This window comes from Talpa europaea (genome assembly GCF_964194135.1).
Source record: "Talpa europaea genome assembly, chromosome: 9".
NCBI lineage: Eukaryota > Metazoa > Chordata > Mammalia > Eulipotyphla > Talpidae > Talpa > Talpa europaea.
In genome coordinates this window covers 94418224-94623249 of record NC_140076.1, presented here as the reverse complement: position 1 = coordinate 94623249, position 205026 = coordinate 94418224, and the positions used below count along the sequence as shown (strand labels likewise).

The 205026-nt window shown below is 38.3% G+C and overlaps 4 protein-coding genes and 1 pseudogene across 6 annotated transcripts; 1 reads left to right on the top strand and 4 right to left on the bottom strand.

The window, feature by feature from the left end:
• Positions 1-23866: 23866 nt before the first annotated feature.
• On the bottom strand, positions 23867-101188 carry BTBD8 (BTB domain containing 8; the record flags this gene model as incomplete). 2 transcript variants are annotated; one of them, XM_084242664.1, is made up of 18 exons in its annotated part: positions 23867-24336; positions 25578-27902; positions 29496-29635; positions 30052-30139; positions 31328-32066; positions 37128-37189; positions 39591-39720; positions 41192-41329; positions 42041-42223; positions 48921-49023; positions 49469-49557; positions 55386-55478; positions 57333-57417; positions 66421-66510; positions 76326-76443; positions 82075-82310; positions 94781-94978; positions 101040-101188. In XM_084242664.1, the coding sequence occupies 18 exons, from the start codon at positions 101186-101188 to the stop codon at positions 23867-23869; spliced, it is 5436 nt and encodes a 1811-aa protein (XP_084098790.1). The 2 variants fall into 2 exon arrangements, with proteins under 2 accessions (XP_084098790.1, XP_084098789.1); XM_084242663.1 differs by having other exon boundaries at positions 55386-55482; positions 57337-57417.
• An 8261-nt stretch (positions 101189-109449) lies between these two features.
• Positions 109450-110973, bottom strand: LOC311176786 (lysophosphatidylcholine acyltransferase 2B-like; the record flags this gene model as incomplete). Its single annotated transcript, XM_084242428.1, has 1 exon — positions 109450-110973. The coding sequence occupies one exon, from the start codon at positions 110971-110973 to the stop codon at positions 109450-109452; it is 1524 nt and encodes a 507-aa protein (XP_084098554.1).
• Positions 110974-114002: 3029 nt separating this feature from the next.
• Positions 114003-152630, bottom strand: EPHX4 (epoxide hydrolase 4; the record flags this gene model as incomplete). The annotated part of the gene is made up of 7 exons (XM_084243960.1): positions 114003-114295; positions 120239-120387; positions 131566-131669; positions 136941-137069; positions 140186-140343; positions 150130-150215; positions 152400-152630. The coding sequence occupies 7 exons, from the start codon at positions 152628-152630 to the stop codon at positions 114064-114066; spliced, it is 1089 nt and encodes a 362-aa protein (XP_084100086.1). The 3' UTR covers positions 114003-114063.
• Positions 152631-167558: 14928 nt separating this feature from the next.
• Positions 167559-200138, bottom strand: BRDT (bromodomain testis associated; the record flags this gene model as incomplete). Its single annotated transcript, XM_084242427.1, has 17 exons — positions 167559-167627; positions 168962-169168; positions 170331-170540; positions 171168-171268; positions 178045-178213; positions 180990-181051; positions 188348-188491; positions 188543-188686; positions 188760-189064; positions 189432-189604; positions 190206-190394; positions 191697-191825; positions 196199-196552; positions 197262-197434; positions 197941-198055; positions 198812-198949; positions 199950-200138. 17 exons carry the CDS (start codon positions 200136-200138, stop codon positions 167559-167561), a joined length of 2871 nt encoding a protein of 956 aa, XP_084098553.1.
• On the top strand, positions 193788-194999 carry LOC311177770 (heterogeneous nuclear ribonucleoprotein A1-like; annotated as a pseudogene). Its single transcript has 2 exons — positions 193788-193808; positions 194097-194999. The product of its transcript is annotated as a heterogeneous nuclear ribonucleoprotein A1-like (transcript).
• Positions 200139-205026: the final 4888 nt, after the last annotated feature.

The window sequence follows — 205026 nt, the reverse complement described above, 5'->3', positions numbered from 1 at the left end:
CTCCAGTACCTAGCACACAGCAATCAAAAAATATTTGTTTTGGAATGACTAGAATGGTTAGCTGGCTGGGAAAAGAGCTGCAATTTTTATTCACCATCTCCCTTCCCCTCCCACAATTTAACTTACTGTCTAGCTAAAGAAAACCCACCCGATAACACCCACACAATATACAGTTATTTAAGTCTTCACACCCTTATCGGGAAAAACCAAATGAAAAAATTAGCAGGCAACTATAAATCAGTGACATTCTGAAGGGAAGGGGAGGTAGAGGAATCAAAAAACTGGGATGAGAAGAGCACAAGGGACTATGGTGATGGCTCATGGCTGAACTAGTGGTGGGAATTTACCGGGACTACACCTGAAAGGAGAACGCATACAAGCATGCCCTGTTCAAAAATGAACAGTGATGTAAAATATATATAAATTTTAAAAATTAATAAAAATCTAAACCTTCACACCTTTATAAGCAATTTAAAGCTAATTTTGTGCGTTAATAAGTGAGAAAGGAACTGGGGTCAAGTAGATCCCAACAGTATACGGCTAATAACTACACATGAATCAGAAAATTGGGGTTACCACAGCAAGGGAACCTGAGGAACTCTCCAGAACTAGCAGCCAAGTGCAAGGCTCATCCACTTCAGGCCTATGTAACTGGGCAAACCACTCCACCCCCAGCTAGCCTGCTTTCTCATCCGAAAATAAAAGGCTTCAGGGTCTCCCTTGTGGGTGCAAGGGGTTAAGTCTCAGCACTATGAAGCTATCCACAGCCACTGCAGCAAGAGTTCAATCCCCGGCCATGGAGCTACCCACATGGCCCAGCAGACCTCTCCTGATTCGCCCGCTGCTCCCCTCAGCTGTGTATTTCAGTAGATCCACCTGCTCTGCTCCCCACTCCGTCTCTGGTGAATCCTCACACCTCCTGGCCTGTACCCCAGCTCTTGTATGCATAAATAAATCTTAAAAAAAAAAAAAAGGCTTCACCCCAATGCCTCTTAAGCCTTTACCAGCCACAAAACCCTAGTATTCTGGATTTTGCTGTAATTTTATTTTTCCTAAGTTTTCAATTTTTTTTCCCCCAGCACGTAAAAGAACAGGGGAGTACGCCAGAGGTCCAGGGGATGGGGGAGGGAAGAGAGGCTCCACCAGAGAGAGAGTGGGGAACAGAACAGCCAGGCTGACTGAAATACACTGCTGAGGGGAGCAGCAGGCGAAGTCAGCTCCCTGGCCGGGGATCGAACTCCAGCCAAAGGTGTGACAGTGCTGAGACGCAACCAACAGGCCAGCAGGGAGGTTAAATCAATCTAATACTGCACAATACCTCCTGTGAAAGTTCTTGCTCAGTCGCCTCACCCGTCACGTAAAAGGTTAGGTCTCAATTTTCAAAGGCCCTCCCGTTCTTTGCCTTGTTGGACCCCGCCCCAGGAGGGGGAGGGGAAGCCAGGACCCAAATCTGAAGTAAATAATATATAAATTCCCAGGAGGGAAGACTGGTCTTCTGAAAGGGAAGCAATTCCACAATGTTTCGTGAAAGGAAACCCCTTCCCACACAGAATTGAGGCCCGAGGTCTCAACGAAAGAAAAAGGTGAGGCGGGTCCCCGCTCACGCCGCCGCCCTGAGGTAAGTACTTGGTCTGGGCAAGCCTGGAGAAAAAACAACACTGGCAGAAGAGAGAAAATCGAAAAAAGAAAACCAAACCAGTTGATGAGTCGGGTTCTCAGCAGCCTCATCCCCACGCCTGCAAACACACCTGTTCAGCAAGCAGTTTTCAAGCTTCCAGAACGTTCCACCAGCGGCGCAACAGCGGGAGCGACCTGGCGCAGCTCCCAGCCAGCAGACGACGCTCTGAGCGCGCCCCCCGCGAGGCTTCTGCGCAGGTGCAGGCCCTCTGGCCCCGCCCAGGCCTTCTGGCCCCGCCCAGGCCCTCTGGCCCCGCCCAGGCCCTCTGGCCCCGCCCCTGCATTTCTGCCTCTTTAGAATGCAGTTTGCAGAAACCCCTAAGTGGTTAAGTAAAAGCGTGCTTTTTATTTGTTGTAGACTTAATTGACTGGAATTGGGACTGGAATTTTCAGAGTCTTCAAAAATGTAGGCTCAGTTCTTGTACTGCTACTACTAAAAGCATAAAAATCAAATGATGGCGTTTCCAAATCATGAAAGATAGACTCCCATTTTCAGTAATGGCTATAAAAATATTTGTGTTTGCCCATGTGTTTGCTCTTCAGGGCTCCATTGTTTTCAGACTTAATTGGAGCTCCGCAAGTTATTAGGTACCGGTGCTGAGGACTATAAAATTTTTAAAAGGCAGAAAAAGTAAAATCATTTGCCTGGAGCCTGATGTTTAGGATACAAAACTTACTTAATATCGCTTTATAAAATATGTATAACTGAACAAAAAAGTGCTCCAGGAAAAATCCTTTGGAGCACGTTTGTCATGCGCCGTAATTGTTAATCTCTGAGGTAACCATTTTTTAAATTTGGAGTTTCGTTTAACTTACATTATTAAAATTAGATGCACTCTTTTGCTGCCTCTGTTGACTTTGTTACGGGAAACCAGGACAGATCAGAAAAGTAAAGGATTCGAGGAATTGACTGAAGGCGGTCGGTGTTAGGGGTGTGGGCGGGGTAGATGCACAGATTTGTAAATCCGTCTCTCCACCGTATCACAAGGAAAGTTAGTTTGGTTGAGGGCCAGGACTTCAGTTCTGCTAGTGAAACTGCCAAGTGCAAAGAAAAGTGCTTTCTGAGGAGGATACTCAGAATAGGGAGGGAGAAGAAAACTCATTAACAAATTACCTTGTACCAGACATTATGATGGATACTTTACATTCATGATTTTATAAATGTTTTCCATAAATGCTGTAAAGTATATGTTCTTATTTTAAAGATAAGGAAACTGGGACTGAAAAACATGTCACTCTGTCTAAACAACGGCCAGTGAAAAAAGAGCTGGGGTTCAAACCAAAGGCTATCAGATATCTAGGCCATATCCTTAACTTCTACAGCAACTCCTCCACACCTGGGCCCAGTTACAAGATCTAGGAGACACTCTTTCAGTCACATGAGAAGCAAAAAGGACTTAACTCAAAGCTATAAATGCTGGAGATGGCATTCATTGTTCTTCTCTCTTCCTCCCTTTAATTTGTCCTTCCTTTCTTCATTCAATTAACATCTGTGTAGAAGAAATTGCCAGGTTTCAAATCATGTGTCCCCATTTACTTAGCTGTGTGACCACTGATAAGTGACAATTCAGTTTCCCTATCTTAATATAAGGACAATAATTGTGCCAGTTCATAGGTTGATATATAAGCCTTTTAGAACAGTGCCTAAAACAGAAGCACTCGGTATAAACCTATTTTTATTATTATGCAAGTGTTCCCTTAATGTTATCTCTGCAATTGTACTATATCTACCTAGTCCATTCATTTCCCACTCTCCTAGATAAAGTTTTCATACCTTCTTTTCAAATCGCTAGCCTTTCTTCTTCGTCCTCACTTTCAACTGAAGATCTTAAGTCATTTGATATCAATAAAAACATCAGAAAGTGATGCCCACAAGCACATCTGCCATCAACTGTACCCACAGATTTTGTTCTCCTTTCAATTATACTAGTTGAACTGTGTATACTCATATATTAGGCTAATCTTCCACCTCAACATTAGATCCCATTGCTTCTTGTTTACGCAAAAGCATAGTTCCAACCATTCTCTCTTGTCTCTCTTAAAACATCACATTTCTCCTCTTTATTGACCATTCTCAATAGCAAATAAGTATGCTATTATTTCTCTCATCTTAAAATCTTTTTTTTTTTTTTTAGAGGCATGCTTTATTTATTTATTTGTTTGTTTTATACATGCACTGGGTACAGTCAGAAGCGCGGGAGGGTGAGAGAGTTCACCAGAGCCAGAGCAGGGAGCAGAGCAGGCAGAAGGACCGAAGTACACTGCTGAGGGGAGCAGCGGGCGGCAGGAGAGGTCTGCGCGCCTTGTGGGGCCCTCCTCCGGTGGCCGGGAGCATCCGGGGATCGAACTGGCGCTGCAGAGGCTGCGCGCAGCTTCCTAACCCAGCGCTCAACCGCTGCGCCACCGGGGAGGCCTTAAAATCTCTTGATTCCCACTTCTTACTCCAGTTAACCATCCCATTCTCTGTTCTCACAGTAAAATTTGAAAACATTGTCTATAATTTGTTTTTAATACTCCTTCCCCCATTTTTTAAATGTACTCCAATCAAGCTTTTCCATTTCCATCATGACATAGAAATTACTCTTGTCAAGGTCATTGATAAATCCAGCAGACAGTTTTCAATAGGAATTTTACTTGGCTAATCAGCAGTTGTTTTGTTGTGCTTTTTTTGGGTTTTGTTTTGTTTTTTGTTTTTTGTTTTTTTGCAGGTGATCACGTCTTCCTCTTGGAAACATTTTCTTCCTATGCCTCAAAATTTTCTTTTAACCTCTCTGATCACTCCCAACATTCTTTATTGTTTTTTCCTCAATACCCAACCTCTTAGGAGTGCCCCAAGTGAACCCCTTTTCCTCTCTGATTCTACTCACTCCCTTGGTGAAATCATGAGTTAGACGCTTTAGAAATCTTCCATATTCTGAGATATCCCAAATTTTTATTTCTCACCCTAGACGCCCCCCAAACTGCAAATTGATAAATAACTGCCTATTTAACATTTTCACTAACAAATATCTCAAATTCCACACACCCAGAACTGAGCTTCTAATTTCCCTCTGCAAACCTGTACCCACCATGCTCTTCCCCATCTCAGTTAATGATGTTTTTTTCCTTGTTTCTAAAGTTACGTACTTTGTCTCCTCCATGCCCCACTTGGTAGCCTCCAATAGATCCAGAGCTTAACCTCTCCCTGGTCTGAACCACAGTCAACTCACTTGGATCATTACAATAGCCTCCCAACAGGTTTCCTGTTTATGCCTTGCCCCTTGAAGTCCTTTCACAAATACAGCAACTAAGGTAATCCTGTTGAAATAGAAGTCAGATTATATCTTTCTGATTAAAACTCTCTAATGGCTCTCCTCTGAGAAAGCTAAAGTCCTCATGATGACCTACAAAGTTTGGCGTGACCCAATTTCCCTATTAGCTATTATAAGGAATATTAGTTAAAAACAGGCTATTTTTCACCTTGCACATGGCAGATGGCCCATACCTTGAAAAAATTGTTTTCCAGCGCTGGGAAAACAACAAACAACAGATGGGCCTTGTGTTTGCAACAGTGTGTCAGTTGTGCAGCTATGGGCATTTAACAGTGTGAAGCGGTTAGGCAGGGAGTTGTTCTGCTTCTCTGTTGGAGTTTCCCTTGCTCTGTTTGCCTGCCTGTGTGTGTGGTCCCTTGGCTCAGCATTAAAGGACTACAAAAATCTACCAAAGACTCCCAATTTTTCTTTTCATCTGTGACAAGTGACAATGAACCTACCTGGCTTAGGATGGTGCACGACAGCTATCTGAACACTTCCAGGGCTCTTCTCTTGATTCTGCTATCCCAGCCTTAGCCCCCTCCCTGTTCCTTCTACCTGCTTGACAAGCTGTTGCTGCAGAGCTTGTGTACCAGCCTTTCTGTCTAAAGTCCTCTCCCCTAGATATGTTCGTATCTCATGTAATACTCCTCCAAATCTTAGCTTAACTATTTCATTTTCCCAGTAAAGCCCACCCTGACTTCTTCACTTAAATTGGAACTTGTGGGCACTGTGAAGCTATCAGCAGCCACTGCAGCATGAGATCGATCCTCGGCCAGGGAGCCAACAGACATGTCTACACACAGCAGACCTCTCCTGTCCTGCCAGCTGCTCCCTTCAGCAGAGTATTTCAGTAGATCCCCTGTTCTACTCCCCACTCTGTCTCTGGTGAATCCTCTCATTCCCCCTCCCCTATCTTCTGGCCTACACCCCAGTTCTTGTATGAATAAATAAAAATAAATCTTTAAAAAATAAATAAATAAAATAAAATTGGAACTGCTCCTGATCCCTCTTAGGCTGCACTGTAAGTATTTTTCATAGTATTTGTCACCTTCTAACATACTATATATGTATTACATTTAATGTTACAACCTCCTTTCACAAGAATATAAACTCCACAAAGAAGGGATTTTTGTGTTTTGTTTTGCTAATGAATCTGGCCCCTAGAACAATGTCTGGTACTTAGTAAGTTATATTAATGACCATTAATAAACTTAGTCAAAGGTTGAAATATCACTCACCCTCACATATAAATTCCTTCTTTTTTTTAAAATTCCTTCTGTCTTAATGGTGACATATCAAACTTCACTGAATGTTAGAAGCTATAAGATAAATAGTGCCAATGAGGGCATCTATTTTTATTGAAATTCTTAGGCTTATTATTTTCAAACTTGAATTAGTTTATTTCAAGCTTAGATCTTCTGGGTCTGTTAGGGGGAAAGGATGTCCTGAGCAAACTCCATACAGGGTTTGTAGATGCCACCCCTACTCCATCAAGACACTGGGAATTACAAATCCCATGATCCCCAAAGGGAAGGTGCGAGGACCTAAGGGTGGAGTTAAGCAACCATTTTCTCTGTAAATAAAAACCAGCCATGTTAGTGGGGTTTCGGGCACTTGTCTGGTGCTCTTGGCCAGGCAGCTTTGGTCTCGGCTGGTCATTTGGGATTCCAGGTTGTCGGAACAGGTAGGACACATTTAAGAATTTCTCTCCCTCTTTTCTCCCTGAGTTGTACATTTCCTCATTTCCCTTTCCCTTGTAAACAGACCTTTGTTAATCTTTGGTGTGTGCCTGCAGTTTAAGTACCCTTTAAGCGCACATGAGGACCCACAGTCAGGCAACCTGTTTTATATCGGGGTTGCCCCATAACATGTCCAGGCTAACTAATTTGTCTGAGAAATATTTGCAGGAAATAAACCTTTAACAGCTATCTTTGCTAGCAAGTTTTCATTTGGAAGGCTTATGTATTATGATTCATTCATTACTGGAACAAATAAGGCTGCTTGAGCTGTGCTTTTAAAGGTGTTACACAATGCAGGCCCAAATATATTGAAATTGAATACACAAATATATTTGGCATCTCATAACAGCTCAACTCCCTGATTCATTACTCCCTGGAATTCCTACACAGAAATATGTTCAGTTTATACTCCTACTTAGTGTCAGAACATTCCTAATTCAGCAGCTGTGAGAAAGTTATAATGAAAAATTAATTCCATAAATTATTGACTCTTGGACTGAAAAAGTAAACTTCAACTTGAAAACAGAATCAATTAAAAATACATATTTCAGAAACTTTACAGTGCCACATTGCCGCTTTAGTTGCAGAAGAACAAGCTCTAGTCTACAACGAATAGCTTCACGTGTTTTGAAAGATGCCTTCATTTCATAAGCATAGCGAACTTCTAATCTATTTAGTGATTTGCTGCTTTTGTAGCAGAAATCTGGCTTTTACCCAGGCAGAGGAAAAGACAAGCAATACTTTAGGAATGGTGAGGTCAGGAAAGCTTTTAATTCACATGCATGTGGACCCAGACCCAGTAAGTTCCTGTTAGGTCTGAGAGTTGGCTAAAGACAGAGGGTCCTTTTCATACATAATTGTTACATTGATAGATTGTTTCAGATATATTTATTTATTATTACAAGAACTGGAGTACAGGCCAGAGGTGTGGGAGGTGAGAGGATTCATCAGAGACAGAGCAGGGAACAGAAGAGGCGATAAACTGAAGTATACTGCTGAGGGGAGCATCCGGCAAGCTAGGAGAGGTCTGCTGTGCCATGTGGTTAACTCCCTGGCGGGGGATCGAACTCATGCCACAGAGGCTGCAGACTGCTTCACAGTGCTGAGCTCAACCCCTTGAGTTTCCAGGGAGGCCCTGGCGATGAATTCTTCTAAGGAAGGATTTGTAAGTAAACAAACTTGTTAATTGTATTTGCATTGAAGTGTTAATTGCTCCTGTGTTAGGGTGCTTTTCTCAGGGGACTTTTTACAACTATTTGCTTAGAGGTTTCTTTGCTTCTTTACTTTGATAGATCTATGATAATAAATGTACTTCAATATTTTCCCCTTGTAATCAATTACAAATATTAACAAGCATTTTCTGTTTGATTTTTACTAAAACATGCAGTACCACCTCACTCTTTAAACTGTATGTACATACAAATTTGATAAAAATAAAAACTAATGGGTCTTTTTCCTCCTAGCTCTTACTTTTAAACATGTTTGATTTGTTTGGTGTGCACCTAATTTTTCCCCCCTTTTTTTCTATATTAAAAAAAATTTTAATGTAGTACTTTTTTCTTACATCATTCATTTTTGGGCAATAAAATTGTCCAATGGTTTGATCACTGTAGTTCTCCTACCACCAAAGCACCCATACTCCATCACCATACTCCCCTGTGCTCTTCCCACATATGTTTTCACACCTTTCCATATAATATCCTTCTCCCTCTCCTCATGGATATCTCATGTCTTCAAAGTTTTCTTAGACCCTTTGGTTTTTCTATATTCCACATATAAGTGAAACCATCTGGGGCTTCTCTAGTGGTGCAAGGGGTTAAGTCTGGGCACTATCAAGCTGTTGCCAGCCACTGAGGCATGAGTTTGATCCCCAGCCAGAGAGCTACCCACATGGTGCAGCAGACCTCTCCTGTCTTGCCCGCTGCTCCCTTCAGCAGTGTTTCAAGCCACCTGTTCTGCTCCCCACTCTGTCTCTGGTGAATCCTCTCACCCCTGCACCTCTGGCGTACACCCCAGTTACTCTCTGCATAAATAAATCTTTTTGAAAATAAATAAGAGTAGTATAACAATAATAAATCCCCAAACCCAAGGTTAACCACTACCATTATGTTTGTATATTTATTATAGTTGTATATTCATATGTTGTATATGAAGTAGAATTAGGTTTGGCTAGATAAGAGAAAATTCAAATCAACTGTAGTTTATAATACTAAGTTTAGCATACATATTTCCCCTCATTGGATAGCAGCCAGGAGATGGAAAGTCCAGAGCTGGTATGGGGGTCTTCTGGGGTATTCAGGGACCAGGTTCCTGCCAGCTTCCTCTCTACCAGCTCGAGGGTGTCACCTTTATCCTTGTGGCATAAATGATGGCTGGTAGAGCTCCAGTCATCACATTTGTGCTTCAGGAAGCTGGATGCAGAAAGAAGGAAGGCCCATCCACCTTAGAGAAACTTTTAGGAAGTGCCACTCAATACTTCTATTTATATGTCATTTGTCAGATCTTAGTCATATTGATATCTTAATTTCAGGTTTCCAGGTCTAGTCTCCCAGCCAGATCCCAGGCTGCAGTGGCAACATGATTACAACTAGCTGCAAAATGCAAAGATATGTATGTAGTTTTCATTCTGAGCAGCCACATGTAAAAAGTTCAAGGCTTTACCAGTAAGGGAAAGGAGAGGAATAGCTATTAGGACAGGATATTAGGAATTGTACCAGTCAGGGTTCTCCAGAGCAGCAGAACTTAATATATAAATTAGAAGATTTATTTTAAAGAGTTGACCCCTGGTATTGTGGAGGCTGGCAATTCTGAAATTCCTAGGGCAGGCTAAAAACTCAGGTAGACATTGATGTTTCAATCTTAAAGCAAAATTTCTGCTTCTCCCTGAAACCTCAGTTTGTGCTTTAAAGGTCTTCAACTGTTAGATGAGGCCCACTCACATTATGAAGGATGGTCTCCTTTACTTAATGCCAAATGATTGTAAAGATTAAATACATCAACAGATATCTTCACAGCAACATGCAAATTACTATGTGGTTAAATCACTGAGGACTATTATCTAGCAAAAGTGACAGATAAGACGATCACGGCAGTCTTTATCATAAATAGATTATAGTACATATACATTAACATCTAACTCTTTTTTTTTTTTAACATCTCTTTTTTTAAAGATTTATTTATGCATGCATGCAAGAGTTGGGGTGTAGGCCAGAGGGGTGTGTGTGTGTGAGAGAGAGAGAGAGAGAGAGAGACAGAGACAGAGACAGAGAGCAGGGAGCAGAACAGGCAGATCTACTGAAACACACTGATGGGAGGGGAGCAGTGGGCAAGACAGGAGAGGTCTGCTGCACCATATGTGGGCCAGCTCCCTGGCTGGGAATTGAACCATGCAGCAGTGACTGGCGGTAGATTGACAATGTTGAGACTAAACCCCTGCACCACCACAGAGGCCCTAACTCCTTTATTTTGTTGTGCGCTTCTTTTCATCAAATATTCTTATCAAACATAATATTTAAGTGGTTTAATATCATAACATGGAAAGAATAAAATAACTTATTTATCCACTCCTATATTTCATGACTTTAAACATCATATACATATATAGGTGTATGTTTTAGGTGTGTGTTTTATTCATAGGTGTATGAATAATCAGAAATAGTTATTCTTTTTTAAAAAAGATTTCTTTTTATTTATTTATGCATAGAAGAATTAGGGTGTAGTCCAGAGGTGCGGGGTGTGTGTGTGTGTGAGAGAGAGAGAGAGGATTCACCAGATACAGAGTGGGGAATAGAACAGGCAGATCTACTGAAATATACTGCAAAGAAGAGCAGTAGGCGAGACAGGAAAGTCTACTGCACCATATGTGGGTGAGCTCCCTAATTGGGAACACAGTGGTGATAGTGTGATAGCGCTGATATTTAATCCCTACACCAACAGGGAGGCCCCTATTCATTTTATTTCTCAAAGTGAAATTCTTGTGTTAACTATGATAAAGATTTCTAAGGCCTTTATTTCTACTACCAAAGTGCTTTCCAGAAAGTTTGAACCCAATTTATACTTACACTAACATTATGTGAATTCAATACTAATCTCACTGTGCTCCAAACTGCATTAGGTTTCATAATTTTATCTTTATCAATTAAATAGATGGGCATTTTGCTTTTTACCTCTTTAACTAATATATAAAACATTCTGTCATTCCCTGCATTGCTACTGACTATTTCTATCTCTTCTTTGGTTAATTTTGCCTTTTTTTTTTTTTGCCTAGTTACACTACTTCCAAATACTATATAATGTATTTATATGCTGAGGCTATGTCTTTGTCATATAACTTGCAATATGATTACTAATTTGCTTTCCTACAATTTTCATATTATAAGATTTTTAGGATACAAATTACTTGATGAAAGAAACTATACATACTTCAAATTTTCACTTAGGGTAAACAATCAAAGTTAATAAAGATATAATCATTTCATTGGTGACTAAAATAAAGGGAAGTAAAAGATGGAAATGAGATTATTTTCATACACAAATAAAGTATCACTCCCACGGATGACTCAGGTAACTAGTCACGTCTTACCAAAAAAAGTACTTTGGGAAACTCAATACTTACTTTTCCCTAAGAATTCTTACATATGTAATGTTTTTCTTCAAAATAGTACTACTAAATTTAGAATCTATGGACTGAATTATTGTTTCTAAGAAGTGACAAGCCAGTGTTATTTTTAAATAAATTTTTAAGGTGATCTGTATTTTTTTTTTAAAGATTTGTGTATTTATTTATTTATACAAGCACTGGGTACAGTCAGAAGCGCGGGAGGGTGAGAGAATTCACCAGAGCCAGAGCAGGGAGCAGAGCAGGCAGAAGGACCGAAGTACACTGCTGAGGGGAGCAGCGGGCGGCAGGAGAGGTCTGCGCGCCATGTGGGACCCTCCTCTGGTGGCCGGGGAGCAGCCGGGGATCGAACCGGCGCTACCGAGGCTGCGGACAGCTTCGCATCCCAGCGCTCAATCGCTGCGCCACCGGGGAGGCCCCAAGGTGATCTGTATTTTTAAGAAAAAATTTATAGGAGAATGAACTATGATTTCTTACATTTTTCTAAAGAAATTAAAAGGCAGTAAATATGTGTGTTATATCTATGATGGGAGAAACTGCATGACATTGACATGCTGCAAATATATCTATGTGGTGATAAAAATGGAATGAGGCATTTGTGCCACATATGACAGCTCAAAACTGTCAATTTCCTCTTTAGTAATTTTTAGAATTTGTTATCTCATTGACTATGAAAAGTACAATTATCCCACACACTGTTCTTGGATTGAGTTTTAATGTAACCTGCCCAGAATTTTTGCTTGATTTTCAAAATTATAAATGAAATTGAATTCCAATAATTTAAGCTTATATAATACAGTAATACTTGGTATTTACTATCTTTCTACATTATTATATTTTAATTGTTTAGTTAAGCTCATTAACTCCAATTATTGCTGTAATGCTTTCATTTGTAATTCTTAAGTGATTAAAATGGGTTAGTGAATATTTTCTTATTTACTTATATGCCCACTATCTAAATTACTTCTACAAGTAAATATAAGTAATAGTAATAGAAGTGTTCAATTCATATTTTCAAAACCCCTTTTTTTCAAAGTTCTTTTTCTAATGTTTCTTTAATCCAGTTTGGTTAAAAAAAACTTTCCATTGTTTATCAGCTATTTGCATTTTAACTTTTGTTAAAAACCACAAGCTTCTCCCCAGTTTACCTTTTGCTTTTTCATTTTTTTTGACATATTTGAATTCTGAATTTTATTTTTTTAAAAGATTTATTTATTTATGCGTATGAGAACTGGGGGTACAGGCCAGATGTGCAGGGGGTGAGAGGATTCACCAGAGACAGAGTGGGGAATAGAACAGGCAGACTGACTGAAATACACTGCTGGGGGAACAGTGGGTGAGATAGGAGAGGTCTACTGCGCCATGTGGGTAGCTCCCTGGCAGGCTAGGGATCAAACTCATGCTTCAGAGGCTGTGGATAGCTTCACTGTGTTGTGCTTAACCCCTCGTGCCACCAGGTAAGCCCAAATTCTGCATTTTACATAACCAAATTATCAGTTTTATGTTTCATGATTTCAGAGTTTCATGCATTTTTTTCTGAGTTTATGTACTTCCTTACAGCAAGATTATATCAATATATCACTCATGTTTTCTTGTAATACTCCATTGGCTTCATTGTTTCAAGTTAAGTTTTGCTGTCTATGGAGATACTGTTTTTCTGATTTGCTCTATTAATATATATGTATATATGAATAGGTTTACCAACACTAAATTGTCTTGTACTCCTTAAATAAATTGCCACATACCATTTTCACATACTTCTGGATCTCAGGATTTTTGCATTGGTTACTCTAAGTGAGTGATATTTGTGGAACCAAGCATAAGTATTCTTAGCCATTGCTTTGTCATTTTGTGTGTAACTGCCATTTTAGAATTTTAGGTTTTGCTGTCCCGGGAAAGACTGCATTCCAGAGATAATTTCAACAGTTTCGACCCTCACTCCACCCTCTCCCTCCCGTCACCAATGAGGGCGAACTTGCTGTAATTGGAGCTGCATCTTGACTGGGCCAGTCAGCTTAGAATTATAGCGGGCAAAGTTGGAGAATGCATCCTTGTAGCCAATGAGTAACTGCCAGCATAATTTAACCTTATTAAAAAACCCCTGCTTCCTTTGTTCGGGGCTCTCAATACCTGCCACTGTGTTAGTAGGTGCTGTGAACCCGGACTCGAGTCTGTAATAAACTCCCTTTTGCATCGGCTGTCTTTGGGTTCTTAGAGGCTATGCTTGCCAAGTCTGCTGATCTTGGGCACGACAATATTATTCCATCATTTCTCTTTTATTATATCTTCAGACTTTGGTGATCACATTATGATGCCTTCTTAAAATACACCTGCAAGGTTTTTTAACCTTTATCCATTCTTCAAAATTATGTAAAAAGGGCCTTCCTAGTGGCCTAGGGGATAAGGCTTAGCGCTATCACCACTGCTGCCTGAGTTGGATCCCTGGCCAGGAAGCTAACCCACATATGGTACATACCTCTCCTGTCTCACCTGCTGCTCCCCTTAGCAGTGTATTTCAGTAGATCCACCTGTTCTGCTCCCCACGCTATCTCTGGTGAATCCTCTCACTCCCAGCACCTGTCTTACACCCCAGTTCTTGTATGTATCAATCAATCAATCTTTTTTTTTTAAAAAGATTTATTTATACAAGAACTGGGGTACAGGTCAGAGGTGCAGGAGGGTGAGAGAATTCACCAGAGACAGAGTGGGGAGCAGAACAGGTAGACCGGACTGAAAACACTACTGAGGGGAGCAGTGGACGTGACAGGAGAGGTCTGTCTCGCCATGTGGGAATCTCCCAGGCCGAACAGGAATTGAACCCGCGCTGCAGACGCTGCGGACAGCCTCACAGCACAGCACTCAACCCACCGCACCACCGGTGAGGCCCCAATCTTTTTTTTTTTTTTTTAAAGAAGTAAACAGTGATAACATATAGCACTCCCTTAAGGGTAAATTATGAATGCTTTCTCAGTGTTATCCAAGGTTAATACTTTGTTAATAGATTTTCTATTTTTTAGTCTGTTTTGGTAACTTCTATTTTCTAGTACTTATTCATTTCATCCATGTTTTCAACTGGATGAAATTTGTATGCACTTTTGCAAAATACTACCTTATGATGTTAATTTCTGTTATTTCCTTTCTAATGTGTATTTAGGCTTTTCGCTCCATTTAAGCTAGTGTGTGGGTTGTTTTGTTTTTAAGGATCAGCTCTTATCAGTTGTGCTGTTTTTCTCAGTTCTAATTAAGTTCCACTATTGTCTCTATTAACTTCTTTCTTTTAATTCAATTTGATGCTAATTTTCTAACTTCTTGAATTAAGTGTTCTCTATAATTATTCTAAATCAGAAAGTTGTAGGAAAATATTTTACTTTCTTGACTTTAAATGTAGATTATGGGGCCTCCCTGGTGGCACAAGGAGTTAAGCACACAGCACTGTGAAGCTATCTGTAGCCTCTGCAGCACGAGTTTTGATCCCCGGCCTGTCAGGGAGGTGACCCATATGGCGCAGCAGACATCTCCTGCCTGCTGCTCCCCTCAGCAGTGTATTCCAGCCAGCCTGCCTGTTCTGCTCCCCACTGTCTCTGGTGAATCCTCTCACCCCCCCACACATCTGGCCTGTACCCTAGTTCTTTTTTTTTTTTTTTTAAAGATTTATTTATTTATTTATACAAGCACTGGGTACAGTCAGAAGCGCGGGAGGGTGAGAGAATTCACCAGAGCCAGAGCTGGGAACAGAACAGGCAGACTGATGATACACTGCTGAGGGGAGCAGCGGGCGGCAGGAGAGGTCTGCGCGCCATGTGGGACCCTCGTCCGGTGGCTGGGGATCGGGGATCGAACCGGTGTTGCAGAGGCTGCAGGCAGCTTCGCAACCCAGCACTCAACCACTGCGCCACCCGGGAGGCCCTACCCTAGTTCTTTTATGCATAAATAAATCTTAAAAAGAAGTAAAATAAAGGTAGATTATGCATGTTTTCAGAGCTGCATGGATCTAAGTAAAAGGTCAGTTTTGCAAGGGTGTTGGACATCTTTTAAGCATATAATTATTAATTAATTATTTTTAATTTTATATATATTTTACATCATTCTTCATTTTTGTACAACATATGCTTTCTCCTCTCAGGTGTAGTCCTGGTGAAATTCCCACCACCAGTTCACCTGTGTGCCATCATCATAGTCCCTTGTTAAGCATGTAATTATTTAATTGCAAATGTATTTCTATCTCAATGACTTACTAAGCTTTTTTGTTATACTAAAATTGAGCAAAAATTGAATGAAAAGTAGTCACCTCAGTACATTTTATATAAAAATCCTACTAACAAAAAGTACCAACTTTGTGTCCACGTACTTTTTCTTAATATCTTCCTGATCTGGAAATTCATTATTTAATTGATTGGGAAAAAGTTTTTATAAAAACATAGAATCAGGGCCTCCCCTGGTGGTGCAGGTGGTTGAGCGCCACACTGTGAAGCTGTCCGCAGCCTCTGCAGTGCAGGTTCGATCCCGGCCAGCCAGCAAGGGTCCCACATGGCGAAGCAGACCTCTCCTGTCATGCCCGCTGCTCCCCTCAGCAGTGTACTTTGTCAATCTGCCTGTTCTGTTCCCCACTCTGTCTTTGGTGAATCCTCTCACCCTCCCACGTGTCTGACCTATATCCCATTTCTTGTATGTATGAATAAATAAATCTTTAAAAACAAAAAAAAAACCCAGAATCAGTAGAATTGAAATTCTCAAATAATTAAAAATGTATGGTAATATTGACTAAATTTAGAATTAAGAAACCATTGTATGAGACTAACTCTGGGCACTAAAAGCAACTCTTGCAATATTAACATGATTGAACTGTCTCATCTCTAAGCTGGATTCAAAGTAGTCTTGGTATCAGAATTCACAATACAAACATAATATAAATATCACTGGAAAAGAGTGTGTAGATAATTTCAACTCTAAAACAGCTCTTGCATTGTTAAAATGTAGGCAAACCAAGCCTCCACCTCCATTCTAACCAACCACCCCCAAAACTAGTATTTGGAATGGAGGTTGAAAAGATTATAATTTGTTGGGTTTCTGAATTTGAAAGACATTTCATTGTGTGCCTTGGTTCTCCTAATTGCATCTCAAATGCAAGTTGAAAATTATCTTTTTCCTAACCCAAAACCATCAGTTTTCTATTTACAATATTTAACCTGTTGGATATGTAGTGGTGATCACCTTTATCTTTTCTTCTAAGTCTTTGCAATTGATTAGCAACCACATTTATTCATTCCACCTTCCAATTCTCTCTCAAATTCATTCTCTTATTTCTATCCTTACTATTTTTAAAAAGATTTTATTTTTTATTTATTTATTTTTGTGTAGAAAAACTGGGATGTAGGCTAGAGGTGCTAGGGGGAGGGGATTGTGGAGGGGTGGTGGTGAGAGAGTTCATCAGATAGGGTGGGGAGCAGAAAGGCAAATCTACTGAAATATACTGCCAAGGAGAGTAGCTGACAAGATGGGAGAGGTCGGTAGCACCATAAGTGTGTTAGCTCCCTGGCCTGGGATCGCATGGAACTCAGGCTGTTGCAGTGATAGAGTTGACACTTAACCCCTAGGCTACCAGGGAGGCACTCTAGCCTTACTATTACTTCCTATCCTTGCTATTCCAATGATTCCCATAGAGGCCTTTATGCTAGCTCTTTTTTAAGATATTTTTCATACCAATCAGCAAGGGTAATCTTAGTAACAGTCCTATTTACCTTTGATTTTTAAAAATTTCTAAGATGCTTTGCCTAAATGTTATGCTGAGATTTTTGGCACAGCTGACAGGCTTCTTCACAGCCTGGCCTGCCTGCACTGTTCCAGCTTTATCTCCCAAGGCATTTGGTGCTTGAGTTACATTAAAGACCTGAACAATCCTGATTCAGTTAGTATTCTTTGTGATTGATTTACCTCCTTCTGCCTATTCCTTCATGATCCCTGATCCATTGTTTATTTCTAACTTATTTTCAAAGTGTCTTAGTTACTTTTATTTTTAAAGCAGTATCTTCAAGTGACTACCCCCTCTTTTCAGTCACACTTTTTGAAGGACTAAGTTCTTTACTTCCTGCTCACTTTTCAACCCACTGTAGTCTAGTAGCACTTAGCCACTGCTAGAAAAAAGAAAATTGACAATAACTACCAATAAAGTCCTTATGTCTAAATCCAGTGTTCTATTCCAAATATGTATCTTACTGATATCTCAAGCAGCAATTGATACTATTAATCACTGCTTACCTAAAAACAAACCAATCCACCTATTTTTCTGTGATTTGCAGAAAGCATGGAAATATTAGTTAAAAGATAAAAATGAGGGGCCTCCCAGGTGGCGCAGCGGTTGAGCGCTGGGTTGCGAAGCTGCCCGCGGCCTCTGTGGCGCCGGTTCGATCCCCGGCTGCTCCCCGGCCACCGGAGGAGGGTCCCACATGGCGCGCAGACCTCTCCTGCCGCCCGCTGCTCCCCTCAGCAGTGTACTTCGGTCCTTCTGCCTGCTCTGCTCCCTGTTCTGGCTCTGGTGAATTCTCTCACCCTCCCGGCTTCTGACTGTACCCAGTGCATGTATAAACAAACAAACAAACAAAACAAATAGATAAATAAATAAGACATGCCTCTAGAAAATTAAAAAAAAAAAAAGATAAAAATGAGCACTACTTACGTGTGACACCATTGAAATGTTTTCCTTTCTTTTTCTAGGTACCTGTAAGCATAGAAAACTCAGTAATATAGATTAATAAATGTATATTCTGAATTTCTTATCTTACAAGCACCTCCCTTAGCATTAAGCAGATTTTTTTGAAGTAATTTTAATCACTGCATATCACTGTTATATAGAAGTACTCCACAGTTTATTTAGCTTTTCTGCTGTTGACATTTAACTAATTTTCAAATTTTCACTAAATATATCTGGATCTCTAAAAATCATTTTTACAGAAAAATATTTGTCAGAGGTTATTTCTTAATGTTAGATCCAAGGGGTGAAAGGGCCAGGTTGTGGAAGGAAAGCATAAATACTCTTGTTATATCATATCAACAGATTGTCTAGTTACTTACTGGAAAGGTAATTTGCACTCCCATAGCAATATTTGAGAATCCCTCTTATCATTCTCTGGCTAACATTGAACAAAACAAAACAAAAGCATTAAAAAAATCCTTGCAATTTGATAGGTGGAAAATCTTATAGTGTTTATTTGCTCTTCTCTAATTAGTGAGATTATAGTCATTCTACTCACCTTGGCCTCCTAATTCTCTTACCTCTGATAATCCTTCACAGATCCCTTCTTGAGGGTTTTTTTTTTTTTTTTCTATTATTCCACAGCACTTTGTCCTCATTCCCTTGAATGTCCCATAGGCATCTCAAACTTATGACCTAATTAAAGTTCTCCTGACTCTAAGATTTCTTCAATTTTTGATTGATGAATCACTGACCATCCACTCCGGTACCTAACTCAGAAACCTGAGTCTTTTAAGGTGATTCCCTCTTCGCATTCCCCACATCAGTCATTAAGTTCTTCAATTCCACCTTTCAAATCTCTCAAATGTGCTCATTCTTTGCTATTTCCACCACCACTGCTCTAGCTCAAGTTTTTATTGTAACACTTGTCACTAGTCTTAATTTCATTAGCATCCTCCATTCCATCCTCCGTACTACTTCCAGAGTCATCTTTCTAAAATGCAGTTTAGGTCTTACGAATCTGATCATGTTATTGTCTAGATTCTGTGTCCCTGCCCAACTTTATCTTGTCTTTCCATTTCTACCCATCTCCTATCTAGTCATATGGAACAACCAGAATATCCCATTGCCTGTAAACTTTTTCTGCCAAGAGTATGCCTCTTCCTTTGTTTTATGATTCCTATCCAAGGATCATTCCATTGCTTCCTTTTTCTTTATACACCGATTATACCTTATTATGACATTTAACATCAAAATTTTGCAATTTTTGTGTAACAATTTCCCCTCACTAGACTATAACACCCAAAGACAGATACTATGCCACTTACCTTTTTAACTGCAGTACTAACATAGTTCTGGGACTATACTTGACTCTCAAATATGTGTGGAATTGGTATTTTTGATAAGTTGAAAAATTTCTTCCTGTCTTCTTCCACAAACTAATCATTCATCAACTTCTATAATCTCAGTTTATCTAATATCTGATACCAAATCCTCTTCTATTCCCATTTCTAAGGTTGATAAAATTATTCTAATTACATTCTGATATTTAGGCAATTCTCCAAAGCAGGTCCTCCTTATTACTGCTGACAGTTACTTTTCTAAAAGACACCTTTTATGTTACTTTTATGTACTTAAAAAGTACTTAAGTACTTTTTATGTACTTAAAAAGCAACTTTGATAACGATCCATTGTGAAGTTTTAAGTCATTATTTCCCAAGTAAATAAAAACAGATCATCCACTTCAGAAAAGATAAAAATAAATGAACAAATAGTGGAGGGAGACATAATGCTTACCAAGTACAGGGGTGTTGACTATTTAAACACATAAACATAATATTTAAAGCCTTTCAGAATTCAGCTCTTTAGCCTTATCTTTTACCATTCTTTCTCCCCATCCTCAATGCACATCCTGGTCACCAACTTTAATATGCTAATGTGTTAGAAGAATGCCCCATCATCAAGCAAAGGTCTACTCATCCTTGAAAGTCAATGTCAGATGAATCCTTTCCAAGCAACAGGAATCAAAACAAAAATTCCAAGAGCTCTTTTGGCACAAATGGTTGTTTTTTTGCAATTTCATGTAAACTATGTATAAAAACACCTTTTAAACACATTTATTTTTGTTAATCTATAACAAATGATCTAAGTAAAAACAAAGTATTTTCTAGGTAAGTGCATCTTCAAGACAAGTCTCCTAGCCTACATGTCCAATGAGGTTGCAGCCACTACTCCTTCATTTATTTTCTTAAAGATTTATTTTCATTTATGCATACAAGATCTGGGGTGTAGACCAGAGGTGTGGGGGGTGAGAGGATTCACCAGAGACAGAGCAGGGAACAGAACAGGCAGACTGACTGAAATAAACCGCTGAGGAGAACAGCGGGCGAGACAGGAGAGGTCTGCTGCGCCATGGGTCACCTCCCTGGCCAGGGATTGAACTTAGGCCATAGCAGTGATAGCACTGACACTTAACCGGTAGGCCACCAGGGAGGCCCCCCACTAGTCCCTTCTTTAAAGAAATTCTGAAGCAGTCACAGAATGTTGCTTGCCCTAAGAAGCTTTCTCTAATCTTTTTTTTTTTAAGATATATTTAGTCATGCATACAAGAACTGGGGTACAGGCCAGATATGCAGGAGGGTGAGAGGATTCACCAGAGACAGAGCAGGGAACAGAACAGGCAGACTGACTGAAATACACTGCTGAGGGGAGCAGTGGGCGAGACAGGGGAGGTCTGCCGAGCCATGTGGGATTCTCGCCCACAGGACAGGATCTAACCCGCGCTGCGGAGGCTGCGGGCAGCTTCACTGTGCAGCGCTCAACTGCCTGCGCCACCAGGGGAGGCCCTAATCTTTTCTTCTTGACAAGCTGTAGCTTCTCCCTTTCAGCTCCCATATCTCTGATCTTAAACAATGGTTATCTTACCAAACAGTAGCATAGTGTTATTTTCTTTTTTAGTTTCTTCCACTGCGGTAGCTCATTTAGGGTAAGAAGTTTACATCAGTTTCTTCATGCACAAAATAAAGAAGACATATGTCATAGAACAGTTGTGAGAATTAAATATTGTTAACGCATATTTAAAGCACTTAGCACAGGGTCTTAACATATAAAAAGTGCTGAATAAATGTAAGCAATTATTAATCAATATATGTTTGGTGAATGGTGAAGTGCTAGCCCAAGTAGTCCCATAGTAAAGACTGGTAGATGTGTCATTCACAAAAGAGCGTGATAAGAAAACATACAAGAACTGAAATTACCTAAGAGGTCACTACTTAAGCAAAATATCTCCCTTATTATCTATTGCAGATGTGACATGAAATTAAATAGATTTTAAATGTCTAATGATTTAAGAAGAAAGTTTTCAGGACCTTGAAGCTGGGAAAGAAATGAAGTTTCAGTTATAAATTTGTGAGCTTCTGAGGTAGTTTATTAAAAGTAACAAAACAATTTCACATTTGGAGAAAAAAATAACACAATATCCACAATCTCTTGGGACTTGGTGCTGTTTCTGACTCTATCATACTTCTTTTTTTAAAAAAGATTTATTTATTTATGCATACAAGAACTGGGGTACAGGCCAGAGGTGTGGGGGGTGAGAGGATTCACCAGAGACAGAGTGGGGAACAGAACAGGCAGACTGACCAAAGTACACTGCTGAGGGGAGCAGTGGGTGAGTCAGGAGAGGTCTGCTGCACCAAGTGGGTAGCTCCCTGGCGGCAGGGGGATGAAACTCGTGCTGCAGAGGGTGCTGATAGCTTCATAGGTTGCATATTAACCCCTTGCGCCACCAGGGAGGCCCTCTATCATACTTCTTTACACCACAAATTTATCTCTAAATTTAGTATTTGTTCGCAGGTTTTATGATAAAAAATCAAATGACCTGTGTTGTGTGGCAGAAGTAACATCAAACTGAAATTAAGGAATATTGGATTCTAGTCCACAAATTAGTTAATGGGCTCTTGTGCAATCTTTTGACTCATGTGAACTTCAATCCTTGACATTTTAAGGGATTAGACTAATCATTACATTTAAAAGTATTAAAATAAATAAAAATTAAAAAATACAAAGTTCTTCTAATACTGTATTTTAACTCTTTTCTTACATGTTTTCCCCTCTCAGCAGAAACAACTTTTTTTGAGGAAGGAGGAAGAACTCAAACCTTATTTTTGTACCACAGCACCCAGAACCAGTATGACTGACTGAATGAGTGCTTCTTGTAGAGCTTCTATTTTAAAAAAGGCATAGCAACTGGGCCTCCCCGGTGGCGCAGCGGTTGAGCGCTGGGTTGCGAAACTGCGCGCGGCCTCTGTGGCGCCGGTTCAATCCCCGGCTGCTCCCCGGCCAACGGAGGAGGGTCCCACATGGCGCGCAGACCTCTCCTGCCGCCCGCTGCTCCCCTCAGCAGTGTACTTCGGTCCTTCTGCCTGCTCTGCTCCCCGCTCTGGCTCTGGTGAATTCTCTCACCCTCCCTCCCGCACTTCTGACTGTACCCAGTGCATGTATAAACAAAACAAGCAAACAAACCAGCAAACAAATAAATAAAGCATGCCTCTATTAAAAAAAAAAAAAATAAATAAAATTAAAAAAAAAAAAAAGGCATAGCAACTAAATGATATTATAGTAACAGGCTAGTAGCTAATTTTACATAGTTATATTAATATATAAGAACAAGTGATTATGCATTAATATGATTATTGATATTTAATATACAGGATCCTTATTGTTGATCATTTATTGACAATTTTAATTTAGAAAAGTACTTTTAAACCAAAATGTTTCCTCACTTCTGACATATTTTAGAGAAATTATGCATTACAAAGCTTAAAAGAGATTGATTCAACTAAATCTCATTACCCTAGAGGAAACATCCACATCAATATTGGACCTAAAAGTTTGCTCTTCAGTAGCCTTTTTAAAAAAAGATTTTATCTTTGCCTTGCTACCAACATTACAAATAAAAAGGCAATCTGATCAAGGAAATAAAGAAGTAGGTAACTAGACAATGCATAAGACATACACATGTGTGTGTGCCCATGCTCACACACATGCAGTTTCACTCGGTAACTCAATTACCTCATATACCCATTTTCAAGTTAATATTTAGTGCAGGCTTACTGCAGGTGCAGTTCTAAAATATCTCTGATATAGAATGGAAACTGGAGAGTTCTAAGTAACCATAAAAAAGGGAGTCCATATAGATAAAAGATAGACAGCTTCCCCATTCTTTTGAACAAAGGCAGACTTCCCTCTCTGGCTATATCCCAGAAGGAGAGTTACAGAGGATTCCATTTCTGTTTTAGTAACAATGAGATTGAAATTGGAGAATGTATTTACTTCACTATTTCCCAGACCTCAATTGTTGGGGAAATTAAGATTTTTATTGATACTCAGCTATCAACCATATCAACCTGAATCTGAATGTTACTCACAGATAAACTCTACATAAAGCACACAAGCACGATACTTTTTTATTGTTGAATTACCAATTTACCATATGCAGAGCAAAAAAGTAAAGGGACCGATCTGTTTGTGCATTCACATTGTAAATTCTTGAATGATGAACAAGTGAACAAAAGATCAGTTAGGAAAGGAAAATTGAAGCAAGGTTTTCCTTACACCTCTTCTAATTTCTCTAATAATTATAGAAACATGCTCAAAATTTTTAAACATTTGTTTTCTACAGGTGAGATCATGTTAACTAATGAAGTAAGTTTACCTCCATAGATTGGAAAGACTCCTTCAATATTAAGGACAATCTCTGGCTAATGTAATTGTTATTTGCATATAATATAAACATAAACAAAAAGTGGGGGGAAGGCATAGTTTAAAATTTTCTAAAATGTTAATACTCTTAATGCTGAGTTTCGAGTTCCAGAATTGTCCATTCCCCTTGGGGTGAACAATCTTCAGAGGAAAAACTAGCCATTGTGATGCTTGCGGAGGAATTATCAAGTGGAGATGTTAGTTCACTCCATCTGGTCAAAGTGTCAACATGTGCTTTACCCTGAGGTTTTGAGCTGTCGCGTGCTAAAAGTAGCGTCTGATTGATTAGATACTGTGCTAAATTTAAGTCTTCAGGAACAGAATTTGTAATATTTAAGTTTGAATCCTGTTCAGAGAGCAGTTGCTTTAATAGCGTCCAATCTTGTTTTGCAAAGTGCTGATCGTCTTCACAATCCATGTCCATAACATGTGTTTCTGATTCCATTTTCTGCTCAAATGCTTCTATTACATCCATCTCATATATTGGAGAAAGGGTTTTTGAAGGTCGATGGTCATACATGTAGGTTTGTGCCAGTGAGTCACAATCATCTATGTCTCCTGAAATAATTCATAATACTACACAATGTAAAAATTGCACGTGTTGGCACCCCTCAGAGTTTTGTAGAACAATAGTAATACAATATTTCAGTTATAGTTTAAAAAAAACACATAGAATGGGAAAAATAATATTTATACAAAATCGATGAGATCTCTGAGGCATTTTTTTGTATCTTAAAAAAACTTAAGCGTAATGTTTAGCAGCAAAATCAACACAGGCAACTAACAATTCTATATAATTGAATTTGAAAATTTGTGATACAGAAAACAACAGAAATTATTTGAACATGAACATAGAATGTGCACATATATCTAATTCACTACAAGAGAAACTTAAAGAGAAAAAAAAGAACATGGTTATTTGATGGTGACTTTTAAATTAAGTCAGTTCCAAAACGGGAATAAATACATTTATTCTAAAGGCTTATTTTTATATTGCACATGCAAAGGAGGATGCAAGCAAGGACAAAAAAAAAGTACAACTTTAAAGAGCTCCCTATTCTTGCCCAACCAGTCCTTTCCTTAGTTCTGATATATGATGGCTACTCAGTCAGCTACTATTGCATATTTTAATGTGGTCATTAGTTCAAATTACTATAATAAAGAAGACAAACACACAAAACAATTGGACAGAAGGTCATCTAAACATATGAAATAAGCCTGGACTTTTTTTTTTCATATATTGTCAATGCTTCTAGATATAATCTCTTTTAGGAAATTTATCTTTTTTAATTGAAAATTTTAGAATAGAATTACAGTGATTCGGAAAGTCTCAATCTCTGTAAAATGTGTATACATTGTAATAATTAATCTAGCTAAAATAGTTCAGTGCTTTTAGTTAATATTACTATAGTTATTGCACAGCCCTCTTAAATATATGCTAGCATAGTCCATAAGTCATATGCAATGTGTAACAAAATTTCTAATAGCCAATAATTCCTATGTTAAATCAGACATAAATAACTAAATAATAGTAAACTAAATTTTTCTTTCATGTAAAATCTCTTAGTGGATTAGCCAAAAATTTTACTAGATATTAATTCTTCACTAGGATTTTCAGTGAACAACAAAGAATAACTAGCTAATTTTCATCATTATTAAGACATTGATATTTTCATTTAAAATTTGAATCCTTTGTTTATCCTTTCTAACTAAAATATAACATTCAGGGCTACATACAACTTTAAAATTCTATAAATTCATTTTCTTATGGATTTAGCATTTCTATTTCTGTACATTACCTGCAGATAAAGCAATATTAGCTTTTTCGGTAGCTGTGGAATGGCTCTCTTTCACTTGACCTTCCTGAGGCAGAACTTGACTCCGACAGGAGTCCAGAGACTTTGAAGAGTTGTTCTTTGGTATGTCAGAATTGGGGTCTCTGTGATGAAGCGCCAAATGACATGGTCTTTCTTGAGACTTTATATCATTATCGGAGAGTTTGCTGCGTTGCTGAAAGTCATTATCCATTTCACTTCCGCTGTTTACTTTTTTGTCTTCTGGTAGAAACTGTCTGTCTCCTTTGGACAGGATATCTAGCGTGTTCTTTGTTTCTGTAGCTGAAGTACTCTGCTTATCTTTTCTTGAAGTGTCAATGTTACCCAGACTCAAGAGTGATCTTTCATTTTTATATACACTATTGCCTTTATCTTGTTTATGTTCTAAGGTACTACCTTCACTTCCTTGTGAGTATCTGGAATAGCAGGTCCTTCCACGTTGCTCGTGGAAAATGCCATCAAAAACATCAGAAGGTGAAAGACAATCTATAGAAGGCCGAATTGGAGTGTGGACTTCTCCTTCATCAGATCCTAGCTCCTCACACTCATCTACTGAAAGTAAAACTGACCTTTTAAATTTTTTAGTTGCAGAAAATTCACGACTTTCATTTTCAGCTGCATCTTCAAAAGCTAAATTAATTATTCCTTGAAACTGCTGAGGAGCTGGGTGAGATGCAGAGAAATGCTCTGTGACATTTTCAGCTTCAGACCTTTCATCTTCTGTTTCATCTGCTGAGGAAGAAACTTGATCTATTTCCTGAGCAAAATGGACACTCCCTCGTGGAATATTTTCTTTATCCCTAGGGTGGACTATTGTAGATCGAGACCAAATTTCTGGTTTTTTTCTAGGAACATCATCATCGCTTGTCGAATTAACTTGGAAAACATCACCACTGCTTTGCTTTTTCATTTTGACTTCAATTCTCAAATTACTATCATATATTTTTAATTCTTCAGGAGTACTGGTGTCACTGCTACTTCTTCCAAGAAAGTCATGGCATAGCATTGTGCCACACTTAGAAATACCTCTGTCATTGGACCCATCATCATCCTGAGATCCTCCAGCATCATAGTCTTCAGATCGGGGCTTTATGTCATCAGAGGATGTGGTAGCACTGCCAGTGTCAGACTCTGGACTCTCTCTCTGGTGCAGAACACTGGTGCTCAAATTCCAGTGACTCATGAATGGCGCTTCTGGAGTGTTGTGGTTCTCTGGAGTTTCTGTTGTTTCCATCTCCTTAGGAGAATTTTTTCCTGCTATCTGTTCCAAAAAACACTTGGAGGATGTATCTGAGTCTGCTGTCATATGTTTGTCTTCCTTCATAACAGAGTCATCAGACAACTCACTAGGAATTTTGTGTTTTTCTAAATGAATTACAGTTTTTCTGTCATTGTGCACAGAATTTAACACAGTGTTTGTCCTTTCAGGAGCATACGGTAAAACATCTTTCACACATTTAATACTTGATGTTTTAATTGTATCTTCCCTCCCTACTTGCTTTTCCCTAGCTGAAATTGAATGGATTTGCCCTGCATCTGTTGAATCTAAATCATAATGTTGATTAGAGTTCAAGGAGTTTTCATTTGGATTTAAAACTATAGATTTTAGGGCAGTGGAGCTATAAAATTTTGAATCTACATTATCACGCCCATCAGCATGTGCTTTAGCTGTGTTGCAATTATCTGTTTCTTTGTGACTGGAAATTTTTGGTTTACTTTTATTTGAACCAATATGTTTTGCTTCCAGTTCATCTTTCATTGCTTTATCCAGATTTGACATATTTTGACATTCAAATACCAATTTCTCTTTTTCGTGATTGTTTAATGGCTTTTGTGGTTTAGGTTTACATGATGACTGCAAGGCTTCTGTACCACTGATTTTGGATGTGAAATTAATTAGAGGTTCAAGAGGCTTCTGTTCCAAAATATTACCCTTATTATTATTATCACATAGATCTTGAAGCATACTTTTTTGGACAACAGATGTTTCATTTTTTAAAGGTCTTTGAGAAGAAGCCTGAGTCTTCATTATAACCTGTCCAGGAGACATCCTCTGTTTTGAATCTTTATTATTCAAAGTGTCACCTTTCTTAGACTGATTTAGATTTTTAGGCATTGTAACTATTTTTGCATTAACCTTAGGCAAAGTTGTGTTTCCTTGCTTAACAATTTTTCTCTTGGGTATTTGTTTATCTGTAGTTGTACTGTGGTCCAACTTTGTCACATTTTCATCAGACAGTCTTGAAGAGACTGAAGATTTTACTGAATTGGGTGACTCTCCTTGGGATCCTAAGATAAGAAAATTCAAAAATAAAATAGATATACCTTCCAATTCATGACTGAAACTCAATAGTTGTTTTTAAGTTACTTCAGAAGAAGTAAGATTAAATAATGAGATGGTAATATAACTAGGATCATATGGACAATCACAAATTAGGAGTTAACGACATAATAAAAGAAAAAAAATTTCTGTTATAAATATAAAGGGGCTTTCCTAGAATCTTAGTAAAATTTATAGATATATCTTCTTCAAGTCAAAAGTGTTGATCTTGGGGCCTCCCTGGTGGCACAAGGGGTTAAGCACTGCACTATGAGGCAATCCACGGCCTCTGCAGCACGAGTTCAATCCCAGGCCGGCCAGGGAGCAACCCACATGGCGCAGCAGACCTCTCCTGACTCGCCCGGTGCTCTCCTCAGCAGTGTACTTCGGTCAATCTGCTTGCTCTGTTTCCCACTCTGTCTCTGGTGAATCCTCTCACCCCCTGCATCTCTGGCCTGTACTCCAGCTCTTGTATGCATAAATAAATAAATCTTTAGAAAAAAAAGTGTTGATCTTTATGTTAGAATTGGATCGCATAAATATATGGGCATGGAAAAGTCTGACTAGATTCTTGTACCAAAAGAGCAGGAAGGCAGTAAGAGTTTTCCATTGAAGTCTTTTTTTGGGGCTGGGGTGGGGGACTGTTCCATATAGCTGAGGAAGAAAATCAAGTTAAATACAATAGAAATGTTGACATTGTTATAGGTTTTTTACTCAAACATGAACAAAATAAATTTATTTCTTACAACCAGATCATTATTATTACAGTTCATTAGAATTAACTTAGATATAGAGAGTAAACTAGAATTGGTGGCTGGAGGAAAAGAGGATTAATTTTGAAAAGTCATTTGTTTACACCAGTTAAAGTCCTACAGATAATACTTTAAGCATTCAAATCTGTCAGAATTATCAATATTTTAAAACGTTTAATTCTTAGCTATTGCTAGAACATGAATTTTTCTCTGCCTTATTTTTTTACTCAGTAATAATTCATCTTTCAACTCAAAATTTATAATTTTGAGAATCTTATAAGCTATTCCTATGTGAATGCTTACTGAATAAAGCAATAAATCACTACATCCTTTGTTTTAATTTATAAAATCAGTTATTATATTAGTAAATAAAGCAATATAATCAGTAATATTTTCTTTCTTAGAACATGGAAAAACAACAGGCAGCGCACAGGTTACCAAGGGAAAATTCTTCCTCCCTACATATTTCAGCTCTCCAGTCTATCATTACTTTCCAAATGGCTCTTTGTTCTAATTTTACAGATAGAAACTTTGAAGTAACAGAGGCATATTATATAAGAAGACCAGAAATGTAGATACATTAATGACATCTTAATAATTTCTCTCACAGAAGAAAATAAAAATCAAAACCATTCCCCAGAATACCAAACTACTTGCCTGAAAAGTAAAAGTATAAAACTTTATTCATCTCTATAGTATGAAACAAAATATGTAATTATTGAAACCAGTTATACTTTGCTTATGTGCAGTTAACATTTCAAGTGAGACTTCTGTTTATTCAACTTAAACAAGGTACTCTCTCAGCCTTACCTTGAGTTTTAGCAAGACTAGAAGGGCCATTTTTCATTCTCTGCTGGGTGGTAGCAAATCCAGTGCTAGTTCCTCTTTTCTTTAAAATTGCTTGTGGTGCTGAATCACTACATCCTTTATTAGTGACCTTCTTTAGCACACTAAGAAAAATGATGTGCAATCACTGTTACTTCAAGGATCCAAAATGTGGACTTTTAAAAGACTCATACATGAAATATATTTTTCCCTCAAAGAAATAAAAATGTATCTCTTTTGTGAAAATAGAAAAACTATCCTTTCATAGGTCTTCGAGTTTACCAAACTGTATGCTCAAGTATGACAAAGCAAGTGATAATCAAGTTCCACAAGTGCAATTAAGTATTCCACTATTATTTTCTATTAATCATCATTACACTTAAACAAAGTAACTTCTTTTAATAAATAAAGTTTCAAAATATCACTGGTAAATACATTAAATTTTATAACCAAAGAAGAAAAAATATTTATCTAGACATTAGTATAAAGTTACCTATCAGAAAAAACTAATACATAGGTAACACAATGACTGAAGACTTACCTGTTATTTATATTATTTTCTTGTTCATGAATGCTTTTTTTATTGGAAGTTCCATTGGTAAGTTTTGAAACAGGTCTAGATTTTACTGCTGTAAATAAAAGATAAGTGGGTCAGGTGAGAGAACACTAAATATGCAACAAAGATGTATAAATTCAGATACTATGAACAAAATGTTAACATGGGAAGAATTGTGTTTTCTCTTAGCTGGCATGAATATATGTAAATAAATATTTCTTGGCATTTGAAAATAAATAAAAGTCCAAAACAGGGAGGAAGAGCACAGGGGACTGTGGTGATGGTGCTTGGGTGAACTGGTGGGGGAAGTTTTATGGGGACAACACCCGAGGGAAAAAAAGAAGAAGAAAAGCAAACATTGTTTAAAAATGAACAATGTAAAATATATATAATAAATTTTAAAAAATAAAATAAAATGGAAACCAATTAATAAAGGCCACAGTGTGTAAAAAAAAAAATAGTTACCATTAAACATCCATAGAGCTTTGGAAAAAAATAAAATTAGATCACTCCACATGTTCATTGCATCACTATTCACAGTAGTCAAGATGTAGAACAATCCAAGTGCCTGAGGAGAGCTGAATGGATAAAGATGATGTGATATTCACACATAATAGAATACTACTCAGCCATTAAAAAGATGAAATCTTGCCATTTGCAACAACATAGACTGAACTTGAGAGGATTATGTTACGTGAAATAACTTAGAAGGAGAAAGAAAAATACTACATGATTTAACTCATTTGTGGAATATAAAGAAAAAAAGGGGGGCCTCCTTGGTGCTCTAGGGGTTAAGCCTCAGTTAACCCACTGCTAAGGCCCGGGTTTGATTCCTGCCCAGGAAGTTAACTCCTGTCTTGCTCACTGCTCCCCTTAGCAATGTATTTCAGTAGATCTGCAGTTCTATACCTCACTCTGTCTCTGGTGAGTCCTTTTACTCTCTCACCTTTAGCCTACACCCCAATTCTTCTGTGCAAAAAAAAAAAAAAAAAATTAAAGAAAGGAAAAAAGGCAAGTGAACAAATGAAACAAAAACAAACTCTTAGACTATGACAACGGAATGGTGGTTACCAGAGGGGAAGGAGGGGTAGGGAATAGGTAAGAGGGGGATGATAGGTTGGTGGTGCATGATGACTGACATTTGGTGGTAGGTGTTGGTGTGATATATACAGTTGCTGAGGTGAGAAATTTTACATCTGAAGCCTATATAGTGTGGTAAAAAAAAATTACCTCAATAAAAAAAAAGTGTATTAAAACCTACCTACAGTGGAAGTTTTGATAGTTTCACCATTGTTTTTTACTATCTGTCTTGGAGATTCATAAAGGGACTGTTTATGACCAGAAGGCTTCTCTTCTCCTATTGATCCATTTTTGGGGGGCTCATCCAGACATTCAGTGGAAATCAATAATTCCATACTTGAGTTGGTAGATCTGCTGGAGGGACCTGTGATGCTGTTGCATGGAGAATCTTTTCCTGTCACTTTCCTCAAAGGCTTTGCTTTGGCTTGAACATTTAAGTTTCCAGCAAGTATCTTGGGTCTGGCACCTGTAATGTGCCCTTCCTGATTTCTCACTCCTTTTCCATTTAATGAATTTTTCTGTCCATTTGCTGCTGTTGCTGTTGCTGCTGTTGCTGCTGCTGCTGATGATGATCTTTCCACAGCTTGTCTAGGTGACACATTTGCTGACTTTGTATTATCACTGTTTTCTGTTTTAGATTTTATTATAGCTTTGGGCTTTCCAGAAACAGTTTTCACCCCAGTTTTTGATTCTTTTGTAAACTTAGATGCTATTTTTGTACCATCTTTTTCTTTTAAATCATCATGCTTCAAAGTTTTATTTATAGTATTTCTATTGGTACTTGATGTATGTCCTGATGCTCCTAGTCCATCGGATTTCATCTTTTGATTAGTAGAGGGATATCTCCAACACTCTTTCTTGTTATTTCCTCTTGAAGATGTGCTTTTTATAAGACCAGAGTCAGAATGTTGTCTCCTTTGCTGCAAAGGATAAAAAAGTGCTTCGTAATTTGACTTAAGTTTTTGACATATAATACTTTCACATTTCAATAAGCAAGTTTTCCAAAGAGGAAAAACTGTAGTCCATGTTATGATTCAGAATCACTCAATATTTGAATTATTTTTGATCATTTTTGATCAAGATTTTGAATATGCTATTGACCACCTTACCTTAATCAAATCTGAAATGTAGCGTAAGAAAGTGAAAGGCAGTATTATTTACAAAGGCAAGGTTTTTAAGTTTAGTTATGGTAGAGGTTAATACCCACAGAAGTAAGGATGCCTTTGGTGAATGACAATAACAACCAATGTTTTTTGAGAGTCCACTCCCAGGTTTTGTGTAAAACCCTTTCTATAAATCATCTCACTGAAACCTCATAACAATCCTATGTGTTAGCCCATTGTTACCTCTATTTCTTAAATAAGAAACTGGGAAAGCAGATATGTGATTTACCCAACCAAGGGTCACATGTTGATACGGATAGAACTAGGACCTGAGATCATGCTTTACTACTTTAAGAAGACAGTCAACTATATGATACAATTTGAGAGTCATTATAAGGATTTTCACCAAAAATTCTTTCTTCACTTAAATCCCAGAAATTTTACCACTAGAGATTTAATCCTGTGTGGTAAGAAGTGCTTACTTCTGCGATTTCTCATTTAAGAAAAAACAAAAGTTCGTTGAGAATCACAACACAAAGTTTGGTTTTAGGAAGAAACAAGACAGCAATGCAGTATTGGTTGTCTAGAGCAAGCGGAGAAAAGGGGAACTAAATAGGTGGAATAGGTAAAAAGGGAGAAATAGAAGGGCACTGAAGACAAATGCACAACCTTCATCATTTTGTCTAGAACCAACCTTGACATGAAAAGGAACAACAAAATTTTAAAAAATGATAGAAATTTTAGAACAAAAATTTAAGATGATTATATTGCAAGTCTTTAGGTAAATAAGACCACCCCGCCTGTTCCCCTTTGGAAAGCTGTGAAATTATAGCGGTGAGAAGCAGAGACTGCTGTCTTCATCTTTGTGCTGCCTACCACTGCAGCCATCACATACTGGGTACTCAAAAAAATGTGTCAAACGTTGCTAAACTTGGGCTTATATACTATTCAAGATCTAGTTACATCTAAAAATACAAAGTTTCTAGTTACATTAAAATTATGTCTAAGATTAAAAAAATGCATATTCACATATACATACATGTATATATACATAATAAATAATCTGGCAATGGTTAGGGGGAAACAAAGTAATGTAATAAAGGAATCATCAGATTATTGCCTTAGCTTTGCCTAACTGATTTAGGATATTTAAGAAGTCATTAACATCTCTTGTGTCTCTGATTATACATGTTTAGAGGGTGCAGACCTGCCTTATCAGTGCAATGTTCTAGGATTCTATGTCACATTTACAAAGTTCTAATAGGCGTGGTCCTCATTTTTTTGTAGTCTGGATTAAACCTTAGGTCAAAAAATAACTTTTCTCTACTTTAATACCGATAACTAGTTATATTTCTTTCCTCTTTTTTTTTGTGTGTGTGTGTATGGGACCCTCGCCGGCGGCCGGGGAACGAACCGGTGCTGCAGAGGCTGCGGGCAGCCTCGCAGCCCAGCGCTCAACCACTGCACCACCAGGGGAGGCTCATAACTAGTTATATTTCTGATTTTAGACTTCTCACCTTGAAACTGGTCTGACTTAATTTACTTTATCCCTCTATCTTTGAATCTATTTTAAAGTATTATGTGATGGGTAAGAGCTATATAGTATATGGAATAAATATATTCCTTTAGAAATTCACATGAACATAGTAGAGCATGACGAATATTCAATGTATATGCATTCCTAGGCAGTCTCTGAGTACCTCTGCAGAGTTTATATCCTTCTTATATACAAATGGCCAACAGGAATGGTTACCATGTGACAGGGGCCAGGGCTGATGTTGGAAAACAGATGGTGAAAAGTGCCATCTGTGATAGTAACAGATAGTTAATAGCAAATAGTAAAAAAAAAATAATAATAGTTAATAATAAATAATTGTGACCTCGGGCAGATGGCGAAAGGCACCAGCTTGTCAACTGTGGTCATAACAAGTGTCAAAATCAGCCATTAACGATACTGAACTTCCTGCAAAGACTACATCCAGGAAGAATGTGAGTGGCCTCCATAGGAGTACATGCCCAGTAAACATGTAATGGCTTCACCGGAGGCGCCAGGATGCTCATGGCATGCATTGAGTATATTTTAGGAGAACACACAAAAATTTGGGACTAATGGGCCTCCCTGGTGGCACAAGGGATTAAGTCGCAGCACTCTGAAGCTATCTGTAGCCACTGCCACACGAGTTTGATACCCAGCCAGGGAGCTAACCCACATGGCACAGCAGACCTCTCCTGTCTCACCTGCTGCTCCCCTCAGCAGTGTATTTCAGTCAATCCTCCTGTTTTGCTCCCTACTCTGTCTCTGGTGAATCCTCTCCCCCCCCCCCACACCTCTGGCCTACACCCCAGCTCTTGTATTCATAAATAAATAAATCTTTTAAAAAAATTGGGGACTAAGTTGGCACAGAAGGAAGAATCTGATTGAGTTGCCTTGACCCTTCCTCACAGCAAGTGAATTCCAGGAAGGTGGAACAAGAGGTGGTGTACCTGCAGGGAGACTGCAAGGAGAGAAAACACAAAGGCAACAATAGCACTCTATGAGGAGATTCCTGTCTAGATTGCTCTCCCTGGAGCTCTGTCCTCCAGTTTTTTTGTTTCTAATAAAAATAAAGCCACAGTGCTTCTGCTCCATTCGGTGTCTCAAGGTATTGCATTCTTGAGTGAGATACTCAAGAGCCCACTAGGCTGGGCTGGTATCAACCACATGTTATTGACAAAAATGAAGAAAAAGAGATAATCACCTAAAACATTAGATACCCTTTCAGTTCTAGTACTATTCCTTATAAAATATACACATGTAATAGAAAAATTTAAACATAATCAAAAGAAGACTGAAGAGTACAGTGTCCCATATACCTATCACCCAGCTTTAATAATGATTAGCCCTTGGCATTTTGTTTCATATATAACTACCTCTATTTTTATTTTGTAGCAAATCCCAGACATCATCTAAATTTTATCCATATTTCAGTACCAACCCAATGAAACCTTTCTCTAAGTCTAATCTCATTAACTTTCTCCCACCTCCAAAAGATCTAATCTCTTTGGACACACCTTTATTTGTTCACATTTATTTAGCACTTACTACATAACAGATAATTGCACATAAATTATTTCTTTCAATTTTCACAGTAATCCTACTAGTTTTTTTTTTTTTATTCCATTTTACAGAGAAGCAAACAAGCCTCATAGATGCTACAGATAATAATGTAGAGTCAAGATTTGAACTCTTCTGATTCTGTGTTTAGCTCCCATTTCAGTACACTACTGTCCTTCTTAGGAAAGCGTATCGCCCTGTTTCCGTCCCACTGTGGTTAACAGTAACAGTTAACAGTCTGAAACTCAGGAGGACAAGAAAGAGCAATGAGACTGTTCCATTTTGCTGCAAGGAAGGAGGAAAAGCCTGGTTAAAAAAAGATAGCAGAATTGAAGAAAGCAAGGCAGATAGGCTAATTTCTGGGGGCCTTAAAAAACACATGGGAGACAATAGGGAACTAGGACATAGCAAAATATGCCCTAAGATATAATCTCCTAGTGCATGTTGTGTGGAACTAAGTAATATACTTAAAAGGGTGAAGGGGGAGTCTAGTGGTGTTGCACGGTTATAAAATTAAAGGAAATGTTGAGTAAAACAATTCAAAAGTGTTCTTTACTGCAGTGTTTCTCAGAACTTTTATAAGGTGCTCACGTGCACCATTAGTCTCTAAGGGAAGCTACTGTGTACAAAGATTCGCAAATGTAGCGACAATAGATATTCTTAGTTGGAAAATATGATAGCACTGGTATTTTGTGGAACACACTTTGGGAAGTAGTACGAGAAAGTTTCCTAGCAAGATGCTCCAGTGTCCTATAGTTTCTCACCCAAGACATTTGGAGCTTGATCTCTGGCTCAAGCCATGAGAGCTCTCTGTTGTGGCTCGGAGTTGTATGATTTCCTATTTACTGGCAGAGAAGAAAAGACTCCCGATTCCGATCTGTAAGGGCAATATGTTCTTTGCATTCCAAACCAAAACTCTCAATGTGTGTCTCTGTATGACTGCATTGCATGTACTAGTTAGAATAATTTTATACTTCAAATACATATTTGATTAGGTAGCGATATGTAAGTTAGCTTGGCACACTAACCATCATTAGCCAGGACTATAATTTATAGTTCATGTTATAACTAATTATCAAAGTAACCTTTGTGCATATGTGTACTGTATATGCATGGTAAAAAACAAATAACATTTACTACTTTAACCATTCTCAAGTGGGTAGTATAGTTAACAACATGTACCTTGTTGCGCACCAGATCTTTAAAACTTTTTCATCTTACAAAACTGAAACTCCATAACCACTGAGCAACCATTTCTCTCTGGCAAACTTATTCTACTTACTAAGAGTTCAACTACTTTAGATATATCTTAAGTACATCAGGTAACTTCTAAAGCAAAACACAACTGTACTCTTGAAGATAGTTGCCTTTTTGTACCAAAAATATATTACATGAATTAAAATCATAGTATAGAGAAAACTGGGACAACCAAAATCTTCCTCTATAAGAAGTAGGTTAATTTAAAAATTAGACACTGAATGAGGTCTAGAATTCTAGACAATTTCTCACCTACTGGAATAGCTCCAATATATTAACTGCCAAAAAAGGTTTTCAAGGAAATAAAAATGATGGACAATAGTTCACTTCTATGCCTGTTAGATATAAAACTCTTATCATTAAAAAATTATAAAATGTTCACTTGATTACAAAAATACTCAAAATTATCTCCATTAAGAAATAGTTTTAATCAATGAAAGAATAGATTTTTAAAAATTATTCTGAAATAAAAAAAATTTATTTGGTATCTTTTTTGCACTGAGACCTATAAAATTTTAAAAGTTTACCTGAGAGCTACTGAATATGGGCTTTTTGCCAAGTCTTCGATCATCACCTTTGTCAAATGCAGCTGCAGAAAGAAACAGCAATTTAATTTTATAGGAGACACCTATTATTACCATCAAAGTAGACAGAAAATAGTATGGAAGCAACAACAATTACGATTTGATAGAAAATATTTTTAAAAAGCTGAACCAATTTGGTTTAGATCAATGTAGTTAAACAATTCCCCATTATATTTTAAACTTTTTAAAATAAGAACCTAATTTTCAAACTTTTTTTGGCCCCTATAGACTTTATGTTCTTAAAATTTGTAAATAAGAAGTGTGTATCTCAATTTTTAAAAAAACTCAGAATTTTCTCAAGCTGTGAAATTTTATAGATAATTGGTTTCAATCAGTATTCCAAATTTCAAAAATTTACAGGTCGTACCAAATATAATACTTATGAACTATTAAATACGAAAAAATGTTTATCTTAAGAAATATAAGGGTACTCTGTTGAAATTAACTATAGGTATTTTCTGGCTTAGCAGGTAAATCATGAGGAAGGAAGGAAGAGAAATAAGAGTCTCTGAAAATAAAACAAGAAACAATCATTTAAGCCACATTATTCTTTTTAGAATTAAATAAAAATTTATTTTACAAATTAGACTTACATGGGAATTATTAGAGAATTCATGTCTATGTTTTTCAAATAAGAATTGAATGACATCAGGTAAATATATAGTAATAATGGTAGGAGAGCTATAAATATAGTTTATAGCTGACATATTTCTTCCCTTTAAAAGGTAAGAGCCTCTAAAATAAAAGAAATAACGTATAATCTCCCAAAAATTGATTTTTATTAAAATGGCTGATGAAAATACAATAAATTATCTGTAACTGTACCATGCATCTTCTACTATGTCTGTTTTATCGAATTTGTACTATAAGGTAAGTAGGATACTAGAAATGGCATTATATAGACTGACTTGTAGAACAACAACAGAAAGACATTAATACAAAAATTTCCCCAAAGGTTAGTAACTCAACTAGAACATAAGAAATGTTATTACAAAAGACAACCTAGAATCACTCCTTTATCTGGGGTTTCCCAATGCAGTAATTATGTACAAATTGGGATTCATTATAATTCAACATATTTATGATAAAAAAAATATTATACTGACGTAGTATAGAAGGTTAGAAAGTTCTTTTTGACAATAGTTGGATTACTAGTAACATTCTGTTCTGGTTATGTGTGTACGTAGATGTATTCACATGTATTTTTAATTAGCACTTTGAAGAATTAAGATAAACAACGTTGCTTGAGGCCCAACTTTACTATGAAATTCTCTAAGATAGAGAAAAACAAAGTTTACTACCAAGCAAAAGAGAGGTGAAGATACCCACTCATGAAATGCAGGTCTAATCTTACTTCTTTAGTGCATAGATTTTTGTAGTAAAAGCTGTCATCTAAAAATCAGGACAGAGATAGTCACAAGGAAAAAAAATTTCAATTTCTAAGGCTTTTTTCATGTTTTTTATTATCTTGCTGGAATTTCTTTGAAAAGTGCTTTTTAGAGCACATCTAGCCACACTGTCATGTTATGCTCATAATGCAAGGCAGAGTAGATCATATTCTGACTGAATCATTAAAGAATTTAATATACCAATTCACCACCAGTAATCTAATATATCACATATGTCTTCCACGTTGCATAGTACAAAAACGAAATATAGTCTCAACTTAAAATGTTTTTGAAAAGTATACTTTGCTGAATCTGTCAGCATTATTTCCTAAGGCACCTGCTTTAACCCAAAAATAGTCATGAAGCCATTTTTAGTTCCACACCCTCAAAATTTTATTTTAATGATTTTAAACCAAACATACATTTTGAGCAATCTACATCTTTTATTGAATGCTAATGCTTCAAACGGTGCCTATTAAATGTCAGAGACCACTGTGTGGCTCCTGAGGGATACTCCGCAATAGCACACACCATCTCACTGAATCAATCAATTGTGAAATAAAGCCATCTAATCTGGGCAAAACCACAAGAAAGGATATCTTACGCAAAAGATGGAAAAGCTTTATGGCAAACTATATTTTAAAAGGGAGAGAAAGTATGTTTGTTCATTTGTTCTATGTGGATTGTATTTTTCTATACTTCTACATTTCTTTAGAAGAAAGCTTTTAAGCAAATTTGTCTGAAACATTGTTGCTAATATGGAGTAGGATTAAAAATTCATGTGAATATATATGCATGTATATGTACATATATATAAAGGAAATGAACTTCATTTTCTCTGTAGAGCAAAAAAGCATGATTTATTAAAACTGCCTAAACATACTATCACTAGTTTCAATTAGCAAGCTGTTATTGAATAGAAACAAACATTAATCCTATCACATATTAGAATCCCCTTAAATTATCTCTGGTCACAAAGATCATAATGTAAGAATAAAAAATCTTCAGGTTAACATACCTGCTTGGATTTTTTGTTGATCATCTGTGCTCATCAGCTTCCAGCTTTCTGTGTGACGAACAGCATAGAAAGACTGAACCAGGAAGACCCACAGCTTATCACGCAGAGCCTGGATCTTGCACGTAAAACCCTGTGTTCAAGCAACAAATCAGCAGCTGGTGAGAGCCACATTGTCATAGCAACCAGTCATTATTCCTTTCCGAATCTACTTACTCCTAAGCTAGATCAATGATGTCATCACTTAGATTTTTAAGATCGTCAGGCACATGTTATTTATGAAGGCTTATCCTTCAACAACAGGATTTTATAGTGAACATGAAACTAAACCTTATCGTTTCAACCAAACATTATTTTAAACCATCAACGGCTTTTACATGAATACCTTACACAGCCTTTTCAAATCAACTATGACATTACAAGGTCAAATACTTTATACAATAGTAAAATTTTTTACTATTGTATAAAGTATTTTATCGTTCTTGTTAAGCAAATATGTAAATAAATTGCAATTAACTTATTAAATGTCATTGATTAACTGCATTTAAAAATAAGTAATTTTTAAATTTTGCTTTTCCCCAGGCAATCCGATTTTAATATTTTTTTCTGAAGACAAAAAAAAATTAAGAATATATAATAAAAATGAAAGACATTGATGATTTAAAATTTTTAAATAGTCTTTAAAATTCTATGTAAATTTTATATTTAAGAAATTTAATGTAGTGACTGCAGGAAAATACTAGAGTTATACTTTACCAATTAATATTGCTAATACCAAATTGTGTTTAGAATTAGCTTGGTAAAGGCCTCCCTGGTGGCACAAGGGGTTGAGCACAGCACTGTGAAGCTATCCACAGCCTCTGCAGCACTAGTTCAATCCCTGGCCAGCCAAGGAACTACCCATATGGTGCAGCAGACCTCTCCTGTCTTACCCGCTGCTCCCCTCAGCTGTATATTTCAATCCGTCTGCCTGTTATGCTCCCCACTCTGCCTATGGTGAATTCTCTCACCTGCCTGCACCTCTGGCCTACACCCCAGTTCTTGAATGCATAAACAAATAAATCTTTAAAAAAAAAAAGAATTAGGGTCTCCCCTGGTGGCGCAGTGGTTGAGCGCTGGGCTGCGAGCCTCTGCAGTGCTGGTTCAATCCCCGGATGCCAGCGAGGGTCCCCCCACATGGTGCGACAGACCTTTCCTGCCGCGCCCGCTGCTCTCCTCTGCAGTGTATTTCGTCAGTCTGCCTGTTCTATTCCCTGCTCTGGTTCTGGTGAATTCTCTCACCCTCCCATGCTTCTGACTGTACCCAGTGCTTGCATAAATAAATAAATAAATCTTAAAAAAAAAAAAGAATTCATTAAAAAAAAATTAGCTTGGTAAACTGCCAAATTCTAAACTTCTTAAGTTCATTTGCCAGTAAATGAAATTCTAAAAATTTTGTATTATGAAATATTCCAAACATACACAAAAGTAAATACTATAATCAACCCCCTAGTTCTATTACTTAGTTTCAATGAACCATGCAACAATTAAAATATGCACACATTTAAAAATGTTAAAATAGTTGAATATTATGTCATTTCAATGAACTTTATTACATTCAATACCATTTCTTTTGTGTGGTCAGAATTCAGTAATGTGTCCAGAGCCATAAGAAGAGAGCAACTATTCTCAGTGGTAATGTTTTCTTCAATTGCTTTCAATATTTTTTCCAAGAGATCGGCTGTGCTGCTCATTGCTTGTGACTACAAAACACAGAAACTGATATTTAGTAAAAATACATATAAAATGTGTACAAAATGTGAAAGTCTGGCATAACAGCAGACCACTTATTATAACCAGCTATATGAAGTCAACTAGAAATCTTATTTCTTTAGTTAGTAACAATATGATTATTATATTATTATTATTATAATAACCCTATTTATAATTACAGTAAAACAAAAGTTAAAAATTTCTGTGCACCCACGCGCGCGCGCACACACACACACACACACACACACAGTGCTTAAGTGTCCAAACAGTCCTGAAAACAGAACCTATAAATAAGTGATAGAAGTTCAATAACTAATTTTAGAGAAAGGTAGTCCCAAGTAAGACAGACACGTTTGCATGCACATAATTGTATTACTGACCGAAACAATATACTTATGACTTTGGTTTCTAAAATATGGCTTAAGCTATTTGAGGGTTAAAGTTGGCCAGAATTATACTGTGCCTTGCCAGGGCACTAGAACCTGCCTTCCACACTCCACCCCTCCCACTTCAATATCTTGTGAGCCAAAATGCCAGTCCGTCACTGCTCTAAATCCTATGCAAACATGCCATCTGCTATGGAATTTATTTAAGCCATACTAATTTAATCAAAGGCAACCTGAATTCAAAAAACTCTTACATAATTAAAATCACAACACAAAGATGGGACTAAATGTAGGATATAATTTTAGACACAATACCTGTAAGAGAAGAGCAAAATTTTCACTTTGAATAATCTTGGAGAAGTTTTCAATAATAAATGCCATACACTCCTCTTGGAGCTGAGAGGCCATAAGAAGTGCTGCTTCTGTCCACTTAACTCTGGGTAAACTGATGATGAGCCTGTCACTTTCCATCAGAAGAAAAGCAGCATTCTTATCATTCTTATAATTTAAAAAATATTGGGAAAATAGTTAGATGACTGCTGATAAAATAACTTTCTAAGCAAATCAAATACTTTTTGTTTTCCTGTGAGAACAGGCGGCTAATATCTTTGCCATTAGTTTTACATATAATACTTATTCACTGACTCAAAATTATCCAAAGGGGCACACGGGGAAGAGTCTACCTTTAAAAGATAGTTAAAACAAATCTGAGAGCAAAGTTATAAAACAATTATGACTTCCCTGAGATTTTCAGTAGGCTTTTATCTACTATGTTACTAAGATTTTAATTTTTGTGCTCACAGATCATTCAAAATTGCATGGCTACATTGGCATAGGCTTAATTCTTTTCTGACTATGAAGTACATGTTCTTTATTACAAATTTAGAAGGCTAAAATTACTTATAATCCCTAGTGATTGTCTTCCTCTTCCCTAATTAGGTAAGATTCTCCTTTTTATATTTTATTCATTTAATGATGATTCATTTTTATACCATAAGAAAAAAAAGTTCATGAATATGATCATTATGGAAAGAAAAGTCACAAATACCCTAAGAACCATGAAAAAACAGCAACTAAATTACCGTATCTTATTCATATCTGATTTCTAGTTTTTTTTTGTTTTTTTTCATTTTGGTTATATTCCCCATACAAGTCCCACCCCCTTGATTCTGACCCCAATCCCTCTTCTCCTCCCCCACCCCGATTTCTAGTTCTTAAAACAAACCTTATCAAAAAATTATTAGTTACTGATGGATTGTAGATGGAAAAACATGGTCACAAATTCTTTGTAGCTATATCCATCAAGAGGTGAAATCAATTTCCTCATCCCCTGTAATTACACTGGCTTTTTCACTTGCTTGTACAGTGGTATTGCACAAGTCCCAGGGCCGAGGCCTCACAATACCTGGAAGCTTCTGGCTTTACTCTTTTGGTATTCTGTGACCATGAGGCCATAAAGAAGGCTATTAAGAAAAGACCAGAGCCCAAAGCCCAGTCCCCAACATTGCAACTAGCTAAAAGCAGTCATAGGACTGAGCTCAGGCAAGATGAGCTGGAGAATCATCTAGTCAACCCAGAGAATGGTGAGAAATAAACTTTAGCTTTAAGGTACTTAGTGTTGGGGTGACTTGTTACAGAGCAATAGATAAATGATAAATCTAGAAAGGACAAAATGATATTCTTACCAGAACTTGCATGATATATACCTTGCTCTCTCTCTGTATCTTTCAGATCTCAGTTCAAGTTCTGTCTTCCCTGATTCCTATTTCAACAACAGTTTCTCTTCGTGCCATCAGAGAAGCTGCCCCCTTTTTTTTTAAACTTTCTTTTTTAAGATTTATTTATTTATACAAGAACCAGCATACAGGCCAGATTCACGGGAGGGTGAGATGATTCACCAGAGAGAGAGCGGGGAACAGAACAGACAGACTGATGAAATACACTGCTGAGGGGAGCAGCGGGCATGACAGGAGAGGTCTGCCTTGCCATGTGGGACCCTCGCCGGCCAGCTGGAATTGAACCTGAGCTGTAGAGGCTGCAAACAGCTTCATAGCACAGTGCTCAACCACCTGCGCCACCGGGGGAGGCCCGAAGCTGCCCCTTTCTTTAGAGGACTTAATTCATTAGTAACTGCTCAATCTCCCCTCCCCGCCCCCCACTCCTCATTGAGTGTCTCTGGTTCATAGTTTTTTGATTTTGATTTTCACTTTCTTATAGTCCCTTATTTAAGTTTTCTAGATTCCTGCTATGAGTGAGACCATCCGGTATTTTTCTTTTTCTTTTTGGCTTATTTCGCTGAGCATGATCCCTTCCAGCGCCATCCATGTTGCTGCAAATTGCATGTGTTTATCTTTTTTGAATGCTGAGTAATATTCCATGGTGTATATGTACCACATCTTCTTGATCCAGTCATCTATTTTTGGGCATTTGGGTTGTTTCCAAAGCTTAGCTATTGTAAACAGTAAGAGAAGAGCAAAATAGAAGTTCAATAACTAATTTTAGAGAAAGGTAGTCCCAAGTAAGACAAGTTTGCATGCACATAATTGTATTACTGACCGAAACAATATACTTATGACTTTGGTTTCTAAAATATGGCAGGTGCTCTTTGGAATTGATGTTTCTGTGTCCTTTGGGTAAATACCTAGGAGTGGAATTGCTGGATCATATGGAAGCTCTATGTTTAGTAGGTCCAGAAATCTCCATACAGCTCTCCATAGTGGTTGGACCAGTTTGCACTCCCACCAACAGTGCAGGAGAGTTCCTTTTTCTCCACATCCTCGCCAATATTTGTTGTTGCTAGTTTTTTTAATATGTGCCATTCTCACTGGTGTAAGATGGTATCTCATGGTAGTTTTGATTTGCATTTCCCTGATTACAAGTGATGTTGAACATTTTTTCATATGCTTGTTGGCCATTTGCATTTCCTCTTCAGAGAAGTTTTTTTTTCAGCTCTTCTGCCCATTTTTTGACAGGATTATTTTCTTTGTTGTTGTTGAGTCTCATCAGCTCTTTGCACATTTTTGTGATCAGTCCTTTATCATTAGTGTTGTGTGCAAAAATGTTCTCCCAGTCGGTGGGGTTTCTCTTTGTTTTTGTTACTGTCTCTTTTGTTGTGCAGAAGCTCTTTAATTTGATGTAGTCCCAGCTGTTTATCTTTGCCTTCACTATCACTGCTTTGGGTGATGTGTCTGCAAAGATGTCTTTGATGTGCATATCATGTAGTGTTTCGCCTATATTTCCTTCTATGTATTTTATGGTTTCAGGTCTTATGTCTAGTTCTTTAATCCATTTTGAGTTGATTTTTGTGTATGGTGTGAGGTAGTGGTCAAGCTTCATTCTTTTGCATGTAGCGACCCAGTTTTCCCAGCATCATTTATTGAACATACTTTCTTTGCTCCAATGCATAGCCTTTGCTCCTTTGTCAAGATTAGTTGGCCATAAATCTGTGGGTTAATTTCTGGATTTTCTATTCAATTCCATTGGTCTGTGTGTCTGTTCTTGTTCCAATATCATGTAATTTTGATGATTATGGCTTTGTAGTAGAGTTTGAAGTCTGGGAGTGTGATGCCTCCATTCCCTTCTTTTTTTTTTCAGGAGAGCTTTGGCTATTCAGGGTTTTTGGTGATTCCATTTGAATTTCATCAGTAATTGTTCTATTTCTTTGAAGAATGACATTGAAATTTTTATTGGAATAGCACTGAATCTGTATATTGCTTTTGGTAGAATGGCCATTTTAATAATGTTTATTCTTCCAATCCATGAGCAGGGGATGTCTTTCCATTTCTTTGTGTCTTCTTCTATTTCTTTTAACAGTGTTTTATAGTTTTCTTTGTATAGGTCCTTTACCTCTTTTGTTAGATTTATTCCCAAATATTTGATTTTTTTTGTTTCAATAATAAAAGGGATGGTTTTTTAGATTTCTTCTTCTTCACATTTATTGTTTGTGTATAGGAAGGCTACTGACTTTTGCGTGTTGATTTTGTATCCTGCCACTTTACTGAACTGATTGATGAGTTGAATTAGTTTTTCTGTGGAGTTTTTGGGGTTCTCTATGTACATTATCATATCATCTGCAAATAGTGATAGTTTGACTTCTTCTTTTCCTATTTGGATTCCTTGTATGTCTTTCTCTTGTCTTACTGCTCTGGCTAGGACTTCCACTATTATATTGAAAAGCAGTGGTGAGAGTGGACATCCTTGTCTTGTTCCAGATCTTAATGGAATTGCTTTCAGCTTTTCACCATTGAGAATGATACTGGCTGTTGGCTTGTCATATATGGGCTTTATGATGTTGAGGTATGTTCCTTGTAACCCAAGAATTTCAAGGGCTTTTATCATGAATGGGTGTTGCACTTTCTCAAAAGCTTTCTCAGCATCTATTGACATTATCATATGGTTTTTATATTTCTTTTTGTTGATGTGTTGGATAACATTGATTGATTTTCGGATGTTGAACCATCCTTTGTCCCTGGAATGAATCCTACTTGGTTATGGTGAATTATCTTGTGGATACATTGTTGGATTGTGGTAGCTAAAATTTTATTGAGGATTTTTGCATCAGTGTTCATTAGGTAGATTGGCCTGTAGTTTTCTTTGTGTTGTCCTTCTTTGGTTTTGGTATTAGTGTAATGTTGGCTTCATAGAACGTGTTTGGTATTGTCCCTTCCTTCTCAATTTTTTGGAAGAGTTTGTGAAGGATAGGCACTAATTCATCTCTGAATGTTTGGTAGAATTCATTTGTAAATCCATCAGGTCCAGGGCTTTTGTTTTGGGGGAGGTTTTTGATTACCATTTCAATTTCGCTGCTTGTAATTGGTCTGTTTAGGTGTTCTATTTCTTCTTTATCTAGCTTTGGGTGATTGTAGAGTTGTAGGAATTTGTCCGCCTCCTCTAGATTGTTGAACTTGTTTCCATATAACTGTTCATAGTAGTTACTGATTATTCTTTTGATTTCTGCTGTGTCCGTTGTGATTTCTCTTCTTTCATTTATGATTCTGTTTATTTGTGCTTTCTCCCTGATTTCTTCTGTGAGCCTGGCTAGGGTTTTGTCTATTTTATTGATTTTTTTCGAAGAACCAACTCTTGGTTTCATTGATCTTTTGGATTGTTTTTTTAGTTTCAATTTCATTTATTTCTGCTTTGGTTTTTATTATTTCTTTTCTTCTACTGGTTTTGGGGTTTTTTGTTGTTCTTTTTCTAGATCTTTGAGCTTCGAGATTAGGTTGTTTCTTTGAGTTCTTTCTTGTTTCTTGATGTGAGCCTCTATTGCTATAAATTTTCCTCTTATTACTGCTTTTGCTGCATCCCATACATTTAGGAAATTGGTGTCCTCATTGTCATTCAGTAATTGCTCAATCTTAAATGCAACTATTTGATTACTATTGGTCTCTCCCACTAGGCTGTTACTGAGTTTGAACTGTGTCTGTTTTAGCTCACCAATGTATAAGTCACCCAGCTTCCAGCACAAAACTGGGTCACAGAAGACACTCAGACGTTTGTTGATCTGTTAACATCATCAGAAACTAAGAGTCTATAAGTGAATTTCTAAGTCAAGTTTAATCTTGAAGATCAAAATTTTTAAAAACTTCACCCATTTACCAAGATTCTTTTTAATGTATTATATATTTCAACTGCTTTATTTGAGTTAAAAAGCTATACTTTGTTATATATGAAGTTCTTTTTCAGCACATCATTTTTTCCTCCTCTGATGATTTTCTGAGTAACTGTGCAATTACTAAGAGTTCGAAGCAATAAGCCCAATTTGCTCTACTACGGCAATTGTAGTAGAGTCAAATTTAAGATATTCAAATAAACTCAGCAGGTATCTACCAAGTGCTTATTACATATAAGTTGAGTCTGAGGAAACAATCTTTTTAAAAATACAGATCCAGAACAGAGTTTTTATAATTTAGCTTGGAATCTATTGGAAAACTAAATGATGGGGATCAATAATAACATAGGTGATTTGTGATATTATTCTTTATTGGTATGAACACACAGCATTAAATGTAGAGTAGCTTGGGCCTCCCTGGTAGTGCAGCAGGTTGAGCACGGCGCTGTGAGGCTGTCTGCAGCCTCTGTAAAACGGGTTCGATTCCTGCCTGGCCAGGGAGATTCCCACATGGTGTGGCAGACCTCTCCTGTCGTGCCTGCTGCTCCCCTCAGCAGTGCTTTCAGTCTGTCTGCCTGTTCTGCTCCCCACTCTGACTGTGGTGAATCCTCTCACCCTTCCGTGCCTCTGGCCTGTACCCCAACTATTGTATAAATTAAAAAAATAAATCTTAAATGTAGAGTAGCTTGAGGTTCAAAGATGGGAAAAAATGTGATACTTCTAGACCACTCACGTTAACTTTTAAATGAACAGTTAATATAATACACGATTCAAACTCCAAAAATATATAAAGGGCAACACTAACACCTTCCTTTCCTTCTTGTGTCCAAGCCATTTATTTCCCTTCATCAATGTTATTATTATTTGTTCTCTGTATCTTCAATGCTATTCATTTTTTGTATCTTTCTAGTTATTTTATACACAAATAAAAATATAATGTAATTTTCCCTTATTTACGCCAATGGAGGCATTAATATGCACAACAGTCTGTACTCTGCCTTTTACATTTAGTATATATTGAGTATTTTCCCTCCAAATATAAAGAGCCTTGTTATTTTAATAGTGATGAAATAATCCACAATAGGCATTAGCTATACTTATAGACATTTACATTGTTTTCACCTTTTTGCTATTACAGTGTTGTAATGATGGTAACATTATAATAGATAACATTATTGTACACATGTCAATATAAATATGAATTCCTGATTTTGCTTATAATCTTTTTTTTTTTTTTTTTGCTTACTGCATCTTAGGTAATCTTTTTTGGGTGTGTGTGGGGCCTCTGAATTCTGTATCCTTACTCCTCTGCCCAAGTTATAAAATAATTCTTCAGGGTTTATTTTCGTGTTTCAATGTTTTATTTTTTGTATGTTCATATCTTTGACCTGTTTGGAATATATCCTGGCATACCAAGATGTGAGGTACAGATTCAACTTAAATTTTTTTCCAGCTAGCTGCCTAGTTCTCTCATCTTGCTTTTATCATATAATTCTACTGTTATATTAAAAACATTGAGAATAACTGTACAAAATTGAATAAATTTTTTAATAAACACAAACAAGAGTATTAAGTTATACTTACTAAGGACTGAATCAACCCATTAAGACAACTTTTCTGAATCTCAGGAGGTACATTTGCAAAGCTTCTTTCAGACCAAAATCTTGCAAAATGCTTTACAACACACCTGTTAAAAATAAAAAATATCCCAACTTGGAGAAATGAAAATATTTTCATTAATCTAATAAAATTTTAATTTTTAATAATGATATAAGTTGTACATATGTAAGTATATAGAATTATTTTTTTGACTAACCATACATTAATTTAGTGAACTCTATGATGGACTTAACTATGATCTCCCTTTTCTGTCAATGTATATTTTCAATCCACTTTGGGTTAGGTGCATGGATTTTAACATCAGTAACCATAGTTCAGCTAAATAAAATTGATCCCAAGTGTCTTGAGTAATATCTCAATCAAAAGCTCTCCTCAATTGTCACAACTAGTTAAGCATTTAAAGCAACATACATTGTCATCAAGAAAACAGACCAATTCTAAAATTTCCCAGAAATAAGGCAAATGGAAAAATCCCTAAATTAACGGTATCAGTGCTACATCAGGTCACTTACTTCATGCAGTCATCAAAAAGACTTTCCACTCCAACTGAATGAGCAATAATCAGGCATTCTAGAATAGATGTCAAACTTCTGGGAACAGGCTAAAATTGACAGAAAACACTACATTTATTCTTTTTCAATGTACAGAGGCTAAAAGTATTTGGTTCATAAAGATGATTTGAATTATATTTCTAAAATGCAGAATGTGTAATTCAAAAGTCTATTATTCTGGGCCTCCCCAGTGGTGCAGTGGGTTGAGCACAGCGCTGTGAAGCTGTCTACAACCTCTCCAGCGTGGGTTCGATCCCCTGCCGGCCAGGGAGATACCCACATGGCACAGCAGACCTTTCCTGCCTCGCCTGCTGCTCCCCTCAGCAGTGTCTTTCGGCCCATCTGCTTGTTCTGCTCCCTGCTCTGTCTCTGGTATATCCTCTCACCCTCCTGCACTTCTGGCCTGTACCCCAGTTCTTGCATAAATAAATAAATCTTAAAAAAAAAAAGTCTATTATTCTTTTAAAATAATCACTAATAACCTTTAGTTTTTATAGAATAGCATTTGAGCTTTTAGGAGCCAGAATGCAATTTTTATTCTAATTTCAATTAGCTTAATTTTTTTTGCTAAAGTAAAAATTGTATAATAATTTCTAGCACATCACATTGCCATACAGCCATATGGTAACTGATACCTAAAGTATAAATAGAATATGAAGTTTATGTGCAGTAGGATTTTATCTGGCCTTAGATAAAATGATAGAATTTAATTAATCATAATTATATAACATTGTTTCAAAGCACACATATAGAAGTACTGAACTCAAACAACAAATAAATAAAATGTAGATAAAAGTGATGAAAACAGCTCACTGTTCTGTGTTAAGTCTCTGTGCTGCATGTTGCCTGTGATGTATTTTTAATTTTTGGACTATGTTCCTAAGCACATCTATTGGCATTAGTCTGGGTAAAGTTCAACTTCTCCTTTGTACACATGCATTATTTGCAATTTGAGGTTATACACTTAATAAAGACTACAATCAGCCAATTTGTCTCTAAATGTGTCCTCCTGAAAAATGCCTGCTCTCAGTATTTCCAACTTTTTAAGTGAGGAATTGCTATTAATTTGATTTTCTAATATTCTTCTCCTAAGTGTTATATTAGTGTTTAAGAAATTGAATATATTTTGCTTTGCATATTAACAATTTAGTTATTCCCTGAGATAACTGAAGGTACTCTAAGTTTTCCTAAATTCAGAAGTAGCTCTCACTATATAGAATATACAGTGTTAATCTTACCAAGTTAAATAAATGGGTTTTCTGATGCCTTCAGATGAGAGTATCAAACTAGTATGAGGGAAGAACTACTTGTATAGATATACTTGACTAACTAAAAATACCCAAAGTCTGAAAAACTATAAAAGTAAGCACACAAGTTAAAAAGTCCAGCAATCTAATTTTATTCCTACTTTAGGAATAACCAGCCCTCTACAATACAAGGCCCACTAACTGATGTATAACTTAAGAGTGATATTCATAAAACTATGAAAATACTAATTTGCTATTTAAAGCTGAGGCTGGCTACTACAGCTTGTGGGTCAAATCTAACCCACTGCTGTTTCTGAGAATAAAGTTTTAATGGAACACTGCTATTGGAGAGCTAAGTAGCAAAGGTAAGTAGTCGTGATGGCATATGCCCACAAAGCCTGGAATATTTACCATGTGACCTTTTCAGAAAAAGGTTAATGACTTCTGGCTTACAAGTTTGACTTTAGCTTTGAGAATTCAACTTTTATGGAAAAGTTGATTCCCAAGTGTTTTTGTAGCAGGATGACTGACTCTAAGTCCTTTTCAAAATTTGCATACAGAGATTGGGAACATATATATTTAAATCATTACCTAAAATATATTTTTAAATTGATGACAAAAATTATATACCCACAATAATCTTATAAATTATTGTATCTGAAAATTTTAATCAAGTTAAAGGCAAGGTTGTAATGTTAATGAAATGACAGAAGCTAGCTTGCCAAGAGTTCCAGGGCTAGTTAACCAGTTAACCATCACATAACCAAAATTGTATTGCTGCAGAGAATATTTTTATAGGCTTAGTGTATTTAAGTCACTACCAAAAGATGGCTTAGATTATAGAGTCACAACTTACTTATTGAAAATATTAAAATATGTAAAGGAAAAATTTAAAGATCAGGTCAATAAAAACAGAAATCACACTCCCAAATATGTTACCATAGTAATACAGACTATATGAAAATTAAGTAAAAAAGTTTTCAACAAAATACCATGTTGCTAATTTTTAAAATCTTGCATTTTGCAAAGGCATAATTTGTCTTTTTTATTTTAAAAACTGAGTGGATTATTGAAAATAAAATACAAGAAGATGCATATAACCTACATATGAATATATGAAAAATAGTGGCAATGGTTCAAAGACTATCCATAAAAGATTACTTTTAAAATGTTAGCTATAGGGCCTCCCCGGTGGCGCAGCGGTTGAGCGCTGGGTTGCGAAGCTGCCCGCAGCCTCGGCAGCGCTGGTTCGATCCCTGGCTGCCGGGCGAGGGTCCCACATGGCGCGCAGACCTCTTGCCGCCCGCTGCTGCCCTCAGCAGTGTTCTTCGTCCGTCTGCCTGTTCTGCACCCTGCTCTGGCTCTGGTGAATTCTCTCACCCTCCCGCGCTTCTGACTGTACCCAGTGCTTGTATAAATAAATAAATATTTTTAAAAAATAAATAAAATAAAATGTTAGCTATAATTGGTTTATGAAAAAGTCTCAGTTTTAAGGAATTATTAACATAAAATCTTTTTTTAAGAGGTTCTGTTTCTACTGAAATACACTGCTCAGGGGAGCCGCGGGCGAGACAGGAGAGGTCTGCTGCACCGGATGTGAGTTAGCTCCCTGGCTGGGGATCGAACTCAGGCTACAGCAGTAACAGCACTGAGACTTAACCCCTAGGCCACCAGGGAGGCCTCCTAAAACTTTTTTCTTGCTATTGTTGTCAAACTCCCTTTTTTACCCCCATCCCTTACTAACATTATAAGAAAATTCTAATACATACTGATCATTTTTGATACTGAAATTCAGCACAATACTGTTTAAATAACTATCCTATCTGATATAAATCTTTCCTGTCCCCATCACCAATGACATTTATAGTTGAAATATCTGGAATAGGGAGGAGAGCATTGTCTGGTCTTTTGCACCTCCATTTTCTGGGTCTAATTCAGGTGGAAGAGAAATATAGAAGGCTCTGGTCACCTGATGTAACTAACCAAAGAACAAGCTGGTAGTAGGGAGATGCCCTTGACTTCGCTCTAACCCAGAAATGGATGGCCTTTGCTGACATGGTGACTCTTTCAAGGGTAGACTGAACTTTACCCTAGCTTCTCAGTGGATAGTCTTGTAATGGTTCATGATGCACAATGCCTTCCCAGATGGGGCACAGTATCCTTTAGCCCTGTATGAGACTCCTCTTATCTTCAAAGACCACTAAAATCCAGTCTTTCCCTATGTACCATGTGTAACTGGAGTGTAGAATGGATTCCTCATGCTTTTTTTTCTATGTATGATAATAAGGATTGTCCCTAATCACTAGGACAGTAGTACTGGCTTCTCTAGCAGACCTCTTTTTCCTTTTAGAAATCTCCAATGTTGGGCCTCCCCAGTGGCACAAGGGGTTAAGTCTCAGCACAATGAAGCTATCTGCAGCACAAATTCTATCCCTGGCCAGGGAGGTGACCCACATGGCGCAGCAGATTTCTCCTGTCTTGCCTGCTGCTCCCCTCAGCAATGTATTTCAGTCAATCTGCCTGTTCTGCTCCCCACTCTGTCTCTGGTGAATCCTCTCAGGCGAATCCTCTGTCTCTGGTGAATCCAGGCACCTCTGGCCTGCACCCCAGATCTTGTGTGCATAAATAAATTTTTTTTTTTTTTAAACTTAAGACTTGCTTCTCAACCTGCTGCACTACCGGGGAGGCCTGCATAAATAAATCTTTTTTTAAAAAAATATTTATTTATTTATTTATACAAGAACTGGGGTACAGGCCAGATGTGCGGGAGGGTAAGAGGATTCACCAGAGACAGAGCAGGAACAGAACAGGCAGACTGATGAAATACACTGCTGAAGGGAGCAGCGGGCGTGACAGGAGAGGTCTGCCGCACCATGTGGGACCCTCGCCAGCCAGCCGGGATCGAACCAGCGCTGCAGAGACTGCGGACAGCTTCACAGCGTGGCGCTCAACTGCCTGTGCCACCAGGGGAGGCCCCAAATCTTTTTTTTTTAAAGAAATCTCCAATGTTCAAGTATACTTTGATGAGATGCAAATTCTAGGCTCTCCCCCAAAATCAAGTTTTCTTCCTTAATGGAAGAGTGAGTTGATTTTACAGATATGGTAGATGTCTGTCTAGGGGATGGGAAGACATTGTTTCCTCATTGCAGATGATCCTATCTTTAATTTTTATTTGGGATATGCTTGGTTCTCCTTCTAACTTTCACTTGGCTGGGAAGATGGGAGAAGTAGATGACAGAGAAGGAAAAATCCTTTATCATAATTCTTCACTTTCCACAAATTCCTATGGAAGAGGATTATAGATGCCTATGGTTATATTATGTAATGCCTCCAAAGTTATATATAAGTTACAAAATTCTTTGCAACACACTTGTATGATAAAATTTAGGGAAATTAATTGACACTTATCAGTTACAGTGCTGGGGCACTGTAGACTGATCTTCTAGTTCCCTTACTTATAGAGACTGGAATGAATGGCTGATTAAAGGCAGCTGAGATATAACTTTCTGGTTGTGGTGCTAGATCCTGCCATTCACAGTTCTGTTACAGTTCAACTTAGGAAAGTTACAACCAACACAAAAATCTAAATTTACAAAAATGTAAATGCTATGAGAATAATTAAAATTTCTTAATTACAATTCCCAAAATGCATATTTTTGCCTCCAGCACCCAATAACATAAGAATATTGATGTAAACAGTTAAGATTTGTTTCTTGTTTATTATAAAAGCAGTACATGATAATTGTAGAAAATTTGCAAAATGCAGAAAGGCACAGAGAGGAAAAAAAAATCTACAATCACAGAGTAAATTAAAATAACGGAGACTCGAAGAATAATATAAAAAATGACATTTGCACAAATGCATAGTATGGGATTTTCTGTAGATAATAAATCTATGTTTGCATGAACTTATATTTAAAACTCAGTATTTATACTTCACTTTGGGAGATAGGTAGAAGAGAAGTGTATACAATCCCAAGCACATAAAGAGAAGCAATAAGAAGGAGAAATATACTTCTGGGAAAAGAAGTGATGAAACACTGTGATAAATATACTTTGATAAGTGGAGAAGGTAAGCCTGGTTCCTGACTTCCTTTTTCTTAGTTCCAAACCCTGGAGATTCCACTTTTGAATGAGAGGATATGCCTATATCCTTTCAATAAGTCCCCAATTCAATTTTATTTTATTTAAAATGATCAGAATTAATTTTGGTATTTTTCTCAAGCCATCATACCATGATTATCTTTCAACTAGAGCTCCCAGTAGTAATATGGACAATGTTTTTAAGATTTTAGGCACTATTCACTATCATAATTAAAAATCTAGTAGGAAAAATGAAAATTCATTCACTATGATTTTTTTCCCCTAGATTTAGAAAAAAATCATCTTAAAATATCAATTTCAGAAGGTGACTATGGTGAATAGCAAAGGTCAGACAGAAAAGATTTCTGTGACCTTCTTGGTATCTGGATACCAAGTCAGTATTTATTTCCTACAAATGCAGATTTTCTGTCATTGTACAAAGTTACATATGATTAAAATTAGATTTTGGCTGTGAAAAAATTAATCTAATAGGTAATAATGGGCAATTTTCAGCACTGGGTAAAAGATTACTGAGACTGAATAATTACCTTCTGAAAGAAATTACAGTAATCTCTTCTTAAAACATAGATGGCTACTTCTTTTAATCCTTCCAGTCCATACATATCAGCCATATTGAGTATCTGGCTAAAATAAAAACAGGTAAACTGTTAATTCTTCACTTTAAAAACTAAGACATATTATACAGTAATTTCCTAAAAAATATATATCTATTTAGGCAAAAGAATAATCTTAAAGGGCAAAAAGGGTCAAGAAGTATAAACTTCCAGATATGTAATAAATAAGTACAGTATGGCAAGAATAGTCAATAATATTGTATTGCATATTAGAAAGTTGCCAAGATTTACTTTTAAGAGTAAATCTTAAGGGGCCTCCCTGGTGGTGCAAGGGGTTAAGTCTCAGCACTATGAAGCTATCCGAAGCCACTGCAGCAAGAGTTCTATCACCGACCAGGGAGGTGACCCACATAGCACAGCAGACTTCTCCTGTCTTACCTCCTGCTCCCTTTCAGCAGCGTATTTCAGTAGATCTGCCTGTTCTGCTCCACACTTTGTCTCTGGTGAATCCTCTCACCCTCCCACACCTCTGGCCTGCACCCTGGCTCTTGTATGCATAAATACATTAACCTTAAAAAAAAAGTCCTAAAAGTTATCTCTCTCTCTCACATGCACACATCGGTAACTTTGTATGGTAACCTATAGTGAACTAGATTACAGTAACTAGATTACTTGTGTATAGACATAGTGAATTATTACGTTGCACACCTGAAACAAAGACGATGTTATATGAATTTTTACCTCAATAAAACTTTTTTTCTAAAAAAGAATAATCTGAATTATTTTAATTCTAACTTTCTGCCCTACATCATAGATACTCTTTATAGATTATAAAAGACATAGTGGACATAGGCCAAAAGTTGAAAGCACTCTCTAGCACATGATTTGATTAATCGAGAAAAACAAGAAATAAATTTGGAGATGTTTCAGTTAAATGCCCTTATATACTCAGTGATATATACAGTAACATCCAGGAAACTGCCTCTAAGGCTATAAAAGTTATAAAACTCTTTGCAACAAATTTGTATAATAAAAACTTAAGGGGAGGACAATTCATCGAAACTTATCACATTGAAAATGACTATAAATGACCCTAAAAGTGGAAACAACATGACTCAGAGGGTTTCTGTTGCTTCTTTCATTTGGCAAGTATTTCTGAGCATCCACACAGACTTAGGTACTTTAGGAAACTTAAGAGCACGATACAGTTATACATATAAGTTCCCAGGAGGAAAAACTTCAGTACTTGGTCCCTATGACTCATGATACTTTCTCCCCAAAATCATATTTATTCAGTTTGTAATTAAAGGCACTGATGAATATTTAACATTAAAAGAACAACTTTCATTTGTCTGATATTAGAATAGCAATAAAAGAGGACATCCAAAAAATAAAAAAGCGAGCTAGAATTTCACTCTCAGTAGGATCTCAACAACTTAAATGGCATTTTACTCCAGTGTACTTGAGAATCACATCATTGTTGATCTACAGGACAAATGTATCCTTAAAATAATTTTAAGATTTTTTTTCTTTTTCCTTTTCTTTTGCTGTTTAAAAAAATGTTTTTAAAAATAAGGTAGTTAAACAGCTGCTAGAAATTTGTTTTTTTCCACCTCCGACCCCCTTAGCTGATAAAAATTTGATAAAATTCAATTTTATTTAATAAATATGTCATTTATTTTCCAAAATGAATGTTCTTCTAACATAATTTAAATCTAACACTTTTTTAATCTTATTAGTGTGAGTTGCCAGATCATCCTTTCTCTATTTTTAGAGATATTCATAAAACACACACAATATATGGCAAAATAGACAATAAAAATGAAATTTCTACTTATTGACACTTTGAAATAAAGCTAAACAAAGCAAAAGTCACTAAATATTAGTACTTTTATATTTGAAATCATTAAAAAGTAATACATACCCAACATTAGCATTGTCTGGAAAGTCCAAAGTTCCTCCATATATAAAATGCATCATAATATTCATTTCTACATGGTTTATACTAAAAAATAAAAGAAAACTAAGCTCAAATCCAGATGTATTTAAGGCTTAGCAGATATCAATAATATGCTTGCTATATTTTCCCATAAACTTTTAGCTTAAAATTCTAATCTCTCTTTTATCTGAAGAATACATTCTTCAAAAAACATCCATACAACTATGCCATGAATTAAAAGTGAAGTATAAGTGCAGCTAGGGATTTTACTTAAGTTTAAAGTGTTACTGGTATGTTATCAAATTATTTGTTAACCATCTTCTGTAATTCCCAATTCATTGAGAAATCTTCTCTTCAACATCTTTGAAATGTTGCCTCTGGTCTTGCCTAAAGCCTTTTATGGACAACTCAATTCACTAGAAAGATTCTTGTTGTGCTATATAGATTTTTAAATTTATAATATCTATCCAATGACTCTCAGTACATGAACATCCTCATTATACAGATAAAAAAGTAATGACATGACTTAAAACAGTCTGGAGGGCCTCCCTGGTGGCACAAAAGGTTAAGTCTCAGCACTATGAAGCTATCCGCAGCCACTGCAGCATAAGTCTGATCCCTGGCGCTGCTCCCCTCCATAGGGTATTTCAGTCAATCCACCTGTTCTGTACCCCACTCTGTCTCTGGTGAATCCTCTCAACCCCCACACATTGGGCCTCTACCCCAGTTCTTGTATGCATAAATTAGTAAATCTTCAAAAAACAAAAGAAAGAAATAGTCTGGAGAGATAATCTTTATGTCCTGCTGACTACTGGATCTTAAACTCTGGATTCATGACCTCCTCCTTCTTCCAATCTCTCCCAACACCCCAAATTTGGTCTTCTTTCTATTATTCCTATTTTATTCACAGTACTATTATAGGACTTGAAGCATCTAGTCTCACCCTGTATTTCTCTGTACCATGGGAGTGAATTACCTGATAGACAGACAACCAATGGTCACTGGCTGGGAGGAACCTGAGATACGAGGAAATTAAATTTCTTTTCTCCTTTGTTTTGCTGGATCAGTGGAAAAGGTTGATAGGGAAGAAATGCATTTGTTATCCAGATTCAGACTTTCTCTCAAATGGGTTGTTTAAGAGGGGATGAAGCAACCAAGTTAACTCTGGTTCTTTGCTTTAAAGCAGATATTACTGGGCCACCCCGGTGGCACAGCGGGTTGAGCACAGGGCTGTGAAGCTGTCTGCAGCCTCTGCAGTGTGGGTTGGATTCCAGGTCAGCCAGGGAGATTCCCACATGGTGTGGCAGACCTCTCCTGTCTTGCCCGCTGTTCCCCTCAGCAGTGCTTTTGGTCCGTCAGCCTGTTCTGCTACCCACTCTGTCTCTGGTGAATCCTCTCAACCTCCTGTGCCTCTGACCTGTACCCCAGTTCTTGTATAAAAATAAATAAATCTTAAAAAAAAAGGAAGTGGAAAAAAAAAAGCAGATATTACTGTTTTGACAGGTTTTTTTTTTTTAAGATTTTTTTTTAAAGATTTATTTATTTATTTATACAAGCACTGGGTACAGTCAGAAGCGCGGGAGGGTGAGAGAATTCACCAGAGCCAGAGCAGGGAACAGAACAGGCAGACAGACAAAATACACTGCTGAGGGGAGCAGCGGGTGGGGCATGAGAGGTCTGCGCTACATGTGGGACCCTCGCTGGCGGCCGGGGATAGAACTGGCGCTGTACGGGCTGCGGGCAGCTTTGCAGCCCAGCGCTCAACCGCTGCGCCACAGGGGGAGGTCCTACTTTGATAGTTTTTAGCAATCATAAAGGAAATGTTTTCTTCATCTGTTGATTCTTTTGTCTTATTTCAAACAAGAAGAAAGTAAACTAATCATGGGGCCTTCCTCAAAACTCCAAAAACATCTAGATTCTTCTAGATTGCCTAAATCATAGCCTGAGGTTCATTTTAATCTCCCCCTTAATTATGCCCTGTAATTTCAAAATTCTCTTGAATTCAGCCTTTGTTGTCTGTTTCCTCCTCTTACTGCCCTTGTATAAGCTCTCATTTCTGCATTTTTTTTTAAGATTTATTTATTTATTTATACAAGCAGCGGGTACAGTCAGAAGCGCAGGAGGGTGAGAGAATTCACCAGAGCCAGAGGGGAGAACAGAACAGGCAGACTGACTAAATAACTGCTGAGGGGAGCAGTGGGCAGCAGGAGAGGTCTGCACGCCATGTGGGACCCTTGCCTGGCGGCCGGGAATCAAACCGGTGCTGCAGAGGCTGCGGGCAGCTTCACAACCCAGCGCTCAATCGCTGCTCCACTGGGGAGGCCCTCTGCATTTTTTTTTTTAAAGATTTTATTTATTTTTGCATAGAAGAATTGGGATGTAGGCCGAGGGGTGTGTGTGTGGGGGGGTTGTAAGAGGATTCACCAGAGACAGAGTGGGGAGCAGAACAGGCGGATCTACTGAAATGCACCACTAAAAGGAGCAGCAGGAGAGACAGGATAGGTCTGCTGTGCAATGGTCTGTGCAATGTGGCTGGGGACTGAACGCAGGTCACAGGTCATTGCGGTGATGGTGCTGAGACTTAACTCCTAGGTCACCAGGGAGACCCCTAAGCTCTCATTTCCTCTCACTGTACTATAACAGTATCCTCTCATACAGTTTTCATGGCTGCATTAATCTCCCTGCATCCAATTTCCCACATTGCTGTTAGAGTGATTTTGCTAAAATATAAATCTGACATAGTCTCTCACTTTGAAAACCCTTCAACAATTCTCCATAGCCTACATAAAAAACCTAAATTCTTTAGCTTGCTGTACAATGTTCTTTAACATCTGACCTCTGGTTCTCTCTCTCTAGCAGCTGTTCCAAGATAAGTGAAATATTCATTTCCTATACCGAATGACTTAAAATTCCTTGTGTGTCCATGTCTTAGTACATACTGTTCATTCTGTTTAAAACACTCTCCCTCTCTACTTAGTCCATCTTTCAGACAAAGGATAAGTGGCTCTTTATTACTGGTTGTTTCCTTAATTTCCCCAAAGCAAAAAAAAATTCCCTGAATTTAACATGCAGCTAAACAAAGTAATAACTAATCTATTTAGCACTAATTGAGTGTCAGTCACTGAATTAATAAGCATTTTCAAAGATGTTAGCTCATTTAATCATTATAACAACTCAATAGTAGATACTATTATTAGTCTCATTTTATAGAAGGAGAAAAAAAAATTAAGTAACTTGCCCAAGGTCAAACTGTTAGTGTTACACTGGAATTTAAATTCAGGTAGAGGAACTACAAAGCCTGGGCTTTTATGCAATATACTAAATATATTTGCATTATCACATTTATCAAACTGACATGTAGTATCTTTGTTTACATATTTGTTTCTGTTTTTAGACAGAATCCAGATCTTATTTTTCCTGGTATTTTTTTCCCTGTAATATAAATTCTTTTATTCCTACCCTTGTATGACCACATGCATTGATAATCCTACTCAACAATGTTAAAATTTTGCTTTTAATAGTCACACATATTTTATAGATGGTAATAGGAATTTTTAATAGTTTTTTTCTTTCAGATAATTATCATTTCTCTGGCATTTCCTTTATTCCTGAAGGTTCAAGTTTTTTTTCTGGTATCCTAGCTCTTCAGGTGAACAACTCCCACGTACAGTTCTTACAGAGAAGATCTGCTGGTGACAAATTCTCTTATTTTCCTTCATTTAGCTCATTATCAGTCCAAAAATTTTCAGTGCATATAGAATAATACAATTCTGGGTTTATAGTTTTTCTTTTTAAAGATATTTTTCTACTGTCTCCTAGTTCCCATGGTTTCTTTATTTTTTTTAATGAAGTATCTTTTTCTTACAGCCTTGTTAATTATTAGACATAGGATTTCTCCCTCAGGTGTGGTCACCACAGTTCTCCCAACAACAAAGCACCCACTCTTCGTATTTTTAGTAGCAGTAGGATGTCAGCACGATTCAGAATCAGAAGAATTTCCACTTACTAATGGAGTTCTGCAGTGGAATCAGGGTGGGGACAGTGCTGCTATGAACCCCACAGTTTATCAAGGAGAGTATCTAACATTTTCTGAAGGAACAAAAGAAGAAAAGCAAGAAGAAAAGAAATGGGAGTTCTCACAAAGTAGAACTCAGAAGTGTTCGCTTTGATTGTATGGTCTTAAATAATATATGCTCAGTACATGTTTGATGAATGTTTAATGAATGGCTTTTTAGGGTATTTATAGCATCTTCTCAAACCTTCAGAGGAACCCTGAGTTGAAAGTACATATTCTTCAATTAATTTAATAAATATATGCTGGCCCCCAATGATGGCTAAGGACAAATTTCTACTGATTCAGAACTCTACATCTTCACTTTAATACTTAGGAAAAGAAGAGCAAAATCTTGAAATGTGCTTATTTATATTGTATGCATATGACAAGGTTTGATATTAGAATAAATATGCCACATTATCTGTAGCTTGTTAATCTAAAACACTAGCATAAATACTGGAATGTATACTACTCCACACACTTTTCCTCAAAGTTTCAAGAGATATTCTTTTTTTTTTTAAGATTTATTTATTTATACAGGAACCCGGGTACAGGCCAGATGCGCGGGAGGGTGAGAGGATTCACCAGAGACAGAGTGGGGAACAGAACAGGCAGACTGACAAAATAAACTGCTGAGGGGAGTAGTGGGCGAGACAGGAGAGGTCTGCCATGCCATGTGGGACCCTCACCAGCCGGCCGGGATCGAACCCGCGCTGTAGAGGCTGCGGACAGCTTCACAGCGCGGTGCTCAACCACCTGTGCCACCAGGGGAGGCCCTCAAGAGTTATTCTTATCAATGTAAATGAGAACTGGTCATTTAAGTTGAAAAAATAGTTTTTTTATTTCACATTTTAAGCAAAAATAATAAAAACAATAGTAGTTTTACTAAAATAGCAAAATCTAGACATTTGAGCCTATGTATCAATATATATGATAGCTATAAAAACAGCAAGAAACATTTTCCTGTTGTCTTGACAGAGGTTTTACTAAATGGCACTCTCATTGTGATATGTAAGTCATTTGTACTTCCTAAAAGTATTTATAAAGACATGAGCAATTGACCTAGAAAAACAAATTATCCAATATCCCACAGTTTAAATGGAAAGATTTAAAGTACTGTTCCCATTTAAATTTAATCAGAATAAAAGCTTGTAGGAGATGAAAACATTATGTACACTCAGAATCAGAAAAAAAGGAAACCTGCAAGAAGAGACGGAGCAAAGATTAGAGACTGATCACGTACACAGTATACTAAAGTCTCTGTGCTGTCTGTGTGCTTCCTAAAATTTCAGACTACTATGTATGGGTTAATGTAACATAAGGACTGACTCATTCATTCATTCACATTCAGTATTTGCAGACTGACAGGTTCTATTCTAGACTTTGAGAATATAAGAAGCTTATATTCTAGAGAGGACATGGACAATAAATAGGTAATACTTATGTTTATATATAGAAGATTATTTTAATAGTGAAAGTGCCATGAAGACAGTACAACAGGGTGACCTAAGAGATGGTAATTAAGAGTTAGGCTGTGGCTACTTTAGTTGTAGGAATCTGGGCTAAATCACAAAGGGCCTTGGAGGTTATGGTAAAGAGCTTGGGTTTAATTCTAATTGCGAAGAAAAAGCATGGAAGGATGTTTAGTCAGAAGAGAAATATGATCTGATTTAATATTTTAAAAGATCACCCTGAAAATTTGGAGTAGTTCCAGGAATCACCCAAGGGAAATGAGAAAAATCTAAATTTATGCTCCAAAGCCAAGCCCCTACTGAAAGGTTTTATTTATATAAGATGGGAATATGTGGGGTTTCTTTATAGAAATGCTGGCTGTGGTTCATTTTCTATTAGAGGAAGTGGAAAATTTCTCCTTTTCTCCACCAGAACAGGAAATTTCTTCCCAATTATATAACCTGACACTTCCCCACTCTGGAGCACAGGTGGAACTAGGATCAAAGGACTCTACTATTACTACCTCAATTTACTGAAGATTGTCCTTCTTGAAAAATAAGTGCATTATATCTTGGAGTAACCCACTCATTAAAAACACTGTGGTTCTTTTAGGTTAGGACAGACAGAACAGATAGGATTTCATGCTAGCCTACTGCAGGAAACATCCTGCAGATGTGCAACAGGGACACAATTCCAAAAGAGGTGATGAGCATAGAAAGCAGGCACTCGAGCCCATTCTGCCTCTAGAAAATGAGAAGAATCTAATTTAAGGAAAGAGGAAAAAGACAAGTATTAATGAGCATTACACAGTCTATGAGGCTATGTACCAAGCACTATGTCTGGTTCTTTCCTTACTGGATCTCATTTAATCCTTTCAGTAACCTCAGGAAGCTCAGAGAAGGTAAGCCATGTCCCTAAAGTATGTAAGAAGTTAGGAATATAATATAGGGCTGCCAATAAGGACACCAAAGTTCATGATATTTCTCGTATACCACTTACCCATCCAAACATATACTCAGGTTTATAGTATGAGTTAATGTGAAAACAGAATTTTGTGTGTGAGTGTGTGTGTGGAGAAGAACTGGGGTATAGGACAGAGGTGTGGGGAGTGAGAGGATTCATCAGAGACAGAGCAAGAAGCAGAACAGGTGAATTTATTTGAAATACAGTGCTAAGGGGGACAGCAGGCAAGACAGGAGAGGTCTGCTGTGCCATATGTGGGTTAGCTCCCTGGCCAGGGAGCAAACTCAGGCTGTAGTGGTATCACTGACACTTAACCCCTAAGCTAACAGGGAGGCCCCAGAATTTGTTTTAAACAGTACTTTGTTACAATATATACATTTCTAAAAGATGTGATTTTTTAAAAAGTAAAATTCCTAAATTCTTTATTCTTCCTACAGCTTTATATATCACGATGCTTACTACGTAGGTAGCAATCTGAGACAGTCAGTTTGATATGTGATATAAAGGGAAAGGCAAAACATATTGTGTAATAATAATAAAGGATTCAGTTAAAACCCAGTATTTTGTCAAGATACTTTCTTCTTTCATTTTAGCATGAGAAAAACTTGATTTATCAAACATGATAAAAGAGGTGAATCAAAAAGAAATGTATCTCATTTCCAAGATATTAGGACTGATAGTGAACAGTCCAGTAAGAGTGAGCCTCCATGGTGGACACAGCAACTGTGGGTATGATGAATCTGTAAGGGGCAGAGCCTTACAGTGAAGGGAAAGTCCTGTAAGAGGAGTGAGCCTGGAACTATTATAAGGGACAGTGTACTTTTTTGATGACATTCTGAAAACAATTTGGCCACTTCAATCTGGCTTCCCTTAAACAAGTTACAAAAGTTGGTGAGCAGTAGTCAAGTCATATTATAAGAGGAAATATATATCTAATACCCCATCATAAATCAAAGATGGACAATTACATAAGAGTAGAGACCAGCAGTTGATCTACTACTTCTTTCCTGTCTACTCACCTCTTAATAAATAGACTTCATCTTTAAAAGCCTGTGTGTTTTGAATATTTAATCTGAGGGCAAGAGTGAGAGTAAAGAGGAAGAGTGAGAACAAAGGATCCTTCTTGCTTTTTCCTACCGCTAATCTCACTGGGTAATCTTAGCAACATAAAACGGCTAAGAGTTTTATCTGGAGCAGCTCTGGTTGAAGAGGTACTCTTTTCCAAACAGCCTACAGCTCAGATCCCAGCCCCACACTACATGTTCCCTAACATACCTAGGAGGAACCTTAGGGGCAAAATCTGAAAATCACTGATTTAAATAGCCAGCTCAAGAACATATGCCAACAGGAAAATTTTAATTGCTTCAGTGATTGTGGTAGAATGGACTTGGAATTAAAAATCAACAAACTATAGGTATATATTCAGCATTAGCACTTATTCACCAGGTGACCCTGGGAAGACATTTGATTTCTCCAATCTTATTTGTACACATGTGTTTTCACCCATCAGTCTCAAAAACTGACTTAAGAATTAAAGGACACAGTAAATGTGGAAGAAGCCTGGAAAACATAAAGTGTAATTGGAAGGTATTATTATTGCTGGGGACAGAGTATAGTTGCAGAGAAAAATAAAAGTATAGATAATGAGTATCAGGTAGTAAAAATTGTAAGGTAAATCTACAAGGAAATGAGATTCCTTCCAGAAAAAATTAGACACGTGTTTTCTAAATTACTTTTCTCTGCTGTGGCGTAAAATCCCATAATCATACATTTCCTTAGACCTTTCTTTCACTACACAGAATCACATAATTTTTAATGAATGTCAAAAAGTTACATCTAATCTAAGGGCCTCCCCGGTGGCGCAGCGGTTGAGCGCTGGGTTGCGAAGTTGCCCACAGCCTCGGCAGCGCCGGTTCGATCCCAGGCCGCCGGGCGAGAGTCCCATATGGTGCGCAGACCTCTCCTGCCGCCCACTGCTCCCCTCAGCAGTGTACTTCATCAGTCTGCCTGCTCTGCTCTCCCCTCTGGCTCTGGTGAATTCTCTCACCCTCCCGCGCTTCTGATTGTACCCAGTGCTGGTATAAATAAATAAATCAATCTTAAAAAAATAAAATACATTAAAAAAAAGTTACATTCTAAGTCAAACTAGTGTTATCTTTCCTATTAAATTTTTATTAGATTCAGTTTCTGGAGTGAATTGAGTTTTTTAAAATGTCTAAAACAGGGCCTCCCTGTGAAGCTATCAGCAGCCTCTGCAGCATGAGTTCAATCTCTGGCCACCTAGGGAGATACCCATAAGGCGCAGCAGACCTCTCCTGTCTCGCCCACTGCTCCCGTCAGCAGTGTGTTTCAATAGATCTGCCTGTTCTGCTCCCTACTCTGTCTCTGGTAAATCCTCTCGCCCTTCCACATCTCTGGCCTACACCCCAGTTCTGGTATGCATAAATAAATAAATAAATCTTAAAAAAAAGAAAGAAAACGTACATTGTACAACAGAAACATTTCACTGAACATACAGGGAATGTTCATAAAAAGTGCTTTGTATGAAGTATTATTTGCAATCATTTGCCATAAAGCTACCTTGTAAAAATTATGCTTACCCTTGAAGAGTAATGTACTCTTGGGAGCTTTCAGCCCAACAGCCACTCAGCATTGCAGCAAAATAACAAGATCTGGCACTTAAAATGGCCCTAAAGGGAAGAGAGGGGAAAACACAGGTAAACATTTATGTACTATGCAAAGTGCAATTTTTAATGATACTCTTCATCTTTACCTCTTAAAACATTATGATCAGTTTGTCTAGTTATTACTCACTGGTAGGATTATTAAAACAAAAATTATAATCTTATATTTATACATAAGCATTTTGAGTGCTTGATTAAAACATTAATGCCAATGTCCTTTTTAATCTTTTAATTTTTTTCTCTTGAATACTCTTTTTTTTTTTAAAGATTTATTTATTTATGATTACAAGAACTGGGGTACAGGCCAGAGGTGTGGGAGTTGAGAGGATTTACCAGAGACAGAGCAGGGAACAGAACAGGCAGATAGACCCAAGTACACTGCTGAGGAGAGCAGCGGGAGAGTCAGAAGAGGTGTGCTGCGCCATTTGGGTAGCTCCCTGGCTGGGGAACAAACTCGCGCTGCAGAGGTTGCGGACAGCTTCATAGCTCTGTGCTCAACCCCTTGCGCCACCATGGAGGCCTTGAATATTCTTTATTCTAATAACTATTGAAACTAGTTTCAAGTGTGCAAATAATAAATCATTTTCAAATGAAAAAATAAAGACCAAAGGATGTTACTTGACATCATAAAGGAATAGTAATAATGGCCTCTCTAGTGGCCTAGGGGTTAGGTCTCAGTGCTATCACTGCTGTGGAACCCACATATGGCCCAGCAGACCTGTCTCACCCACTGCTCCCCTCAGCAGTGTATTTCAGTCAATCTGCCTGTTCTGCTCCCCACTCTGTCTCTGGTGAATCCTCTCACCCCCTCATACCTCTGGCCTGCACCCTAGTTCTTCTACACAAAAATAAATAAAATCTTAAATAAATAAATAATAGCAATCAGAAAGAGACCAGCACTCTAAAGATGCCAAGTTCTAGTTCAGTACTCACCTAATAAAGCTCAAGAACTGCTATACTTTAGATTTGAGAAAATGACAAAAATGATATTTTCTTTTGGATTTCCATGCTACTATCTCATAAAATGTTAAGTGGCTCCTTATTTAATTTAACAAATATTGATTTCTATTAGTGCTAGGCACTATTACAGGTGCTGGAAATATAACAGTAAATTAGATATCAAGAACAATGTTATATTGTAGTGGAGGATGTGTGAAGAGCAGATAGGGAGAGGGAGACAAGTATTTTCCTGGCAAAGGCTTACTATAGCTTATCTTAGAACAATCCTAGTGCTGAAAAGAGTTGGGAAAGATGGACTATCCATTGATCGATCAATAAATTGATAGATACACTTTATGTCTTCTCTAGAAAAAAAAGAAGAGATGGCTGACTCAAGCATTTTCTAAGCATTTGAGGTATGAAAATTAATATACAAAAACCTTTATTTAAATGAGGCCTGGAAGGTAGAAGAGCATTCTGACCACATGCACAGTAAGTACAAATCACACTACACCACAGAAAGTGATGTGCTTTGCTACCACAGTGGGAGGAAGGAGGAGGCTCCTTATGCAAAAGCTCAGCCAATGAGAGGATGCCATAACCCAGCAAATGAAAAGCCTCTGCACTCTGAACTTCCAGCTTCCGCTAATGGACTTTACTTACTACTCTTACCTCAGTCCCTCCAAAATACACAGATTTCTCTTTTTGTTCTAGGGAAGTGTTGGTGAGTTTTCTCATGAAACTACACTTCTTAACTACTTTTTGTTGTTTCTGAATAAACCCCATTTTGCTGGAGAACTAATTGGTTCTTTATCTGTTTGAGGTCAATACAGGCGATTTTTTTCACTGAGGTAATTGCCAAATCTAACAGCAACGGGAGGTTAAGGAATTCAGTGTAGTTATGGGAATCATCATAATTTGAGGAATACACAATGGAATTTTGTGTCCATCAAAGTGGGGAGGTTTTGGTGTTTACCCCAGTATTTCACCTGGGTTACACCCTAGGAAGAAAAGTGAATGTGAAACAGACAAGCCCTTAGTAGAAAGTAAGTCCAGACTCCCATGTCTCTCATATGCATTTACCTCAACTAATTTCTTGCAAGTCTAATCCCATCTTCATGTCTGCTTGTCAGAAGACTTGAACTAACACAGGATGCTAGCCATTTCCATCCAAGTAAGATTAAAAGCATCTGAGCCTTAAACTATTACTCTGATCCTAAGGCAAAACTTAGAAAATACTCCTATTAGCACACCTGCCTGAGCTTAAGAAATAAACTGGTTTAAAAACCAGTTTAAAAGACAAACTAGAAGCTAAAAAATAAACTAGATAGCATGGTGTATTAAAAATCTTTGCCAAGGGCCTCCCCGGTGGCGCAGCGGTTGAGTGCTGGGCTGCAAAGCTGCCCGCAGCCTCTGCAGCACCAGTTTGATCCCTGGCCACTGGCAAGGGTCCCACATGGCACACAGATCTCTCCTGCCACGCCCGCTGCTCCCCTCAGCAGTGTATTTCATCAGTTGCCTGTTCTGCTGCTCAACGCTCTGGCTCTGGTGAATTCTCTCACCCTCCCGCACTTCTGACTGTACCCAGTGCTTGTATAAATAAATAAATCTTTAAAAAAAAAATCTTTGCCAAGTTTTTCATTTCATTAACATGCAAAAACTATTTTCTCCTTTGATTAAATTTAATCTCAACCAACAAGGTTGCTTCTGGCTCTGTTGCAATGACCTAATTTTCCCCTTGCTCTTGCTTTAATTTGCTATTATTCAATACTTTCTGATGTTAGCTGAACTAGATTCACTACTCTAGCTAGAAATTAATGGCCTGGCCATTAGAGAAGAACAAAGACCCCGGGAGACGCGCACACAGCCCAGGCTGCCGGTAAGCTTGCGCGGAAAAGGGCGCGCTCGGCGCGCTTGAAAAGCAAGTGCAGACCGGGATAGCGGCTGCCCAGGTCCCCGCGCCTGTGACCTAGGCTTGGGAGACGACCTAGGCTTGCGGGGAGACGCGCGGAGGTCCTCACTGAGGTGAAGGTCCCTCCCTGAGTAAGCAGGAACCAGGCGCCCAGGCACCGGAGCGGTGCAAAAGGCGCCATTCCCGCGCCACTGAACTGGGCTACAGCCCGCGTCCTGGAACTGAGGGCTTTGGAACTGAGACCCGGGGCACGAAATTAGGGGCATGGGTTCCCCACGACGGTGGGGCACAAGGCAGACACAGCACCCCAAAGCCGTTGAGGTGTACCCTACCATCCCCGCTCTGCTCCCTGTCCCACGGGGTGGAAAATCAGCTCCCCAAGGGCTCCAGGAGAGATCTCTGGCTCCACCTAGCGACTTGAAGCCAGCAGAGGCTCCTGAAGGAGCTAGTGGCCAGCTGGGGAGTTAGCCCACGCCGGGCCCCTTCCGAACAAGTAGTCTGAGCCCACAGGGAGAGTGAGCACCCACAGCCAGGGCAGACCAGGCACGCAGAAGAGTGTGCCTGACACCGGACGCGCAGGGAGTGTGTCCCACATCACCATTTTAGAACAGGGACATTTCTTCAGTAAAGACTACCTGCAGAAGGCTTCCTCAGGAGCCAGAGGTGAGCGGGGGAAGTTCACCCACGACAGACCCCCTCTGGCCTGCAGTCCAAGCCCAGAGGGGGAGCAGGAACCTACCGCCGGGGCAGACCAGGCGCACAGGGGAGTGTGTCCCCACATTGACATTTTAGGACAGGGACCTTTCTCCAGTAAAGACTGCTTGAAACTGACAGATGACTCCTGGAGGAACCAGAGGGGAGCAGAGAAGATCACCCAAGATGCCGGCCAGTCCCAACAACACAGTGTCCCAACGCATACGGCAAATTAGAAAACAGACAGTAGGGAGGAGAAGAACCACACGCAACCTAGCAACTCTCCAGAGAAAAAGCACACCACAAAAAGAAAACCAGCCCCCAGATTGCAATGACAGTAACTTGGAAGAACTTCTGAGCCTTCCAGAAAGAGAATTAAAAATTGCCGTGATTAAAAAACTGACAGAAGTCATAAAGGAAAACAATGATAAGGGAAAAATAATCAACGAGGGGATGGAACTTAAGCAGCCGTGGCTGGGGATAGCTTGATAGTGCTGAGACTTAATCCCTGCGCCAACAGGGAGGCCCCAAATCCAATCTATTTTAATGTAGGTTCACTGAAGTCTCATCTTTCTTGCAAAAGCTATACCCATATAGTGTATAATTTCTAGTTCAAACTTTTTTTGTTTTTTAAAGATTTATTTATTTACACAAGTACTGGGGTACAGGCCAGATGTGCGGGAGGGTGAGAGGATTTACTGGAGACAGACAAGGAACAGAACAGGCAGACAGACCAAAGACACTGCTGAGGGGAGCAGCGGGCGAGACAGGAGAGGTCTGTCGCGCCATGTGGGTTTCTCCCTGGTTGGCTAGGAATCGAACCAGTGCTGCAGAGGCTGCGGCCACTTCACAGTGCTGCGCTCAATCCGCTGCACCACCGGGGAGGCCCTACTTCAAACTATTTTAAAGTGAAAACATTAAAACATTAATAAATCAATCTGAAGTATAAAATCAGGTTAGATTTTTAAAATTCCCTCTTAAACTTTTCTATTGTTTCATCTATACTGAACACAGTAGCAATTTTTTAAAGTTCCTCTCCCTTATTAAGTCTTTCCAAAGCATTTACTTCAGTTTTCTCTGGAATAACTTTCTTTCTATAATTCATGTATTGCTGGTTTATATATTTTACTAAATTTTGTCATCAAAATAATAAATTCAAATAGCATTACAGAGGTTGTATCTCTTCCAAGTGTCTCTTCAAAGACACAAATTCACTGATAGGAATGGAAATGTGTAGGTATATTTGAGAATAGCCTTCTAGCTTTCTGGAGAGTTCTGCCTAGCATTTCAGCATGCTCTACAGAAAGCAGCTGAAGAGCAGATTTAGTCAAGTTACGGAGTTACTACTCCAGGAGGTCTGTTTCCTTTCAGGCACTTAGTGCTTATGATTTGGTTCCCTACTGCAACCTCCCACTGGTAGCAAGGAATTTCACTCCTTTGCCTTCTGTGGTTACACATCTAACTTCTTATTATTTTAAGTTTCTCAAGTGGAAAGGGTTGACTACTTATCGCTAATAAAGTAGTTAATATTAAGAAGTTAGTAACTATTATATGGTAATTTGAATTTTTTTAAAAAGATTTATTTATTTATACAAGAATGGGGTACAGGCCAGATGTGGGGGAGGGTGAGAGGATTCACCAGAGACAGAGTGGGAAACAGAACAGGCAGACTGACTGAAATACACTGCTGAGGGGAGGAGAGGGCAAGACAGAAGAGGTTTATCGTGCCATGTGGGTTGCTCCATGGCATCGCAGAGGCTGTGGACAGCTACAAAGCGCTGCACTCAACAGCCTGCGTCACCAGGGAGGCCCGTAATCTGAATTTTTAATACAATTATTTCATTAAAGTTTCCTAGCAATTCTATATTAGAGAAACAACAAACTTTCTCTAAAGTGTCAGGTCATAAATATCTGGTATTAAGTATACTAGGCTTTGCCTGCTGCATAATTTTTATTTTTTTATATTTTGCTGTTATATACAAAAAGAAACCACTGACCAGATTTGGGCCATAACTTGCAAACCTTCACTATAAGATAGGGCAACAACGTACCTCCTTTCTAGATACCTAGTATGTATTTATAGCAACTAACATTTACTGAAAGTTGCAATAAGCTAGATATTATGGTAAGTGCTTGATAAACATGATTTGATTCAATTCTCACAACCATAATAATAATAATAATTTCTTTTACAGATAAAGAAATTTGAGATCTGGAAAGCTAAGTAGTTTCCCATTAAGTAGTAAATGGTGGAATTAGAATCTAAACCCAGAACGACTGATTTCTGAATAATTAAGCTATGCCCTTCGGAAAAATACTTTTAGCTATGTACCCAAAAACACTGAGTTAACTAGGGATATTGCACAAACTAGAACATGCCTCCCGACTCAGTGCCAATTCACTAAATATTCAGATAAATCTACATTTTAAGAGAGTATTTGGCAATGTCTTAAATAACAAATAAATGACTAATAGTATGATACCAGGCACTGAACAGGAGGACATTCTGGAAAGGCTTTATCAAATCTTAGTTTTACAATGCTAAAATTAGGTATCAAAAAAGCAACACAAGAGAATCTTATTATGGAAGAGAAGAATAATACATACATTATTTTAAAAATGTAACAGATACAATTTCTCTTAGAAAAATATTGAAACAATAAATGAAACTATAATGGGAGATCAGCAAAGGTGGGGATCATGTAGGTACTTGGGGTAGGTTGAAGAGGACAGAAGGAAATGAAAGTGGAGAAAAGTAAACATCACAGAGATGGTATCCATCTGGTGACTGAGAGAAATTCATGCAGGAAAGTAAAGTTAGAGAGCCCCCCAGCTAAGGACAGTGTGCAGCAGAGACCTAGGAACAATACGCAGAGACGTATTGACAGGAATAGAACAAATGAACAAATTCATTAGAGATCCATGGATTCTAATGGGTCTTCCTTTTATGACAACCTCCTTTCACCAAATAAAATAAGTTCTCTTCATTTCTCTTTTGATCAGTATGGAAAAAAACAAGGACAAATATGTGGGGATGGGTGAAGTTATGCTTAAAAGAGGGAAAGGCCTGGGCAATAAATGTGACTTTGCCAAGAGGCCTACTGCTGTCCCTTTCCTCCTTGGATTAGGTGAACATGCAGTGATTCAAACCGTATTTGTCTGCACACTGGCATACTGGTGTTGCTACCATCTACACAAAAGTTTGTATTGTACCAAAGACCTAACACCTGGATAATGACAGCGAACAGGTATATATAGTACTTGTGTGTCAGGTATGTTCAAAGTTGCTTAAATGTAGTAATTAATTTAACCTTCACAATCACTCTAGAAAATGGGCACTTTTATGATCCCCATCCTTTGCTAAGAATGCTGAAACACTGAATGGTTAAATGACTTGCCCAAACTCACATAGCTAAAGGTGTTAAAGTGTGAATTCAAGTATAGGCAGACAACCTCTTCACACACTATTAACTACTCTGCTGGAAGTAACTTCTTCGGCCTAGTCATGCCATCACAAGCAAGTGACTGGCATCAAATTCTTACAACATAAAAAAGCCTCGCCAGGTATTGGACTGGAGACCAAGATAAAGACTGGACAAAGCAACTGGAGAGAGAATCATGGAGGAAGTGGGGTGTCAGGGCTATGAAAGATAGTGACTATAAAAGAAAAAAAAATGATCCTAACACTATACCAATTTGAATATATTAAACTAGCAAATTAAACAGTACTAAAATGTGAAACCAAAGCTGAATATAATCCTGACCATAAATCCTAGTCTTTACGGATTAGTTGCACTGACTTTTCTATATATGAGCACATATAATTAAATAATTGAAACAGGGAGAGCACAGAAAGATGGCAAGAGAGTGAAGGTCCAAGTTCACCTCCAGACAGGCACAGCAAAACTGATGCAGAACAAAGCCAAAACCCTTAAGGGAAAAACAGGTTACCAGGAAATACAATAGAAGCATCAGCCCAAATGAAAGGGGTAGGAAAACCTCTTAGTGAACTTTATTTAAAGTGACAGAGGGAGGGCCTCCCTGCTGGTGCAAGGGGTTAAGTCTCAACACTATGAAGCTATCTGCAGCACGAGTTCCATCCCCAGCCAGGGAGCTACCCACATGGCATAGCAGAACTCTCCTGTCTTACCTGCTGCCCCCCTCAGCAGTGTATTTCAGTAGATCTGCCTGTTCTGCTCCCCACTCTGTCTCTGGTGAATCCTCTCCTTGCCACCCCCACCGCCCCACATACACACACCTGTGGCCTACACTCCAGCTCTTGTATGCATAAATAAAATAAAAAAAGGGTCAGAGGGACGTGCTAGCCCACAAGAGGGAAAAGTGGCGGTGGTACAGAGTCCCCACAGCTATTAACTTGGGCACCAATGACATCAGGGGTCCTAACACAGGGCACTGCACCAGATAAAAGGGAGCACCAGCAGGCATCTAGGGTGGAACCTGCACTGCGGGAGAGCCACAGAGATGGGAGTGCCGAGTGAGGACCATTGGCTCGAATCTGAGGCTCCTAACACAAAACAGCGGCAGCTGAAGGGTCAGACACACCAGAAGACAGGGTCAGAGCACCTGTCTTCCTCACAGAAGAGCACACACAAAAGTTGAGGCGGAGGCAGCTGAAACATCTGCCACCCCAACTGCAGGCTGAGACATCCAAAGCACCTGCCACCCCCATGCTCGGCCGAAATATCTAAACACTTGCCATCCCCCACAAAGAAATGCTTCACAACAGGAATTTCAAATTCCTGACTCTGCTGGAGCAGATCCTTTGGTACCCACGACCCCTGATTGGTACCAGTCTCCCAACAACTACTGCAACAACTACAAAAATGCCAATTGAGGGGCCTTCCTCATGGCGCAAGGGGTTAAGACACAGCACTATGGAGCTGTCCGCAGTCACTGCAGCACGAATTCGATCCCCATTGCAGCACTAGCTCAATCCTCGGCCAGGGAGGTGACCCACATGGCACAGCAGACTTCTCCTGTCTCACCCGCTGCTCCCCTCAGCAGTATATTTCAGTGGATCCGCCTGTTCTGTTCCCCACTCTAACTCTGGCGGGTCTTCTCACCCCCCGCATCTCTGGCCTGCACCCCAGCTCTTGTATGCATAAATAAATAAATCTTTAAAAAAAAAAAAGCCAGTTGAAAATTTGTCCTTACTAAAACCCATACAAAACTGAAAATGAGGAGATAGAAGAAAACAGTACAAATGCCAGAAAGAAAAAAACACAACAAAAGAAGCCTGACTTAGTATGATTAGTGAGAGCACAAACATCACTATTGTCGTTCTGGTAAATCTTGTAATCTAAGCCCACTGCTGATTTCATTAAGGGCTATGCACCCGTGAACCTAGAAAACTGATTCTTGCCGTTGCAAATAGTCTGGTTCTTTCTCTTAAGGGAGCCCCAGAATAAGTTAACACTCCATTTGGAACACATGAGAGGGAGGGTGAAGAACCGTCTGGGTTCCCAGTTTTCCATTGTGAAGGGAATCCATTGTGAAACCCAGCTGTACTTCTTTCCCTTGAGTTCCAACAGAAAATCTGTATTTCTTACTATATTTTTTTCTTTTTTCAAGCAGATTTTAGTTACTTGCAAAAAAAAGTCCAACCAAAAACAGGCAGAGGGCTTTAATCTGAAATCTAATGTCTAAGTCACCAGATTCTAAATCAGAATAATGGTTTTTAAAAAGTACATTGAAATATTAAACCTCCTAATCAAAGCTATTCATGAGAATCATCTATTTTGAATCAGAGACATTGAGCCAAAATGCATTCAGAGAACATAACGTGTCATTCATGCAGAAACAATCATTCTCAACACAACAATGCCTGTGAAATTGAAAACTGCATTTAATTATATTTTCTGTGACAGTGGCTTTCAAACCTATTTTAAGCAGCAGAATATTTTCTTATAATGAAATCTTAGGTTCATGTCCATTGCAAAGTGCAGATGAGAGAATCTGCTCTGGCTAAGGCAGGTGCACAGATCTGACAGAGGCGTGTGCGTGTGTGAAGGCATATGCACAGATCTGATTGGGGCGTGCATGCACGTGTGTGTGTCTGTGTGTGTGAAGTTGCAGGCAGAAATCACTGCCTGGTAGACAATCTCTGTCTATGGGAGATCTCCTGAGGCTTCACATGGAACCCTTGTGAAGGGAATCAGAGTTTGACAACCACTGTGCTAGAACAACATAGCCAGCCACCCCTTTCTGTACTCTATAGTTAAAACCAAGCTAGCAAATCAGTCACATGACTATTTACCTGTGTGCTTTAAAACTTTTTCCATCAACATAAATATCAATATCTGGACAACAAGGTTTCACGTAAAGTTTCAATAAATCTTCTCCCAACTCAGATGCAGGTTCCAAGTCATTATTATCTTGAAAAAAAAAAAAAAAAAAGCATTTCTTTTACATTATAGATATCCAAACTTTTTTTTAAAATGTTAAGGGTTTTAACAAATTTCTTAAGAAGTTTATTACTATTATTATTTCATAAAGTCCATTATTTTACATCCTTGTTCATTTTTTCGCAGTATAGGATTTCTCCCTCAGGAATGGACACTGTAGCTCTCCCACCAAAGCACCCCCAGTCCCCCCCCCATAGTCTGTTAATACTCCCCACTCCTCCCCCTCTGGATGCCCTAGATCTATATGGTTAGGCTATAAGGGTTAGTCAAATATTCTGTATTCTAGTATCAGCAAACAATTTCTCCAGAGTTATCTAGATTGATTACTGAGAGGGAACAGCAGAGATTCGAATATTTGGAAGTGCTAAATTCAAGATAAAAATTTAGAATCTTCTATACTTTCTGCTCTGTGATATATATTTCCACTTAAACATAGATTCAGCTTTAAATATAAATATACACAAAATTAAAAAAAATTTAAATGTAGGTGATATCACAAAATTATTCAACAAAATTAAAGCCACATCATGAACACCTGACTTAGAAAGTTAGAAAATTTTTCAGTTTTAATATTCTTTTTCATTATTTAATTCCTTCCTGTCCCACCTCCATACCTGGTTTTATACATCTTTTCCAGTGGCTGTTCCAGATTTGTACCTTTTATAATAAACCAGTAAACATAGGCGAAATGGTGTCCTGGGTTTTGTGAGTCATTCTAGCAAGTTACTCACCGCGAGGGATTTTAGTAGAATGCCCCAAATTTGTAACTGGTTGGCATAAGTGTGTGTAGCAAAGGGAACCACAGTATGTCACCCTGAGATACGCCACTTTGGCATAAGGATTATGAAATACAGTTATCTGAGAATCAGCAAATACAGGAAAAGCTCTTTACCTCCCCCTAATTGCCTAAAATTGAAGTATAAACAACTCCTTTCAAACATTTCCTTTTATAGAGAAAATTTACATCTTTAAAGATAACTCCTTAGCAGAAAGAGGCTACTCTTATCACTGACTCGTCTGCATAATAAATAAAGACTACCTTTATTTATTGTACATTTTCTTCCCCCACCTTCCCAAAATTTGCCTCCACCCTCTGTGGGCAGAAACTCCTTGTTTCTATCATCTGAATATCTTTTTGAGTCTTAATTCTTTATGAAATTTCTTTATGAAATTCTCTGTGGGACCGTAAGTTTTGAAAAATTGTTTAATTTTTCCTTCTTTTAATCTATCTTAATTAGTTTAGTTCTTAGGCTGGTTACAAAATCCAAGAGGGAAGAAGTGTATGTACAGTATGATATACATAGAAAAAAGGGGAGGTTCCAAGTCCCCTGGTCCACCTAAAGGTGGAGCTAGGCAGGGAAGAGCAGCTAGAGAGGACAGAGAGAAGGAAGGAGAGCAAGAAGACGACCTGGAGGAGGCACATGAAGCAGAGACATGTGAAAAAAGAGGCCACGTTTGCTTCTCAGCCTTGGACTTGTACCAGGGACATGGGAGACATGGAAGGAGACACTTAGAAGAGATGTGGGTGCAAAGTCCGAGGGGAGGCTGACATTGGTAGCCTTTATCTTGACTGGATTTTTATTTTGTTCTTCGAATTTCCAGACTTGCCTGGCCTCTTCTGCCCCTTTCCTATGGGTCCCCAACAGAAGTGCCTTAGCCTTATGTAAGCCTTCTGGCCTTCTGGCCCTGCTTTGGGCCAACTCTGGTTGGCTGGCATTTACCTATGAGGGGATGGGTAACTTTGGGTGTTCCATGTGGAAACTATTTTAACTATATTCTTTCTCTTCTCTCTATTGCACATTAATTGTGTTAAAGTTCTTTTCTACTGAAGGTCTTATAAACTAAGGGTATGTTTGTCTTGATACGGCAATGTCAGAACACATTTAGTGCAGGCAGGCTTGGGGATCCTGGGGTGCCCCCCCCCCATTCTGCTCTCTAACAGAAGGAACTTTTCCTCTTATTTTTTTAAATATTTATTTATTTATGCATACAAGAGCTGGGGTACAGGCCAGAGGTGTGGGGGGGGGAGGGGTGAGAGGATTCACCTGAGACAGAGTGGGGAACAGAATAGGCAGACCCACTGAAATACACTGCTGAGGGGAGCAGCAGGCGAGACAGGAGAGGTCTGCTTCACCATGTGGGTTTCTCCCTGGCCGGGGATCAAACTCGTGCTGCAGTGGCTATGGACAGCTTTGCAGGTTGTGTCTTACCCCTCGCACCACCAGGTAGGCCCACTTCTCCTCTTACTGAAATAAATTTCTAGGCTAAATAGAGATGCTCTTGTGTGCGGTGCCACATCATCAGCTGAACTTTATTGCTGCAGATGTTCTGCTTGACCAGAAAGTCATTTTATCCAATTAGCCAATCCCCAAATGTCAAGTCAATGCTGGATTGTATACTTATTTCCCTGTTCCTTGGTCTTTTTAAATAAGATCAGATATCCAACAGCAATCACTTCCTGCTTCTGAGATGCTACTTCTAACATTATAAAAATCCCTCTTGTCCAACATTCCTCAAGTAGAGTGCTCTACTGCTTGCGAGGCACTGGACTCCCCCAATGCATAGATTGCTATTTCTTGAATAAAGGATATCAAACTTGCTTGTTAAATTGTTTTAGTTTTGTCATTTTACATTTCCTAGTTACTCCATTTGTGATTACATTTGAAGTGAGGGCAATCTTGTGGACTTAGCTCTTAATCTGCGGGATCTGTGTAAGTCAGTATTGAGTTGTTGGATACCAGTTTCTGTCAAAGAATTGGTGTGTGGAAAAACACCCAGTAGGTGTCACAGATAAAGTCAGGGTAAAAAAGGAAAAATACAATCATAACAACTCAAAACTCAATGTTCTCCAACCTAAAGTGATTGTTTTCCTCTATCCTAAATTTGCTTTATTTGTCCTCCTTAAGCCTATAAAACAATACCATCCAAACCCCTTAAGTGACTTATGAGTAAGGTGACCTTGTGTCTTGGTATGCCTGGGACAATGCCGAATACCCCATAATAATTATTAACAGCAATGATGATTTTTCACCTTTTGCTCTCTCAAAAGTGTCCCACTTTGGATTGCAAAATATAAGGTCTTTTATATAAGGTTCTTCATGATCTACTTCTGTGTACACTTCCAGGCTCATCTCTTACTGTTATCATTCTTGTCCCCTACTTCATCCCACTTACAGAGTAAACCATTCCTGGTTTTCCTATTTGCTATGCGCCTCTCATATTTGCTATGTGACTCTCTTTGACTTCAGGAATGTTATTTTCCTTGCCTGGAATACTTCTCCCATAAGTTCATTTTGCCTCATTAATTCCTGCTTTTTGGGACTCCCACTATAGCTTTCTCTGAAAGCCTAAAGTCCAGGATATGTGTACCCTACACATCCTCATAACACTTTGTACATTATCCACCTGACTATATCCACTACTAAACTTCTGAACAGGACCTTATTGTTTTGTTTACTTCACATCTTCAAAACATGAGTGATTTTGGTAAGTTATTAGGAAGAATAGCAAGTGCAAACACACAGGGGTGACAAAATATGGTGGTGGGGGGGAACAGAAGAAATGTCAGGTTATTGGGCCTCCCTGGTGGTACAAGGGTTAAGACGCAACCTATGAAGCAATCTGCAGCCTCTAGAGCACGAGTTCGATTCCTAGCCAGCCAGGAAGCAACCCACATGGTGCAGCAGACCTCTCCTGTCTCACCCACTGTTCCCCTCAGCAGTGTACTTCGGTCAATATGCCTGTTTTGTTCCCCACTCTGTCTCTGGTGAATCCTCTCACCCCTTACACCTCTGGCCTGTACCCCAGCTCTTGTATGCATAAATAAATACATCTTTAAAAAAAAAAGAAATGTCAGGATATTCATTAGGGTTAGTGCTTATGGGGTCTCAGGGGTTGTAAAGAGAGAAAGTAAGAGTTCTAGGAAGGAGACAGCTCACAAAATCCCTTCATGCTATGGGAAAGGATTTGAGATTTATATTAAGGTTTTGGGAGACTACTGAAGAATTTTAATAAAGGGAGTTCTATGTCAGACTTGCAATTAACAAACACTGTTCTATATGATAAAAACAGAGGGTGGTACAATAAAAGGCTTGGTAATTACCCAGAATACAAATTCTCAAGGAAAATAGCCAAGTCCTAAAATAAAGAAAAAGCTCCAGGATAAACTAAAGAAGTATTCAGGAAATAAGTCAACAGACACAATCTTGAATAGAATGAAGGGTAAGAGAACAGAAAGACAGTGACATAATTCACATTGATAGAGTATTTAAGGAAGAGCAGGTTAGGAAAAGCAGAGATTAGGTCAGTCTGAGACAGGTTAAATTTTAAGATATTTCAGCTATCTTGGCATACCTCAGAGATGTTGTGGGTTTAGTCCCAGACTACCACAAACAAGCTAATATTGCAATAAACTGAGTCACATGACTTATTTTGATTTCCCACTGCATGTACAAGTTATGTTTATACTACACTGTAGTCTTAATTATGCACCAGCAGTATGTCCACAAAAATAATAATATGCATATACATTAATTAAATGTGACAGAGACATGAAGTGAACACATGTTGCTGGGAAAATGGTGCCAGTAAACTTGCTCAATGCAGGGTTGCCAGAAACCTTCCATTTGTAAACAAGGCAATTATCTGTGAATCACAATAAAGAAACATAAAGTCAATAGAGGGTTGCCTGTATATAGACAGTGATGTCCAGTCAGTGACTGGATATAAAACCCAGAAAAAGTGGAGAATACCAGGTACCTATGGGGCAGAAAGATGAAGGGCCAGTGAAGGAGACTGGGGTGTGGCCAAGAAGGAAAATCAAGAGCACAATGTCACAGAAGGCAGTGACCCTCGAGGAAGGGGGAACTGACAGAATGAAAAATGGAAAAAATAAGATGTGGACCAAAAGCATCCGTTAAATGGGAAACATATGGCTTTTCCATGGAGTGATGGAGAAAGTAGATGAAAGAGAGGGAACTGAGGGACAAATGAGCTCTTTTCACTACAACTTAATGGGAGATCAATTTAATGGGAGGCTGTGAAGTTTGCTAGAAGCAGGAAAAAATGGGTATAAGATACCAGTTCTGGCCTCCCTGGTGGCACAGGGGGTTGAGGCAGCGCTGTGAAGCTGTCTGCAGCCTCTGTAGTGCAGGTTCAATTCCCGGACAGCCAGGGAGCTACCCACATGGCACAACAGATCTCTCCTGTCTTGCCCGCTGTTCCCCTCAGCAGTGTTTTTGGTCCATCTGCCTGTTCTGCTCCCAGCTCTGTCTCTGGTGAATCCTCTCACCCTCCTGCACTTCTGGCCTGTACCCCAGTTCTTGTATGCATAAATAAACAAATCTTTAAAAAAAAAAAAAAAAGATACCAGTTCTGTCAACTGCTCTATTTGCGTGACCTTGGGAAAGTCACTTATATTCTCTTAGAGTCTTCCTCTAGAAGAATCAGTCTGTAACCACTTACTTCTTAGGATTATTTGAGACTAAATGAAATAATCAGTAGAGCTGCTTTCTTTTGAGTATGCTTCTAATTGTATTGAAATATAATTACTTTCAATTCTATAAAATTTTATTAAAATGTTTTCTTTAAAAAATACTTTACCAGTAGAAATTAAGCTGTCCTCTCTATTACTGATATCCTCTGGAATTTCATGCTTCAGGAAAGAAAAATCAGATGATTTTTTACCTAAGAGCTGCACAGATGATTTTTCTTCATCGTCAACACAATTTTGAAAATTGAAGTCTTGTTTCTTTTGTGGTAACCCCCTCTCCACTATCTTTTTCTTAAGAACTTCCTCTTCATAGTCTTTTATATTTCTGTCTGATGAATATACAATCCTAAAAGACAAAATATAAAACATTAATGAAAATAATTTTGGTGATTCTTAAAAGCTAGTTTCCCAATATGCTGCTTTCACATACAACAATTACATAATTTTAAAATGTTTTAAATACGGATTAACGGGAGAAGGTTCAATCTAAAATAGCAAAAAATATGAGAAGTGGTCTGTAAAATTTTTTGTTGCTAAAAGGAAACATATAATATCAACAAAAATTATCTAGATGAGATGGACCATTTCTAGAAAGACACATACCACCAAACCTAATGTAAGAAGAAAACAGTATCTTAATAGACCTATAAAAAAGTAAAGTAACTGATTAGTAATCAAAATCTTCTTAGAAAGAAAAACCCAGGACCAGGAAGCTTATCTGGAGGATTCTACCAAATGTTTAAAGAAGAATTAATGCCAATCCTTCACAAGCTTTTCCAATAATTAGACAAGAGAACACTTCACAATTCATTCTGTGAGACCAGTATTATCCTAACACACTAGAAGACAAAGATATCACAAGAAATGAAAACCAAGGCCAATATTCTTTATTAATATAGATGAAAAAACTCTCACAGGTAACAGCAAACTGAATCTAGTAACATATAAAAAGTATTATACACCATGACCAACTGGACTAGATCTTAGAAATTCAAGAGTAGTTAAATGCATGAAAATCAGTGCTATACACCATATACTATGATGTAAATATCTGTGTTGACCCAAAATTCTTACGTTGAAATCTAATGCCCAATGTGATAGCACTAGGTGGTGGAGACTTGGGAAGGGATCAGTGCTCTTATAAAAGAGGTTCCAAAGAGATCTCTCCCCCACTTCCACCATGTGATGGGCACAGAAGCCCACAGTCTGCAATGCCCTTCACGGCGCTATGATCTTGAACTTACGGCCTCCAGAACTGTAATAAATGAATGTCTATTCTTTACAAGCCACCCAGTCTGTGGTAAGTAGTTATGGAGTAAGAACCCATATCAACAGAACAAAATTCACATGACAATCTTAACAGACACAGAGCAAACATTTGACAAAATCCAATACCCTTGTCATGAAAAAAAAAAAAAACAACAACAACAATACTGAGCAAACTAAGAATAGTCTGATGTGATAAAGTATATACATGAAAGCCTCATAGCTAAAAAATACAGTAAGAAAACTCCACAGCTAATATACATAATGGGAAAAAAGTCTGGAAGGTTCCCTCCTAAGATCAGCAAAGATCTCTTGCCACTTCTATTTAACATTTAACTAAAGGTTCTAGCCAGGACAATCAGGTGAGAAAAAAAACAAAAGGCACCTGAATTGGAAAGGAATTAAAATATCTCTACTTACAGATGACAAATAGATATAGAAAATCCATAGAAATCCACCACAAGCACTGCAAAGTTGTAACATACAAAACCCACATGCAAAACCAACCACATCTCTAGATGATAATAGCAACATCGGCGGAGTCCACAATGAAATTAGAAAAGAATTCCATTTACTATAATATTAAAAAATACTTAGGAATATATTGACCAAATAAGTGCTAGCCTTAAAATTACTGAAAAGCTATAAAAACAATGCTGTAAGCAATTAAATAAATGGAAACACATTTTGTGTTGAGGGACTGGATGATTTAATATTGCTAAGGTGGCAATACTCTGAATATCAATCTACAGATTCCATACCTATCAAAATTTCAGCTGCATTTTCTGCAGAAATTGAAACGCCAATCCTCAAATCTGAATATTCACAAGAGACTCAGAATCTTGCAAATAACAAAGCTGAAGGGTTTACATTTCCTAAATTCTGAGCGTCCTACAATGCTATGGTCATCAACACTGTGGTACTGACACAACAACACACAGATAAGTGAAATTAAGTGAATGTCCAAAACATGCATTCACAGGGAACTGATTGCCAATAAGGGTGTTGTTATACTGTGATTTACAATAAGCAATATAAAACAAAAACAAAAAAACCCACAAAGCTCAAAACTAGAAGAAATATATATTTTGTCCTTATCAACTGTCCCTAATAATTTTCTTTTGTTTTTTAAAGATTTATTTATGCATACAAGAACTGGTATACAGGCCAGAGGTGCGGGGGGTGAGAAGATTCACCAGAGACAGAGTGGGGAACAGAACAGGCAGACTGACTGAAATACACTGCTGAGGGGAGCAGCAGCAAGACAGGAGAGATCTGCAGTGCCATGTGGGTAGCTCCTTGGCCAGCCAGGGATTGAACTTGTGCTGTAGAGGTTGCGGATAGCTTCACAGTGCTGTGCTTAACTCCTTGTGCCAGCAGGGAGGCCCTACTCCTAGTAATTTTCTATATAAGAGCCATAGGAACATCTTTTGTAATAATACTTAGCTATATTCTTAGTTCCTGAAATAGCTCCAGAGGGATAAAGGTGTTATCCTTGTTATTCACAACAAGTTCCTTTCAATCACACCAGAGTTTACATTAATGAGGTGACTTGTGGTAAGCTTCTAAAGATGTGGGCTGGTTGCCAGGGGAACCAACGTATGATTAGAGGGTGAGAACTTTCAGCCACCCCCAACTACTTCCAAGAAGGGGAGAGGTTGAATTAGTCAGCAATGGCCAACGATTTGATCAATCCTGCCAAATGTAGTGGAACCTCCATAAAAATTCTAAAGGATGGGAGTTTGGAGAGCCTCTAGGTTGGTGAACATGTGAAGGTGCTGGGAGGATGGTATACCCACAAACAGCACGAAAGCTCTGCACCCCTTCCCACACACCTTGCCCTACACATCTCTCCCATCTGGCTGTTCCTGTGTTATTTATATCCTGTTATAATGAACTGGCAATCCAGTAAGTAAAATATATTCTTAGTTGTATGAGCTGCTGTAGCAAATTATTCAAACCTAAGGAGGGGGTTGTGGGAACCTCCAATTTACAGGTATTGGTCAGAAGCACAAGTTACAACCTGGACTAGTAATTGGCATTTTGAGTAGGGGGGCAGTTTAATTGTGGAATCTGATGCTTTCTCGAGGTATATTCATAATTGAGCTATATCTATAGGACACTTAATTGGAGTTTTGAGAATCCCTAAATTGTATGGTGTATGGAAAAGTCTGACATACCTGGTGATCACAAGAATAGAACACTATGCATAGAGGAGACACACAGCGTTGTTTTTTCTTACAGGTGTCCAAACAATTCAATGGGAAAAGTATAGTGTCTTTTAAAAATGGTGCCGGGCCTCCCCTGGTGGCACAGGCAGTTGAGCACGGCGCTATGAAGTTGTCCGCAGCCTCTGCAGAGCTGGTTCAATCCCAGCCAGCCAGCGAGGGTCCCACATGGCGCAGCAGACCTCTCTTGTCGAGCCCACTGCTCCCCTCAGCAGTGTATTTTCGTCAGTCGGCCTGTTCTGTTCCCCGCTCTGTCTCTGGTGAAACCTCTCACCCTCCCGCGCATCAGCCTGTGCCCCGGTTCTTGTATAAATAAATAAATAAATCTTAAAAAAATAAAATAAAAATGGTGCTAGGGGCCTCCCTGGTGGCATAGGGGTTGAGCCTCAGCATTACACTGCTAAGGCCTGAGTTCCATCCCTGGGCAGGGAGCTAACCCACATAAGGTGCAGCAGACCTCTCCTGTCTCGCCCACTGCTCCCCTTAGCAGAGTATTTCAGAAGATCCACCTGTTCTGCTCCCCACTCTGTCTCTGGTGAATCCTCTCACCCCTAGCTTACACTCCAGTTCTTCTATATATAAATAAATAAATCTTGAGGAAAAAAAAAAAAAAACAGCCAAAAAGTCAAAACAACCCAAATTTGTATCAAATGAATGGATAAGCAAAACATAGTACAGCCTCATGTGCAGAAAGGTATTAACACAGCAGACTTGACTGCTACCTTCTGAAGATGTGCTTATAAGGTTGGCTGATAAGTGGGAATATAATCTCAGGAGAGTACCTAGCAATCTCTAAATGACAAGATTATTCATGATGCCTAAACTGTTGATACTGGTTTATGCTGGTTTTTGCCGAATACCTGCTTTCCATCTAGGAGTCTAGAATATGACACGTTAGGTAGAAGCAGCCTACCAATACCCAATAAAATCCTGGGTGTTAAGCCTTTAATGAACTCCCCAGATTGGAGACATTTAAGAAGTGTTCTCACATCTTGTTGCTGGGGGAATTAAGCATGTCCTGCATGACACTAATGGGAGAGGACTCCTAAAAGCTTGTTCTTGATTTCTCGATTACTGAGCCCCATGTGCTTCTGTGACAAGACCCTTTGCATCTAGAATTTGCTAGCTTAACTTTCCTATTATTGAGCCCCAAACCCCCAAGTTAAAAGAAATTCTACAAGATCCCAGCCAGCCAATCACCAGTGAGAAACAGTGAGAAGTCTACTACTGCTTCTTTCAAAATTTGTGGGGAATTAATTGGTGGAAGTCAGACAAAGACCCTTTGGAATCTGTCATATCCTTTTTTCTTTATCCCTTTTTCTTTGTTTCCTTTGTAATAAATCATAACCTTTGGTATGACTATACACTGAGTCTTGTGAGTCCCAGCAAATCATCAAACCTAATGATGGGCTCCTCTTCATCCATCACACAATAAAATATTAAATAACACAAAGGAATGATGTGCTGATAAACCCCACAACACAGAAAATCTTTTTTTTTTTTAAATAGAGGCATGTTTTTTATTTATTTATTTATTCATTTATTTGTTTGTTTGTTTTTGTTTATACATGCACTGGATACAGTCAGAAGCGCGGGAGGGTGAGAAAATTCACCAGAGCCAGAGCGGGGAGCAGAGCAGGCAGAAGGACCGAAGTACACTGCTGAGGGGAGCAGCGAGCGGCAGGAGAGGTCTGCGCACCATATGGGACCCTCCTCTGGTGGCCGGGGAGCAGCCGGGGATCGAACTGGCGCCAGAGAGGCCGCGGGCAGCTTCGCAACCCAGCGCTCAAACGCTGCGCCACCGGGGAGGCCCAACACAGAAAATCTTGAAAACATCACACTAAATTCAGGAAGTCAGACATGCAAGGCCATATACTATATGATCCCATTTATATGAAATGTCCAAAAAGGGCAAAACCGGAAAGACAGATATTAAATTATTGGTTTCCAGGAACTGGTGGAAAGGGAGAATGAGAAGTGACTGCTAATAGGTATGGATTTTTTTGGTAGGATGATGAAAATATTTAGGCATTAGACAGTGTAATAGCTGCACAACATTGTGAAGATACTAAAACCACTGAATAATACACTTTAAAATGTTAAGGCTTTGGTATATGAATTTTAGGTATATCTCAACTAAAAAAGAGAGGATAGGAGGAGAGGCTGTAGAAACAGTGTGAATGGTAACTCTGGAGATTTGCTGTGAAAAGGAGCACAATATTCCTTTATAAGTGGAAGGGAAATGGATTCAGGAGAAGGTTTGGGTGCTATTTATTTATTTATTTATTTTGGGGTGGTGCTTTTTAGAAGGAGGAACTACATCATGCTTATATATATATGAATGAGAAGATCCAAGAAAATAGAAATATGTTTTTCGGAAAAGTCAAAACTGCTGGAACAATATCCCTGAATAGATAAAAGGAATAAGATATGGTCTGGTGGGCAAGTGAAGGGTTTGATTTTACAAGCACTGACAGTTCATCAATAGTAACAGGAGTGAAGACAAATTGTATAGTGCAAATGTCAAGTAAGAGAATAGATGTGGGAGAAATTTGTGAAAGTTCTCTTCACATACAAACATACAGATACAACTACACCAGGTGACGTCTTCTTGGGAAATCAAGTATTTTTATGGTCCTAAGATGACCATCAGATCATAAATGGTACTTTCCATTGCCAATCATTTGAGGCATTTCTGAAGCCACAGTAGAGAAAACGACTTTTCAACTCTGGTATTTCCTACTCTAACTCAAATGTACACCAAAAGCCTCTACAATAACTAGGAACATAAAATAATATTTCAAAATCGTTACTGTTTATTTAAAGAGAAAGAAGGTGCATGGAAGATATTCATATGGCTTTCCTGGTGGTGCAGGAGTTATGTATCAGCACTATCAAGTTATCACAAACCATTGCGGCACGAGTTTGATCCCTAGCCAGGAAGCTGACCCACATGGAGCAGCAGACCTCTCCTGTCTCGCCCACTACTCTCCTCAGCAGTGTATTTCAGTACATCTGCTTGTTCTGTGCCCCACTCTGTCTCTGGTGAATCCTCTCAACTCCCCCATCTCTGACCTATAGCCCAGTTCTTGAATGCATAAATAAACAAAATCTTTTTAAATATATATATTTATAAGAGAATTTTATAGTAAAAAAGACTATTTTATCAAAATTTTACTAACATTTTAAAAATCTCAAAATTTTATACTATAATTCTTCTCTCTGCTTTATGTAATATAGACAAAACTCAATGCAAATTGTCAAAAAAGGGGGGTATATCACAAGTACTTTCTATTCCAAGACACTTCATTAGATACCACTGGGGATGTTCACATCAACCAGATGATCTAATCTCAAAGAGCTTACATAACATAGATATACATGACTAATACAAAATAGAATGTGATTAAGAGCTTAAAATAGGAGACTGTGAAGTGCTATGAAGCACAAAGCCATCCACTCCAAAGTCCTTATTCTAAATATGAGAAAACTGAATTTCAAAGAAATCATCAAGATAATGCACAACCAGAAGAAAGATCTGTCTTGTTGCTAAATCCAGTGCTTCCTCACTCTACCATTTTCCTATCTCCTATTCAATCTTTTTTCCTATCACTTTTAATGATAGCAAGAATAATATTGATGTAATGCTTTTCTTTCTTTAAGATATAAAACTTTGACCTGGCCTCAATTTTATGGTGAAGAACAGGAATGGACTTTTAGTGGTAAACTTAATGTAGTAAATACAACGGTTTTTTATAAACTTACATAACGGTATAATGCAATGTCACTTCAATTAAAAGTTGACCTATCCCGGGCCTCCCCAGTGGCACAGTGGGTTGAGTGCAGCGCTGCAGAGCAGCCTCTGTCCGCAGCCTCTGCAGCACGGGTTCGATTCCCAGCCCACTAGGGAGATTCCCACAGGGTGCAGCAGACCTCTCCTGTCCCGCCCACTGCTCCCCTCAGCAGTGCTTTCAGTCCGTCTGCCTGTTCTGGTCTCCACTCAGTCTCTGGTGAATCCTCTCACCCTCCCGTGCCTCTGGCGTGTATTTTAGCTATTGTATAAATGAAAAATAAATCTTTTTTTTTTTTTTTAAAGATTTATCCATCTATTCATACAAGCACTGGGCATAGTCAGAAGCGCGGGAGGGCGAGAGAACTCACCAGAGCCAGAGCGGGGAGCAGAGCAGACAGAAGGACCGAAGTACACTGCTGAGGGGAGCAGCGGGCTGCAGGAGAGGTCCGCGCGCCACGTGGGACCCTCCTCCGGTGGCCAGGGAGCGGCCGGGGATGGAACCGGCGCTGCAGAGGCTGCGGGCAGCCCCGCAATCCAGCGCTCAACCGCTGCGCCACCGGGGACGCCCTGAAAAATAAATCTTTAAAAAAAAAGTTGACCTATCCTAAATACTTTATTTCTAAACATACATTCAATAGTTAAGGAAATCTATACTTTGATATGGCCTACAACAATGAATAATGCTTATTAACATATATATATGCCAGATCATTATGCTAAAGTGCTTTATAAACATTTCAATTAATCCTCTCAACACTATAAGCAGGGGCCTCCCCGGTGGCGCAGCGGTTGAGCGCTGGGTTGCAAAGGTGCCTGCAGCCTCTGCAGCGCCGGTTCGATCCCCGGCTGCTCCCCGGCCACCGGAGGAGGGTCCCACATGGCGTGCAGGCCTCTCCTGCCGCCCGCTGCTCCCCTCAGCAGTGTACTTCAATCTGCCTGCTCTGCTCCCCGCTCTGGCTCTGGTGAATTCTCGCCCTCCCGTGCTTCTGACTGTACCCAGTGCTTGTATAAATAAATAAATAAACCTTTTTTTTTTTAAAAAAAAAAAAAAAAAACACTATAAGCAGGCACTGGTTTTTTTTTTTTTTTTTTAAACATTTATTTATATATTTATACAAGCATTGGGTATAGTCAGAAGCACAGGAGGGCGAGAGAATTCACCAGAGCCAGAGCGGGGAACAGAACAGGCAGACCATCGAAATACACTGCTGAGGGGTGCAGCAGGCGTGGCAGGAGAGGTCTTCACGCCATGTGGGATCCTTTCAGGTGGATGGGGATTGAACCGGCACTGCAGAGGCTGCGGGCAGCTTTGCAGCCCAGTGCTCAACTGTTCAACTGCTGCGCCACCGGGAAGGCCCAAGCAGGTATTGTTGTTATGTCTATTTTTCAGGTGAAGAAATTGATGGTGATTATTCCAAGGTCACAGTTAGAAGCAGTACACTTGGCTTGACTACAAAATCTGCTATACCAACACCACCATTACACCACCTACTGAGGAGGATAAAATATATATATATATATATATATATATAGCTATAGATAAATTAAATTCACAGTTGGGGGAACTCCTGGTGGTGCAAAGGGTTAAGTCTTAGCACTACGAGTTTGATCCCTGGTCAGGGAGCCAGTGCACACATGGCCGCTGTTCCCCTCGGCAGTTATTTCAATCTGCCTTTTCTACTCCCTACTCTGTCTCTGGTGAATCCTCTCTCCACTCCCTACCCCCAAACCGCTGGCTTACACCCTAGTTCCTGTATGCATAAATAAATAATCTTAAAATAAATAAATAAATTCACAGCTGGGAACTCAATGATCTATGATCTATACTGGAAAATGATAATGATTTTCTAAATTGTGCTAAAAGTATCAGTTTAATTTATAGGATATTATGTTATTTTTAGACATAAAGGAAGCTGAGTTTGGCAATCTTCCAAATGCTTACAAAAGCTTCATACAAGAAACTCTTAAATAATTTTTAAAAATCCCAATAATAGATCACTCACCCAAGACCACTCAAGTAACTATCAGAGGATAAAATGAGGAACAAATCATATAAATAAACTTAAAATTTAATCCCCCCCAAAGAACTTTATATACTAAAGTCAATGTGATTTTAATTACAAGCAAAAAGTATGTCAGCAAATAACTAAAAGACTAGCAACACATATGTGGGCAGTAGGCTATGCCACCTAGATTTTATATAATTACAATTTATGATGTTCATACAATGAAGAAATCATCTAATGATGCATGCCTATAAATACATAATGGGGTATTACTCAACTATAAAAAAGGCGAAATCCTGTCATTTTCACTAGAGTATATCAGGCTTAGTGAGATAAATCAGATGGAGAAAGACAAACATCATTTCATTTTACTCATGTAAAATAAACAAAACAAATGAACAAACAAAACTTTTAGACTGTAAGAACAAAAAAAGCAGTTATCCAAAGGGAAGGGTGAAGAAGAATTGATATATCTATATGGTGACAGATGGAAACCAGAATTTTGGTGACAAACATAATGTAGCATATACAAATGTTGATTTGTAAAGGCTATACATGTGAAATCTACGTTATAAATCAATATTCAATAAAAAAGAAAAAAGTAAAAATGACAACCCACTGAATGGGAGAAAATGTTTGTAAACCATATGCCTAATATCCAGAATATACAAAGAAGTCTTATAACTCAATAATAATAAAGACAAATAACTCAACTGAAAAATGGGAAAAGGCTGTGAATAGAATGTTCTCCAAAGAAAATATACAAATGGCAAACACATGAAAATATGCCAACATTGTTAGCCATCAGGGAAATACAAATGAAAACCGTAAGGAGATACCACCTTATATCCAGTAATATGGCTATAATAAAAAGGACAGAAGATAATAAAGTGTTACAACAGTGTGGAGAAACTGAAACCTTCATATGTTGCTGGTGGGAATGTAAAATGATATAATCTCTTTGGGAAAAGAGTCTGGCAGTTCCCCAAAAATTTAAATACAGTTACCATATGATCCAGTAATTCCTCCCATAGAGATATACACAAGAGAAATGACAACATAAGTTCACACAAAAATTTACGTACCAATGTTCATAATAGCATTGGTCATAATAACCAGAAAGTGGAAACAACATAAATTCCAACTGATGAATAAACAAAATGTGGTACAGTCATAAAATGGAATATTGTTGGCAATAAAAAGAAATGAAGTACTAATACATGCAACAACATGGATGAATCTTGAAAACACTATGCTTAATGACATAAGCTAGTCACAAGAGACCACAAACTGCAAGATTCCATTATGTGAGAAGTCCATAACAGGCAAATCCACAGACACAGGAAGTAGATTAGTTGCTAGGACAGTGGGGTGAGGAAATGGAGAGTGACAGTTAATGAGAATGTTTCTTTTAGGGGTGTTGAAAATGCTCTTAAATTTAAACTGTGGTCATGGCTGCATGACTCAGTGAAAATACTAAAACCACTGAGTTGTAAACTTTAAATGGGTGAATCATATCTGTAATATACATACGCTATCTCAACAAAGATGCTTTTAAAACTGGCAGTTGACAAATGTGTACTACTATACAATTACATAATTGCCAGTTCAGCTTCAAAACTTAGCTCCACAATTACTTATCACCATCAAGTGCTGAAATAAAGAATCAATAATCAGTGCCTTTCATCCAGGGCTTTGCCCATAATAGAGAACAACAAACATCCATTGAATAAGTGTATGTGAGAGACAGTGGGACAGAAAACCGTAAAAATACTACTAGAACAGTATTAATTTTCATATATTGGAAAAAAGGAAAAAACTATGGGTAGGCAGGGTTTAAATTATTTAAATGAAATAGAGATAAACTCTTCAAGATATCCAAACACTGTTGCATTTAACATAGGAGGAAATACTAGTTACAAAGAGGTTAAATTTAAAGCACAAAGCTACCACTTGGCAGAGCTTAAATTAAACCAGGTATTTTAGCCCTACAGATCATATTCTTAGACATTATGCTGCTTCTCTAAAGTCATTTAACTACAGTTTTAAAAAAGAGACACAATTTTCACAGAAGTTTTAAAAAATACTCCCCTCACAAACATTTAGCAAAAATAAGTATCAAATAATTACATGTAACGTGTAGACAACAGTAAAGCATTAAAATGGAATTCTATTCCATTTGAATTAGAATTAATTTATCCCATTATTTAGCCAATGACAATTCTCTAAGTTCACCAAACTCAAGTTGCCCAAACTACTAACAAGATCAATAGATGTTCTACTTTCAAAGAATATCTCATTTCAAGATGTTCCACTTTTGACCATATACAAGCCATGAGAATAAAAAGTTATGATCTCATATTTCATAAACATACATAATTTATCTAAAGTTTTGCACATCTGGGCCTCCCCGGTGGCACAGCAGTGCCGGTTCAATCCCTGGCTGCTCCCCGGCCAACGGAGGAGGGTCCCACATGTCATGCAGACCTCTCCTACCTCCCGCTGCTCCCCTCAGCAGTGTACTTTGGTCTTCTGCCTGCTCTGCTCCCTGCTCTGGCTCTGGTGAATTCTCTCACCCGCCTGCGCTTCTAACTGTACCCAGTGCTTGTATAAATAAATAAATAAATAAACAATTAAATAAATAAATCTTTAAAAAAATTAAAAAATAATAAAGTTTTGCACATCAATACTACAGAAGTCAGTATACAGCAATGGTTCACATCGAGGGCATTTTATCCTCCAGAGGACATCTGTCAATGCCTGAAGACATTTTGATTGTCATTTCTGGGAGGAGGAGAGAGCTGAAAGGCAAGTGATACTAGCACCTAGAATTTAGAAGCTAGGGATGCAATTAAACATCCTAAAATGTACAAAATAACAAAAATTTATGGAACCTAAAATATCAGTTGTGCCATTGCTGAGAAACCACAGCCGACTGATTCATTTAAATTACTGGAGAGGGGCCTCCCCAGTGGTGCATTGAGTAGAGCACAGCGCTGTGAGGCTGTCTGTAGCCCCCAAGGGGCCAGTTCGATTCCCGGCCAGCCAGGGAGATTCCCACATGGTGAGGCAGACCTCTCCTGTCTCGCCTGCTGTTCCCCTCAGCAGTGTATTTCGGTCCTTCTGCCTGTTCTGCTCCCTGCTCTGTCTTTGGTGCATTCTCTCACCCTCCTGCGCCTCTGGTTTGTACCCCAGTGCTTGTATAAATAAATATATCTTTTAAAAAATAAATAAAAAATAAATTACTGGAGAGCACACCATTCATTCCCCTTTCCCTGATCAATCTCAAGTTCATACTTAGCCTCTCCCAATACTAAGCTTCTAATATGCTACTACTACTATTAAGCCTCTTCTAATACGAATTACTAAAATAATTTGGAATTTTAATGAATGGATTTTTCTTAGAATGTTATAAAACAGGAAAATACATGAAATAAAAACATCCATATACAACTATGCTTAAAAAAATAACCAATTACATATTAGACTTAAATATTAAGAGAAAAAGGGATAAAGCACTTACTGTAAAAATGTTCTAAATTCTGAAGCTTCAAAGTTCTCCACAGCAACTGGCTCATGATTTGCTAAATTATTTGATGCCTGTCCAACAGTATGACAATAGAAGTCAGGAACCCTGGCTAAAAGGACTGCTTTGTGTGCTCTGAACAAAGTACAACCTATAGAGAAAGTAACATCTGTATGGATCTCTTCCCTTAGAAGCCTGTAAGGAATAAAAAAGAACCATAGTTTAATTAGTGGTGAGGCTCAGAGGTATATAATATATCCATTCTTTATCAGTTTTAAAAATAACACAAACCAGGGCCTCCCTGGTGGCCTAGGCATTCAGTCTCAGTACTATCACCATTACAGCTTGGGTTTGATCCCCAGGCAAGGAGCTGGCCTGCATGGAGCCTGCTGTCTCTCCTGCTGCTCCCCTTAGCAGTGTATTTCAGTCAATCTGCCTGTTCTGCTCCCCAATCTGTCTCTGGTGAATCCTCTCACCCCCCACACTTCTGGCCTATACCCCAGTTCTTCTATGCAAAAAATAATAATAATAATAAAATAAAATAAAAACACAAACCAAAAATATAGAGGAACCACAATACAAAAATAAGTTAATATAAAAATGAGTTTGTTCTCAGTTCATTCCAAAGAACACAGTTCAACAGTCGCTTAGAATCAAATTTTCTGAAAGTTATAATGAAAACAAAGGTAATTTCACTAAAAGGATCAGACTAATTTAAAAAAAAACATTGTTACTTTTAAAATTCCTTCTAATAATAAAATTTATCTTTTACTCCTAATATTAATTTACCTTTAAATGTATCTACTTTATATTTATTTTGAAAAAAGAACACAGGTATAGTCATTGACTATTAAAAAGAATCATTTTTTTAAAATCTTACTAAATTGAGACAAAAGGAATAAACAGTCAAGAACACCAGTAAACTGGATATAACAATAGACAATTGAGATTAGAAACTGGTATGCATTATTCGACTATTGTTAAATACCAAGTCTGAAATACAGACACGGTTCTCAAGAATGTGGCATTTAAGCCCTTTTCCATTTCCACCCACAAACACAACTAACCATGCTCTAATCTATTATTAAAGTGATAAACTCCTGGGGGAATACCCATTCAAATTCCTTTGCTGATGTAGACATACTTATGGTAAAGCCCACTGGTTACATGTAAAGCAATGGGAGAACAGAAATCATAATACAAACTTATAATCTTTGGTCTCTGCACTAACTACATTTTTATTTTCCAAATATTTTGGAATAAATAATATTTTGTACCACGATAACATTATCATCAGGAAGCGATGTGTTCTCAGAGGACTTCTGTACTGCAGGATATACTTGGCAATCACACTAGTTCACTACAGGAGGTACAAGTAATGGATAAAGAGATCTATTACAGTGAAAGCTTAGAATGTTGCCATTGACACTTAGACACCCCCAAGATCAAGTAATGTCTCCTTCCTTTCATTCCATCACACTCAGTACATATATCTCCATTACAGCACTTCCACAATAGCATTGTAATTATTCTTATGTCTATTACCCAATAGACAATGAACTCCCTGAAGGCAGAAACTGTATGTCCTCAATCATACAGAAATTCAAAATCTGTTTGTGGAATTTTGCTATATTTTATCATAAACAAAATATATGCCTCAGAGCACAAAGTTTTCAGAAACTTGAAAACAATAAGCAAACATATGCATTTTAATCAGTATTTTCACCTACAAATTACTTTCATTAGTGATTTTTAAAGTTATATTAACAATGTATTGGTCTCACAAACATTAATACAAACTCAAATTATACAAATAATTTGTTTCTCTTCTCCTTGTCCCCTGTTGACTAAGGAAGTATTGCAGCTGGGAGCCAAACAACCACCTCTGGGAAATCCACCTTGTTTATAATAGAGGCTTATACGTATTTGTTAAATAAAAAAGTTAATGTATTTAAAAATTGTTAATGTGAAAACATAATTTTTTACTTTTATAAAACCAGGTGTATTAGCCACACCTAGTATTTCTTTTTTTTTTTTTTTAAGATTTATTTATTTATACAAGCACTGGGGTACAGGCCAGAGGCATAGGATGGAAAGAGAATTCACCAGAGGCAGAGCAGGGCGCCCAAGGGGACACACACTGAGCCCCGAGGAAGGAGGCGAGGAACAGTCAGCTGCCTGCCTCTGCCTGGAATGTTCTCCAGGAGAAACCAAGCTGTTGTACCCATGATTCTGGAAGGAAGGGAACCATCTCTCTGGCTATAATGGATGCACAGGTTCTGGATTCTCAAAGAACATGTCCAAGCATTTCCACGGCGCCGTGTACAGGGCTGTTCCAGCACACCGTGAGACCCTCTCCCTGGCTGCAGGCAGCAGGGCCTGGGTGGGTAAGGTGCTTTGTGACCTCTTGGCCACTGCACTTCCACTGAGGGCTGTTCACTAGGTTTCAGGGAACAAGGCTCCCGCAGTCACCGATGAAGACTGGACCTGGGGCCAGGAGCCAGGCACTAGGTTCTCTGAAACCCCCATGTCCCCTGGGGCTGAAAGTGGCCTGGAGTGTCAGCTCTAATATTGGGCTGGAAAGAATGCTTCAAACCCGGTTTCAAAAAAGTACAGCTTTAGGAAGAAAACTGTGAAATACCAAATCACCTGTTCCTATCCTACCCACCTGAATGAGGGTGAGTATGGCCAAGGGCCGAAATTCACTGCTGAGGGGAGCAGCGGGCAAGGCAGGAGAGGTCTGCCGTGCCTTGTGGGACTCTCCCTGGCCGGCTGGGAATCGAACCCACGCTGCAGAGGCTGTGGACAGCTTCACAGCGCTGCGCTCAACCCGCTGCGCCACCAGGGAGACCCCTTCTTGTATTTCTTATAGTGACAAATATCTGACTCAAACGGCTTAAACATTAAGGGGGGCTGTTGGCTCCTCTAACTGTAAAGTTCAGAGGAAGGATAAGTTAGAGCAAAGACTCAACAATGTCATGGCGAAGTTCTTGCCGTCTCATTTGTCTGCTAAGTACTGTATTAATTTCAGCCTAATGATAAAACCCAAGTATCACTGAAAATTTATTGAGCACACACTATGTACTAAGCACTGGGGACACAAAGATGATTAAAACATAATACCCTCCTCCAAGAGTTTACAGTATCGTAGGCAGAGCAAGTCTGAAAATTAGAGCATGTGATAAAGTCAATAGCACAAATAATTAAAATCTTTTCAAAGACAGTTATAAGAGAAAATTGTATAGAAGGCATGAAAACCAAATGAGATTTGAAGGAGTGAATATGAGTTGGTTCTGGAAGCAAAGCAGTTACGATCAGTTCCTGACTTCATGTTTCTCACAAAGGTGTGTATGCGTATAGAGTCACAAATTGATATTCCATAGAGTATTGAGAGAGTGAGAAGTGGCAGATGCCGTTTTAGATAAAGAAAAGAGGCAAGAAGCTGAACTGTATTCTACAGTTGAAAGGGGGTCACCAAGTGGTTGAAATATGGGCAAATTTATTTTTTAAAATATTACCCATTAGGAATTAGGGGGAAAGGAGAATGAAGATAAGAAAACTACTGCACAGCACAAATGATATATAAAGGGACTGAATCAGGAAAGGATCAATGATGACAGCAAAAAGGGATGGAATAAAAATGCAACTGGGTAATAAAATTGGCAGGAGTTGGTGACTGATATAACTTAGTGAAGGGAAGAAAATAACTTAGATCTCTCTCTTAGTGGGTTGGACAACTGGGGGCTCGTTAACTCCAAACATATTTCCATTTGTATCCTGGATATGGCTTCCTAAACATTCACTATACTCCTCCCTTTCCGTTCTTCTATCCCTCGCTCTCCCTGTTCCTCCACAAATGATGTCACCCATCCATCAACTGTACATGTGAATCCCTTTCACCTTTTTTAACCTTCAACTGCTTCCAGAATACATTCCAAACTCTTCTCAAGGAAAGAAAACCTCCATGCTCTGTTAGTCTATTCATTCTGCTGTACCTGCCATACCCACAATCCGCTCCCAATAAAGCTACCAAATTCAGGGGCCTCCCTGGTGATGCAAGGTGTTAAGATGCAGCACTATGAAGCTATCCAAAGCCACTGCAGCACGCGTTCGATCCCTGGCCAGGATCTCTCCTGTCTCTCCTGCTGCTCCCCTCAGCTGTACATTTCAGTAGATCCACTCTGTTCTACTCTCCACTCTGTCTCTGGTGAATCTTCTCATCCCCCACACCTCTGGCCTATACCCCGGTTCTTGTATGCATAAATAAATAAATCTTTAAAAAATGATAAAGGGGCCTCCCCGGTGGCACAGTTGGTTGAGCGCAGTGCTGTGAAGCTGTCCACAGCCTCTGCAGCACAGGTTCGATTCCCGGCCAGCCAGGGAGACTCCCACATGGCACAGCAGACCTCTCCTGTCTCGCCCACTGCTCCCCTCAGCGTGTATTTCGGTCCTTCTGCCTGTTCTGCTCACCCTCCCGCGCCTCTTGCCTGTACCCCAGTGCTTGTATAAATAAATAAATCTTTATGTAAGTTCTGCTTTGTCTTACATGACCCTGATAGTCTTAACCATCTCTGATGGGCAATGGTTTGAGTCAAGGTTAGCCATCAACTAATGTGCTTAAACAAGTGATGTTTAGCAGAGACATCCTATAAGAAACAGGAAGCAACTGATTGCATTGAGAGAGAGCTCCAAAGCAAGTCCAAAAAAGAAAGAAAAAGAAATGTGTACGGACAGAAGCAGAAATGAAGGAACAAAGTTACTGGAGGATCAGTTTGATCAATTGCCATATAGGAAGCCGACTGGCTGGATTCGTATTATTGTTGTGTGACCTCGAGCAAGTCACTGTAATGTCTCTAGAGCCTGGTGCCAAGGTTGTCATTATGACTCCACCATTTCTAATGTTCAGTTTCCTTACCTGATAAATTGGAGTAATAACAAGACTTACCTCCCAGGATTCATGAGGGGCGTAAATAAAACATCACAAGTCAGCCCAGTGTCTAGCTAACAGTGAGTGGCAATAAGAATCTGCTACTGTTATTATAATTGACCTGAATAATGGCCCATTCCTCAGTGAAACCTTACTGTAACACTGCTGTCATGTGCCAAGGAACGTTCTAGTTTTACATCAGCTCTAGTTTTTTAAAGTTTGAAACTGCTTCTTGTTTTCCTCCTCCATATAGCCTCCACTACCCCAGATGAATTTCTGTTCCTAATCTCTGTTGCTTGAAAGAATCACATATAACTTGCTTTCCAAAATAAATCAAGCTCTTTCAAATGTGTGCCTTTGTAAAAGTAATTCTCCTTTAGCCAGACACCTTTCTTCTTCCCTATTTTTACCTAATCAATTTTTTTAAGATTTATTTTATTTATACATACAAGAGCTGGGTACACACCAGAGATGGGGGGGGGGTGAGAGGATTCACCAAAAACAGAGTGGGGAGCAGAACAGGCAGACTGACTGAAGTGCACTGCTGAGGGGAGCAGCCGGTGCGCCAGGAGAGGTTTGCTGCGCCATTTACCTAATCAATTTCTAACCGAGAATTCTAGGTGATTCTTTTGCTTACTAAAGTTCAGGAATCACTATTTAGATAGAAATGAAAACTAGCCAAGGTAAATTTCTAAGTTTCACTTTGTGTATAAACTGAGACGAAGTTAGCTGGATAGCCTGAGTTCAGCTCTGCCTGCGTGGGTCCTCAAAGAAGCCAGATGTTACCAAGAGCAGTAGCTTGTTCTAAGAGGAGATGGGAAGCCGGTTGCAGTCAGGGAGTATTTCTATTTCAGCAAGTCTCAGAAGAGAGACCTCCAAGGCTCTAGTATAATTTGCTCTGGTTTTCTTCATTCTAAATAAATACTCAGGTTTCTATCCCATTTTAACATTTTTCTTATAACTTTTACAGCTTATTAAAAAAAAAAAAATGTGTAGTTCCAGGACCATGAAACAGATCCACCCTGTCCTTAGCAACACATCCCTAAATCTGTCCATGTTGGAGCACTTTGGCATAAACCGGCGCTGCCCGTAACCAGGACACTAATTCTCATTTTCCTCTTGGATCTGGTACTTTGTCTCCGAGGTGCCCGGGGTTGCTTTTCTAGGGCGCGCGAACCCGCACGTGGTGGCGCCTGGAGAACCTGCTGCAGCAGCTAGAAGCGAGGAGGTCGAGGTGGGGGCGGATGGGGAGACAGAGGCGCCCCAGCTTCTGGGGCGGGGCCGGGCGCCTCAGGTATCGAAGCAGCCGGAGTTCCCGCCTCCTCCTACCTGAGCAGATCCCGGCAGAGCTGCTCCGACACCGTCGCCTTCAGCCGGCGCCGTTCACAGGGTCCTTTCCTTTGCAACCCCTTACCGCAGCCTCCAGGGGACCCCAGAGGTACCCCGGGAGCCGCGGTGCCCTCCCCACAGCGGGCCATGTCCCAGCAAGGTTCGGCGGTGCCCCGCAGGCCCGATTTTCGGCCTCTCCCGCCGGCTCTGGAAAGGGGCGTTCCCAGCCGAGGCTCCGCGCCTACGCGAGCCCGCCCCTCGGGGAAAGGGCGACGCCTCCGGTGTCTGTGGACGGCCCCTCGCGGCGCCCGCGGCGTCTCCCGGGCCGCGGCCAGCTCCGGCACGTGACCCTGGAACGGTGTGCGCAGGCGTAGTAGGCCTGTTTACCTCGGCCGGCGGCCACTCCGCCCCCCCCCCCCTCCGTTGCGCCGGGTGAACTGTCCCCCGTTCGCCCCCCGACCCCCAGCCCACCGGTCCCTGGGGTTCTTTATCCCTCTTCCTCTTCTTTGCTTTTTGGTTGGTGCTAACCATTTATTTTTTTACTTACTTATTTAATCAGAAAATGTTATAGTCCCAGTTGAGAAACGATTTTGTAATAAGACACATAAATATTTCAATTACCTAAAATACCACATTGAAAACTGCCTGTGAAATCAAGGCCTGTTGAGGGCCTCCCTGGTGGGGCAAGGGGTTCAGATTCAACCTATGAAGCTATACGCAACCACTGGAGCACGAGCTCGATCCCCAGCCAGAGAGATACCCACATGGCGCAGCAGACTGCTCCCTCCTGACTTGCCTGCTGCTCCCCTCAACAGTGTATTTCAGTAGATCTGCCTGTTCTGCTCCCTACTCTGTCCCTGGTGAATCCTCTCAACCCCCACACCTCTGGCCTGTACCCCAGTTCTTGTATGAATAAATAAATCTTCTTTAAAAAAAAAAATCAATGCCTGTTGAAAGAATCTAGGAATCCCTTTGTGTGAGTCATTTCCTAGACATATTTTAAGATATTGCCCAGTGAAACGTGTGCCTGGTGCTCACAAAGTTCCAATAGCTATGGATTTTATGCCATATAAAAGTAACATTGATGTTACTGGGGCATAATATTAGGTCCTGTTAGCAAGAAAAGCAAATATAGAATAAAAGGAATCCTTTGGCATAGGTAAAGTAAATTAACTGCTTTATTTTATATTCCCAGATCATATTTTTACACCTTGTTTCTTATAACTTCTCTTTGTTGTTTAGGTTTAAAATTTTTCATTCTTTACCACTGCTGTTTTGTCCCTTTATCATTAAAGAAGAATAACCATTTACATGGATGTTTTATTGAGAGTCTACGTCAACTCAACTTGTGCAGCCTTTCCACATCTTCTTGGGATATCAGTGGATATTAATGTTGTTTTGATTTTTCCCTTTTTTTTTGGTACAGGAAAGACAGGTTCACAAGACCTTTCCTGTTGTCCAGTCACACTCTCTCATTTCACTACTTTTCTGTTGTTTTTTTTTTTTTAAGATTTATTTATTTTTGCATACAAGAGCTGGGGTACAGGCCAGAGATGCAGGGAGTGAGAGAATTCACCAGAAATAGAGTGGGGGAAAGAACAGGCAGAGTGACTGAAATACACTGCTGAGGGGAGCAGCGGGCAAGTCAGGGGAGGTTTGCAGACCATGTGGGTTTCTCCCTGGCCGGCCGGGGGTCAAACTTCTGCTGCACAGCCAGCGGATTGCGTCATAGTGCCATGCTTAAACCCTTGCACCACCAGGAAGGGCCTTCATTTAACTTCTTTGGATAAATTATTTGAATAAGAAATATTGGGGATTTGAGGGGCAGGGGAAGAATTTCACAAAATCAGCAGAAGTAAAATATACTCCATGGTTCCCTGCAAAGGGCCTGTAATTTATGTAGAAGACCTCTTCCACTTCTAACCCAGGGAGTGATTCATATAACTGCTCTTGGACTTTAACTGAGAAGTGTAAGATTATATTCCAGTGCTTTGCATATAAAGTAATAAAATTTATGATGAGGAAGGAAAGAGGTAAGGCTAGAGAAGTAGCACCTTTAATTCAGCAGGGGAATGAGTAGATTCAAGAGCTATAGGGTGTTGAATCTTCTCCATTGAAGAAAAGAGTTGTAGTGGATATTGTGGAATTCCCAGTCCTCCTTATTTTGAGGAATATTGTTTTGCTGCCCAGAGTTCCTGCTTGGCAACAAAGTGTAGGGTCATGCAGGGGGCCTCTCACAGAGGTCAAAAGTCCCTGTATGAGGAACATGGGAAACCAGTATGGGCTGATAACAGCAGGCAAATATTAGAATAGAGACAATATGCTTAGACTGGCCGGAATAATAGAGGCCCCCCAGGCAATAGCCCCTGGTCATTGCACCCTACTTTACCTCCTAATCCTATCACCTGTGCATGTATACTTCCTATGTATTTGCCCCACCTTTGTATTCATTGCTAATAAATACTAGAATTGGGGCTGCACATCACATCCAGTGCAGCCCCTCTACTCTAGGCTTCTTGTTGCTCCACAAGGACTTTCAGTAATCTTTCCCTCAGCCCATTCCACTTCCAACCCTGCTGCCCCGCTCCCCAGGCAACAGGATATCATTTAACACTCTTTTCCTACTTTTTATTTGATTACTTCCTTCAAAGGAAGAAAACTCAGTAGTTCTGTTTCATTCAGCTTTGTACTAATAATTAATACTAATTACTTGTAAAATATATGGACCTTATACTATAAGATTGGGCAAGAAATACCTGTTTTTCCAAATAATGCCCCTCCCAAGTATTCACACACCTTACTTCTGAATAATAAAACTGGATAATTGAGTTAATTCTGAATAATAACACTGGATAATTGAGTTAATTATTTTTTTTTATAGAGGCATGTTTTATTTATTTATTTGTTTGTTTTTTGTTTATACATGCACTGGGTACAGTCAGAAGCACGGGAGGGTGAGAGAGTTCACCAGAGCCAGAGCCGGGAGCAGAGCAGGCAGAAGGACCGAAGTACACTGCTGAGGGGAGCAGCGGGCAACAGGAGAGGTCTGCGCGCCATGTGGGACCCGCCTCAGGTGGCCGGGGAGCAGCTGGGGATCGAACCGGCGCCGCAGAGGTCGTGGGCAGCCTCGCAACCCAGCGCTCAACCGCTGAGCCACCGGGGAGGCCCCTAATTGAGTTAATTATTTCTGTAGGGACCTCCCTGGTGGCGCAAGGGGTTGAACACCCCGCTGTGAAGCAATCTGCAGCCTCCTGGCTGGCCAGGAAGAAACCACACGGCGCAGCAGACCTCTCCTGTCTCACCCTCTGCTCCCCTTAGCAGTGTATTTCAGTCAGTCTGCCTGTTCTGTTCCCCACTCTGTCTCTGGTGAATCTTCTCACCTCCCACATCTCTGGCCTATACCCCAGCTTTTGTATGCATAAATAAATAAATCTTTAAAAAAATTATTTCTGTAGGAAAGAAGAATGTCAAAGATCATATAATAATAGTTAATATGTATTGCATGTTTATCAAGTGAAAAACTGCTCTACTTGCTTTGTATGTATTAGCTGAGTCCTCACAACCCTTTTGGTAGGTGCTGCTTTTGCTTTGAGCCCAATTTACAGATGAGGAAGTTGATGCTTGACAGGAGAGGGAAACTGACCAGACCACACAACCAATATAGTGGTAGTCTAGGTATTAAAACCCAAGCAGTAAAGCACCTAACTCTTTCCCTTCAAAGTTCTGCAAGACTTATACCACGCCCCCTTATACACACACACACCAGACTCTCTCTCTCTCTCTCTCTCTATATATATATATATATATATATATATAGTCTGTTATTTTACAACATTTAAAATTAACATAGTATCAGCATTTGCACATTTGGATGATAAATTGTAAAGAAACACAGTACGTGAAGCTATAAAAATCAGGAGTAATTTAATTGGGGAAGGAAGGAGGAGGTTGTAATTATAATTGGGGGCATAGAAGGGAATGTAGAATAGCTGGAAAACTTTTGTATTTTATTTAAGTGTTGATTGCAATAGTATTCATCTTAAAAGGGGTTATAATATAAAGTATATGTTATATATGAATATAATTATTACTAGCTATAGATTTGTTTGGTGTAATTTTTAAAAATCTGTATTCATTTTACAACAAAGCATTTTTTAAAAATATTTATTTTATTGGGCCTCCCCTGGTGGCGCAGCGGTTGAGCGCTGGGCTGTGAGGCTGCCTGCAGCCTCTGCAGCGCCGGTTCATTCCCCGGCCGCCGGTGAGGGTCCCACAAAAAAAAAATATATATATATTTTATTTATTTATGCATACAAGAGCTGGGGTATAGGCCAGAGGTGCAGAAGGGTGAGAGGATTCTCCAGAGACAGAGTGGAGAACAAAACAGGCAGATCTACTGAAATACACTGCTGAGGGGAACATCGGGAGAGACAGGAGAGGTCTGCTGCGCCATGTGGGTCACCTCCCAGACCGGGGATCAAACTTGTGCTACAGTGGCTGTGGGTAGCTTCATGGTGCTGAGAATTAACACCTTGCTCCCCCAGGGAGGCCTCCACAAAACATTTTTTAAGTGTTATATATTGTGGGGTAGAATCAGGGTGTAGAGGATGGCATAGGTGTGTGTGTGTGTGTGTGTGTGTGTAAAAGAATTCACCAGAGAAAGAATGGAGAACAGAAAAGGGGGGTCTACTGAAAAGAAAAGCAGCAGATAAGAAGGGAGAAATCTGCACACGAAAGAGGATTTGGTGTTCTCTTTTTTTTTTTTTTAAATAGAGGCATGCTTTATTTATTTAGTTTGTTTATTTGTTTATACATGCACTGGGTACAGTCAGAAGCGCAGGAGGGTGAGAGAATTCACCAGAGCCAGAGCAGGGAGCAGAACAGGCAGAAGGACCGAAGTACACTGCTGAGGGGAGCAGCGGGCGGCAGGAGAGGTCTGCGCACCATGTGGGACCCTCCTCCGGTGGCCAGGGAGCAGCCGGGGATCGAACCGGCGCCGCAGAGGCTGCGGGCAGCTTCGCAACCCAGCGCTCAACCACTGTGCCACCGGGGAGGCCCTGGTGTTCTCTTATAAAAGAGATTATAAAACAGATTATAAAATCTGTTTTCTTGGGCTTTTCATGAGTAGGAAGTCCGTTTGGGCCAGTTAGTTCTGGGATGTTCCACCTTACCCATTGACCTTTGACACAGAATGTGTACTGACCCTGTTTCCACATTCATGGTCAAAGTGATCCACTTTATGGCCTGGTTCCCACAGAAACCTTATCAATTTCCTTTATCTATTTAAGCCTCCCAAAACTTCCTGCTGGCCAAGGGGTGGGGACTTAGATTTTAACATTATTAAATGACACCCCACAATTATGTATTGAAGAGTAAGAAAAAACTGCTAAACACGTTGAGGTTAAATTATAGAGTATAATGAAGTAATGCCTTTGATTTTTTTGATATAGCTCATTATTGAATTACAAACTACTTCAAACTACAGCAAATGCTTGAGTAATAGTAACATTGGTTAAATATATACTTTGGTAAGTACTTTTAAGTGAAAATCTCTTATTAGATGAATAATTTCAGTGCACTGAAAAAGGTAGGTGGGCACCCTACACTGAATATTTGTGTCCTCTGTCCTCTAATCCCAATGGGATACCTAATACCCATTGGGATGGCATTTGGAGGTGGGCTCTTTGGGATTTGATCTTTAGAGGTCATGATAGAGAAACCCTTATGACTAGGATTAGCGCCCTTGTAAAAGAGACTCGAGGGTTTGCCTTCTCCCCTAAACACAATAAGAAGACGGTCATCTTTGGACAAGGAAAAAGGCTCTCAACAGACACCATTATCTGCCAAGGCATTGATCTTGGGCTTCCAGCCTCCTGAACTGTGAGAAATAAATGTTGGTTGTTTAAGTCCCCCTGTCTATGATATTTTTTTGTTACAGCAGCCCAAACAGACCTAGACAATGAAGATTATAAAATACTGTATATTTACTTCTTTTCTTACATCAGAACTGCATGGAAATGATTCAAAACAATGCTTGATTTTTTTTCTTTTGCTTTCCCCATCTGCAGACTTCTACCTCCTTTCTCCACTTTCAAAATACTAGGAAGCTAATGAAGTTTAAGTTTCAGAGATGCCACTAGGACAAGTCCTGCCAAGGCTTTCGTAAGGTCCTTAGAAATATGTCTACTTACAAATTTGTAAAGCTTGCAAAAGAGATTTTGACCACTATTGACCAAGACTCTCCCCTTAGTCAGATGGCCCCGCATAACTGGTGGCAGTGAACGGCTACAGGCGTTTTTGGGATTTAGTTACAGTGAAACTAAGTTGGGGAAACAAGTTAGTTTGGCTAACAAGGCATATTTATTGCTTTGCAATCACTTCCACATAAAGATAAGTTGTTCCCCGTCCCGGGAAAGCAATGACTTCTAGGGATACTTGGCTAACTTATCCAGCACTGTGACGTAAGCGGCTAGGACCCAAGGTCATATCACCATGTGCATATGTCTTGCAACTGTTAAAAATAGAAAAAAAAAGGACCCAAAATGGAGTCCTTCATGGGAAGTGCACTCAGATTTAATGTCTATTGCAGTTCCAACCTCTCCCAAAAGTGTAATAATAAACCAATAAATTTTGAGTTTCCTAATCCACACCAGTGAGGTCATCTGCATGATAAGAACACCCTGCCTTCCCTGAAGGAAGGTGGCTTTGTCTTAAGAAATCTTTTGTTAATAAATTTTTTCCACCCTCTTTCTGTAAACACCCTCCATTTTATGCAAGCTTTTGCAGTATACAGAGGGATGCTGTCCAAGTCATGAATCATTTAATAAAGCCAATTAGATCTCTAAATTTGAGAATTTTATTTTATTTTTTAAAGATTTCTTTATTCATACAAGAACCGGGGTATAGGCCAGATGTGCGGGAGGGTGAGAGGATTCACTAGAGACAGAGTGGGGAACAGAACACAGGCAGACTGACTGAAATACACTGCTGAGGGGAGCAGCGGGTGAGACAAGAGAGGTCTGCTGCACCATGTGGGTTGCTCTGTGGCTGGCAGGGATCAAACTGGCACTGCAGAGGCTGCGGACAACTTCACAGCGCTGTACTCAACCACCTGCGCCACGAGGGAGGCCCTGAATTTTAGTTTTTTAACACAGCAAAGGGTACTGAAAGCATATGGTTAGAAAAGGAGGTACACAAGAGTGAACAGAGACCTCATTTTTCACTGGTGCCTAGTCAAAACAAAAGAACTATTCCCAGTAATGAAAAACATGCAATTATAAGTACAATTTTCCCTTTTTATAAGAATCATCAAAATAGAATTTGTCAGAATTCCTATGTTTATAATCTGTTTGTGATATTAGTTGGCTTTCCAAAGACACAAATCTGTTGTGATTTCTTTTCTTATTCTTAATAATCACTTTCATATCTAAAAAAAAAGAAATAAGAGCAGCCATACTATATATATATATATGTGTGTGTGTGTGTGTATGCATATGTAATATAGTATGGGAAATCCCACTGAAATAGTTTTACATATAAAATTGTTTTACATATAAAACTATTTCAGTGGGATTTCCAATATTATATTTCCATGATGTTTATTTTTTATTTTCTCTTATAAAATGAGAAATTTGTGGCTTCCCCAGTGGTACAAGGGGTTAAGACACAACCTATGAGGCTATCTGCAGCCACTGCAGCATGAGTTCAATCCCTGGCCAGGGAGCTACCCACATGGTGCCGCAGACCTCTCCTGGCTCGCCCGCAGTTCCCCTCAGCAGTGTATTCAGTCAGTCTGTTCTGTTCCCCACTCTGTCTCTGGTGAATCCTTTTACCCCACCCCTTACAACTCTGGCCTGTACCCCAGTTCTTGTATGCATAAATAAATAAATCTTTAAAAAAATGATAAATGATAAATTTGGGCTCTTTCTTTTTGAGAAAGAGCAAAGAGGCATTTTATCCAGCAGATCTTTTTTGAAGAGAATAAAAATGAGAATTTGATGTACTTATTTATTGCCAATGGAACTCTTAACAAAATATTTTCTCTGCAAAAATGAGGGAGAGGTGATGGGTCATAAGTTCCTCTGGCCTTACATTAGCATGAAACAAAATAAAGGCATTAATTAGAACCATGCTGTGTAAGCAAGCTTTATGATTAGATCTCTTATTCTTCTACCTTTAGGTCACACTGAAACATCATCTTATGAAAGAAGAAAGAAGGTACTATGAAATCTAATTGAAAAATATATTCCTCAAGCACATTTTAAATATTATCATTAAATGTTCAGGCCACAAAACTATTGTGTTTTTCCTCAAAAGATAATTTTTATTTCAATCATAGATTCTACCTGGAAGTTACATCACCGTTTTTCAGGAATAACTTTATCTTTTGAATACAGTGATTAAACCCTACTTATGGTAAAGAATATATATAGGCTGCCTGAAGGTCTAAGTAGGAACTAAATAACTTGGTATAGTGTGGATTTCTCAGGGCAAATCTCTTGAAGCGCCTGTATGAAATGCGCTGTGACTTGCCAGCTATTTCCTGAAAGAGTCTGGAAACATCAAGATCTGGCACTCCAAAAGCTGCCCGAAGTATAGCAGTTAACTCCTGTTCTGTTATGAAGCCATCCTCATCAAGATCAAAAAGCTTAAATGACAATTTCAGAATCTGTTCAGTGTTAGAAGGATTGCATAAGACAGTCAGACCAATCACGTATTCTCTGAAGTCTATGTAGCCATCCCTATTGCTGTCAAAGAGGTCAAAAAGCTGTATCAAGGGCTCTGAAACTGGGAGTTTTAGGTAATTTGCAAACTCTTTAATTCCTATCACCCCTCCTTTTGAGGCAACTGCGACGGCAGCATACTCATCCAAATGCTGATGAATATTATCCCAATCTAAGTTCAATTTCTGGCTCAGTTTTGTAAATTCCACCAAACCAGCTTCCATGGGAAGTTGAAGATTACCTGCAGAAATCATCAGTTTGCAGTCTTCATAGGTATGGTCTGTCACAGGCACCCCGAGAGCATTTGCCATGTTGATCCTCACTGTATTTGCAAAAAGGACAGGGTCTTTTCTTTCTTGGTCATTTGGGACATAAACAGGCATAAACTCAACTTCTATCCTGGTGAAAGGCCTACTCAGGGTCAAAATAAAGCCCTGGAGGGCTGAAAACCCCTGCCAGGTCCAGGTGACTGTGTCCACGGTGTTTGGGTACTTGAGTAGCACTGGCTGCACAGGGACACCTGGAGAGAAGGCCCCTAGTTTAAAGGTAACCAGACAGGAGCGGTTGGTACACACTCCTTCGGGAAAAATCAGCAACTGTGGCCAATTCCTTTTGGATGTCACTCGCTTCATTATTTCTGCCCTGGTATTCCTCCTGGAATTGGGGTCATCTCGGGTCACGAAGACAGGCTGCAATGACAGCAGGATTTTCCCAACCACTGGAATCGTTGCATTTCTACTTGCAGAGACCACTGAGGGTAATCCTGCCACCGCACAGAGGATTACATCAAAGTAAGTGGAGTGTGGCGCCGACACTAGGATGGGGGCCTCATCCCGGCTTGCCTTTCTGCCTTCCACTTTAACTAGGAATCCTGCTAAAAAGAAGATGGCCTGAAGCAAGAACTTGGTGGCTGGTTCTAACAGTCTTTTCCTCCAACGCCTGAGGGGCTTGGTTGGTTGAGCAGATAAACCTGTGGTAAGTAAAGCAGTGACTGGCCAGAGGAAGACCATGAGGAAGAACATGCAGAACACCCGCAGCGGCACCAGCACAGTCCCCATGAGGATAATGGAGATCCAGCGCCACACGCTGAGGTGTGTCTCCTGCAAGAAGGGGTTGGCCACCGCTGGTGGGTACAAGGATTTGCTTCTCTCGTGGAGGTATGCAGGCGCCGACTCTTTCCTCTCACTGATCGAAGAGTGCCCATCAGCCATGAGGACCCCTTTCAGTTTCTCGGGGTCTCAGATTGCCAAGAGCCTAGATCTGGGTGCAGATCCCACAGTCTACTGCCTCATTTTCAAGTGCTCTTGCTGTCACGCATAATTAGAACACTTAGAGGCAACTGTACCTTTATAGGAAATGATGCGTTACCTTTAAAGTCAGAAATTATCCAGAATGGTAAATGAAGTAACAGAAGAGTATCAACCAGTAGTCTTCTTTCTTTGCAGTAAACATTTTCCTTAGAACATATGTTTAATAAGTTATTTTCACACAATTTCTGGCATTTATATATTTTTAATATAGTTAATATTAATATCATAAATAAATGTAATTTTTAAAGATATGAATCTTGATTACATTAAAACCTAAAAGTCATTACCAGTAAAGTTTACTGTGTGTTGCTTTGAAGCTGATAAGTAAAATTTACTTACTCTCACTATCAATTAATTTCTACAGACAGTAATATCTCTTTGTGCTAAGAAGTTTAACCCATGGCACCCTTGAGCCTTTATGTTACAATCTTTCACATCCATTGAAAACTGGAAAATATATTCTTTGTAATAGGCCAGCATTTGCCAACCCAGATTTGATTCATATTCTTAACATTAGTCTACATGAACCTGTCAGCATTTCAAACTAACATTAGTAACAACAGATGTTAAAATCACCTCTGTCAAAACAGGATTTTGTTAAATCAAGATTATTTTACTGGGTCAACACACACAGTCTATGAAGTCCCATTCCTGCCTTTGTTGCTTGATCATTTTGGAAATGATCCTGAGTGAAGCATAATCAAAGTTGGTCGGAACCAGTCTTTTTTCTCTATCTTATAACATGTGCATCTCTGACAATGCTATGTAGAGTATTTCTGTGTTGCTAATTGCTAATTTAAATTCTGCTTCCCAGAATTAAGTTAAATTGTAGGTTTCTAAGAGATGTTTCTGTTTATTGGAACACATCAGTTTACCAATAAAACAGGAAAAGCCTGTGGCTACCAGAGCCTGTTAAACAGAATGGCACCTAAGTGGAAATGATGGACTTCACAGTCACATGGGCTTAGTTCAGATCCTGGCTCTAACATTTACACTGTGGGCATTGGCCAACCCCATTTTCATTCTATAAATTGGTTATACTACCTACCTTGCAATCTTGTTAAGAGGCACATATTTAATGTATATAGAAAATTTAGTTATTCATTAGTAAATAGACGTTGCTAGGATACAATGAGAATTCTTGAGGACATTCCACTTTCTTTTGTTGCTGTCAGAATTACATAAGGGAAACATTCTTTTCACCATTTTAGTCTTATTTGCTAACACAGTTGTAATTTCAAAGGAGTCATGATTTGGCAATGTTATTGGTTGTCTCCCATGCCAAAGGAGAGCAACCCAAGAGAATGAATATTGTCCCTTGAGATGGTATCCTTCTCTGTTTCATAACATTTTTTTTAAAGATTTACTTTTTTTTTTTTTAAAGATTTATTTATTTATTTATACAAGCACTGGGTACAGTCAGAAGCACGGGAGGGTGTGAGAATTCACCAGAGCCAGAGCGGAGAGCAGAGCAGGCAGAAGGACCGAAGTACACTGCTGAGGGGAGCAGCGGGCGGCAGGAGAGGTCTGCGCGCCATGTGGGACCCTCCTCTGGTGGCCGGGGAGCAGCCGGGGATCGAACCGGTGCTGCAGAGGCTTCCGGTAGCTTCACAACCCAGCGCTCAACCGCTGCGCCACCCGGGAGACCCTAAAGATTTACTTTTATTGATACAAGAACTGGGGTACAGGCCAGAGGTGTGGGAGAGTTGAGAGGATTCACCAGAGCAGGGATCAAAACAGGCAGACAGACCAAAAGCACTACTGAGGGTAGCGGGCGAGGCAGAGGCAGGAGAGGTCTGCTGTGCCATGTGAGCAGCTCCCTGGCCCGCCTGGCTCGAACCTGCGCTGCAGAGGCTGCAATCAGCTTCACAGTGCTGTGCTCAACCCACTGTGCCACCGGGGAGGCCCTGTTTTGTAACTCTTTTCCACTCTTTTTTGTAATAGTCATATCTAATCCTTGTTTAACTTAACTGCATTCTGTGTATACATCTTAAGGGAAAGTTCCATATTACACATCATCTTTCTTCAGTATTCCCCCACAGTGTCAGTGTCTAGCAGTGTATCAGTTACATTATTTATTCATTAAGCAAATGTTTGAGTGCCTAAAATGAGTCATGTCATTATTCTAACTGCTAGACATATGTCAATTAAAGCAATTTTTAAAATTTCTATCCTGGGGAACTTACATTCCAGTGTACACAGGAAGTATAGTATTCACTTCCTTTTGCATTGAATGGGACAAAAGGATATTCTGATCCTTTGTCTAATTCTTTTATCAATTTAGCTGGAGAATTAAGGCAAGTAAATTCACAGGATGTGCTTCCCAACTTGCAATGTTTAACATATATATACATATGATAATTGATATACATATGATATATACATATGATAATATACATATGATAATTGCCACCTCACCTTTTGTTAATCTTCCCAATATGAGCGGTATTCATGGTCCATTTTTAGAATGCACAATAAACTAGTCATATTTGCCTTCAAACAAATATACTATAAATCCAAGAGATTTGATAATAGAACTTTTTAATGGTTAAAAAAGAGTAAAAAGAACTTCTGAACAATAAAATAAAAAATTTATACCATTTCAGGTTTGCCTTTTTATATAGCACAGCTAATGTTTAATATACATTTGTAAAGGCACCATATGTTGATAGGGTAAAGAAAGCAAGAAACCAAAATTGAGCCACTTTTCCAACTTTCTTTTTGTAGAAGTGTATACATTTTAAGGCAGATGCTTTTCTGTGCAAAATATAACAGAAGAAAATCAATATTACGTCACATGGTCACACATTCTCAGATTTCTTTTGCAATAGCATTTGTCAGGACATTTATTTATGAGAAAGCATACTGAAACAGTTTTTTTTTCCCCTTAATAATGCTTAAAGAAATTGATGGGCAATATTAACAATAATTAACAATTTAAAAATTATTTAGAGATTTCATTACAGAACCCACAGAGAAGATACAGAAAAGTCAATCTCTTCTTCTTGTTTCTTCTTTTAGAAATGTCCATATCAATTTGTTCACTATGTCAGGTTGTTCTTGCTGAAGCCAATGACTGGTTTCTGACAAAATAGTTAGCCTGAAATAGTTTTTAACATAAATCTTTGTGACTTCAGCCATCTCAACATCCATAAATGCGTCTTTCTCGCCCCACAGGAGAAGTGTTGGAGTGGTCACCACGTGATGTTTGAGAGGCAGGCAGCTACAAAAACAAAACATGTGGGCTTAAGACGCATTGAAAAGTTAAAATAATATTTTTCCATAATATTCCATTCAGCCATATGTTCTCAAAGGGGGCAATATCACTGCAAAAGGGGTAAAAATGGGTTCTTGGGAAGGTGAAAAAAATCTTATGGCTTTAAAATATAAATCATACAGTGCATAAATAGCTATTAAAATTTCATGAGATGGAGAAGAATTGGAAAAAAAGTCTAAAAAGGTTCCTTAGGGAGGTGATGATGAAAAGAAATGGTTAAGAGATACTGCATTAGGCAATCAATCTGCACAATAAAAAATTTAAAAGGCCTAATAAAATTTTTAATTGTATGAAGCTAGCAAAATTTATAATGAAGGCTATAAATTAAATATGAAATTCATCACTGTAAGAAATAATTTGCTTTAAAAGAATACCAGCATTTCTGAAATGTGTGATGAAAGAGAGCTCTAGAATACATTACTGTGTAAATACATATTAAATTGCTTGTCCGATAATCTAATGCATTTTCAATGAAAAATCAAAGCTGAAGAGTCAGAAAATATATATGGACTAAGCTTTAATATTACTTCATACTACATTTATTCTGCAAGAAGATTCTTTTTAAAACATGTTTTGATTGTATATTTTCTTATGACTACCACATGTGAACCAGTTATGACACTGAAGCCACAATTGTGTATTTTCTTAAACACATGAAAATATAAAGATAAAATCATTCATAATCCCACCATCAAAAGATAATTTTTGGTTATCTTCTATGCATATGGTTGAAACCATACTATGTGCAGTAAAAACACATAATCTATACTGCGTATGCATGCAAATTTTACATCGGATTAGGACCTTCTCATTTTGTAAGGTTAGGGTTTGGTACTATCATAGGTTTTAGGCACCCACTGGGCCTTGGAAAGTATTCCGCTTGGTCAAGGTGGGACTATTGTATAAATATTTTTAAAGCCTGGACTTACTTACTGCACTGTTTTGTTTTTTTTCAGAGAAGTGGGACGGTATTTCTACATTCTGTTGAATGAGAATACACATCTAACTAGATACTCTCTGGCACTGTCTTACAGCCGGATAAATTAAGTTATCAAAAAATGTGACTTGTGACTACTTTGGAGTTGATAAGACAGTGCTGGAATGTGTAGCACATTTGTCCACCAAAGACTTAACTTTGACTCGAGTGCAGTGACCATCATTTGGTTGTAATGCTAAATGCTCCTGAAAATTAAGTTCTTTATGAATGGATAAACTGATAGAAAAATATATTCTATACAAATTTATTTTTATTTATTTGCATAGAAGAACTGGAGTTTAGGCCAGAGGAGCAAGGGGTGAGAGGATTCACCAGAGACAGAGGCGGGAGCAGAAGAGGCAGATCTACTGAAATACACTAAGTGCGCAAGACAAGAGACGTCTGCTGCGGCATATGTGGGTTAGCTCCCTGGCAGGGAATCAAACTTAGGCAGTAGTGGGTGATAGCCCTGAGACTTAACCCCTAGGATACCAGAAAGGTCCTCTATACATAATTATTAACACAAAGATTGCTATAAAAACTTGCAAGATACTTAAATTCTAGAGCTCATAAAATGTTCAAAATTAAACATTTTCTCAAAGTTTTATGTATATTTAGCAACATTGGAGTAGATAATAATTGAATTAGTAAGACAGGGGGGATTTTAAAAGATTATTAGTCAAAAGCAGAGAAATATAATTCAGATCAAATTGGGGATAAAATGGAGGAGTTTCCATAAAACTAAAAGAAAAGCATATTCCAGTCCTGAGGTTTCAAATAACCAAATTTATGTGAAATATAAGTTATATATATAAAACAAACTAAAACACTAAATATTTTAAGAGTGTTTTATTATATTAAACTAATGAACTAATTGGGAAACACTTGATAAAATCTCTCTGATTATACATAACTAATTTTAGTACAGAAATAAGTTGAAACATGTAAAAATCTGTAACAAGCAGTAACAATTATCGGTATATAGCTAATCATTTAACCCATCAAAATGTATTTTGAGACACCTACCTCAAATTAGTCTGAGTTTAACATGCTACTCCTCCAAATGTCAGTTATTTATAAGTATGAAGGCAGTCATTTTCAGAGTGTTATATATTGCCTTATTACTTTCTATATTTTACGTGGAAAGATTCCATTACTTTGATTAAAAAGAAAATGTAGAAAATAACCACATACCTACCACTCAGCTCAAGAAATGAAACTGTAAATATAATTTCATCTCTCTGCTTACCTTTCCTTGATACCATTTCTTTTCTTCACCTCACCCTAAGGCAGTGGTTCTCAAAGTATAGTCACCAGACTAGCAGCATCAGCATCACCTGTGAATTTGTCAGAAATGCCAATTCTTGGGTCCCAACCCAGACCACTGAATCAGACACTCTAAAGGTGAGGTCCAGCTATCCGTGCTTTTTAACAAGCCCTCCAGATGATTCTGAAACAAACTAAAGAACCACTGCCTAAGGAATAATGATTAGTTTGAAATTGATTCTTATCATTGCCAAGATTATTTGTAAATGTGCAAATATTTTAGGATACCTCTTCTACATTCTTCTGGTTTCCTTAAAGGAGAGATTTTCCTTAAGCCTTCCTGGATCCTTGCCCCACCACAGACTGGTGAGCTAGTTCAGAGTTCTGGGACCGGTGAGTCTACCAAATAAATCTCTGAGGATAGAGATTTAACCTCTCCTCCCCTCTACCAGATTAGTGGGAGTTGAGGGAGGTAGTTTTGCTCTGCAAACTTTCCCACCATTGAAATCTCAAATCTAGGCTGACAGTCTGTTAGCCAATCAATTTTGGTTCTTATATTAAATCATATTCATCAATCTATCCTTCATTAGTAATAAAGATGGTATTTTGGTTTTTAATCTACTACTAACATTGAAATTGTTTTGTACTTTCTTTTTACCATGCTTTGCTTCCTTTTCTCTCCTTTCCGTCCTTGAATCGAAAGTTTCCTTGTCCCTCTCTACTGGTTTGGAAATAATACATTCTATTATTTTGTTCTATTAGGAAGACATTCTTAGTATGTATATATGAATGATTTCTAATAGTCCCTTTATATCTGTGTAAATAATCTCTCATCCTATACTCCCTGTCAGATATAACATTTTATATTTTTATTTTTTATTTTAATTTTATTTCTCAATTCTTTTTTTGTGTTAATTTAGTTTTGCACAGAAGAACTGCGGTGTAGACCAGAAGTTTCGGGGCTGAGAGGATTCACCAGAGACAGAGTGGGGAGCAGAACAGGCAGATCTCCTGGAATATACTGCTAAGGGGAGCAGTGGGCAAGACAGAAGAGGTCTGCTGTGCCGTATTGGGTTTGCTCTCTAGCTGGGGATCGAACTCAGGCCGTAGAGGTGATAGCATTGAGACTTAAAACTCCTAGGGCACTAGAGAGGCCCTTATTTTTTAATTCTTAATAATCTTTAGCTAAGACACATTTTTTCAGACCTATCTTCCAGTTCACAATTCTCCTTAACTTATCTGATAGTCTCTTTAACTCATGGAATTTTAGATTTCAGTAACAATATTTTTCATTTCAAACGTTCTTTTAGTTCATTTTTAGCTCTTTCCAATCTGTCTTGATATTATTCATATCGATATTTTTCATTTCAAAAGTTCTTTTGGTTCCTTTTTAGCTCTTTCCAGTCTGTCTCAATATTCATATCCACATTTTTCATTTCGACAAGCTCTTTTTTATTTTAGCTCTTTCCAGTTTCTTTTCTTATTTTTTAAAATTTTCATATATTTAATATTTCAAATACAAACTATAGTCTCTGTTAATTCTATTATTTGAAATTTGTAGGAGTTTGAAAGTTGTAAGATTCATTGGTGGGGGACTGATGTTTTTCATAATTTGGATTATAAACAAATCTTCAGGGGGCTTTACGTGGGAATACTGTGAACCTGAGTTGAGATGTATCCTTCAGGGAGGTTTTGTCTGGTTCCTGCCAAACTTCCTCGGGAGTGTTACCGGCATAAAATGATGTTAAAATATAATTTGTTCCCTGAGATTTCCACTATTATGGAAGTAGCATAAATTCAAGTCCCTAAATCTTTTCAAGGTAAATCATATTTTCTAATTCTCCAGAGAAATCTTTTCATTTAATCCAGAGTCCAAACCCAAACAGACAAACCTCCAGGTTTTATCTTTTACTCTGCAGACAATTACTCTGTAGATAATCTCTTCCTAAATCAAAGTCTTATCTCCAAGATTTTATCTCATTCCAGATTCTCTCCTCTGAGTTCCAGACTCTAGTATCTAACTGCCTATTTGAATACCTAAAGGCACCACCTCAAACTCAACTACTCTACCATAAAAAAACTGGTCCTCGTCTAGTGTTTTCTCTGTCCATGAACGGCATGACTATCCAGTTGTTCATGCCATGAATCTAAGAATCATCCTCCGCATTTTCCTTCTTCTCATCCTTCCAGCCAACCCATCACAAAACCATGTAATTTTACTCTTTAAAAATCTACCCACATATCCCATCTCCTCTGCTTTCAGACTAGTTCAGACTACATTCATTGTTAACCAGGACTGCTGTAGTCTCCCACATTCACTCCTCCAGATTCCACACTGAGTGAATTATCCGAATACAAATTGCATCATTTCTCTTTTCTGCTTGAAACTCTCATTCACAGACTTCAAAGTTGCGACCCTTCTGTCCTTAATATTGTCATCTCTGCCTACCTCTTATGCCATTCTCTTCTTCCTACACTTATTTCCAGTAGGTACCCCAGCCTCATTGGCCCTCATCGTGATACCTGCAATAATCTCCATCTTCCCGCCTAGTTTTGGTATATGCTGTTTCATTTTCCGGAATGCCAATGCTCCAACCCCCAACTTTATCTAATCATTATTTTAGTCATTCTTCACTTCCTTGTTCAAATACATTTCTTCAGTTCTATTTCCTTTCTTTGAAAGTCCTTATGTTAGTTTTTTTTTTATAATTAATTTTATTTTTCTTATATCGTTATTTTTTGTACAATATCTGATTTCTCCCCTCAGGTGTAGTCCCTGTAGTTCTCCCACCACCACAGTACCCCTGATCCATCCCCACAGTCCCTTGCATTTTTCCCTCCCATTTTGACCTCTCCTCCTCCCCCTCCTCTACTGCATGTCTCAGATGTGTGACAGGCTTGCAAGTTTTTTTTAATAAAGTCCTTATGTCAGTTTATAACCATATATTTATTACTGTGGTCATTTGCTTGATATATGCTTTTGCTACAATTTTTATGAGATCAGGGACCTTGTTTAGTTTGGCTCATTACTACTTCCTGAGAGGGCATAATTAAGCACATAGAAAGTGCTTAATAAATATTTCTTCAATGAGTAAATGATAATTAAAATATGTAACTAAAATAAGTCAACAATACTCTAATATTCAAAATAATCCAAGGGGACAGAAGAGGTGGACAGAATTATGTATAAAACAAGTAACCATTACATGGGGGAATCCACTATACTATTTTCTCTACTTTTTCAAATTTGAAATTTTTCTTTAAAAATTTCTTGAGCCTCCCGGGTGGCTCAAGGGGTTAAGACACAACCTATGAAGCTTTCTGAAGCCACTGCAGCACAAGTTTGATCCCCAGACATGGAGGTGACCCACATTGCGCAGCAGACCTCTCCTGACTCGTATTTCAGTCAGTCTGCCTGTTCTGTTCCCCATTCTGTCTCTGGTGAATCCCCTGACCCATCCCTCCCCCCCACTTTTGACCTATACCCCAGTTCTTATATGCATAAATAAATAAATAAATAAATCTTTAAAAAAATGCAGTTTTTTAAATCAGAATACTTTAGATAAATAGTGAACTTAGTCTTAAAAATAAAATACTGACTTTATAGGGTGAAAATGAAATATTTCATAAAAAGAAATCATGCTGACCTGAAGACATTACGGTAATGGTTAATTGGACCACTTAATGCTCCAGGCTGAGAAAAGACATAAATATAAGCTTCAAGATCTTCTGTCGTTAATCGACATCCTTTTCTTCCAATACCAGTGCTGTCACTGGTAAACAGATGCTTCAAAGCCTAATTAAGTAAAAGAGAATAATTAAAAATTTTCAGTTACCTAATTATAAATTAAAACCTTGACTTTGAAAGGGAATAATGATTAATATGCAGTGACAACTCCCAATTTCTGCTCTAGTCCGGGTAGGGACTCCATTGCTTATATACATTTTATACATTTCTGCTTTCCTGGCTTCTTCCCTTTCCCTTCCAATCCCCCATTCACACTTCACTTTTATAAAAAGTATCCCATCTTGTTGGTGAGTATTTGCATTCTACAAGGCCAAGCTCATTCTTATTCTAAAACCTTCCCTAATAGTCCATCTACTAACAGTTTATCCTCCATTTACTGATAACAATCCAGTTCCCCCAAAGTTGTTCAAACTTCTTTTGACCACAACCCAGAGTAACTAACACATGTTATATCATACTCAGTTGATACCCCTACATACGTATTTTGGAAACGAAAAGATTAAAGAAATAGCTTTACTATACTCTATGATATTGTGTAACTCTTCAATTCTGTTCAACTTTATTTAAAAAAAAATTAAAAATGCAAGCTACTAAATGGATTTCACGACTCACTAATGGCTCCTGTCCCACAACTTGAAAAACACTACTCTGCACCAGCATTTCTCAAAGTATGAATCTAAACCATAGATTTATGGTTCATCAGAGTAATTAGGATTCTTGTTTAAAATGTTTATCACTCAATCCCAAAGCACAGTTGTAAAAATATGAAACAATATATACATGAGGTGATTAATTACAACATTATTTGTAACAGAAAAGAACTGATAATTAGTCAAATAATCACCAGTGGGGGATTGGTTGAATAAATGATGATATAGCCACATAATGGTATATTATGTGTTCTTAGTACTCCAAGAAATAATGGAGATGATATACATGCTAATATGGGAGTGATCTCTTGGAAATATTGTTAAGTGAAAATCAAAAGCAAGTATGGAAAATAGTGTTTATGGTATGTTATCCTTTAAGAAGGAGAAAAATATATACATATTTATTTATATTTTTAAAAAGATAAAACAAAACTAACCAAATGTTTTCAGAGAAGAGGGAAGAAACAGAGAAACAGGGAACAGAGATGTGAGCGCTCTCTGAATACCCTTTGCTTTAGCGTTTTAACCTCAAACTACATAAGTGTTTTTATAAATGTTTTATACAAAATCATGGAGATTAAGTAAAAATCTAGCAGCCTTAAATTTGCCTTGGATATATGAGCAAGAACTCATTTTTTATGGGCAGAAGAGCATATGTTTAAAGCAGCACTATTTACAATAGCTAAGCTATGGAAACAACCCAAATGCCCCAAAATAGATGACTGGATCAAGAAGATGTGATACATATACACAATGGAATATTACTCAGCAATCAAAAAAGATAAACTCATGCAATTTGCAGCAACATGGATGGAGCTGGAAGGGATCATGCTCAGCGAAATAAGCCAGAAAGAAAAAGAAAAATACATGAAAGGGGGGGCGGAGCAACATGGCGGCGAGGAGACGCTGCGAGTAAGATCTCCCATTAAAAAAAGTTAATAGGGAGGAAAAGCGGCAGGTCCCAGTGAGAACTGGGACACGGAAGATAAACGGACGACTCCAGCAAACTGCCCAAAGAAGAAAGTTGCCATAAAAGAGGACGAGAAGGGAGGGAAGCGCAGAACCCTGCTCCCCTCCCCCGCCCACAGAGGCGGCACTCTCCGACTGGCAGAGAGGAGGGAAACAACAAACCAAAACGGCCAACAAGAAAAACGGACGCAGCAAGTGGGACTGTGAGTGGAAAGGAACTATTTCAGCCACGACACCCCGTGAATGGGAGCTGTGGAGAACCCTGCAGGACCCGCCGCGGAGGTGAGCTCCAGGCGCCATTAAAGAGAGCCCCGCCCCCCAGGAGGAGACCAGCACCAGCACACAGCCCCGGCCGCCCTGTAAGCTTGCGCGAAAGCGGCGCTCGGATTGCAGCTGCCCAGGTCCCCGCGCCTGCGACCTAGGCTTGCGGGGAGATGGCGGAGGCCCTCCCTGAGTGAGCAGGAACAAGGCGCCCAGGCAGGGGAGCGGGATTCAAAAGGCGCCATTCCCGCGCCACTGATCTGGGCTACAGCCCGCGTCCTGGAACTGAGGGCTTTGGAACTGAGACCCGGGCGGAGGCCCTCCCTGAGTGAGCAGGAACAAGGCACCCAGGCAGGGGAGCGGGATTCAAAAGGCGCCATTCCCGCGCCACTGATCTGGGCTACAGCCCGCGTCCTGGAACTGAGGGCTTTGGAACTGAGACCCGGGCGGAGGCCCTCCCTGAGTGAGCAGGAACAAGGCGCCCAGGCAGGGGAGCGGGATTCAAAAGGCGCCATTCCCGCGCCACTGATCTGGGCTACAGCCCGCGTCCTGGAACTGAGGGCTTTGGAACTGAGACCCGGGCGGAGGCCCTCCCTGAGTGAGCAGGAACAAGGCACCCAGGCAGGGGAGCGGGATTCAAAAGGCGCCATTCCCGCGCCACTGATCTGGGCTACAGCCCGCGTCCTGGAACTGAGGGCTTTGGAACTGAGACCCGGGCGGAGGCCCTCCCTGAGTGAGCAGGAACAAGGCGCCCAGGCAGGGGAGCGGGATTCAAAAGGCGCCATTCCCGCGCCACTGATCTGGGCTACAGCCCGCGTCCTGGAACTGAGGGCTTTGGAACTGAGACTCGGGCAGAGGCCCTCCCTGAGTGAGCAGGAACAAGGCGCCCAGGCAGGGGAGCGGGATTCAAAAGGCGCCATTCCCGCGCCACTGATCTGGGCTACAGCCCGCGTCCTGGAACTGAGAGCTTTGGAACTGAGACCCGGGGCACGAAATTAGGGGCGTGGGTTCCCCACGACGGTGGGGCACAAGGCAGACACAGCACCCCAAAGCCGTTGAGGTGTACCCTACCATCCCCGCTCTGCTCCCTGTCCCACGGGGTGGAAAATCAGCTCCCCAAGGGCTCTAGGAGAGATCTCTGGCGCCACCTAGCGACTTGACCCCAGCACAGGCTACTGAAGGAGCTAGTGGCCAGCTGGGGAGTTAGCCCACACCGGGCCCCTTCCGAACAAGTAGTCTGAGCCCACAGGGAGAGCGAGCACCCACAGCCGGGGCAGACCAGGCGCGCAAAAGAGTGTGCCTGAGACCAGACGCACAGGGAGTGTGTCCCACATCACCATTTTAGAACAGGGACATTTCTTCAGTAAAGACTACCTGCAGAAGGCTTCCTCAGGAGCCAGAGGTGAGCGGGGGAAGTTCGCCCACACCAGACCCCCTCTGGCCTGCAGTCCAAGCCCAGAGGGCAGCAGGAACCCACCGCCGGGGCAGACCAGGCGCACAGGGGAGTGTGTCCCCACATCGGCATTTTAGAACAGGGACCTTTCTCCAGTAAAGGCTGCTTGAAACTGACAGATGACTCCTGGAAGAACCAGAGGGGAACAGAGAAGCCCACCCAAGATGCCGACCAGTCCCAACAACACAGTGTCCCAACGCATACGGCAAATTAGAAAACAGACAGTAGGGAGGAGAAGAACCACACGCAACCTAGCAACTCTCCAGAGAAAAAGCACACCACAAAAAGAAAGCCAGCCCCCAGATTGCAACGACAATAACTTGGAAGAATTTCTGAGCCTTCCAGAAAGAGAATTTAAAATTGCCGTGATTAAAAAACTGACAGAAGTCATAAAGGAAAACAATGATAAGGGAAAAATAATCAACGATCAGAAGAATGCAATTGAGTCCCTAGAGAGGGAAAACAATGGTCAGAAGAAAGAAATTGAGTCCCTAAAGAGGGAAGTAAAAGAAATGCAGGAGATCAAAGAATTAATGGAAGAACTAAAGAATTCTGGGAAAAGCAATGAAAGCAGAATAGATGAAATGGAAGAACGAATAAGTAATCTTGAAGACACAGAAATAAAAAGAACCAAAACAGAAAAGGAAAGAGAAGTACGAAGGAAAAAGAACGAAGAAAGACTTCGGGAACTATCTGACTCCATGAGGAAAGGAAATATAAGAGTTATAGGAATACCAGAAGGAGAGGAGAGAGATGTAGGAACAGAGAAAATATTCAAAGAGATAATTGAAGAGAACTTCCCAAATGTGAAGAAGGAGCTGAAAATTGATATATAAGAAGCAAGAAGAACACCAAACTTCCACGACGAAAGGAAAATACAGCAAGACACATAATAGTAAAGCTCCCAAGAATCCAAGACAAGGAAAAAATAATGAAGCTGGCAAGAGGGAAGAAACAGATAACATTCAAAGGAAAACCAATCAGGCTGACATCAGACTTCTCCGAAGAAACACTACGGGCAAGGAGAGAGTGGAGGGACATAGTCAACAGACTCCAAGAAAACAGATGCCAACCAAGAATACTCTATCCCGCAAAGCTCTCCTTCCTCTTTGAAGAAAGAATATGGACCTTCCCAGACAAACAGAAACTCCGGAATTTCATTGCAACTAAACCCCCACTCCAAAAAATACTACAAGGAGTCCTAAAGCCAGAACCTCAGAGCGACGAATAACAATGAAAGAAGGCCAAAAAAAAAAAAAAAGTTATTAAAAGAATAAATAAATAAAATCAAAGGAAAGACAAACACAATGGCAAATACAGATGTTAACATATCAATATTAACTCTAAATGTAAATGGACTAAACTCTTCAATAAAAAGACACAGAGTTGCAGCCTGGATTAAGAAACAAAACCCAACCTTTTGCTGTCTCCAGGAAACACATTTAGCTACAAAAGATAAAAATAGGCTCAAAGTTAAAGGATGGAAAACAATCCTACAAGCAAATGGACCAAAAAAGAAAGCAGGAACAGCTATACTTATATCAGATAAAACAGATTTCAAACTCAAAAAGATAAAAAGAGACCCCAATGGTCACTACATTATGATCAAGGGGACAATACTTCAAGAAGAAATAACACTCATTAACATATACTCACCAAACGAAGGAGCACCAAAATATATCAGACAACTGTTGTCCTCTCTGAAAACAGACATCAGAGAAAACACATACGTAGTGGGAGACTTCAACACACCACTATCAACAATGGATAGATCAACAAGACAAAAAATAAGTAAAGAAACCAAAGCTCTAAATAAAGACCTAGAGCAATTGGGCTTAACAGACATCTATAGAACACTAAACCCCAAAAAAACGGAGTACACATTTTTCTCAAGCGCACACGGATCATTCTCCAGGATCGATCACATACTGGGGCACAAGACAAACATCAACAGATACACCAAGATTGAAATCATATCAACCATCTTTTCTGACCATGAAGGCATCAAACTAGAAATAAACCATAAAAAGAAGGCAAGGAACTTTCCTACCTCATGGAGATTAAAAACCACACTACTGGAAGACCATTGGACTAATAAGGAGATCAAAGAAGAAATTAAAAAATTTTTTGAATTGAACGACAAGGAGGACACAAATATCCTAAATGTATGGGATGCAGCAAAAGCAGTAATAAGAGGAAAATATATAGCAATAGAAGCTCACATCAAGAAACAAGAAAGAACGCAAAGAAACAACCTAATCTCGAAGCTCAAAGATCTAGAAAAAGAACAACAAAAAAACCCCAAAACCAGTAGAAGAAAAGAAATAATAAAAACCAAAGCAGAAATAAATGAAATTGAAACTAAAAAAACAATCCAAAAGATCAATGAAACCAAGAGCTGGTTCTTTGAAAAAATCAATAAAATAGATAAACCCCTAGCCAGGCTCACAAAGGAAAAAAGGGAGAAAGCACAAATAAACAGGATCATCAATGAAAGAGGAGAAATCACAACGGACACAGCAGAAATCAAAAGAATAATCAGTAACTACTATGAACAGTTATATGGAAACAAGTTTAACAATCTAGAGGAGATGGACAAATTCCTACAACTCTACAATCACCCAAAGCTAGATAAAGAAGAAATAGAACACCTAAACAGACCAATTACAATTAGCGAAATTGAAATGGTAATCAAAAACCTCCCCAAAAACAAAAGCCCAGGACCTGATGGATTTACAAATGAATTCTACCAAACATTCAGAGACGAATTAGTGCCTATCCTTCACAAACTCTTCCAAAAAATTGAGAAGGAAGGGACAATACCAAACACGTTCTATGAAGCCAACATTACACTAATACCAAAACCGAACAAGGACAACACAAAAAAGGAAAACTACAGGCCAATCTCCCTAATGAACACTGATGCAAAAATCCTCAATAAAATTTTAGCTATCAGAATCCAACAATGTATCCATAAGATAATTCACCACGACCAAGTAGGATTCATTCCAGGGGCACAAGGATGGTTTAACATCCGAAAATCAATCAACGTTATCCAACACATCAACAAAAAGAAATATAAAAACCATATGATAATATCAATAGATGCTGAGAAAGCTTTCGACAAAGTGCAACACCCATTCATGATAAAAGCCCTTGAAATTCTTGGGATACAAGGAACATACCTCAACATCATAAAGGCCATCTATGACAAGCCAACAGCCAGTATCATTCTCAATGGTGAAAAGCTGAAAGCAATTCCATTAAGATCTGGAACAAGACAAGGATGTCCACTCTCACCATTGCTTTTCAATATAATACTGGAAGTCCTAGCCAGGGCAATAAGACAAGAGAAAGACATCCAAGGAATCCAAATAGGAAAAGAAGAAGTCAAACTATCACTATTTGCAGACGATATGATATTATACATAGAGAACCCCAAAAACTCCACAGAAAAGCTAATTCAACTCATCAATCAGTTCAGTAAAGTGGCAGGATACAAAATCAACACGCAAAAGTCAGTAGCCTTCCTATACACAAACAATAAATCTGAAGAAGAAGAAATCAAAAAGACCATCCCTTTTGTTATTGAAACAAAAAAAGTCAAATATTTGGGAATAAATCTAACAAAAGAGGTAAAGGACCTATACAAAGAAAACTATAAAACACTGTTAAAAGAAATAGAAGAAGACACAAAGAAATGGAGAGACATCCCCTGCTCATGGATTGGAAGAATAAACATTATTAAAATGGCCATCCTTCCAAAAGCAATATACAGATTCAATGCTATTCCAATCAAAATTTCAATGTCATTCTTCAAAGAAATAGAACAATTATTGATGAAATTCATATGGAATCACAAAAAACCCCGAATAGCCAAAGCTCTCCTGAAAAAAAAAGAAGGGAATGGAGGCATTAGACTCTCAGACTTCAAACTATACTACAAAGCCATAATCATCAAAACTGCATGGTATTGGAACAAGAACAGACATACAGACCAATGGAATCGAATAGAAAATCCAGAAATAAACCCACAGATTTATGGTCAACTAATCTTTGACAAAGGAGCAAAGAATATGCATTGGAGCAAAGAAAGTTTGTTCAATAAATGGTGCTGGGAAAACTGGGTCGCTACATGCAAAAGAATGAAGCTTGACCACCACCTCACACCATACACAAAAATCAACTCAAAATGGATTAAAGAACTAGACATAAGACCTGAAACCATAAAATATATAGAAGGAAATATAGGCGAAACACTACGTGATTTGCACATCAAAGACATCTTTACAGACACATCACCCAAAGCAGTGATAGTGAAGGCAAAGATAAACAGCTGGGACTACATCAAATTAAAGAGCTTTTGCACAGCAAAAGAGACAATAACAAAAACAAAGAGAAACCCCACCAACTGGGAGAACATTTTTGCACCCAACACTAATGATAAAGGACTGATCACAAAAATCTGCAAAGAGCTGATGAGACTCAACAACAACAAAGAAAATAATCCAGTCAAAAAATGGGCAGAAGAGCTTAAAAGAAACTTCTCTGAAGAGGAAATGCAAATGGCCAACAGGCATATGAAAAAATGTTCAACATCACTTGTCATCAGGGAAATGCAAATCAAAACTACCATGAGATACCATCTTACACCAGTGAGAATGGCACATATTAAAAAAACTAGCAACAACAAATGTTGGCGAGGGTGTGGAGAAAAAGGAACTCTTCTGCACTGTTGGTGGGAGTGCAAACTGGTCCAACCACTGTGGAAAGCTGTGTGGAGATTTCTGGACCTACTAAACATAGAGCTTCCATATGATCCAGCAATTCCACTCCTAGGTATTTACCCAAAGGACACAGAAACATCAATTCCAAAGAACACCTGCACCCCTATGTTTATAGCAGCACTGTTTACAATAGCTAAGCTTTGGAAACAACCCAAATGCCCAAAAATAGATGACTGGATCAAGAAGATGTGGTACATATATACCATGGAATATTACTCAGCATTCAAAAAAGATAAACACATGCAATTTGCTGCAACATGGATGGCGCTGGAAGGGATCATGCTCAGCGAAATAAGCCAAAAAGAAAAAGAAAAATACCGGATGGTCTCACTCATAGCAAGAATCTAGAAAACTTAAATAAGGGACCAGGAAAATGAATAACTATAAGAAAGTGAAAATCAAAATCAACAAAAAACTATGAACCAGAGACACTTTTAGGGGGGCAGGGGCGGGAGGGGAGGGATTGGGGTCAGAATGGGGGGGCTGCAATTGTATGGGGAATATAACAATAAAATTTATAAAAAAAAAAAAATATATGAAAGGAAAAAAAAAAAATACTGGATGGTCTCACTCATAGCAGGAATTTAGAAAACCTAAATAAGGGACCAGGGAAAAGACTAATTATAATAAAGTAAAAATAAAAATCAACAAGCAACTATAAACCAGAGACACACTACGGGGTTGGGGGAAGGAGGGAGTAGGATCAAAACAAGAGGGGGTGGAAATTGTATGGGGACTAAAACCAAGATGAAAATGCATACATTGTGCAAAAATGAAAAATGATGTAAAAACATATAAAATTAAAATAATAATAATAAATAAATAAATAACAAACAAAAAAAAACCTCATTTTTTTTCTGTTGGGAAAAAAAAGTATGGTCAAAGGAAAGTTCTAGAAGTAATTCAAACCCAGTAACAATGATCAATATGTTACCCAGACTGTGCTCCCTAAATACTACTTACTTTGATAAATGACCGATTCCAGATGTGGGGCCTGATATAAAAAATAAACCTAGGACATTAAGGAGGCAAGTTATCACTGACTAATGGGTTGTCAAAAGAACACAGGAGTAAATCTCAGTTTGTCCTCACTGGCTTAATATGGCATAATTTGGTTTATAAAAACAATAATGACTAAAATTGACTGCTACATATGAAATATAACTTTAAAGACTCATGAGTTAATAATATCTACATATACACTCATATGTATATACACATATAATCACTGGTCATTACTGGAGGTTTCTAGGACACCAACTCATTACCCTGGAAGTGGTCTAATAAGAGAAACAATGAAGCATTTATCCTGTTATCCTTGTGTGAAGTGTACTTCAGAATAATCCAATAGTAAAGTTCTTTACACAAGAACTGATACAAGAATAACAGAATTAGAAAATCATTTTACACTCCTTTATGAAATAACAGATCTAGTGTGATGATAATCAAGGTATACTAAAATTATTTGGTGACAGGTTGTTAATTTTGGATAAGCTGACAACTTGTAAGCCTACTGGTTAGTGCCAACATTACTGAAACTGGATAACTAGGCATTATGTGTGTTTCTCCAAAGTGATGCATTAGGAAATAAACAGCACTACCTATAAAATATTCTTGTGTAATTAAAGTTTAATCTAATCAAGCTTCTAGATCAGTACCATCTATGAATTAGGAAAAACAAGGTTTAGAAGAACAAGTTAAATAACATCATGATAAAGCAGTCAAATCTAAAATACAGATCACTCTTCAGGATGAATGATGAAATTTCTTCAACCAAAAAGTGGTGTTTTTAAAAAAGTCTAACATATGAATACCCCCTGGAGGTCAGTCTCTGAGAGTTTTTTCCAGGTGGCATAAGACAACACAGGGCTATCCCATAATGTACAGTCCTTTCACAGAGCCTTATATAGGCCCAAACCTTGAAATGAAACCTTCACATTCCTATAGCATCTCAGAATTTTGTGGAAAATGACCCAAGAGACAAACCACACAGAGATCAAATTTAAAATTGAATAAGATCTTAAATCAGTCTAATTGTTTTTTTTTTCCCAAAAGCAAGAAACAAAAGCAACTGTTATAGATTTGAAAATATCATAATAATCAAATACAATGTGTGGACTTTGTTTGGTCCCTGACTCAAACAGTTAAATTAGAAGATAGTTGAGATAGTAAAAAAAATTTGAATGGCTATTAAGTGATATGAAAGAGTTGCTCATTTTGGTAGGTTTGATAAGGGCATTGGGATTATGTAAAGAAAAAAAAGAAGGAAAAAAAGAAGAAAAAGAAAAAAAAACTGTCAGAGATGTATGGGGGAAATCTTTCTTTCAAGGTAAAATGATACTTCGTTTTTTAACCTTCCTAAATATCTAATGCCTCTTTGGACATACAAGAAACATCCAACAAGCTTCCAAGAAAGAGATACGAAGTCTCCTAGAATCAGTGTACATAGCATACCAATACCTGCACGCCTACTTTGTTTTGGCTTTTGTTTGCTCCAACGGTTTCTACTTCTGCTGCTATCAAACTCTCTCATCTGGCATTCATATTCCCTCCTGGGATGTTCTCTAGAGAGAGTATACCTGAAGGGGCACAGGCTTTCTTCACAAAAAATTGGACAAGGACCAGGCACTCAAATAGATACCATTTAAACAAAAAAAAAGCAAGTCTATAGATGAGGTCTTAGAAGCACTTCCTAAGTTGTGGCATTTGTCTATTTTTCTTTCTTAAGGATGGCCATTCATTTAAAATGTTTTTCATTTGGCCTCCCCAGTGGCACAGCAGTTGAACTCTGGGTTGCAAAGCTGCCGGAAGCCTCTGCGGTGCCAGTTTGATCCCTGGCTGCTCCCCGGCCACCCGCATGGCATGCAGACCTCTCCTGCCGCCCGCTGCTCCCCTCAGCAGTGTACTTCGGTCCTTCTGCCTGCTCTGCTCCCTGCTCTGGCTCTGGTGAATTCTCTCACCCTCCCGAGCTTCTGACTGTACCCAGTGCTTGTATAAATAAATAAATCTTTAAAAAAAAGAAAAAAAAAAGAAGAGACAGAACTATGAAATAATTGTTTAAAAAAATGTTTTTCATTAACAAGCATACGCTATTTGTTTGACTTACCTTGAAATCATTTATTGAGAACATAAATTCTGGGAACCATGGTAGCTGGAAGAAGTAGTAATAACTGGATTTGAGCAGCTGGGTGGGGTGTCGTAAGATATATTCTGAAATTAAAATGCCATGTTAGACCTTCTCCAAGGTGTATAAATAACTTATTGCTGAAAGAATTCCTTTCTAAGGCAGTCTAACCTTTAAGATGATCCCATAAAAGAATCCACAAATAAGTCTTCTGTATATTTTTTCTTGGAAAGATTTTTATGGGCCTATATTTTCTAATGAATATTTCTGGTATTTAGGAAATTTATAACATTATAGATAATAAAGAGTTTCACTTTGCAAAGTCAACTCAGAAAAGAGTAGGAAACCAAATAACACTGCCTTTTTTTCAAGGTTATTATCAACAAACTAATACTTTTCGTAGAGATACACGAGGAGGTAATTTTCTATTGTTTAAAAGGTTTTTGTTATAGGCTGACTTGATGATCTTATTCATTTGGCCTCAATGGAAATTGAAGTACTTTCTATAAATTTATTTGCATATCAGAAAATTCATTCATTCAACAAACATATGAACATTTACTGTGTATGAGGGAATTTAGCAGTGAATAAGACAAAAATAATTCCCATTAATGAAGAACTTGTGCAATTAATAATAAATACTTAAAAGATCATTTTAGAGAGCAATAATACCGTGAAGAAAATAAACCACGATAATATGACTGAGAGTGGTGGTGGTATGGTGTGGAGAAACTTTTTTTTTTTTAGATTTATTTTTTATTTATTTATGCATACAAGTACTGCGGTGTAAACCAGAGATGTGAGGAGTGAGAGGATTCACCAGAGAGGTGAGAGGATTCACTAGAGACCGTGGGGAACAGAACAGGTAGATCTACTAAAATGCACTGCTGAGGGGAGAAGCAGGCAAGACAAGAGATCTGTTGCCATGTGGGTTAGCAACCTGGCTGGGGATCAAACTCATGCCACAGTGGCTGGCAATAGCTTGATGGCACTCAGACTTTAATGCCTGTACCATCAGGGAGACCCTGGAGGAATTTTTTTAATTGAAGTGGTCAGAGTAGCCTTTCTGGGAACACGGTATGTGGGCTGAAATCTGAATGATAGAAGGAATCAGCAATGCAAAAATGTAGGAATAACCTTCCAGAACTGGACCTAAATCCTAGATTTGACACATTCAAGAAGCAGATAGAAGCAGAAAGAGAAATGGCATGAGATGAGTCAGAAAGAAAAGCCAGGTAAAAAAAGTCAGGTAGGACCAAGATTTTAAGAGTTTTGGGAAGACACTGAAGTTTTACATTTCAGTGTGATGTAATTATCTGTATTAAAAAACATGAACTTGGGTCTCCCTGGTGGTGCAAGGGTTAAAACACAACCGGTGGGGTCTCCCAGGTGGCGCAGCGGTTGAGCGCTGGGTTGCAAAGCTGCCCGAGGCCTCTGCGGTGCCGGTTCAATCCCCGGCTGCTCCCCGGCCACCGGAGGAGGGTCCCACATGGCTCGCAGACCTCTCCTGCTGCCCGCTGCTCCCCTCAGCAGTGTACTTCGGTCCTTCTGCCTGTTCTGCTCCCTGCTCTGGCTCTGGTGAATTCTCTCACCCTCCCACGCTTCTGACTGTACCCAGTGCATGTATAAACCAAACAAACAAACAAACAAATAGATAAATAAATAAGACATGCCTCTAGAAAATTAAAAAAAAAAAAAACACAACCGGTGAAGCTGTCTGCAGCCTTTGCAACATGAGTTCGATCCCCCAAATGGCCAGGGAGCTACCCACATGGCGCAGCAGACCTCTCCTGACTCGCCCACTGCTCCCCTTAGCAGTGTACTTCGGTCAATGTGCCTGTTCTGTTTCCCACTCTGTCTCTGGTGAATTCTCTCACCCCCCACATCTCTGGCCTGTACCTCAGCTCTTGTATGCATAAATAAATAAATCTTTAAAAAAAATTGAACTTATTGTGTATTGTGTATTATACATTTCCTTGCTATAGAAGTCCCTTTTTTTCATATTGTTAATTTTATTTTCAACATGGTTAGTTTTTAGAAATATACTTTTTTATGTATTTTTATTTATTTATGATTTATTTGTTTGTTTGTTTGGTTTATACATGCACTGGGTACAGTCAGAAGCGCGGGAGGGTGAGAGAATTCACCAGAGCCAGAGAGGGGAGCAGAGCAGGCAGAAGGACCGAAGTACACTGCTGAGGGGAGCAGTGGGTGGCAGGAGAGGTCTGTGCGCCATGTGGGACCCTCCTCTGGTGGCCGGGGAGCAGCCGGGGATCGAACCGGTGCCACAGAGGCCGCGGGCAGCCTCGCAACCCAGTGCTCAACCGCTGCGCCACCGGGGAGGCCCCTAGAAATACACTTTTTTTTTTTAAAGATTTATTTATTTATTCATTTATTTTTTATTTATCCATTTATTTCTTCATCCACACAAGCACTGGGTACAGTCAGAAGCGCGGGAGGGCGAGAGAATTCACCAGAGCCAGAGCGGGGAGCAGAGCAGGCAGAAGGACCGAAGTACACTGCTGAGGGGAGCAGCAGGTGGCAGGAGAGGTCTGCGCGCCATGCGGGACCCTCCTCCGGTGGCCGGGGAGCAGCCGGGGATCGAACTGGCGCTGCAGAGGCTGCCGGCAGCTTTGCAACCCAGCGCTCAACCGCTGCGCCACCAGGGAGGCCCTAGAAATACACTTTTTAGGTAGGTTTTTAGAAATATACTTTTTAGCAGCGGATTCAATCACTGCTGGCCAGCGAGAATCCCTCATGGCGAAGCAGACCACTCCTGTCTCACCCGCTGCTCCCCTCAGCAGTGTATTTCATCAGTCTGCCCGTTCTATTCCCCTCTCTGTCTCTGGTGAATCCTCTCACCCTCCCGCGCATCTGGCCTGTACCCGGGTTCTTGTATAAAAATGAATAAATCTTTAAAAAAATAATTAATGGGAAAACATAGGCATATTATTCAAAGACCTTATCTTGACCTGATTAGGATTAAACCTATTACTGTGAAGATGGTTCCAGAAATATTCCTTGTATCCTCTTGCTGAAACAATCAGAATTTGTCCATAACCTGGACAATTGAACAAACATGTAACATGACTTCTGTTGCCTAAAGCAATTGAAAAAATATGATAAATCACAGTTTCATATTTGAATCCTATGCCTCCCTCATATTGCCTCAACAAAAAATAGGACGATTGGATACGCATCTAAAATTCAACTCCTACACTTATATACACAGTATTTATGTAATCATGGTCTCTTCCCTTCTCATTTGCTTAATTTTGAGGAAGAAATAGAAATAAGTGTTCTGAATTTTTTGTTCTCTAGAGAGCTTCTGTGAGTTGTAGCAGGATCTGAACCTCAGAAAACTTAAAGAGACAAAAATGGTAATTTTAGCCAAAACCAAATAAAAATGCGCCTTATCTTTGTTTATAGGTTTTTAATCACCCAAGTTTTTTTTTTTTTTTTTTTAAGAATTCCCTTTAAATCACAGGTTCTCAAAGTATAGTTTATGTGCACCCCTGGGAATCACCAAGACCCTTTCAAAGGTTCTGGGTAGTCAAAATTATTTCAAAATAATACTAAGACCATTATTAGTTTTTTCATTTTGGTTACATTTGCACTGATGGTACAAAAGCATGGTCAATAAAACCACTGCCGATTTAGCTCAAATCAAGAGAGTGGTGTTAAAACAGCAGTAACAGTAGTAAATATAATAATTCATTGTATTCTTTACTACCACACACTTGTGGAAAGTTATTAAATAAATACATAAATGCATAAATGTCATTTTTGCTCACGGAATAACAATTATTAATTTTATTAAATTTTGGCATTTGAGCACCTATCTTTTTAACATTCTTTGTGACGAAACAGAAAATACACATAATATAATTCTGTTGCATATCTTTTTAACATTCTTTGTGAACATATCTTTTTAACATTCTTTGTGATGAAACAGAAAATACACATAATGCAATTCTGTTGCATATCTATTACAATGGCTGTATGAGGAAAGGCACTGCCAAAATTGAGTTAAGTTGAATTTACTGCATTCCTTCTGACACACTACTTTTACTTGAAAGAATGACTAATTAGCTATCAGTCAAACTTGAATATTTGGCACATAGTCTTAAAAATGAACAAAGCGAACCTGTCACTTGAGGGAAAACAATCAACAGTATTTGTTACCAATAATAAAATTCAAGCTTTCAAATGAAAGTTAGAATTTTGGAAACTTGTATCTGCAACTGTGACTTGACAGCTTTGCAATACTTAAAGGCTTTTTAAAAAATAAGATTGGGGTGATTTTGATGAATGTGATTCTTTGATATCGTATAATAAAATATGTCAACGGATGGAAGATCTGCAAAACTCAATGAACCAATGTCTTTCAGTGCATGATAAAGCAAAATCATGCATGAGTAAAAAATCCATTCAAAGCTCTAGAAAGATCAATGGATTTTAATGTAACAGAGTACAAAAAGTTCATTAATATGACATCAGATTCTGTATTGTTACTAACCTTTAAGAAACCACCAATTTCTGAGCTTAGTGTAATATTAAAGAAGAAAATCCATAGTTATCAGAAAAGGCTATTAAAATACTCCTCCCTTTTCCAATTACAAATCTGTGTGAGGCCAGATTTTTTTCACATACTTCAATTCAAACAACATATTGCAACAGCTTGAATGCAGAAGCAGATCTGAGAATCCAGCTGTCTTCTATTAAGCCAAAAATTAAAGAGGTTTGCAAAAATGTAAAACAGTGACACTCTTCTTATTGATATTTTGTTTTAGAAGACAGCTTTCATCAAAATGTTATCTATGTTAACATGTACTGAATTTATTATTTTAAAAAAATGATTACATACATATTTTTAATTCTCATTTTTCACTGCTAATACAGTATAGAAATAACCCATATAAACAAAAAATCATGGGGTCTTTACTAATTTTTAAGAAAATAAAGAAGTACTGAGACCCAAAACTTGAGAAATGCTGCTTCAAAGAATACTGCCATTTCTAATAGTCAAAGCAGTCAGGCAAAGGAAGAATTTATCTCAAAGCTGTCAAGTCATTACTGTCAAAGTAATGTCACCATATTTTCCCCTTTCTTTCCCCCATTTTAGTAGTAAAATGCTTTCTAAAAATGAATAAAATTATTAAGCAAATATGAAGTTAAATTTTCTCAGACTCTTCAGGGACACTTAAAGCCAATATATCTGATATTGCCAAGTAATATCCTATTTTAGTCATCTGATTTTTAAAATATTAATCACAATTTGTTTTTAATCCAAAGTTTCAATGGCAATAATGAATTGTCACAATGGCAAAGATGTTTTCATGAAAATATAAACTCACCTGTAAATACGTTTGGATGAGGGAAGTTAACAGCAATAAGCTTCATCACCATTTCAGGATAACAGATGGCAACAAGCCAAGCAATCATGCCCCCCCAGTCATGACCAATAAGAACACATTTGCTATATCCTGTAATCAAGAAATAAATATTGACATCACTGGAAAGAAACAAGTGGGTGCATCATTGCCTCACAGAGAACAGACCTGCTTCTGAAGTTGATCTTTCCACTATCTTACCTTCATTATGTACTTTTTGCTAATACTGAGTGGTATTCTAATACTTGTATGTCTGAATTATCTAGGTAGTGTTTTAGGAAATTTTGCTGCTCAACCAAGCTCCACTCTAAACCTATAAATTCAGACTCTTTCCCAGGGGTTTATTTATTTTTAAGAATCTGAAATAGCCGTCTCAGATCTGGTTCCATGAATTTGAGTTTGGAAAACATAGCAAAGACTACATATAATTAGATCAAAAGTGAGATTGAGTTATTTTTGAATGTTGAGAAATTTCTAGTTACAGAAAAATCATAAATGACCCTTCTGTGTCCAACTGGTAATCTTTATTTCCAAGAAGCATTTATTTTCTCCCTAGCTTCAGAAATCCAATGCTACAACACAACACAGTAAAATGTCACTAATTTTAAACTGTGAAGCTGTAGGGTAAATGAAGATTACTCAGGCTTTTGTTCTTGTTGGCCTCTGTGGCTATCACCTATGGCCTTGAATGCAGAAGGCGCTTGGGAGCATGGGCTTGGTGTATACATGTCTGATGGTGGACGCCTGGAGCATGGTGTGGGCATGAATAAGTGGGCACACCTGAACCTGGAGGCTGAGCATATAAGATGCCAGAAAACCCAGAGAGAGTAAAGATTTGCTGGGGGCTGGGAGGCTTGTTAACCTCCTGGTCCCCTGGTTCCTGACCCTCAGCCTGCCCTGTGCCTGCTTCTACTACAAAGCCAAATAGAATTAGTGGAATATCTTAATTCTAGCACCAATTACAGTTTCATTTCAAATAATTATTAGAGTCATTTGAATTACGTTAAAATAACACCTGATAATCTTACAGGATTTCCTTCATATGGATGGATAAGATTCAATTTATGCTTAGAATACTTAAAATTACTTATTTCTCACCATCACCCCCACCATTATATTAACACAACTGCATGCATGCACACACACACAAATGCACATACGCATCTTATTTACATTATTGATTTATGCAGAAAATTAAGAGGTAACACATTTAGACCAGGTATGACTGAATTACCACAAAATATGAAATAAAAATGGTTGTTGGAATCAGTGTCTCTGAATCTATTTTATTATAATCAGAGCAATTAGTAACAAGGCATTGACACTCCCAGATTTCATCATCTTTTTTTCCTCTAAGAATATTCACCTGAGCTGCAATAATCTCATTAGATGATTGGAGAAAGATACTGAAGAAAGTGCCTTTGATTTCCTGGTGTTTCTCACTATATTGGCTCAATTAACATAATGATGGCAACAGCTGGACTTTATAAACAAAGGGATGGAGTGAATTAGATTATATTTAAGATATATTTACTCCCCCTTCTCTCACTGCATGTTTGATTTTTTTTTTTTTGTGGGACCCTCACCGGAGGCCAGGGAATGAACCAGCGCTGCAGAGACTTCAGGCAGCCCAGCGCTCAACCGCTGAGCCACCAGGGGAGGCCCTTTCACTGCGTTTTTTTTTTTTTTTAAGATTTTTTTTTTTTTAATAGAGGCATGTTTTATTTATTTGTTTGTTTGTTTGTTTGTTTTATTTATACATGCACTGGGTACAGTCAGAAGCACGGGAGGGTGAGAGAATTCACCAGAGCCAGAGCGGGGAGCAGAGCAGGCAGAAGGACCGAAGTACACTGCTGAGGGGAGCAGCGGGCGGCAGGAGAGGTCTGCGCGCCATGTGGGACCCTCCTCTGGTGGCCAGGGAGCAGCCGGGGACCGAACCGGCGCCGCAGAGGCCGCAGGCAGCTTCGCAACCGAGCGCTCAACCGCTGCGCCACCGTGGAGGCCCTCTCACTGCGTTTTTAAAAGAATTTATTTATTTATGCATACAAGAGCTGAGGTGTAAGCGAGAGGTGGGGGAATGGTGGGGGTGAGAGGCTTCACCAGAGAGAGTGGGGAGCAGAACAGGTAGATCAGAGAGAGTGGGGAGCAGAACAGGTATTGAAATACACTGCTGAGGGGAGCAGAGGGTGAGAGAGGAGAGGTCTGCTGCCCCATATGGGTTAGCTTCCCCGCCTAGGATCAAACGTGTGCTGCAGTGGCTGCCTGGAGCTTTATAGTGCTGACACTTAATCCCTTGAGCCACCAGGGAGGCCCTGTCACTGCACTTTTGACATCAGGTTTGGCCATGTGATTTGCTTTGGTTTCATGGTCAGTGTGGGGCTTGACTTTGGGCTCAGCCACATGTTTTGCTTTGGCAAATGGACAGCTAATGGAAACTTGCATATGCTTTAACAGTTGGGCTACTGCTACCATTACCACTATCCTTTAGCTTGAGAAGCCAGTTCTAGCAGGATCTGTGGCCTGAGGCAAAGACTCAAAGGCATCCAGTCCAGTCTATAGTGAATCTGTAGACCCATGAGCAGAGGCTGTATGCCACTGAGTTTGGGGTGGTATGTTACACAGTATTGTTGTGACACCAGCTGGTGAATACAAGAAAGATAATACAAATGCTTCTGCCTCATGTGATATTTTTAAAAACAAACATTTAGGCCCTGGTTCTAAAGAAATAAATCTTCTGAGTATAAGAATAAGATTTCCAATAATTGGCTCTGAATATAATAAAAAACATCATTATATCTATCTTTAAAAACATAATTGAAAGTTGCTCTTGGCTGATGGACTGAATAGTCATTCTGGATGTGTTATTTCAAATTCCCTATATAAATATTTCAGTCTTCACACCTGAAACCATGGTGACAGGATACAGATCACAGTTGATATAGATAGAAAATACATTCTTCCAAGAAATGAGGTTATCATTATACAGTTTGTTGACTGTTAGCCCCTTGAAAATAATTAATGCTTTTTAAAAACAAGAGTGCAAGGGACTATGGTGATGGTATATGGGTTAATTGGTGGTGGGAATTTCACAGGAACTATAACCGAGATGAGAAAGCATATACTATACAAAAATGAAGAATGATGTAAAAAATACAATTTAAAAATGTTATGTACAATATAGTAATTTGAGAAAAAAAAAAACAACCTACCTAAAGAGTCCAAAATATCCTTTATATCTGTAATTAGGCAGTCCAATTTATAATTCTCTCGATGAGTGGGAGCATCTGTTTCTCCATAACCTCTCAAATCCAGAGCTACAACTCGATATTCACTTTTAAATTCCCTTAGTTGGTGACGCCAAGAATACCTGCAGAAAATAAGAAATGTTAAAAAATCACAATAACTAAAACAAGGAATAGCAGTATAGATTTTCTTAGTGGAAAATTGTAAGAAACTCCTTATTTTGAGGAAGTTTATATAGCTGTGTGTGAGCAAAAAGCACTGCTGTTCTTTATTAAAATTATATTATCCTATTTTTTATCCACTCCAGTGGATATAACAAAGGATGTAAACTATCAGAAACTAAAATATATACAGATATACTTCACAAATCAATTTTCTAAGCTTTTCTTAGTTTACAAGTGCGAAGGCACCTAAACCTGCAAGTGCATCTGTATAGTAGAATCATTTGATCCTCTAAACAAATTTTCAAGATTAAAATTTATTTGCAGCAACATGGATGGAGCTGGAAGGGATCATGCTCAGCGAAATAAGCCAGAAAGAAAAAGAAAAATACCGAATGGTCTCACTCATAGCAGGAATTTAGAAAACCTAAATAAGGGACCAGGAAAAAGACTAATTATAATAAAGAAAAAATCAAAATCAACAAGTAATTATAAACCAGAGACACACTATGGGGGGTGGGGAGGGGTGAAGAGGAGGGATTAGGGCCAAAATAAGGGGGGTGGGAATTGTATGGGGAATATAAACCAAAATGAAAATGCATACATTGTCCAAAAATGAAAAATGATATAAGAATTATATAAAATAAAATATTTAAAAAAATAAAATTTATTTCCCTAAAATGTAGATGTTTACTTATCTTTCTCCACTGTCAAATAGGGCTTGGTAATAATAACAGTTTAGTTATTATTACTGTTAGTATTACTAACAGTAATAAACTGTTAGTAATAATAACAGTTTACTTACGGATGAAAAATTCTTAAGGCTAAAAAAAAAGGATTATTACTGAAAGAATCAACTAGGGCCTCCCTGGTGGTGCAGAGGTTAAAGACACAGCGCTATCAAACTATTGGCAGCCACTGCAACACAAGTTCCATCTCCGACCAGGGAGCTGACCCACATGGCACAGCGGACCTCTCCTGTTTCACCCTCATCAGTGTTTTTCAGTAGATCTGCCCATAATTCCCCCAACTCTGTCTCTGGTGAATCGTCTCACCTACCGTAACTCTGGCCTACACCCAAATTCTTGTATGCATAAAATAAATCTTTTTTAAAAAAAGAAAGAATCAAATAACTGTTTAAGATAAATCTGTTGCTAAAACAAAATTCTTTGGTGGAGAAGATCCTGATTCACGTGTACAAGCAAGTGTGATATTAATTAAACTTAACCCAATGGCACCAGCATACACCAATTAGAATGACCATAATGCTACAGCCAAGTCCTAAGTCCTCTGCTGGGCCAGGTATTCCCTCTGTACAGAATTCATTGAAATCAGAAAGCCATAAGATATCCTTCAAAATCAAAATCATTTTAGATAACAATCAAAAAATATGGATTTCTCAAAGTGACTGACTATGTGAGGGAACTCAAGACTGCATTTAAAAAACAAATGTATCTGCATGCACATCTCTTTACGGAAATACAGTGTAAATTTTCTGACATAAGCCAAATGGAAGATCATTGTCTGAAAAGGTTTTTGTAGTGTAATAATGAAGTGAGTAGAGTGATTTGAATTATCAATCATTGTGAGAAGTGACATAAAACAGTAAGATCCGTGAAACAAATCAAATACCAACAGATATAAGGGAGTCAGATACATATTTATAGAATTATGAAAGGACACAGAATCATTGATCTATTCCTAAGATATCTATGATTTGTGAAAATCTGCAAAAGCATTGGAAGCAATTAGGAAGGATTTGAAAATGCTAATAAGAATTTTTTTTTTTTTTTTTTTGCTAGGCATAGCAATCTTGTTACTGGGTTAAAAAAATGAAGTCTTTTTTTTTCTTAAAGCTACTCATCTGTCAATGCAGATGATTTTATTATTTTCCCCATTAGCCTTACTTAAAAATTTGAATTGATTTTTAAATATCTTTGTAACTGGAGCCCAACTCTTTGTTCTTCATAATCATTCACACCCAATCAATAAACTTCTGCAGATTTAACCTTTTAAATATTTATTTAATCATATTTCCCATCCATCTTTGCTATCATTACCTTCATTCAGGTCTCCACTAATGCAGTAACCTATTGATTGGTTTATGTCATTTCACTCCCCTCAGCTCTACCTTCTACCAAATCGGAGTGATGTAGCAAGAACACAAACTCTCTCATGTCATTTTTGTTTAAAATATCTCCTTGATGCCCTATTACTCATAACAAGAAGCCCAAATTTCATGTTATTCTAGCAGACAAAACTGCCAAGATTTGATTGACTATTGCCCAATTTTTCAGCCTGATTATACTATATATAATTCATTATATAATAAAAAGAGCTAGCATCAATATTCTTACTATATGCCAGGCACAATTCTAAGTGCTTCACACCTAGTGATGTTGATCTTCTAAACAATACTGCAAGGTAGGTATTATTATTTATTATCTCCACTTTACAAATGAAGTGCCAAATTTCACAGAATTAGCAAATAGCAGAGCCAGCATTCAATCCCAGGGAGTCTAACCTCAAAGTTCCCAGTACATTTCTTCTGTGACACTAAACCACTTGTGATGAACAAAGATGGGTATTTTTTGCTTTTATGATTTGGCCCACATGATTTCCTTTGTCTGACAAGCCATCCCTCTCTGCCACTCCCCTTTCCCCTAGTCTCTGCCCTTTATCTCTCAGTAAATTCCTCCTATGTTCACTGCAGCACGATTTACAATATCCAAGTTGTGGAAACAACCTAAATGCCTCTGTTCTCAGCAGAGCAGTGGATTAAGAAGATGTGGTATATATGTATCATGGAATATTACTCAGCTATTAAAAAAAAACCTCTTGCAAACTTCTCTGAAGAGGAAATGCAAATGGTCAACAGGCATATGAAAAAATGTTCAACATCACTTGTAATCAGGGAAATGCAAATCAAAACTACCATGAGATACCATCTTACACCAGTGAGAATGGCACATATTAAAAAAAAACTAGCAACAACAAATGTTGGCGAGGATGTGGAGAAAAAGGAACTCTCCTGCACTGTTGGTGGGAGTGCAAACTGGTCCAACCACTATGGAGAGCTGTGTGGAGATTTCTGGACCTACTAAACATAGAGCTTCCATATGATCCAGCAATTCCACTCCTAGGTATTTACCCAAAGGACACAGAAACATCAATTCCAAAGAACACCTGCACCCCTATGTTTATAGCAGCACTGTTTACAATAGCTAAGCTTTGGAAACAACCCAAATGCCCAAAAATAGATGACTGGATCAAGAAGATGTGGTACATATACACCATGGAATATTACTCAGCATTCAAAAAAGATAAACACATGCAATTTGCAGCAACATGGATGGCACTGGAAGGGATCATGCTCAGTGAAATAAGCCAGAAAGAAAAAGAAAAATACCGGATGGTCTCACTCATAGCAAGAATCTAGAAAACTTAAATAAGGGACCAGGAAAATGAATAACTATAAGAAAGTGAAAATCAAAATCAACAAAAAACTATGAACCAGAGACACTCTATGGAGGGGGGCGAGGAGGGGAGGAATTGGGGTCAAAATAAGGGGGTTGCAATTGTATGGGGAATATAAAAATAAAATTTATTTAAAAAAAAAAACCTCTTGCCATGTGTAACATAGATGGAAATAGAGGGAATTACGCTAAGTGAAGTAAGTCAGATGTGAAGAAAGGCAAATTCTGGATGATTGCATGTATATTTTGAATCTAAAGAAATAAAACAAAGGAAGCGACAAAACTAACCTTAGAAATATGACTACAAAATTGAGACTATTAGAGGGGGAGGGGGAGGATAAAGAGGCGGGGACAAGTGGCTTATGGGCAAAGGACTATGGGTTCTTGGATAATGGCAGGATATGGTAACATTCTCCTAAATCATATGTAGTATTGTACAGCAATGCTATCTCAATAAATTAAAAAATAGTTCCCAAATTCAACTCTACATGGGATGACTACTTCAACCAGAAACTCTAATGAGCACAAGAAGAGAAAATGTAATGTACCATTTTTTTATTCATGTGTCCATTTATTCATTTGTTCTACAAGTATTAAAGACACATTACACTATAAAAAAGAAATTAAATCCCCAAATTGCTCCTAAGCAATTTATCTTCCATTTCTATTAAAATGTGCTTTGTTTTAATATCTTAAATATCTGTCATTTAGAATTCATTTGATAGAGATTTTGAGGGAAAAATTTGACTGAAAATGTTAAGATCTTGCAATATTTTACATTTGAAATTATATTACAGATTATGCAAATGTAGTGCCTGCATACATCTTGTGAATAACTGAAATTACCTTACAAATAAATCCAACTATTGCTGTTATCAATGAATGGAGTCAAACAATGTCATCAACCTTTTTTTTTTTAAAGATTTATTTATACAAGAACTGGGGTACAGGCCAGAGGCACGGGAGGGTGAGAGAATTCACCAGAGACAGAGAGGGGAGCAGTACAGGCAGAAGGACCGAAGACACTGCTGAGGGGAACAGCGGGAGAGGCAGGAGAGGTCTGCTGCGCCATGTGGGTTTCTCCCTGGCTGGCCGGGAATAGAACCCACGCCTCACAGCGCAGCGCTCAACCTGCTGCACCACCAGGGAGGCCCTATTTTCAACCTTTCTAAGAAATAGAACAACTACTGTTTTAATGAATTGCAAAAGAATAATTTTGAAATGTAATTTTCCTGGGATTCATAAACAGCCTATTGACTTACACTTTTAACTCTACATTGAAGGAGAAATCACCCAAGTGATACACTGATGGGCGTGTCATTCATATGAAAAAAACAAAAGCCAACTTCTTTGATACAGAAATGAAACATAATCACAAAATCTGTAAATCCTAAACATATTATAAATAAACAAAACTAGTTATTTTCATCCACACTGGGTTTTCTTTTTCCTGGTAAATTTAGGTAGTAACAGGATACTTTTAAAAAAGAGTACATATTTGCTAGTTATTACTCTACACATAAGGAGGGCTCCTGATTTATAGGCTAACCACTTGCAAGTGTAAATACCTGTTTTCCCTTCATAACAGAGAGAAGGCCACAGCCATGCCCTTCTGTGCCCAGCTGTCTCCATGAAGAGGCCCACTTGCCTCAGCAATTGAGAAATGACAAATCCATCCCAAACAGCTGGTGATGAAAACGATTCAAGAAACTGCCTGCATCAGCTCAAAATCTTTTTAAAGGCAATGCAAATTGAGGTGGAGAGAGAGTGGGAGAAAAATCATCCTTTGACGAACAGACTTATTTTGGGATAATGTAGCTAAAGATCTCATAGACATGTATCTTGTTTGCCATTTCCTTTAGGTTTTAAGAAAGAACATCCAGGATTTTTATTGTTTCTGTAACATCTAATAGTCTATATTAAACGTCACCATTTCTCAAGAGCTATTCTTAGGTAATGACGATAAACGTAGGTAATATACTATATAGTGCTTTTCAGTTTAAAACGCACTTTACAAAACTAGCAACAACAAATGTTGGCGAGGGTGTGGAGAAAAAGGAACTCTTCTGCACTGTTGGTGGGAGTGCAAACTGGTCCAACCACTGTGGAGAGCTGTGTGGAGATTTCTGGACCTACTAAACATAGAACTTCCATATGATCCAGCAATTCCACTCCTAGGTATTTACCCAAAGGACACAGAAACATCAATTCCAAAGAACACCTGCACCCCTATGTTTATAGCAGCACTGTTTACAATAGCTAAGCTTTGGAAACAACCCAAATGCCCAAAAATAGATGACTGGATCAAGAAGATGTGGTACATATACACCATGGAATATTACTCAGCATTCAAAAAAGATAAACACATGCAATTTGCAGCAACATGGATGGCGCTGGAAGGGATCATGCTCTGCAAAATAAGCCAAAAAGAAAAAGAAAAATACCGGATGGTCTCACTCATAGCAGGAATCTAGAAAACTTAAATAAGGGACCAGGAAAATGAATAACTATAAGAAAGTGAAAATCAAAATCAACAAAAAACTATGAACCAGAGACACTTTTAGGGGGGCGGGGGCGGGAGGGGAGGGATTGGGGTCAGAATGGGGGGGCTGCAATTGTATGGGAAATATAAAAATAAAATTTATTATTAAAAAAAATAAAAATAAAAATAAAATGCACTTTACACACATTGACAATTTATGAATCAAATCTTTGAATCAAATGTTTCTGAACTATTTGATCTACAAACAAGCTTGTAATTTCATGTGTATTTAGGCAAAATTTGATTAATAGGGGAAACATTCTTACATTTATAACGTAATTGATGAATCTGGTTTGAATTGGTTTGAAATGCCAGACTTAAAATCCTTTTTTTTTTGGGGTGGGGGGGAGCTTTTAAAGAGAGGAAGTCATGAAAAGGAAAAAAAGGGAAAACCTAAGAAAGGTCTTGAAGTCGCTTAATCAAAACAGTTTTGTTCTAAACTCTGCTTCAAAGAGACTTTTTTTCTAAGTGGAACACTTGAATAGAACTGACGATATATTCCTTTATGCGTAAATAATGCTCTTTTGAATGGATCGAAGGCAAGTGGGCATGAACATTTGAGGTCTTGATTTAGAGTGTGACATACTCAAATAGAAGTCTTTGATTATCAACAATCTTCAAGTACTAGCTTTAAGATTCTCCCTCAACAACCAGCTAGTTTTCAGATCAATAGTCTGCAAAATGCAGTGTATTCAGTTTGGTCTACTGGGTAAATGATATCTGGAGGTTGATGCTAATATTTTAAATTGTAACAAGGTTCTTGCTGGAGTAACAAATAGTGGGTTTGGTGAACTAACTTTGTGATCTGCTTCTATTTCCTAATTTATGCTCTTCAGAGTGAGGGTATATTTTTTTCCCTCCGAAACTAAAACCATTGTTCACAATGACTAGATCCCCTTCAGACACATCTAAAACAGTGTCGTTGGAGCTAATGGGGCTGAAGCCCATGGATCAGTGCAGGGCATCCCTAGGCTGTCCTGTCCACTGAAGATTCCAGGACATGTACAAGAATCACCAAATATTTCTAGTCTCCAAAAAGAGACCTCATGAAGAGAAAATAGTGGGATAATGCTAAGAAAATGTATGCAAAAGTATCATTTATAGAATGTGACAGAAAGTATCTACTATCCTCTATTAGGTGATTATCATTGCTATTTGGGGGGACACCTCAAAACAATTACCAAGTGGGTATAAGTTTATTTTTATCTCCAGGTACATTGTTCCAAATGTAAATAAAGTTCCAGGAGGAAAAGGAGCAATGACAAGTATTGGGGTTGGTGTGAGATAGAGAGAACAACCTTTAAGTCTTTTCTTTCTAAAACGTTAATTATCAATGTTCCCCATTCAGATGATGAATTTTACTTAGAATGATGATTTTAAAAGTTGAAGTAAGGTATTTTCATACTGTTGGCTAACATTTAATGGCTCTTGATTATTTCTATAAGGTGTAAAAATTGAAGGGTTAAAGTCCCTGTATCAGATCATCATCATTCCTAAATACTGTGAACAAGCTGCAGAAGTCAGCCCTGAAGTTCTTCACTTTATGGCCTTGCCAATTCTATAGGGTAGCTCTGAGGCTTATATGAGATGATATATATTTGTAAAAGAAAATACCTGGCACATAGTAAGTGCTCAAAAAATGTTAGCTATCAGCAATAGTAGCAGCTAGAATCAGAAATTATCTGATATGTGGAGCTCCAAACAGAGTGAACAGGAAGAAAAGAAGAAAATGAACCTTTATTGAGTATTAACTTGGGGTCACGTGACTGGACTTTCTCATGTTTAGACTCCTTTTATCCTCACTCACAACAACTCTGTAAGACTACTGTAGAGGACCATGCGGGGTCCTGTACCAAGTAAGTAGATGAGCCAGAATTCACTGCCTATGTTACTCTAGGCAGATCTGACTGATGTTTCAGACCAATATTTTCTTGTGAACCAATCACATCAAGCACGACATTAAAAAAGTCATATATATATATATATATGCTTGAGTTCCACAGGGCTATTTATCTACCTCCTAATTAAGATGCTTCCAGAGGACAGGGTGGATAAATTTTATCATTAAATTGACTTATTTATGTGAAGGTAAATCCTGGAGGAAGAAAAACCCTCACAAGGGAGTCACAGATTTTTTTTTTTCCCTAGAAAGTAAGGATCACGCACAGACTTCTTGCTCTGGAAAAATGATGAGGTATATGGAGCTGGATGCATTTAAAATCAGGACCTTTGTTGACACAAAATCTCTAAAATGTCCAGCAGGTGAAAAATATACAATGATAGAATTCTAGGTATTAAGAGGATAGTAAGGGAAATACTTAGGGACAAGACATTGCCCCAGACCTTTAAAAAGATACCACATATCCTACTTTTCAGCCAACGCAGAAGATATATTTTCATCTATTTCTTGGCCTATTCATGAATCATCTCAAGATCATAAGTCTATGCTACAAAAAAATCTAGATTTCTTTTCATCAGCATGATATATCACCTCTTTTAAAGACGTTCTTTTATAAAAAAGCTTAAGTCATATGTTCTTTTCCTCTGTACTTATTTGACTCTGTGGAGTTTAAGGGAGGACAGAACATTTTCTCCTAGGTAACGAGCAACTGTGTATTTCAGGCTAGAGGTTTTCTTCCCAATGCGAAGTATTTGGGTGTTTAATTGGTCCCATTTTCATATGAACCTGTTGTGGTGTACATAGGAAATAGTTCATTTTCAGTTTCTGTGAATTTTCTTTCCTGTCTCTCTTTCCCCTCAATCCTCACAAAAAGTTTCCAAGTAACAGGCATTCTAAGTCTTTGGTTTCTTTCAAATCTCCTTTCCTCTTCTAATTTTGCATTTTGCACAGAGAAGGTACTATAAAAACTGTTCTGAATTATTTCAGAATTGAAACATTAAAAGATACTGCTTTTAATGCTCAAAAAGAAAATTCAGGGCCTCCCCGGTGGCGCAGCGGTTGAGTGCTGGGTTTGCAAACTGCCCGCAGCCTCTGCAGCGCCAGTTCAATCCCCGGCTGCTCCCCGGCCACCAGAGGAGGGTCCCACATGGCGCGCAGACCTCTCCTGCCGCCCCCTGCTCCCCTCAGCAGTGTATTTCGTCAGTCTGTCTGTTCTGTTCCCCACTCTGGCTCTGGTGAATTCTCTCACCCTCCCGCGCTTCTGACTGTACCCAGTGTTTGTATAAATACATAAATAAATAAATAAATCTTAAAAAATAAAAATATTTAAAAAGTAAAAAAAAAATTAAAAAAAAGAAAATTCAGAAGCATTTCTTTAGAAGGAATACCATTCCTGTGATTCAGAAGCATTTAAGAATGATAACTGTAGGCAACGGATCATAGAGTAGGGTCTATCAAGTCATTAAAATAAATGATACAGGGGCCTCCCCGGTGGCGCAGCGGTTGAGCGCTGGGTTGCGAAGCTGCCCGCGGCCTCTGCGGCGCCGGTTCGATCCCCGGCTGCTCCCCGGCCACCGGAGGAGAATCCCACATGGCGCGCAGACCTCTCCTGCTGCCCGCTGCTCCCCTCAGCAGTGTACTTCGGTCCTTCTGCCTGCTCTGCTCCCCGCTCTGGCTCTGGTGAATTCTCTCACCCTCCCGCGCTTCTGACTGTACCCAGTGCATGTATAAACAAAACAAACAAACAAATAAATAAATAAAAACATGCCTCTATTAAAAAATAAATAAAACAAATGATACAACAAAACTAAAAGTTAATTGGCAAGTTTACCAGAATTCTGGAAATCCATGAAGCAGCAGCATAAGTGGTTTGCCTCTTTCTCCAGCAGCAACATAGTGAAATCTTAGTCCTGAATCCTGCAGTAGAAAACAGAGGATATGGAACTTTAGTGGTGTGTTGATTTCAAAGTAGTCATTTAGTATTCCCAGTCCGTTAAAAAAAAACTCTAATTACTTGTAATATCAAGAAATTAAATATTAAATTTCAAAAAGAAGAAACTCATGTGTTAGCAGAGAGCAAGTTAACAGATTCACTTTTGTCTACATTCCCTTGTGCCATCCCTTCTTGTTCTACTTAAAAGGTCAGTGTATATATTATGAGCTTTTGAAATAATGTCACAATTTGTGACTTTCATTTTACTGATGTGTCACATTTCATCTCATTCAGACACTGCAGGACATGTAAATAATTCTGATCTGAATTTATATTCCTGCCATATTTACCTCCTAGTCATGTACTTTTCTCAGCTTACCCCATCAAGAGCTATGCCATCAGTTACATAATTCACACCTCCTTTCCTTATTTTTAGGTGTTTCCTTCCCACATTATTATTTTAAGTTGAGAGTTGCGTGTGCTGTTCCCCTGCTGCCTGCTCCTCTGTCATATCAGTGTATTCCTCATAGCAGAATGCTCTATGTGTTCAAGGCTTCACTCTGCATATGGGGGACAGGACTGTCAAAGGAAAATAAAAAGCATGGGATTCAGATAGGAACACAACCAGCACAAAGCAAACTGAAGAAAGGAAATGGGAGAAAAACAAAAGCTTAGAAAGAAGAAAAGAAATAAAGAAAACCAAAAGCTAAGCACAGAGTTTTATATCCAGTAACCCAAGCAAGTGGGTTTTCAGATGGGAAAAAAATACTTAAAGGACTTCTAATTCAACCCCATCATTTTTGAAGATTTGGAAACCGAGTACCCGGGTTCTCGGTGATGTTAAGATAAGGAGTTGTGGGAACAGGACTGTGACTAGATCCCCCATCTTGTGCTACCTCCCAAAGAAAGTTCTTTCTACTTCTCATTTCTGTATCTCTGAACAACCTCTTAATGGTGGCCAAAGTCAGAAGAAAGGCATTATAAGGATTTCTGGATGATGCTTCCACTGCTTTCTTATGTTGGATGCAGATAACAAAACTGACTTTGCCCTCAAATATCGAATGCCTTCCTATCAGGTCAATGACTTCTTTTATTGGTAGTGAGTCTGGGAAGATAAAATGCCGTGGGCACTTGATCGGTGAGGTACCGAACACTTTACTGCACTATGCTACAACCGTCTAAGGTTTTTGTTTTTATTTTTACAAACATTAGCTCGTTTAATTGTCATATCAAAGCCAGGCTGAAATGTCAAAAGTGCCCTTGGTCTTCTGAACTCCAGCTGTTAGGAAATCTGGCTAATAGGAAGAGGACTTGGTGACAAAAATATCCCCTCCTGTGAGACTAGTTCTGTAAGGCCTGTGAGTCAGACTGCAGGGTGCATCACAAGGGGCCACTTCCCTTCACCACCTGGAGTCTCAGGAAATAGAATATCCGTGGGCTGTGAGGAGGCTGGGGACAAGCACGGACCGTTAGGGAGTCTGCACGCACAGCTGACATTTACTTTGGATCCCATTCCTTTGGTTCTGACTTCTGAATCGGGGTCCTTCCCCACAAACCATTTTATCTTCCTCTATTCCTGTTGCTCGGGTAATCTACAAATGCTCCATTCCACGGATCAGAACAGACTCCCGATTTCCAATAATTTATACTATTCACTCTTTCAATCTCTAAAATTTGGCTAAGGAGCCTCCTGAGACATTACAGGCCACTAGAAACAATTCCCTCCAGCTGATTTGAGCTCCAAAGGGCAAAAAGGTGAAAAGGTGACAGGAGACAGCTTCCCCTTAGAGTAGCAAGGGAGCAGAATTATTCTGGATTGTTGGGGTTCAGAAGGAGTGGAGAGTAAAATAAGAGAACCCTGACTAGAGAAACTCCACATAACCTATTCTTATTCATTCTCTTATTCTCTCATTCTCTCTCTCTCTCTCACGCGCGCGCGTGTGCGCACACACACACACACACACACACACACACAGAGTCCGACCCTCCTCCCGCCACACCGCCCCTTCTGCGCCCCTCGGCATCTTCCCAGCCACACCGCGCGCCCTCTGCGCCCCGGGAACATTCGGGGCCGCTGGGCCAAACGTCACGGCAGGAGCAGCCCGGCGCCCTCCGCTCTCGGGGCGTCACGGTCCCCCCCGCACCGCCGGGCCCGCGCCGGCCTTCACCTTGATCCGCACGTAGCAGTGGGTGCCCAAAGAGGGGTCGTTCAGGCAGGCGGGGGGCTGTTCCCGGGCGACCCGCCGGAAGGTCTGCGCGGGCGCCCTGCCGATGCTCCACAAAAGTTTGAGCAGGTAGCCGGCGGCGCAGAGCCCGCAGTAGCAGTAGACCAGGCACCAGAAGAGCAGGGCGCGCACCGCGCGCGCCAGGCGGGGCAGGCAGTCCCCGAGCCGCGCCATCCGGCGGCCGCGCCGGGCCCGCTGCCCTTGCGACGCGCGGGGAGCGGCGGCCGCGCTCGGGCTGCGGAGCGAGACAGCGCGCGCGGCGGTGCGTCAGGTCCGCCCGCCCCGGCCGCCGGCTCCGCGCGCGCCTCCCCGCGGGCCCCCGGGCGGCCGCGCCGGGCCCGCGTCCCGCGTCCCGCGTCCCCAGTCCCGGGTCGCCGCCGCGGGCTCCGGCGCGCTCGCTGCGCCCCCGGGGGCCGCCGGGCCAGCCCCGGAGCTGCGGCCGCCAGACCCCGCGCGGCGAGCCCCGCGCCCCGCGCCCCGCGCGCCCAGGTGCCCCCAGCGCCGGGCACCGTGCCGAGCCCGCCCGCCGCCAGAAAGGGGAGCCCCCTTCAAAGCTGCCAAACTGCGGGGGACAGGAAGGCGAGACTTCCCCGAGCCCGCCCGGGAGCCGCCAAGAGGCGCCCCTTTGGTTGTGAGCGGGGCGCGCCCCTCCCGCTCCGCGCCCCGTTAGGTGCTGGAATGTCGTTAGGCCTTTTTCTGGGTCCCGGCGACGGGGCGCGGGTCCGGGAGGCGCTCATTGGTCTTCGTGCTGCGGACAGACGTGGCTACTCAGGCTTCGCAGGCTTCGGAAGCTGTTGCTGTTCTCCAGCTCGGTTCGGAGACGCTGGCAACCCATTTAGGCCTCGCTGGTTCTCAAGTCACGCTTCTGACAACCCCCATCTGTGTATTTTTCCTGCCTAGATACATTTTTTTGTCAGTTTTCCATTGCTGTAAGTGTTTTCCTCGCAAGAATATTGTATAAATATATTTAAATAATATGTGACCTTTTGCTTAGCATAATAATCCATCTGAGACACAATCTGTTGCTTGTGTTGTTTATTTTTTATTTTTTTCTTTTTTGCTCCTGATTAGTATTTCATTGAATGGGTGTGCGATAATTGTTCGTTGGTTCCCCAGGTATGGGCATTGAGGTTTCTTCCCCAGGTTTCGGTAGCTATGAATAAAGTGATGATAAGCATCCATGTAAAGTTTTTTTGTGTAAACCTAAGTTTTCATTTCATTTCGGTTCACTTGGTGGGGCATTTCTCTGAAGATTTTATTCTTTTACAAAGTGTGTCCAGATTTTTTACTCACTTTTAAAAAATTGGGTTGTTTTCTTACAATTGAGTTTTTAATATAAAACTGAGTTCTTTTTATAAAATTTTAAAAGAATTTGGATACAAATCCTTTATTGTACTTTATGTGATTTGCAAATATTTCCCCAGCCTTTCTTTTTTCATTCGTGTAATAGATTTTGAAGAGCAGATTTTCTTAATTTTGATGTCATCCAACTTATCATTTCTTTCTTTTCTTTTTTTCTTTAAGATTTATTTTTTATTTATGCAATAGCTGGGGTACAGGCCAGAGGCATGGGAAGGTGAGAGGATTCACTAGAGACAGAGTGGGAAGGAGAACAGGCAGACGGAAAGCACTGCTGAGGGGAGCAGTGGGCAGGACAGGAGAGGTCTGCCACACCATGTGGGTATCTCCCTGGCCAGCCGGAATCGAACCTGCACTGCAGAGGCTGTGGACAGCTTCACAGCACTGTGCTCAACCCACTGCGCCACCGGGGAGGCCCCCATTTCTTTTTTTTATAGATAATAATTGTGGTCTTCTATGTAAGAAATTTTTGCCTAACTCAAGATCAACAAGGATTTTTTTATCCTATGTTTTCTTCTAGAACTTTTATGTTTTATGTTTAGGCCTGTGATCCATTTTTAATTGAATTTCAGTATAGGGCACAAAATCTGGATTGATATGTGCACATGAGTATTCAAGTGTCTTGTCACCATTTGTTGAATATTTTCTGACTTTTTGATTTGTTGTAATGGTAGGACAGTGCTTTCTTGATTCTGAGTAGACTCCTGAATTCTTTTTTAAAAAATTGAAATACAATTGCAATAACATTGTTATAGTTTTATATATATATTTTTTAAGATTTATTTATTTATACATGCACTGGGTACAGTCAGAAGCACGGGAAGGTGAGAGAATTCACCAGAGCCAGAGCAGGGAGCAGAGCAGGCAGAAGGACCAAAGTACACTGCTGAGGGGAGCAGCGGGCGGCAGGAGAGGTCTGCGCGCCATGCGGGACCCTCCTCCAGTGGCCGGGGAGCAGCCGGGGATCACATCAGCGCTGCAGAAGCCACGGGCAGCTTTGCAACCCAGCGCCACCAGGAAGGCCCAACATTGTTATAGTTTTATGGGCACTACGACTTGTCTATATAATGATGTTTACCACAATAAGTTTCATACATAATTTTGTTTTGACTATTATCATTTTATTGAAAATTTTAATGAGATAATTATAAATTTATATAGTCATAAAAGAAATAATACAGAGAACCTGTATATACTTTATCCAGGGTATTTTGCAATTTACCTATAATTTTATCATATATGTAGGATTCTGTACCAACCAGCAAAGTCAAGAATACAGAACATTTCCATACCACAAGAATCCCTCATGTTGCCCTTTTATAACAGCATTGTCACCTGGCCCCTAATCCCTGGCAACTTCTGTTCTCTATTTCTAAAAGTTTATCGTTTCAAATATGTTATATAAATTAAATCATACCATATTTTAGCTTTAGGTTTCACTTTTTTCACTCAGCTTAATTTCCTAAAATTTCAAGTTCTCGCATGTATCTGTGGTTCCTTTCTCTTGATTTCTGGGTAGTATTCCATAGTAGGTATGTATGTACTACAATTTGTTTAGCCACTCACTGATTAAATGACTTCTGGGTTGTTTTAGTTGGGGGCTATTACAAATAAAGCTCCTATGTACATTTGTGTATAGGTTTTTGTGTGAACATAAGTACAGTTGCTGGGTCAAATGGTAATCGCATGCTTTGCTTGTAAGAAACTGCCAACTGATTTCCACACTGACTGTACCACATTTTATTTCTCCTGCAACATATTAGTTATTCAGTTTATCTATATTCATGCCAGCACTATGTTGTTATTATTTTTTATTTTAACCTTTTTGATAGGTACGCAATGAAATGTTGTTTATTTTACTTAATTTTTTTTAGTTTAGCACCATTTATTATGACCACAGCTTTTGCTGTAGCTGGTGTCCATCAACCTGTTCTTAAAGTACCTCCTTCAATTTCTCTTGTCCAGGACAGAAGATCCTCCAGGTAGCATACCAACAGAACGAGAGACTTCAGTGATGGCACTGCTCAATGGCAACTACCAGAAGTTTTAAAAAATGCCTCGCATTTTGATGCTGTCAGTGTGGGTTTTTATTCCCTAATGGGAATAAAATTCCTGAAACCCAGATATGGGCTATGTCTGCTTGGTAGCAGAGTATTATTCCATGTGGAAATAATGTTCTCCTGAAGGATGGTGACCACAGCCCCACAGATTGCCTCCTTGACTGTGACCTGTTCTCCCAACATGACCAGAATGAGACTCGCCCAGCAATAGGATGCCAAGCCCTTCTGCAGTGGAACAATCCACTTGTCACCATTATTTGCTTCATCATCCCACATGGGTGTAATTTCTTTGGACAATTTTTTTTAAGATTTATTTATTTATTTATACAAGCACTGGGGTACAGTCAGAAGCACGGGAGGGTGAGAGAATTCACCAGAGCCAGAGCAGAGAGCAGAACAGGCAGACTGACGACGTGCACTGCTGAGGGGAGCAGCAGGGGCAGGAGAGGTCTGCGCGACATGTGGGACCCTCACCCAGTGGCCGGGGATCGAACTGGCACTGCAGAGGCTACGGGCAGCTTTGAACCTAGCGTTCAACCGCTGCGCCACCGGGGAGGCCCTGTAACTTCTTCTTTGAAGAGATGGAAGTCACTGTGGCCTGTGAGGTCCCTGGTGCTTGCCATGTGACTGAAAAATCTCTAGAACTGCTCCACAAAGGCAAAGGTGCCTATCTGTTTGATATTCTGTTCACAGCTGTGTGAACTGGTGGGACAACTGGGAGTTCTCCTGGAGTACCAGAAAGTATAGTTATACTGCAGGGGATGCTCTACCGGTCCTGAAACAACCACCTTACTTTTGCTGTTGCTCTGACTTTTCCTGTTCCATTTTTTCTTTCTTCCATCTTTCTGTGTGCTGTTTTCTTCATTCTGATCATGGTCCTGTTGTGCAACCATCCCTGGCCTGGCAGGTTTACTGTTGATTGGGGTAAAGAGAAAAAAGAATCTTGGAGCCTTAGGTGTATCTGACATGTCTTTAATGCTGAAGCAGGGGACCAGAACCACAGGCAGGCAGAGGAAAAAAAAAACAGAGATGGAAAGATAGGAATAGCACTGAGCCTCCTAGTCCCCTTTATTATTGTGCATACAAGGCACTTTCAAAGTTAACTAACCATCTGTTGTTTGCTAAATGTCTGAAGGTGGAAAATGTAACCGATACATTTCAAGGTTAAGGGCTGTCTGCTGTTGGAAGATGAAAAAGAGACTGAGTTAATGCATTTTCCTTATAGTGCTTACTGTTGATAGCATCATCTTTTTTGTTGTTGAGAAAAGGTAGTATAAAGCACTTTTATTGCAATAATAAAACTTGAAACTATGAGATCACTACATAGGATGGCGAAATGATAAGAGGGCAAAAGGAAAAGCCAGGAAACTGTGAAGTCAGCAGGGGCAACTGAGCATCAAAGAACAAGAGATGGTGAAGGTGTGACAACCAGCAGCATTTTCTGGTAAGAACACATACTACACTTGGCCTTAACCAAAAGGCTGAGATGAGAGAAACATCACTTCCTTGAGAACACTTAAGGATTTGTCTTGATGGCTGGGTTTTCAGTGGTGTTACTAGTTTACAAACAGCAGTTAAGTTCAAACGTTTGATTAAAATTTTTAAAATTCAGGAAGAAGTTTGGATAGCTATGAGATTTCAAGTCTTGAATATCCATTGGAAAAACGACAGTGTGAGTGGAGGATCCAGGCTATAATGAACGCTTTGGAGGTCCCCCCTGGCCTGGGGATCCAAAACTTTTGCCCAATATCAGAGTGAAAATGATCTACTTTCAAAAGGCAAAGATGTAAGGGGAGAGGCCTCCCTGGTGGCGCAGGTGGTTGAGCACAGTGCCGTGAAGCTGTCTGCAGCCTCTGCAGCGCTGGTTCGATCCCTGCCGGCCTCGGAGCAACCCACATGGCTAGCAGACCTCTCCTGTCTCGCCCGCTGCTCCCCTTAGCAGTGTATTTCTTACATTGTGTATTTCTTTCTGTTCTCTTCCCCACTCTGACTCTGGTGAATCCTCTCACCCTCCTGCGCATCTAGCCTGTACCCCGGCTCTTGCAAAATAAAATAAAATCTTAAAAAAAAAAAGATGTAAGGGGAGGGTGGGATAGGGCAGAGGAAGCAAAGGCATTCTCTTTTCACTGCCCCTGCTTCAATTTTGGAGAGTACTTTTGATTCAATCCTGGAACATCTCTCAACTTGGGAGAATAATTTGGTTTTCAACAGCATCTCAAATCTGCTCTAACTTTGCAGCACAACAGGAATGTTTAATTTACAGCAGATAAAAATTTCATCCAAATAATACATATTCTTGTAGATTCCTCCACTCCAATTCCTATTCTAAAGTTAACCCGTTGTTTGTGCTGTTAATACTTAATTGAAAACCTAGATCTATAAAACTGAAACTTCATCCCAAAATGAAAACAAAATAAGTCATTTGAGGCTTAGGGCATATAGTTTAGGTTAACACACATACAAGGAGAAAGTGAAGAGCAAAATTGGGTGATAGAACACATTCAGTGGGGGTAGATATTAATACAAAGAGGGTAGTAGAACCATTTGTTGAAAAGACTATCCTTCCACTTTTAAATTGCATCTTTGTCAAAATCAGTTGTGCATATTTATGTGTTTCTATTTCTGGGTATTCTATTCTGTTCCATTCTATTGATCCATGAGTCTACCTATCACACTATCGTGATTACTACAACTTTATAGTAAGACTTAAAAATCACAATTTCTGTTCAATATCATTTAGGTATTCTAGTACCTTTGCCTTTCCACATAAATTTTAGAATAAACGTGCATGTCTAAGAAAACCTTTATTAGGATTTTGGTAGTTTGTGCATTAAACCAAATCAATTTGAGAACTGATATCTTTGCTATGTTGAGTCTTCCAATCCATGAACAGTCTCCATTTATTTAGATGTCTCTTCTTTGACTTATTTCATAAGCATTTTATAATTTTCAGCACAAATTTCCTTGCACATGTTTTGTTAAGTATATTTACCTAAGTATTTCATTTTCTTTAGAGTGATGTTAACTTTTAAGAAGTTTCCATGTTTGTAGTGTACAGAGATCAGACCGAGTTTTTTAAATTCATTTTTAATCTGTACAACTTTTGTTTTCATTACATTAATTAGAATACCTAGCACTATATTGAATAAGAAGAAGAGAGTGGACATCCTTGCCTTTCCCGTCAAAAATAGGAGGAAATCATTGAGTCTTTCATCATTATGTATAATGTTAACTGTAGATTTTTTGTAGGTATTCCTTATCAAATTGAAGTAATTTCTCTGTATTTCTGATTTGCTAAGAGCTTTTTTATAAAATCATGTGAGTTGAATTTTGTCAGATTCTTCCCTCCCCAAATTTTTTTTCTGTGTCAATTGATATTTTTTCTTCTTCAAAAGGCTTGTTGCTATGATGGATCACACTGATTTTTCAAATGTTGAATCAGCCTTGCATACCTGGAATAAATTGCTTTGTCATTATATACAATTCTTTTACACTTTATTGGATTTGATCTGCTAGTATTTTGTTGAAGTTTTTGTGTCTAATTTGTTAGAGATCGTGGTCTGCAGCTTTTATTTAGTTTTTTTTTTTTTTAGTACTGTTTTGCCTTTTTTTTTTTTTTTGTGGGACCCTCGCTGGCGGCCAGGGAATGAACCGGTGCTGCAGAGGCTGCAGGCAGCCTCGCAGCCCAGCACTCAACCGCTGCGCCACCAGGGGAGGCCCAGTACTGTTTTGCTTTTAGTATCAGGGTAATCCTGACCTCTTAAAATGAATTGGAAAGAATTCCCTCTTTCCCAATGATAGTTTATCCTGTTGACAAAAATTATAGAATAGACCAATTTTCTTGAAGAGATAAGTCTTAAATTTGTGTTTAGTTCTTTAATGATTTGGTGTTAATTTTCCAGTGATACGTTTGAATCTGGCAGTTTTTCAGGAACTTTAAAATTGTGAATTTTAATGGTACAGAGATATTCAGATCATTTTATGTTGCATGATTATGGTTTACAGTTTTTGAGATATTAGTCCATTTCTTAAAATTTATGAGGGTAAAGTTATTTGAAGCATTCCCGTTTATATTTTTGGAGGTTGTAGGCTCTGTTGTGATGTTCACTGTTTCATTCCTAATGTTGGTGATTTGTCTTTTTACTTTTGTTAATCTTACTAGGTTTATCAACTTCTCTCCAAAAACCAGCCTTTTGTTTAATGACTTTCTCTGTTGTTTTCAATTCCATTGATTTCTATTTTGATTCTGCTTTGGGTTTGCTCTTCTTCTTTTTTTTTTTAAAGATTTATTTATTTAGCATACAAAAGCTGGGGTACAGGACAGAGGTGTGTTTGTGGGGGTGAGAGGATTCACTAGAGACAGAGTGAGGAACAGAACAGGTAGATTGACTGAAATACACTGCTGGGGGGAGCAGCGGGTGAGACAGGAGAGGTCTGCTGCACGATGTGGGTAGCTCCCTGTCCGGGTGTTGAACTCATGCTGCAGTAGCTGCCGATAGCTTCATAGTGCTGACACTTAACCCCTTGCGCCACCAGGGAGGCCCGGGTTTGCTCTTCTTTTTGTAGGTTGTTGAGTCAAGAGTAAAAGTTATTGATTTTAGATTGTTCCTCGTTCTTATGCAAGGTGCATTTGGTACTTAACTTTCCCTATCAGTACTCTTTTTTTTTTTTTAAAAGATTTATTTATTTATACAAGCACTGGGTATAGTCAGAAGCGCGGGAGGGTGAGAGAAATTCACCATAGCCAGAGCAGGGATCAGAGCAGGCAGAAGGACCGAAGTACACTGCTGAGGGGAGCAGCGGGCGGCAGGAGCGGTCTGCGCGCCATGTGGGACCCTCCTCCGGTGGCCAGGGAGCAGCCGGGGATCGAACCGGCGCTGCAGAGGCTGCGGGCAGCTTCGCAACCCAGCGCTCAACCGCTGCGCCACCGGGGAGGCCCCCTATCAGTACTCTTAATAGCATCCCACACCTCAGGATATTTTATGCTCATTGACATTCATTTATATGTACCTTTACAAATTTTTCTTTAAGATTTCCTGTTCCACCCACTTATTTGTAAGAGTATTGTTCAAATGCACTTTTAGAGATTTTTCTGTTGTCTAGCATTTATTTTTAATCTGATTCTATTATGGTCAAATAATGTATTCTAAAAATTTCATAATCTAGAATATGGTCTTGATGACTATCCTTTAGCTGCTTAAGAAAAAAAATGTGTATTGTTATTGGTTATTAAATGTTTATATTTACCCAACCCACCAACAGTATGAGTGCCCATTGATCCTCTTCAACATTTGATATGCTAGAGATATCATTTTTGCCAACTTGATGGATAAAAATTGGTATCTTCTGTGGCCTCAATTCTCATTTGCCTCAGTATTAAAAAGGCTGAGCATCTTTTCAGATTTATTAGCCATATGTATTTCCTCCTAAGTGCAATGACTGTGTAGCAGATAATCATTAATATTCACACGTTGTCTTGAATTTCTCAGACTTGCAGTAAGATGTAATTAAGTGTTTATGGACAGATGATTGGATTCTAGCCATATGGATATGAGGGCAAGAGGTATAAATCTCTTCTAACTCTGGCTCTTAAACACATACAATATGGTGCCATCCAATATGGCTCTTAAATACATCCAATTCTGGGCTGCATCAACGTTAGACACCATGTGCTCCAGGTGGCATAACTACAAGATGGAAGAGAACTATTCAAATTGCTTACTTATGCTAATGTTATATACAAAATGTGTTAAGGAAAAAACAGAAGTGGGAGTAGTGATTGGGATGCATCCAGTTACTGATTAACTAGCTGTGCCCTAATGGGTACTATCAAGAGAAACTCTGCTGCAGAGACACGCAATATATACATACACAAGAAAATAAATATGCCCAGCATATTTAATGCTGGAAAAGACACAATCCTCAAATGTTCTCTACATTTCAAGTGGACAATTATTTTCCTCAAAAATTTGACAATTTTTAAAAAAAGATGTATTTATGCATATAAGAACTGGGGTACAGGCCAGAGGTTTGTGGGGGGTGGTGAGAGGATTCACCAGAGACAGAGTGGGGAAAAGAACAGGTGGATTGACTGAAATACACTGCTGAAGGGAGCAGCGGGCGAGACAGGAGAGGTCTGCTGTGCCATGTGGGTCAGCTCCCTGGCTGGGGATTGCACTCATGGTTGTGCTGCAGCTTAACCCCTTGCGCCACCAGGGAGGCCCCCAAATTTTGACAATTCTTTATAATGGTTATTGCTGCTGGTTGCGCATTCTTATTTGTGTGCAAAATCTTGGCTTATGATACTGTGCAGATCATGGAAACATGTCTAAGGTATGGATTTCTTTTTATCTGCTTGGGATGTTATATTTCTAAGATAAAAGGATTTATCACTATTTTAAGAAAATCACATTGCTTATCTCCTAATGATCTTCCTCGTTCTCTTGGTCAGTTTCAAGGATTTGGATGTGATGTATATGAAACCTTTTCATTTTATCTTGTAGTTCTAGTTTGGCAATCCTCAGCAAGAAGTCAAATAGTAAATGTTTTAGATTTGAGGGCCCTGCAATTGGTTATGCCCACTGAAGTTTGCCATTTTAGCACAAAAGGAGCACAGAATATGTAAATAAATGTAAAACTTGAGGCAAATTGGATTTATCTGCAGACTGTTTTAGTCATGTGTTGCTTACTGATGGGGATGCATTCTGAGAAACGCATTATTAGGTGATTTGTTGTGTGAACCTGCAAATGTAGTACAGAAACCTTATCATTACAGTGTACTACACACCTTGACTATGTGGTATAACATTTTTAATCCATTTGGCATTTTAGGATTTAACAAATTATATTTGGATTTTAAACAAAAAATGTATTAATACTTTATCATCTTGATGTGGGGGATATGGTCCAAAACAAGATAAAATGTCTACACATTATAAAGGAAAATCTAGACATAGAATATGTAAAATTTTATACTGCAATGGAAAAATGACAATAAACCTCAAAAGGCAAATACTGTGAAAAAGTTTCTAAAACAAAGGGCCAGCATTTTTTAAAAGAGGAGAATTCACACTGTTAAGAAAACCCAAAAGAGAATGATTATAGTATATTAGTGACCAGACAAACCATATGGTCAACAAATATAATCGACCCCACTTGTGAATTAAGACAGATTATATAATTTTTCATTCAGCTTGTTAAAAAAATGAGGACAATAACACTAATGTTGGTAAGGAAAATGGAAAAGTGGTACCTTCAAACTTAGGGGAATGGGTCTCATTCCAATTTTTTTTTAAGCTACCTGGCACCATGTATTAAAATTAAAACCATTCCCTTTATAACTTCTGATATAGCAATCCATTTTAGGAGCTCTGTGCTCATGAAATAAGAACATAATTGTTATGGCTAGATAAAAAGGGTATTTCAGAACTGTTCAGGATGGAAAAAGCACTAGAATCAGTAACTGAGTCAATAGGTAATTATATAGATTGTGATATAGCTATACTAAGGAACACTGTGTTCTTTTAAAAAATGAGCTAGTATGTATCCATCTAATGACCTAAACAGATGCTGATGCATTAAGAAAAATCAGTTGCTGGGCCTCCCTGGTGGTACAAGGAGTTAAGTCTCAGCACTATCAAGCCATCAGCAGCCACTGCAGCCTGAGTTCAAAACCTGGTCAGGGAGCAACCCACATGGCACAGCAGACCTCTCCTGACTCGCCTGCTGCAGCCTTCAGCAGTGTATTTCAGTATATCTGCCTGTTCTGCTCCCCACTCTGCCTCTGGTGAATCCTCTCACATCCTCTTCCCCTAGCACCTCTGGCCTGCACCCCTGTGTTTGAATGTGTAAAATATTTAAGGAAAAATCAGTTGCTGAATAACATGTAAAAATGATCATATTTGTTATAAAAACAAGCCCCTCAGTCTACATTTCCATATTTGGAAAAACATGAAAAAAAAAGGAAAAATATACAAGGTTTGATCTCTTGGGAGGAGAAACTTTTTCTTAGGATTTCTGACCTCTATCTTCAAATTATCTCTAAAAACTTTGTGATTTAAAAATGATAAAATATCACAAAATTCATAACTATATATAATATTCATGTATAAATAACTTGTTACCTGATTTTTGGATTAGCAAACTGTTTTCAACAATTCTACAATTGATAGGTAACATTACATAGGGAAACCAATTGAAACACAATATGTTAATATCCAGAAGTTATAAAAAAGATGTTAAGAATTCCCAGAGTGATTATACTAAAAACCACTTGAATGGCATTTTGAAAGGTGAATTACATCTTAATTTTTGAATTTCTATAAAGAATTTTTTTTTAATGGGCAAAGGAGTTGAGTAGCCAACTTAAAAACCCAGTTTCATCCTCCAGAAAATCCAAATCTATATGCTGGTAACTATGAAAATCCAAATCTATATGTTGTTAACTCTAGAAGTGAGATCATTGCTGGTAGAAACCAGAAATGCTGAAGTGATTTCTTTGTGTAGATAAAAAAAAAAATTGTTACTCACCTTAAGTGAGAGCATGGACATCTCCTTAATAACAGAGGGAGAACACAGCTTATGAACAATGATGTTCCTATATCATTGTAGAAATCCTCAGCTTTCTTCCGAAATAGGTAGCATAGAGTAATGACTAGGAGGTGGTATTGATTGGCACTCTCAGCAGGATGCAGATATAATTTGCTGCCTAGAACACCAGAGTGAATGGGCTATGGAAACAACTAGTTAAGATTTCAGCACAGCAATAAGGGTGTTGGGAGAGACTTCGCAAAGTGAGCAAAAGGGCCTTGACCTGAGTCCCCAAGGCATGTGAAAACACATGCATCTCAGAGGAAAACCTCTGAGTGACGGGACCTGGTGTTGAGTGCCCGGAAAGTGACCTGCATGGAGTCAGGCCTCTACATCTCCAAGGTCCTAAAATAACAAAAATAATGAACAAACTTCCCAAGCTCCAGCTAGGGGGCGATAAGATTATGTGCGTGAGAACTAACCACCTGGTACCCTAATGACTGAAGTAAATAGATAATAATAAGAAAGTAGACTAATCATTCATATGTGTTGTCATTATATGGTATGCTTTGATGTTACACCGCTGCAATTAAAATCGTATATAATGAGCACTCAGACAATAAAGATTTACTGCATGCTGGACATGACAGTCCCCCATGACTAATTTCCCTCACCATTGTGTCCCAGGTCCAGGACTCACTAGAAGTCCACGTAAGGGTATTTGAGTTTATGTTTAAAAAGTTGGAAGTTGAGACTGACTGACATTATTGTCTTTCTCCAACCATAATTAGTTTCATGGTTGTGGAATAGGCAGACATATTTGCTAGGTAAATATAGCAAAGAAAGGAGAAGTAGAGTTGAAAGTGGTAGGTGAGGGAGTAATTATAACTACAGTCCACTACAAATTTTAGATAGAGAATTGAGATCATGAAGGGTAGACATACTTGTGAAAAGGCACTAAGATTAGTAGGTCTTGTGGATGTCTGATGATTGTGGGGGTCAAGAGCTAATATTAAATCAAATAGGAAAAGCCAGGAGGAAGTAGTAAGAGACTAGGGCACTTGAACCTGACATGTTAGTTGTTGGTAATTACAAAGGATTGGCTGAGGCTCATTAGCAGAGATGTCAAAGGATCAGGAGGTGTCAATTGGAGAGTGACAGTAAGAGAGAGATTAAAATCTCTGGGGAACAAGAAGTGAAGCAGGGATAGTAAATGATATGGGAGACATACAGTCTGATCATGATAAACCAAAAGTTAAGAAAAATACTAATGAAACACACAGGCATTAAATGACAGCCTGTGTGAGAAAGTCAGAATTCAGTTTGAGCAGTGGTTCTCAAAACTTTAGTGTTTTTGGAATCACACCAAATTAGATTGCTGAACCCCACATCCAGAGCTTCTGATTTAATAAGTCTGAAGTCTAAGAATTTGCATTTCTAAAACCCCCCAGGTGATGCTGATGCAGTTAGTCCAGAGACCACATCTCCAGAACAGTGCAAGAACAAAAAGAAACAAACAAAATGGTTGATAATAAAAGGGATGTTGTTGATTACTGATCATTAATCCCAGAAAACACAATGAGAAAGTTTTAGAAGTCAGAGCTAAATAAGAGATAAGGACAGGAAAGGTGTTTTCACAAAACCAGGTATTAAGTTGAAAGCAAATAAATTATAAGTACTATTTCATGTATGAAGTTAACAGAAGTAAACTCCATGAAAGAAGTTGAGAAGCCCAACAATTTTTTACTAAAAAATTGTATAATTTAGGAAAATAATATTTATAAACCAGTATTTTCTCTGCTAAACCAACCCTCCAAAAATTTGTTGTGTATCTATAATGTTCCAGGTCCCTTACAGACTGAAAAATGGTTATGGTGTTAAGTTGGTTAAACTAAACACTGGTAACTATAACATAGTTCTCTATAAGGGCTATTCCAAATGTTTATAGGAAAACTCAAACAAGTCATCATTCTTGATGTAAGAGGCTATATTAATAATACTGAACTTTTGTGGGGTTTTTTTGGTGCAAAAGATCAGTTTTAGTTCTTTAAAGGCAATTGTTGAAAGATTTAATATGTGTATTTGACATTAATTCTTATTTGCTATTTTTATTCTTTCTTCAAAATGGAGATTTCCCACAGATCTTAAAAGTATTACATAATCAACACTAAAAAGAACCAAACAATACTGAAAAGTCTAAAGAGAATCTAGAAAATACCTGTAATACCATCATATACTAATAATTATTATGTATCTCTGATGTATCTTTGAAAACATATGAAAATAAACATTGTTTAAAGATATTTTAAAAATTATATTGATTATAAAAATAAATAAAGTCCAGAAAACTATAGTATATAAACACTGGGTTTTTACTTTAGATGCTTTCATAGTAGTGTCAATTGTATTACACTTTCAGAGCTGAAAATTTTTAAATACAAGAAGCTGACACATTATACATAATTGCAACTTGAGAAGGACTAAACAAAAATATTTTACAGATTTAAATAAAAAAAGTACTTAAGTAAAAATTTAAACATTAATTGCTATCATATATGAATACTTAAAATTATCATAAGTTCCGACAGAAACTTACATACATAATTAACATTTATTATTTTGCCTCAAATTTAACATCTTCCAAACCATACATAATATCTTCTTTAAATTTCAACATAGAACTAGCAGAAAATCTTATGTAAACTGACACTCAAATCAAGTGTTGCTTGTTAGAGGTTCTAAATATTTTGGAGGCAGACAAATATTTGCTTTAAAAGTTAAAATGCAACAGGAACTATGTATGACACACTTCTATATATTCATTTTTAAACAAGAACTACTTTTTGGGGCTTTACATTGCTTAGAAAAGGGTTTGTAGTATACAGCAGTCAGTTATTTGTAGAATGAATGACATTATCTGGGAATTTTTTCAATTTCTAGGGATCCAAAATTGTAAAATTTCCTGTAAATTATGTCCTTAAAAAAAAAAAGAACATATAGCTATTAAAAAATGCAAGTGAAAATTGTTTAATCATTTTAGAGCAGTCAAAATACAATGTAAGATATCTTGGTGTATGAAAGCAATCATTTTACCATATGCATTTTAATCTTTTATCATTTACTTTAATCTGATGGCTAATTAAAAAACTGAATTTTAATCAAAGTTGTTTTCAAACATTGTCATAATGTCACTTTGAAGAGTCATATCAATGGTACCAGCCATCTGTAGAAAAAAAAGGGAAAATTTAAATGTTATTTAAGAAAATGCCTTAATTATATATATTAAAACAATTACACAGTACTTGGACAGATCATATAAAATTAATACAATTTATTTAACATAATGGGTATCTGTATATGATTTTCATCTTTGTTCAAATACTACCTGACGTTTTGTTAAAATACTGTTTGTGTGATAAAAAAATTAAAGCCTACAAGAACACTAAATTTATCCTTTCTCCAAGAGAGAAAACTGTTGTCTATTAAATGTTAAAATAACCCCATTAAAAATAAAGAACCAAGAAAATTAAGACCAAGAAAACAAATTTTACCTGAAGTGGGAAGGAGGGTGGGAGTGGGAATAAAGGGGTAACGGGACCCAATGGCCTGTGGTAAAAGATTATGGGTGCTTTGGTGGGTGTGGCGTGGTCACAGGTATCTGAGGAGGTGTGAACCTGTTCCCCTAAATCATACACAGTGTTGTAAACCACTTTTACCTCAATAAAGAAAATTATAATAAAAATTTAATTTCTTAAAAAGGTTATTTTAGATCCTCCATCTTAACATGTTCTTGGGAATAATTATTGATACAGAACTGGTTATTCTTTATAATAATTAATCTTAGATATCATGATTTAATTACTGATGCTGTCGACAACTGATACCATAGATGTTCCTTTCTTAGTGGGTCCTAATATGTACTTAAATCATTCATATTTAAGATCAAAAACAATGTCAAGGGAATTGGTATGAGGTTAATGAACTCTTCGGAACTCTGCTAGGTGTCAAGTTATTGTAATTTTCATTTTTTTTAACACTTTTTTTTTTCTTTTACATAGAACTGGAGTGTAGGTCAGAGGTATAGGGGGTGGGGGTGGGGGGTGAGTGGGGTGAGAGGATTCACCAGAGAGAGTGAGGAGCAGAATAGGTGAGACAGGAGAGATCTCATGCTGCAGTCGCTGGCAATACCTTGAGACTTTAACCCATGCACCACCAGGGATGCCCCCACAATAACAAGTAGGTTATATTATCCCACTTTAGGGATAAGGAAACTTGAGGCACAAGGTCAGTCAAATAAATTCCTCAGGACCAAAATGGGAGAACCAGGATTTGAACCCATGTAGTCTAGTAGCTCTAGGGTTCATACTGTTACTATCTTAAGATTGTATCTTATGATTATGAAATTTTTATTTTAGATTCTGATTTTCAGAACCTTATCCTCATTAAAGAGGTAATTCCATTGTCACTGAAAAACCACCTGAATACACCTTTCAGTATGCAAAAGTTACTGTTTAAATCTTTCCTTTGTTAGATATAGTAAAGAAAAAAATCACTTACTGCTTCTCTCCTCCTCCGCTCTTGCTCTTTTTCCCTTGCTAAATTACGGTCTTTGAGAAGCCAGAGTTTGCATTTATCCTGAGCTTCCAATGACTGCTGCTGCTCTTTCTGCACTTCTCCAAGGCACTTATTTTGCATTTTATTAGAAAATGATTCTAAAGTGAAGCCACGGTCCCTTAAAAAAATAGAATTGCTCAGATTAGGTTTCTCAGGTTCTTTAAAAGTTTGAATTACCAAGATAATCTGTTAAATGACAAAGAAATGTTCTAGATAACTTCCTTTTTCATATATAATGACTATTTCTGATGTAAATTTTTACATAGGATAACCTTCATTACAACCTACATTAACAGTATAACCTTCTACCTACATTAACAAAATGAAAGTTTTAGAAAACTAACCAAGGTGTATCACAATCCTTTTACATATGGAATGCCAACAACATTAAGACATTTCTAGAAAATAATCATGTTTTTATAATTTAGTAATGTCTATCTTTTTTTCACTTTTGGGTATTATTATTTAACGATAATAACGAACACTCAGTCAAAAAAGCTAGATTTATCCTTTTTTTTTTGGTATCCACATATATTATTTAGAAAGTTTCTTTTTATTTAAACCCATCTCCCTTTCCCCCCCTCCCTTGTTTTTAAATTTGCTATAGTTAACTTGCCCAAATATAAATATTTGAAAACTTATCAATCACCATCTCTCCACTGTTTCTTGGGCAGCAAATGCAAAGAAAATTATTTTTAAATATCTAAGTAAAGATTCTCTCTTTTTTAAAAAAGATTATTTATGCATACAAGAACTGGGGTACAGGCTAGAGGTACAGCAGGGTGAGAGGATTCACCAGAGACAGAGTGGGGAGCAGAACAGGCAGACTGACTGAAATACACTGCTGAGTGGAGCAGCGGGCAAGGCAGGAGAGGTCTGCTGCGCCATATGGGTAGCTCCATGACCAGCCAGGGATTGAACTCGTGCTATAGAGGCCGTAAAGTTTCTCTTTCATTACATTATAGTTAATGTTAAGCATCACCATGAGGTGTTGTCCTTGCAAATCTCAAACCTGAAATAATCTTCTATCGGTATCGTTCTATTAGTGTCTCTAATATTAGTGCCTTTAATAGCTTAATCACTTAATTATTTAATTATCACTTAATTATCACTTAATTATTTCTATCTTCTTCAAAGCTGATGCTACTACTTATTAATAAAATACATCAATGGAAATTTTTTTATAATAATAATATGCTCTGTTCTACTAGACAACTAAATCATAAGCACTTAACAAAAAAGAAATTTGATATATTTAAAATACATGTCTGTATCTTCCAATATGTCAGCCTTCTTTAATCTTATAAATTACAGACCTCTGATTTTCTTGAAATACTTTTGGTTCCTTTGTATTCTGTTCCAGTTGTTTCCGTCTTAGTTCTTGCGTTCTAGCTTTTACTTCCTTCTCTATTGCTGCCTTTCTAAACTGGTTGAAGAGCTCATCTGAGGATTTCAGTACACCTGGTGTTTTCACTGGCCTGCCTAAGCTTTTCCAGGATTCTGCATTCTTGATCTTTATATCCTAAAACAAATAATTGATTCAGTCTATATCTATAGAAGACAACAAAATTTGAGAGGAAAAACAGTATTTTTGACACAGTAATCGACAATAATTTATCAAATTAAAAATTCCAAAGGCTAACTTTTACTAAACTTATTTTAAAGAGTATTAAAGTCAGAAAAAATATGAAAATATAACACAATATAAACTCAATTATACATTTAAGACCAAGCTGAAATAGCATATTCATCAATTATTGCAATTTAATATATATTATAAAGGTATGATAATCTTCAAGGAATACAAGGAATATAATTATAGCAGTAATTGTAATCGAGATTTTTATCTTAGAGGGATCCTATTTCCTCTACAGAAAATATACAAATGATTAATGAGGCAAAATAAAATGATGCCGTGAGAATGGCACAGTATTTGCTGAGAAACCTCAGCGATAACTATGCCCTTCCTTTCTTTGGTATAAAGAAAAAAATAACTGGCCATGACCACTGTTCTTACAAGACATAAACCACAGTGTAGTTCAGTGGTGCCCAATGAAAATACATCTTAAAATACCTGTATGCCATATCTATGTTCAATTTTAATTAAATCCCTTCAGTATTTGTGAGAAAAAAATAACATTACTCTTACCTTCTGCACAGGAGCTTGACATTCAGATTCTAACACCATTGTATCATTGTTACCAGATGATTGTGTCAGAGTTTGGTTATTCAAATGTTGTCCAGAATCACCTAGATGCACACATTTTTATAATAGCATTATCAAGATTTCATTTTGCCTGTTCACAATTTGACTTTCCCCCCAGTCCCTCTAGATTAGAAACTATACAATATGTAACTACCTATTTGTGATGCTTCTGAGCTTTGGTGTATTCTTAGTTGGGGAACTGTTACACAGTAAAATAGACATTTTATACTTGACACCCCCAACCCCCGCAATCATCCCAGGCCAAGCAATGGGCAAAAGGAAGAAGAACCTTGGAGTCTCAGAGGTGTCTGACATGCCTTTAATGCTGAAACATATACACAGGGAGACAGGCAGCAACTAAGCCTCCTAGTTCCCCTTATTATTTTTTATACAAGATTTATTTATTTATGCACATAAGAACTGGGGTGTAGGCCAGAAGGGGGGGTGAGAGGAGTCATCAAAGACAGTGTGGGGAGCAGAACAGGCAGATCTAGTGGAAAACACTGTTGAGGGGAGCAGCAGGTGAGATAGAAGGGGTCTGCTGAACCATGTGGGACAGCTCCCTGGCTGGCCAGGGATCGAACTAGTGCTGCAGTGGCCAGGGATTGAACTAGCGCTGCAGTGGCTAGTCATATCTTGATAGTGCTGTCTTTAATCTCTGTGCCACCAGGGTGGCCACTCCTGTCCCTTTAACACTATTATGGACCCATAGTTACATAGCTGATACACTGTTGTGCATGCACAGTCCACCTGTTGTTTGCTGGATGTTGGAAAGATGGAAAACTTAACATCTCAAGATTATGAGCTATCTGTTGTTTGTAAGGCAAAAAATAGCCTGCTTATTTTCCTTACACCCCCATTACGTAGCACAAAATATAACAGTCACTGTGGCTTACCTACCAAAGTATGTAACAGTTCTCCACTGTCTAGACTGACCTCAGCTCCATATATGACTCTTGATTAGACCAAACCAATCAACAGTAATTCTACCCCTATACCAGAGAATCATTTAAGAAAGAGATTTCAGCCAGTGTAGGGTACCTAGGGAAAGATGCTGATTAGTAGTCAAACTATGAATGAAAACACACCAAAAATGGAAAGAACTAAGATACTAGACACCTATGATAGTAGCGAAAAGATGGGTTCAGTAAGTTGGTTGACTGAGGTGCAGGAGGTAAGAGAATAATCTATGCAATCCTGTTAATTGCTAAGCTTTCTTATTAATTACAAAATTAATTATGGGTAAAGAACTATTTTAAAGAGAGCTTAGGCATTTGTCAAACTATGCCTAAAATAGCTGACCTACCTTTGGGCTACTGATTATGTATGCTAATAAAATTCCTATTGTTTAAGCCAATTTGAGCTTAGTTTTCTGTCATTTGTCACCAAATCTATCCTGATGCATGAAACCTGACTGAGTCATTTCGATTTCAATTCTCTCTAGGTATAGTGTGTATATAAGTGGCAAAAGGACAAAGGGGGCAAATGAAAACTATGTGGGTATTTTTGTTGACTGACTCAAGGTCACAAAATCTTGCCACTTTTTTAAGAAGATTTTATTTATGCATACAAGAACTGGGGTACAATCCAGAGGTGCGAGAGGTGAGATACTCACTAGAGATAGAGTGGGGAACAGACAGATTGACTGAAATACACTGCTGAGGGGAGCAGAAGGCGAGACACAAGAGGTCTGCCGCACCGTGTGGGTAGCTCGCTGGCTGGGATTGAACTCATGCTGCAGTGGCTGCGGATAGCTTCATAGTGCTGTGACTTAACCTCCTGTGCCACCAGGGAAGCCCAATCCTGCCACTTATACAGTAGGAACTTACAATTCAACTTCTATCACCCATCGAACCCCTTGATACACTAATTCTTGGCTAAATCACACTAGTTGAAGCTGAGGCTGGAAGAATATAGGAATACTAAGGAGGGTGAGACAAAGCACTGCTAAAGGATGCAAGAATGAAAGAACAGATTTAAAATTATTGATGTACGTCCCTAGTGGGCTCAATGTATCTAGGTTTTTCTCATTTCAACAAACAAGTGTCCTTTTGCCACTAATATATATGAATAAAAAAGGGGGGGGAAGCTTTAAGTACAGAACTAAATCTTTTTCTGACTGGGGCTAAAATATTTGAGAAGCACAAAGAGTAAAAATGTCAAGAAAAGTAAATTCTAGATGATTCTCAGTTTTCTTACTCTTAGTTGGAAAGAGGTAGTGAAGCAAGGTGGTGAAACAAGGCACCTGAGCAGGGCAGCCAGAGGTCCTGTGATAAGCAACTTGCTACATTATTTCTTGGACTTCATAACTTCCTTGAAGGGGTGCTCAGCCTTTGGATGTAGATCCACTGAGTCAGTACCAGTATAATAAACCTGCTTTTTGTTAGCCTCGGTGTCTTGGTTTCCTTATACCACATAACAGTGGCAGTGCTATTGTCAAGACTTCATTAGAAGTCTCGTGGAGATGAAAAAAGAGACATTCAGTAATAATGTACTGTGTTTTGACATGACTGTGTGATGTGTATGAAAGATATTCAGTAGAGCTGTATAAACATGCTTGGGTCCTGGGGGCTGCAAAAATGACGTTAGAAGTCAGACACCAAGATATTAAGATACTGCCCCAGGAAGAATGAGCAGATTACCACCCAAGGCATAGTATGGCTGCTAAATAGGAAAGTTGCTCCAAGTCTACTGCCATGACAGCTGATCATTAGCTTAATGAGCTATACTTTGGAAAATGGCTGGAAAGCCCTGGAATAAAGCAAAAATAGGCTTAAGGGTGTAACACAGATTATTACAAACATTTAAAAGTAGGCAGCTAAAGAAATATCCATTAGGAATTTCAAAGAGATGGGGTGTCAAGAGCACAGTGTATGTCTGAGAAATATGTCAAGAATCCAAATCTCTGAAAAACATTTTTATATGGATGACGCCATGACACTTCAAAATTCATCTTTCCTCAGACTTTTCTTTAAGATTTATTTTTATTTTATTTATGCATACAAGAACTGGGGTGTAGGCCAGAGTTGTGGGGTGGGGGGTAAGAGGATTCACCAGAGACAGAATGGGGAACAGAACAGGCAGATTGACTGAAATGCACTGCTGATGGGAGCGGTGGGCAAGACAGGAGAGGTCTGCTGCACCATGTGGGTAGCTCCCTGGCCGGGGATTGAACTCATGCTGCAATGGGTCGCAATAGCTTATTGGGCTGAGACTTTAACATCCTGCCACCAGTGGGGCCCCTTTCCTCAGAATTCTATTCTTCAGCTATCATCCAGGTCTGTCAACCTGGCTCAATATTCAGTCAGTATCACCTGAGCAAACAGTTTACATCCCTGTTGATTAAAACCAAGCATAGATTCCTCCTTTTGTAGATTTCACTGGCTCCCAACTGACTAAACCATTATCATTATGCCCCAGGTCTCCAGACATCAAGGTTCTGTATGCTCTGAACCTGGTCTATCTTTCAAATCTATCTCCCTGTATTCCCTAGATGTCTCATACTTTCCTCCCTAATATCTAGCTCAAATACTTATTTTATAAAATATAACTTGCCAAAAAGATCAGATAATTCTGTCTTCATTAGCTCCTTGAATTTCATTTTTGCTTCTTTTAGGGCACATTATTTTTACTTCTATGCCAGCTCTCTGCTTCTCCAACAAGGTAGCAAACTCCTTGATTTGCATTCTCATTTGACATGTGAATTCACATTGATACTACAGCATTTTTTTTAAGTTCTTAATATAATTGAGTTAAAAATTTTATAAAAGGATAAGTTAACATTAAGAATCTTGTGTGACTAGGGCCTCCCAGGTGGCGCAGCGGTTGAGCGCTGGGTTGCGAGGCTGTCCCCTGCTGCTCCCCGGTCACCGGAGGAGGGTCCACATGGTGCGCAGACCTCTCCTGCCGCCCGCTGCTCCCCTCAGCAGTGTACTTCGGTCCTTCTGCCTGCTCTGCTCCCCACTCTGGCTCTGGTGAATTCTCTCACCCTCCCGCGCTTCTGACTGTACCCAGTGCCTGTATAAATAAATAAATAATCTTAAAAAAAAAATCTTGTGTGACTAAAAACTTGAACTTAATTTAATGAAAAAAAAAATTAGACATCTTCCTGTTCATGTGGCAGGTGATGGCAGGGGTTTTTTGAAGAAACTGACAGTACCTAGAAATTCAGCTTCTTAAATCTTATGCTGGTCCGCGGCATACTTTAAAATTTTGTCAAATTATTTCTTTCAGTAACAAAACTTCAGAGAAATTTAAAAAAATTTTCATTGTTTAAACATTTGGAAAAAAAAATGATCTCCATTGAGATTATTCTCCACTAAGAGTAAAATTCTATGTATCTTTTCGAGTTTATACACAGTTTCTCTTAGGTATAGTGCCACCTACAGTTGGCAAGTGCAAACCACTCTGGTTCAGAAAAATTTGGTAAATGCAGAATAACTACTTTAGCATCATACAAACTTTACCTTTACTCAATGTAGTTCCTCACAAGCAACACATAAATAGAAATTGAAATAATACAGTAAATTAGTCCTGACTAAAGACTTAAGTATTTCAAGCCTGGTTTTTCATAGTGTTTTTAAAACAAAACAAAACAAAACAAAATAAAAAACAAAACTCCATCACAACTACATTCTCTCTACTGCCTTTATTCCATTTTCAGGCTACCCTTACTTATTCTTCTATGAAGTATGGTAATGAAATCTGCAAACATTCCCTAGTTCTTTCAGGTCAACTTTCAAGCATGTTCAAATATCTGATTCAAAACAACACCTCTTCCCATCCAAAAAACACAGGCTTAATTCCTGTTAAAGCTATAGTTATCTTTCCATTCTCTCCAGCAAAGTTCTTAAAAGAATGGTTTACATTCAGATTTTACCATTCTCAATTTAAAACCATCCAACTTATGTTCCATTGACAAGGAAAATTCAAAAACCTTTGCAAAAGCAAAAAGCTTTCACACTGCCAACTTAAACCTTTCTCTTCATTCTACTTTAGTGCTCTGTGGTATGTGATATCCTTGGTGATTTGTTTCTAATACACCTATCTTCCTGGACCTCAAGTATATCCTTTTTCCTTCTTCGACACCTCTTTTTTTTAGCTTATTAATTTGTCCTACTTTTACTAGGGAACTTGTTTCCTAGAATTTTGTCCTTGACCTTTTTCTTCCTACTCTACACATTTTTCTGGGTGTTTTCATTCATTCTACTGGTTTTAAGTAGATTATACATATTGATAATTCCAAAATTAAAGATCTTGTTATACCCTGTTAGAAACCTATTTCTAGTTATATATTTTCAATTAGATATTCAGAAAATATTCCTTTGTTGTTCCAAACATGTCCCAAATAAGTACTGCCTTTTATTCTCAATCCAACTATTATATGATACCTTAGAGTAAAAGACATTCATTCTAACACAATCTATCAATTCTGCCATAAAAATATCTTTCTAATTTATCTACATCTTTTCTATACTTACTGCTTTTGTTTTGGTCCTCATAATTTCTTTTCTAGGCTATAGCACTAAGTTTCCTTATTTGATCCCACTACATCAGAGTATCTTCATCTTAATCCATGCTCTATATAGTAAACAGTCAACTTTTTCTAGTATAAAACAAGAGCATTATGCTCTTGTTTGAAGATACTTATATATAAAAGACTCAAATGTAGCACTGGTATTCAAGACAACTCATTGCCTAGAACTTCTACATTATCCCATGTTATTCTCCAAGTATCTAGAAAATATTTTTCTAGAAAAGGATGCATATAAATATTTTATACTTTGAATTTTTGTTTTTTCTTCCTAGTTGCTTTTCAGTGTTGCTTTAGATATTTTTTCTTTTGATCCCCACTTCCTTCTTCACAATAAAGAACTATAAGTCAAGTTTAATACAAATGGGATATGCAAACACTGAATAGTAGGGTGCTTTCATTGTAAGCAACAAAGGAAGATCAGAATGTCTGTTTCTCCTAATCTGTACTACCAGTAACACAGCTAAGAAATTTCTGCTGCCTTGGAGAAATTCCTGGCCTTGGAAGGACAAGTGGAAACCAAAAAACAGCCTAAAGGGAAGGAGACATGGTTAGGGAATATTTACACTTGCCTCTAGTCTAGTTCTGAATATTAGTATCTCAAGGAGCTCAGTAGCTGAGCTCATCAGAATTAGGTAAGAATCCTGTGCCATACATTCCCAGTTTTGAGATAGACAATACCTTCATATAAGACAAGACTAAATGGTATTTATAGTCAAATGAATCTAACATATAAAAATTTAGCCAATGACAGGGCTTTTTATATAAGGTCCACATGCCAATATATATAATCTACATAGAAATAGTTGTGCATATTTCCTCTAATTCAAATATGAGTACCTTTGGGTATAAAGCAAATAAGTTCTAACAATGTGTGGTTCTTTCTTTTTTTAAGATTTATTTATTTATGTATACAAGAACTGGGGTACAGGTCAGAGGTGCAGGGGGTACGAGGATTAACCAGAGACAAAACAGGCAGAATGACTGAAATATACTGCTGAGGGGAGCAGCAGTGAGTCAGGAAAGGTCTTCTACACCATGTGGGAAGCTCCCTGGCCAGCCAGGGATGGAACTTTGCTGCAGTGGCTGCGGATATCTTCGTAGGTTGCATCTTAACCTCTTGCGCCACCAGGGAAGCCCAATGTGTGATTATTTCTAAGCTAGAATTTACTAGTTATAATTTCCAGTCTCCCAAACATGCAACTTTTTAAGATGGTCGTAGAATTTTCATATATAAATTGAGAAGTCAGGTCCTTGATTATAATCATTTACTTGTTTATTTCTTACCTGAGGTGGGCAGAATTTGTAAAGGTGGTATGTTTTTCACATTCTGTAAATGTTCAGATTCTTGATTAAATGCTAACTGGAGGTGATTTGGTGGTTCTCCACATAAGCGTGTAGTCTGACACATAAGGGTAGTTTTCACAGAGCTTGTCTCTTGCACAGAAGGTTGTATCTGCTAAAACAAAGTCAAATAATATTATCTTTCAGAGATTTTTGTTAATTGAAGTAACACTGCATTATAACATAAATTTCAGTTATGTGTCATTAAAATCAACGTATTTATATACATTAATATTTCAGCATTTTAACCACATAAGAAATATAACTAAGAAAACAGAAACAAGAGAGAAGAATATAATTTTATATTGTCTTTCAAATACATTATTTAAGTTATACAAAGTTATAATTATCACTACCTTACAGATGAGAAAACTAAGGTTGAAAAAGTTAAATAACTTGGCCAAAGTTATATTAAGAGTAGTAGACATAGACTGAGGAAGTTTCAGTTACTATAGCAGTGCTATTTAAAATATGGGCCTCCCCGGTGGCGCAGCGGTTGAGCGCTGGGCTGGGAAGCTGCCCGTAGCCTCTGCAGCACCGGTTCGATCCCCGGCTGCTCCCCAGCCACCGGAGGAGGGTCCCACATGGCGCGCAGACCTCTCCTGCCGCCCGCTGCTCCCCTCAGCAGTGTACTTCGGTCCTTCTGCCTGCTCTGCTCCCCGCTCTGGCTCTGGTGAATTCTCTCACCCTCCCACGCTTCTGACTGTACCCAGTGCTTGTATAAATAAATAAAAAAAAAAATTAAAAATAAAATAAAATAGCTTCCTGTGAGTTACTGAAATAAAGACTAAGTTTTATACTAAATTTAGAGACTAACCCACTTTTCTTTACCCCTTTTCTCCTAGTTGAATTACAGACATTGGGAGGAGAGGTTAACAATCACATGATTCTTGATCAACAAGGCTACCATCAAATTTTGATTCTGTTTCGAGTTAACTAGGAGGTAAAACAGCTAATTTAAATATTGCAAATCTAATTTAATGACTACTATGTGCAAGGCACCAGACTAAGCCCTTTATATTTTTTATTTTTAAAGATTTATTTAGGGCCTCCCCGGTGGCGCAGCGGTTGAGTGCTGGGTTGCGAAGCTGCCCGCAGCCTTTGCGGCACCAGTTTGATCCCCGGCTGCTCCCCAGCCACCGGAGGAGGGTCCCACATGGCGTGCAGACCTCTCCTGCTGCCCACTGCTCCCCTCAGCAGTGTACTTCGGTCCTTCTGCCTGCTCTGCTCCTCGCTCTGGCTCTGGTGAATTCTCTCACCCTCCCACGCTTCTGACTGTACCCAGTGCTTGTATCAATCAATCAATCAATCAATCAATATTTATTTATTTATAAGAACTGGGGTACAGGCCAGATGCACGGGAGGGTGAGGATTCACCAGAGACAGAGCGGGGAACAGAACAGGCAGACTGATGAAATACACTGCTGAGGGGAGCAGCGGGTGAGACAGGAGAGGTCTGCTCGCCTGTGGGATTCTCACCAGCAGGCTGGAATCAAACCCGTACCACAGAGGCTGCAGACAGCTTCACAGTGCTGTGCTCAACCGCCTGTGCCACCAGGGAGGCCCCTATGCCCTTTATATTGTCTTCTTTAACTTTTACAATTATCCTATGGGTTATCTCCATTTAGAGTTTACCAACAGGTCTTAGAAATAATAAAAGTAACTTGCATAAAACCTTATATCTATTCAGTAACAAGTTAAGTTATAGTACCAACTCCAGGTACTATATCACTTAAGCTTTGAGTAGCAGACAGTACAGAAATGAATAAGACAGTCTTTCTCCTCTATTTAATAAAGGCATTGAAGTGAATGAGTAGATAAAAATGAATGAATAGGGCCTCCCCGGTGGCGCAGCGGTTGAGTGCTGGGCTGCGAAGCTGCCCACAGCCTCTGCAGTGCTGGTTTGATCCCTGGCCACCAGGGAGGGTCCCACATAGCACGCAGACCTCTCCTGCTGTGCCCGCTGCTCCCCTCAGAAGTGTATTTCGTCAGTCTGCCTGTTCTGTGCCCCGCTCTGGCTCTGGTGAGTCCTCTCACCCTCCCGCACTTCTGACTGTACCCAGTGCTTGCATAAATAAATAATCTTAAAAAAAAAAAATAAGACCCTATATTAGTATATTAGTATATTAGGTAATATACTAATCATTTCTTCCATTTTTCTGTAAATTTCAGACCCATTTTAAGCATTCCCTTTCCTTCAGGCAGTGTATATTTCTTTTCATTTTCTCAATAAATTATTACAACACTAATCATATAATTTCTTAACCTAATGATTATATTTCTTCTCCAAACTTAGAGCTCCTTCAAGACAGTGTTATCTATGTTGTATTCCCTAACCAAGTTAGATAGTGTTAAATTAAATTATTGTAGTTCTATGTTTGGGGTAGATAAAGTGTTTTATATGGGGATGATAACTAAATTGGTAAAAGATAAAATAAAATTACTGCTATTCTCCAAGCAGGTCAATTACTTATTCAATATTAATGTACTAAAATTAATAGTTGGTGAGCTTTATCTTTAGAAATGCTGTCATTTCCCTATTAACTTTTTTAAAAAAATACCACCTTATCATGCATACCTTACTGCATGCACATGGGAATACTAATATTGTCCCCCGTTAGTTAGACAGTAGGGCTAAGCGGAAATATCTTTAATTTGTTCTAGCTACTCCTGACTAAGAAAACAGCTATATCTTGTAAGAAAAAGGCAGCCAAACAGTTTCTCTATCCTAGTTTCTTCAGGAAAAAAATCTTTAAACATTTAATTGACAAAATAAGAGTGAAAACTTTTTTCATGTAAATAAAGAAAATAATTTTAAAGAAAGTTACTATATTAATTAAAATTTTCAAAATTTAAAGATTCTAAGGTAAAATGATGAAATAATTTACCTTTACATTCTCTTTAGAAGGACAATCATTCTGTTTTACGCCAGTAAATTTAGGAAACACGTCTGCAAATGTATATAAATAAGTATTTCAGAATTTGCCAGCTAAAAAAAATTACCATCTAAAGTTACAAAATTTTTTATATTAGAAAATGGTGATTTCAAGAAAATGCCTTTACTACCAACCTCTTCAATTAAGAAATCCTTCTAGTTACCAGGTTATGCCCTCTTTGAATCAGTCAAAACTTAAAGGGACACTTGCTTTGAAATGGGATATTTTCTTTTCCACATAAAGGAATAAATATCCACCCATGAATTTCAATTTGGATTATATAGGCAAAAAAAGAACAGTGTGTTACTTCACAGTAAAGAACTTGGATAAGTGATAGTTTAAAAAAGAACAAGTTACAACAGCGATAACAAGTTAAACATGCAGTACCAACTATACTACAATCATCTTCTATCAAGTAGCGATAAATACAGCCATCAGCGGCTTAAAACAATTAAGAAGTTACTATAAGAGAAGGGTAGTTATTTGTCTGAGTAGATAGTCTTATTAAAAGTGAAGCAATTTGATTTTGTGATAACATCTGCTTTGTTTGCTAAGCAATAATAATAAAGAACCCATCTAATTAATATTCTAATTACTTCAAACTTTTTGGCAGCCTCACTATACAGTAACAAATAGGTTTATAGTGCCTCTTTTCTTTTAGAAATGCCTTTATAGTTGACAATGGAAGTTTAAGTAGATAGAAAGTGAGCCCTCTCTGTGAGGGGGATAATTCGGTTCCTTTTTCTTTATCCTATAATTGATTCTGGTACTAGCCTCCCAAATCACAAGACTAGTCAGTGCAGCAAAGCACCAAATTGGTAATTAATGCCTTGACCCATCTCTGACCCATCCTGGCCAATTTTCATGAGCCATGTAAGCACTATTTGCTTCAGGTTCTAGTGCACCAAGGCTGGTCAACACCAAATCTTATTCAAACTTAAAATATTCTAATTTTAATAATTACCTTCTGCCTCCTGAAATGCCATCAGTTTCCATTGGATGTGTTACTGTTCTTTCCTCTCCTAAGATGTTTGATGCTGGACATTGTTAAAATTGCTAAATGCCACTCAATGACGTGCTTTAATTTAAAGAATTCAAGTATTTAAAATGACACGAACCATCTTAATGTCACTCCACTAAATATTATTTTAAGTGTCAAGCATTAGGTGGAAAAGTAAGGGAAGAAGAGAAACTAAAAAAATTGAGAACATAGATTCAGGAAGCTTTCACATTTAGGGGAAAGTTATGATTTTTAGCTCTGAACAAAAAACAGACTTCATTAAAATGATCATAAAATACATGCACATTTATATATTTATCAATTACTCAAATATGCACCTAAACTATATTATTCTACAACATAAACTCTTACGTATAATAAAAATATGACATACTATGTAAGTATTCTGCTAAAATATTCAAGGGTATAATCTTTGTTTCCTGACATATAAAACAAACTCAGAATTATAAAAATTAGCACCTCAAAATTTGAAGATATTAACAAAAGACATCAATGAATTCTAATATAAGGAAAGAACCAAATCACCTATATACTATGTCTTATAGACTGTACAGCTAGATGACTAATGACAACCTATAACTTAGTATTTTGCTTTTCATTCTAGTCTTACATAGCTCACTTTCCAGGAACATAGTAAAGTAAAACTGCATATTTCTGTTTACTTAAGACATCTTGGCCTTTTTACTATGAAGCTTAATATAATATCTCAATTAGTGAAGAAACCTTACCAGCTCCCTAACAACATTAGCTAAATTGAGCTCTAGAGTAAACATATACATAGAGGCAACTAATTTCTCCAGGAAACTGTGGTTATAGCATACCTACCTTATGTGGATAAAACTGGGTAATATACATAAAGTACTAAACAAAAACATATTATGCACCTTCCTTAGTATGTTCTCTTTTAACATCTCCCAAAAAACCTCAATGTAAAACTGATTACAAGTTTTGATTCTGAACTGGCAAAAAAATTAATCATAGAGTGCTAGAATCATATATTTGATTGAAGAGTTTGTTTAATATCTATCACCTGTCAAATCACTGGGATAAATTGCTCCAGAGATACCCAATGTTATCAGCAAGCCAATATGAACTTCAAAACTCTATAAGCCAAATAGAAAGATAATTCACAATGCAAAACCAAAACATAACACCACATCAAGCAAGAAAACTTACTAAAGTTTTTTAAGTTAGAAAAATAAATCACACTTCCATTATATAAGACAATGCATAGAAAAATGATTAGAAATCACTGCCTGATTTTGCTACCTTATTTTAAAGGAAAGAATTTTTACTACTTGGGCCTCCTAGGAGACCCAGGGGTTAAAGTCAGTGCTATTAAGCTTTCCCCAGCCATTGCAGCATGAGTTCAATCCCCGGCCAGGGAGCTAACTCACATGGTAAAGCAGACCTCTCCTGTCTTGCCTGCTGCTCCCCTCAGCTGTGTATTTCAGTAGATCTACCTGTTCTGCTCCCCAATCTGTCTCTGGTGAATCCTCTCACCCCCTGCACCTCTGACCTGTACCCCAGTCCTTGTATGCACAAGTAAGTCTTTCTTTTTAAAGATTTATTTTTTATTTATAAATAAATAAATAAATAAATAAATAAATAAATAAATAAATTTATAAATAAACAGGCCAGAGGTACAGGAGGGTGAGAGGATTCACCAGAGACAGAGTGGGGAGCAGGACAGGCAGATGGACTGAAAGCACTGCAGAGGGGAGAAGCAGGCGCGACAGGAGAGGTCTGCTGCGCCATGTAGGGAATCTCCCTGGCTGGAACTTCACAGAACTGTGCTCAACCCGCTGTGCCACCGGGAAGGCCCACAAATAAATAAATCTTAAAAAAAAAGTTTTACTACCTAAGCCATTAATTAGGTAATGCTAGTTTGTCACCAAAGCCTTATTCTATAGACAAAAATCAAGCAATTTGCTATTGATGTAAAAAAGTTTGGTCCATTTAAAAAATGTTTTGGCAGTTTTCTTTGAAGTGTTTATACTGATTTTAAAATAGAAGAACAAACCAATTATAAATTTCTCATTCTTTTACCTAGTTTATTTAAACCTCATTAGAAAGTAGGGGAAAAAACAAAACAAAAATACTTAGATGGTTTTCAAAGAGGGCAGCACAATAGAATCACCTGGGATACTCTGAACACTATTCATACCTTGCCCCATTCAGATGTACACTTTTTTAAAAGTTTTTAGCGGTGATTCTAATGTAGTGCCAAGGAGGAGAAATAGTACCCAGATAACCTTTTTATTTATTTGAAAAGAAAAATTTTAAATGCACATGACAAAATTCATCACTATTTCTAAGACTCAAGTTTCAAGCACAGATTTTAATATATATAAGTATTTAATCAAGCTTGAATCCTTGAATTTATCCTTCGTTTGCTTTGAAAACATGTTAATTGATGAGAAACTAATAAAAGTTTCAGAAACTTATAATAATAGATACTCAATCATCTTTCTGGTTTGAATGACTAAGATTACTCCAAAACTGTCATTACTCCAAAACAATACTTCCTACCTTTACTAAACCACCTTCCACTGATATCATAAAACAAAATCTATACTTGAACCAATTTTGTCTGTTTAAACTTGCATGAAAAAAAAATCACATCACTGTCACTTCTACAGAAAACCTGTCACTTCTACAGAAAACCTGGGTTTTAGCACCAAAAGGAAAATTGTTATTTTATTCCTACTTTAAAGTTACCCATAACTAAGAAAGTTAAATAAAGAGAGAGCAATTGTTAAAGAATGTAATAAATGTCACTCTCTGAACATTACACTAAAGCCTATGAAACCAAAAGGTGCAACAGATGAAGGGACAAATCCACTGTGTCTTAACCAGCTAACTTCTGAACCATAACCACTGAACTTCTTTGTGTGTAATTGCTTAACAGCCGAAATGATAAACATTGCTGCAAAATAGTCTATCCCATACTAATCAAGAATATGTGCTTACATTAAGATAATTCCTGGAGGTTTCATTCAAAAGCACTTCTACAGGTGAGCTGCTTAATTTATTTCTCAGTCATATTATTAGTCACAGGATTAAAGCTAATCCTATTCTTCCCCTATTACTTGTACTATAGAAAAACTCTCAACAGCTTGCAACTTGTGTATGTAAGGGCACAGCCTAGCTAACAAAGGGTGTATCTACTGGGAATTCATTTCATTGTTAAGCCTTATTTACGTCTTTGACCTGATATTTAATAATATCTTGGTGGTAATAAAAAAGTTTAGAAAGATTTTATATTTATAACAATGTTTAATAAACACTCTCAATTTATCTTCAATTGACAATTTACATATGCTGATATCATCCAGGAAGATAAATGATAAAATCAGATTCCTCATTTTTATTTTTCCAAGCTTTGGTGCTTTACTACAATTCTATCTTAGCATTGATTTATATCTTGTTTGAAATAATAAAGACTTTTTAAATGAAACTTTCCTTGGAAATCACTGCTTTCCCACTTAATTCTATTGAACAAATCAGAATTAAGTCCATGTTTTTCAAAAGCACATAAAATAAGGTTTGGTAATACATAGAAAATAATTTTAAGTAATGTGGAATACACAGCTCTAACACCATTTATAATACTTAAATGTTTTTCATAAATTTACTCTTAAAACATTTGGGCACATTTAAACAGAATGATATTTCAGTAAAAAGAGATCAACTCACAGTACAGGATAATTGTAAAAACCTAGGAGTTAATATTAATGAATTTAGTGAAGTTAACTTAGAGCTCTGTTCCTTATAACAAAAATTACAAAAGACTAAGACTTGGTTAAGAAAACTATATAGCAACTATATAGCTAAGTTGCTATAAAATTTAGGGAGACAGGTATTAAAAAACAGATTAAGAAAAATTTACTAAAGCTCCATATCCTATCAGAAAAGCATTTTTCACAGAAGCTTCAAAAAAAATTTCCTCTATTAAGTATTTGAAGAAATGAAATTATAATCACAGGTATTATCTTGAATAATCAACCCCTTCTTAACTAGAGTTCTGGGAATCAAACCATTACTGTAAGTTTCAGTTCTGGACAAATCTTGATAAATTTGAAAGCTAAAAAATCTTATTTATATTTTCAGTTAATTTTTACTAATAAAGTTTTTGCTAATGTATCTAATTTTCACATTTCATTTTCTCAGTAAATAGCCTAATTTTTTCCTACCCTAAAAATTTAGATTTGGGATTTGTCATCTGCTCCTTGAGAAAGTCATGTGAATAATTAAGAATGGTAGATGCTTCACTTAATCTTTCAGTAGAGGCTGCTATTGACATGATCTGATTTAAACATTTTTTTCAGTTTAAAATTCTTCTTTTATTGTTCTCAGTAAAGTAAAAAGAATTCTTAGTTTACACACTAGAAATTGAGTCTTGAAGTATTTTAATGTGAACAACTGAAGTTAATGTTTAAGACAAGAGATGATATTGCATCATCTACTAATTTAATCAAAAATACAACTGTCTTTTCCTTATAAAATCAGGCATTCCACTTGCAATTTATAGCACATATTATAGTGTTTTTCCAATGAGGAACATAGCTTGAATATTTATAAAAGTATTAAAATTTCAAAGATAAAGGATAACTCATGTTAGAAGACAAACTTATTATAGTGCTACAAATTTACACATTATCCACACTGTAGGCTGAAATTTAAAAAATTGCTACTTTTAACAATAATGTTTTTTAAAACAGCCAATTACTTGAAAAATATGACATTAAACAAAAATGTCAGTTATGAAATAAAAATTCCATAGTGCTTTATAATTAGAATCCTGAGGCAGTTATTCTGCTACACATTTTAAGGACACATAGTGGGTGACAAACATTCTTTCCTTCAAGAAACGTTTGGAGGATTCTTTCAGAAACTGATAGCTCAGATGAAATTTACTTTACTTATTAAACTATCCTATGCTTCAGTGCTAATTTTCCTCTAGTACTCAAGGCATTTATTGATCAGTAGTCAATCAATAATTAGATAATTCAAATTAACATTATAATTAAGAGTTTTATCCTACAAATAAAAGACAAAATGCTCTAACTTATTAGGCCATAAATGCTTTATTAGATGAAATTACAAATGCTAAATACAACTTAAAATACTAAATGCAACTTGAGTTTTTCCAGTATTGTATTATGTTTAGTGAAATATAAGGAAATAATGTATAATCAAAGCCCTAAATTAAAAAAATTTCTAGTATGACAAATTCCAACAAAAGCAAAAACTCTTTTTATTCTAACAGAAATGTTTACCACTAAATACCTAAGAAATGTAAAAACAAAAGGCAGCAATCAGAACCACATGCATACAAACTAAACAGAACTCACAATGAGAAGTACTGCAAGCTAAAAGACCCTTACTACAAGTGAAAGAGGGATATTCTTACAAATGGTAAGAATTCCTGCTGTGACAACATTCTATGTGGGAATTTCTCTTAAAAAAGATAATTGAAATTCATGACAAACAAGAAACATCCCATTAAAAATAAAGCAAAATTTAGGCACAAAAGGACCCAATATTCTGATTTTGCCTTTTGGTAAACAATGATGAAATGCCACTGCCAAGTCAGTTCCTTGAGGCAGTGATAACTGGTCAACTATAAAACTATCAATCAAAGAGCACAAAGGAAAATGAATGAGTTATGCTTGACAAAGCTGTGGTACACTCCGCAAGTCAATATGGTATTTTAGCATTACTGAGAATCTGAATTTTAAGCACATTTTTCTATGAAAGGAAGATAATATTCTCCTGTGAAGAAACCACAGAAGTGGGGGGAAACGCTACTTTACAGTTTCTTGAATGACTGGCTTCTTAATTCAAAATGATTATTCGTTTTCAGAATATATTGCCACAACAGGAAACACTTTCAACATTAGAGTGATCTGCTATAACATGGAGAGCAAAGTGAAAGGTGTCCTCAAATAATCTTTTATTTCATAAAAAGAAGTGAAGGTCGTCATTTCACTATTTGATATATTCTGATATTAAGATCTGGTATTATATATTAAGAGACTATCCCACCTTTAGTAAACTTATTTTCAACATTACAAGCCTGCAAGTCACATATGTTTCATATGAAATTTCATTTTACATAGCATCTCTTAAGAAAAATAGTAATACTGTCAACATGCAATTAAAGAATGTATGGCATCCAAACCGCAGATTCTGGGAAACTAACACATACTTCAAGATGTAAGTCTCAATATTACAAGAAAATAATTCTCCCACAAACAGAAGCACACTTAAGGGGACAGCTAACCTGATTCGGAATCACTGCTGTCAGAAGAACTTGAATCGCTGCTACTACTTTCAGAGTCTGAGCTGCTGCTGCTGCTGCTGCTAGTCTCACTCAGTCGGGAACCACTTCCCATGGCCGTGGGCTTGGGTGGTTGAGTTTTCTCACCTATAAAACAGGGAAAAACACATTAAAGTAACAATAGAATTAAACAGTCACAGGAACAACAAAAAAAAACCTGCCACTTGCATTTTGTTTGACGTTTTCTAGAATTTAACTGATTATTGACATCCATTAACCGCTTTTCCAACTCCTGTTTTTTCAGCAAATTCAGCTCTTCTTTGGATTTCACTACTTTCTTTGCTGTATGATTAAGGAAAAAGGAGTGAGTACAACTCAACCAACATAAATACCAGAATGATTTCTACTAATGTACAGAAATACATGCCATGAGGTTTTAGTGGTCTTCTTCTTAGACATGCAGCCACATATTTTTCAAGTTCTCTTAGTGTTGACGCTTTCAGGGTTTCAAAGTCTATCTCTATTTCGTCAGGATTAGAATTTCTCAAAGAAGGTTCTCGTGATTGTATTATGTGAACAACTCGCCCAAGTTTATCTCCAGGGAGTTTGTTTATATCCAAACTTAACTGCCTTTTCTCATCATAGTTCATAGGTTTAGCACTATCTTCATTATCTTCAGATTTCAAAGCAATGACCTGTTGTTTTCTCTTCTTTGGCTGCCTATAATAAATTAATTACAATGAAAATAAACATTACAATTAGTCAAATTTATTGTAGATAATAACATTTTTAGGGGCTTTCCTGGTGGCACAAGGGGCTAAGATGCAGCACTATGATGCTTTCTGCAGCCACTGCAGCAGGGAGCTACCCACAAGGCATAGCATACCTGTCCTGTCTTGCCACTACTCCCCTCAGCAGTGTATTTCAGTAGATCTGCCTGGTCTGTTCCCCACTCTGCCTCTGGTGAATCCGCTCACCCTCTCCCCCCACCTCTGGCCCACACCCATGTTCTTGTATGCATAAATAAATAAATCTTTTTAAAAAAAAACAAAATATTTTTATATAAAGCATCATGAAAGATACTTACTTGCTCTTAGGCTTTTCCTTTAACTTCATTTGCTTAAACTTTTTCCTTGGATTTTCATCTCTGTTATTAACCTTTTCTTTTTTCTTTTCCCTTTTAGACTTCTCATTTTTTTTCTTTAGCTTACGGAAAGGTACTTGGGACAGAACCTGCAGCTGTTGATGAACAGCTTTAAGCTGAAAAAGGAAGTATTCTTTAAATACTCATAGTTCTAAATAATCAAAGACACTTGAAAAAATGAAGGCATTCCAAAGCCAAGAGAACCCTTGATGAAATTTATTTAATATTACCTTTCTTTCAGGTTCTCATTCTAATTCAGAAATTCAATGAAGGGCATAAATTAAATTGCAAACGCTATCACATGCTCAAAGAATATCTATGTTAAATCAGATCAAGAATAATTAACATTTCCAGGTCCCCTTAAGTGTTTAAATCATTGATTGTTCAGGCTTGAGTTCAGAGCAGATTAACATTTTATCACAAAAGGCAACAAATGTCAAATAAAGATCTCATCCATAAATATCTCACATTATGTCATATAAGTCATTTCAGTTAGAATCAACTCACTGTGGTTAGGAATATATGAGAAATTTAAGATACAAAGATTTTTGAGTAGGAAAAGATTTAAACATTAGAACTGTGCCAGTAAGTAAATAAGGCCACAAATACTTAGTTATCTAAAATATTTAAGTTTTTAATGTAGAGAAAAATTTTATAATAGATCAGCAGTAGCTTCTCAAACGAATATAAAAACTTGTTGTTAGTACAATTAACTACCTGCTCTTGAAGTTTTGAAAGACGCTGAACGCGTTCATCTTCAGAATCACCAGAAGAATTGTCTTCAGAGGAAGCTTCACTACTGCTTTCTCTATCTAAAGTTTTGGTGCTATCTGTTTTGATGCAACATACAGGCATACTTTCAACAGGCTCATCTGGGATCTTTGCAAAATGCATTTCAAAAACATCCTATAATAGAAAATTAGCAGTAATGGTTTTTTACATTTCTGATTTAATGCAGCAATAACATCTTTTAATAAAAAAGTACATTTCTCATTTCTTTCTTTTTTTTTTTTTTTTTGCCCCTCCTCCTCCCTACCAGTTGCTCAATGTTGGGGGTGGGTGTAGGGGGGAACAGAGAAGAGAAAAAGTACCTTCATTATTATATTGATATTTTGATGAGAATTCCATTATTTTCTTTTGGTAATTCTTTTCACAATATATTCCTTTATCAAACTATTATGTTACCTACCTCAAACTTATATAATTTTATATTATGTCATATGTCTCTATAAAATTAGGGAAAAAGATTTACCAGAATTAAAAATAATAAGACTCATGCTTTCTACCTGGTAACCTTAGCAATTTTTCTCCCTTTTCCCGTAAGACAGAACTCTCAAGTTATATAAGGGGTGTTTTTTCAAGTATCCCCTGCTCTGTGGTTGGTTGGTGTATCACTACTTTATCTTCCTACGGCTTAGCCTCAAAAGCTCTTGAGTCTTTGTTTACTGGAACATGGGCTCTGGTCAACCATATCTTTGTTACTGATTCTTCTCTTTTCACTAATCGCCCCCCAGGATTCTCTATATGCAGGGAAGCTTTAAAAAAAGATTTGTTACTAAAGGATGCTACACCTCAACAAATAACTTCCCCTGTCCCCACAGTTTTAAGAGTATAATTTATAAACTACATTTATAACTTGGAGAGGTGTTGTTAGGGGGAAAAGGATGTCCTAAAGCTAATTCTATACAGGCTTTGTGGACTCCACCCCAACCCCAGGCCAAAGCCAAAGACACTGGGAACTCCAAATCCCATCACCACCAAAGGAAAGGTGGCTGGGACCTGAGGATGGGGTTAAGCAGCCAGATTGGTATAAAGCCAGACATGTGGGCTTTGGAGGGGTCCCCATTTTGACTTTCCACCAGCTTGCAGCGTCCGGCCAGCTCGGAGAGTGCTTTTTGGGTTTCCAGGTCGGCGGATGCGGTAGGATGCATTAAAGACTTTATTTCCCTATTTTCTCCCTGAGTTGTACATTTTCCTTATTTCCTTTTCCCCTGTAAATAAACCTTTTATTAACCTTTTGTGTGTGCCTGTAGTGGAGTATTAGTAAGGCCCTTGTAAGCACGCGGGTGAGGACCCACAGCCAGGCAACCTGTTCAATATTGGGGCTGCCCTATAACAGCGTGGGCATTATTCTTTATCATAAATTGTGATTCTAAAATCTCTAAACTGTTGTTGAGAAAAACACACTCAGAGCACACACAGACCTACCTGTAGCATTCTTGCCATTGTGACTACTTCATGATCTGGAGGATTGTATTTGTAGCAATTCATGAACATTAATCTAACATCTGCAGCAAATTCATATGCATCTTTATATTCTTGGTTGTCCATTTTTCCCTAAATGAAGGAAAAAATTACAGAATCCATAAGTAACAGTTTAATAACTATTTGGGTGCTTACAGTATTTATATTAGGAAATAATTCAGACAGACAGAATATAAGTAATACCAAAAACAGATACCTACCACCCAGATTTGATAAATGTTAAAATTTTGCTATATTTGTTTGCATATTCAGATTTTGAAAAAATCCACAGGATTTTGACAAGTAGAGTTGAAAAGGGCATTCCAAGTAAAAAGAATAACGGGAACAAAATCACAGAGGAGCACAAAGTATTTCCAGATAATCTTGGACAGACAAGTAGGAAGACAGTAAAAAGACAAATTCCTTAAACACCTAACTGAAAGGTTTGTAATAAAATTCCTTTGGAATGAAAAATATTAAAAATTGAAAAGAACTATCTGTACTTGTGGGCAGCCTCATATGAAGTGAACGGAGAAGGGGTACAGAGTAGCAGAGGGGGTTACTATAAAAAGAAAAACAAGCAGGCAAGAAAATCTTATAGACTCCTGGGCAAAACATGCATATCAATGGACAGTAAAAAACAAATACAAAAGACCAATATACAAACAAATATAATGTGTCAGACCTCAAGAATAATTAAAGAAACACAAAACTAAAACTGAAAACAATTTTCTAGCAATCAGATCACTGGCAATTGAGAATCATCTCATCAATTAACATCATCATCTACTTACCCTTAGCATCCTCTAGTAGCCTCCTAACCACACTGCTGCTAGAGGAATTATAAAAATCAAATATGAGAGCTTCCCTGGTGGCGCAAGGGGTTAAGACACAACCTCGGAAGCTATCCACAGCCACCGCAGCATGAGTTCAATCCCCAGCCAGGGGGCTACCCACATGGCGCAGCAGACCTCTCCTGAACTTGCCCGCTGCTCCCCTCAGCAGTGTACTTCAGTCAGTCTGCCTGTTCTGCTTCCCACTCTGTCTCTGGTGAATCCTCTCACCCCTCACACTTCTGTACCCCAGATCTTGTATGCCGAAATCTTAAAAATCAAATATGAGGGGGCATCCCTGGTAGCCTAGGGGTTAAGTCTCAGCAGTTTGTAACAGCCTGAGATTGAGCCCCTGCTGAGGAACTAACCCACACAGCACAGCAGCCCTGCCTTTTAGTCTGCTGCTCCCCTCAGCAGTGTATTTCAGTAGATCCGCCTGGTCTGTTCCCCACTCTATCTCTGGTGAATCCTATCACACACACACACACCCCTCCCACACACACACCTCGACCTAAACATAAAGATCTGGTATGTTCTTAACCTCAAGTCCTTCTACCTTGCACCATACTGTGTCCTATTTATCCTTTAAGAATCAACCCAAATTGACCTATTTCAGATGTTTCATGACCTTTTATATAAATCAGAGAAAAGGAGAAAAACACATTTTGAAAAGATAATGCTTAAACATTTTTTATAAGTTAAAACATGAGCTTTAGATTGAAATTGCTGATTTCTACTTGAGATGAATGAAATTAAATGCCCAATTAGAAGAGAGGAAAGACACAAAAGATGACAAATCTTGACAGCAGATACCTGAAGATATCTTCAAGAGCCAAGGGAAATAACCATCATTATAGAATTCCAAGTCAGTTACAGACTCACTCAAGAATAAAGACAAATATAAACAGTTTCAGACATACAACTATTGAGAGTTCCTGATCTATAAATATTCATGAAAGAGACACTACAGTTTGTACTTCAGCAAAAATAAAAAGAGTGGAAGAGTAGGATGCAGGAAATGAGGATAAGCACAAGAATGGGTAATAAATTTTTAATGTTTCCTGTCCCTGGACATCACTGAGTAAGCATTGTAAAAGTATCCCCTTCTACTATCATTATGTCTAAGTCAGAGTCACCCAAGAAGCCAAAACAGTTGGGGAAGCTCTTTATTGGAGATTTAAGCTTTGAAACAACTGAATAGAGTCTGAGAAGTCACTGAGCAATGAAGAACACTCAGACTTTGGTAATGAAAAAGTCAAATATGGGGTCTTCTTGGTGGCACTGTGGTTAAAGTCTCAGTGCTATCAAGCTATCACCAGCAACTGGTCATGATTTCGATGCCTGGCTAAGGAGCTAAACCACATGGAACAGCAGACCTCTCCTGTCTCATCCACTGCTTCCCTTAGCAGTGTATTTCAGTCAATCCGCCTGTTCTGCTCCCCACTCAGTCTCTGATGAACTCCCTCACCCCCCGCACCTCTGGCCTACACCCTAGTTCTTGTATGCATAAATAAATCTTAAAAAAAAAAAGAAAAGAAAAGAGTCAAACACCAGGGGCTCCAGAGGATTTGGGTTTGTCATGTATGCCAATGCAGAGGAGGTGAATGCAGCCATGAAGACAAGGCCACACAAGGTGGATGGAAGAGTTGTGGAAGCAAAGAAAGCTGTGTCAAGAGATTATCAAAGGCCTGGTGCCCACTTAACTGTGAAAAGAATTTTTTTTAGTGGCATTAAAGAAGATACTGAACCTCATTTAAGAGATTATTTTGATCAGCAACTGAAGTGATGAAATCATGACATGTTGAGGCAGTGGCAAGAGATGCTTTTCTTCTGTAACCTTGATGACCAAGATTCTTTAGACAAGACCATCATTCAGGAAAATCATACTAAGAATACCACAACTATGAGTTAAGGAAAGTCCTATGTAAGCAAGAGATGGTCAGTGCTTCATCTAGTCAAAGAGGGCAAAGTGGTTCTGGAAATTTTGGTGGTGGTTGTGGAGGTGGTTTTGGAGGGAATGACAAATTTGGACATGGAGGAAACTTCATTGGTGGTCGTGTGGATAGCTACAATGGACCTGGTAGTGGTGGAGGTTATAAAGGAGGCATCCCTGGTTACTCTGGAGGACACAAGTAATGGATGTGGTAGACAGGGTTATGGAAACCAGGACAGTGTCAAAGGCTGGAGTGGCAGCTATGACAGCTATCAGAATGGAAGAGGTGGAGGCAACTTTGATGGTAGTGGTGGAAGCAATTTTGGAAGTAGTGAAAACAACAATGTTTTGGCAATAACAACAATCACTCTTCAGATTTGTGACACAAGAAAGGAGGAAACTTTGGAAGCAGAAGCTCTGACCTCTATGGTGGTAGAGACCCCAATACTTTGTCAAACCATGAAACTAAGGTGGCAATGGTGGGTCTACCAGCAGAAGTAGATATGACAGTGGCAGGAGGCTTTAATTAACTGTCAGGAAACAAAAGACTACAACGGGTCTTTCAACTCAGTCAAGCACAATGATAGCAGGGCCTAGTTGCTATAAAGCAGACATATTTTAGACAATATTCTGTGTATGGGCAAAAAATTGCAAAGATGCATTTATAACTAATTGTATAACAGGTTATTTTAGTCTGGTCTATGGAAAGTGTCAATCATTTCAACAAAGGGTTTTAATACAGATTTGTTTTTTGCACCCATGATGTTGATTGGTAAATGTAATTCTCTAATCATGACACTGAGTAAGTCTGTCTTTTTAATAAATAAATCCAATACTGATGAAACAAAAAAACTATGTTTATGTCATCCAGACCGCAACAGAGAACAAAATGAGCAGTCCTTTAGGAAGACTGAGATATTGAATAATTTTATAAATGCTACAGTTCTATTCTTTTTTGTAATTGCCCTAAGATTAATATATAATTAAATTTTGCCAATAATTTAAAGCTTTAATCAGCAATAAAGAACATTTACTAATCCAGCGGAAGACAAAACACAAGAATAAAAATGCAGAGGGTTGGAAACTACATAAATACCTTACCCCCCAAAAATTACAGAATTGTAGAAATTTTTTATTTTTATTTTTTTTTTAATATTTATTTTTTACACAAGCACTGGGTACAGTCAGATGGGCAGGAGGGTGAGAGAATCCACCAGAGCCAGAGTGGGGGGCAGAATAGGAGGAAGGACCGAAGAACACTGCTGAGGGGAGCAGCGGGCGCGGCAGGAGAGGTCTGCGCGCCATGTGGGACCCTCGCCGGTGGCCGGGGAGCAGCCGGGGATCAAACCGGCGCTGCAGAGGCTGCGGGCAGCTTCCCAACCTAGCGCTCAACTGCGGCGCCACTGGGGAGGCCCAATCTGCCTGTTCTATTCCCCGCTCTGTCTCTGGTGAATCCTCTTACCCCCAGTGCCTCTGGCCTGTACCCCAGCTCTTGTATGCATAACTAAATAAATCTTTAAAAAAAAAAAAGAACCATAATGTGCCTTAATATATAATAAAAAGATATTTTAAAATATCCCAATGATTCACTGGAATACACTACTGGTGATTTTATTTTTTTCTGAATTTTCAATTTCTTTACAATTATAAAATTACTTCTATAATCAAAAATGTAGTTCATCCTATTAAAAAACATTTACCTTGATAGTGCCAAGATCCATTGGATTTTTTACAATATCATAGTAGTTATGGAGTCCCAAAGCATTCACATCAACTGGATTATAAAAGGGCCATGCATATGACAAGTGCTTCTTTGCAAGCAATTCTTTAAGAATCTCACTACAGTGCCTTAATTGTTCGGTTACTTCAACACTCTTTACAACATTATATTGCTGTTGAGAATCTGGCAAAACATTCTTCAGCACATTTTCTTTTATAGGTGGCATTTTCACTGATTTTTTCTCTGTAAATATTGGGGAAGATTCATTACTTGCTTTAACTACTGAAGTTGTAGGAGTGGTTGTATCTGCTTTCCTTTTCACACCCCTTGTAGCCTAAAGCAAAACAATTCAACAGAAAAAGTACAATTAAAGTCACATTTAGAAAAAGTTTTTAAAACACAGAAAAGATTACTGGCAAAGTTTGTCTATGTGTTAAGTATTAAAGCTTAATTTCTTTTTTATAAGCAAAATAAATAGTTCCAATATTTTCTTCCCGTACCCCAAAGAATTATATTGTACAAAGCTTTGAGACCAATCAAAGATTTAAAAAAGTCATGGGGCCTCCCTGGTGACACAAGGGAGCACTATGAAGCTATCAGCAGCCACTGCAGCACAAGTTCCTTCCCAGCCCTGAGAGCTAATCCATAAGGTGCTGCAGACCTCTCCTGTCTCGCCTGTTGCTCCCCTCAGCAGTGTATTTCAGTCAATCCACCTGTTCTGCTGGACTCTGTCTCCGGTGAATCCTCTCATACATACCCCTACCTCTGGCGTGCCCCCCAGCTCTTGTATGCATAAATAAATAAATCTATAAAAAAATTATAGCACAACTTAAAATATTAATACTACAACGATACTACAACAGTTCAAATTCTAAGAAATCTTAAAGATTTGGTTTGTACCCTACTCTCTGTTCACAAAAATGCATACAGAGGCAGAAATGGTATGCAAAGACTGCTAAAGACCAATTTTCATATCAACTTAAAAAACATACTGACACCACAATCACCAAAATTACATTGAAATATTCAAACTGTAAACTTACTTGAGTCACTGTTTGTGAAGTAGAGTTGAGAGGAGTTCCTTGTGCCATGTTTAAAGGAGAGATAGATGTTTCAGGAAATACAGAAGGAAGCACTTGGTGCTTAAATACTTTTTCTGGTACTCTAGGGCATTGTCTTTCTTTGGCAGAAGAAACTGCTGCATTCTGTTGAGTACCTAACAAAGTGTGAATCAGAATCAACATTTAATAAAATATAAAACTGCGCTTCAGATCCAAAACAGTAATATTTTATTTTTATGGGATCTTTTAGTACAGAAAACATTGGCAATTTTGGCCCACCTATTAGTATAGAATAGATAGAAGATCCACTAAAAACAGTAACCTTTTATCTTAGAGTTTACATTATTGGGTGCCTACATATGAATGGCACTGTGCTACAGGAAACCGAGCTCCACAACCATAATCAATGCAAGACAATCTCGTATGATAGACATCCTTGTGCTCAAAATTCAGCTGACCTTTAAAATGGACATTTACATCAATAGAGTAGAAGGTAGAAAGACTTCCAGATGTCTATCCTTTTTGAGGATTTATTTCTAGTCATTATATTTGTACTCACATGTTCAAAATGTCCACAAGTATTATCAAACAGGATAATGCACGTGTGTATATGCAAACATATACGGAAGAGAAAGAGAACATAAACTTTTTTCTTGCTTACCTTTCTTTATTCTTTCCTTACCACCCACAACTTGTTCTTCTTGTGGCATTTGGGATAATTTCTGCTTAAATAACTTTTCTAGTGCTTGTGCCATAAGAACAATGTCATCTCCAGGCTAGGAAATATATAATATATACCATCAATTTACACCTATGGTTACAGTGCCAAATTTCTACAATTCAGGATATCTTACAGAAGATGGTGATGTAGTACTCTTAGATAGACTTTGCTAACCAACATTTATAGCTTCTAAATTAAGCTCAGAAAACAACATAACAACTGACATTTAAATTCTAACATCTTACCCTTTTAACTTCCACCCAAGACCAGGATGCTTATTTGAGCACCAGAAGGTTATACCCCAAACAATCCTTCTAATACAAGAAAGTATCAGAAACTAGAATTTCACTATAAAACAAAACTTGTTCACAAATGTAAAAGAACATCATGGTTTGACTTAATGTGATTCAATTTTTGTGTGTGTGTGTGTGTTGGGACCCTCACCGGTGGCCGGGGAACGAACCAGTGCTGCAGAGGCTGCGGGCAGCATCGCAGCCCAGCGCTCAACCACTGCGCCACCGGGGAGGCCCTTAATGTGATTCAATTTTTAATTAACTGTCCAGTTTCAATTAACTGACACTTTAAATCTTAACTATCTGCTTAGAAGTCATCTTCTTACTTTACCTCATAGTAAGAAAAAACTAAATTACAAAGCAAAAATCTAAAGCAGAGAACACTTATTTCTAAGTTAGTTCAGGAAAATTACTGAACTTGGCATTAATTTGTTATAAAATATGAAATCAGCATAATTGTTTATATTTATTTATATGCAACAGCTAAGAATTAGAAAGCGAAACATAGGGTTGCATACCTTGTTGTATAAATAACAATTTGAGAACATCATATTGAAGTCTTCTATACATTCTGAAGCCTTCATGTAATATTTATGTTCCAAACGCTTCTTAATTGTATTTAGATCCATTGGGTTTTTTATAATGGTATAATAATCCTGTGGTTTCCAAGAAGAAATTCTAAATGTTAGTAGTGAGAATGATTCACTACAACTATTAGCACACAAAGAATTTTATTTTATTTTTTTATATATATTTTTATATATTTTTTTAATAGAGGCATGTTTTATTTATTTATTTGTTTGCTTGTTTGTTTTTTGTTTATACATGCACTGGGTACAGTCAGAAGCGCGGGAGGGTGAGAGAATTCACCAGAGCCAGAGCGAGGAGCAGAGCAGGCAGAAGGACCAAAGTACACTGCTGAGGGAGCAGCGGGTGGCAGGAGAGGTCTGCGCGCCACGTGGGACCCTCCTCCGGTGGCCGGGGAGCAGCCGGGGATCGAACCTGCACCGCAGAGGCTGCGGGCAGCTTCGCAACCCAGCGCTCAACCGGGGAGGCCCGCACACAAGAATTTTAAGAAATTATGTACATGTAACTAGAGAGAATCATTGGTTACATCTAAAAAGTTGTAATTTGGGAGGCAAAACCTTCAGTAATAAATGTGAAAAAAAAATGAAAGAATAGAACTAATTCTGGAAAATAAAAAGTACAAGATATGCAGGAAAAAAACTAGTATTTACGAAGTCTGTACTCTGATAGATTCAGAGTTTAATACCCACTTCAGTTTACTTTTAACCATTTTGTTATGAGATGGCTATAAATTCCTAAAGTAAGAAAAAAAGTTGATTTCTGTCTGATGCAGTGAAGTCTTCCATGAAGTTTCAAGAATGACTTGATAGAGCAGGTTGACATTCATGACAACCCTGCTTCAAAAAGTCAGAAAATTTTTGGTATCACGAGAATGTACTGTAACTTACCACAAAATGTCAAAATAAGAATTTCAGTGCTCAGAAAAATGAGCTGTTTAGGAAAAAAATATTGAGATTTTTTTCAGTAGTGTGGATTAAATTGATATTACATATATTTTATGGTATAAAAAACTGGCTACTATATTTCTTTCAGAGATTTACAGGATTTTTCTTTATAAGACATACTTACAGGCAATTTTAGCTTAACAGCATCCACAGGTTGCTGAAAAGGCCAGGAGAAACTATGCTTCCATAAAGCCTTCAGGACAAACTTTTGTAGATACTGTAGCTGATTTGTCAGTCGCCCATTTTTCTTAGTATTTATATACTCTGGTGGTGGAGGGTTAACAATAGCTGTCTGTCGACTTGGTAGGGACATTTTTAATTACTTCCAATCCTGCTATTCAAAAATTTACAATTATATGTCCTAAAAGACAACAAAAACGCCATTGTGTTTAAAGCACTTCAAAGTGGCTTTTATAGAAACTGCAGATGTTATTCAACAGTAACAGGTAACGCATCACAACTGAGACAGCAAAAAAAAGGGGAAACCAAATGATAAATCTATTTTTAAACTAATACAAACCTTGTTCTGTACAAGTACTAAAAGTTGTTTCATTATGTATTCCTTAGCTTCGGTTTATTTCAATCTTTCACTTTACACTCTTTCTACTTTTCTAAAATACAAATTGACGTTTTAGCAGGAAAAGTCTAAGTTCCTGGCAAAAAAGTAACAGGGATAATAAAGACAATATTAGCATATGGCTATTCACTCTATAATTTATTAATTGAATGAATAGAGAAAGGCAAGGTAAAGGATTTTTCTGGTTAAAAAGTTAAAATCTGATTATTAGAAAGAAAAATGAGATGTTGATATGCTATTCATTTGTCAATGTAACAACATCTACAATACCTTTGAGTATGCCAGAGAAATAGTTATCTAAGTATTTCTAGACAGATTACTTTAAAGATGAAAAGCAAAGGTACTACACCAAGTATATCAGCAAAATAAAATGATGAAATAAATTGTCCACTTTTAGAGACAAGTGTTACTGCATTATCCAGTAGTTGTTTGCATGAAAGCAATGCTAATTTTCAACTCCTGCTATATAATCATCACTTGTGCATTTTTTTAAATTGTGGCAAAATACATACAAAATTGACCATTCCAACCCTTTAAGTGTACTTCAGTACTGTTATGTTCATATTTTTGAGCAACTAGCCTTCTGAACTTGAAGTGAAACTCTGTACCGATTAAACAACTCACTTTTCCCCAGTTCTGGCAACCACCATTCTAGTTTCTATTGCCTTGAATTTGGCTATTTTAGGTATTTATAAGTGGAATCATACAGTATTTCTCTTTTTATGATTGATTCCTTCATCCCAGCATAGTGTCCTCAAGGTTTGTCTACATTATGGCATGTCACAATTTCCTTCCTTTTATATAAAACTCAGTAATATCCCATAACATATATATATACCATCTTTTTTTTACCCACTCATTCATTGATGGGTAGCTTCTACCTCTTGGCTCTTGTGTGTATAGCTGCTGTGAACATGGGTATATAAATAACTCTTCAAGATCCTGCTTTCAATTTTTCTGACTCTGTCTCCTGTAGTAGAACTGCTAGAAGGTATGGTGATTCTATTACTAATTTTAAAAATGTCATACTGCTTTCCACAGCAGTTGCATTGTCTTACATTCCCATCAACCTATAGTTGTCCCAGTTTTCCCACATCCTCCCTTGTTATTTTCTTTTTTTCTTTTTTCTTTTTTTTTTTAATAGTAGGCATCCTAATGGGTGTGAGGTGGTGTGGATTTTTTTCAAAATCCCCAGGCCAGGTCCCAACTTGTAAAGACCAGACTTGGGAATCAATTTTGTGTTTTCAGTTTCCTGGTGCTTTTGATGTATAGCCAGGACTAAAGATCCACTACATTAAAATTAATTAACTTGATGGCCATTACGAATCTTATACATCACCTTCAAGACTTTACTGCTCCTGTTACATACAGGCAATAGAACTTAATAAAAAGTCATTGAGAATCAAAGGAGGTATTCTATAGTACTGCAATTAAAACTGGCTCTTATCCTAACTTTATGTTTCATACACCCTTGTCCATAAGATTACCACTGCCCATGAGTTCTAAGACTAAACATTAAGTTGTGACCATTTCTGAACTCTACAGTTTTTTTTTTTTCCTATGTATTACATTGTGTTTGGCTTCCTTTTTTTTTTTTTTTTCTCTTAGAATTCAGGTGTAGGCCAGAGGTGCAGGGGGTAAGAGGATGCACCAGAGACATAGTGGGGAGAACAGTCAGACTTTACTGAAATGCACTGCTAAGGGCAGCAGCAGGGGAGACAGGAGAGGCCTGCTGCCCCATGCTTGGGTTAGCTCCCTGGCTGAGGACAGCGCTGAAACTTAACCCCTAGGCTACCAGGGAGGCCCTTGGGTTCCTTTCAATATTAATTTGTGAGCTTTATCCATGTTATTGCCTATGTTGTTCATTTCATTGCCATATATTCTACTATAGAATTATGCCATTATTTTATTCATCCCCATTAGGACTTCTGGATTGTTCCCAGCTTTTCACTAAGACAAATAATGCTTCTATGAACATGCTTGTAGTGTATTATGTACATGCATTACATTGGATATAAAAAGAGTGAAATCATTGGGTCACAGGTTATATTTGTATGTTCAACTTTAATAGCTACCAAACAAGTTTCCAAAATGTATAATTTAAATAAACAGCAGATGGGAATCCCAGTTATTCCAAATCCTCATGAATGTTTTGTTCTAGCAGTGCCTTCCATGTCAGCCATTTCTGGTGGATGCAAACTCAAATCTCATTGTGACTTTAATATGTATTTCTCTGATAATTCATGATATGAATGAAACTCTTTACATGTCTACTGATGACATGGACATCATCTTTATTAAATACCACGCTGAAGCATTCTATCCATTTTCTCTTGGGGAATGTATCTTATTGAGTTCTTCACATATTCTGAATATTAAATCTTTATTGTGTTGCAAATATCTTTTCTCATGCAAGGCTTACACATTCAGTCTCTTAGTGGTGTCTTTAGCTGAACTGAAATTATAATTAATGAAGTGCATTTATCAACTTAGAACCTTCCCACAGCAAACACAGAAGAGGTCTCTGAATTTTTTTATTTTTGAGTGTATCCATAAAACTCCAATGTTTAACAAAGTATTGATGAGGAGTCCTAGAGAACAGCTTTAAGAGTTCTTATAATCAAATTTGAAAGGCATGTAGTATGTAGGCTTAAGCTTCTTTTTGAAGAAAATTCTCTTTAACTATGTGTCCAATATAATAACCACATGTGAATATTTACATTTAGACTAACTGAAATTTCAGGTCATCAGAAGCATTAAGTCATATTTAAGTGCTCAATGGTCATATGTGGCAAGTGGACAACACATAAGACATTTCTGGTATTGCAGAAAACTGACTGGACAATATTGATGTGTAGTACCGTGCCTACAACGGTCCTTCAGTATTTCTGTATTTCAATATTTCAACTCATTTGTCTCTTGCTACAGCCTAGACAACACTTTTCTTCCCCCGTGAGCTATTTCTATTATACGCTTCCCTATGCCTGTGTTTCCTTATCCCTACCAAACCCTATTTTTCAGCTTCACCCCTAACACTTGGTAAACCGTATAATTTCTTTTCTAGGGCTCATATGACATAAATTCATGTTATCCAACTCAACTCATTCAAATATTTGTTGAACTCTAGAGTCTAAGACTTGGAACTGTGCTAGAGATATAGTAATAAGAAAATCCTTCCCCTAATGGACCGACGTTCTAATGTAGAAAGACCAAAAAGAAAAAGGTACAATAATTTTATAAGTGATAAATACCCTAAAGATAAACTGTAAAATGGATTGTAGGCACGTAAGAACTCTTGAATTGAGCTGCAAAGACTAAGTAGATGCAACCACTTTTCCAGGCAGGAAGAACAGAAAGTGGAAAAGCCCTTAGGAGCCTTGGTATTCTTAAAGGAAGACTGGAGGCCAGAAGATAAGTCCTCACTTAACCTGGTCCATAGGATCTCCGAAGCTGCAGCTTAAAGGGAAACAAAAGCATAAAGAAAGAATGTCCTTGAATTACATCAGTTCAACAAAGGCTGTGATTTTTTCCTTTGTCAATATTATAACAAAATGACCTTATTGGAGGACCCGCTATACAGAAAATGGGGTAAGAGTACAAAATGAGAAAAAAACCATTTTTTTAAAAAAGGTTTATTTAAACGGACAGTGGCAATTATGTAGGGTTCTCTGGCCACAGTAAGAATTTAAGTTTCAATCTTTAAATGTGGGCTGCTTTGTGAGCAAAGACTGAAGGGACAAGCAGTGAAAGCAGGAAAGCTTGGAAGGGGTTCTGAACTAGTCCAGCAGAGAGGAATCATGAATTGGTTTTGATCTCAATCCCCCCACTGTATCTCAAGATTCTTCTTCCTCCAACTTTACCCTTTTTTAAATAATGAGTGGCACTATCATTTAACCAACTCTTAACCTTTCTGAGACCTTCCAGGATCTGATTTATTGTTCCTTCAATCCCCTCTCCTGGCTCACTTACTACAACTGTAACGGGTGGCTGCCCTGTATCACAACCACACTCTCATCTCAATGTTCTTTGCAATGCCACAAGCGTTCCAAGCTCTAGGCCTTTACAGTCTGTTTGAAATGCTCCTCTTCCCTATCTATTCAGAAAAATCAGCTTCTCAGGGAGAATTTCCTTCACCTCATTTTAAATAGGCACACTTACCCCCTCCTTCCCAATTTCAACCTGTCAGCCTTTACCACTAACATGGTTTTTTTTGGTTTGTTTAGTTGTTTACTGTCTCCCAACACCCCCTACCTTTACCCCCCAGAAATGTAAACCCTAGGCCTGCAGGGACCTTGTTTATATTGATCCAATGCTTAGTAGAACTTACACATGCTGAACTAAAGTGTTCACAGTCAATTTTATGTTAGAGATAGAGTAGATGTTTACATAGGGAGGGAAAACAACAATGTTTTACCTCTAAATTAGTTCCTGTTGCTCAGGAACTGCTTTTCAAAAAATGAGTGAATGTATTACTATATCCATTACAAAATGCCTCTTCCAAACTTCTACTCCTTAAAACCAGACTCCATTACACCCGTTAACAGAGACTTTCAGGAGGTTCACAAGAGAAACTGTTTTTAAAAAAATTAATTTCCCTTATCTTATTTTCAAATTTTTCCTTTTA